This window comes from Pleurodeles waltl, chromosome 10 (genome assembly GCF_031143425.1).
Source record: "Pleurodeles waltl isolate 20211129_DDA chromosome 10, aPleWal1.hap1.20221129, whole genome shotgun sequence".
In the NCBI taxonomy this organism is placed as follows: domain Eukaryota; kingdom Metazoa; phylum Chordata; class Amphibia; order Caudata; family Salamandridae; genus Pleurodeles; species Pleurodeles waltl.
Genome location: NC_090449.1, coordinates 345,480,042 through 345,768,399, shown reverse-complemented (window position 1 = coordinate 345,768,399; position 288,358 = coordinate 345,480,042). Strand labels below are relative to the sequence as shown.

Genomic DNA, 288,358 nt, shown 5'->3' with positions numbered 1-288,358 from the left:
AACCCTGGGCCCCTACCTTCCGCTGGGGGCCCGCAGCTCCAACGGTCCGCTCCAAGGCCCCAATGTGAGGAGGCCCTGCCTATCCCCCTCAATCTGCCACACACAAGGGAGCACCTTCTCCCCCAGGCGCCCAGGTCAGCAGGCACCAGGTCCTCAGAGACCGATCCACCAAATAAGGGGCCCAGGGTAATCCCCAGGCCCTCCGCTCCGCGACGCTCGTCCCGGAGGAGCCGCCGGGCAGAGGCCCGTTCCGCGGCCCAGGCCGCCTCCTGCACTGCTCTGCAGCCCCGCCCCTACGATAGGGCCAAGACCAGCTCCCCTCGTGGGAGTAGCACACTCCGCTCACGGCTGCCGCCGAGCGAGGCAAACCCCCGGGGGCACCTCGCACTACGGGGGAGCCTCAGGCTACCCCCCCTCCTGCGGGCCGCAAAGCATTTAGCTGGATCGGAGCGGCAGAGCGCTAACAGACACGTCTTTGCGCTCCGCCATCTTGGCCACTCCCCTGTTACATGATTTAAAGTGAGGCTTTCTATAACTGCGTTAGGTAGAAGTGTCTAGTATGAGTATTAAAATGATGTATAAAAATACAATCGATGTCTTAGTGATATGTGGCCTGATGGCTTTTGGCAGTGGAGCACGTTATAGTTATTAACCGTGAGGTATGGACTGGTGTTTCCACTTTAATAATTTGCATTATTGTTATATGTTGTAGCAGGTATATTTATCCTGTTTTAGTAGAAGACAAAACAATAATATATCTTTTAGAACTCTTTGTACATGATCAATATAAATGTGGGGAAAATAAAAAGTGTGATTCTAAAATGGCCGCCACTGTTACATATTTCAAAACGAGGTTTAAAACGTCATTATTGTTATATGTTTAAAATGAGGTCATTTTGCTTGTTTATGGTGGAAGCGATCACACACGTATTAAAACGTTTATTTTTTCTTAATAGACAATGAAAATAACAACTTACATCAAATTCGCTTATGTAGATTCTGTACAAATATAAGGTAAAAGGTGACTTTCTAAAATGGCCGCCACCAGTATATGTTTTCAAATGAAATTTTACTGGCATGCCGAGTTCATTATACATAAACAGTGCCATTTCAAAATGGCCGCCACTTTCACATGGTTTAAAAAATGAGGTTTTCCAAAGCTTTTTAGTTTGCCCCAGATGTTAGTGATTGCACAAGTATAAAAACGCACACTTTGTTGTAATAAGATGATAAAATAACAACATATATTTAACCCGTTTATGTAGAGTTCATATAAATATATGGCAAAAGGTGCCTCTTCAAACTGGCTGCCATCTTCACATGCTGAAGTGTATTATATACTGCAAGTGCGAAGTATGGATCAGTGTTTCTGGTGTAATAATTGTCATTTTTGCCATAAGTTATTGTAGGCACAGTCTATTTTGTTTTAGTGGGCGACCAAATAATAATATATATATGAAATCGTTAGTGCAAAGCTTATATAAAAGTGTGGTCCAAGTGCCATTTCAAAATGGCCGCCACCGTTACATATCTCAAAAGGAAGTGTTTCAGTTTGCTTCAGGTGGAAATGGTTAGTGCAAGTATAAAAACGATGTGTGAGAACACAATCGGTTTCATTGTCAGGAGATCGGATGGCGTTCTGCCATGAAGTGCGTTACATACTGCAATTATGAGGTATGGGTTGATGTTTCTTCTGTAATAGTGTGTACCATCTTTATTTTGTCCTAGTAGATGGTCAATTGACAATAAAAAATTGATATGTAGCCTTACTTCTAATGGAAATGGAATAGTGTTGGAAAGATTGAAAGATGAGAATCAGAAGAATACAAAATAAATCTTTGAAATTTGCAGTTGTTTGTAATTAAAACTAATTGATAACCAAAATTAAGTTAAATGTGGAGGATAAAGTTTGTCACTTGGTAGGAAGTAACATATATGCAATTACTATATTAAGAAACATTTTTTTTTTACAACATTTGATATATATATTTTTTTTTAATAAAAAAAATATAGAAACAAATATAAAAATGAAGAGTTTAAAATAAAATAAAATACATAATAAGATGACATAGGTAGTTTTGGAAGAAGTGAAGGAAATGAAGAAATAAATAAAAAACTGACAATGTTGGAAATTATTGCAATTAATTAAAACATTAAAATTAAAATATATATATATATTAGCCTTTTTCTCTCTATTTTTATTTTTCTATAAGTTAAGTCATTAGTTTAATTTCTTTAATAAAATAAAAAATGACCATGATGGTGATTATTGATGATTTTAATTTTTTCATGGCATTTTATATTTAATATGGGTGGAGGATGTATATAGAATATTATATTGATTGACATTTTATGTATTTGTATATTTTTTATAGCCCTGAAGAAGTCCGTTTGGATGAAACGCGTTGGCTATGATGGATTAGATATTGTCATTGTGGATAAATAAAGAACAAAAAGTTTTCATAAGAACTCTACTGAATTATGTGATTTTTGAAGAAATGTGATAATTTTGTGAATATCGATGGACACTTCGATGTACTGGGTCTCCTTTTCAATGTCTATGAAATAGTACACAGAGTGAATGGTAGACTCACAAGGAGGACATTCGGTTATGCATCTCTTGGAGGTGGTGATGTTGTAAAGTGAAGGATCCAACGAAGATGGACAAGATAAGTAAATCTTTATTAGAAAATAATCCGATTGAAGTATAGAAGGTAAAAAGGGGGCACAGAGGAAGACAAGACGTGTGCCTTGGTCCGTTAGTGTCATGTGGAATGCCAAGACATCAGCAAGCTCCGTCAGAGGATTCCACATGACACACCGGCATTCCAAGTCACATCACAACATCTCCCCTCTTTCTTTAATTAAACATTTTTTTCTTTTCAATAAATAAATACAATAAAACAATAATATTAACCTGAATAAGAAATACACTTCTAAGATCAAAACGAATGCAACTTATATACAATGTACAATATACAATGCACATTCTAAGCACAGAATAACAACTTACTTAATAAGTGATTAACATATATATTGTTTTCACGACAAAACATAATCACAAAACTTAGCAGGTCTGCGGCATTCCCGTTTACTCCTTTCCCCAAAAGTTCTATACAGATCCTTCCTTACACATTCAGAAGAATTGCGAGCTTCAACTTAATTTCCACTGGTTTGATTGGACAACTTGTGACTACCTTTATACTCACTTCTTGGTTGAACACTGGGATCTAAAGCCAAGCGTGTGACACCCCACCAACTCCCATCAGTCAACCTAGCAGCATTTCTACGTACCTCTTGAATTTGTTGAGATTCTTTAAACTTTGACAAGCCTTTTCTGACTAATAAGGGATCGTTTACTCTCACCAAATCATCAAACGGGAGATCATTTTTTTTTCCCGGTATCACCTTCAACCTTTTCCTTCCCATAACATCAGAATTATCCTTTGCTACCTGCCAAGCCTCCTTAAGATCACACCCTTCATGAAATAATTCAATCATCCAAAAAGGACATCATTCTTTCGTCAAAATCCTCCCTCTCATTAATTCAAAAGGGGTCTTACCAGTAGGAACATGAGGTGTAGTGCGATGAGACCAAATCAGTTCTTTAATAGCTTGTCACACAGACATGTTGCTCCTAAGAGCTGCGTGGAAACACTCAACAAGCACGCGATTGAAACGTTCGACAACACCATTAGTCTGGGGATGATAAAGAGGAGTTCTTATGTGTTTAATACCACACCTGCGCAGGAAATGACACATCTCTGTGGATACAAATGGTACCCCATTATCAGTCATTATTTGTTCAGGCAACCCTTCCCGGCTAAAGACATCTTTCAAACATTTAATGACACTTTGTGTGGTGGGAAGTCTTATAGGTAGGACCTCAACCCATCTAGAGAGATGACCCACTATCACCATGAAATATCTCATGTCTGGTGGCAACACATGATAAGGACCAAGAAAATCCAGACCAATTTTCTGCCACGCTCTAGCTGGTGATGGAACAAAGGAATCACTCACTCCCTGAGTAACAAGAATTTTGTCACTTATGCAACACCTAGGACAATTCCTTACCAATTCTTCAATTTCCTTATCCATCCTAGGCTACCAGAAATCTGATTTTAGCTTCCTTTTGGTAATAGTAGAACCTAGATGTCCTATGTGTGCTTTGAGTATCAAATCCCTTCTGAGACATTCTGGAGGAATAAGTTTGTCACAACTAATGAGCTAGTCACCTTCAACAGATAATTCCTCTGATACTTTCCAAAAAGGTTGTAATTCAGGTGAAAGAGTTTTCTCTCCCGGCCATCCAGTCTTAACATAATGCATAACATCACACAACAATTTGTCGTTTTGCAATGACTTAATCCAAACATTTTCATCCAAGGTTTCAGCGATGCACGCTATAAAACACTCTACTATTTCAGTTTCCCATTCCTGTTCTTCCTCATCTAAGATAGGAAGACGGGATAAACAATCTGCCCTACTTTTTTTACCCCCTGGAATATACTCAACAGAAAAGTTGAATTCTAATAATTTGGCAGATAACCAAGCTATGCGAGCAGTAGAGCGTTTAATTTTTTTTCCTTATTAAATTTCCACCAGGGGACGGTGATCAGTTTTTAAAATAAAATGTCTACCCCAGAGATATTGTTTACATTTTTCTGCACTCCATACACAAGCCAGAAGTTCTTTTTCAATTACAAAGTACTTCCGCTCAACCACTCGCAAGGTCCTTGAAGCAAACCCAATGGTGCTTTCCTTGCCTTCATTAGAAACCTGTGTCAGTACTGCACCCAATCCATATTCGCATGCATCCACTGTTACTATGTTTTTTTTACTATCCGAAAAAGGTTGTAACACTGGAGAATTGATAATGTGTTGTTTTATCTGCTCAAAAGCCTCATTGCACTCTTTAGACCAATGAAATGTTTGTTCCTTTTTAAGAATTGCTCTAAGGCACTCAGTAGTCTTAGCAAAGTCCTTTAAGAACTCCGCATAAAATTCACATAATCCCAAGAAAGAAAGCAGCTGCTCTTTGGTTTTAGGTGCAGGAGCTTCGAGGATGCTTTTCACTAATATAGGTCTAGGTTTGACACCCTGCTCGGATAAAACATGCCCCAAGTACTCAATCTCCTGAGTCTTAAAGAGACATTTGTCTCTTCTCAGATTGACCCCTCTTTCTTCTAAAGTTTTCAAGACCTCCTCCAAAACTCTGTTGTGTGCCGTTTCAGTGTCAGCAAAAATCAGGATATCATCCTGAAATATGACTACATTGGAGTTATTGGGGAACATGTCAGTCATTAATCTTTGAAAAACAGCAGCAGCTGACGCCAAACCAAAAACTAATCTACAAAATTAGAAAGTCCCATCAGGTGTCACAAATGCTGTAAGATAACGAAAGTTAACATCTAGTTCTACTTGATGGTATGCCGATCTAAGATCTAACTTCGTAAACCAACTAGCAGAACCCACTTTTGCAATCAGATCATCTATTCTGGGCAACGGAAAACTATCGACCCAAATTGCCTCATTCAAGCTTCTTAAGTCCACACACATCCTCAGGTCTCCAGAGCTTTTCTTTGCTAAAACAATAGGAGATAACCACAGGGTTGCTTCCACCTTTTCTATTATGCCCTGTTCACACATGTCCCTCAATCAATTGGACAATTCTGCCCTCACGCTAAAGGGAACATTTCTCAGTTTATGTTTAACAGGGACTACTCCTTGTTTCAACCTGATCGTGTGTGTGAGATTTGTTATTTTTCCTAACTTGTCCTGGAACAATCCTTTAGATTTTTGTTGCCAAGGACATGCCATATCAGATAATGTTATAATACAATTGGTGTTGTTCCTGTCAATAGACACAGGTTTATCCCTTCCTGGCTTAATGATTAATTTAAAATCAGCTTGATGAATTAAGCCCAAAACATTAATACCTTTTCTTGACACATACACTTTGCCATGGAGAGTCTCACCAAAGATGGACAATGAAGTCCAAAAATATCCAACCAAATCAATTTTGCTCCCCTCAAAAGCTAATGTGGTAACATCTGGAGGGAAAATAGTTTTTTCGCTCCAAAACTCATTGAACTTTTCTAATGAGACAATTGTAATTCGTGCACCAGTATCCACTAATAATTTCACATCAACACCACCCACTAACACCTCAATGTCAGGATCTATTACCATTTTGCTAACAGAGGAAATATTGTCCTTGACAACTAACACAAACTCATTATCATCCTGTTGTACACTTTCCTTATCTCCATCAAGTACACAACGAACACTAGTCCTTTTCCACCTCTACATACATGTGAGAAATGTCGTAGTTTATTGCAGTTCCTGCACTGTTGATTAACCGCAGGACAATTGCTGAAGGATGAAACGTGGTTCGGAGAACCACATCTGTAACACATAGTTTTTTGGTTGACCTTGGAAGGCAAGGTATTCCTTGAAGGTGGAGTGTATTCTTGTTTTCTCTCAGCACAAACCTGTTTCTTGTAATCATTGTTCTGTGTATTCATCACCGCACCTAAAATAGAAACATTAGACATGGACAACTCCAACTGTTTAGCATCCTCCAATGAACATTCAATGCTCTTTGCTATGTCTATAGCTTTGTCTAAAGACGGATCCTTACACGTTAACAACTTTTCTTGGATTCTTTTAGAGTAGCATCTCGCTACAGGTTGCTCACGTATAAGGTATGAAGTAAAATTTTCAAATTCACATTTGCCAGCTAACACTTTTAATGCTGTAATGAATGAATCCACACTTTCATTAGGATTTTGCGCCCTGTGTACCTATGTACAACAACATTCTTGGTCTTAGTGAATTGCTTGTCCAGCTGCGCAACTGCCATCTCAAACTCATCTAACTCCTCTTCCTCACGTAATTCGTAAACTGGTAGATGGTCAAAAATATTCTGTCCTTCCACACCCAGATAATAGTAGATTAAACTTTTTTTTCTTTCAGGCTTAAATTTGTGACCGTCTATAGCTCCTAAATAAGCCTTGAATGAACGCAGCCATAATCTCCATTCCAAGGGAGGATCACCCGGATCTTGTAAAAAAAGTGAAGGTGGTAACACGTTCAACTTTCTCAAACAACAAAAAAAAAAAAAACTATATATATATGAAGATCCAAAGAAAGATGGCCGATTATTTTTCCTTTCTAGAAATCCGCCTTCTATGTTGATGACAAGGGATTATTTTCCCTTTCCAGAAGTCCGTTTTCTATGTTGATGACAAGGGAGAACAAACACTGTGTCCTTCTTCTGTTTTATTTCTTTTTTTTTTTTTATTAAAAAAAACACTTCCTTCAGATGCCAATGAACAGGGAGAGAAAGACTGGAGCAGCCCGGCGTTAACTTTAAAAATGACAGGCAAACAAGAAAAGAAAATGTTCTGGAAGCAGTAAATCCAGCACCAGTAACGCTGAATGTCTGATGCGTGTGCATGCGATGCAGCACACACGAGCTGGCACAATCCTGCAGAACGTCGGACGCGAGCTAACACAATGGTGCCTCGCGCCACGTAAAAAAAAAATTCACGTGCGCTCAGCTGCTCGCGCTGAACACACTGTTAGGCCTAACGGTGTGTTCCTTAGTCACTCTGTGCCCCCAAATACATACAGCGTCCATTCGAAGTCACGGCTGCCGAAGCGTCAGATGCCGGAAAATAAAGATGAAGATAAGCTGCGGAACGGCTGCCGAAGCGTCAAATACAGGAAAACAAGGCTGGAAACAGCTACCGAAGAAGCCTCACGAAGAGGAACCACTTCGCTTCACCCTCGTCGCCAAACTTGAAGTGAAGGATCCAATGAAGATGGACGAGATAAGTAAATCTTTATTAGAATATAATCCGATTGAAGTATAGAAGGTAAAAAGGGGGCACAGAGGAAGACAAGACGTGTGCCTCGGTCCGTTAGTGTCATGTGGAATGCCAAGACATCAGCAAGCTCCGTCAGAGGATTCCACATGACACACCGGCATTCCAAGCCACATCACAACATGTTGGTCTTACAATCCCTTCCTGCTGGTCCGGATGACCTTCCCCTCTGGGGCGGAAGGGGCGGCACAGGCACAGGGACTGGGTTGCTAGGAGCAAGCTCCTCATGTGCAGGGCCTCATTGTCTGTGGTGGGCAGTAGTGTATTCTGCCTAGATGTGGATGGACCACAGATAGTGGCAGATGGATTGGAAAAAGTCCTACACATATAAATGTCAAACATCACCCTAGTCGAGGAGCACAAATTGGAATTTGATATTCTGCATCTCTACATTGTGCTCCCTCTCCACCTGTTTAATGTCCTGGAGCTCTGTTAGGATCTGGCCCAGCATGTCTTGGGACTGTTGTAGTGCTCCCAAGACTTGGTCAATGTTGGTTTGGATGACAAAAATCCCAGTTTTAAGGCTTGGCTGGCCCACAGATTCCCCTCCCATGAGCCCTACCCCCACTAGTCTCTCCTCTTGAGGAAGTGTACCCCCCTCCTTCTTGGTCCTGGCATAACTGAAGGCTGTGTTGTTGGTGTCTCAATAGCAGCCAGGACTGGGGTGCACGGGATTGGTGTGCAGGTCCATGATGCAAAGGAGGTGGAAGTGTTCTCATGCCATGCAGAGATGTTGTTGCATCCGTGGTTTGAAGTGTAGATGTCAGCTGAGTTTAACCTACTGGAGCTGTCTGGCCACCCAGACCAGATGGGTCAGTTGGCTCACAGTCATCCATACTTGCAGCATTGGAGTCCTCACTGAAGGCTTGCTCCTGGGCTAGAGTGGAGGAGTCTTGTCTGGCAGTCAGTGGTGCACTCGGCCAGGTGGTTGGCCCTGTGAAGGTTACAGAGAACATGTAATTACTATATAGTTTGTGCCTTTTATGTCACTTTGTCTACAAAAGGGCCAACCTAAAAACTAGGAAGAGAGTGACAGACTGATTAGGCCTTTGTGTGATTTTCATTATTTTACAAATGCAGCTAGTTTACACAGATAATAACGCCATTGCTGACCTTGTAGAGATGTCCAGAAATGCAAGTATTATTTCAGATTTGTAGATTACATCTGACAGACATTCAGACCAACAAAGTGGTGAATAGATTTGAGTATTGGACCCTTCCAAGGCCTAGCAGGCTGCAATACAGTGAATTCAAAGTGGTTCACAATACACATAAAACTGTTACTTGTGTTCATATGGACAGTGCAAATTAACTTGTGTGTGGCTACTCTTTCTATTCAGCATGCCACAACACATTTTTGGGTATCTTGGATTCAAAAGACAATGAATAATGTAAGCATTTTTATCAATTCAACGGTGCTATGAGCAAGTGCCAACATGATTGTGATACACAAGAAGTTACATTTTAATCCCTAGCATGACATGGTGACTGACAAAATACTCTAGTTTTTTAAATGTGTGTACATATGGAAGTAAAGGACACTGTAAAAACATTAAATTTCACTATTGTTTTTTAGATTAAAAAAAAGTGCATCTTGGTAGTTGTAGTCATCTCTTGACACCATAGACAATACTTGTTTGAAAAGTAAGATACACATATCACTTTCGATTACTATATTGAAGATGAACACACATTTGCAACATGTACACACATATGCATATGATGCAAGTAGGAGAAAATACCACTTAGAAACACTATACTTTCCATCGAAAATAGATGTACTTTTGGACCTGTTTTGAGAAGAACAACAACATACACTGAGCTAATTCAAGAGATGATCCATGAGGAACTACACACAATATGACTATAGATTTTGAGTAATGTTAAAAGGTGAGCTACAACCAAACTGGTACTAATTCGTATGACACAATATATTTTTCGTAGTAAATGTTATCTATATCTGTTTTGTCCAGGTTGTTGTGGCATTCTAAACAACTAACTTAAGGAGAGGACTCCATTTGTGATGAGTGTAACTTACCAGTCTGCACTCCACCAGGGATTCCTGTCAAGCCTTCAGGGTGGTACATCTGCAAGACCTTTTCCTCCCAGGGAAAGAGCTGTAATTGGGGTAGGGAAGAACCACCACCAGTCCTCTGGGACTCCAGTTGACCCTTGAAGGCCAGTGAACGGACTTTCCCCCGAAGGTCATTCCACCTCTTCCTAATTTCCTCCTGTGTGCGCAGATTGTTAGCTACAGCATTCACTGTGTCAACCATTGTGGCCCACATTTGCCTTTGCTGGGAAACGCTACTGTTTTGGACTTGTGCTCCAAACAATTTTGGCTCTACTCCAATGATTTTATCTACCATGACAGACAATTATCCAACTGTGAAAACTGGGATGATTCCTCCCTGCTATTGTGAATTTTTGCTAAACATATCTAAAGCTCAAAAAATGAAGCTTACTAAAAAAGTAAAACTAACAAAAACCTTGAGGGAGTGGAAAACAGAAAAAAACCTGTCTCCTGTGTTGTGGGTTCTGGTGCCTGTCTGGTCTGCTGGAGTGTGATGGAAAAGGATCATGGTCTGAAATGGAGTGTATTTTATAGTGTGTTTTCCAGGTGTTCACAGTTGTCCAATATTCAACAGGTGTGGGCTGCTAGCATGCAACCAATGGCCACAGCTATAGTTCCATACTGCACAGGTTTCTGCAACGGACTCCTGCTGTCATGGCCCAGTTGCTGACACACCGCCAGCACAACTGTGTGATCTAAATAGGCTTGGAAGGATGCTGCCCTCAAAACTTAACACTTAAATCTTTTTTAGCAATGAAGCCTTTGTTTACCCTCAGGAGCTTGTGAGATGTTTACTACAGGTGAAATGAAATTTTAAATAACTACAAACCTCACACCTGTTACCATGATGATGACTAAATCCATACTGGATTTCTGAGATAAACAGCACATGATTTGTTGCAGTGGTAAACAAGTGGAGGTATAATGCTGGCTTTGTTGATAATTAGAGGCCCTTTAAACGCTCAGGTAATGCTGTGGCACTTGTGGCTACAGGCATACTGGCTCTGGATCCACTGACAAAAAACGCTGAAAGACAAACAAAAAACCTGTATTGGAGATAAAGGTCACAGTAAATCTGTGAGGCTTATGTCTGCTCTTCCAATACATGCACTGGGGATGATCAATAAAGTGACAGTACCTACTCAGATACTAAACCACCTTAATGGGCATTCGTTGCAGAAGTAATGCTTGCCCTGTAATATCACAAGTGAGGAAGTGTGAACTGACAGGAGGACAGGGTCAGAATCAATTTCTATCCACAAGAGAAGGTAAGACCCAAATAAAGGTGCCCTAACCGATACCTCTTTAACTACTAGACATTTCATGATAAAGTTTTATGACACAGTTATTTGCCTCCACTTAGCGATAATTTGTGTATGGAAATACGAGCGTTAACACTTCAGAAGCAGAGTGAACATTTTGAAACACTCCATTAGGGCTTCAGTGAGGCAGGAAGGCATGTTCCCAACACCTTAAGATGTGCTCTAAAAAAGTGTAATGGAAAACTTTATGCACATATTACTTTGAGACAAATAGCAAATTGTTCGCTGGGCAGAGGGCGTTCTAAGAGAACAGAGACAACGGCAACCCATCATGACTGTTGTTATAAGCAGCTGTTTGATTGTTAATTTGAAAGATGTTTATTTATAAAAAAAATAATAGTCTTATTAGGTTTGCATAACTGGATCTGCTCATTCAACTGCTCATTCTGAGGGATCGGCAATAACCAGTTGTGTCCTTCTGTATGTCTGAACAGCCACATTTCCAAAGTGCAAGCTATTTCCTTAACTTATTCTTGCAGCATTGCAACAGTGTTGTTCTATATGATGACACCGATTTACATATAGTTATAAACCAAATCACTGACAATGAGGCATTTCAAACCTATCAGTGAAATACAGGCTTCTTTACAGGGAATTAAGGCTGAGGTTGAAGAAAAGTAATCTTGCATCCCCCCTCTCCTGGAGTCTCATGCCTTTTTTTACCTTCTATCCTAAATTGTTGTTTTGAATTTTATTTTTATGTTGCCTGGACTTGTCAAGCATTGTGTGCTTCCTCTTTTGTATTTGTTTTCTCTGGGCCAAGCAGGGAACTTATTAATGGGAGATGTGATCAGTGAAAATGTAAAGTAGAGGGAAACATGCTTCATTTCCACCGTGAGCAAATGAGCAGCAAATATGACACAGAAAAGATTAAAGCATCAGAACAGTGATACTCAAAGCACACCCCGGTGACCGCATGCGGCCCTTCTGACCTTTGCATTCAGCCCCCAGGTTAACAGCATTACAAGACTGCTCTTTACTCTACTCGGCCTTAACATTAAAAAGATGTTAAATAAACAACCATGCCTTTATTTAAATGTTACTTAAAGTTACAAAAAGAAAGACTGTAGGTTGTCCTTCGACCTGAACTTTTGGTCCATCATCATTTTCATATACATCTTGCTGCAAAAGTGTATAAATATGATAAAGACTCTGCAAAATTCAAAAAGTGTATTTCATTAACATGCAGAACCATTTCACCTTAGTACATCAAATTATATCAGTGCATTGAGGAGTTTTTTTTAAGTGATAGTTTTCAAACATGGATTTAAAAACATTTCTTCTCTCCACTCCCTCCTCCCCCCACCCTGTCACCAATGCCAATAGTGAACTAAGAGGCAAGTCAACTGGTTTGGGCACTATGTGGGTGACTTGTGGTCCTATTACACATGAACTAAAGTATAGCTTATGAAACCAAATACAGAAGGTTTTATAGTGCACACCTTGATGTCATTTATGTCAAGGTCCGCTTATATGTGATACTGAAGAAAAAGACAAAAAAGTGAAATAAAACAATTGCCTAGGATTACACAATTTTGTAAGGTGGGGAAGCCAGGATTAATCCCAGGTTTTCTGGTTTCACATTGTGTAGTTTGTCCACTAGATGTATATACTTCATTTCCCCTATCCCCACTTTAGTGTAACCCCATCTCTCAAAACCCCAGAACTCCCCTCCTCCTGACTGCCACAATACTGGCATCAATGCAGCTCTCATTCACATCACAGACCAAACTTTTTGGTCCCTGGGAAAATGTTAGTGAGTGCCCATGCATTAGAACAACAGTGGAATAAACCAAAGGAATCTACATTGCGTTATGGAACATTAAAGAAAGGGCTAGGCACAGTTTAAAAAGCATAAGAGACCTATTCCTAATCGATGCTCGCCTTAAATGACTCCTTGGCCCCACTGAAATGTATCACTGGCATCCTATACACAGATGTTTACACTCTACAAGTTCTAAAGATAGAATCTGAATTAATTTAACAGATTTAGGGCTACACAAAACTTTTTGTGATTGCAAACAATTCTAATCAGGATTTGTGACAAGCTATCTGCAATGTATAAAACCCATGTTACCATTAGGTAAAAGGTTACAGAACTGCAAAATGGGTTTAGAAGGGCATAACTAATCCTTTTATCTGGAAGGGGTGTGTTTAGGGCATCTCTTCTAATTTCCTAAATGATCAATCAATGTTTTGTGACTAAAAATATAGTCACAAAACATTTAAATGTTATTGACTCCCATCATGGGGGGTAAGCCATTCTCAAATCTTTGTGAATGCAAAAAAGAAAAAGCAATTGTTAGAGTGTAGGTAGTAGCCCACGGGACCGCCATATACTCTTAAGCAAACCTTCAAAAAGTTTCAACCTTTTTTTTAAATGAATCCCTGTTTTTTTTTTTTTTTAAAGAAGACAGGGTGCATTTAAAAAACTGTACTTAAAAAGCTATCATAGACAGGATGGTCTGATGAGCAGGCCTCCATCCCTGTGATTGGCACCAATCATAGTGAGTCAAACTTTGCAATCTACTGCATGAAAATTGTGATCAAAGTGTTGTGCACAGGTTGTTACACAAAAGTCCTTGCTGGTTGCAATAATACATGGCATAATCTGTGACCAGTGTTTCATACATTTAGCAAATTATGTGCAATATTGGATGGCTGCTGTGAGTGTGAGCTTTACAGCTACTGTTTTACTACTGCCATATACATTTGACAGTAATAGTGTAAATACTACATTTACTATTTATAAATTGAATACATAGATTAGATTGAATGATACATATCTATTGAGATTGAAAGGTCAATAGATAATTTATCAAGGGCTCCGTTTTGATGTTGTAGGGTGTTGCATTGCCATTTCCATGGTCAATAAGCTCACTGTATGACTTAATTGGGTGTCAATGCCTTCATTGTTTATCGCACTACATGTCACTAATGCCAGATACTGCTCTGCAACATATTTATGTTGCTGAGCCACAGTTAAGAGACAATAACTAGAACTATTAGCTGGCTCTGCACTTAATAACGCTTTTAGCGCAGAGCTGTGCTGTCATTCACTTTCTCCTGTTCCTCTAACTGACTGTTGTTGGAGTTGGTAGAGATTGAGTTGAGGGCTTGTAATTATGAACTACGTTCTAAGAAACTTTGTTGTCTTTCCTTCTCTTACCTTGCAATGTGTGTGATATTAATATATAGCCTTAAAGCCTGCTGTAGCAGGCTATACAGGCCATTAAAGGCCCGCTCCAGCGTTTAACAATTAAGCAGGATTTGAATGTTTGTAAAGCCCAGCTACAGAGGGCTATAAGAACATTCTGCCCTCCAAGAACATTCTGCCACTAGAGGGCAGAATGTTCTTATAAATAAAAGAAAGGCCCCACTTAGCCCGAGAGGATTGAAATCCCCTCAGATCCATGAGGTCTTTGTTGACACCAACAGCTGTGAACAAAAACATTGGAATGTTGGAGCTCCGGGCTTCTACCGCCCAGTAGAAGCCCAGAGAGCTCCATTGTTTTCAACAGAGCTCCCAACATTCCAAAGTTCTAATATGATTCTTTGACCTTTTACAAAGGATCTTTTAACCAACTAATGAAATGTCATGAGAATGATGCAGTGTTTTAACATGTATGACTGCCCTTGCAAGAAGTGCTTCTAAATACACCAAAAATAGTAATGAAAACGATGCATCTTGGAAAATAAAAAATTATATTGGTCATAGTAGCCATGGAATGCAATCTGAAAGGTAATCAATAAGCTGATTTCTGTATTTTACTCTCTGACCTAGAATACTATTTCTGAGCCGTCCAGCAAAATCATTGTGGTGATTGGGTTGTTAACACGTCCCTTTATGATAAATTATTACACATTGGGACTCGTTTTAGGCCAATGAATCTTTTGACCCTGTTGAGAGACACCTTAGGATGAGATAGCTAATCAGCATGTCAAATAATACGTCAATAATGTCATCAATATTTATTACAATAATACATTTCACTTTCGTCAAAGACATTAATCAAACTCAAAGCACTACCATGAGCGTGCAGCCATGCATAAGCACACCAGTTTAGCATGAATTTAGTAATATTTATTCCCTAATGGTTACAATACTACTAGCAGATTTATTCATCTCAAAACCAAGAAACATAATAATATACTGTAGTCACGATATGGCAACTCTGATAAGATTTCATCAAAGCAAGAATCACAAACATCAGAACATAGCAAAGCGTGAACATAAACTATTTTTAGCAGAGTGTCGTCAACAAAGCATTGGTTCAGTCATTTATTTATTTGCGTCAGTCTAGTGAACCCCTCACCTAATCTCGAATTAGCATTGGCATGTTGGGCTTCATGCAAAACAATTTAGTAACACCAATTTGGAAAACATCTAGCTATGGTCTCTGTCAAAAGAAAAAGCAGTTGGTACCTAGAAAGGAAGAGCAAACAGACAATCACAATTTCCTTGTCATATAGTTACCCTCCAAGGTTTGGGTCAGAACTCAGGTTCGGTCTTCGTCCTCAGGACACCAGTTGATTCACCATCAGTCAGGAACTCAGCTCTCAGGTAAGTAAGGGGCACTTCCCTCATAAGGAGGTAACGTGTAAATGGGCAATCTAAGGACAAGTATGGTTCTAAATAAGTCAGCCAGTCAGTAATAAAAGTGACAAAGTTTCTGGATCATAAAATATAGCATCAGCATCTCCTCCTCTCCTAGTCTCGTATTCCCTAATTGTAATCCACTTCCTGGTGACAGGGGTTTTTATCCCCTTTTGTTGTACATTCCCCTAAAATTTGGTTGGACAAAAGGTGCACCCTACTATCTTTAACCAATTAAAAAAACACATTATGTCATTAAATCTTTCACCCCGCATTAGTTCTCAGGCAGTTTATTGATCCATATGATTGACGTCTTTAGAGGTAGAATGTCCGGAATGATTTCATCCTTTTGTAATTCTTTGCGCATCTTCAGTCAGTAGCTCCATTGTCTGTACCGGTTTGGTCGACCTTGTATTCAACATTAGTCTACACTGTTGCATTTAGCTAGTACATTTCTACAAGCAATATGAATTTTCATGAGAACAGATCTACTATAGTTACATTCAGCTTCTAGTTTGGAGGAAAACAAGTGTTCATGTCCTTTAGCGAGTCAGCAAACTGCACGTTAGGAAAAATACATTTAATATGAGAGCCAGGCAGCTAGGCTTCGGCTCATGCTAACTTAAGGCCTAATGATTTATTAGCAAAACTTCAATAACATAATCATTAATAATTAGTTTAAAATTATCCTCTAATATATAAATTCATCAACATTAGTCATTTTATTAGTCCACGTATACATTGGCGGCCACTCCCCGTGGTCACATTTCAAATGCACGTTTTGGCAAAACATGTTAATATAGTTTCTATGTGGCATTATTATACATTAGTTCCTAAACACTTTGGGGGTTATTCTAACTTTGGAGGAGGTGTTAATCCGTCCCAAAAGTGACGGAAAAGTGACGGATTTACCACCAGCTGTATTACGAGTCCATTATATCCTATGGAACTCGTAATACGGCTGGTGGTATATCCGTCACTTTACCGTCACTTTTGGGACGGATTAACACTCCTCCAAAGTTAGAATAACCCCCTTTGTGTTAGTATAGATTATATAAGCTACGCTCTCAGTCCCTCCTCTGATGACCCTAGTCATCACACAAACATTTCCCTCTGAACATTTCACTTTCAATTTTTCACTTTGCGCATAATGCGCATTTCAACATCTTGCCCCTTGTGTGAACTTTCCCAAATTTCATTAAACCTTTTCTCCCTTTCGTTTTCTTCATTTCTTTGCTTCGTTTTGTCCAATTTCTTTTGATCCTTTCATTAATTTTGCATGCTCCCCATAAACCCAATAAACAGATCAAGACAATTAACAGACCCCCTAATATTTTTGCAAGAATCCCGTTCCAAATATTGCTAAACCAGCTCCCTACTCTGGCAATTCCCTTTCCAACTTTCTCCCAAACTCCAGGTTCCTTCAGTTCCTTCAAATCTGCACTATCTCTTGTTAAGTTAGTAAGCATGCCTCTAATCTTTTTGCTATTATCAAGAACGAACGAGCAACAATGACGCTCGTTAAGCATCTTACAGACTCCGTCGCTCTTTGCTAAAAGAATGTCTAAAGCAAGCCGATTTTAAAGAGTCATAGCTCTTTCTGCAGCACGTTCAGTGTCCATCAGGAGTATAGCCCCTTTAAAATTTGTCAGCATGTTATCCACAATAGTAGACAACTTTTGAATCTTTATGGAGTTTAAAATAACCCCTACTGAAGGAATTATGGCTCCAAATATGTCACCAACGAAAGCAGCCGCTGTCTCTCGTGTTTGTCCAGCATGTTGTAATTCAGACATTTTAGGTATTTGTTTTAAGTCATCAATCTGGTAAATCTTTGGGAAAACTATCCCCAAATAACATGTCCCATACCATCCCTTAGGGAGACGGTAATAAGCATTAAGCCCACAGATGTAATAGATCTCGGGGATCGCTGGGCCCTGTCCATTTAACATAAATGTCAATTTACCCTGAAACAAAAACACATGCCTGCATTCACTCGTTCCCACAAATAAAGTGATATGATCAGATTTTAGCCTGTATATACAAAGCCTTCCTACATGTAATGCATCTATAGCTAATTTGCCCTGCGTCTTTATTGCGGTGTAAGCACAATCATTTGCATATGTGCGCTTCTCTAGCGCCTTTTCTAGCCTCTCTTTCAGTGCCTTGCGTCTATTATCAGTGTGATCTAAAAAGCTTTTCTCCACAGGCGTTAATAAGCAAGTCAGATTGTTGCGGTGCGCATAAGCTGTCCCAAATGTTAGTGTCGGCTCAAAGAAACCTCTAACTTATTTTATACTATGCTCCTTAGCTAATTTGTTCAGAAACTCAATCACAGGCACAAAGGAAAACACTACATCTAAATTAGAATAAAAATATTGCACATGTTCCTGGTCATAGATTCTTGTTAGCAGCAAACTACAACTTATCCCGTAGGTTAGTGGCAGGCTATGATAGGGGACCCCTCCTTGTACTGATGAAGGAATCTTTGTGCACATATAACAGTTTCTCGCATCCATTGTATCAACATACTCATTCAGCAAACGATAGAAGACATTAGTGGAAGGTTCCCCTTTTGAATTAGTTCCCTCATGCAAGTGTTTTGCATCCTGCTCAAGCTTTTCCCACGGTGTTAATGTAGCAGTCTCAGGTTTTGAAGCATTGTTAGTTACTTTCTTATCCAACCATGGCATTCCCACAATCACACCTACAATTATTATTGCACATACAATACCTAAGATGGCACTTAACCAACCACACACTTTACCCTTTTTGCTACTACCTCTATTGTAAGCCATGAACTGTAAAGAATCAGATAGCAGAATAATACAAAGCAAACAATTAACTTGAGGACGATATAAAAGCTCTCTTTTTTTTTTTTCTCTAAAGTGAAAGTCTCTGTTTCTCCCTGCGTGTATTTACAGCGTTTCACTCACCCCAGGACCCCTTTCGTCAAATCAGGTTTAGCAGCTTGTCATAATCGGTTTTCAAAGTCAATTCAGGTTATCAGTGTCACATCTGGTAATTTATAAGTCTCTTTTCTCAGCTTTTCAGCTTTCAATTTCAATTTCAATTTTAACACAGTCTCTTGCTCAGAGTGATTTCAAGTTCCGTAGTATTGACCTGGTACCTCTCGATCAAAACAGAATGCTAAGAATTCTTGTTGCCATTCAGATGTTGCTGCATATGCCCATTCAGGACCTGTGTACCTTTTTTTTGCACTCCCTTTCTTTTCAATCTGTGTTCATTCTGCAACTCTCCTTCACTGAGATCCTCTTTTCTAGTGGTGTAAATTTCTTCCGCTATTGTGTCACCTGGAACCACTTTCTCTATTGCAGCTGGTTTCTTTGGCCAGTTATCACCTTTGTGCATTTTCTTTCTGCCTGGTCTTTCAGGACGCTGAACAGCACCCTCATCTTGTGCTATGGTGTTTTCGCTTGACGGGCCTGGAATCGGCTCAGGAAGAGTTGATGTACTTTGTCTTCCTTCTGCTCCTTCTCTCTCGTCTTCAAAGTCTGCAATGGGTTCAAGTTCTAAACAGTATCCGTCTACTTCTGGGAGAACCTCTCCTTGTCTTGGTTCTCCTGCTGCCTCTACTGAGATAGGCTCACCGTCACCTCTCTCGAACTCGTTTACTGATTGAGGGACTAAGCCGTCCTCAGTGGGCTCTACTTCAGTCTCAGTTCCCCTTTGAATATTCTCCGGCCCTGAGACTTCCTTCTCTGGAGTTGTTGTTTCAGACACTTCAAGTTCCTCATCAGTTGGACATGTCACCTTCTTTGTGTGACTGGCGTGTATCCAGTTTGGATCGCCTGCACATTTCACAGCAGTGCTTGTTGTCAGTATTACTTGATATGGCCCCTTCCAACGCGGCTCCAAACACGACTTCCTCATGTGCTTCTTGACAACCACCCAGTCAATGTGTTAGCTTCCACCTGGTGAGAGAAAGAGCGGACCACCTAAGCCAGACCCTTGCAGTAGCCCAACACCATATCATCCGTGATATTCACAAGAGCATTTGCAGGTACTGCGGGCAACCTCATAGCTCTGCCCATCAGTATCTTATGGGGGGATAGTCCTGTCTTCTTATCAGGTGTGTTTCTCATTGACATCAACACTAAGGGCAATGCATCTGGCCACTTCAAATTGGTAGCTGCGTACATTTTTGCCATCCTCGACTTCAAGGTACCATTCATCTGTTCCACTAGTCCTGATGCTTCATGGTGGTAGCTACAGTGCAGCTTCTGTTCAATGTCTAAAGCAGCACACAAGAGCTTAATCACCTCATTGTCGAAGTGTCTGCCCCTATCTGATTCTAAAGAGACCGGAAATCCGAACCGTGGTATTAATTCTCTAAGCAACAGCTTTGCTACTGTGAGACTGTCATTCCTACGTGTAGGGTATGCTTCAATCCAATGACTGAAAACACACACAATCACCAACATGTACCTCAAGCCTCCACACACAGGCATTTCAATGAAATCCATCAGCATCTTGCTAAACGGAACTCCAGCTCTCCCTATATGGCTCAAAGTCACCACAGTCCCTTTTCCTGCATTCATCTGTTGACAGATGATGCACCTGTGACAGGTAACCCCTGCGGCTTGTCTGAATTTCGGATTAAACCAATCAATTTTGAATAATCTGATCATTGCGTCTCTCTCAAGATGTGCCTGCCCATGGTAAAGCCTTGCAAACTGAGACAAAAGACTGTTTGGCAAAACCAACTTCCCCTCCTCTGAAACCCATAAGTCGTCAGCTCTATGTACACATTGCATTCTCTGCCAGGAGCGTTTTTCCTCTGCTAGCACGGCCCAGCAGTGATTTGAGCTCATCTAAAGTATCAACCACTCTTAATCAAAGTTCAAACATGTTTCATTTTCAGTTTGCGGTAACAATTCCCAGTGATCCTTGAACGATATACAGTTCAATGCGCAAAATCTTGCGACTTGATCTGCATAGCCGTTTCCCATTGACAGAAAGTCTTGTGACTTGACATGAGCATTGCATTTCACCACAGCAATTGCAAGGGGTAAGTGAATCGCATGCAACAAATTCTTAATTTGTTCGCTATTTTATAACTGGTGAGCCAGAGGAGGTCATGAAAACCCTCTGTGACCATAATTGGCCAAAATCATGCACAATTCCAAATCCGTATCTGCTGTCAGTATAGATAGTAACCTTCAGGTTTGCAGCTGCATGGCATGCCTTAGTAAGGGCAATTAATTCAGCCACTTGTGCAGAGTACACTCTTTCGAGCCTGGAAGCTTCTAGAATACCGGTGATTGTACACACAGCATAACCAGCTCTCAGTATTCCGACTGAGTCTCTCAAACATGATCCATCAACAAACATAATGTAGTCATTTTCTTCTAACTGTGTATCTTTAATGTCAGGGCTGGGTTTGGTGCATAGTTCGGTTACCTCAAGACAGTCATGCTCCACTTCCTATGTATTGCTAATCTCAGCATTTTCAATAGGAAGTAGAGTTGCCGGGTTCAATATTGTACACCTTTTCAAAGAAACATTTGGAGACCCCAGTATAATGGTCTCATATCTCGTTAATGAAATAAAGAGAGGGACTGGGAGACTTATGGTCCAGTGTACGATCTCCCAAGGTATAAATGTATAAGAAAAGGAGTACACTGTTCCAATATATATATATATACAAAAACACTTTTTGCTATATACATACATAGATATACATGTAGGGTGGACAGAGTCAGTAATTTCAGGAGAGCCCTCAACCATCCATTAGTATGTCAAGTTTCATCACTGGGCAGTCCCCTCGTCAGACCGGTGCTGCAATGTCTGGCGGACCACGCCGAAATTGGTAGTGGTACTCAACCGAAATTTAATATTAGCAAATTAGGGTCTGCGATAGAAACTGACTAAGAAAAAACCCAAAGGAGAGGAAAGTGGATTACAATTGGCTTTGAACCTCAGGCATCACACTTTAATAAATCAGAAGAAAGGTTCAAGTCAAGATTAAAACATAAAGGGAGTGAAAATCCGGGGGATCATGTCCCACTAAACTTCGTGTAAGGAAAAGGGTAGTACACCTAGTCCTAAAGTATCATGGTCAACATGTTTCGCGTCTTACCGGTCATAAAAATGATCCAATGACGCTTCATCAGGGCCCTAAATCTACTTCTCCTATTTGATAGTGTATTTATAAGTGCTGGGAGGTCACTTACTGCATGAAGACTAGTTGTCAACGTCGAAATGGTCAATCAGTCACCCTGCATAGATGAAAACACAGTCAAAACATTGCAGTTTGAATAGTGCAACCAATAAAACATTAATTAAACTCCGGTCCAAAGGTGTAGTGAAGACGGACATAATACACAACAAGGCTTACCAGCCCACAGTGGAGGATAAACTTCATAGGAACGTGCAAACCTCTAAACCTCAGGAGACTAATTAGGTGTAGAAAAATATTTTTTGAAAAAGAAATGCATAAATTAAGTAAACACAACTGGGTAAGTATGTAGTCAAAGGAGCAAAATGTGCCCTGTTGCAGTCTAGTATGTCAGGAAGTCATAGCCTGTACATCTAAATACTTCTACAAGTGGTAGTTGACAATGACACATAATAATGCCGCTGTGAGTAGAGAGCAGAACCAAAAGAAAACATTTCAAAGCAAATTAGTCTAGCCTGGGATTAACATGGACCCCAGCTGCTGAAGCTTGAATGTGCAGTATCAAAAGGAACAGACTGGTGGTGCTTCAAAATGGATATGAAGACAAATAAATATATGCAGAAAAAATAAATAAATAGTCTCAAACGGGATAGCGAGCAGACTTACTTGGGTCTCCCGCCGGTCCTGTTGATCCACCTGCCCCGAGGTACACGCCTGAAAGACGCTGCACTGTACGCCTGAGGCTAAAAATAGTCTAAGCTCAATGCGTGAAAAAGATGCGCTTGAGCTGAATGAACTCCGTGCCGGAAGCTATCCAGGGTCATGAAATTAAAAAATGGACAAAAGTCCAAAACAGCGGGGGCCATCTTGCAAGTATTCCCGATCATTGGGAAAATTATTTCAGGGAAACACTGTAGCCATGCTTATAAAGTGTACATCCTCACTCAGTGAAATGTAAAGAAAGTCATGGTAGACATCTAAAGTGAAACAAAACCATATACAGTCCTCAGGATAATATATAAAAGTACATAAAAGTACCCAACAGAGAGACAAACTTTGTTATCATATATGAACATAGTGAGTCCCCAGAATAAAATAAGGGAACAATAATTAAGTCAACCATGCTAGTCCTTGGACTAAAAAATGATTATATAAAAAATGCACAAAAGTGACAGAGAGAATGAGGTTTGAACTAAGTGGAGGGATATCAGGTTAGTAAAAGGATTGAATATCATAACTCAGTTATGAGGACAAAGAGCACCAGGGGATATCATCATTTAGTCCTTCATTGGATGTCCTAAGTCGAAAGACCCAACGTTGTTCTGTCTTGAATAGATACTGAGGGTCATCATTATTAGATTTAGGAACCTGCAAAATGACCCACCACATATCGTTGGGACCATGATTAGCCTCCAAATAATGTGAGCTCAATTTTGTGGTGATCCGAGAGCACCTAATGTTGCTCTGATGTTCGCTGATTCTCTGCTTGACAGGTCTGGTAGTCATCCCAATATACTGTAACCCGCAAGGACAAGTGATAATGTAGATACACTGTCGGGTGTTGCAATTAGTGTGTTTATTGAGATGCCAAATCCCGACATGTTTCAAGTCCAAGTAGTCAACCCGTTTGGTCAAAGGGCAGACGTTACAAGAACCACAAGGAAAATGCCCAATAACTGGAGGCAGATGCCATAAGGTGGTCTGTTTTTGCACATCTGTTTGTTGGAGGGATTTTCCTTGTGGTTCTTGTTGACGACGACGTTGACAACTAGTCTTCATGCAGTAAGTGACCTGCCAGCACTTATAAATACACTATCAAATAGGAGAAGTAGATTTAGGGTCCTGATGAAGCGTCATTGGATCAGTTTTTATGACCGGTAAGACGCGAAACATGTTGACCATGATATGTTAGGGCTAGGTGTACTACCCTTTTCCTTACACGGAGTGTAGTGGGACATTATCCCCCGGATTTTCACTCCCTTTATGTTTTAATCTTGACTTGAACCTTTCTTCTGATTTATTAAAGTGTGATGCCTGAGGTTCAAAGCCAATTTTAATCCACTTTCCTCTCCTTTGGGTTTTTTCTTAGTCAGTTTCTATCGCAGACCCTAATTTGCTAATATTAAATTTCGGTTGAGTACCACTACCGATTTCGGCGTGGTCCGCCAGACATTGCAGCACCGAAATTACTGACTCTGTCCACCCTACATGTATATCTATGTATGTATATAGCAACAAAAAACAATTGTATATATATATATTGGAACAGTGTACTCCTTTTCTTATACTCATGTCTCGTTAACCTAGCATTTGTCATATGCTGAGTCTTAGTTCAGGTTAACAGAAACTCAACTGAGTGGGGAACCCAGTAAGGCTGCTGCAACTAGGTCTAAAGTAGCTGAAAAATATGCTACAGGGCGGTTTGCACCTCCATGGACCTCTGTTAAGACAGACAAAGAACAAGCATCACGTTCATGACAAAACAGTAGAAAAGGCTTTGTGTAATCAGGCATACCCAGAGCTGGTGCCCTGCACATGCCCTCTCTCAACTCCATGAATGCCTCAAGTTCTTCTTCGGACAGAATTATGGTATTCTGGTCATCCTTAACTTCCTTGCCTGTCAGTTTTATCAATGGCTTAGAGATGATCGAAAAGTTGGGAATCCACTGGCGACAGTAGCCCACCATTCCCAAAAACATCCTGACATCTCTCTTTGTTGTCGGGGGGTTCATCTGCAGTATGGACGTCACCCTTTCTTTTGATATTCTCCTGGACCCTTTCTCAATCAAGTGCCCTAAGTATTTTACCTCTTTCTGACAGTACTGCAGCTTCTTTGGGGACACTTTATGTCCGTTATTTCCCAAATAATTCAATAAGGCAATTGTGTCATACCTGCAGTCGTCTTTTGTTCTAGACGCAATCAGCAAATCATTAATGTACTGCACCAGAGTCAAACTGAAAGGCAGTTCTAATGACTCCAAGTCCGTCTTCAATATCTGATTGAAGATGGCTGGTGACTCAGAAAACCCTTGAGGAATTCTGCACCAACTGTACACCTTGTCCAAGAATTTGAAACTGAAGAGAAATTGGCTGTCCTCATGAAGAGGCACTGAAAAGAACGCTTGTGACAGGTCCACAACCATGAACCATTCTGTATCACACAGAACCTGAAACATGATTACTGCGGGATTTGGCACTCTGGGGCAACATTTTACCACAATATCATTTATTTTCCTCAAATCCTGCACAATTCGAACCTTCCCACAAGGCTTTTTCAAACCCATTATTGGTGAATTACATGGGCTGCTTAATACCTCCTTCAAAACTCCTTGTTTTACAAAGTCTGCAATTATCTGTGATACCTGGATGAGGACATCTTGTGCCATGTGGTACTGCAGCACCTGGGGAAACACTGCGTTCAGCTTAACCTGTACTTTAACCGGTTCTACTCCTTTTATCAATCCCACTTCCTTTCCTGTCAGGTCCCACACTTTCTCTGTCACTGTTCCCTGCAACTCAGCTGGCAAGTCAGTCACTGTAAGCATTGGGAATAAGGTTATCAAAGGGTAGTCTTTGTTTGTACTTTCCGTCTCTAGATCTGTAAATTGTCCTTCATCCCCTTCATCATCACTGTTTGTCTGCACCTCAATCCCTTCATTAGAAAAGGTAATCGAACACTTCATCTTGCACAGTAAGTCTCTTCCCAGTAGGGACACAGGACTAGAATCACAGACTACAAACTTATGCAGTCCCTGGAAGTTACCAATCTCAACTTGAACTGGATCTGTAATCGGGTTTGTCAAATACTGGTTTGCTACTCCTACCACTCTTATGGTACGCCCTGAAAGTGGCAGTTTCAGAACCCCTGCACTTCTGACTGTAGAACGTGTAGCTCCTGTGTCAACCAGGAATGAAACCTTGTGACCCATCACCTTTCCTTCCACATAGGGACCCCTCTGATCTACTTCTAGGGATGCTGCAAGCCTGCACTCCTCGCTGTCTGAACTATCATCCGACCATTCATCCTTTATTCCATCTTCACCATGCAATGGGAACTGCTGTACTGTGTTATTTTGACTCATCATTTGGCCTGTGACCTGCTGAGGAAGCATTACCTGTTGCTGTCCCATTGGAGCTAATGGTAATTGCATTTGCTGTCTAGGTACCAGGGGAACCTGCTGTTGTACCTGCTGCATTTGTGCTGGTTGAACACGCAGCATTTGCATTTGCTGCATGGACTGTAACCCCTGCATCTGAACCATGTTATTCTGGAAGTTTTGATTTTGACCTCTCGATTTTGGGCCCCTCATATTTTGAAATGTACCGCCATCAATGCTTTGTTGAACGACACCATCCTGCACCATATTTGGGCATTCCCGATTCCAATGCCCCACGCCCCCGCACGCGTGACATGGTGACATCTTTTTCATCCTCTGCGCATCATTTTGAACCACAACAGTATTTAAGTCTGGACCACGATTCACAAAGCTCGACCTCGGCCTCTCAGCTGTGCCTGAAACAAGTCATTCCCTTGCGGTTGCTGCTGTACCATCTGCTGGATTCCATTCCCTCGCATACCTGCCTGTGCTGCCTTAATCTGCATCACTATCATCTTTTCCTTCAACTTTATCTGTTTCAGTTCAATCTCGTCACTGCAGTATTTCGCATACTGTAATACCTCATCAATTGGCTTTGCTTGCCAACAGATCAAATGATTCTTAATCATCTGCCTACCCTCTGGTTTTAATCCTTCAACAAATCTGAACACAAGATGGTTCATGTCTTTCGGCTCAACAGTCTCAGTGCCACTGTAATGTTTGAACGCTTTCAACAATCTCTCATAGTAAGCATGAATAGACTCTTTAACCTCCTGTGAGGTTCGATCGATTTTCTGCCAATCAGTCACTTTCAGCGACACTTTCTACTTCAAAAACTCAATCACTTTATGATAGTACTTCATCACCTCCTCAGATGGTGCTGCAGTCACCTTATCCCTTGCCGGCTCCTGTGTCGGCCAGTCCACACCCCTCTTGCACTCAAGCCATAAGTCAGGTGGAACGGTAATCTCAAACAGGGTATTCAAGTCCTCCCAGAGACATTTCTCAAGCTTCACAAACCTATCTGTCTGCTGGTACCATTCTATCGGCTTCTCCCTCAACCTGGGATAATCATTTGTGAAGGACAGAATGTCTCCCCTAGACCACGGTACATGGACTAGAACCCCTCCAGCTGTTTCCCTCATCTGTAACATCTTTACTGTCCCAGTGTCCGGTGAAACTTTAGTCTGATTTGATTCCGGACTGTCGCTTTTCTTCTTATCTCTTTTCTTTGCCCATCTGCCTTCCCACTTCTCTAAAGCTCCCCAGATCTGTGCACTTTGAGTATTTCTTTAAGATGCGCTTTCATTCCGGCAGACCTCATGTGCTCAAAGTCCTTAGAGTCAAAGTCTAACTTGTAGCTTCTTTTCAAATGTTTAGTATTCTGAATGTCTATATTGTATTTATCTGCCAGGTTCGCTAACCTCTGATGCACCTTGCCCACTTCTTTAGTGATTTTGGGGCATAGATACCTCAACTCTGCTCTGTGTATGACTCTAATCTGTTTACCCCCATTGTCCCTTCCACTAGTTCCACAGATTCTACTCCCAGTCTCACAAAATTCAGGTAATCTTCCCTTTCTGGCTTCTCTGCAGTTACCGCAGTATTTTGTGAAGCATAGGTCTTTTCTAACCATTCATTCAATTGTTGCACCAAAAAACCTTGCAACAAAATGCTTCCCGACTGCATCAATGGTGACTGTGATGTCTCTGCACTCATTGTCTGTGGGGATAGCACACTCAACCCTGCTTGTCTCATTGCCTCTAGAGGAGCTCTAATCGTACTGAGGTCTAACAAAGATCTGAGTCCTTCTGCTGCTTGTTCTCTTGGTAAAATGGGCTGGGGTGTTCCTGTGAACCCTCCTCTTGTTATTTCTGGGGTCCTCACTCACTGATTACATGTGCCAGGCTTATCTTGCGCATACAGCGGTACTGGTGGACCAACAGTAATTGGCAATGATATGGCAGCTGGTGTCTGACCTGGTCCCAAACTCCGTGGAGCAGTAACTCCCAAAGCTTGACTCACTGTGGCTGGTGCAGGTACAAACGGAGGTCCTGCTGCTAGACTATAACCCAGAATCATCTGTTGCTGCAACTGGGGCAGCAATTGCGGAGTTGGCTCAATCTGCACTAACCTTGATTTTGTATATATCGGATCAGGTGGCACCATCAGACTCGTAGTAGTCTCTAGTTCTGGGACGTCTGTATAGTTACTCTGTATCTGTGGCGGAGGTTGCAACTGTATCTGCATGTCTGGCGCAGTGGGTACATTGACACCATTCTGTATCAAACCCGTATCACTTGTCTGCACTGTATTTGTAACTTCCTTACTCTGTGTCTGGTTCCCAGGACCCCCACTAGTGCTCAGGCATTGTCATCTATCGCATAAGGTGGCGGGCGATCATGCAATAATTGATTAAGAAACTCTTCATCATCTGAATCATCTTCATCTATCCAAGACCTCTTAGTCTCTTTAGGCTTATTAGAGCCCTTGTCTGTCTTACAGATGGCTTTCTTTCCGTGTGTTTCGTCTTCCTGTGTTGTTGCTCGAAACAATTTGAGGCCGTCAACTATTCCCCTTCTCCACATTTTGCTCTCACTGTCCCATCTAGCCTCAACTAAAGTCTTTTCTGCCCTCTTCATTCTCCTCTCAAATTTCTGCTGTCTTTGTCGTATGGCCATTAAATCCCAGACTGCTAATGCCTCATACTGGGCTGGCCTCGGAGGTGGTTTCTGCACACTTAACATTCACCTCAAATTCTCTAAAATTCTCGTATTGAACGTTCTGTGCTCCGGAAACGCTAAACATCCCTCTTTCTCAGTCAATTTTCGCCATTGCTTCATCCAAAGACAAGGCGTGACTCCCTTCTCCTCCATTACTATATAAGCTGGAGTACCCTCAGGCGGTGTAGGCTCTCCCTCACTCGCCATAATGTACGCGTCTCCTTTCAGAGCGCTCTTTAAAGCCTTGAAGAAATTCATTTTTGCGTCTTTTATTTTGTTTTGAATCTAATCAGAAAGTGACTTTAATTCCCAGGACACTCTTCACCCACCTTTCTCAGCCTATTGCATCTCACGGATGGCTGCCAATCCGTCCGCGACCCCTCTCGGCAACTGACCTATTCCAGCGCTGCACTACTGACATCACACTCACACACTGCAGCTGACAAAGTCTTGCGGCTTGTCCTCCTCGCACTGGATTCACCCCAAACTAATGCAATATATTGCGAGCACCTTTAACAATAACAACAACTCAAATTTGTCGGTTTACTACAGGAAGGGTAACCCATTCGCTTCAGAACTTTACAGAGATTTCACTTGAAGCCTCAGCCGCTACTCTCTCCTTCTCAGCTCCCACATACGCAAGCAGAATTCAACCCGCAAATCATACTCTCGAATTGTCAATGGTTTGTTCTCGTGCACTATAGAACTTGCCAAATCTCCATCGAAGGTTCACTCACACAATTGACTCAAACTCGACTTGTCAACCACGCCTGAATTGACCTATTAAACCGCACAAATTACAACATAAACCAAAGTGTCTTCTACACTTGTCAATATACTCCGGAGTCTTAGACCGCGACGGGTCCGTACATTACCAACCAACCATGTGGATAATTTTTTAGCACAAAGCACCACATTCACATGAAGTACGCCGACTTCCCTACTCTCATACTGCGGAGTACACCCACTCCTCCTAAAACAACATTACCTGGCCTAAACATACACAAACTTCACAAATCACCTGCAAATTGCATAAGCTGAGCAAGCGCAAATTCTACACCGCACATGCTAAAACGCCGAGGACATTCCCAACTCACTTAGGCAGGCTCCGAGATCCCGGGAAAGTAATGAGGAATTTAGAAACACATCATACCTTCAATTTGCATTATCTCAGAAAAACAATTTTGTGGTAGGCTACTGTCGGTACAGAGTACTCGGAGACGGAGATAAGGTAAGAGGTGTTTATTTATATGAGTTTTGATGCAGTTATATTGATGGGAAGGGAAAAGGGGACGGACTCCGGTAAACATAGATCTATTGAGTCTTCTTTGCTCTGATATTAACTGTCTCTTCTTCTCTGGTTCTTTAAGGTGTGGTGGATGTCAGCTCGTCTTGTCCCTGAGGGTACCGGAAAGGAAAAGAAATGTCAGGAACAGGTAAGTCGAATGTGGGGTTTCTTAAGGGTTCTATTGTTAGTGGCATGCAAGGAGAAAGGGTATTCTGGGTTGGAGGAGAAAGGTAAAAGGGGAGTGTCCAGTTGTGCAGAGTTTAGGTTACACGTGCTTTTTGGCAGGTATTATCACTCTCTTTTCTCTGTTGAGACTGACCGTGCTCTTGGTGTGAACCCTGTGCCCTTTTCCCTGTTCCCACCCCCAGTCCTCCCCTCGTGCCCGGTTTCCCCTCCTTGCTTCCCTTTATATAGGTATACGTTAGGGAGTCCTATAAAGGACCGTACCTTGCTGAGCCACGACCCTCCAGGGTCGTAGCTGGGCTTGCTAGCGTTAATGTCTGGGCTCTTCGGGAACTTCTCTGCGCATCCCTCGGTTCTCCAGTCCTGCGGGAAACCCGTGGTTCTGGTATTCGGCTCTCCTCTTGGACCCAGCGTCCTCGATCCCCTGCTCGGCATCTTCTCCTTCGTTTCTTCTTCCTCGGACTCCCGGCGTTCCACACCCTCTTGGGAGTCCGTCGTCTCTTTTCTCTGTCAGACCCGGAAGTCCGGGTCCGACGCTTCCGATAGCGTTCCCATGTCGTCATGGAAACGCGACCGCAGTGCTGGGAGGAGAGGCAATTGGCGCCAGCTTCGTGAACCAGTAGATGCGGTTGAAGAGACCGGTCTACACTCCCCAGCCCAAGATCGGGACTGGTAGAGGACCGAAGAGGTAGGAAAGCGGGACAGATAATCCGCGTTGCCCTGTTGGGAACCCGGGACGTGGCGGACCTGAAATGTAAAAGGTTGACGCTCAAGAAACCAGCGAAGGATTCTAGAATTAGTGTCTTTGTGAGAGGCGAGCCAAGTGAGAGGGGCATGGTCAGTGTACAGAATGAAAGGCCGGCCCAAGCGGTAATATTGTAAGCTCTCCACAGCCCACTTAATGGCGAGACACTCCTTTTCAATAGCAGGGTAATGACACTCTCTAGGGAGGAGTTTCCTGCTGATGAAAACAATGGGGTGATCCTGACCCTCCCTATCAGGTTGTGTGAGGACCGCACCTAAACCAACATTAGAGGCGTCAGTATATAGATGGAAAGGGGCGGAAAAATCCGGACACTTAAGGACTGGTTCGGTGGTAAGGGATTGTTTTAAGGCTTCAAAACTGGTCAGCTGTGAGACAGACAACGGGGCTAATGTAGAGGGGTGCTGTTTTTGTAGGAGGTCGGTGAGGGGGGCAGCAATGGTGGAGTACTGTGGGATAAACCTGCGGTAATACCCTACTAAGCCCAAAAAGGATCGTAGATCTTTCTTGGTTTTTGGTATTGGTACTCGTGAAATGGCCTCCATTTTACTTTGCTGGGGTTTTAAAGTTCCGTTACCAATCAAATAACCGAGGTAAGAGATTTGGGTGTTCCCTAGGGTGCATTTTTTTGGATTAGCCTTGAGTCCTGCTTTAGCCAAGGCTCTGAATACCTCGTCGAGGTGGTGTAAATGATCCACCCATGTATCACTATAGATCACAATGTCATCCAGGTAAACAGCCGCAAAGTCATGGAACGGTTTCAACAACCGGTCCATGAGTCGCTGGAAAGTAGCTGGGGCCCCGTGGAGACCAAAGGGGAGGATGGTAAAGTGATATAGGCCTGACTGGGTCGTAAAAGCGGTCTTCTCTTTGTCTTCAGGTGAGAGGGGAATTTGCTAGTACCCCTTCGTGAGGTCGAGGGTGGACAGATATTTAGCTTTACCTTGCTTCTCTAATACATCATCCACCCGAGGAATTGGATAGGTATCAAAAAGCGATATGTCATTTAATTTGCGAAAATCAATGCAGAATCGAACAGATCCATCAGGTTTCGGAACGAGAACCACAGGGGAGCACCATGGGCTCACCGAGGGTTCGATTACTTCCAGTGCCAGCATTTTTTTTTATTTCTTCCTCAATAAGGTGTTTCCGGGCTTCCGGAATCCGATAAGGCCGGAGACGTACAATTTTTCCCTCTGGGGTTTTGATTTGGTGGTGGATTAATGTAGTCCTACCTGGGGTCTCAGAAAAGAAAGATGAGTGATTCTGTAAGAGGGTGGATAACTGTGATTTTTCCCTGTCTGTAAGTGATTTATTTATCTCTGGGAATACTTCCTCTTCTTTACTCATAGTGGGATATAGCTCTAATCCCAGTGTTGTGGATGGTGTAATGAGGAACCCGGTAGCGGTGGAGCTACTGCTATCGTCCGGCTGCTCCCATTTCTTTAGCAGATTGACATGGTATATTTGAGTTTTCCTTGGATGTAGGTTTAATTCAATGAGATAGGTGACGGGTGAAATGGCTTTTATTACTTTATAGGGACCCTGCCACTTAGCTAACAGTTTGTTTTCAGAGGTTGGCCGCATTATAAGAACCTGGTCATTGGGGTGGAAGGATCTTAATTTGGTTCCTTGATCATAATACGTTTTTTGGTTGGTCTGTGCTTTTTCTAGATTACTTCGTACATCCTCCCATATGGTCCGCAACTGTGATTTCAATTTGTGGACATATTCCATTAGGGGTCTCCCTTCCTCCGCTTCCTCTTCCCAGGTTTCTGCAGCCATATCCAGGAGACTACATGGTTGTCTCCCAAATACCAATTCGAATGGACTGTGTCCCGTGGAGGATTGTTCATGAGTCCGGATGGCGTAAAGGACCAGAGGCAGTTTCTGGTCCCAGTCCCTCCCGGAATCATCTACTATCTTTCACAATAGGGTTTTAATGGTACGGTTATATCGTTCCACCAAACCGTCTGTTTGGGGGTGATATACAGAAGTTTTTATCTGACTGATTCCTAATAGTTCACATATTTGCTTCATAAGGCCTGACATGAAAGGAGTGCCTTGAACAGTAAGAATTTCTTGGGGAAAACCCGTTCTGGAAAAGACAGTTATCATGGCCTGAGCCACTGTTTTTGTAGTCATACTAGATAAAGGAATAGCTTCTGGATACCTTGTGGCGTAATCGACAAGTACCAGAATATAGGTGTGACCTCGGGAGGACGGTATGAGAGGACCGACCAGATCCATACCCATGCGGCTGAATGGAACATCTATAATGGGTAGGGGTTGTAACGGGGCTTTCCTAGGGACTCCTGGTTCCGTCAGTTGACATCTAGGGCACTGCAAACAATAACGTCTCAGCTGTGCATAGACCTCTGGCCAATAGAACCTTCGTAATAGGTACTCTTCCATCTTGTCCCGGCTGTAATGACCACCCCCTGGCTGGTTATGAGCTAAGAACAGGACCTGATTGCGATAGGATTCTGGAACCACCAATTGACTTTTTTCTCCCTTTGTGGATTTAGTGACTCTATATAGAAGGTTTTTTTGAATCAGGAAGTAGGGACCCACCTCGGTTGAAGGTTCTGTTTTGGCTATTTTCCAGGTGTGGCTGAGCGTAGGGCCCTGTCGTTTGCTATCCCTGAAGGAAAGAGCAGCATCCCCAATTTCTGCTACTAATTTGCTAGAGTTTGGTTCAGACTTCGATTCTTGATACTTTAGTTTTTCTTGTCTTTTCTCCTTTCGTGTTAGTTTTATGCGAGCGGGAGGGCTCTCAATAATACTATTGGCGAAAGGTGCTTCTGTCCACCAGTCCGGGTTTAGTCGGGGTACTTTGGTCGTATCTAACAACTGAGAGAATCTGATATAGTCAGTTCCGATGATGCAATCTTCTATCAGCCTCTCCATAATCCCTACTGGGAGGAAATCGTAGTATTCATCCCATTCTATCCTAACTAAGCCTAGTGGATATTGTCCCTTGTCCCCATGAATACAACAAATAGTGACTCTCTGATTCAATGCTTGGTCTATTGGCTTCACTAGATCCTTCCTTATCACAGACTGGCTACAGCCCGAGTCCACTAAGGCTTCGGTGGGCTGTCCATTTATTTTTATGACCTGTCTGAACTTATAATGTCCCCCACCTGCACATAATACCCTAGGCCGGGTAACCCCGATTTCCATGGGTTCAACCACCTCATGTTTTCTGGGACATGTTCTCGCGATATGGCCCCATTCCCCACAGCTAACGCATTGTGGTTGTTGCATGTGGCTACCTTCTCCCTGCTTATGTGACGCTGTTTCTTCCGGGGTATGCCTGGGCGTATATTTAAGTGGGGCCATAGGTGGTCTCACAGTGGGTCTAGGAGTTACCGCTTTAACATCCGCAGAGCGGTGATAGGCACAAGCCAAGTCTATGGCCATTTCTGTATCGACCTTGGGATGTTGCCTTATCCAATTCCGGGTGCTGTTTGGGAGAGAGTCTAGGTACTGTTCTAGAATAATCGTTTTGATTACGTATTATCTGTTTGTTCCCAGAGGACCCAGCCATTTTAATCCCAAATATTTTACCCTGAAGTAGAAAGTACGGGGATCTTCACTCTGTCCCTATTTCACTTTCCTGAACTTTATTCTGTAGTATTCTGCATCGAGACCGACCATTTCTAGGATGCTACGCTTGATATCCTTATAGGGTGTGGTGCCTCCTGGATTAGCGGCCTGGTAGGCGGTCTGCAGGAATCCTGTTAGCAGTGGTGCAATATACTGTCCCCACCGCTCTTCAGGCCATTGTGCTGACGAAGCTACCCGCTCGAAGTTTGTAAAGAAGGAGTCGGGATCTTCTCCTTCCTGAAATTTTTGTAAAACCGAGCTCTGGACATTGGGATGGACCTTGCTGGCTGCTATGGTGTTCGTTAGTTTTTGCAGAGCAGTCTCGTGTACCAGCTGGTTGTTCGCCATGATTGTGGCCTGGCTTTTTAAAGCCGTTTGAAGGGCCTCTCTGTCTTCTTTCGCCTCTCTTTGATGGGCCTCCCAGACTAATTGGAGGTGTCGTTGGCCCTCCGCCAGCTGTTTAATCATGTCCTCTATTGTCGGTTTTTCCTCCATTTTGCGTACCTCTCAGTAGCCTTGTAGGTCTTTGCAACCCACTTCTGACACCACTGTGGTAGGCTACTGTCGGTAAAGAGGACTCAGAGACGGAGATAAGGTAAGAGGTGTTTATTTATATGAGTTTTGGTGCAGTTATATTGATGGGAAGGGAAAAGGGAACGGACTCCGGTAAACGTAGATCTATTGAGTCTTCTTTGCTCCGATATTAACTGTCTCTTCTTCTCTGGTTCTTTAAGGTGTGGTGGATGTCAGCTCGTCTTGTCCCCGAAGGTACCAGAAAGGAAAAGAAATGGCAGGAACAGATAAGTCGAATGTGGGGTTTCTTAAGGGTTCTATTGTTAGTGGCATGCAAGGAGAAAGGGTATTCTGGGTTGGAGGAGAAAGGTAAAATGGGAGTGTCCAGTTGTGCAGGGTTTAGGTCACACGTGCTTTTTGGCAGGTATTATCACTCTCTTTTCTCTGTTGACACTGACCGTGCTCTTGGTGTGAACCCCGTGCCCTTTTCCCTGTTCCCACCCCCAGTACTCCCCTTGTGCCCGGTTTCCCCTCCTTGCTTCCCTTTATATAGGTATACGTTAGGGAGTCCTATAAAGGACTGTACCTTGCTGAGCCACGACCCTCCAGGGTCGTGGCTGGGCTTGCTAGCGTTGATGTCTGGGCTCTTCGGGAACTTCTCTGCGCATCCCTCGGTTCTCCAGTCTTGCGGGAAACCCGTGGTTCTGGTATTCGGCTCTCCTCTTGGACCCAGCGTCCTCGATACCCTGCTCGGCGTCTTCTCCTTTGCTTCATCTTCCTCGGACTCCCGCCGTTCCACACCCTCTTGGGAGTCCATCGTCTCTTTTCTCTGTCGGACCCAGAAGTCCGGGTCCGACGCTTCCGATAGCGTTCCCATGTCGTCATGGGAACGCGACCGCCGTGCTGGGAGGAGGGGCAATTGGCGCCAGCTTCGTGAACCAGTAGACGCGGTCGAAGAGATCCGTCTACAAATAAACAATAATTCTCCGTCCTAGGGCCCCAAAGGGCCTAACCGTCGCTCTGCTACCAGAACTGTTAACGCGTCCCTTTATGATAAATTATTACACATTGGGACTCGTTTTAGGCCAATGAATCTTTTGACCCTGTTGAGAGACACCTTAGGGCGAGATAGCTAATCAACATGTCAATTACTACGTCAATAACGTCATCAATATTTATTACAATAATACATTTCACTTTAGTCAAAGACATTAATCAAACTCAAAGCACTACCATGACCTTGCAGCCATGAATAACCACACTAGTTTAGTATGAATTTAGTAATATTTATTCCCTATTGGTTACAATACTACTAGCAGATTTATTAATCTCAAAACCAAGAAACATAATAATATAGTCATGATATGGCAACTTTGATAAGATTTCATCAAAGCAAGAATCACAAACATCAGAACATAGCAAAGCGTGAAAATAAACTATTTTTAGCAGAGTAACGGAGGTAAAGTGTAAATGGGCAATCTAAGGACAAGTATGGTTCTAGATAAGTCAGCCAATCACTAATAAAAGTGACAAAGTTTCTGGATCATAAAATATAGCATCAGCATCTCCCCCTCTCCTAGTCTTGTATTCCTTAATTCTAATCCACTTCCTGGTGACAGGGGTTTTTATCCCCTTTTGTTGTACATTCCCCTAAAATTTGGTTAGACAAAAGTTGCACCCTACTATCTTTAACCAATTTAAAAAACACATTATGTCATTAAATCTTTCACCCCGCATTAGTTCTCAGGCAGTTTATTGGTCCATATGATTGACGTCTTTAGAGGTAGAATGTCCGGTATGATTTTATCCTTTTGTAATTCTTTGCGCATCTTCAGTCAGTAGCTCCATTGTCTGTACCGGTTTGGTCGACCTTGTATTCAACATTAGTCTCCACTGTTGCATTTAGCTAGTACATTTCTACAAGCAATATGAATTTTCATGAGAACGGATCTACTATAGTTACACTCAGCTTCTAGTTTGGAGGAAAACAAGAGTTCATGTCCTTTAGCGAGTCAGCACACTGCACATTAGGAAAAATATATTTAATATGAGAGCCAGGCAGCTAGGCTTCGGCTCATGCTAACTTAAGGCCTAATGATTTATTAGCAATACTTCAATAACATAATCATTAATAATTAGTATAAAATTATCCTCTAATATATAAATTCATCAACATTAGTCATTTTATTAGTCCCCGTATACACTGGTGGCCACTCCCCGTGGTCACATTTCAAATGCACGTTTTGGCAAAACAAGTTAATATAGTTTCTATGCAGCATTATTATACATAAGTTCCTAAACACTTCATGTTAATATAGATTATATAAACTACGCTCTCTCAGGGTCAAGATTGACAGAATGACTCAAGAACCAAAGGAGTCGATTCATGCTTACTATGATAGATGGCTGCAGGCATTTAAGCAGTGTAATGGAATGAAGGCATTAGAGGCTAAAGATATGGGGCATTTTGTGTTGAGATTTGTGGCAGGACTGAGAACTGAGATTAGCATGATGACTTAGCAACATTTAATTGGTTGGCAGAATAAGTCAGTTGATGAAATTCAGTGGCATGCTAAGTAGTGTAATTAAAAGTTTGAGATGAAACAGAAGAAATTGAAGGAAAAGCTGATGGTGGCTCAGATGAAGGCAGCGCAGAAAACAAGTCAGATTGAACCGGTTGTGGTTAATGTTGGTACAATGCATGGTGTATATCAGCAAGCATCTGATCAACTGCAGGGTAGAGGTCAAGGAGTCCCAATTGACCCCAATAAGAAAATGGATGCCAATAGTTTGAAAAGGTCAACCTGTTGTTACATATGTAATAAGCTGGGACACTGGAAGCAGGAATGTTGTTTAATATAGCTAAACAGTCCCAAAATGAAGAATTTGTGCCTTCTCAGAATAATAATCCTGCACAGATGCAAGGTGTGCAGAGACCCAGGAGTCAAAATTTAAATGTGCCCCAAGTTCTGGTGATGTAAGTCCCAAAACCTCCAGTGCAACAGCAGAATGCTGTTGGGACTCAACACAATCTAAATCAGGATGTGAGAATAAATGCAAATGTGACTCAAGACAGTAATCCTTTCAAATAGCTTCCCTTGGGTGAAACGCACGAGAGCCATAGCTCTGTTCAGTAATCCTGACGTGCCTGAGAGGAGAGGAAGACTGCATACTTGGCGAAGTCTTGGACGTAGAAGTGGACCATTCATAGATACTGAGGTGGATAGCCATCCTGTGTCATTTTTGATTGTCACTGGTGCTACCTGTTCTACTCTGAGAACAGTAGAAGTCCCAGACCTACCCCTCTCAATAAAAACAGTCCAAGTTATAGGTACAGAAAACAAACAGATGACATCTAAGGAAACTGCCCAAGTTACAGAAAAAATAGCGGCTTTCGAGGATAAACACAAGTTTGTAATATGCGGCTCTGGGACAGTGAATCTTTTGAGAAGGGCTTCCAAACTGTATCGTATTTTGTACACTATCAGGCATTGGGATACAGACATGTGATGAGGACGCTTTCTTTAAATTAACTAGAAATGGATCACATTGTACTTTACTGACTCTGTTGACAGTTGATGATTTGCCCTCAGATTTGAAGGAGACTGTTAAACATCAAGTATGGGATTTTTCGAGAAAGGACATCAGACTGATTGAAGGTGTTGAGCTTGTCAGAATTTCTGTCAAACCAAATGCTGAGTTCCCGAGAACACCCCAATACAATCTGAATCCTGTAACTCTCCCATTATGGGCATTCAAAAACTGAATGGTAAATACAGTGTTGTGCAGGATCTCCGAAAAATAAATAACATTGTTGTTCCCTGTTGCCCCTGGTACCGATTCCAGCTGTGATATTGTTTAAGATTCCATGTGAGGCCAAGTGGTTCACTATCACTGATTTATGCCAAGCCTTCTTTTCAATGCGGTTGCATGAGGATAGCTAATTTCTCTTCGCATTTCGGATCGGAAATCATGGTTTGTCATGGTGCAGAGTCCCACAAGGGTAAACTGAGAGTCCCTCTATTTTTAACCTGATTCTAACAAAAAAATTGGAATCTCTGGTTATGCCCTGTAACTCAATTCTGATTCAGTAATTCAACAACCTAATGGTAGCATTGAATGCTTGCAGACAGGATACTACTGTATTGATCAGCTTCTTAGCTGAGAATGGTCATAAAGTATCCCCGGGGAAGTTGCAGTATTGTCAAAAAGAGGTACAATATCTTAGACACAAGAAAGAATTTCAGCCATTTTGAGAATGAGTCTGCCAACCACATAGAGAGAAGTCAGGTTGTTTCTGGGAATGGTTGGCTTCTGTAATCAGTAGATACCCAACTTTTCTCTGGTGGCCAAGCCTTTGCAGAGGCTGACACACAAGGACTGTCTGATCCGATACCATGGGATAACGACTGTCTTGTTGCCTTCCTAGAGCTGAGAGAAAGTCACTGTCATGCACTGGCACTGGGAATGCCTGATTATAACAAGTCATTTGCACTTTTCTGCAGTGAGAGTGAGAGCTGTGCTCTCTCAGTGCTTATACAAACACACAGGAATGCTAAGAGACCTGTGACTTATTTCTCAGCCACATTAGATCCTGTAGCTTCTGTGCTGCCTGGTTGCCTTAAAGTGGTGGCGGCGGTCAACACAAGTACAGAGAGATGTGTAAACATTGTCATGGGTCATCTGTTAACTGTGTACACGCCACACTCTTTGGAGCTGTCATTGACCAGAACAAGAACCTAGCACCTGAAAAACAGCCATCTTATTACATATATACAAGTAGTTTTGGCTGCAGAGAATGAGGCTGTTAAACGCTGTGGTGTTTTTAATCCTTCAACTTTATTACCTATACCTGGTCAGGAAAGTAATGATGAATATGAAGTGGACTATAATTGTCTCGATGTTACTGAACTATGCACCAAGCTGAGACCAGACTTACGAAATGAACCATTACGCTATGTTGATGGTTCATGTCTGCGAGACAGTGGAGGAAGCCTGAGAGTGCCTTATGCTGTCTGTACCCTTTCTGGAGTTGTCAAAGCCTCCTGGCGACAAGGAGTATTCTCTGCACAAGTGGCTGAGTTGATTGCTCCTACTAAAGCATGCCTTCTCTGACCAATTGAGAGTGACAATCTTTACCGATAGTCAATATTGATCTCTGATCCAGAATGTCGAACAAGTGAGAAACCTCCTTGGTGAACTACAGTTGCCTGAACAAGTTGCAGTGGTCAGGTGCCCTGCACACCGTTCTTGAATGATCATTTGACATTAGGCAATAGGTATGCAGGCAAAATCGCCAATTATTGAGTACATAATAGTTGTACCATTAATGGGGAATACACAATTGAGAGAATGGATGACATTAACAACCTTTGATTGACTACAGCTGATACTTGGGATGAGGTAAAGAGACTTCAAGAGGAAGTGTCTGAGGAGGAACAGCAGAGTTGGGTTAGAGCAGCACGTGTCAAGAGAGAGGATGATATTTGGGTTTCAATGGATGGGAGACCAGTGTTGCTAAATAGTTTGCTACCTCCTATGGCTAGACATTTCCACAGTCCAGCTCATGTTGGCAAGGACACGGTTCAATCTTAAGGTCAGATTGATGGCTGAAGCATTGTGTCATAGGTGCATTGTGAGTCAAAAGAACAATGTTGGAAAGAGAACTGCAGTCACACTGAGTCATATAGGAAGACCAGGAGGGCCTTTTAACAGTATGTAAATGGGCTTTATCGAGATAACTGTTTTCAATGGATTGAGATATATTTTGGTCATTGTGTGCCTCTTTTCTCATTGGGTTAAGGCATATCTATCTAGAAGATATGATAGTCTCACTGTAGCAAAATTGGTGTTAAGGGAGCTTATACCTCGATTTGGCTTCCCTCTTCTTCAGAATCGAGTTGCAGGACTCAATAATGAGGTCCTGAAATTGTTGTGTGCAGCATTGCAAATGGAACAGAGACTACATTGCAGCTATAGACCTGAGGCTTCGAGTCTTGTGGAGCAGGTGAATGGCACGCTATAAACCAGACTGGCAAACGCGTGTACTTTAACATCTTTGGCCTGATGCTTTGCCTCCTGTGTTAATGAACCTTCGGAGTGTACCTGATCGAAAGACTGGATTATCTCCCCAGAAGATCATTATGGGAAGAGGGATGAGATTACCGGTGATTCCTGCGAATGTACTTGTGAAGATTACAGATGATATGGTCCTTGGTTATTGCAAAGGATTAGCTGACATGGTGCTTTCTGTGTCTCATCAGGTTGAAGCAGTTACAGCCCCTCGACATCATGAACAGTGCCGTGACCTTAGTCCCAGCAACTGGGTCCTGGTGAAGAAACATATCAGGAAGACATATTTGGAACTTGTTGGCACGGACCTAACCAAATCATCTTGGTCACCACAACTGCTGTAAAGTGTGGAGGTCTCTCCCTAACTGGATTCATCGTTTCCATGCTTGCAGAGTTGAATGTGCCCTTGATACAACAGCACCTGTTCCAGAAGAACCGGTAGTGAGAGAAAGGCGACAGGAGCAGGTTAGTCAAGCTGTTGGGTACCAAACTGAGTCTGAAACACCACAATCAGCCTGAGGGGGGTCTTGAACAAGCCACAAACAAAGCTGATGCAGAACCAACTTAATATTGTCCTGTGGAGGTGAACAATTGAACTCAGAATCAGACCCTGACAAAGGACCTAGTGCTGGAAGAAAGTGAGAGGAAGCTGGAGACCAGTGGCCGAGAAGACAAGAAAGAAAGTGAGCTTGCCTAAAGAACATGCGCCACTGACAATTGCTGAGAAGACTGAGAACTCTGACTTGAGTGAAGTGAGGATGAGGGTGTGGCAGTAAGAAAACCAGAGAGAACTAATGTACCCAGTCAGAGGTATTCTTCACCTGAATGGACCTGCTATGCATAGGACACAGATAAAGAGTTCTGGGAATATTTTAGTCACCATACAAGTTTGACTGAATCTCCATGAAGTGAACATTGTAGTTAAACTGTACCTTACATTTCCATTGCCATCGATGAGTTTGACCTGTGTAATTGTTAGAGACATTTATATTGACTGGGATAGGCAATTGAGAAAAATACCTAGACCCGAGTAGATGAAAAGAAAGGGTTGTCCTTTAGAAGAACATGGAGTAGGCCTAGGGAAGTCTCACGAAGATTTGTATATATATTATTGATGAACATTTGAACTATGTGTGCTGTTTGCATGGGTGAAACTAACGAAGAAATATTTTTGCTGCTGCTGAATTATAACCAATAGTAGATCTGAATTTGGAGAAGTAATGGAGCCAGATTAGAGAAGCAGATGTGGGTACATAATAGGTGCACTAGTGTTTATTTTCCTTGTAATATTAGTGGTGTATTAGTGGTGTTGCTAATAGGAGCAATTTCCCCACACCTTCTGTAGAGAAAGAATGACTCCCTAGTATTTACATTCAAACATTAAGCCTTAAAGATAATAGCCTTTAAATGTTAGATGGGAAAGATTTACACTTAGATGAGCCAAGAGGAGATTATTCTGCAATTGTGTATTTTGGGTTATTGTATGAGTACATTAGCACTATGAATTCTAGGGACTATAACGTCTACACACAGTTAACCTGCTTCTGTATCTGAAGGCCTCACACACCATCATATTCCATTGACTTATGTCATGTCTTATGGTATTTTATTGAGCATATTTTACAAAGAGTTTCAAATATTGTTTCTTCAACTATGACCTGGTGTTGCCCTCTGTTTAGATATATGAACATGAACCATTATTTTAAAGTGCAGAAATAGCTGGGAAATATTTTGTATCTCAAAGGCCTTTAGATACTGCATATGCACACAGACACAATCTGACCTGTTCATGACAGAGATAGAAAAGATATCTTTGAATTTAGATAGACGGGAATTAGAAACCAGCTCCAAAACAGACAAATATCTCAGAGCAAAAAATAGATGGGAAAAGGAGGAAATTGAACATCAAATGCAAGGGAATTTACCGGCCTTGACTTTATATTGAACAGACAACACACAAGGAAGTTAGGCATACAGACCTATCAGTTATATAGACCCGTTGTTTATAGGGAAGAGTAACTGTGAACATGTTTTTGATGTTCAAGGCAAGAATGAGTTCTTTCTGGATGGAAAGGATCCTGTAATTCCTGGAATGTTCTTCATCTGTGGACGGTATGCCTATTTTCAGTTACCGAAAGGATGGAATAGTACTTGTTATCTAGAAATAGTGTTCCCAAAGATCTATCATGTAGAACATTTTGAGGATCCTTTGTGTAAAACAAAACCTAGAACTAGACGAGGAGCTAGTGCTGCAGAAATAGTGGGAGATATTTTTGGTGCATTGATTCCATCTGTAGTGGTGATTCTGAATGACCTAAAGATTAGAAAGTTGTCTACGATAGTGGTCAAATTAGCTACTAGCTACAAGCACACCTAATTCTTTGTTGTTTGTGAACACAGATGGTAGCAATAAGATCTATAAGATCTATGGTTTTGCAAAATAGACTTGTGTTTGATTTATTGCTCGCAAAAGAGGGCAGAGTCTGCCGGATGCTGAAGTAATGTTGTACTTACATTCCGGATAAGAGTAAGGATTTGCAGAAGCATATCCAGAATACCTCAGGGTTGACAAAGGCTTAGAAGGAGCTGGAAGCAGCAGGTGCACAGGATGCAATAGGAGATGGATTCTCTGCTATAGACAGATGTTTTGGGATCCTGGGAAGTGAAAGTGTAGGTTTTGTTCTGAAACCATTGTTGGTTATTGCAATAATTGCTATTTTTGTTGATGGGATATAAGGTTTTTCAGAAAGTGAATATTCAGAAGGGAAGAAAAAAAGAAGAGAGCAAATGTTGAAATGGAAGACAGTTAGTGTAAATGTTATGATGAGATGAAACATCTGGTAGAGTCCAGGAGAAAGCTGATGAAAACAACAAGGTTCTAGAGAGTCTAATTCGAGAAGGAAGTAGGTTTGTGATGACTTAAAAGAGAAATACATTGCACTCAACAACAAATATAATGTGTTTTTAAATGTATTCGTGTAAACCAAGAAACTGAAGTCATGAACTGAAATCCACTTATTTTTTTGGGGGGAACTTTATTTATAATTGTATCAATAGAACAAAGAAAAATAAACACAAAATACATCCAGAGTACTGGAGAGTGTTACAGGTTATTTCAAAACAAATATTACGTCATTCAGAGCGGTAACATGTATTGTATTATTACATCTGTAATGAAACAGTGTGGGCATATACGCCTTTAGTGGTACATCTGTAAGTGGAAGCACTTTGTGTTTCATTGTCAATCAGATTCCATGTCCGTCACCGGTTACTCACTCAGCAGGTATGTTAGAGCGAGGCTAGGGCAGCGGAAGTCAAATAGTCTCGGAGAGGCTCCCAAGCCTTCTTGGGGCGAAATGCTGGAGATTGAAGCTCCGCATAATTCACTAGCAGTATTACAATACAAAAGGCTACTAAGCCATGCTCATGCCATTGGCTGGATTTTACTACACCAGTGTAGTGCAATTTCGTATTTTGCCAGTAATAAGGCAATCGCTGTGTATCTTCTAACAGATCTGGGGACATCATCTATGTAACCTAGAAGTGCCAGCAGTGGGTGTTGATCTAATGTGATGTTGATCATCAAAGATTGATGTCTGGAGACCTCTCACCAGTACTTTGCTAGCTTGGGACATTTCCAAGTCATGTGTGCAAAATCAGCCTTAGGTGCTAGGCATTTAGGACAGTTCGATGTGTGTGGGATCTATTTTGGCCGTGGCTGCCGTTGTGATATATACACATCTCAAAAATTTGTAATGGATGAGCTTGTGGCGATAATTCATAGAGACCAATTGTGTCTGTGTGTAATAGCCACCGCATTTTGTCAGTGATTGAGTGTCCTGTATCTGTCTCCCAGGCAGAATGCAATTTGGCATCCTGGGTGGGTAGTAGATCTAGACATGTGTGGTAAGGGCGAGGCACCAGTCTGCCTCCCTCAGTGTCCATGATGAGTAGGCTAAGTGGCTGAAAGTCATCTGGCGCTAGAGGGTAGGTGGTGATCTCAGCTCGCAGAGCATTTTGAAGGCACAGGAGTACAAAGCGATCCATGTGGGTGGCTGAGACAAGCCAGGGGTTTTCTGTCCTGGATAAGACATGACTCTCTGGAAACAGGTCTCCAAAAGTGTGTAGGGATAGTTTGACTAATGTATGCTGGACTAGTTTTTTCCTTGTGACGGGAAGCCATAAGTTGTTAGGCAGTGCTGGAGAGTAAAGGGTGCCAACGCGTAGTAATCGGGCCAGTCTGTGTCATACTCAGTTCATGGTTGATAGTGTTTGTATGTCATTTGGTTCCATCGGGTCGGCTATACTAGATCTGTCTCGGGTATGCCTTATAACAGTTGTGCATCTTGGTGGTACCAGTGATATGCAAATTGGCTCTGTGCAACCAGGTAGTATAATTGTAAATGTGGAACACCAAGCCCACTACATTCGTAAGGAAGTGTTAATACGTCCCTGCGAATTCTGGGGCATTTATTTGCCCAAATCATTCGTGTGAGTAGGACCCTGAGCATCAGGAAGAAGGAGGTGTACAGTGACACAGGGATGTTTGTAAACAATTCGTAGAAGAATTACCATTTTTATGATAGCTATACGGCCTGCCATCAAAAGAGGGAGATGAGTCCAGCGGTCCACTTGCGCAGATAATTTGACGACAGCAGTACTGTAGTTCAGCCTAATTATCTGTTCTTTATCCCGGTGTATGTAGACTCCTAGGTATTTAACATGACCAGTGTACCAACTCAATGAGAAAAGTGATTGACCGGGAGTTGTGATGTTTGTGAGTGGAAAAATCTTGGACCAGTGAAATTGTAGCGCAGAGTAAAGACCAATACGGGCCACCTTCTGCAAAACGGGGTCTAAGTTTTCCTCAGGATGCCGCAAAAACAGAAGGATATTATCTGTGTACAGTGATATGAGGAAAAGACCGGTCTCGAACAGTAATCCCCTGTGCATATGATTTTCCTGGAAGTGACGCACCACCAAATAATGTGCAGAGCTTGATGGTTGTAGAGCGGAGACGAACAAAGCACAATTGTGCGGGGATATAATATTAGCCATTAATAAGGATAGTCACGTCACTAATAATTTGATGAGTATTTTGTTATCGAAGTTCAACAACAATAGCAGACGATAGGAGCTGCATAGTTTGTGGTCTTTATCTGGCTTGGGCAAGAGAATGATAACTGCCTCGCTCATTGTGGGTGGTAATATACCAGCCTCCAAGGCATCTGTGTACACTGCTAGTAAATGTGGTGCCAATATATGTTTGTATGTCTTATAGAGGGCTCCAGTGAAGCCGTCCAGGCCCGGGGCTCTTGAGTCATCCAGCTCCTCTATTGCACAGACGATTTCTTCATATCTGAAGGGTTTGCTCAAAAATAGCTGTTGTGCATTGGTGAACCATACAATTGCCACCTCCTCAAGGTATTGTGTCATGTCGTTTAGTGCATCTCTCTCTCAGTAGGTGTAAAGTTGTGTGTAGTAATTAAGGAACTCAGATTGAACCCCTTCAATGTCAACTATGCGTGAGCCAACAGCACATGTAGTTCTGGTATGTGTGAGGAGGTCTTACAGGGTTTCAGCAAGTTTGCCTGGGTGCGGCCCGGTCGATCACCCGCTCCATATTGTCGGTCTCACACGTATTTGCCTAAATAGTGTGTCTCGCGTTCTGCAAGGTCTTTGAATTCCTCAAGCAATGGAGCCCTCTTATTTAAATCAGGTTGAGTGTGCTGCTGCGCATCCATGCGCTCCATCTCCGACAGCGCATCTTCCACTCTTGACAAACTATTGCGTATGTCCCTCAGTACACCTGCATGTTTTGCTATGCAGATCCCCCTTGTGTCCTTGTGTAAGCCTTGAATGCCTCCCATAGGGTTGCATGTGTAGTAACCAAGCCCTTACTAAGGGTAAAGTATTCCTTAATTGCCATTTGGAGTTTGGTGTGATAAAGCATGTCCTGGAGCGCTAGTGTGGTAAACCTCAATCTGTGCTCAGGATGCATTGACTGTGGTATTATACAAGTGAGCCGTATTGGGGAGTGGTTCAAGAAAGTGCGTAGCAGATGTAAAACAGAGCCAACCCATAGGGAGGTTGCAGCGGAGACCAAACAGTAATCTATACGGGTCCACGTGTTGTGTGGGGTAGAATAACACGTATAGGCAGGGGTGTGTGGATTCCACATGCGTCATGGATGCCACAACCCATAAGTGTCACAGATATCTCTCAGAACTCGCAGTCAGAAGGGATTCATGGTAGGGCTCACAGCCATTGTGTCTTGCTGAGCATCTGTAATCATGTTAAAGTCGCCACCTAAAATAATGTGATCACTGCCATTAGATCAATACAGGCTAGTACGGCGTAGAAGAATTCAGGGTCCTCTGTATTCGAGGCATAAATGTTTACCAGTGACCCTGCCACCAGTACATATCTACCCTGTTCATCTGTTGAGGTCGAATGTAGGTGAAACAGTAGGTTTTTATGCACTAGCATGCATACCACTCAGGCGTATGAGCTGCAGTTGGAAAAATACCCTTGAGGGCCTTAACTGGCTTCAAAATTATATCTGGTTGTGGTGGGAGGTGTGTCTCCTTTAAAAAGCTATTTGAGCCCCATGTCTGTTGAGATACTGCAGTACCTGCTTGCCTTTGCAAGGGTTGTTGAGCCCACGCATATTCCTGGAGATGAAAACAGCATCTAGGGTGGTTTGACCTATGGGTATATGGTTAACCATCTGTGTAGCCTGTGTAGGCATACCTGTTTGTGTGAAGCAATACATATTGAAACATTCTGTGCAGAAAAAACAAACTATGCAATTGACAAAATATGATGATGCTTGTCAACACCCTGTCTCCCGTCCGACACCCAGCAATAAGTTGCCCAGTGATAACCCAACTGCAAAAAAACAAAACAAAAAAACTCTTGACAAATGTGTGGCATCCACCATGGGGGGTAGCAACCTCCCGGCAGGAGTCTCCTTATAGCATAAGGATGCACTTATAATAGAGTTATATTGAGCAGTTCAGTATCATCGTGTCAGCTTATGATGTTACCAAACACAGCATCCTTGCAGTTTGGCACAAGTGGGTTCCAAAGCATTTGCTACAATAACGGCAGTGGGGAACTGTTAGATCTATCACTCCACTGGGAATGGGTCCATACAGGTTGAAGCTTGAGAGTCCGGAGGGGACCACCCGGGTGTGGTCCTGGGACCGGGACCACGGTCTTTGGCAAATTTCTCACAGAACTCTAAAATGTCCAATGGTTTTTCAAAAATGTGTGGGTTACCGTTGACATCAAAATTCGGCGCCATGCAGGGTACAGCATTCCATATCGCACTCCCATTTCATGCAGTAGAGCTTTGGTGTCTGTAAACTTTTGCTGTGCTTCTAGGATGGCAACAGTGAAGTCCGGGAATATCAAAACTGAAATGCCTTGGTATTGCTGAGGGACCTTTTCTCTTGCCAAGCGCAGTGCAGTGTCGTGCTCACTGAAGATGAGCAGAGAGCTAGGATAGGCCAGGGAGGTGTGCCCGGGATTGGACGCGGGCCCAGGGTTCTGTGGGCACATTCTACCATGAATGTGTTGGTAAAGTAGTTGCGGCCCAGCATTTCCATCAGAAGGGTCTCCACATAAGTGTCCATGCGACTTGTATTTGTGGATTTCGCTATTGCCAGGCCGAGGATGCTATTCCGTCGTCAGCGGGCCTCCAAGTTCTCATTTTTTATTGAAACTGTGTGCAATGTGGATTTGAGGCATTCATGACATTTTTCAGTTTTGCTGATGCCGTCTTCAAGTTGTCAAATGCGGTCTTCTGTTCCCTGTATTCGAGTGTCCTGTCTGCCCATGCAGTCTTTCATTGTGTCTAGGCAGGGCACGATCATATCAAATCGGGCATTTATCGCTCTAAACCAGGAGCGTAATTGTGCAATAATGGCATCTAGGTTGTTGGATTCTGTCAGCGTGGGGGCCCCCATTGTGCCACCCTCAACCGCCATGCTTGAGTCTCTCTAGGGGGTTTGTTTTGGCTTCTCAAAGGGGAGTTTTCTCCGATTTGGGTTTTCCCAGACACATGACTATCAGTCAGAGGTGTAGTCTCTGCCTTTTATGGTGGTACATATGATGAGGCAAGATGGCAGCCAGTGGTCATTTCACAAGCAGTGTTGGCGGCAATCAGGAGGTCACTGGGCAATACACCATGATATGAAGTGTGCCTCCAGAGAACTACCGAACAATGGAAGGAGGTCTTTGCCCAATAGAATGGGAAGTCAGCTGTGGTTAGGTCAGTATGGATCAAGGAGTCCCCCTGTATATGGGCGGTAACATGTTGGGGACACCTGAAAGCAGAATTATGTGGGCTGGTGGGACTGATCCTCTTGGGTGTAATGGCAGGATTTCCAGTTGCGCATGGGTGGAGTGCCTGATCAACACAACATTATTGTGCCCACCATTGTGTAGTACGGCATGGCTCTGGTCCGCTCTGAAACGCAGCCTCAGCCGCTATCAGCGTCATTGTGCCCAGGCACCAACCTAATATGCGGGCCGTTCCTGTCCGCCCGCAGGTGTCATTTATCGGGGTAGGTGGTGGGGGACTTGTTTTTCAGGTTGCTGGCAAGGCACGGCACCGTCAACCAGGCCGCACTGCACAGCCTGACGGACTTGCACTCCAGGCTCACCTGCGGCCCCTGTCACTGTGGGGCCTCCGGCGCACAGGATCAGTCCAGCACGCCTTGGCTGGTGTTCCCAGCTGTGTGCCGCCAAGTGATATGGGCTGCATCACAGGTCACCTATGGCTTCCTAAGCGCCTGGCAAGTTGTCTGCTGGTGCATTATCATGCTGCATGGCTCGGAAAGCGTTTTTGGAGGAGAATATCCACTGGAGCTTCAGTACCGCCCGGCCATGTTGGTCAGCGGCGTAGCTCCACCCCCCGAAGTTCATTTATAAGTAGAAACTTTGGATGATCATATGCACATCATATGTATGTATTATTATTGCATATACGAATATTATTATTTCTAGTTTATCAACATTTTCATAGTTATTCCTCATTTATATTGTTTAACTGAAATGCGCCTATAACCATCTATTTGAAGACAGGTTGCCAAGGATGGGAAGGTTAACAAGGATCTGTGCAGGAGAACTCCTCTCTGGATTCCTGAAGATGAGAAAAGATCCACGGTCGTCCTGATGGCTGAACCAAGAGATGAAAGCCTAATTAAAAGATACCATTCAAGACTGTGCATGGACTATGGAAAGTTACTGGTGGTGACGTCAACTATCTGACATTTGAGGGGATAAAAGTGTTTTAGCTATTTAGAAATTCAAACCCTTCTTGCCTTTTGACTAGAGTGGACCTTTAGAAACTCAGAGAGGTACAGACCTCTGTTTCCCTTTGCCTGGCTGTTTTGGATTTATGCTGCACACATCTCCCTTGCAGGAAATTCTACTGAGGTTTCTCTGGTGCTGATACTTTGTTTCAACTCTTTACTTTGTCTTAGCTCATTTTAGGGTTCACTGTGGCTTATTAGAGTAGTTAGACAGGAGAAACAAAGCTTGAACTTGGAGCATCAAGTGTTATCCCTTATTTTCTGTATTATTGCTACTGAAGTCTTGTACTGTTCAATGCTGGCGCATTTCAGTTTTGTTTAATGCTTTAACTCATTCTGTACTTGTATATTATGTTTTTGAGACTCATTTATATACGTTTGGCTTTGAAATTCTAATAAATCTTTTGAACTTCCAGTTTGCCTCTGAGATTCAATGTGTGACCAAATGGGTTACACTGTAATTTTCAGTTGGATGGTTCAGTGCAGTGGTTCCCAACCTGTGGTCCCAGGACCCCTGGGGGTCCGCGAAGCCTCCTCAGGGGGCCCGCGATTGCTTACAAAAATAAATAATATTAACAGATTAGGCCCCCAGCTTTCAGTAATGTCTTAGTGGGGAGTCCCTGGATTCCAATAATGATTAAGCGATGGTCCCTGGTTCCAGTAATGATAAAGTGGGGGTCCACAGAAGTCAAAAGGTTGAGAGCCACTGGTTTAGTATGTTTCTCTACACCCCTCGGAACTTAGCAAATAATTCATCGGGCCCAAAGAATCAACAATAGTGCCAGACGCTGGATCAAGAGCAAATGTAAATTAGACTGCAGAACTTCAGAGAAAAAAAAGATTACTTTTTAAGAGTTATCTCTATTAATTAAAAATTAGACTTCACCATTGAATTGGATTTTTAATCATTAAAAGTAGTGGTTTAGTTTTTCCTAGCTGGTCTCTTTCCAGATATTCAGTATTAGTATTTTAATTTGTACTTCGTTTCCTACATAGGACAGCTGGGACTGGCAACGTGAAAATAGGAACATGATAACATTAATTTTCGACATGTCCACTTATAAATACCGCCTTGTGGGCTACAAAGCTTATATAGGATGGCTTACTAAGTTTTAAAGGGGAGGTTTTTACTTGTTAGAAATGGTTATTTTAACAGGTCATACTACATGTTTTACACTGCAGCATTAGCTACCATGGTAGTCCTGAAGCCTTGTTTTCCTTACAATACGTGCTGCAGACCACAGGTAACATTTAACTTTCCATGTCATGGATGCAGTTTCTACACCATGTACCTTGACCTTTTAGGGAAGTTAAATATGCTAATCAGGAACTAGTCTAATTCTACATTTTATGGGTCAGAACACATACACTGGGCACTGGACAACAGAGCCCCAGTGTGCAGAGTCTAAACACCAGCAAAATAATTCAGCAAAAAATGGAGGTGACCACGGAAAAAGGGCATTTTCTCACAAAATATTATCTGTGATGTCATCAATGATGTCATTTAACTTTAAAGAAAAAGCACAGATTTCAGGGACATGCCCCCATACAACAAACTGGAGCAGCTCTTCAAGCACAGAAAAAAAGAACCTTAAGGCTGTGCATCCAAAAAGAATGAAGATTTTAGGGAAGGAGAGGCTCAACAGAAAAAGGATAGAAACATAAGGCAAGGGGTTAAAAAAGAATAAGCAATGCAGATACCTCACTGCAGGACAGACACCAATGTAGAGCATGCTTTAGTGCTTTCCTTCACTACACCCATATTAGTAGTAATTTAAGCTATAGGTTAAATAACTGGTAGCAAAATAAGCTGGGGCGTGGCCAACTGTCCAAGATGGCGGATGTGTAGTTCGGAAGCTCCCAGAACCTGCATCTCCTGAAATCACTGAACTGGCTGCATCATCGGGCCTTTGTTTTAACACGGAACTGGCCCCAACGACTGGACAGCACACTAGCGGCTAAGCTTTTCAACTGAGTGGCCAGTGGCTTTCAAAGTGGCTCCCCCGGGCCGTGCATTCAAGATAGTGGCTGGAGACGAGCATTCTGTAGGCTTTGAAGGCCCGGGCCTGCTGGGACATGAGTGGGGGACGGACCGGTGCTCTTGCTGGTCCTAAGGCACCCATACAGAATAATTGAACCAGACCGGGACACTGGGCTGACTTCGATGTGCATGAACTGCTCCACTGATTCAGCGTGTCATGTGGAGACCTGGCCGGCGTGGCAGCCTGTCATGGCTGGAGACTGCAAATGCTCTGGATGCCTGCATGGTGCTATCACTGAAAACAAGCCTGAAAAACAACTGTGCATGGATGGCCGGGAGGCCTGTCGTTACCGTGTTGGGGGCACAGGAGAAGCATGGCGGTCCCGGGGAAGGAGAGTGCTAGACACCTGGTGCTACTGATATCCCAATGTAGGTCGCAGGCTGACAGAAGGAAGCATGTGGATGCCTGCCTCTTCCCCACAGTTAGCATTACTACCTGGGATAGAGCCTGTTATCACCTGGTACATCGCACTGCACCTGCTGTAAAGTGGTGCCTGTGACCCCTAATGAAACCTGACCCTGAACTACCTGGTGGGCCCTTCGGTTGAAGGAATCAATCAATAAATCAATAAAAAAAATGTATAGAGCGTGCTACTCACCCGTGAGGTTCTCAAGGCGCTTGTGGGGGGGTGAAGGGGGGTTACTGTTCGAACAGCCATGTCTTGAGGTTTTTTCTGAAGAGTAGGAGGTCTTTCATTTTTGCGGAGTTTGGTGGGAAGGGAGTTCCAGGTTGTGGGGGCTAGGTAGGAGAAGGCCCTGCCTCCTGTGGTGGTTCGTTGGATGCGGGGACTGTAGCTAGTGTGAGGTCGGCTGATCTGAGGTTGCGGGTTGGAGTAAGGAAGTTCACTCTTTCGTTGAGGTAGGTCGGGCCGGTGTTGTGGAGGGATTTGTGTGCGTGGATGAGGATCTTGAAAGTGATTCTCTTGTCTATGGGGAGCCAGTGAAGGGATTTGAGGTGTGGTGAGATTCGTTCGAGGCGGGAGAGGCCAAGGACGAGGCGTGCGGCTGTGTTCTGGATTCTCTGGAGTTTGCGTTTGAGTTTGAGTGTGGTGCCGGAGTAGAGGGCATTACCGTAGTCTAGTCTGCTGGTGAGTGCATGGGTGACTGTCTTTCTGGTCTCTGGGGGAATCCATTTGAAGGATTTTATCAGAGTGCGGAGTGTGTGGAAGCAGGAGGAGGTTAGTGCTTTGATTTGTTGTGTCATGGAGAGGGAGGGGTCCAGGATGATGCCGAGGTTGCGTGCATGGTTTGCGGGGTGGGTGCAGGGCCTAGGGCGGTGGGCCACCAGGAGTCGTCCCATATGGTTTTGTTGAGGCCGAAGATGATGATCTCGGTTTTGTTGGAGTTAAGCTTGAGGTGGTTATTTGTCATCCAGTTGGCGGTGTCGAGGAGAGCAGCGTGTAGGTTGGTTTTGGCGGTGGTGGGGTTGCGGGTGAGGGAGAGGATGAGCTGGGTGTCATCTGCGTAGGAGAGGATAGTGATTCCGTGTGGTCGGAGGATGTTGGCTAGGGGGATCATGTGAATATTGAAGAGTGTGAGGCTGAGGGAGGACTCTTGGGGGACTCCGCAGATGATCTTGGTAGTGGTGGAGTGGAAAGGTGGAAGGCGGACTCTCTGGGTCCGGTCGGTGAGGAAGGAGGTGAGCCAGTCTAAGGCTTTGTGGTGAATTCCTATGTTGTGGAGGCGTGCGCGGAGTGTGTGGTGGCAGACAGTGTCAAAGGCTGCGGAGAGGTCTAGGAGGATGAGTGCGACGGTCTCGCCTTTGTCGACTTTGGTCCTGATGTCGTCAGTGCATGCAATGAGGGCGGTTTCAGTGCTGTGGTTCTTGCGGAACCCGGATTGTGAGGGGTCAAGAGTGTTGTTTTCTTCGAGGAAGTGGGATAGGCGGGCGTTGACTAGTTTCTCGGCAACCTAGGAGGGGAAAGGGAGGAGGGCGATGGGGCGATAGTTGGAGAGAATCTCCGGGTTGACTTTGTTTTTTTTAGGAGCGCTGTGATTTCTGCGTGCTTCCAGGGGTCTGGGTAGGTGGCGGAGTCGAAAGAGGAGTTGATTATGTCGCGGAGTATGGGAGCGATGGTTGGGCTGGCTTTGTTGTAGATGCGATGTGGACATGGGTCGGAGGGGGATCCGGAGTGGATGGAGTTCACGGTTTTTTTGGTTTCTTCGTGTGTGGTGGGGGCCCAGGTGGTGAGTGTGGTGGGGGGTCATGAGTGGGGGTTGAGTTGGGAGAGTGAGGGGTGTGTGTGGTGGGTGTGTGTGGTATGAAGCTGATGTGGATGTCCAGGATTTTGTGGTGGAAGTGGTTGGAGAGGGTGTCACATGGGGCTGTGTGTGTGTGGGGTCTATGTTGCTGGCTTTGGGTTTGGCTAGCACTTTAATGATGGTAAAGAGTTCTTTGCTGTTTAGAGAGTTGTTGTCAAGGCGTGTCTTGTAGTGATTTCTTTTGGCGGTGCGTATGAGTTGGTGATGGGTGCGAATGATGGCTTTGCGGGTGGAGAGGTTGGTTGTAGATGGTTCTTGTCGCCATATTTTCTCCGCTTATCGGGATTTGCGCTTGGAGTCTTGAAGTTCGGGGTGAACCATGGGGCGTTCTTGATGTTGCGGGTGGCGATGTGTTTTCTGAGGGGGGCTAGTATGTCTGCGCAGGTAGTGATCCATTTAAAGAGGTTGTGTGCTCCTGTGTTGGGGTCGTTGGTGTGGGGGTGAGGTTGTGAGCCAGTTGGGAGTTCAGGCGTTCTGTGGGGATCTTGTCCCACATGCGGTATGGTGTGGTGTGTTGATGGTGGTGTGTGGGGGGTTTGGTGAAGGAGGAGTGGATGCAGTGGTGGTCAGTCCAGAGGAGTTCAGTGGTGTGGGTGTAGGTTGTGTGTTGGCTTGGAGTGAAAATTGTATTGAGCGTGTGTCCTGCTGAGTGGGTGGGTGCGGTGACCAGTTGTTTGAGTCCGAGATTGGTGAGGTTGTCTATGAGGGAGGTAGAGTTGTGGTCTTGAGGGTTCTCCAAGTGAAAGTTTAAATCACCGAGGAGGATGTAGTCTGTGGAGGAGAGGGCGTGCGAGCTGATGGTGTCGGCGATGGTGTCACAGAAGGCGGGGCGTGGTCCTGGTGACCTGTAGATTAGTGTACCTCTGAGGGTGGAGTTGGTATTAATGTGTATTAGGAAGTGCATGTGTTCTGTGTTGTCGATAGTGTCTTGGGAGCTGGTGGTGACTTTGATGGTATCCCTGTGTAGGATGGCGATGCCACCACCTGGCCTGTTGAGGCGGTCTTTGCTTTGGAGTTTGTGTCCCTTGCGGGTAGCGATGGCTATGTCGGGTTCCGAGGAGGGGTTGGTCCAGGTTTCCGTGAGGAAGGCAATGTCAGGTGAGTGTGATGTGATGAGGTCCCAGAATTCCATGGCATGTTTGTGAAGGGAGTGGGTGTTGAGGAGCAGGCAGTTGAGGTGGTTGTGGTGGGTGGTGTTGGTGTGGTCCATGAGGGTGTTGTTGCGGGGTGTGTTCTGGTTGTGCGGTGATGTGCTGCGGGCTGGTTCGTGGGGGCGGGGCAGAGTCGGTGTGTATTGCGTTGGGGGTGTTGTATTTGTTGTCGGGGTCGCTATGGTTGGTGTGTGGTGTGAGGGATGAGGAGCAAGAGAAATGACAGGTGTGGCAGGTGAAGGGGCCATGAGTGTGTGTGGGGCTGGAAAGGGTGCAGGTGGGGCGAGGGCCTGGGTTGAGTGAGTGGGGGGTGAAGGGGGAGTAGATTTGTCTGAGGTGGTTGTGGTGGGTGGTGTTGGTGTGGTCCATGAGGGTGTTGTTGCGGGGTGTGTTCTGGTTGTGCGGTGATGTGCTGCGGGGCTGGTTGGTGGGGGCGGGGCAGAGTTGGTGTGTATTGCGTTGGGGTGTTGTGTTTGTTGTCGGGGTCGCTATGGTTGGTGTGTGGTGTGAGGGATGAGGAGCAAGGGAAATGACAGGTGTGGCAGGTGAAGGGGCCATGAGTGTGTGTGGGGCTGGAAAGGGTGCAGGTGGGGCGAGGGCCTGGGTTGAGTGAGTGGAGGGTGAAGGGGGAGTAGATTTGTCTGAGGTGGTTGTGGTGGGTGGTGTTGGTGTGGTCCATGAGGGTGTTGTTGCGGGGTGTGTTCTGGTTGTGCGGTGATGTGCTGCGGGGCTGGTTGGTGGGGGCGGGGCAGAGTTGGTGTATATTGCGTTGGGGGTGTTGTGTTTGTTGTCGGGGTCGCTATGGTTGGTGTGTGGTGTGAGGGATGAGGAGCAAGAGAAATGACAGGTGTGGCAGGTGAAGGGGCCATGAGTGTGTGTGGGGCTGGAAAGGGTGCAGTTGGGGCGAGGGCCTGGGTTGAGTGAGTGGAGGGTGAAGGGGGAGTAGATTTGTCTGAGGGGGCCAGAGGGACTGGCACTGGGCGCGGTCTTGGCATGTACTGCAATAACTAGGTCGATAAAGCATGACAGGATTAAAATATTGACAAGGAGAGTAAAGCATAAAAATAATGCTACCATATTGTCCCTACAATCCTTAAGAATGGCCCTACCTAGGCTATGTTAAAGCACAGCATGTTAAGCTATAATTCTGCCTTTGTGGTTCCCCTTGGAAGACATCATCCCTCATACCTGAGCAAGGGGCCTGTAGACTACATAAGCAGCTGCAGCGAAGCACTCAGCAATCAGCATACAGTCGTGGTCATCTGGCTGGAATCTCCCTCTAACGTACATGGCTCAAAGTAGTATTTTTATAATAAAACAGCTGATGTTCCAAGAAAGGATACCCACTTAAGAGTGTATATGTTTCTGTGAACATTAGAGACAAAGCGTACCACTTTTGCTGGCAACCTTATCTCTACTGCACCCTTGAGAAAAGCAGAGTGAAAGAAATGTCTTGTTTAAGAACGCAGTGCTGGCCTACGCAAAGAACAGCTAGATAGAGAACATAAAACAAGATCGCAAATGTGGCTATTGTTAAAATAATAAAACAAAGCTGAATAAAATATGTCTAGGTTAAAGTGCACAGCAGCAGGCCTAGCTTGCTAAAATAACGTGTAAGAAGCTATAACTAAAATGGCTATAAATAAAATGGCTACACAACGGGTGGACCCCTACCCTAAACAGGCCTTGGAAGGGTGACAAGAAGCAATCCGTTCAGCAATGATCTTGTGAGCCACTAAGCCAATTGACGGTTCAAGCTTGTCACAGGACTTATAGGAGTAACAGCTGTGGGTAACATGTAGGGCTGCAGATCACAATGTACAGGTAACAACTCAATGATACATCTTCTTATGATGGTTTTAATGCATGAGTGTTTTCCACTCACTGACCTGTGCTCAAGACAATGATGTATCTTTGTTTGGGTTTGCGGCTGTGTTCTGATTCAATACCTTTTTCTCATCTTGATGCAGCTGGATGATTTGTAGAACGTAAGTCCTCCCCCCCTTTTTTTTAGGCACCGAGTCTGGATGGCCCATAATTGGTATTATGAACGCACTGCATAGAAACAATTCCCTTGGTAAGGCTACCCAACACTTAAATGTAAGCACATGGTTTACAATAATCAATTTGCTGTTGTTGGTTTTCAGGTTTGGTTGAACCACTGAGACTCACTGGACCGTGTTTTGGGGGGAAGTTCTTTATGGTTTACTGAGGTCACCATATCTATTGCCCAGAGCATTGGCTGGTACAAATGGGGAACGTCTAAACTCTTGACTTATTATCAGGTATGTTGCCTGTGGTAAATACGGAAAACATCATTACTTGCAATGTCTGGGGTATGGGTTTAGGGCACAAAAGTCATAGAATACTAGCACAATTGCATAGGTGTTAAGCAGAGATCACCTTTCTACAAGAAACCCACCTAGTAGCTTCTGAGGCCCAAAAATTACATCATAGGTGGCTGGGTCAGATCTTCTATACATCCTATTCAGCTTTCTCAAAGGGCTGTAGTGATTTGGCTACAGGCTAGGGTCCCATTTGTAGTACTTGGGTCAAAGTTAGATACTCAAGGCCACTATTTGATACTTAAGGGTATGCTAAATGGGCAGTTCCTTGCACTGGGTTGTACATATGCACCCAACACAGAGCAAGAGGTCTTCTTAGCACATTTGTCATCAGTACTGGTGGACTGGGCTCCCCATCCATGCTTACTGGGGTGGGGGAACTTCAAATCAGTGCTAAATATGACACTAGACTGCTCACACCCCCGTCTGCCGTACAGGATCTTAACACCAAGCTAAGAGGTCAAGACAATGGATGGATGGATGAATGGGGTCCTCTGGATGTGTGGTGTAACCGTAATGTGGTTATGAGGGAATACTCTTTTATTCGTATCCACATGCACTCCATTCCTGCTTAGACAGATTCCTGTGTCCTGTACATCGCCAACCCAATGTTACAAATGCCACATACTTAGGGAAAACAATCTGGGAGCATAATCACTTGGAAATAACACTCTCATGGGGCCGAATTTCAGTCCTAATCCCAACATGGCATTTACAGCCCAGCCTGTTGGAGAATGTGGTGTTCAGGGACACCCTAGTGACGACGATCAGTACTTACTTCTTAGAGAATGCTGATACAGCTTCCTCATCTCTGATAGAGTGTGAAGCCTTTAAGGTGGTGGTGCAGGGCACATCCATTAATACGGTGGTGGGAGCTAGGAGGGAGTTCCATCTGGAACTCATCCAAATAAAGACTAGCCTTGGCCCCCTGGAGAGGGCAGCAGCCAACAACACCGAGACCGCAACAAAGTTGCAGGAGGCCAGGGTCATGTATGCGTTACTCCTAGAAGGTCTCCCAGTAATAAACCAAAGGGCCTATTTGCAGAAAGTACACTACGGGGCAGACAAATCAGGCACACTACTGGTTCGCTTGATTCACCTCACCTGTCCCCTATGACGATCATGTCGATAAACATGCGGCACCGGGGCCGGTAACAACACAGTTGGGAATCAATGGGGTATTCCGTGATTTCTACTCGGCATTATACACAGCCCCAAACCTCTCCTGACTCAGTAGACTTGGAAGAGCGCTTACACCAAGTAGATTACAGAGGATGTCAGCTACTGAGCGAGAAACATTAGGCGCCCCCATTACAGGAGGTGATGAGGTGCCATAAAAGAGCTTGGACCCACAATAAAATGCTAGGCTTCGACAGAATTCTGGTGCAATTCTACGCCACATATGCCATATATGCCACAAAACTGGTGCCATAAGGGAGCTCGCCCCACAATAAAATGCCAGGATCCAAAGGAATTCTGATAGCATTCTTTGACACATATGCCATTAAATTGGTTCCACAACTGGAAAAACTCTACAGTACGTTCCTTACTACCGACTTATTGCCCCCTTCCACTAGGGAAATCGGGCAAATCTCCATGGAATTACCCTCATACAGACCATTATAAACACTGAACACAGAATACAAAGTTCTTAGTAGGATTTTGGCACACCAACTGCTTCCATTGCTTCCACAGTTGATACACACTGACCAATGCGGTTTTGTCCCACGATGCAATACCTCCGTGAATATACAATGACTGTTTGGGTCAATGGATGCTGCCCAAGGCCAATATCCATATGCCGTTTGCCTGTCCCTGGATGTCAGACAAGCATGCAATACTGTTGGTTGGGATTTCATGTTGGTGACACTTGCCTGCTGTGGGATACACACATCATACATTCAGCGGGTGAAATTGCTGTACACAGCACCCACAGCTAGAGCCAGCATTGGGACTCCTATCTTGGAATCTTACCAGATATCCTGCAATACGCATCAGGGGGTGAACCTCTTTCCCTGGTCCTATTTATATTGGCAATTGAGCAATTGTTGTATCAATGTGCACAGACCATATTCTATATCTGAAGGACCCCCTAGAGAGAAATGAGGGTGTGGCTCATCTGCTATCAGAGTTTGGAAAATTGTCTAGACTTCAAATTTACATAGATAAATCATGCGCGTACTCCTAGTCTGGCTCCCATACATAAAAGTCTCTCTGATTTGGGGACACTCAGATCCAAATGGCACCCCACATATTTTGATATCTGGGGATCCAGGTATATCAGGAGTCACAAGACTTACTAGATGGAAAGCTTATACGTACTATTAATGCACTTAAATCACAAGTGAGTTTTTGGAACACATTACCTCTGTCGGTAGTGGGTTGCCTGGCCCTGGCAAAGGTGGTGATGTTGTTGCGGTACCTGTAACACTTTGTGAATTTACTAATCGTAATACTGGCCTGGGTGTTCAAACACCTGAATACTATATTGATTGACCTCATCTGGGGAAGTGAGCACCACAGAGTCATCTCATTGCCAACAGCCAGGGGTGGTATGGGGGCCCTAGATTTTAAAGCATACTGCTTAGCCAGCCAGCTACAATGGTGATCCTACTGGTTGGCCAGACTTAATCTACAGGAGATAGGCGACAGATTTGGTCATCTTAGCCAGGAGATATTGCATGGATTGCTTTGTCCTGGGACCACATCAAGAAACATCGGTTCCCTTTTATTGAGTACAGCCCAAGCCTACTGGAGGATGGCAATGAAATACTCAGCCTCACAGGTGCCTAATGCACCTAATATTCTGTTATGCGGCTGCCTACACCTTTGGGCACACTGACGACACGTAGGCTGTGACCATGGGAACAAGGAGGAGTTGCAACGGTGGGTACACTATTAGGGGCTGGCACATTAATGACCCATACTGAATTCGTACATACTCATGGGTTGCCGGCAACCCTGTTTCTGCACATGCTAGTATCCTACTTTACGTCCAAACACACTGGACACCAGATGGGAAGGAGCCTAAAACACACAAATTATTTTGGCACTGCACTAATGGGACATGGAAGGCACCTTATCCAATGGCTCTATCGGGACTCCATGAACACCTTATGGCCCCACTTATTACACTTAAAAATAGAAGGGAGGCAGACCTTAGCAGGGAGTTCTCAGAGAAGGAGCCAGCACATCTTTTGGAATACCCCAAGAAAGTCTTACGTAACACAAGATTTAAATTAATTCAGTTCTCCATGTTGCACAGGGCATATTTTGCCCCACATTCCATTAACAAGATGTTCCCTACGGCGTTCTCAACGTGTCCTCAATGTCATGCACAAGATGTAGGCCTCTTGTACATGTTGTGGTCCTGCCCAACATTGTCTGCCTACCGGGGGGTTGGAGATTTCTGCAGAGCTACCAGAGCTTGAGAGCCATGTCCACTGCGTTGCAACCGAAAGGTGTTTACTGGGGATGAACCTGCGACCTAGATGCTGGGGTGTTTTATAAGCTTAGCTCTATTGTTGGCAAAAAGGCTGATTACATGATGTTGTAAATCCTTGTTGGCCCCAAACGAGGATAGATGGCATGAGGCAGTATTGCACTGGGGTCAGGCCGAAAGTGAGGCTTTAAGACATGAAGAATGTAGAGAACTCTGTAAAAAGCCCTTTCCAATGGAGTGGGATGCCTTGTTAGAAAGGGTCAAGGCACAGGGTCAAGACCCATAGTGGACTGAGTTCCATCGGAATTACAACTGTCCTTCACTCTGACATCCTGGACGTCAGGACCAGACTTCCCCTCGAGACTTCCAACGGGGGACCCATCCCGCCATGCCTGGCGGCATGTACTTGCATCCTACTCATGTCTGTCCTCTCCCCAGTACAATTTCATGGTACTAATGGTAATACAGTCACAGTCTCTTACTCGTTTTCCTGCCCTGCTATCTGACCCCTGCTTACACAGATCCCCAAATTCAGAAAGTACCATACCGGAAGACATGTTTCAGGTTCTTGGTTGGGAGGATAGGTAAGCTCTCTTGGTTTTTTATTGTGGTTCCTATTGCCTACTGTAATATTGTGTATGACTAATCTGATTCCATCAATTATATGGTACTGTATATCTTTGTTTATCACCACTTAATGTTGATTATGACACTTATTTGGCATGTACATATTGTATAATGACAAAATGCATTACAGTTTGTGTTAAAAAAAACTGGTAGCAAAATAATACTGGAATGTAGTTGTAGAAGTATAAGATATATCAGCAAATAAATAGAAAAGCATGGTCAGTTCTTCCACTCAATCAACTAGTTTCTTTTAACAAAGTACGGGTGTAAACTGTAGGCAGGAGCTGTGGCCTGGATAATTTGTGCCTGTGCAAAAACCGTGAACTACCATCCTTAAATTGTGATTAGCAGATATGTGCAAAATATTTTTTCAGCAGTTAGTTTACAGTTTGTGATGTTGTTCCTAACTAAGAATATAGTTTAAAAGAGCAATATTGAGTGAACGTGGCTTGGCCAGCGATTGCGTGAGATGCATATTCTCAGAGCTCAGAGGCTGCTACCCCATCCAATCCTTAATCCTGTATTTATCCTAGCTCCAAATTGACCCCTCAGAGTGCAGCTCATAGCCTCACACTCATACACAAATGGCTACTACTTGTGAGCAATAATTTGGAGAGGGACTGCCTCAAGGCTCGAATGATGTGGACATGCTAAAATAGGGCCATCCATGCAGAGACTGTGTTTAATCTGACTGCACAAGTTGCAACAGTACAGGAGTATCCCCAGAGTGAAGGCCCCATTGTAGGAGTGGCTCTTGAGAACATGTAAGTGGCTCTGAAGCCGAGCGGGATACCATGAGTGAATTAGGAAACGTAGACTCTCATGACCCTATATCTCGGGTGAATGGAGTGGGCTCACCACAATGAAGAGTACAAAAAGCATAAGATGTAGATCGTTACTCTGCCAATCACTCAAGGTGGTGAGTGCAACAGGGTGATTAGGAACAGAGAGGTGACAGCATATCAGAAGCAGAGCAGACTCTCCTCTTTTCCAGACCTGTTGAGATACTGGCCGTGATCAGCGTAATCAAGTACTAAAAGTTACTGGGGGGGATGTGGCTCATAGAACTTGGCCACACTAAGAGCAATTTAACTCCCTCATGGAGCAAGAGGAATTAATTTGAACTCCTGCCTCTTCCCTGTTTTGTGTTTACTCGATTACTGTCTCGCTGGCCTTCCCCCTGACCTGGTGATGGCTTGTCCTAACTCCTTTCAAAACGGGAGGGGAGGCCCAAAAAGACCAGGGCAAAAAGGAGGATTGTGAGGTCCCAGTCTGAGGTACTTTCGGAAAGACAATTAGCTAGGCTGGGCTCATAATGTAACAGTCAAAGCACCCACATTCTGGAATGTGTAAGAAGCCCACAACTATATAGCACCCTCCTGAGTGGCTGTGGGACCAGCAGATTTCAAGCCAATTCCAGGTTCAGACCTGAGTGTAACATGCTGCTTACGTTTACCTGTCAGTAGATACAAGTCATGGGATCGCAAAGATTGTGACATCTAAGCAGAATGAAAGCACTCTGTAACATCCGCAGCACAGGGGGGCCAATTTCACCCACATGAAGGCTAGTGACTCCTCTTGATTTAGCAAGCGCTGGGCATAATTGAACCAGTGACATAAATGTTCTGTGTGTGTTAGCCTCTAAGAGGTACAACATATGGAAGACTCTAGATTCCATTTTGCGAGACCCAGGGTTGACAGGAAGAGCATGAGGTGGTAAAGGACTCACCCAAGGCATATTTGTTGATTGCTCCGTACCTGAGAGCCGGTTGGGACAGACACTGGAGGAAGGAAGAGCTAGGCTCTTTGGTACAATTCAAGGGGTGTTTTTGATTCTGAGAGAGGTCACTGGAAAGGGGCCTGTGCACACTTTAGGAAGGAGCTCGGGGTGATAAGAGAATCATAAAGAGTAGGACTGGGGCAGTGGAATATTTTGTAATACACATATCAATGTGGCTGACAGCCAGGTGTGAACCTGTAGTCACTTCCATGGCCTGTGTTCAGATTTGGTGTTGCCCCTGCTGTGACAGACTGTTTTCCTGGAGGAAAGGCAGAACAGAGGCATGGAGTGGGCACTGCAAAAAGAAGCAGAGCTCCATTTTGTGTTTGAAAATGTACTGTAAGAAAGGGAGATTGAGGCTCCCAAAATGGTCAACAGTCAAGCAGACAGTTGGGATGTAAGTCGAGGATGGGAAGCTTTGCGACACTTCTATCTGTGACTAGGACTTGGGGCTAAGGTCTGTCAGTCTCCCACCTGGTGAGGGAACATCACCCTGAGAAATCTAAAACCATCTGCCCTGGAGCACCAATGCCTACCTGCTTCTCAAGACCAGTGTGCCTTGTGAGGAAGTCAATAACACTTGGAGGGAGTGAGGTTCAGTGGGATACCCTGGCGAGTGGATCTCCAAAGTGGGGCATGAGGAAGTGGCTGCTGTACCAATCAGGCCATTGCCAGTGAGCAGATTCAGCAGATTCAAGTCAGTGACCCTGCATGCCAAAGGGGCCACCATCACAGCTGCACCAATCGGGCCATTGCCTGTGTGCACGTAAAAGTGAGCTTCACCATATGCCTGAGGGGGCTGTTGTAAAGAGTGCTTTATTGCAGTGCTGATCAAGTCATAGCCCATGTGTGGAGTAAATTTGCGACCATGTGTGCCAGAGGGGGCTGCCATGAAGAGTGCATCACTGCCATGTCAATAGGGCCATAGCCTGTGTGCAGAACAAAGTCAGCAATCCTGTATGCCACATAGGTCACTGATAAGAGTAAATTACTCTTGTGCTCATTGGGTCATAGCCCGCGTGTGTGGTAAAATTGGAAACTCTGCAAGCTGGGGGTGGAGGGAAGGGAAGCCGCGCTAAAGAACAAGGACCGTGACCTGGTTTTGTTGGAGCCAAGAGGGTAGATGTGGTGATCTGCGAGTCCGTGCGTCCTGGTTGAAGCTTCAGAACCCATACGATCACCTCTTACCTGTGAGGGGGATCACAGAAACTTACCATGACACTGGAGGGAACTCCTTGGATCATCAGCTGGAGCCCTGCAAAGCATAGAGTGCTAGTCATGCCAGAAGCCATTGCAAACTTCTGCAACACCTGAATATGGAACGCTTGTGGAGACCCCTGTACATCAAACCCTACAGGAGCGGGAAAGACTGATAGCAGGGTTAAAGGGCCCTGGGGAACTTGTTGTACCTCATAGCACTATAGGCTTTGGAACACATTTGACTTTGGGAGAGTTAGAGTGGGGCACCTGACACTCAGACTACTAGTGGGAACTAACCTGAATATCACCTATTGCGAATGGGGAATAAGAACCATCAACAGAAAGGGAAGTGGGACTCAGGGATCCCCATATCTAACACTAGAATACTGACCTCATGGGTTTTGTGTGTATTATTTGTGTATGCCATACCTCACCTTCTGTTTATATATAAATATTCCTTATTTTACAAAAGAAAGTATTTGACTGTACAATCATTTATTGCTGCTGTTGAACGTATTTTGAGTTGTGAGTCTCTGTTCACCTCCTTCTTCTACTTGCCACCCAAGAAGCCTTGGACTGCTTGACCATCATTACCACTGAGAGTCAAGTGCTGAAGGGGTACTTGGCCCAGTTACTCAGGAACCATATTAGGTTGGGACCTGGAACATCTGGAGTAAAAGGCCCCAACTCCACTGTTGGTCCTAGTAGTTCCTGCTTGCCCCAAGGTCCTCTGAACGAATATTTGTGCATGGTTCCATATACCATAGGTGTCTCCAATGCCACATTTACATACCTTTGGAAACATAAGGTTGTTGAGAAGGAGGAAATCAATTTGAGACTCCAATCCATGTACTGGTAAGGTATAGGTATATCCCCTGTCTTTTGGATGTGCAATGCACCATTGGCCCACTAATCTATTATCTGACATGAGATCTTGGAGTTGTCCTCTATCACTACCTCTCTTGAAATGAGGTCAGACATCTCTAAAATGGGGTCAATTGTTGTATGCCAGTCTCATCCTACGATTAAGTTGGTGCAAACAAACTCCATGAGCAATCTAGTCAATGTTGCTAAAAAGAAAGATATTGAAGAAGTTGGAGAATATATATACCGATTCAGTCACAAAAGTGGCATTATGCAATGTGATTTTGGCAAAAGCATATTGTCCACCACAGTCTATCAAAGTTGTATGCAAGGTTACATCCAATTTTTATTTATCAGGATGGCAACATATTTTTTTCTGGAAGTTAAGAATTGTAAATGAGCTGACAAGTCATCTGAGCCAGATGCCGAAATCACCTTTACCATCCAATGTCTCTCAAGCTTTACTGATTTTTATAGGGAAACGTCTCTTAAAGAATAGAAATGATATCCCTGGTCTATTATCAGTGAGATCTGACAAAATATTCTTAAATTTAATGTAGCTGATGAGTCCATTAACTTTGAAAGACCTAATGGCCGGATCTTTGGTACCACGTATGTCAGGGGCGCTTGCTGTGGCATAGTCAAATGTGAAATAACAATACTCTCTAAATGCTGGAATACTGTTATCACTGCTGATAAATTTGTATCAGAATACTTTGCATGTCCTTTCAATATGCACCAATCTGGATTAGAGAACAAATCAGTAGTTGACCCTGGGCAGACTTAAACAATAAAGTAAAATAGCAATAATAACAACCAACAAACTAACTCTGTGTAAGGGATGATCAAATTTATGTTTGAGAGCTGCACCCTGATTAAGTGGGTCAGGTTCTGACAATATTGTGTTAATCATGCTCCGCTGTTTCAATCTGCAAAGTAAAAACTTGAAGTAAAGCAACACTGCAAGTACCATAAATGAATATATAGTTCATTACAGGAGTCATAACTTCAGTGGAGATCTTGACTTGTCTCATTTTCTCAGATTGTAATTACTCTTTCCCCTATCTCTATTAGACTTTCTCCAGTCAGTAGTAGTGTGTGCTACCTCCCATGTTCCATTGATTGATAATACTTCCATTGCAACAGAATCAGGGTCCAAAAAGTTAAGAGTCCTTTCTAATTTATCCAGACATTTTAATAATTTGTTGGGCCCTTTACTCTAATTAAATATACAAAAAAGTGATGGGTAGAATGCTTGAATTAATCTCAGCGACTGCTTATTATTCAGGGCTGCATCTCAGTTCATCATTATTTTGCGCAGTTTGGCACTTCGGTTTGGACCTTGCAATATTCAAATCAGACATGACCCTGCTTCAAAATGAACAGTCCGGCCCCTGCTTCAAAATGAACAGTCCGGCCCAAACTGCCATGGCCAGGTCCTTCTTAAACCAGAACACAAGCAACCCATGGCCGGTTTTGCCCTGGTTGTGGCTCTTCAGTCAAGTGTAGCTTGATTCGAGTGACACAGTGTGCAAGGGACACACAGCTGAGAATACCCATCGCACTTAGGGTGTTGCACTGAAGCTTACAAAACAGTGATGGAATACTATTTTGCATGGCAAGTCACCTCAGTTTGGACACACCCATTTGTGTAAATAAGCCTTGACCATCAGTCCAGCCTGAACTGGCAGGAAAGGTACTCCCTGAACCAGAACAGAAGCAACCAAAAACATCATAGAAACAAAGAAGGGTACCTGCAGAGTACATTATATCCTCAAGCTAACTAAATTACATTTTATGCACAAATCTCTCACATCTTCTCTTTCACCAAGATACTAGATGATGTACCCCAAGACAAGATAGGATCACTTCTCTGGTCATTTATTTATCATTCTCAAACACTTCGTCTAGGATCACAACAAACACAACACATGCCACATTGTGCAGTATGCCACCTCACTAAAAATGTGGTTCTGCGCCTCACAGGTATGAGGAAGATAAATAACTGTTGTAACACAATTCACCTGTGCCTATTTGAAAAAGATATTGGTTTGTTTCTGTTAGAAATGGGGTCTCTAGTTGGCAATAGTTTGCACCCTGTCCCAGTACGGAACCTCACTCTGGTCATGTTAAGGGAGTCATACAGCTAAGATAACCCCTGCTCGCCCCCTTGGTAGCTTGGCTCAAGCAGTTAGGCTTATCTCAGAGGGAATGTGTAAAGTATTTGTATAAACACACAGTAACACAGTGAAGACACCACAAAAGTACTCCAGACTAGTTTTGAAAAATAGCCAATTCTTATCTGAATAAACCAAGATGAAAATTACAAAAATCCAACATACATAAGTAATGATACACATTTTTAATGATTAAATGTAGTATAGCGCTCAGAAACATAATAGCTCCAACTGGGGCTATCAAAACGGCTTGACAGAGTTGCTTTCAACTGTCCTGCACCACCTTCAAGGGAGCATGGCCAACCACAGTCATGTAGAACCCAGTTACAGTGCCTTGGAAAACAGTGAGGAAACAAAGACGTTGCACGGAGTCGGGAGTGGAGTAAAGTGCTGCTGGGGCTGGGGCTGGGGATGCGTTGGCTCCTTACAGCCACCAGGGAGGTGAGGCGTTGGTTCCTTCCGACAAGGCGGGGTTGATGAATCCAGCAGATCAAGACGCAATCACACCACGTGGCCACAGCTGCTGTGGCGAAGTCGGGTGCAATGGACGTTGGTGGCATGGCACTTTGGACTCGACTGGATTTTGGAGGCACTGTGGCCGCAGGCTAGCATTGTAGGTTGTGGTTGTTCCATTTAGCGGGGACCAGACGACAGTTTTGGTGAAGGCAGGGTCAGCGAGTGGTGCAGCTTCTCAAGTTGTCTTGGATGCCCCAGAACTCACTCCCAAGGGCTCAGTAACTGGATTTGGCACCACTTGGCAAGTCAGGACTCTCAGCAATAGAGCCAGGGCACTGGCAGGTAAAGTATTTGATGTCCCTGAGACTTCTTAACAGGAAGCAAGCTCAATACAAGCACTTGAAGAACCTTTGGAAGCATGATGTAGAAAGCAAACTCCAGTCATTTCATTACCAGGACAGAAGCAGCAAGCAGCTCACCAGCACAACAAAGCAACAGGTAGAGTGACAGTCCCTTCTCCAGCATCCAGCTCTTCTTTCTGGCAGAATTTCCTCAGTCCACAAGGATTCTAACTACGTGGTGCCAGAGATCCAGTACTTATACCCATTTCTGTCTTTGAAGTAGGCAAACTTCAAAGAGAAGTCTTTGTATTCACAAGACCCTGTCTTAACTTGCTCTGGATCCAGACATACTCCCGGGGGTTGGGTACTGCTTTGTGTGAGGACAGGCACGGCCCTATTCAGGTGCAAGTGTCAGCTCCTTCCACCAATCTAGCTCAGAAAGACCCATCAGCCTTCTGATGGGCCATCGACATATGCAGGGCACACCTCAGCTCCCTTTGAGTGATAGCACAAACAGCCCAACTGTCATCCAGACCCAGACATGTATTCAGCAGACAGGCAGAGGCACAGAATGGTTAAGCAAGAAAATGCCCACTTCCTAAAAGTGGCATTTTCAAACTCAAAGTTCAAAAACTAACTTCACCAAAACATGTGTTTTTAAATTGTGAGTTCAGAGACCCCAAACTCCACATCTCTATCTGCTCCCAATGGGAAAGTACACTTAAAATATATTTCAAGACAATCCCCAAGCTACCCCAGGCCTTTAAACGTCTCTGGTCTCTACGAGTTCTTACATTAATCACCATGTACACAGAACTTACACATTGGTGTTTATGACTATCAAAATAAACTATTTTTAGCAAACTTACAATATCAATAGAGTGATAACAAAATCAGTTCGATTCTAATTATACCTTGCCATTTTAATGCAGTTCACACTTCCCCAAAGCTAAATGACAAGGATTGTAACTTGTGACCTGCGGGTAACACAAGGATATCTGTAACAAGAGCAGTAGCCTGCTATGGTGCCTAAATAAATTACAAATATCTGACTTGCATATTACCAGCTATGCCTTGCTGCAAGCATATAAACGCTCTATGCTAGTTTACGATGAATCAGACCTGTCCCTACATTTCACACCGTATAACCTCTTGCCTCACGGGTGAAGTCAGGCGATTAAGAGGGTGATCCCATTAAGATCAATAACGATGAACAGAAAAGTGACTAAATCCATTAAGGTCTAATAAGGCATTTTGTTGACAAAAAATATTTGGTGCACTGTTCCACGATAGAGGACACATAAAACACCTCTCACAGGCATGCAATAGTACTGAAGCAGGGGCCCTCATGTATCATCATTGGGCTATGCTCCACGTCAGACTGGCGCTGCAATGTCCGACAGGGCCCTACAGAGGGCCACCTAGCCATAGAAATCGTATGAATCTCAGCACAAAAAGTCTGAGGTTATTGAGAAACAACTGGAGAGATACAAATTAAAATTGGCTCGGGCACCTCCTCCATGTAGAAAACTTTTTAATAGATGAGCGAGGGCTCGGTCAAGGTTAAAAACACAGGAAGAGTAAAAGGGAAAACATTGGTCCCACACTTTACATCATAACAGGTAAAAAGCAATGACTTTAACCACAAAGAAGTCAACATGTTTTGCGCCTAAAATTGTCCAAAAGGATCCACTGGCGCTTCATCAGGACTCAAACATAAACTTTCTCCAGACCATCAGGTGTATAAATATACTGTTCATTTATTGATGACTATGTACAAAGAAAAGGGAGAAGGAGTAAAACTTTACTCACTACAGTTCTGTGCATACTAGCACAAAACTACTGGGACCTGTGGAGACAAGACATATGTAGCAAATAATTACTGGATACTATGCAAACGCAACATAAAATCTGTGGTGACATGCACGTGGCTGAAAGTGCAATACTATAGCAGCACTGTGCTCAGTGGTAATGGCACAACAGAAGAATGCTTACCGGCAATAATCAAAAGAGGAGCTGCCAAGGAAGACATATGTCAAGAATCATTTAAAGAATCTATAATGATGCATTAAAGGAAAAACGTGTCCAAATAAATTATTTTTGAAGAAAAACCTATTAAAGTAAGCCATAGCGTTGTACTTATGCATAGACAAATGGGCATGCTTTCAATATCATGTGGTAAGAACTACATAGATATCTATGCTAGTGTTATCGTTTATTGGTCTATAGTACTGTAAAGAGAAAACGGAGGACGCATAATGCAGTTGCACTCCATGAAACGTAATCGAACCAATAGAGCTCTGTAAAACACCCAGGCTACATAAATGGTGGAGAAGCTCGAAATTCAGGCGTCTGTGTTTCATGAAATCGAAAAAACATAACGAACTAGGTGAACGGCCTGAAACTTACAAGGATGCCTTCACCGTTGTAAGTAAACTCTTAGTTTAGTGAATCTTCCTGTAAATAAGGGAAGATATAAGCCAGGGACAAACTGTGAATAAATAACAGTGTACTTACATCAGCGCCGTAACAGTTGATAGTTTAATCCTCATCTGGGCCGCGTTCCCGAACTGTTGGCAATGCGCGCGGACCCAGAAGAAGAGGTGACGGCTCCGGGGCGGGGAACCAATCAAAAAAGGGGCTAACCAGGACTTCCCGGTCACACCCACCTGCAACCTTTCTCAAAAAGAGAAGACGGACACAGGAATGTGTGTTCGTCTTCCATCGTGAAACACGGATGTGCAGCCTCTGTGTCAACCGGAAGTCGGACAATTGCTAAAAAACAAACACAGTAATAGTACAAGGCTTCCTAGTTCAATATTCACATGTTAATAAACAAAAAGGAAGGTAACTGCAAAAGTTTGTCCACCAAAAAATGAAAATAAAAAATAAAAATAAACGAAGAAAGGTTTGTGGTAAATTCACCACGAGTATAAACAACAACAAAAAAATAATAATAAATAAATAAATAATCCCCAAAATTTGGAATTATAATGGCAATAAAGATCCAAAGTGGTGAAGAAAAACTGGAAGGAAAACCAGACCTACTAAAAATGAAAAATATTCACTCAAGTCCCCTTTATCTAGTACAGATAAAGAAATCATAAGAAACATGGATTCACAAAATAAATAGTAATACTACTGTCTGAGGATAAATACCCCACACTCCCCAGTGTGGGTGAAAATGTGATAACAACTTATCTCGTGCAGGATGCCACACTCATCCATGTTATGTCATCATTCAGTCTGTGGATGTGAGTGTCCAACTTGAACACCCAGCGATGCTTCTAGTAGAGACCTGTTCGGGGATTTCAAAATTTCTAGTACAATACACCACATATCATCAGGGGTACACAATGAATACTCAATTTAGTTGTCAATCGTCCACATCTAATGTTGTTCCGATGCTCATTAATCCTGATCTTCACCTGTCTTGATGTCATGCCTATGTACCGTAAGTCACAAGGACAACAGATCATGCAGATTCAATTACAGGAGTTGCAGTTGGTATGGCTTGATAAACACCAAAGGCCAATTGGTTCAAGAGAAATGGTGGTCATGCGTTTAGTGAGAGGACATACATTGCAATTGCCACATGGAAAATGGCCAGTCACAGGAAGAAGACCCCAAAGTGTTTTTTTGTCAGATTCAGAAATAGACTTTAATGGGCTGGTGTAAACAACTGTGGGGGTTATTACAACTTTGGAGGAGGTGTTAATCCGTCCCAAAAGTGACGGTAAAGTGACGGATATACCACCAGCCGTATTACGAGTCCATTATATCCTATGGAACTCGTAATACGGCTGGTGCTATATCCGTCGCTTTTGGGACGGATTAACACCTCCTCCAAAGTTGTAATAACCCCCTGTATCTTTGATATTGGAAGATCTTTTAAAAGCAATTAGAGGCTTAGGGATGGTCACACCTCCAATTGTGAGAATTGACCAACGTTTGTTAATAAGTTTCTTATGAGTGTTTGATACTGGGGTGAAGGTGGTAACACAAGTCAATCGAGGTGTGGCTTCCTTGGGTGCAGAAGTCAGTAAGGCATCCCTGTTATTGTTAATGCGTGGAGTTTCCTGACTAAGTCATTCGCTTGAATTTCAAAAAAGGAAACATTACTGCAAATATGACGTAATCGCAAGAATTGCCCATATGGTAAGTCGTCTCTTAGGGCTTTAGGATGATAACTGTCATATAGTAAAAGACTATTACGATCAGTCGCTTTTTGATGAGTACAGGTATAGAGTTTATCTTTATCAATAGTAATAGTAAGGTCCAGAAAGGTGACACTGGTTGTGGACACTGTCGAGGTAAACTTCAAAAAAGGGATCAAGAGTATTGATCCAACTAGTGAAAGAATCAACTTGCTGCACCTCTCCCTGCCAGATAACAAGAATGTCATCAATGTATCGTCGCCATAATTTTATGTTATCAGCAAAGGGGTTAGTGTTGTTAAGAATGAAACATTGTTCAAAATGGTACACATATAAACAAGCCAGACTCGGAGCAAAGGTGCTCCACATTGATGTTCCTCGAATCTGATAGCTGATCTTCGAATTGAAAAAGAATTTCAGTTAAAGCCAGTGAGGCACATTGCATAACAAAATGAACAGGAGTAGGTGTATTTGATGGTTTTTTCAATAGCGCAGTCTCAATTGCTCTAAGTGTCGCTTCCTGTTGTATGTTCGTATATAGTGATTCAACATCAAGGGTAAACAAAGCCTGTACTATGTCTGTATCATTGATAGACTGTACCAGGTTCAGGACATCCTTAGTTTCCTTCAGAAAGGTGGAGGATTCTCTAACGATTGGTTGTAAGAAATGATCACAAAAAGTGGACAAAGGTTCCAGCACTGATCCTATACCTAAAACTATGGGGCATCCTGGTGGGGGTGTGGTGCCCTTGTGAATTTTGGGAAGGCAGTAAAAATACGCGACACGTGGATTGATGGTATCTAAAAATTCTGCCTCCTTCTGATTTATCCAAGCATTGGATACCGCTTCATGGATCAAAGAACAAATCTGCTCTTGTAACCTATTTGTAGGGTCACGTGAAATAGGTTCGTAATATGTAGAATCACTCAGAAGACGAATACATTCGGCTCTGTACACTTGAGAATCTAAAATGACAATCACCTCTCCTTTATCAGCTGGTTTGATAACAATGCCCTGATCTTGTCGCAGTGTTTGCAGGGCTACTCTCTCTCGTGTAGTCATATTCAAAAATACATGTTTAGGACCTAGTTGTTGAACATCTGCCATGATAGCTTTCTCAAAAGCAAGTACTTCACTGGGCATGGCTATAAGAGGGGGTACAAAAGAGGATGGATTTCTCAGTCCTGTATCTACTTGTTGCAACTCGTTTGAGTTATCCTTAAAGAAAAAATACAATCAAATCATTCTCAAAAAATGGGACAGTTCACAATTGATCTGAAACAAATCGTCTTGTGGAGTAGGAACAAAGCCCATGACTGAGTTTTCATCTGTTGGTCAGACGGGTAATGGCACCCAGAAGTAAAATGTGGGTAATATGACAGGTATGCAGATCTATTCAGCAGGTGCATTAATCATCAGAGTTAACATATTATTATTAAACCCTTTAACTGGTTTCATAGATGCCAAATTTTCAGTTTGCATAAGTGTGACATTTCTGTGTTTTCAGGGTACTTATGTGTGACACTTCAATGCATTGTGTATGACGCTTTCAGTGTCAATTTGAATGACAAACATATCAGAAATTATACCTTTTGCCAATTTTTCCAAGTTACTTTCGAGATGACTATAATGTTCCTGAAGTGTTTATGCCAGGTAACTAACATCTATTTTTAACACTTTTGCGGCAGCTGTGGTACAAAAATGTTCTTCCAGCTGTGTACTCCTGGCCCTTTCCTTGAAAGATTTCAGACCAGAACTGAGAGTGGCACTCATATTCTGTAAAAAAACATAAACATGTAAACCCTCAATAAATTAATGTCCTCTATAAATGTCCCTTACATGTGGACATGTGCACCATTGTCCATATACATTTATTGGATCAGAGTATCTGAGTTGTAAGTACCTCATGCTCCACAGGCTTCCAAAGGCAAGCCAAATAAGTGACGGTGCCTTGCTTTGCTGCTAGATATAGGCAGGACCAGGGCCTGATTTAGATTTGAAAATTCTCCAACTCAACTCCTAAATGAAGTGCCAAAACCAGAGGAAAATGCAACACTGGCACCCATTCGCACCACACTATTCCTGGATGAAGGAAATTCAACAAGTATCCCTTTCATCCCCCAGACTGAGCACCTCCAGTAGGAAGTAGAAGAATCCCCATTAATGACCAGCTTCAAGTCAGGCTCCAGATTACTGGACTGGAAGAGCACTTACACTGCACTCTAAAGCGACCAAGGTAATATCTCAGGGCTAGATACAGCCCTGTAAAAATAAATTAACATAAATGTGTGTGGGACAATATACTTCATTGTTCTGTAATTACAAACCAGAAAACTCCTAACACTGTCTTGTAATTACAGACCAGAAAACTCCTAACACTAGCGTATAAATTCCTTTCCACTTTTGCTTCCCACCTTCCTCGCTTTACAATTGCTCACTCTTTTCCTTTCATACTTCCACCTCCACTCACTTAGGGGGTTATTACAACTTTGGAGGAGGTGTTAATCCGTCCCAAATATGACGGATATACCACCAGCCGTATTACGAGTTCCATAGGATATAATGGACTCGTAATACGGCTGGTGGTATATCCATCACTTTACCGTCACTTTTGGGACGGATTAACACCTCCTCCAAAGTTGTAATAACCCCCTTAATGTTTTCACTCACTGCAACATTTTCACTTGTCTTTTCCTCATTCATCCTCAGTTCTTTCCTTCCTTTCTCCATCTCTGCTTCCATCTCTGCTTCTTTAAAATCATTCTCCTCTTTGTTTTCCCCTCCTCCCTCTTTTTCTCTTATTTCATCTTTGTGACTCTCTCCTTTTATTTCTCACTTATCCAATTACACCCTTCTCTATCTTACTTTTGTATTTATTTATCTCCTCTCCTTCCATCACCCAACCCCTAACCTTTGCCTTTTTGTCTCTCCCCTCCTTTTCTCTCAATACTTCCAACTCACCCAGCTATCCTGCCCTTGTTCTCCACCTGTGTTTCGTATCCTCCCACTTCTCTTTTACATTTGTTTGTCTCTCTCTTTCTCGCTCTCTATTCCCAACTAATTTCCATCATTGTCTCTTTCTCCACTACAATTCAACCTCAGTTTTGTCTCACTTTTCTCAACACTCTCCCTCTTAACTTTGTAAGAAATTGGTGTATTAGTTGAGCAGAGGGGGTGCAACGAAGTGGCACACAATGTAAAATGGCTGGATGGAATGTCCCCTCTAACCTTTATCGGCCTGAGTGGTGTTTATACAAAAACACGTGTTGTTTTATGAGAACAGGCCTGACATGATAATATGTCTGTGGTAAGAAGAATGACTGCGTAACTCTTGGACTGGCATTACCAAGTAAATTATTGTGTGCAATGACATCCTTGAGCAGAGTGCAGAGCAAAATGTCGTGCAAAAAAACTGACAACAATGCTTTTACAGAAAGGCAGCTGATAATATATAAGCAACCCTGCTGATAAACAAGCTGTGCTAAAGTATAATATAATGAATAAACAAATAAAATGTGTATATAGGTAAAAGGGCGAAGGCCGCTGGCCTAGCGTTAAAATAAAGATGCCCAATCTAAGCACTAAAATGAACCGACAACAATAGCTTGGCACAAACACAGTCAGGCTTAATGTAAAGGGAATGCGTAAGGGATTTAAGAAGCACTCAAACAGCAATAAAATGAAAACACAACACAGGAAAAATTCTGAACCCATTCACAGAAATAGAGTACATTTTAATAAATACAATGACACTAAAACAACAAAAATCAAATAAGTGGAACTGGAGTTATGATTTTTTTCATTTAAAAGTTCAATATAGCGCTGTAAAGTGTTAAGCACCAACTGCGTTTATCTGGTCGCACCAGACCGGGTCAAAGTCAAAAGTTAAGGCCGACTACGATGAAGCCAGTGTGCGACACCGGGACTAAGTTTGTCCTGGTGAAAGTTTTTACCTTCTAACTTAGGGCCTGATCCATAAAGGTGAATGTACACTTTGTGTAAGTTTATTTATTTTTTTAAATCACAAAGGAACTTTACAAGTAGGATCTTTATGAACTCTGGAGTCTCCACACATAAAAGATAGGCAGTCGTAAAGATACTACTCCTAAAATTGCATTTGAATTGCAAAAAATTGTGACCTTACACAAAAGTGCATGTTTACCTTTGTGAATCAGGCCCTTAGTCTCTGGGATGGAAGTAAAACATCCTTAGAGGGACAAGACAGCAGATAGAGCCATGTTATTAGATAGCCCTGGACAAGGTCTCAGTGAAGCTCTTTTGATGGGAAAGCTCCAAATGGCAGAAATTTGAATTTCATGTCCAGTGGAGGTCCCTCACCGGTCGAATACTTTTCACGCCTTCACCTGGTGGAGATTTCTACCTTTGGACTTAGCCACTTTTTTGCAGCTCAGATTCTTCCAGCAGGACAAGGCTGCAGGCTTTAGCCAAAGAGGGCTTTATGAGATCGGACTTTTTCTCTGTGAAGTTCTGCTGACCGAATATGCCGCAGCTGAGAAGAATGTAGCGGAACCAACCTGAATCTTTGGTCCAACATTTTAGCATCTTTTTTGGCTTGTTCTAGCAGGCTGGTCCCAGTCCCCCATCGATTCTCTAAGCCAAAGTTGGCAAAACGTTTTTACATCCCGGGGTTCAGGAAACTTTAGGAGAAGTACACTTTGACACCAGCCAAGGGCCCAGGACCTAGGGGACAGCATTTGTGTGTTAAGGCTCACTCTAGCAGAGGCCAGCAGCAAGGTCCAAGGTAGGTCCAGTTGGAACTGGTCAGCTGGGCATTTGCAGGAAAGGCCTCTGAAAGATTGCTGTGTCTTTGTAGCTCAAACAGGTTAGCCATCTGACATTTGGAGTTACTTCTAGGGTTCTGAGGTCAAGACAAGCAGGGCTAGTCTTCCTTCAGGATCGTCAGACAGCAGATCAGTCCTTCTTTTGATTCTTCACATATCCAGGAGTGTTCTGCGAATGGTTCTTGGGATGCCACAATTATGCCCAGTGCTAGTCTGTGAATGGGGGAATCTCAGACCACTCCCTAATCAATAGGGTAATAGTTCCCAGGGGTGACTCTAACTCACTTTTCCAGCACTGCCTGTGCATTTTATTCTAAACTATTCCAAGCTACCCCTCTCTACCTAAATCCAACATGGCAGAACCCAGTTTCTCCTGTTCAGAGCTCCCTGTGCCAACACAGAGGGGTGACTATGAAAGTGGGAAAACCCTCCATTGTGGGTACTCCAAGCTGGTTCTGGGGCAGTTCCCCTTTTCCTCTGGGTTTGTAGCCAATCTGACTAGGAAGACAAAGGGAGGCAGACCTAGGTGTGATCTACATCCATCAGTGATGGGGTAGGCACCCTTTGGACACAGCACCGCAGGCTATCCTGCTCTAGGAAGAGAACACCTCTCCACACCCAAGCCTTTTGTCCACTGTCTGATCTGGAAGCAATCCACATCTCAATACAGGGGACCCGTTCAACAGTCAGGTGACCCTGGACACTAGGAAAAAAAGCACATTTGACTTAGGCAGCAAAATTAGAACTTTTTAAAAATATAATTTTCAAAATAGTAATAAAAAGCAAACTTTTTTAAATAAAATTAGTATTTGGGTCATCTTTCTAGCTGCTCCCAAACTGAAAAAAGTTATGAGTTGTTATATTATAACCCCAGTGTTTCCATGTGGGAGATCCTGCCTTGCCACAGTGAAAAATAATGTTGTGTGTTTTCACTACCAGGACATGTGAAACTTTAAATCAATATCCTACTTTTTAAATACCATGTACCCTGCCCTGGCACCAATAAGGGCCTACTTTAGGGGTGACTTATAAGTATTAGGAAGGAAGGCTTTGGCTTGGCAAAATGTTTATTTTGCAAGGTTGAAATGGCAGAATAAAACTGCACACACAGGCTGTAGTGGTAGGCCTGTGGAAGTTTAATATTGTTACTTTTGTGGGTGGCACAATAAGTGCTGCAGTCCTCTAGTTGCATTCAGTTTTTCAGGCCTTGAGTACATATAGTACCATATTCTAGGGATTTATAAATTAATGAAATGTGCCAACTAGCAATATGTCAATTATAGCATGTTTAAAGGGAAAGCACAAACACTTAGTCACAGTTAGCAAGTATCATATGCAGTCTTATGGCCAACATAAAAGAGTTCAGGAAAAGAATGCAAAGAATCTGGGGGGGCCCTGAGGGAAGGGCTGATTTCCACCAGTTCTGCTTTTTTCTCCTCTCCCTTCTACGTGGCTCACAAGATTTCATGCAAAAGTACCCTACCTTTTGGACAAAGGTTACTCATTTGAACTATTTATTTAGGCTCATTTAGTCCACAAATATAACTTGTTTGGCACAATAATAAAAATAATTGTGAAAAAAGAATGCTTGGGACATAGAAACCTTTGGTACTCACATGAATGGTTGAAGCACAAACAAATGGCACTGCACCAAGTAAGAACATTGCAATAATTTTGGCCAAACCTGTCTTTAGGTTCCGCCTGCACAGCGCTTGTGCTGTACTTGAGAAATATCTTGTATTTAAAAACAAAATAATCTGAAAAAGTGCTTAGACCCTGCCCATTACTTACATTTACTTACCACTGGTTGGCTCCCACATCGCTCTCCATTTAAGTATTCCTATTGGTCAGCTGCTCTTCCTGGACTTCTGAGTTTGGCAATGCCATGGAGCATGGACCAAGTACTGCCTCCTGTGGCCAATGTCCTTCCACTGCCCACAGGCACTCCTTTTTTACTTTTGGCACGCACACTTAAGAAAGTACATGCATGCAGTCCCTCTCCTTCACTCCTAACCCCCTCTTTGTCCTGTGGTTTCATGAGAACTCCCCTGTCAGTCTCCAATGTCTTTCCCAACTGCTCCTCCCTCATGGTGTTGACCCCCAACCCTCCTGTACTGTTTATTTGTCTGTTTGTCACCCCCCCCATTAATCACCACCTCCTTGTCCCACTCCCTGTGACTTCACCGAACACCTCCCACCCTCTGATGTCTTCTCCACCCTCTTCCCTCATGATGCTTCACCTGCTAATCACCTTATGCTGTTTTTCACATGTTGCACAGCAGCACAGGCTGCTGTGCAACATGCATTAAGTAAAATAAAAAAGAGCGCTATGACGCAGTCAATGCCTAACCCCGCCCTCTTCCCACTGCTGGTTGTGTTTTCCCCACCCACAGAGGTGTCCTTGTCTCATCTCCCATGTCGGCTGTTTCCTGGACCCCCTTTTTCTGTTGTTTAATCCTCCCAATATCCTTCTGCCCTCTGTTTTTCACCACCTCTCCTCCCAACCACCCGCCATCCGTTACATGAACTTTGCAATGGGCTATGTTTGTCTGCAGACATTTTGCTTACTCTTCCCCCTTAAACTCTATAATGCCTTTAGTTGTTTATCTTCATAATCTGCCTGTCTCAACTGCCTAACATTGTATCCATTTTAAGTGAATGTCCATAGAATGCTAAGCAAGCCGTAAGAAAGATGGCATTGCGATTCTGATGGTGAGCTAATTATCAGGGCAGCACAGTTTCACACTCTCCTTTCACACTACCTCTCCTCATGTGCATATAAAAATTCAGTTTGGGTTCAAAACACTCCCCTTTTTTGTTAAATATGATAATAGCTGCACAGTGGTTAGCCTGAACTGCACACGTTTGTAAAGTGGGGAGGCTTACAATAAAATTCATCCACACCTAACTGCACTATACCTAGACAAACCTGTTCTACTTCAGATCTTCCACTGAGGCATTATCAATTAATGCTACGATTTCTCAGCTACAATTAATTACAGAGGTGCAAATTCAAGGCAACGGCCTCAGAGCAGTTTTACTTGAATTAGCACTGGGTGAAAAATTAATGATTGAAAATACCCTTGGTATGCACTCCAGTACAAAATTTACCACTGGTAATTACTCTGGGTGCGTTCCATCAGAATATTAGTCAAGATCTTGATTAGGTTGTTTCCATACCCTACACCCATGTCCATTGTTTAAGTGCCCCCTTCTCACACTGTCCGTTTTCACCCTCTCGCCATCCGTTTTCACCACTCCACTCCCCCATGTTGCTTGATTCCTAATTCACTGTTTTTCAACATTGCACAGCAGTGTGGGTTTCTGTGCAATATGCCTCAAAGGGAAAAAAGCGCTAAGACACAGTCAACGCTGGCTGTGTCATAACGCTTTTTTTAAAACGTTAAGCCATGTTGCAGAGCAGCTTGTGCTCCTTTTTTGGGGGTGAATGTTTTGACCATTTCTGCACACCTTGGGGGGGAAAAAGGCCAGATATTATTAGGCACATCTGCCCCAGTGGAAGAGGGGGGGCAGAAGCCCACTAGATACCAGGGATTTATTTATGTAGCAATTTTGCTGTTTTGGGGAGTGGCCTCTTTGACAAGGGTTCCTCCCCTATTGGGGGTGAATGTTTTGGCTGTTTTTGCCCCAGTTGGTGGCAGATCAGCCACATATTATTAGTCCCATCCTCCATCAAGGAGGACAGAAGCATCTATGCCACCAGGGATTTATTTTTATAGCAATTTTGTTGTATTGGGGAGCGGCCCCTTGGACAAGGGTCGCTACCCTTTTGAGGGTGAATGTTTTTCCATTTCTGCCCCCCCCCGGGGGCAGACCGGCCAGATAATATTAGGTCCATCCACTCACCTGAAAAGCAGGATGTCTGCAGGGGCAATGGTATGCTCCCAACCTCCTGGAACACTTCTCTGCACTTCCTGGTAGACACAGAAACCCCGGCAGGTGTCCCAAAAGGAAACGGGGAGTGGAAGAGAAAAAGACAAAACATTGCTACGTCTTGCCGGTCCAGCCAGGCACCCTGTATCTTTGGGGGGGCAGGTCGTTGTTGACAGAGTGATAGTAGAGTTAGTGCACTCAACTTCCTTGAAACTGAACCTCTCTTTCTGATATGGGAATGGGAGTGGTAGAAGAACACCGTGATGCTCCAGCACTTTTCTTGGATAATAATAACTGTTGGCACAATTACTAACACTGCATTACCAAAAACCCAAACTGGGTACCATAACAATAAGTACTGCGACACTGGGGCTGGCTTCACAGAGATTCACTGTTGCACACTACAATTAGAACTGTGGTTGCACTTATCATGCACAAGAAGACAAAAAAGGGCATTAATGATATCACATATAACTTTCCTGCATGCATAGCGTTAAACTAAAAGGAACAAAATCAATCCAAGAAATACAAATGTCCACTCTTGGGTTTAAACGATTAGGGTGGCACAGTTTGGTTTGGTTTCACTGAGTGTGTGAAAAAAACCTTCAAAAGCAAATTCCTCAAACCTGAAACACAGGCATGAATGACACAATTTAAATCCAATCTATTAGAGAAAGAAAAGTCACGTAAATGATCTTTTAAAATTGCACTATCGCTTTTTGTAGTACTTGAGCTCAAGCAGATTTCCTGAAGCACATTTAGGCAAGTAACTACAATAATAATGTAGAATGTTCAGAAATGAATTTGTCTCTTCAAGGTAAGCACACAGTTGAGTTTCCACATGTGGATGAGTCACCACACCAAATTAGAAGCACATGTCTACACCACACCCAATTAAAAGCACGTCTACATCTGCTCACATTAGCAAATAAGAATTGGTAAAACAAGCATTGATAAAACCAATTGTGTAACACAGCACATTATGTTTACTTAGAAACATGAAGTTTTAACCAAGAACAGGGATATGATTTAAACCTAATCCCTGGGGATGCTGACAGATAACGCAGGAGGTACCTTGGGGATTCCTGACAATCTACCCCCCAAGGGGGCAGAAGCCACTAGACAGCCAGTGATGTATTTATGTAGCAATTTTGTTGTTTTGGGGAGCAGCCTCTTGGGCAAGGGTCGCTCTCTTTCTGGGGATGCATGTTTTTGCCATTGCTGCCTCCCTTGGCTGCAGATGGCCCATATGTGTAGACCCATCTGCCCCCACTGGGAATGTTTCTTTGTGTGAACTGGATTTTGGCTGATGGTCTGTGTGTACTGGCGTTTGGCTGGCTGTGTGTGTACTGGTATTTGGCTGGCGGTGTGTGTGGACTTGCACTTGGCTGGTGGTGTGTTTGGACTTGCGCTTGACTGCCGGTGTGTGTAGACTGGTGCTTGCCTGGCGGTGTGTGTAGACTGATGCTTACCTGGTGATGTGTGTAAACTGATGCTTACCTAGCAGTGAGTGTGGACTGGTGCATCAATTGCAATGTGTGATTGTAATGTTTTATTTCTCCTTTTCATTCTAGTGCAAAGCTTATCATTTCCTTTGCTGTGACTCCTGCTTGTGGTTTCAGCACTGATAGATCTACAGTTATTGTGGTTGAATGTGTTTGGTAAGAAAACATTTTTTGTACTATTTACTCTAAATGAGTATCAATGCTATGCATGAATGAGTTTTTTGTAAATGGTGTAATAATAGCAGCATATTTAGCTTCTATTTTATTGCGTGTGAAATTCTCCTTGGATTTGGTCATGATGTGTATTTTGCTGTCTTGGGTGAAATATTATTTTGCCTTCCTTTCTAGTGGGATATTGTTGGTGCTTGCTGTATCTGTGCAGAGTAGGTGCAGGTGATCCTGAGACTCGCTGGCTCTGGCAAATGAGTGGTATCGTATTCGAGTATATAGGTTTTTGTGTGTTTTGTATTAATTGCCTTTTCCTTCCAGGGCACTATATGCCAGTAGTTTTACTTTCTTTGAAAAAGCCACACTTTGTTTATTACTTCTTTTACACAGTGTTGTGAACTGTTGTTTTATTTGTCATTACTTTTATTAGTAAGGATTATGGCTAGCCACAGGATTACCGCTCAGAAGGTTGTTGGTATGCTTTTCGAATCTTCCTACAACCATGATTATGAGTCAACTCTAAATCTGGGGCAGAGGAGGAAGTGCAACATTCTGGCAATGACTTTTCTGTCTGAGAGAAATCATCTGATGATGAAGCCACTCAGAGCGGAGGAAGTACATCTTTTAGAGGGGGACACTAATGTGCCATTAGTGCAGCAACAGGCATCTGGATTGCAGCCTGGTGGTGAAAGGCTTACCAATGGAATTGCTGTACTGTGGGTTGCCCAAACATGGTGCAGCCAGCGTTGTCTGCCTTTACTGGTGTCACAGGGTGTAAAGTGAATACTGAAAACTTTTTGGCTATAAATTTCTTTCAGTTGTTTATGGACGATGTATTTTTGGATGAGGTTGTTGACCAGACTCATTTGTACGCTGAACAGTATTTGAGGGACAACAGTGCCAGACTGAAGCCCCACTCTAGAGCTACCCGGTGGACTCCTACAAATCTGGGTGAGTTGAAGAAGTTCTTGGGCTTAACTTTGTTGATAGGTTTTATAAGGAAGCCGTCACTATCTTCATATTGGTCTGCCAGTCCATTGATAACAACAGCTTTATTTCCTGGAACCATGAGTTGTGATGAGTATTTGCTTCTGCTTCAGATGCTGCAGTTTGTTGATAATGCTTCAGCTTTGCTACAAAATCACCCTGATTTTGACCGTCTTTTTAAGATTCGGCCTGTCCTTGATCACTTTGTAGATTGATTTTCAGAGATCTGTGTTCCAGGGAAAGAAATAGCTGTGGGTGAGTCTTTGGTCCTGTTCAAGGGCCGTTTGTTTTTCAGGCAGTACATTTCTAGCAGGAAGGCATGTTATGGAATTAAGATGTACATGCTGTCTGAGAGTAGTGCTGGTTATGTCTATAATTTCAGGGTGTGCACTGGTAGGGATTCCACTACTGACCCCCATGGGGGGGCACTTTTGGAGTTAGAGAGAAAATTGTGAGGACTTTTTAACAAAGGTTACCACTTATATGTAGATCACTTCTACAGTGGTGTGCAATTGTTCATCAAATTGTTTAAACCCATACAAAAAAATGTGCGTAGAATACATGCAGTCTGGTACACAACCGAGCTGCACAAAGAGAAATCCTCTTGCAAAAAATTCGAAAGACGATGGACTTGACCAACACCCTCTGTGACAAGGCAGCCTATAAGTCAGCTCTCTGGGCATATCACAGAAACATAAAACTGGCTAGCAAAGCTTATATAACCAGCCAAATTGACCAAGCTGGTAATTACCCCAAATCACTTTTCAAAGTGCTGAATGAATTCACTAACCCTCGCGCCTGTGTACCTGAAACTCAGGTGCCACAAAAACTGTGCGACTCTTTTACCTCTTTTAGCAAAAATTCCCTAAGGAGCCTGATCAAAATGACACTGAACTGAACTTCATCTCCTTCCCCCAGAAACACTTGCAGTTTAGCCAATATTTATTTGCTTACCCTGGGTGAAATCCAGAATGTTCTTAATACAGTGAAGTCAAGCTCACCCATGGATGTATGTACTACTAGAATTGTTGCTTTACTTTCTAAGCAACTGGCTCCAGCTATATGCTCCTTGTTCAACCTATCTATCAGTACAGGTAAAATTCCCTGGGCTTAGAAAGAGATATGTCATGCCTATTCAAAAAAGGACAATCTTGCTTAATCTGACCTAGCTAATTATTGGCCCATTTTTCTCCTCCCTTCTTTAGGCAAAGTACTCAAAGGACTAATTGATAATCAAATTACTATCTACAGAGCAACATGATATCAGACCCTTCCTAGTCAGGGTTCCGCTCTTCACATAGTACTGAAACAGCACTAGTGGCGTTCACTGAGAACATTAGATTAGCCTTAGATGTCGACACACCAGTTATGCTTGTGTTGTTAGGCCTATCTGCTGCATTCAATACGGTGTCCCACTTGAGGCTGCTGCAAAGTTTGTATGACAAAGGAATTTATGGGACAACCTTACAATGGTTCAGTGACTTTCTAAACAACAGAACCCAATCCATCTCCTTGTGCGCTTTTAAATCACGTACCATGCAGATAGAGAAGGGAGTGCCCCAGGCTCCTGTCTAAGCCCTACACTTTTTAACACTTTGGTGCCCCCCTTTTGCAAACATTGTTAGAACTTTTGGTTTCGAAATCCAGTCCTATTCAGATGATACGCAGTTGGTCATCAATACAATAAGATTATGAGTGGTGTGGCTAGAGTAGGTCAAAGGTTGAAACCCTATACTAATACTCTTAAGGCTTATTTTTGGCATAAGAAGTTGGCTATCCATTTGTTTAATCTAGCAACCGTTAATGCTTTTGTTGTATTAAAAAATTGTTCTCCAGAGTCAAAGATGAAATTTGTTCAGTTTCAGCATTCTGTGATAGGTGGCCTTGTTGTAATGGAACAGACAAATGCTCCTAGAGTTGGAGTGGTGAAGGGTGTGGCTAGATTGATAGATTGCAACTTTGCTGATTACATTTCTCCCATGCCCAAAAAAAAACCAATCCCTGTAGGAGATGTAGAGTCTGTATCTGAAGAGGCGTTCAGAAGGAGAGCCATATGTACTGCCCTGAGTGTCCTCCTAAACCTGGGGTATGTGCACCCACGTTTTAATTTGTACCACATGCAACAGAGTTATTGGGAGCAAGTGTGAACGTAAAAGTGAACTGACTGGTCTGTATTGTTTTATATTCTTTGTTCAGAACTCACGGTTGGCATTAGTGTGATGTATTTACTTAGATCTGTTGTGTTTGTAGTTATAGTTCTGTATTTACTTCCAACTGGTTTGTTTTTTTCTTTTTTTTTGGTTAAAAACAAATGTGATGGCAGTGTGTGTGGATTGGCGCTTGGCTGGTGGTGTGTGTGTGGACTGGCACTTGGCTGGTGGTGTGCGTGGACTGGCGCTTGGCTGGTGGTGTGTGAGCTGGCATTTGGCTGGCGGTGTGCAAGTAGTGACTTGCTGCTGGTCGATACACACACTGCTGGTCAAATGCCAGACCACACACTCTGTCAGCTGCCAGCCAGTGTGATTGCTGTGTCTGTCATGTGTGTGTATGTAAGTGATGGGCCCTTGAATACTGCTGCCTGTTGATTTGAGTGTTGTAATGTGCTGGGCCCCCGTCTGTCGGTGTGAATGGTCTTGTGTGTGTCACATATGACAGGTGTGTGAATGACGTGTAAAGTGGTTGGTGTCTTGATGCAGCTTTAAAGCTCACAAGCTGCGAGCCATTGGTTCAGTTTTTTAACCTTTCAATTATTAACAGTGTATTTCATTTTTGTGAAGTCTCTTATTACAATTTTACATTTTAAACCTTCACTCACCCTCGAGACAAATCCAACAAGTATACTTGGGGAAAAGGTAGTTGTTCAGTAATATTTGTCTTTTCTGTCTTTCTCTGCCAGAGTGTATATTGTTTCTAGGAAAAATCTACAAAGTCTAGATATTTTCCTGAACTAGACACCCAGGAGAGTACAGGGTGGTGGGCCCCTCATGGATCCTAACAAGTTTTCTTACCCACAATGCCCTCCAAACCTCAATATGTGACTAAAATCACACATTTTCCTTGCATTTCTGTGCCATATTCTTCCAGAATCAGAAGAAAACCACAAAATTCCTACTACCCAGCATTTCACCACTTGTCCTAATAAAGATGCTGCCCCGCTTGTGTGGCTGAGTCTACTGCCAACGACAGGAACTGTTCAAACTTCAATAGGAGTTCCCGCAAAGGGACCGCCTTGACCTTGGTTTGATAAGCCCAAGTGAGGTACCATTTTCATTGGGGGACTTGGAAAAATGTCAGGTGGAAGCAAGGTTGTCACTCCCTGCAGATTCTAGAGCTTTCTATCACAGAAATGTGAGGAAAAGGTTTTTTAGTTGAAGTTTCAGGTTTGCAAGTGATTCTGGGTAACAAAACGTGATGAGAACCACACAAGTCATCCCACCCTGGATACACCTAGTAGTCTAGTTTTAAAAAATGTACAGGTTTGCTGGGTTTCCCTAGGTGCCAGCTGAGCTAGGGCCCAAAATCTAGAGCTACCCACATTGGAAAAAGAGGGTCAATTTTGGGTGGAAAAATGTGCTCGTCCATGTTGCGTTTTGGGCCGTTTCCTGTCGCGGGCACTAGGTATACCCACAAAAGGGAGGTACTATTTTTATCAAGAGACGTGGGGGAATGCTAGGTGGAAGGAAGTTTGTGACTCCCCATCGATTCAAAAACTTTAAATAACAGAAATGTCAAGGCAATGTGCTTTTTTAGTCAAAGTTTGAGGTTTACAAAGGATTCTGGCCAACAAAACCTGGTGAGAGCCACGGAAATCTGCCCACCCTGGATACCCTAAGGTGTCTAGCTTTCACAAATGTACAGGTTGCCTAGGGTTCCCTAGGTACCAGTTGGGCTGGGGTCTAAAACCTAGAGCTACCCTCACTGGAAAAAGAGTGATTTGGGGCAGAAAAATAAGCTGCGTTCATGTTGCATTTTGGGCCGTTTCCTGTCACGGGCACTAGGTCTAACCACACAAGGGAGGTACCATTTTTATTGGGAGAGCTGAGGGAATGCCTGGTGGAAGTAAGTTTGTGGCTCCCCGTGAATTCTAGAACGTTCCATCACAGAAATGTGAGGAAAATGTATTTTTTAGTCAAGGTTTGTGGTTTCCAAGGGATTCTGGGTAACAAAACTTGGTGACAGCCACGCACGTCAGCCCACCCTGGATAGCCCTATGTACCTAGTTTTAAAAATAATTACAGGTTGGCTAGGTTTCCCAAGGTGAGAGCTGACCTAGGGTCCAAATTCTAGAGCTACCCACATTTGAAAGAGGATCCGTTTTGGGTGTAAAAATGTGCTGCATCAGTGTTGCATTTAGGGCTATTTCCTGTTGCGGGCACTAGGTCTAACCACACAAGAAAGGCACCATTGTTATCAAGAGACTTCTAGGAGCACAAAATAGTAGAACATTTGTTATTACCAATTGATTTCTCTGCATTTGTGCCTTTCAAGTGTAAGACAGAGTATAAAAAAGATGACATTTTGAAAAATACCCTTCAAATCACTTGCTAGTACAGGCACCCACAAATTCAGAAATATAGACCTAACCACTGCTCCTAAACTCTATATCTTGTGCCCATTTCAGAAATACATGTTTTCTTGATACCCAATTTTCACTCTGCCTATTTCACTATAAGAATTGGTCTATACTCTGTACACAAAGAAAACCCTTTGTACAGTGCAGCTCAGTTGTTTGCTCTGGGTACCTTGGAGAACCTACTAACATATCTATCCCCACAGTCAAAGGGGTCTAGCGGATGTAATGGTATATTGCTTTTGTCAATCTGCAATTGGAACCAAAAGTTACAAATGAAAATGTCACAGATGCTTATTTTTTCCAACTCATTTTCAATATTTCTTTATTTCAACAGTTATTTTTCTTGGGAAAACCTTGATGGCTCTGCACATATGACCCCTTGCTGAATTTGGAATTGTGTCTGGTTTTCAGAAATGTATAGCTTTTCAGAATTACTTATGGGTTTCACTCTGGTTTACATCACAAACTGGAAGTAGGTTGAGACCACAAAAAATAGGGAAAATGGGCTACCTCTTAGAAAAATGCTGAAACTGTGGTACAAAAATAAGGTTTTTTGATTCAGCTTTGCATTCTCCTGAAAGCTGTGAAGATGGTGACTTTAGTACAGTAAACCCTTTCTGGATGACAATGTTAAGGAAAAAAATGACACTTTTCTCTGGAGACCTTTCTAAAACGTTTTATTTAACTAGAAAATAGTTATAGAACCCTACGAGTTAACTACTCCAAACAGCCTAAAAATGGCTGGGGGTGGATTTTTGGGGCCTAGCAGCGAAGGAGTCAACGTGTCACGATGTTGTTGTCAACTTGCAGCTTGTTTCTGACCAATTAAATAAACCACAGCAGATATAACCATCAAATTTGTCCTTTCAGCCAAAAACGTTTAAGTTGTATGTCAGACGCCCGCATACTTTCGGATTCCCTCTCTTGCCGCCTAATTTAAGGGATGGCAGAGTATTTATCTGATAACTTTTCGGACTGGTCTGTCATCCCTAACAAGCAATGTTAAAAAAGAACATGTACATGCATTGAAATGAATCACGCCGTGCCGAGTATTTACTTCCGGGTACGGCACGTAGCAAACACGGGGAGCTGAAACCCACAATGTCAATTACGCGCCTCCTGTCTAAATCCGGAGGAGACAAAAAAACGAACGCCAGGAACACAAGGTGACGAGCTCTGAGTCGGTTGTGGACTTCTCTTTGAAAACATTTTCCCGGGCGGTGTGATTATGGAGCAGCAACAGCTGATTGCTTCCTTCCAGCGTCTCTTCCTAGCTGGGCGACGGCTGTTTTCCTTTCCTTGGGCGGTGAGTACAAGGAGCGCCGCTATCGCCCCGGAAGTCCAAGACGAGTAACTCTATTAACTGGTGTTCATATCCGTCGGTTGCTTGCACTGGCTTCGCACAAACCCTTAGGTGTTGTGGACACCAAATGACTAGGGTGACCAGATAGTTCCATGTGGCGGGGGCACTACTGTTACATTCATGGGCTTTACTTTTACACGAATGCATTCTGGGAGTTGTAGTCCTGGTTAATTTTAATTGCGATAATTGGACCAACACGCCTGATAATATTGATATGTAAAAGCAGAGTCCAAAAATGGAAAAGCGGTGACATGGAGCCATCTAATTACCCTATACGTGGGCAGTTGAGAGAATGGATAACAGAATCTCCAGTGACCCTTCTGGTACGATCTGTAGAGAAGGAGGTATTTTGGCTAATTTGTTGCACACTCCCTGGCCGCGAGAATAATTTGTAGTACAGAAACAGCCTCATCTGCGAGACCCCTTGCATTCTGCACTGATCCTTATTTTTAAGTGTAAAGTCGATTCATGTGGAAACTCAAAAGCTTTTGGACGTGGTACTATATATTATTAGTTTGCTTCTGTGCAGTTACCTGGTAATGCATCCCAAATTTAGGGCAAGCCAAGGAGCAAATACACGTGCCCCACCTTGTACTCTAAAGAGTTTTGAGAGGGAAATTTAGACAAATATATCGGGGGAAGAAGGGAAGGAGGACGTTAATTTCCAAAATAAGTATTAAGAGGGAAAAAGTTAAAATTAATTAATTTGCTTTAAAAAAAATGACAATCCTTGCCCAAAGCGGAAGTGGTTATCCAGCTGTTGTATGTTTTCTGTAGTACTTTGATCCGTGCAATCCTCCACCATCCTGTAACAAAGTCGGTACCTTGAATACTCCGGCAACGACATCCAACACCCCTCATGATACTCAGACTAAACTACCCTGTAAACCCTCAAATAACTATACCCCATGCACCATAAGCCCCTGTGACTCTTATATCACATTGATACCCAGCACCCTCCAAACCCTTGCTCCCTGGTAACCTGCACCTCCTAAATCCCTCCAAGGCCGTATTTGCTGTTCCCCCACTTTGGCATTTGGGAGGGACATTTGACCACAGTCCCTTGAAATAGAAAAAGCCTTCCCAATCCGACCCTGACCCCAAATTATGGACAAATGCAAACAACAAAACTCCACCTCACTAGTACAGTTCATAAACTTCACAGCACCCATCCCCAAAACTCCCCAATGTCCAAACATTCTCCCCATTGCACTATTCGTAACATCAGTCATCCTAATTTGCTCATCATGACATGCCTCCTTCCCCAAAGTCCACACAAATTTTATATAACCTTTACTCTTTGACCCCAGTGCCTTCTAAACTACCCCACTTTCCTTCACCCACCAATTGCTCACTGAATCAACTAGACCCGCACCGTGGCTACCCAGCGCATGCTCACCAGGCAAATGTGACAAAGGTGTTTTCTGGCCCCACCATGAGTTTCCAAACATCTATAGTGCCATCACAAATCCACACCTAAGATTTTCGCCTCTCGTTTTCCTCACAGCTAAGAGATGGTGCTTGTTAGCAACAAAAAAGACAAATGCACCTAATCAGGGTGAAAAAACGCAAATTTCTTGACAGTGTTTCACTGCACCAACACACCTAATGTGTGTTACTTACAAACAATCCTCCTCTCCCTATTCAACTAGCACCAGGCTATGTCATGTTTCAGTGCCTCCTCCATAGCCTTCTTGGTACAAACCTGATCCAAACAATGTATGCGCAAGACCATCACTGCTTTTAGCTTGGCAAATCCACATTCATCATTTTAAAGTGTGCTAACCCTGAGAGGTACACAAAATCTTTTTGCTCATATTATATGATCAATATATCAGCACGGTCTGTGTCTACAAACAGATATGCTGAAGAGGGCAAAAGTTGTCCCCAAGGCATGCCACTGTGTCCCTGCCAAAAGTCCATATTCTGTCTGCTGTGAAGTCAAAGGGATCTTCAAAAAAAGACAGGAATTGGGCTTTTTGACCCCCGCCCCATTTCATATACAAGCGCCCTGCAAACCAAATTAATGTATTTTCTGTCCTGGGGCCCCAAACACGTCTTACAAGAAATATACAAATGCCTAATTAACCTTTACGCTTACCTCAATTCCCTAAATTGATTAATATAACACTTACCAGAATCAGGCTTCCACATCCTTATCTGTCTCATATCTTCTTGAGGAAAAACTGATCTATCTGCCCCAATTCTGAACCAATACGTTCCATACTTCACTGCCTGTAGCCCCAATAACCTTCATACCTTAAAAAACCAACATATTAGCTGCTGCCAGCCTCTTACCATCCACCCATGTGACAAAAATGTTTTAAAGACACACTTACAGACCACACAAACCTTTTCCACATCTTCAAAGTACAAATGCTACACCCTGCCTTTCCCACTCTGATATGTTTTTGCCTACATTATCATATGGCCCAGCCATCTCGTTAGATTTCATCAGCCTGTCTAGTAACCCCCTCCATATCCCTCCCTTCTTCTATTTTAAGCCACCCAACGTTTTATTGATTTGTTCTTATATCTTCTTCTTAAAGTTTAAATTTCAGAGGCCGGAAATTAATGACTTTTGTTGAAGATTTCCAGATTTTTTTCTGGATTTTGGCATAAAAATGCTAGCAACATTAATAAAATATAGGCCTTCTGACAATCTTATGCATCACTTCTTTTATATCCACAAAGAAAGTAGTTTACAATACTCCAAGTGCAAAAGAGAAATTTGTACTTGCATGTACTTTGATCTTAGCTCCTTTTGGGAACCGACCATTTGAATGAGCCTGTAGCTGTAACTATTGGTGCATGCATTTATCTAGCAGGCCCTTTCTTAATAAAGTTAACTGTTTTCTTTTTCAGAACAGCATCTGTGCCAATCCGCAATAAACAGAACAGAAATAAATGGGTAGTCTTACATATTTAGAGGCAGTTTAATTGACAGTGTAGTTTTATACGAAAACTGGATAGCTATAAATGATTGTGTCAAGAGTCAGGCTCTTTTTTGGCATTGATAGGAAATCACGTAGCCACTACTTGACCCCTTTTTATGTTTGGTTGTAGGGGAAAAGAGAGGACAAGGTGTTGGCACAGGTTCGAAGACCAGGGTTCTTGATAAATCTGGAGTTAATTGCCTCTGGCAAACTGGGTAATAGTTGTCCTTTACAGTGATTCACAAGAAAAGCACATTCTACATGACTGGTTGTTCCACTCAGGCAGCAGTTAGCCAGAGCATCTCAATTCTGTGATTTTTACATTTGCTCTTTGTCAGAAGTTAAAGTTTGGGAGGAAGCTTGATTAATGGTGGTTTCCATTTAGATTTGAGAGAAGAAACCCATACATGATTCACTGGGTAGATGAGCTCCCTGCCCAAAATGGAGCTCTGATGCAAAGATTGTATAGATGTAAGGGCCAGTAAAAGCAAGAAGAATGTAGAAAAATATCAAGGGAATCAATTTAAATTATCCTTTAGCTAGAGACTTCTTGATTATATATCAAGGGAACTCGAAGAAGCATTTACTAATATGGCTAGGTTGTCAAGTATTATTTCTCAGAATTTCATTTTGTCATCAATTAATCACGAGGATACTGACAACATCGTCTTGGATTATTTCTTTTGATATGCTAACATCCCAAGTAGTTGCAGTTTATTCCAAAAAAGGAGTGCATTAATACATATAAAGATAAAATGGGCATTTTTCTCTCTATGATAGAAATGTAGACCCTAATGTTAATAACCTCTTGTGGTACAATTGTAAAAACAAAAAAAAATGGGCATAGTTAGTAAGCTGTCAACTGAAAGAACAACCTTTGCATTGCTTTAATCACAGTGATGGGATCCTTTTTGTTACTGACAGAGAACCTAAACCTATTGCCATTAAATCTACTTATGTTAAAGCTTAATGTTGTCGATGTTGGAAGAATTGAAACCAGGGAAGAAATCTATCTGTCTTTTAATTGGAAAAAGTTTAACCTTTTATCTGAATTAACTTTAAATGAGTCCAAAGAAGCAGAACAAATGGTGGAAAGAAATTTGAAATCTTAGCCAATTAATAATAAGCTATGTAATTGTAGGATATTCCACTCTGAAGACACCAAAATCATCAGTGGGCGTACCCCAGGGTTCGTCCCTCAGCCCGACCCTCTTCAACATCTACATGGCTCCGCTCGCTAACATCACCCGATCTCACAACCTCAACATCATCTCATACGCCGGCGACACCCAGCTGATCTCTCCCTCACCAAGGACTCCGCCAAGACCAACGTCCACAAAGGAATGAAGGCCATCGCCGACTGGAAGAAGAACAGCTGCCTCAAACTCAATTCCGACAAGACTGAGGTCCTCATCTTCGGCTCCACCTCTTCCGCATGGGGTGATTCCTGGTGGCCAGCCAGTCTCGGATCCGCTCTGACTCCCACCGACCATGCACGCGACCTAGGATTCATCCCGGACTCCTCACTATCCATGACCCAGCAAGTCAACACCATCTCCTGCTCCTGCTTCAACACCCTCCACATGCTCTGAAAGATCTACAAATGGATCCCCACGGAAACCAGAAGCACAGTCACCCAAGCCCTCGTAAGCAGCAAACTGGACTACGGCAATGCCCTCCAGGCAAGAACCATGGCCAAACTCCAGAAAAGGCTGCAACGTATCCAGAACGCCTCCGCACGCCTCATCCTGGAAATCCCCCGCCACTGCCACATCATAGGCCACATGAGAGACCTGCACTGGCTTCCCGTCAACAAGAGAATCACCTTCAAACTCCTCACCTACTCTCACAAAGCACTGCACAACACCGGACAAGAATACCTCAACCGACGGCTCTCCTTCTACACTCCGACCCGACAGCTCTGCTCCGCCGACCTCACCCTCGCAACCGTCCCACGCATCCGCAGAACTACAACTAGCAGCGGATCATTCTTGCACCTCGCCGCCAAGATGTGGAACACTCTTCCCACCCACCTGCATCAGACCAAGGACCTCCTTACATTCAGGAGACTTCTCAAGACCTGGCTGTTCGAGCATTAGCAGCACCCCCCCACCCAGCGCCTTGAGACCCTCATGGGTGAGTAGTGTGCTTTACAAATTCCTTGATTTATAGGAAACTATGTGGTAGGACACTATATTTTTGCTGGCTTTGAAACTCTGCACACTTTACCCTTGCTATCGAGTAGTAATGTGCCTGTACTCCCCCAATAAAATGGCTGAAATGGCATATTCCTAATTGGCATATTTAACTTACATGTAAGTCCCTAGTAAATAGTACATAGTGTACCCAGAGCCAGGAATTTAAATGCTGCCAGTGGACCACATCACCTATTGTGCTTTCCAATAGAGTGACAGTGCATAAATGGCTTCAGGCTTACCCTGTTTTGTAATTCACCCTGTCAAAATAAACCCTTTTGGCAGGTCAACTCCTTATTTTTTCAATATAATACGTCAACCCTGTAGCCACAAGGCAGTGTGCATGGTATTTAAAAGTAAGACATGTAGAAATTTAATGTTAACATGTCCTTACAGAGACGACTAGACCAAATACTATTTTTACTGTGGCAGACTTAGCTGTCCTTTGTAGAATATCAGGGTACAGATTAAAATCTTAAAACTGTATCCCGGGAATGGGGAATAGAAAATCAACTAAAAAACTAATTTTAATAATTGTTAAAAATCAACTTCACTGATGAAGTCAGATTTTTGGTATATATTAAAGAAAAATACATTTTAGAAAGGTACCTTTTCCAGCCTGAAGTTCCTATAGGCAAATTTGCATTTGCTCCCCATCTTCCCATAGCCAATAATTAGCATTTGAATAAATATGAGAAAGGTGTGATTCCTCTCTGGAACTACATAATAGGTCACTGTGATTGACAGGTCTATCTGAATGTCAGTCAAAGATCTTTATTCGGCACTTGCCATAAAAGTACAGTTAAAATGACATATCCAAGTGAGTAGGCAACAAAATAAAGAAAAAATTAAAACACAGCTCAAAAGATCATATCGTACATAGATTACAAAATAGTCTATTCCAAATTCCTCTTTCACAGCTATTCCAATACTTCTTATCAAAAAGTTTACTGGTATCATAAAAAATAATATACATTTTTTTTGAATACCCTAAAATATAATAGAAATCCTTACTCCATATAAAAAATGACTATCCTAAACCACATATGAAGTATAAAATCTTAAACAAAGCAGATTTAAAAAAATAGCATAAATAGATTAATAAATTACAAAATATTAATACCGGTTCCTAATAGCAATAGATGATCTAATAACGTTTAATACCTGAAAACAGATTTTGACATTTGATAATTTCTGAAAATATATCAAGGCTTCCTTATAATGGAACGGTCTTAATGTACGTAAAATAGATAAGATAAAAACTTTTCTAGGGGTAGCATAAAGGGAACAAAAAAGAAAAAACTGGGAAGTACTCTGCTTTGAACTGGCATCCCAGGGGCAAGGTGGTAAGTCTTTTTGCCAGATACACTGATTGGGAAAGGCCACCTTAAAATGAATCAAATTCAGTCTAAATAGAGTTAAAAGAGAATATATTTTTGGACATGAAAACCAAGTCAAATAGGATTCTATATGTGAGGCCGTAACAATCTGAGTATAAGAATCTAAAGATTTCAGTTTGAAACAACTATGAAGTCTTATGTCTAAAGTATGCTCAGAGTGACATGATTTCAGCAGAGACCTTACAGTTGTGGTTAGCAGTTGTGGGTCTTCAAACATGTACCTAAGCCCCAGCTTGTCAAAGGATGATCGCAAATACAAGAGCCAGGGAATCCTGTTCGAATTGGCCAACTGTATGCACTCAGTAATACATTCCTGCACAAGACTTGCCGCTGGATTTGTCGAACATCTAATCCACCACAAAAGGGGGGCAATAGAGACTTTGTCCTCTAAAAAGCATTGGCCCACCTCCTCGTGGCTAATGATGTTTGCTATACACTTGGGTACCATCAGTAATCTGCGCATACATTTATTCTCAATACGTTGGAAAGTGGGTACTTTGATGTGACCCCAGGCACACTTGGAATTATATAACATCATGATCTGAGAAGACGGTCTATGACCAAGTTTACGAGTAAAACAAAAAATCGCTTCAATGTTCCTTGCCATTTGTTGGGTCTTAAATTTAAGGTGAGTCTTCCAAAGCATGGAAGAAGTTATATGCATACCTAAGTAACAAAAATTCCTCACCTTATTAATGATATTGCCCCCCATAGTAAATTGTTTAGATTTTGTATTTCGGGGGCCACATGTCTTAACAAATGTCTTAGAATAATTAACTTTCAGATCAAGGTCCAGCATGAAGTTCAAAAAGAGGTCCAACAGGCCTTGTAAACCATTTGCAGTGCGAGCAATAAGTACAGCATTGTCTGCATTTAATAGAACTGGGAGCAATCTCTGGCCCATCTTTGGTACATCTTTCCAGTTTTTTATCAAAAAGTCATAAAGCCCATTTATGTATATCAGAAAAAGAAAAGGGGTTAGAATACATCCCTGTCTTACTCCCCTAGATGAGGAAATGGGGGCGGTTCTCTGTCCCGATGGGCCAAACTGAACTGAAACCTTTAAATCTATATGGAGACGCTTTATAAGTTCCAATAGGGTCTCATCGCACTCCAGGGTTTCCATGATTTGCCACAGCTTCTCCCTATTTACCAAGTCAAGTGCGCTGGATAAATCAATAAAGACCATATGAATTGACTCCCTTTTGGCAGTTACCTATTTACTAAGAATGAGATGCAAGTTTAATACTTGCTCAACTGTACCCAAACCGGGTCTAAAACCAAATTGAATTGGAGATAAGATCTGTGCCTTTAGCACCCAATCCTCCAGGCGAGACAAAATCACACTGCCCAGAATCTTGGCCGTAGAATCAATCAAAGATATTGGTCTGTAACAAGAAGGGTCTTGTCTATTGCCCTTTTTGAATATAGGAATAATAATTGGCAGTTTCCAAGAAGAGGGTATATTACTTTTAACAGCGCTTCTTAAGACATTTGTAACTAGGGGACCCCAAAGGTTAGGCAAAGATTTAAAGATATCAACGGGAACACCGTCAGGGCCAGGAGCCTTCCCTTGTCTTGAACGATTAATGGCTCCAAGGATCTCATGTAGATCAAATGTAATATCTAGGGCATTTGTATCAGGGTCTGAGTTGGTCCGGTTGGTAATATTATCCTCCTTAGTCAGAAAATCATTATCTAAATCAAATACTTTCCTGAAATGATTCAACCATACCTCTTCTGCAATAAGACAATCATCAACATTAATGTTACTGTCCGAGAAATATGAATGATTTACCACCTTCCAAAATGTTGAATTATCCTTCAGATCGGACGCAGCCTGTAACTCTTCCCACACCTTAGAACTTATTTCTGATTTCCTTTTTTCCAAGGTGGCCTTATACTCAGCCCTAGCTAATTTAATTAAATAACGGGAAGGACAAACTGTTTTAAGGGCATCTTTTAATTTTTTGTGAGCAGTTGAACACGCGGAATCAAACCATCTATGGGCGGGCAAACCCATAGTAGGCCTGTCCACCACAAGGGCATGCAAAATAGCATTACTTAAAAATTCAAATTCTTGCACTATATGATCATGGTCAGACTGCTGGGATAAACAAATATTAATGGAGTCAAACCTAGATCTTATAATTTTTTGATTGAAAGTCATTGGGTTTATTTTGTCCCATTTCAGACGTAGGCCAGAATTTGTATGAAAAGTGGTGTTTCTTCTCAATCCCTTAATCCTAGAGACCCGATCAATTATTAATACATAAGGGATTGTGGTCACTAGCACAGTGAGGGATTATCTTAAAATCACTGATTAAATGATAATCAGGGGAGCCAATAAGAATAAAATCAATAGTACTCCCCTTCGTATTCCCTGTGAACGTTGGAACATTTAAAGAATCTAGTGCCACTTTCTCTCTAACATGAACCAAAACAAAATTACATAAAAAGGAGTTCAGAGCTTCTCCTTCAGGTGAATGAATAAAATGGAATGACGACTCTCTGCCTTCAATGGGAATAGCACACAGTTCTAAATTTTCCTGACAACATAGGGGAGTATTAAAATCACCGACCCATAAGACTACTAAATCTTCATCTTTTAATTCGATGGAAGAACCGATAAAGTCCACTACGTCCTCTAGGTTTCCTTTAAGAAGGCCACGTGGGACATTGTTATAGAAGTTTAAAATCAAAATACCTTTACACCCCCTAATAGATAGTAAGACAATCATAAAATAAGGTGAAGACCAAATTAAAGACTCCTTCAATAATGGTAGTCGTAGGGATACAGGGACTAAAAGACATCCTCGTGCTCTTCCCATTGAAGAAGTTAATGCCGGCTGGTAAAGAGTTGTGTACCCATCCAAAAGGAATGTATCTTTTGACCAAGTTACCTGTAAACAAATGATGTCAAAAGACTATATAAAACTCATACAATCCGGGTTATTTATTTTAGATCGAAGCCCCGCAATGTTCCAACTGATCAAGGATAAGGGCTTTGGTCCTAAGTATAACACTGATTTATCAGTATTATTAAAATGGGAGGTATCAAAAATGTTCTCTCTTTCTTCCTGTATAAAATCATCATGATCATCGTCGGACGTTAATCTCAGCAAGTTTTTAGGGCCCGGGCTTACGGTAACCGTAAGTCAGTCATTCTCGTCAAGAGAATGAAAGGCCAAAGGACAATTGCTAATAGGAACATTTACCTGACCATATGGCCTAACTGGGACTGAACTATGATTGCTAGGAACAGCACTAAAACATTGTGGAAAAAGGGAATGGTCATAAAAATGGCACAGGGAGTATATTTGAATCCCATTATCTGAAATGTCAGAATAATCTAAATTTGCCAGAAGGTAATCAACTGAACACAGGTTAGCAAAATTAATTACAACACAGTCTCCGTCATCCGCTTTTCTTCGGTAGCCAACCTGCTTCACTCTACGCGCCATAAGAATCTTATTATTTGGATGATAGTTGGATTTGAATTTAGATTTCAGCCAGTGAGCAGACTTCCTAATCAAAGCTTGGGTGTCTTCTTTTTTGTTACTATCCAAAGGAGGCACGTTTGTTAACACCAAAACATAAGGAATACAATCAGGAGGTAAGTGCAATAAATCTGCTTGATTAATGGATTTATTTAATAGGGGAAAATTTGAGCCAAGGGAGATAACTTCTTTAGGGATTACTTGCGGCAACTCATTCACAGCATTACCTTGGCTAGATATGACCGGGGATTTGGCCAAGAGTGTGCCGGAACCTTGAGATGACGATATAGGTAATGAATTTTCTTTTGTTACCACATCACGGCTAGGTACCATTCCTTCACTTGATACTCCTGAATTAAATAACTGGGCAAAAGTACTAAGCGCATTGTTACAAAAATAGTGAAGTCTTTTAGTAATCATAGTAATACGTTTATCATCTAGGGTAGCACAAAAGGATTTAAGTATGGAGTCTAATGTACCAAAGGAGTCACTGAAAGCATCATTGTTTTTTGGGTGTTCGTTAGTTGAAACCAAAACGGCTGATTCATTGGCACTAATTGCCGGTGAAATGTGAATTCTCTTTTTAGGGTCCGAAGTCTTTTTTTATATTCTTGGACCTTTTACCCGCACTCCTCTTCTTCAATGGGGGGAGTGCCTGGGAGCATTCCAAGGATGAATTAACACTTTGAACAGAGTGTTTGGGTAAATCTTGTAGGGGCATGTCACAGTGAGCAGATTGTGTAATATTGATAAACGGAGCCAGTGGAGGTGACCCCTCCTTTGAATTAGTGATTATATGAACAATAGGTTCCAGAGGGGGCTGCTGGGCAGATTTTTGAACAGCCCTAATCCTTTCTTCAACCTGCTCCAGTTCAGATTCAACCTGCTTCAGTTCAGATTCAATAGCCCCAATTACGGAGGATAAATAGCTAGTAATAGAAGATTGGGCTGAAGTGCCCGGCCTGCCATCTCCCTTTTGGAGACTATTATTCAAAATGGGGGGAAAGAAAGAACAATCACACACGCCTCCTAAAAGAGAAAGGACCACAACAATACCTTCAAACCTCAACATGAGTTTTGTGCAACAAAAACAACGTAGCGCAATAGTGAAGTTCCACCCCCACGAGGGGCAAAGGATCCTAGGCCAGGGGGCCAGAAGGCCAAACCCCCCCCCTAACAAAGTACAAGTACCTTATAACGGCTTCCTGGAAAACACACATTCAATTAACTCTAGATGAAACAAAGTGAATGTTAGGGGGGGCCGAGCCTCTTCCTGTCGATGATGGGCGAAGGACGGGCCCGCCCTTGGCCCGGGCTTTGCCTGGGCCCGTCCCGCGCGCATCCCACAAGGTGGGAGCGCGATAAAATGTTTAAAGGGGCTCGGAGCCCGCACCTTCCTCCAGCACCAGCACCAAACAGCGGTCCCCGCGCTTCCCCGGTCTATCTGAATGGACATTGATGACTCCTTTTGAGCTCAGCAGAAGGATGGGGGCTGTGAGCAACCTTTTTGCCACCACTGTGTCACATCCTGCTTGACAAGTTTACTGGATTCACAGATAACACTTAGAATGCGCTTGAAAGGAAGGGAACAGGATACCAAGAGATTTCATGTATATCCACTGTCTATGTGCTTTTGTCCTACTAGACTTCCAACACTGGGTTTTTTATAGGTTACTGTGGCCGATTCAATCTGGATTTTAGTGTTAAATGTGTGAGGACACTATGATTACCAGAGCTGACCCCCCCCACACACACACACACTCACAGCCCAAGTTGAGTGTGTTGCCTAATATTTTTACCATCTTGAAAATGGCCAAAGTAGGCAGGGTTGGCCCCAAGAACTTTTTCCACGTTGGTTAGAGCATGTCAAAGAGGCATTCCTGTCCACTAACTAGTGCCAAGCATAAATGTGGCCACTCCAGGCACCCACTTCTTACCACTTCCTAGACCTGCAGGAGATCAGGAGAGGATTGGGCTTACTGACGGTGACATAAGATGAGCCCCGAAGGACAAGCTCTGCACCTTCATATACCAAGGTAAAAGAAGCCTTTCCTGCAACTGCCGAGCTGAGCTGTGGACCCTGGACCCTGCGGTTGGTTTCTGTCTGCCACTCTGTGAGTCTGTAAGAGCCTTCTACAAGGTCCTGAGCAGCTTCAGAGGTGCACTCCTGTGGTGAATTGGGCCTTATAGGACTAAGTTATAAGGTAATACGTTTGACCAGGATGAGCCTGATAAGTGTTTTTGACCTGCGCTTCATTGTAGTCTGCCTCATATGTGCACCTAGGTCGCGGTTTACAGCAGCCATTGACTGTTATTGGTGCATTGTGCTTTATGGTGTAGTTTCTACATAAAACATAAAAATTTATATATGATTTCTCTTCCCCTTATTGGATTTTGTCATTTTGGTGAAATTTTGTTTATTAAGTTATATTCTGTTTTTGTAATTCGGTTTGACATTTTTATTGTTTTCCTTTTTAATGTTATTACTTGGTGGTTCTTTATACTTTTCACATTGCCCTGAGTTAAGCCTGTCTACTCTGTGGCTGTACCTACCAGGGGATTAAGTTCAAGATAATTTAGTGACTTTGACGGTTCAGCCTGGCACGTTTTGTGATTATTTCTTGACATGGGAAATTACACACTCCGAATAACAATCCAAGTTCTTACAGTCATCTTAAATCCAGGAAAAGCTTCATGGAAAAGTATTATATATATATTTTTTTAAGCCAAATGGTTTCAGTGCAAATCACAAAATAAAAGAGCTTTTCTTAAATTAGGATTCCACGAAAAACCCTGTCCATCGAATATTTGTTACAATGGAATATAAGTACATTCATATATAGATCACTGGCAACAGAAAGATTCATATCTTGAAATATTAATTAGCATGCACGCCAGTATAGTCATTAGGTAATCAGGCATGTGAGTCAGTGCACCAGCAGAAGCTTGATGTTATCAGCTTAGTTCCTGCGTAAGTTCTCCTACCTCCAACTGGCAGAAACTAAGACTTCCTACTCTAGTTGGTTCTGCACAACCATGGAATGACCATCTTTTCAGAGGTACCAAATGTGTTTTTTTTAATTACTACAAATATCCTTATTTCACAGTTCATCTCTTCTGAATTTCTCAGAAGCCATCAATAATGCCATCAACGGTCTTTTTCCATCATCTCCATAATACTATGCAATGTTAAATATCAAGTTAACTTCTTTTCTTTATACCTCACCTGGCGAGGAGGAGGGAAAAATTGCAGACTTCTAGCACTCCGGATGGTAGTTCTGCCCGAAACCCCATTGATGCTCTGATGTAGGTGAAACCTACTTACATCTGGGAATGAATTAGATGCAATCTCGTAGTGAGAGGCTAGGTCTTTCCCAGCAGGAGGTGGATCACAGCATCAGCAGAAGAAGCAACAAGTATTCTATACCGTTAGGCTTACGCAGCACAACAGCTTCATTGCAAAGTGAGCCAGAGGATCTGGTTAAGAGGGGATGCTCGGCAGAATTAGCACTGGTGGGTGTATAGGTTTAAGCACCCAAGACATAGAGACCACAGCGTTCTCAAATGGTAGCCTGTATTTTCCCTGCATGTCTTTGAAGTCTGGGGCAACAGAAAGTTGGACTAGCATAGCAGGAGAGATACAGGCTCCCTCAGGAGCAAATTGATAAAGGAGCTGGTAAACTTGAGTCTGGCTCAGCTACACAGAGGAAAGAGTATAAAAAGGACCCGAAAAGCAACAAAAGTGCAGCCTGCACCCAAATCTGCCTGCCAGATGGTAACAAACATTCTGACCCTGGCGGTCGGTGATAATGCGGCGGCCAACCAGCAAACAGGCAGGCGGTCAAAAAATGGAATTCTAACCCTGGCGGGAACCGCCAACACAGGCCGCCACTTTAACACTCCGACCGCCACGGCGGGACCAACAAACAGTGCGGCGGTCACCGCCAACAGGCAGGCGGCAGACAATGTACCGCCCACCCTATCACAACTCACCAATCCGCCACCTTTTCCGGGGCGGGAGCCCCGCCGATAAAAACACGGCGGAAACAGACTACGAACGGGAAAACGCTCACCTATACACACTCCACGAGGAAGGAGGACAGCATGGAACCCGAATTACACACCCTACCAGCTATTGTGTACCTGCTCATCTACCAGGAGTACGAACGCCGGCGCAGATGACAACGGTGAGTACTGCACCTACGACACAGGCGAGGGGGGAGGAGGAAAGCTTACGGGCACACACATGCGCCATACACCCACCCCCCACCACAAATACCTACACCTACACCCCAATGCCGAGCAACAAGTCAGAGTGACACCACACAAACCCCCCGGAATAATGCAAAGACACAATTAAAATGATCTATAAAATATATGTATAAATAGCTCCATTGAAGGAATGGCAAATATGCCATATAAAAGATACAAAAATAAGGAATGAACATAGTCAACAATATATACATAGGCAAAAAGTCCTGCACATTCCGTCAAAGTTCCATAGTCCGTGGGCCAATGTGCACAAACACATGGGCAAAGCCCACACAGGAGACCAGATACCATTGGAGAGAACACTGCAGGGGCATCAGATGATAAAACTACAGGCACCTCAGGGGGAAGGGAAGGGGGGGCACCTCAGCCACATGAGTCCACGACGCCAGATCCACGAGGGGCCTCCATGCCCACTGTCCCATCCTGGGGAGTGCAAAGCCACAGTCTCACAAGTCCCTACAGTGGGTGGCTTGCCCACTGTACCATCCTGGGGAGTGCAAAGCCACAGTCTCTCAAGTCTCTACAGTGGGTGGCTTGCCCACTGGACCCTCCTGGGAAGTGCCAAGCCACAGTCCATCAGATGGATTACCGACTCCACTGTTATTGGAGGAGGCATGGTGCCCAGAGTGCTTCCTGAAGCCCTGCTCGACACAGATCCGGCACTGTCAATGGGCCAGCGGTGCTTGAGATGAAGGGCCCAGCGGTGCGGTGCTTGAGATGAAGGGCCCAGCGGTGCGGTGCTTGAGATGAAGGGCCCAGCGGAGCGGTGCTTGAGATGAAGGGCCCAGCGGAGCGGTGCTTGACAGGAAGGGCCCAGCGGAGCGGTGCTTGAGACGGCGGGGCCCAGCGGAGCGGTGCTTGAGACGGCGGGGCCCAGCGGAGCGGTGCTTGAGACGGCGGGGCCCAGCGGAGCGGTGCTTGAGATGATGGGCCCAGCGGAGCGGTGCTTGAGATGAAGGGCCCAGCGGAGCGGTGCTTGACAGGAAGGGCCCAGCGGAGCGGTGCTTGAGACGGCGGGGCCCAGCGGAGCGGTGCTTGAGATGGCGGGGCCCAGCGGAGCGGTGCTTGAGATGGCGGGGCCCAGCGGAGCGGTGCTTGAGATGAAGGGCCCAGCGGTACGGTGCTTGACAGGAAGGGCCCAGCGGTGCGGTGCTTGAGAGGAAGGGCCCAGCGGAGCGGTGCTTGAGACGGCGGGGCCCAGCGGAGCGGTGCTTGACAGGAAGGGCCCAGCGGAGCGGTGCTTGACAGGAAGGGCCCAGCGGAGCGGTGCTTGACAGGAAGGGCCCAGCGGTGCGGTGCTTGAGATGAAGGGCCCAGCGGAGCGGTGCTTGAGACGGCGGGGCCCAGCGGAGCGGTGCTTGAGATGAAGGGCCCAGCGGAGCGGTGCTTGAGATGAAGGGCCCAGCGGAGCGGTGCTTGACAGGAAGGGCCCAGCTGAGCGGTGCTTGACAGGAAGGGCCCAGCGGAGCGGTGCTTGACAGGAAGGGCCCAGCGGAGCGGTGCTTGAGACGGCGGGGCCCAGCGGAGCGGTGCTTGAGACGGCGGGGCCCAGCGGAGCGGTGCTTGACAGGAAGGGCCCAGCGGTGCGGTGCTTGACAGGAAGGGCCCAGCGGAGCGGTGCTTGAGATGAAGGGCCCAGCGGAGCGGTGCTTGAGATGAAGGGCCCAGCGGAGCGGTGCTTGAGATGAAGGGCCCAGCGGAGCGGTGCTTGACAGGAAGGGCCCAGCGGAGCGGTGCTTGAGATGAAGGGCCCCTGTTCAGCGGTTCTTGTCCCGGCGGGGCCCTGTTCAGCGGTGCTCCTCCCGGCGGGGCCCGTTCAGCGGTTCTTGTCCCGGCGGGGCCCTGTTCAGCGGTTCTTGTCCCGGCAGGGCCCATTCAGCGGTTCTTGTCCCGGCGGGGCCCTGTTCAGCGGTGCTCCTCCCGGCGGGGCCCTGTTCAGCGGTGCTCCTCCCGGCGGGGCCCTGTTCAGCGGTGCTCCTCCCGGCGGGGCCCTGTTCAGCGGTGCTCCTCCCGGCGGGGCCCTGTTCAGCAATGCTCCTCCCGGCGGGGCCCGTTCAGCGGTGCTCCTCCCGGCGGGGCCCGTTCAGCGGTTCTTGTCCCGGCGGGGCCCTGTTCAGCGGTGCTCCTACCGGCGGGGCCCTGTTCAGCGGTGCTTGTCCTGTGTGTCTAGGGAGCCAGACCTGGGCAAGACTTCCCGCTCATTCACCATCCGAACTTGCGGTCGCGGCGCCCTCCTGTGATGGAGTTCTGGGCCCGTGGGTGTCGTCCGTCACACCCGGAATGGGGCTGGTGGGGCCCTCCTGGGCAGCTCGCCTGCTGCCTGACTTCTCCGCACCTGCTGCCCTTGCCCTCCTTCGCTGAAGCTCTGTGGCCCTTGCCTCCCTTGGATGATGTGGCAGGTGACGGGGCAAGGCTACTGTCCTTGGTGGCAGCCGTCTCAGTCTTGTCGCGCCGGGCCTTTTTCTTTTTTGTCATCTTCCCGGGGGGGGGGGCTGGCTGTCCCCTTGCTGCTGGCCGATGTTCCTGCCCTAGGATCTGGTGGACTACAATAGCCCTGCACTATGGTCACAGTAGATGCAGGGCTGGTGGTGGCTGAGGTGCTTTTTTTACTCTTACCAGATGGAGGGGGTGGGTCAGTGATTGGAACGAGCTCAAGGTTGGAAAGGAAAAGGACTTTGGAAGGACAGGGACGGGTAGGTGTAGTGGGTTTGGGAGTGGAGGAAGAGGATGTGGTTGTAGGTGAGTCAAGTGTGCTGTCTTTGGGTGCAGGTGCTTGTGACGGAGGCTGTCGTGAGGTGAATGGCTGTTGGGTGGGTGGCTGCCTGCGTTTGTGTGCTTTGGAAGAGGGGGTGACAGACACACTGGGAGAGGACACAGGGGACGTGTAAATGGCAGTGGGGGTGGTGACTGCACTTGTGCGGACTGTAATGGAGGGTGTGCTGGTGATGGAAGTACTGGCTGATGGTGGTGTGCATGCAGGTGTGAGTGGAGACGTCACAGGGAGGGGGGAGGGAGATGAGGAGGTGGGGGACACAGAGGTGGTAGTGACTGTTGGCATGTCTGCATCTGGATGTTGCTTGGGTGAATACTTGTGGGATCTGTGGTGCTTATGTCTGGATGAGCTGCCCTTGGGTGTAGAGGTGTGTGCAGGCTGGTCTGATGGTGTGGATGGGATAGGCAGAGGAACAGGAGACTGGGACTGGGTGGAGGGAGTCAGAAGAGGGAGGCTGGAGACAGGGACAATGGCTGCCGTCAGTGCTGAGGCCAGAGCGTTGAACGATCGCTGATGGGCAGCCTGACCCGAATGAATGCCCTCCAGGTATGCATTGCTCCGATGCACCTCCCTTTCTACACCCTGGATGGCATTCAAAAGGGTAGACTGCCCAACAATGAGTGTCCTGAGGAGGTCAATGACATCCTCACTGAGGGCAACAGGGGTAACTGGGGCAACTGGGGCAGGGCCTGAGGTGCCTGGGGCGAAGGAGATGCCCGCCTTCCTGGGCGAGCGGGCACGGAGCGACGGCTGAGGGGCTGCTGGGAGGGCGGGGCTGGTGCGCTGGGTGGCGGCTGTACCTGTTGTGGCGGTGGGCACGGATGTTGCCGCCACCGCTAGGGAGCTCCCTTCCGAGGAAGTGTCGGTGTCGCTGACGTCTCCACGGGTCCCCGTTGTGGAGCTCCACTCGCCCTCCGTCTCACTGGTGTACTCGGAGTCTGTTGTATAGCCCTCTGGGGCCATGTGAGATGCAGCTCCCTCGTGCGCCAATGCCACTTCTCCTCCGCCTAATGATGCTAATGCACACATGAACAGGAAGACAAAGAAAATGGGGGGGGGGGAGAAATGAAGACAGGTTGAGTGCATGCATTGGCAACACCGTTGTCAGAGAGGACAGACACAGAAGCCCCCTGAACTAGGCCGCGCAATGGGGGTACACTACTCAGTTATTGTGACTAGGCCTACAGGTCTATGGACGACAAATGCACACATGGGTGAGGCCGGACCATGGATAGCTGTACTTGCCACCCTACAGAGGTGGGGGGCGGGGGCACAGGGCCGTGTCTAACGGAGGGGCCTAGCCTACAGAATGCGCCCTGGCCTGGAGATAGCCACAGCCCTCCTCCCCCACCCAGACACCTTCACTGCGCGCAAAGATAGCAGAATGTGCTGATACTCACCCCCTTGTGTCTGCTGTGATGTCCTCACGCGCCCATCCAAATCGGGGTAGGCCACCGCCAGAATCCGGGACATCAGGGGGGTCAATTGGCGGCTGGCACCCCTCCTACGTTGGGAGGCCATCCCCAGCAGAGACTCGGCGGTCTTTCTGGTCCCGCGGCGGATGTCCTCCCACCTCTTTCGGCAGTGGGTGCCCCGTCTGTTGTGGACCCCCAGGGCCCGGACATCCTTGGCGATGGCACGCCAAATGTCGATCTTCTGATGGGCGCTGACCTATGTGACATGTACAGGGTGGTAAAGGAAATCGCATCAGTTTTCTGCCTGGTCAATGTGAGTGGCCCCCCCTCCCCAACCTTGCCATGTGGCACATGCTCTCATCTTTCGTGCGTTGCACTCCTCATTCGCTCCCCTCCCCACCATCTTACATACACCCCACTCAACACAGGCATAGCCCATTCAACGTGCACCCTGTGTACTAACCTGTTGGTCTGGAGGACCGTAGAGTAGCGCATACTGGGGGAGGACCCCATCAACAAGTTTCTCCAATTCTTCGGCAGTGAAGGCAGGGGCCCTTTCCCCAGTCGCAGCAGCCATTGTATCTCCCAGACCGAGGTCACAGCAGCACTTGCAGTATAGGTCCTCTCCTGTGGATGATCAGGTCTCGAGTGATTAATTAGATAGAAAATGGCGGGCACGGCCGCGGCGGTGCGTACCGCGACAGCCGGCCCACATCGTCATTGGCTCCTGAGACCCATAGGGTTCAATGTTAACCAATGCTGCTTTGCGCCGCGGTCTTCGACCGCCTACCGCCACGGTGTGCCATGCCAGCGCAGTGACGTCACAGCCCACTGTCACACGTCACAGGTCAGGCAGCCGCCATTTCAAGGGCCCACATGGCATGATTTCTACTGCGTCACACAGGCCTAGGCCTTGCATTGCCACTCATACAAGCCGTTCAATGCATAGCGATTCGTGTACTGTGCAAGCTGTGTGAACGAACCTGTGGGTTGCTTGACTCTGTGCTCCATGTTGTCCTTCCTAGGCACCGTCCTCTGGGACTTGCGAGGAGAAGGATGAATCCTCCCGTGTACCGACCGAAGGTGGACCTGTCGACAATGGAAGAACGACATATCATACTTACATACCGGCTTGACAGAGCAACTATACATGAACTATGTGCCCAGCTGGAGCCAGACCTGATGTCCCCCATCCGCCAACCCACAGGAATTCCCCCTCTGGTGCAGGTTCTGTCAGTACTCAATTTTTTGGCAAGTGGGTCTTTTCAGACAACAGTGGCCATATCATCTGGGATGTCTCAGCCTATGTTTTCTAAGGTTTTGTCCAGAGTGTTGTCTGCCCTGATGAAATACATGCGGAGCTACATTATTTTCCCTGAGGTGGGCGAATTGGCTACAGTGAAGGGTGATTTCTATGCACTTGGACATATCCCCAACATCATTGGTGCCATTGATGGGACCCATGTGGCTTTGGTTCCCCCCAAAGAAAGTGAGCAGGTGTACAGAAACAGAAAAAGTTATCATTCGATGAATGTCCAGGTGGTCTGTTTGGCTGACCAGTACATGTCCCATGTAAATGCCAAGTTCCCTGGGTCAGTGCATGACGCGTATGTCATGCGAAATAGCAGCATCCCTTATGTGATGGAACAGCTACAGAGACACCGTGTGTGGCTAATTGGTGACTCTGGTTACCCCAACCTGTCGTGGCTACTGACCCCAGTGAGGAATCCCCGGACCAGGGCAGAGGAACGGTACAATGAGGCCCATGGGCGATCTAGGAGGATCATAGAAAGGACCTTCGGGGTCCTGAAGGCCAGGTTTAGGTGCCTGCATATGACAGGGGGATCCCTCATGTACTCACCAAAGAAGGTGTGCCAGATCATCGTGGCCTGCTGTATGCTTCACAATCTTGCATTGCGACGCCAGGTGCCTTTTCTGCAGGAGGTTGGTCCAGATGGTGGTGTTGTAGCAGCTGTGGAGCCTGGGGAGAGTGAAGAGGAGGAAGACGACGGGGACGACACGGACAACAGGGATACAGTCATACAACAATACTTTCAGTAGCACACAGGTAAAAATCAGCCACCCCAATTTACATTTACTTAAGGCCTCATGCGTCTCCACTGTCTTTGTTTCCCCCCAGTTCCTGTTAACTGATTTGTGACTTTCCCTTCCCTTTTCAGAGCTGTATGACCCACTGCCTGACTTCAGCTTTGTTTGCCCATGGACTAAAGCTTATTGAAATTGGTATGTTGTCATCACAAAATAACTGGACATTATTGCACCGTTATGTGTAATACATTTGTTAAGAATACAAGCAGACTCCTGTTTTTTTAAGTGGAATAAGTGATTTATTTTAAGTGCTACATATAGGTACATGATTGGGAAGCGGTGATGGGTGGGGGTGGAGTAATGTCCATGGCAGAGTCCAGTTCTCAGTCGCACAGGTGCATTGTCCATATGCCTGGGGAAGGATGGAGCAGGGGCAGTTCAAGGTTGGACAGGGTGACAATGTGGGACAGTGGGATGACATCAGGGGGTATCTTAGGCTGGCGGGGGTCTTGCAATCCTACTCTGTCTTCTTGTGAGATCTCAGGTTCCGCTTGCGGGGTGGTTCTTCTTCTGCAGGAGGTGGGGTTCTGGTGGCCTGTCGTTGTGTGGGGGCCTCCTGTCCACTAGCGCCGGCGGAGGTGGTAGGCTGTTCCTGGCCTGGGCTAGTGACAGGGGCCCTTTGGGGTGCCACATGGTCCCGCAATGTGGTGACGATCTGGGTAAGGGCCACGACGATGGTCCCCATTGCGGAACCGATGTTCCTCAGTTCCTCCCTGAACCCCATGTACCATTCCTCCTGCAGTTCCTGGATCTCCTGGAACCGGGCCAGTACCGTCGCCATCGTCTCCTGGGAGCGGTGGTATGCTCCCATGATGGAGGAGAGGGCCTCTTGGAGAGTAGGTTCCCCAGGCCTGTCCCCCCCTGTCGCACAGCAGCCCTCCCAGTTCCCCTGTGTTCCTGGGCCTCTGTCCCCTGGACCGTGTGCCCACTACCACTGCCCCCAGGTCCCTGTTGTTGTTGGGGTGGTGGGTCAACCTGGATGCCCTGTAGTGGTGGACACACCGCTGATTTACGTGTCCTGGAGACAGAGGCATAGGCCCGCTGGGTGGGAGCTGTGCTGGTGTTCCCAGAGGGGGTTGGGTCTGGTGTAGCCTGTGGCTGTCTGTGGGGAACCGACTGTCCAGAGGTCCCCGATGGGCCGGGCTGGTCGTCTGGCTCCAGGGAGACAGAGCTGCTGTCATCGCGGTGGGCCTCTTCTGGGGGTGGGATGGACATCTCTGGACCCTCCGTGGCGGTGTGGTGGCGTTCGGGTCCTGCAGGGGTATAAAGGTATGGTTATTGCTTCTGTGTGTGGCATTTCGTGTGATGGGTGGGTGTCCGTGTACCCATGTGCAGGCATTTCCTTGTGGGGGCTTTTGTGAGGGTGGCTTGTGGGGGTGATGTGTGTGTGCAGTGGGCATGCTTTGGTGATGGGTGTCCATGCTTTGTGGTCGCATGCAGGGCTTGGTGTTGGGATGGGTGGGTTGTGATGGTGAGCCTTTTGCTAGGGGTTGGTGTGATGGGGGAGGGGGTGAGGGTGGGGGTATGATTTGGCATGCAGGTGGGGTGGGGGTGGGAAGCAGTAGTGAAGATTTGCCTTACCAGAGTCCATTCCTCCGCCTACTCCTGCGAGGCCCTCAGGATGCAGGATGTGCAAGACTTCCTCCTCCCACGCGGTAAATTCTGGGGGAGTAGGTGGGGGTCCGCCGCCAGTCTTCTGCACTGCAATGTTGTGCCTTGATACCATGGAACGCACCTTCCCCCGTAGGTCGTTCCATCTCTTCCTGATGTCCTCCCGATTGCGTGGATGCTGTCCCACCGCGTTAACCCTGTCCACTATCCTTTGCCATAGCTCCATCTTCCTGGCAATTGTGGTGTGCTGCACCTGTGCCCCGAAGAGCTGGGGCTCTACACGGACTATTTCCTCCACCATGACCCTGAGTTCGGCGTCACTGAACCTGGGGTGTCTTTGGGGTGCCATGGGGTGGTGTGGTTGAGGTGTGGGGTGGCGTTTGTGGTGATGAGTGTGGTGCGTGTGGTGGTGTGTGGTGTTTGGTGCGTGGATTCTGTGTGGGTGATGGTGTTGTGTGCCTCTGTGTTGTGGGATTGTCTATTCTGTGCTCTCTCTCTAGCCTTCGTCAATGATTTCGGGTGGTAGGGGCTTGTGGGTGATGTGGGTGTGTGTTTTATATTGTGTTGGGTGTGTGGGAGTGGTGTTAGTATGTGTATCAGGTGTGTGTATTTCAAACTGACCAATGTGGCTGAGTTTTCTATGTGTGTGTGTATTTTGACCGCGGCGGTGTGTACCGCCAATGGAATACCGCGTTTGAAAGACCGCCGTGTGGGTTTGTGGGTCGGAATGGTATGGGCGTATTTCTGTTGGCGTGACGGTGGAGGTTTGGTCATCGCCATTTTTTCGCTGACCTTTGGTGTGGCGGACTTTTGTGGATGTCGGGTTTTTGGCGGTTTGCCAGTTGCGGGTCAGAATGACCGTGGCGGTTTACCGTGGCGGTGTTATGGCGGTCTTCTGACCGGCAGTAAGCGCCTTTTACCGCCGAAGTCAGAATGACCCCCTAAATATTTACTGAGACCAAATAAATACAGTGAAGGGACAGAAGGGTATATTGAAGAGCATTCACAAATAAAGGCAATTGCTCAAAGTAGACATAATATGTCTAGTTTAAGTATAACAAAAGTCACTTTTGTAACCAATACCAGATCCTGAAACCACTTACAAAACCTAGTGACTAGGACAATTATTAGTAACAATAATAGTAGAGCAAAGCTCAAGAGCCCGGTAAAGGAGAACAGAATATAGGTCCAGTAAAACGTCCATCTCTCAACTCTTTGTTTTGAGTAGTAGAAAAGGAAACAATGAGTAGCCCCACGAAAGGAGACAAAGTATGCATTAATGGGCGATAGTGCAGATCTAGATCTCATTAGTAGTAAGAGCATGAATATGCAGTCTCAGCTGCCACATAAAACAGCAGGGAGTGTTAGAAAGATTGACTCTACAGGTAGAAGGGAGCCTATTGAGAGTGAAAGAAGAACCTAAGAATAGTAGTTAGAGATATAGAGAAGACTATTAAGTGATGGGGAAAATATCCCATTAACAATATATGGGTGAGTTAATCCTATCAAGATGTCAATTCTCCAGAAAGTAACACATCTATTCAACTGTAGTTCCTTAACATTTGAGATTAAAAATATATTGAAACTGCTAAACAAGATAAGTCATTTTTATTTGGATTACCGAAGGCCCTAAACTGTCTTGGAAGAAATTAAGGGAAAACTAGTTAAATGAGGACTAGGCTACCCAGCATTCAATTGTACTGCTGGGCCTTTCAGTTAACATGTAGCAGAATATTAAATTCTTACCCAAGCATCTCTAAATTGGGACTTATGCTCAAGGAAATGTTGGAGGGCATTTATGGAACAAATGTTCTATACAGTTTGCTGCCCCAAAATACTTTACACATAGTTAGGCTAAAATAATTGAATACAGCAGCAAGACAGTGGTGAGACGATAGGAGTCATCTAAAGGTACCATACTATGACAACTTGGCACAGATTTGGGATTTGCTTGGGGGCACTGGAGTTCCTAAAAGACTTCTTGCGTGTGCTTCTCAAACAAGGAAGCATAGTAAAGTCGAGACAAAAAAAAGGGATATTGCTCCTTTGGGAGCTCTTGAAGGAGCAAACAGAAGGATTGCGGTCTAGATTGGTGTACAACTTGCAACATGAAACGCTCAACAAAAATGGAAATTGGCAACCCCATCATAAATGGTCCTGAAATTACAAAATAAAGATCTGAGAAGAAAGGAAATTTGAATTTGGTGCTCAAGCTGTGTGAAACAGTGGACGTCTTTAAATGCACTCCATAAAACCTGGGAATGAAAAATAGCTGCACCAGAGCTTGACTACTTATGGAAAGTATTGATATGCATTATGGGCCACAGTATAGTCTGCATCACTTAGAAGGAATCATTTGTCACTCTCAGCATAATATGCTGGACTCCCAAGAAGATAGCCACAAAAATGTGATCAACAGTTGGCAGTTGATATTCACTTACTTGTGAGTTGTCCGATGTGAAATAATTTTTGAAATTGTATAGGTAGGAGTATCTCTAAAAAAAATTGGCACAAGATTTAGGTAAGCCAATCCTTTACAATATTCCGAATCATTGATGGTGATTATGTAGATCAAAGTCTCGATGACAATAACATGTTTTTTGATCCTTTTTGGCCAGATATGACATAAGCAAAAAACTGACTTCTACAATGCCTTCCACATAGAAGACTGGTTAATCACATTAATCTGTACATCTGGCCTGGATAAGAAGTGTTTTACCAACCAAAATCATGAGTTTGCACATGTTTAGATTATTGGTTTGATCAAACAAACATCCAATAATTTCAACGGACTACATACTCTGGGACCACAGTGGTGGTTCAAGTGAGTTAGGTCTTTGGCAGTTTCACAAGTAAAGTAAAGACAGGACATAGTACCAATTACATCTTCTGTGAGTCATTCATGTGTGGTATACACTCATGGTGATATCAGGACTAAAGTTATAAAAAGAAATCAACAGCTCATTTGGCCTCTTTTTTGTCCTACTGTAATTTACACTCTGCCCTCTGTGTCATAAAATTACACTCTCCTCCTGCACCTATTTATCATGAAGCGATATCCTTGACTTTCAATTCTGTTGTTCTCATTTAAATTTGTAATGGCTGAAAATCAAACTTCTTCATCCAGCAGTCAACCAAAATTACATCATTCCCTTGCACCTATTGAATATTAAGTAACATAGTCGAGAAGCCCTGAAGCACATTACCTCAGATTTAGCCAGGAATCATCTGATTCTTAAAACATTAATAGTCTTCCTGCTACTGTTCTTTTCTTTTGCCTCTTTTCTCAAACCTTCTAGCAAGTGGTCCTTTCCTCTTCTCTTTTGTTTACCTTTTATAGCCATCTTCATTCTCTTACATTTTTGTCTTTTGCCTCAAACCTACGATCAGGGCCTTCTCTGCCCTCCCATTCCTTTCCCTCTTTCCTGTCTTGACTTACCTATATCACACAACGTAGTTTGCGCTTCTTAAGGTCTGTTTAGCTTTGACAAATGCACTATATATACATTACCTCACAGATTACATCTTTCATTTATTGGCAATAACTGAAACTTTATTCTGTCACCACCCGAGCTCGTCTTAAATAGTGTCCTTCCTAATCTACAAAGCATACTTAAGTGGCTATCCAAGAAAAAAGAGGAGGGAGAGTCTCCATCCTCCATTCGGATAACTTCACCTGCACCCACTAACACTTATATATTGCCTCTGCTTTGGAACCCTCAGAGTGAAATGCAAAGCTGATAGCCTTTTGCCAGTTATCATCTCTGTCACATAAAAACCGCCCCAATACAACAACAACTTACCAAGACTGTGAAGAACTCAAAAACTGCAGTAAAAGTATACTTATCCTTGGTGAATTTAACATTCATATACAGGGAGTGCAGAATTATTAGGCAAATGAGTATTTTGACCACATCATCCTCTTTATGCATGTTGTCTTACTCCAAGCTGTATAGGCTCGAAAGCCTACTACCAATTAAGCATATTAGGTGATGTGCATCTCTGTAATGAGAAGGGGTGTGGTCTAATGACATCAACACCCTATATCAGGTGTGCATAATTATTAGGCAACTTCCTTTCCTTTGGCAAAATGGGTTAAAAAGAAGGACTTGACAGGCTCAGAAAAGTCAAAAATAGTGAGATATCTTGCAGAGGGATGCAGCACTCTTAAAATTGCAAAGCTTCTGAAGCGTGATCATCGAACAATCAAGCGTTTCATTCAAAATAGTCAACAGGGTCGCAAGAAGCGTGTGGAAAAACCAAGGCGCAAAATAACTGCCCATGAACTGAGAAAAGTCAAGCGTGCAGCTGCCACGATGCCACTTGCCACCAGTTTGGCCATATTTCAGAGCTGCAACATCACTGGAGTGCCCAAAAGCACAAGGTGTGCAATACTCAGAGACATGGCCAAGGTAAGAAAGGCTGAAAGACGACCACCACTGAACAAGACACACAAGCTGAAACGTCAAGACTGGGCCAAGAAATATCTCAAGACTGATTTTTCTAAGGTTTTATGGACTGATGAAATGAGAGTGAGTCTTGATGGGCCAGATGGACGGGCCCGTGGCTGGATTGGTAAAGGGCAGAGAGCTCCAGTCCGACTCAGACGCCAGCAAGGTGGAGGTGGAGTACTGGTTTGGGCTGGTATCATCAAAGATGAGCTTGTGGGGCCTTTTCGGGTTGAGGATGGAGTCAAGCTCAACTCCCAGTCCTACTGCCAGTTCCTGGAAGACACCTTCTTCAAGCAGTGGTACAGGAAGAAGTCTGCATCCTTCAAGAAAAACATGATTTTCATGCAGGACAATGCTCCATCAAACGCGTCCAAGTACTCCACAGCGTGGCTGGCAAGAAAGGGTATAAAAGAAGGAAATCTAATGACATGGCCTCCTTGTTCACCTGATCTGAACCCCATTGAGAACCTGTGGTCCATCATCAAATGTGAGATTTACAAGGAGGGAAAACAGTACACCTCTCTGAACAGTGTCTGGGAGGCTGTGGTTGCTGCTGCACGCAATGTTGATGGTGAACAGATCAAAACACTGACAGAATCCATGGATGGCAGGCTTTTGAGTGTCCTTGCAAAGAAAGGTGGCTATATTGGTCACTGATTTGTTTTTGTTTTGTTTTTGAATGTCAGAAATGTATATTTGTGAATGTTGAGATGTTATATTGGTTTCACTGGTAATGATAAATAATTGAAATGGATATATATTTTTTTTTGTTAAGTTGCCTAATAATTATGCACAGTGATAGTCACCTGCACACACAGATATCCCCCTAACATAGCTAAAACTAAAAACAAACTAAAAACTACTTCCAAAAATATTCAGTTTTGATATTAATGAGTTTTTTGGGTTCATTGAGAACATGGTTGTTGTTCAATAATAAAATTAATCCTCAAAAATACAACTTGCCTAATAATTCTGCACTCCCTGTAGAAGTAAACCAAGCCTTAACTTTTTTTTTTTTTACCTAGTTAATACCCTGGAATTCTACCAATAACTACATACTCTTCAGGACAGACTTATTTCTACCTTTCAACTACAAGGAAACAGTCTCAATATCCCCACAATTCCCTAACCTGGCCATGCTTTGAGCACTTTTCACAGCCCTTCTCAGGGAATTCAAGCCAACCCCTTGAACTCAAACCCATTAAATACATTATTGCCATAACTTTCAAAAATTAAAACGTATTTGCCTCCTTATCACTAAACATCATACTCAATCTTATTGAAAATCCCAGTATTATACCATGTCAATATCAGTCCAAAATATCAAACACTTTAGCTATCCTTCCCTCATTAAATTAAAGTAAAATCTCATCACCGACCTCAAGTCAAAAGTCCTGGTTCACACGGATATCAAAACCAGTAAAACAAAAAGGACACATTCTAGAAAGCAGAGGGAGGAAATGTAACTTAAAAACTTACAAACATCTGTGCAAAGCCCATCATTCCATCTATAAAAAAGAAATTCGAGTTAATGACTTACAAAGCACCTCTACTGCCTTGCCACCATCTCAAGAACTTTGTATAAACTTAATACCTAGAAAATTATGAATATGAGGTTTATTGCTAACACCTCCAAAGCCTTTGCATCCATTTCACAGCAACAGGACCCCAGCGGATGTATGACATTTCCACACATGCCGTTACTACGCGTGCCTTTAAAATCCTCCCTTTAACCGCAGCTGCCTTTCCCACATATAGTAAGTATATTTGAAGTAAGTAAAATCCATATAAAAAAAAAATATATATATATATATATATATGTATATGTATATATATAGAGAGAGAGATATATATATATATATATATATATATATATATATATATATATATATATATATATATATATATATATAAATATATCCTTCACATTGATGAGATACCACTCATCATCCAGCTGCACCCACAGCTCGAATCCACAGCTCCAATTTGTTGAACAGAGGGACAGCCGCTAATAACTCTTTCTTCCAATTACTGCATTTTATTCTTAATAAATGTGTAACCCCAAACAGAAACGGAATGTCAACGCATTTCAGCTGCCGCCTTCCACTGAACACAATATATATATATATATATATATATATATATATATATATATATATATATATATTCCAAAGCAAACAGTTGCTAACAACTGCAACACTGCACTCCAGGAGAACAATTTGCTCTTTTCTTTATTTGCAGTCAACAAGGTCACCAATCACAACCATCAACGCGTTTCGACCTACTAGTCTTGTTCATAGATGGGGGTGGTTGGTGACCTTGTTGAATGCAAATAAAGAAAAGAGCAAATTTTTCTCCTGGAGTGCAGTATTGCAGTTGTTATCAACTGTTTGCTTTGGAATTTTTAAAGGAAAGGTCCATTCCTCAGAACTGCACCAGCATGAAATAGTGCGCCATAAGGAGGACTGTGTTGTTTGTTTTTTATATATATATATTTATCAAATTTATTTTTTCACTGAAAATAACAAAGGTTAAAGTAACGTTATAGTTTGGTGAAATGCTGAGTAACAGCGTAATGTTTTACATTCTAAAAACAACAGAAGTTCACCAGCTCTTGTTAGTTATCTCAAGTCACTATAACTCGTGTCCTAAGGTAACTATAACTCACGCCCCCACCAGGTACAGTTTTCTCATCAATAATTTGACGGCAAATGTTGCAGTGATAATATCAGTTATGTAATAAAAGATGTCATGAGTGATGTAATATGTGAGGTAATTAGCAGTGCAATGGCAAAGGCTCGAGCTATAGTTACCTTGGGTCCCAAGTTATAGTTACTTGAGCCCTGTGGCCAACCCCTGAGAAGGCAGCCAACCCCACATTGCGCAGGGTCTTCAGTTGTGGTTGGTGGGGGTTTGGCCACAGTTCCTGAGGCCAACCCCCGAATGAAGCAAACCACATTCTGCACACGGCCTTCAGCCGTGCATTGTGGGTGGTTGGCCTGTGGCCCTGGGGACCCCATTTCGCCGGGGCCCATTGTGATATTTAGGGGAAAGAGAACACACAATTCCACTCCACTGGTCGATTTCGGCCCCAGGACCCCACCCCCCGCCGCCCAGTGACATTTTCAGCCAAAGATAGGCACATGGTCCCCTACCCGGTCAGAGTTAGGCCCCTTGGACCCCATCCCCTGAGTGCCACTGCTGACATTAGGGAAGGGGCACTCAGCTCCCTCCCCTAGCCATTTTCTGACATGGGGACCACATCCTCTTGGGCACAGCACAGTAACATTGGAGGCCGTGAGGTGAGCCCCAAGCACCCCGTGGCCCCAGCCTGCTCCCTGTATTCAGTGGGAGCCAGCATTGCTCCTGTCTAGAGGATGCTGCTAATGCATGCAGTGGGAGCAATATTTGGATCCATTTCCCTTCCTGCTTCTCCACGTACAGGGAAACATCTCAAGTCCACCCCAGTGGCCGGGATAACTTTTTCAAGCTCCTGCCTGCTGGAAGCAGACTTGGTGTTTGTTTCCCATTGACAGGAGATTTGAAAGTATTCCCATGAAGCAAGGGCAAGCATGGGTTTCCCTCTCCATGCCAATGTGGGTAGAAATACTGCTATGTCCCAGAGGTGAGTACCCCGGGACATAGCCTTTGAGCTGGCCCTGAGGGATGGGATCCCCAGGGCCATTAATGGCTAAAGGAGGGGGGCCGCCAGCTCCCCTTCCCATTTGCACATGCAAACGGGGCAGGGGAGGGTGGGTGAACGGGGGTACCGGGACCAAAATCAGCACTGGGAGGGGACGTGTACCTCTCCCCCTTTACAAGTGCAGCTGGGCCCCAGGAGAGGGGCTCCCCAGGGCTGAAACCGGTCAGGTGTGCGTGCCCCCTCCACCTTTACAAGTCAGCTGGGCCCTGGTGATACAACCCTCAGGCCCAATACTGGCCAGGCAGGGGGGGGGATTGCCCCCTCTTCCAGGAAATAGCGCCGGGCCTTGGGGAATGGGGTCCCCGGGGGCCGAAATCAGCTGAGGGGGGGACCAAGGTGGGCCACTTCCACCAAAATATAAACATTTGTCCAGAGACCTGGCGCACCCAAGGGGGTGGGGAGTGTCTATTAAAAATAAAAGCGCTTTTGTGTGTGTTTTTTTTTATTTGTTTATTTTTTTTTATACATGTTTGGTAATGAGCTATAAGGTGACTGCCGCCACCTTCCCGGTTGAGGTGGTGGCAGCCGGGATCCACAGAGTCACTTCTCTTTAGATATGCAAAATTTTTTAGCATTGATTGCTCAAAAAATACTGAACGAGTTTACACTAAAACACAAAAAGTACTCTTTCTGGACCTAGATCTAGCTTTCTCCCAAATTTGGCCTAAATCCATTCAGCGGTTTAGGTTGTAGCTTTGCCCAAAGTTTGTATGGGAAAATGAATTAGCAAAACATGTTTTGGGAACCTCCATTTTTTTTTCTCGCCCCCCACTTGATAGATCACCCTGAAACTTTTCAGCACAAACAAGGCAAAAAAGCACTGCGGCCAACCCCCTATAATCATCTAATTCAGCTCCAGCCTTCTCCTCTGTGGAACTCCTCTTTGCCTACAGAATGGTTCGCGTGTGGATTATGGATCACAGCTTTGTGTTCTGGGCCTGCGTTTATGCTAGAAAGAGTGGGATTGACAAGGCCCTGGGTTTGTCAAATGAGGACATTACTTGGATTGGCCAGAGAGGGTTAAAGTTGAATCAATGGCTGCCTCTGTCTCTAAGCATTAGAGATTCCCTCCCCATTACTCCCTATAATCCCCCTATTTTGTGCACTGTGGTGGCAATGACATGGGAACATTTACTGGGGTAGGACTAGAAATCCTAATGACAGATACCTCTGCTCAATAGTTGGCACTTTTTCCTCATAGTGCATTGGTATTCTCCAACATATACCAAAGGCAGAAGTGGAAGTGGTCAAGCGAATTCTATCTACAAATCTAGGAAGCATGTTAATAAAACTTTTCTGCATTCCTCAGAGACCATAACATGGGTTCTATCTACAAAAACAACATGTGCTTTGACATGGATGGTATCTATAGAGGTAATGGAGATCACTTCACAGACAAAGGCAACAGAGTGTTTGTGGGCAACGTGAAACACTGCATCCTTTATTATGTGTAGTTATCATCCACTGCACAATAAACACAAATGCTCTTCTCAGAGCCCGCCTATTTCCCAAACACTAGTTCATTTTATTGTAACATATTTTTTTAACAACTTTTCAGAATTTGTGAATATGTCGCAAATAAGCAAAGCAGAAGCACACATTCAATGCACACCACCACATTTTAAATAACAAGTGCTTAAATGATTCTGTCCATCAGAATGAATGCATTAATGTGACTGGGTGTCTGAGTGGGTCTGTGAGTGGATGTGTGAGTGGGTCTATGAGTTGTTGCTCGAGCCTTTGTCTCCAAGTGCATGCATGAGTCTCTGAGTGGGTCTGTGGTGTGTGCATGAGTACCTCATTGAGTCTGTCAGTGGGTGCACAAGTCTCTGGGTGTGTGCATGAGTATTTGGGTGTGTAACTGGGTGCATGCGTTTAGGTCTGAGTGTGTGAGGGAGTCTCTGAGTGAGTGCATGAGAATGAGTGTATGAGTGGATGACTGTGAGTGGGTCTGTGAGCCTGTGCATGAGTACCTCTGTGGGTGTGTAAGTAGGTGCATGACTCTGTGAGTGGGTCTGCGAGTGTCTGTATGAGTACCTCAGTGGGTGTGTGAATGGATGGTTGTGTGAGTGAGTGGGTCTGTGACTTGGTGATTTTGGTCTTGTTTTGTTTAGATAAATATTACCTATTTTTCTAAAACTGTGTTGTGTCATTTTGTAGTATTTTCACTATATTACTGTGTGTGTTGGTACACATACTTTATACATTGCTTCTGAAGTTAAGCCTGCCTGCTCGTGCCAAGCTACCAAGGGGGATGAGCAGGGGTTAACTGAGTGTGAGTCTCCTTTACCCTGATTAGAGTGAGAGTCCTTGCTTGGACAAGGTTCTATAGGGTGCATGTCTAGCAGGAACTATAGATGGCTTATACTGCAAAGTGCCCATTGTCAGTTTCAGCTGGTAAAAATTCTAGCCATAAGTAAAATATTTCAAAAAGATATGCTTGCCATTCTGTAACAACAAAGTCGCTGGAGAGTCTTGTGACATCAGAAAATTAGTCTGTAGACCGCACATTTGCCATTATTTGAGAACGTCTCCAAGCTCAAGATAATAATGGTTGAGTCATTTTAATAGTTAAGCTTAACAAACCCTTGAACAAGATAAAGGAACCCTGGCTGATTTGATGGGAAGAATTTCGTCAATATTAACACCTGAAGTCTCCGTATTGGTACTCATTCTTCTGAGTGTCTTGGCGTATTCAGTTTATTAGGGCATCACAATGGGTGCCATGTTATATTTCAGGAGTCAGTACTGACCACATGTGGTAGATTTCCCTTAGAACTCAGACAAGCACAGGTATACCAGCTTACCAGTTTAAGCGGGGACAATGGGTAGGTGGTGTTCCATCAGTCTCTACTGATCTTATTCAGAGAGAAATCCTGTTTGGAACTAACAGAAATAGAATAGTACTTGTCAGAGGCATGGGAGTTCCCTTTTCCCTAACAAAGCATACACGATAAATATGAAATAAATTTGTATATGCCTTTATGGTAGACCATTTGCATTCGTTTGTAAAACTATTATTAGAGATAGTAAAACAATGGTTAGATCATTTGCATTCGTTTGTAAAACTATTATTAAAGATAGTAAAACAATGGTTACGCTTATGAATGAGTAGAGAGCATATACCAGTGCTTAATTTATAAATTAAGAGGTGCCGGTGCTCAAAGCCCTTCTCTTAAACACGAGGCTGCTGTAATTAAATCTGCCAGCACTGAATACTCAGGCAGCGTAAAACTGAAGCCATCTCGGGCCTCTTCAATCCATTTACAGCCACCCCTGCTCCTTCAGCTCATCCTGCAACGTTCTACTTTCTCCCTTTATAACCCTTTTTTAGTTTTTCCTTCTTCCGTCTTTCACATATGTGTCTTTTGCTCGCAGCAAATGCTTGAGGCATAAGAATAAGCCCCGGCCCTCACAAATAAGTGCCAGTGCTCAGCACCGGAAACAACAAGCACAAATTAAGCACTGGTATATACAGATAACATAGTACATTTAGCAGATTCACTTTTTCTCTGGCTAAAATGATTAGCACGCAAAGTCTTTACATTGCGGCGGATGTACAGCACTGCACCCTTGCTGAGTACAGACAACTCAGGGCTATCTGCAAGGAATGTTTCTGAGAAGCCAGGGCGTTGTAAAACTGCAGCCCTTATGGGAAGACAATAAGTTATCGTGGAGTCAAAATGTCTGCTGTCTCAGAAATGGTTAAAATCTCCCCTGTTACATAGATTCCAAAAGAACTGAGTGAAAATAGTGTTGTTGCACATGATATAAAGTGACAATCACTAGAATTATCATGACTGATTATTTCTCTACTGTACATAGAGGCTCTCTGCTTTTTACTCGTTGAACTTGGTCCTACTCTTACTCCTATCTTTACTCCTACTTATAGCTACTGTTAATCTGACATACATCTACATTTAATTCTATATAGTTCTACCCATGCCTGTTCTTACTCCTACTTACCCGTTTCTACTTTAATCTACTAACATTTATTTACACCTGTTACTTCCGCTTACATCAATTCACCTGTCTTCATATGTCCTTCATTCACCCTCATCCAAACACAAATCCTTCTACCCACACATACATTAATGTATTAATCCTCAACTAAGCATTCAGGCATTCACCCATACTTGAAACCACCGAACTATACAACCACACACTTCTGTTTATCTCCCTTTTCATCATAATATGCATCTGCAGTTAGCCAAGTGTTCGTCCTGCATACAGCCATGAGTCAACCCATGCTTCAAACCTACAGCCACTTGTGTCTACATATGCCTGTCTGAGTGTTGTCTGTTTACACATCTGCGTTTTCTCTTCATTTATATGGACGTTTATATATGTGTTGTCTAGTAGTGCATCCTAAAATAACACACATCAACATACGACTATTACAACACAGCAAATAACCCAAACACCTAAAACAAGCTAGACCTATTTGCTTTGCCATTGGCCACACAGTTTTGTTGTAGTTCCACATATACAATATCCTTTTCTCTGAGGAAAGCCTTGCTGCTTGAAACAAGCTAGGAACTCTTCATAGAATTCCTCACAGAAAACAGTTTACCCTTAAGGAGTCAGACAGTTTGGAGTTTGTGGGAGCTCAGAAAGAGCACATACCAATAGTGTGACCTCTCGACACACTAACTGGCCAATAGTGTGATCTCTTGCCACACTTTGCTAATGCCGTGGTTTGCCTCCAGTGGCAGTACTCCTCTACAGAGCCATTACTAAAAAGGAGTTAAAATAAATAAAGAACTAGCTAGTAAAACCATTCAAGACCTAAAACAGCATGCTCATCTACACCATCATCCAGTCTTCAGTATATGCCCTGTGGTGCCTAGTGGTATGATCACACTCCTCTGCACTTGGCAAGGAGAAGACCAGGTTAGCCGGTTCATCCCCCTAGGACGTTCTTGAGTAACTATTGGTAAGTGCCAGCTTGTGGGATGAAAGCTTTTAACTTTTAGGAGTGCCTTTGGTGAAGTTGCCAGAATGAGAAATTGAAGGGAGGGTGAAGCAATGCAGGAATATGCCAATGAAAGGTGGTTACGTAATGACAACACAGAAAGAAGAAATGGTCCAATCAAGTGAGGCTACAAAGAGACAGTAGGGAGATAGTCATTGTGGACACCTGGAGGAAGAAGAGTCTGTGGGAGATGGCTGTTTGTGTGGAAGACTTGACAGAATTAAGACCATAGAGTTTTCAGAGTGCAATTGGGGGGAGGAGGGAGGGAAGAAGGGTGTGCTGAGAGGCTATTTGGTGAGGGGTGGTAAAGAGTAAGGATAGGCCTTGCAGGGCTAGTTTTTGTATGAGATATTGCCTGAAGGGAAGAAAGCCATGCAGGTAGTTATAGGTAGCTCAACATGATGTGCGATACTTTCAGTAAGTCATAGCTTTTTACCAATATTACTTCAGCTTTTGATCTTGTAGTGTTGTTTCTCACACACGTTACCATGTTCCAACTTTCTGCAGTATGTAAAAGGGCTTCATAAAGCCAGGGCACTTTTAGCCATTTCCAAAAACAATTTGAACCCAAAATTACACTTACTGTCCGAGTTCTACTGTAGTTTTTCATTCTGCCGTTCACGTTTTCCTAGAGAATAGTAAGTGCAAAACAGCACATTAGTACTCTAGCATTATTCAGCCCATGTAAAACAACATTTACATACGAACTATCCTTTTCATTTTACTGATAGTGTGTAAATAAAGACATTCAAGGTTCTCTTACTCATATTCATGTAACTACCGCAAGCGGCACAAAGAGAAGGCTCACCATCAGTATTTGTTTTTTTTCATTGCTGTACAGTCTAGGTTATTGCTTCATAACATATGGCAATGCCCTTTAACTTCTCAAGACGTTCTTATACAGGGGTTGACACGTGTGGATGTGGACATCACCTTATCTCATTCTGAAGGAATACTGTACTTTAGGGTGGAATACAGACAGTGTACTAGGACACAGAACATTGCTGTGGATCTTGACCTTTCTAAACTCGTGTCCACCCAATGCACAGACTTTTCAGCCGCTTTTATAAAGGCCTAAGGTAACAGATCTTCTCCTAAACAAAAATGAGTACTTCCAATTGGTGTCTTTGAATATAGTTCCTATTTCCTTATAATGTACTTGTCCCTGGTTCCAAAGGCCAGCACTGATGAACCCATGCCCCTTTAAATATGATCCTTCCCTCTTCCCTTAAGGAAACATATAGTTTTTTTTAAAATATGGTCCCTTTAAGTGTGGTCTTTCTTCTTCCCTTAAGGAAACATGCAGGTCTTGATTACGACCTTGGCGGAGGGGATTACTCCGTCCCAAGCGTGACGGATATCGCACCCGCCGTTTTACAAGTTCCATAGAATATAATGGAACTTGTAATACGGCGGACAGAAAATCTGTCACGTTTGGGACGGAGTAATCCCCTCCGTCAAGGTCGTAATCAGGCCCACAGTCTTGAGAGAACTGGTGTATTGTCCCTATGCAGCTGTCTGCTTTGCTTAACCTGCATTGCTGTTGTTCCACATGCAAAGGTAAGGACCCTTTGTCGTCCAGCCCTGCCATTGCTGATGCTGGTAGTTCACTTGTCAATCTTGATTTTTTTTGTATATAGCACCAGTGCTTTAAATGGAAATATAGAAGTGCAGGTACTCACCACTTAGAGTACCTGCTTGCTCCTTAGAAGTGCAGGTACTTTCCCATTAAGTATATTGCTTCAATGCTGAGAAGTGTAGGTACTCTCACTTTAAAATTCAAGAAGTGCAGGTACTTAATACCGGACAGTACCTGCCCATTTAAAGCACTGTATAGCACTTCATACTGCCCTTCTGCAGTTTCTAAGTGCTGTAAATAAGAGGTGGCACTTTTACCCAATCTCTTCAATAATCTTCAGAAGGCTGAAGACCAAGTCAGCTTTGCCCGAATTGTAACTTGTGACATGCCCATCACCGCTTTGTTAGAACAATGAATGGCCAGCTCATTGATTAATTCATCCAGTATCATTTCTTTGGACCAGCAAGGGTTACCCCAATACCGGCTAGAGAGTTGAGCCTCCAGGCAAACTCTTTCATCTGTCATTGGTGTTCCGTTATTTAAGTTCTGGTACAGGAAAGGCAAGGAAGGGTGAGTGGAAACAGCAATGGTCTTATCGGTGTTTCTGCGAGTATGCTGAGCTGATGCAGGAAGATTACAGCAGGAACCAGTCTACTTTACAGTGCCAGGCAGCAGTCACTCAGTCACAAATGCACATCTCCTTATAGCATATGTAAACAGGCACAAAACTGTTTTCTCACTATTTTATACTTTAGTCTTTTACCTTGATATCCTAGTGCTGCATAATTATTATTTAGATGAGTGTGCAATACATTTCCCATAAAAATAAACAAGGCAACTGAGCAGTCATAATTTAGGAACTTTATCCCAGATTCATTTGTATATTCCATGTTTTAGACCTAGTTATACAGGTGCTTAAGACCTTGAAAATTCCCCACAAAACCATAGGGTCAAATATAAATAGAGTCACCTTTTTGGTCTGATATTAAGTTGACCAGGTTAAAGATATTCAATAAATCATTTAAGGAAACAACATGTGAAACTTAAAAATATAGATGGAGAGACATGGCAAAGAAAATGTAGACCGACCGTTTCGAGAAAAAGAAGGCATTTGGCTCACACATGTGGAAGTAGCCTCCCAGCGAGCGCACAAAAGAATACAAATAGTTCAGAAGGCACCTAAGAGTCAGCGATTTCAATAAACACTCAGATGCTAATGTCCATGATGACGTCATGCATTTTCAGAGATTCGAGATGGTAGGTAAATGCTTTGAATCGGTAGTGCATTATGAGAAGGCGAGAACTGTTTTAAGCTGGAGGAGATGTCTGAGTGGAGAGATGAGAGTATGAGCACATCTCCCATGAATTAACAGCAGAGTAGATTCCCCATTGAGGAACTGAAATCGGAAAGTGCAGCAAGGGCCACGGAAATTGAAAGGCTCACTGCTATGCGATTGATTATTGTGTAAGAGAATATTTACTGAAGAATGTTTGGTGTGGTGAAAACGGTTAGCTGTGCTCAGTTGGTAGTGGCAACACTCACACTCAAAAATAAGGGTGACGATTCTGGAAAGACAAAGATAGGAAGAAAAGCAACATAAAAACCTGCTAAATGTCTGTGAATAAGGTGGAAGATGTTAGATTGCTTTAGAAAGGACTTGTACCTTACTATAGTAATCTCAGAAGTTCCCGAAAATAGTGCCTGGATATTTGACATTAACACTTTGAATAGGAATCCTTTGAGCATGCATTGTTGATAAATCAGTAGGAGAATCAGAAAGAACTTGTTTTTTTAATCGGATTTTCGATACAATGAATTGCACCATCTTGCTTTTCTCTTTCTTCTCGTACTCCCTTAAATATTAAATTAGAGCAGAAAATGTGATTTTCTTATTCTTCAAGCTTGTATTTAAGGGAGGAAATTGATTTGATCTTGCTGAAGCTTTTTGTTGTACAGCCAGGCTGTCCTCACGATCGAAAACACTCTATCCTAACAATTCGAATTCAGCCGAGCGGAACAAGAGTTTTTTATTGATCTTTACTAGATGGTCATGGGGAGAAGAGATTGCTTGAAATCGCTGGCTTTAGGCAAAATTATCTTGAACAATTGATTAGGAGTCACAGATGCAGCTTGATCCCCTAATATTTTATAGCTATGTGATGAAGTGACCGCGTTGTCTGCAAAGATGGACTGCCTTGGGGAAAGACCATACCATTGGCTGCCAGCTATGCAGCATCTTTCTGCTGGACAATCCCACTTGAGAGCCCCTCGTGCTTTAGTACCACTTGACCACTAGACATCGCTATCTGTTTATCTATTGGTTGCTTAAAAATTGTCTCTGTATGTTGCATATTGTTTAACAAAGGGTAACTTTGTCTAGCAGCCAACTCTGTCCAGATTGAAGCACATAAGACTGTTTAAATGCCTGGATCTGGAGGATGAGAATTCATGGCCATAATTGAGTTGGAAAGTTTTCTTATAGGCTCCTGCATCTGACTTTGCCCTCTATTCCTTGTTTTTGACAAAGAAGAGGGGGACGTCTCATTTTGAACACTGTTCGTCATGGCCAAAGATAAATCTGCTGAATTATTAATCGCACCCTCAGAAATCTGCTTCACCACTTTCTAGAACACTGAGCTCAGATTGCTTGATGTAAGTTTCTTAGCTGAAGACTTTTTTGGCATTGTGGTCTGCAAACCTGTGTTTCTTTCACTGATTCTCTGAAGAACCTTTAGCCTTCCAAGGAGCCGACCCTAAAGCATAAGATTTTATGAGTGTAGAGTTGTAAGGAGCCTAGTCTGTAGAATTGAGGGAAATCAAGAAGAGCAAAGTCTCGAAACGGTTATGTTGGTTGAACTTAGTTATACTCCAGAAGCTGCATCCAAATACTGAGTGAATGAGAGACAGATAGTTGACCGCCCCCAGCCCAAACTCCTAGCGGTTAAGGAGTCCTTCACCCATGGCTCCACTTCTCCACTAACTCCCCTTGGCCTGCTTCTGCCAGATCTACCGCTAGGAGAACTGTTGTGATGCTGCTAGACACTTCGGCATCCTTTTATATTATCTGTAAGGTCCTCTTACGGTAGCTGCCACCACAAACATACCTCAGTATCCATCAATCCATTGTGTTTTTCTGGGTTGCGAATCATGAATCAGCTTTCTGCCAACAAAAAAGTTCTGTGCACCAGCACCATGTCACTGTAAACATTGTGGCAGGGATGTCCAGAATGGGCGAGACCAGCAAAACCAAAGCTGTTCAGTTGGTGGTCTACAAGGCACTACCGATTGCTGACACTGCCCGTAGTGTATAGCCACGGAGCTGCTGAGGAGAGAAACCATGTCTTCCCTTGATGACAGAGTGTAGAGGGATCCCTTCCGAAGTGAAATTCAGGGGCAATGCATGACGAAAATCGGCACCGCCCGTCATTAGGCCCACCAGAATATTTTAAGTTTCAGATATATTCTGATTTGACAGCATTGGTAACTCGTTGTAGAAAAGAGTTTGGGGGTATGCTTAACTCTTTAAGGTGGAACTCAAGCAACCTGCACGGTTTTTTTCCTACTTATGGGCTTATCGGGCAGGTACGGTGACGGTGTGCAAGGCAGCCATGTCTAGGCATACCTGTCCCACTTAGGGCGACAAAATAAGTATACAAAACAGTGATGGGTGGAATGCTTGACTTGATCTCAGCCACTGGTAATCACTCGGGCCGCATCCTAATCCATTGTTATTTTTGTAAACCATGCCACCTCCATTTGGACCCAGCTATATGCCAATCAGTCTTGACCCTGCTTCAATAGTCCTTTCCGAACCACTATGCCAGGGCCTCCCTGAACTGGAACACAACCAACCGAGGACTGGTTTCCCCCTCGTTACGGGCTCATCAGCGGGGTGCAGCTTGGTTCCAGTGACAGGTTTTTTTTTAAAAGTCCTCATACACTGTCTTCAGTAAGCTCTTATTAAGATGCCACCAGACATCTGAGCTCGTGGAAGGAATCCCATAGGCCATAGGTAATTGGGAGTGACCAGCACCCTGCCTAGCCGGGCCATGGCATGTAATCATCGGATAAGAGCAACTCACAGCTTTAAAAGGTCCCAGATCCTATTATCTGTCTTCTCTGCTTCTCTTTTATCTACTTCATTGAAAAAAAAGAGAACACCTCCATTCTTGCCAATTAGGAAGGAAGGTTTGAGTCCAATTTCTACAAATTTCCCTTCTTGCAAGTAACACCAGGTAAAACACCAAATCCTTCTGAAACCCATTAAGAGGGATAGCAACAGTATCCAGGGGAAGTATCCCAAGTACAAATAAGTAGGGACTCACCTCCACTGAGGAACCCAAAGAGTCAGAGATAGTCTTACCCACTACCGACCAGAATTTCTCAAGTTTCGGACAGGTAGCAAACATGTGAACATCATCCGCTTCTGGGCAGCTGCATCGTTTACACTCAGAAGTTGGAGTGCTTCTTATCTTTGCCAATTTCGAGGGAGTCCAATATATTCTATGAAGAGTAAAAAGATGGTTCCTTCTTAGGGTAGTTGGTTTAACCACGGAATATAAAGTAGCAAAGGATACTTGCCATAACTGCCCCAGCTCCTCCTCCGGCAAGTATCCACTCCAACTCCTGTGTAGAGGTTGCATCACTTTCTCAGCTCTTGTTAAAAGGTACTGGTACCAACGAGAAACTTCTTTCTTTGTGTCCCGGATTGAGTGTAGGTCCAGTTCCATTTGAGCTGATTCTGGGTCCAGACCCCCCTGACTCTTGAGCCACCCATTCATCTGAAAGACCTTAAATGTAGATATTGTCCCACCTGTCTTGTTATTCCAGAACTCCCACAACAGTCTTTGTCCCTCATCAACCAGCTGACCCCATCTAGTAACACCACTTTGTTTCAATGGCAAGGCTAGGCTGTCTAATAAGCACTCCGGAGTCCGAGGCGAGTCCCAAATAGGAGCTAACCTACTATAATAGCCCATACCTAGGAAAGATCTAATCTCGTACCAACTAGAAGCTACTGCTTGCATGTACTTCAACCTCACTTTTTAAAAAAACTTCGGGGCCCCAAATTTATAAGAAAATCCATCCAGAGGATAGCCTATTAGCATTGCCCTAAATATATTACCCATTAATGAATCATCTGGAGTCAATCGCAACATCCTGTTTTTTAATTGGTGTGACCAACAATAAAGCTGTAAATCAGGACGGGCCAGTCCGCCACCTCCCTACCTCCTCCTCAGTTTTTTCCATGATAAGCGAATACCTTTACTATCCCAGATAAAAGAGGTGATCTTCGCCTGCAGGTTTAAATTAGCTTTTTTATCAAAATGTAATTAAAATGATAAAATAGGAAAGTAATTTTTGGTAGAATAGACATCTTAACCAAATTAACTCACCCATATATAGTTAGCGGCAGGTTTCTCAATTTTTTCAAGGTTGTCGCAATCTCAGCGGTCAACTTTTCTAAGTTCCTACTGGCTAACTTACCCAAGTTATGCGTTATCCTTACACCCAGATATCTCAATTCTACAACCTTTCTGGGGTCTTCACAATTTTGATTCCATGCCATAATCTCAGGTTTTTTCCTCATTCACCTCGTAACCGGCTAGTTTTAAAAAAATCGTCACTTTTATAAGATTCGGAATAGCAGATGAAACATCAGAGGTATACACCATCAAGTCGTTGGCATATTAAGCTATTTTCCTATAAAAGTCCCCAACCACAAATGGTCTTATATGGTCATTAAACCTCAGACGTTCTGCGAGAGGCTCAATATATAAATCACATAGTATCGGGGAGAGTGGGCAGCCTTGTTTAGTTCCTCTTTCTGTATCAACTTTTGAAGATAATACACCATTATCAAGAATTCTTGCGGACGGTGCACTATAAATCTTTGCCAACACATCAATTAAGGTTTTACCCACTTCGAAATGAGCCAAAACCATCATAAGGTATTTCCAGTTCACATGATCAAATGCTTTAGCAGCATCTACCGTTATAACCGCCAGGGGAATATCTAATGTTGTGGCCAGGTCAATAAAACTTGCATGATTAAGACCTTTCGTATTTCTGCCCGGCAGGAATCCTTGCTGATCTTGATATATCAACTGACCGGCAACTTCATTCAATCGATCTGCTATAATACTACTAAACACTTTATAATCACAATTAAGTAATGATATTAGACAATAAGATTGACAATGTAAAGGGTTCTTACCGGACTTCAATATTAAGGAGACTACTGCTTCGTTCCAAAAATTCGGAATAGGAGAGCCCTTCAGCAATATAGCATTAAACAGATGCACCCAAACTGGAATAATAACCTCTTTCAATAATGCATACAGCTCACTCGGGATCCCATTGTGGCCGGCAGCTTTCCCTTTCTTAGCTTTCCTGATAGGGCCTAAAATCTCACTACCAGATATTTCTTGACAAAGAAACTGATCTTGCTCACTCACTAGTCTTGGCAAGTACTTCTGTCTGAGCCACACTTCAACTGCCCCCTGTTCCGGGTTTAAATCTTCTTTATACAATTCCTGATAAAAGGATTTAAGCAACGCTATCATCCTGGAGGTGTCTTCAACCACCAGATCTGTAGTATTGTTCATAATTTTCTTAATTTTATTCTGGTTCGCTTCCAGTCTGGCTTTCCAGGCCAGCAGCTTACCACAGTTTTCAACATGTATAATATCGAGCATCCTGCTGGATTTCCACTGCTGTGCTACCTTTCCCTCCATCATAACCCGATATTTTAACTGCAATTCTTGTAGGTGTTCTAACGCTGCCCCCTTTCCAACCTCACTTAATGTGTTCACTTTTAACATCTCTTCTACCCTCTCAATTTCCCTCTCCAAATCAACCTGTTGCAATTTTTCTTGCCTTACCCTGTGAACCGTTAAGCTAGTTATCTCCCTCCTTAACCAAGCCTTATATGCATCCCATTTCGCATGTATTGGCACGGATGTGTGATTCCGGGCAAAAAATTAGTTAGACAGTTGTAATGTCCTGTCAACAAACTCTAGGTGCCCCAACAATCTTCTATCCATTGTCCACCTCCTTTCTTCCCATGCCTGCTTCCGCTGAATTTTTAGAATTAAAGCTGCATGGTCCGATAAATGGATGGGAATGTATTCTAATTCGCTAACACTCTCCATCTGTTTATTCTCAACAAGGAAGTAATCCAACCTAGAATAGCGACCATTCTTCTTGCTGTAAAAGGAGTACTCCCTACTATTACCTCTCAGTTTACGCAAAACAATACACAAATCAAAATGATCCATCATATCTAGGAGTAAAGCTCTCATTTTTGGGGAGTTCATTTGTATTCTTTCAGAGGATCTATCCAAAACATTATCCAGCAATACGTTAAAATCCCCTCCTAAGATAATCAGGGCTTTAAAAGCAAGCAAATTGTCATAGAGCAGATATTGCGGGAATATCATCCATAATAGCTTACCAACTTATATGCAGCATCAAAAACCTTTATTTCTGCTATTAGCCAAAGCCCTTCCGTATCAACCTTATATCTTACTAAACTAACCCCTAAGTTTGTTTTCAGAACCAGAGCCACTCCTTTAGAACAATATTGCTGATCCGTTGCTAGTATAGTTCCCACCCACCTTTGACTAGAAAAGAGATCATCGCATTCCTGTCTCAGTAAGTGAGTCTCCTGCAGCATCAGTTCCTGAGCTTTACTATCTTTTAAATAGACCGTTTACTTTCCAGCAAAGGATCGACCAAGATTTCACTGTGTTTCCCTCACTCACACCCTCACCCAGAGCCATCTATTCCAGACTTGATTTCTACTGCGCTCTAACCCGACTGGGCTGGTTAATGTTTCCTTACATCTCCTACTTGCCTTACTGGTTAATCTAACAAACCACTTGGCTATGATTGAGGACCTTACAATGTTTTATCTTTTTCCCACTGCTCCCTACCACAAGTGCCCCTCCCCTGGGATCCCTCCCATCTATAACTAGGCATATCCTAATGCCTATTCCACCTGCTCCCGTGGGAAAGCCCACACTGCTTCATTATACTAACTACTGCCGTGGCCCCCTCCTTCGTTATCTGAGAAATAAAAATATCCAAGTCCGCTGGTCCATAAAGGTACACATCTTGTTTCGTCACATAACCTTCATAATGGCGGGAAATCTCAGTTGGGCAGTAGCACCCAACTTGCTTAACTCTTCCTGCCTCTTCCCCAGCTCCCACTGCTTGTCAGCAGTCTCCTTAGATATCAGATCTAATCCTGAATGAGGCCCCTAATGCTTGTAGGGTCCCAGATTTTAAGGCTAAGCCCAACAGCTTCTTCTTCACAGAGTATGAGAGAAAATTAACCAAAATCTTGCGTGTCTCTATGGACAGGCTGACTTGTCCATCCAGCTGTCCTGCGGAAAAGCATTTCTCAGCAGATTAACCATGAATGTTTTAATATACGACCCTTCCAGGCCCTCTTTCTCCCCTAGGATCCTAATGTTGTTCAGTCTAGCATTATTTTCAAGTCTTTCAAGTTTAAATTTAAGACGTGAAACCTCTTTGACGTTTTCCTGCACCACCATTTGAAGCACCAGAAACCCTTCCTCTAAATCCTGTGTACGTTGGGCCAAATTCTCAACTTTAGCTTTTAGGCTAGAGCAGGTGGCCTGAATCGCAGTCTGATTAGACTCAGAAATTGCAAAACGTTCTTTCATTCCTTGGGACAATTGTGCCAGGGTCGACTGCACCACCTCCCAACCCCGGAGTTCACCCTCCTGTGTACCCAATTTCTCTAATTCTCTGGCCTCTTGGGATCCTGGCTGCTCTTTACTTCCTCCTCCACACATCTCCCTCTCAATGACCTCAAGAGCAACCGTCCCCGAACCTGCAGAGTTTTTATGAGTAGTCGACTCTACTAAGGTAGAAGGGGGGTCAATAATAGATGTTTCAGTAGAAACCACCCCTTCAGTATCCATCCCTCTTACTTTGTGACTTTGTTCAGTTGGGGCTAAATGTTCCTTCTTATCCACCATAAGGCCATCGCTTGTCTCAGACCGAATTTTGAAGTAGGACTTTAAAGAGGGCGTGATTCTCTTAGGGTTCCTATCTGGCACTCTTGTGTCCTCAAATAGGATTTTTCCTACTACCGCTCTCATTTTAGAAGGATTTTTAGAGTAGGGCAACTGAATTAAACGGTTCTTGAAGCGGGATTTAGCTTTCCTTGCCGAAACACTTGTTTTCATCTGTTCAGCGTCAGTGTTAGAGTTATTACTGCCCTCTAGCACATTACAAGGTCTAATTGACCTCAAAGAATGTCTTGCCTCATTGCCATGCTTCATAACTTTAATACATTGAGTCCCACAGTCTCTCCCTGCCCATTGAGCCAACTCACCGCCTAAATTTTGTCCAGCATTCTCCATTAACCACTTACCCCATTCATCTGGCTCATCGCACTGCCCTCTGCTTTTTCCTTCGTTACAGCATTCAATTCTGCTGAAAATCGGCACTTCCTTCTTGTGCTGACTCTGCCCCTCTTGCTCCCGCTAAGGTCTCCATCTAGCAGCATGCTGCCCCCAGAGTATGCTTGCCGCTGAGCTCCAGGCCAAGATCTCCGTGGCCACCATGGACGACAGCGCAGCTCCGAGCAATTGTTAGTGAATCAGAATAATTCAAGCATCCCATCCATCACCTAATGTTTTAGCTTGGTCAACTAAAGTTAGATCTAACGGAAATAATATTACAGAGATCATTGATCCAGACACAAACATGTATACAAACAAAAGTAGTGATATTCAACAGGTTTTTCTAAACATTATACCAGACACCTGACACTATTTTTCAGGAAACTATAATTAAATGTATTGCTTCAGGTCATCTGTCGCCGTTATTGAACAAGCAGCAAAAACTTTGGTCACTATTATTACACCACAATAATTTAGGAAAACCTTAGCTTTTGTTAATTATTTCAAAGAACATGGAAATGATGCTGTCCCTATTGAGGTGTATAAAGAGATTACTTCTGTTACGCAAAGAGTGATACGTATAGGTTGAAGTGGTTTTCTACCTCAGAGATCAATAATGATTATTACTAAATATTTAGTTCTTGCCATTGATTACTTTACAATTAATAAGATCAAAGCTGCTATTATAATGATTATTGCAGAAAAAGCGTTCAATGTAGTTAATTGGACAGCTTTGTTTCAGATTGTGTCTTTTTCACTTTCCCGTGAAATTTCTCCAAATTTTTAAGTATATTTAGATACCTCAGCTACAATCATAATTACCTCCATTGAAGCTCACCAAATTACAATATTTGTGGCACTCGCCAGGGGTGCCCTATGTCCCCCTTTTTATTTACTTTTTATTGAAACCTTGGCATAGATAGTTCACAATGATGACATAATTTTACCCCCATTCCCTAGTGTTTCATATTAAAAGTATTTGCTGATTACCTCATTCTTTATTTATCAGCAAAGACAGCTAATATTCAGAAAGCATTTGACAACATTAAATATTTAGGAGAATGTAAGATTAATTATAGTAAGTCTGACCTCCTCTTATCCAGTGCCAGAGAGAGATCTTCCAGTTGAAATTAGGGGACTGTTTTCCCTGAAGCATCCCAGTTTGTTACTTGGGTATTTATGTTGTGTCTAAGTTTCCAGATTTATCTGATTTAAACTTTAAGGCTGTTATGAACAAGGCAAGAAAAGTTGTTGGAGAAATGGAAGTATCTGCCTTTGTCAATTATTGGTAGCGTTTCTGTAATCAAAATGTTATACAGCTTTTATTTCTTTGTATTTACAAATGTTCCCATTAGGGTTAGCAACATTTATTTTAAGGAGAGTGATTTAGTGAGTAGAAGGTTTCTCTGGAAACGTCAACACTGTATGTTCAAATTAGCAATATACAATTAAAAAGGGAGCAGGGTGGACTTACCTTATCTCATTTCTGACTTTATTACGTTACATTAATAGATAGCATTTCTTGGATTTATAGTGTGTTTTTTTAATATTATTTCCTTAATTTGATGCTTAAGGACAGAGATTCAACTTCAGGTCTTCCAAAGAACATCCAAGATTTCCAAAAAATTAGAAATAAGGTATTAAAGGATATGGTATTGCGGAAAAGCGAAATTAGCCTAGAATATAAGATTCTTGATTGCCACTCATTTATGACATTAGTTGGTTGAGTGAGTTGGGGTTTACATCTATCCAATAAAATAATTGAGCAATTGAATCAATTGGGGTTTAAAGCAATAGCTGATATTATTATAAAAGATTAATGGAAGACCTGGGAATAGGTCAATTTGTATGGATATGGGAGTGGGCTGGACTTTGGTTTAGACTTCGGTCTGTGATCACTAGATTTCTTGAGGATTATTCCTCTGCTCTTGGCAATGCTACTCAGTTGTTTTTAAAACTGCTTTTTAAATGCAAATCACTAGGATTTGTTGCTGGTATAAAGATTTTCATCTGAATTTACAAAAAGTAGTTATTCCTAGTTATTTGGATAAAATTCAGACGGCAACCATCTGCCATATCTCCTAAGCATTGGTCAGAGATTTCGCATTTTGGTCACAAACTTTTCAGATTCCCTGATTTTAGGAGGATGGAATTTTCTTGAGAGGAATGCATTACTACATGGCCCGGATTTTGTACAAATAATTTCCCACTGTATCAGTTGATGGCTTTTTGTCTGATAATTGTATTTTATATGAAATATCTCTTATTTTAACAATGTACGGCTCTTCTCCTTTTAATGAAAATAAATTGGGTTTTTGGATTACTATTAATGATTTCAGAGGCAATTCTGTATTCATTTTTTTTTTTTAATACAGTCTATCATATTTTGTTCTGTCTTGACTTTTTATACTACCCAATAAAAAAGGGAAAAAAAGGTGGTAGGTGAGTGCCAAGATGCTAGACAGAGCTGAAGGCGGTGGCGGGGGGATAATGGGAACAGGCTTCTAGCACAAATATGGTGGAACATGCACTGAACACAGGTTTTTAGTTACACAGTTTTGAATGGGGAGCAGGAGATCTGTTTAAGTTGTGACTAATGTACGTATTAAAGACGGGAGATGTAAGTGTGTATGGGTTGGTAAAGAGGTACATCAGGCAGTGGACTAGAATGAGTCAACATGTCATAATGGTTATGAATAAGTGAAAAACAAATACAAATTAATTGAAATCAAAAATGTTATTCCGCCTGCTTGTGTTACACACTATTTTTAAGTCTCTCATGCCTACACAAGTTTCTTTTTACAAGTGTGAATATTGTGTTGACCCTTTATGGAATGGCGGTTTTACTCATGAAGATAAAGCAACCTTATAGTCAAGGGTTATGAAATTCTGATTTCAGATTGTAAAACAAAGCATTTAACTGGTGTTGGAATACTAAAGCCCGTAGCTTCGGTCTATGGTTCAACCTTAGCAGTGTTTAGGTTTGTGCATCAGTCCTGAGGAAAAGAGCAGCATCACCTGGTAGATATGGCGCTGACTTGTTCTCTTTCTAGGTCAACGCAGTACAGGAACTTTGGTTGCTGCGCTGCACTGTTTTCTAAAAAAAAAAAAAAAAAAAAAAAATCTACACCTCTGTGTCCTGCTGCTTTTTAGCCTACAGACAAACTCATTTCGATATTTTTTTTCTTAATTAACTTATAATTATGAATGTGACACAGATACTTCTAAAATCGGAAAAGCAAATAGTTCAATGCTTTCTATGTAGTAGTGTATTGTGACGAATGTTTACAAAAATTAGTAGATTAAGTGGAATTTTCTTACCTTTTTCTTGGAATTTGCAGAACATGGGTGCAGAAATCTTCCGTCACGGGAACTGATTATCCAAGGATAGCATGGCTGATAAGTTTAAGACTGTAATCAGTTTGCTGCACATTTTAACCTTGAAAGTGAAACGCCTCGGAATGAAACTGGAGTGCTGGTACAGATGATGCAAAGACACAGACTGGAAATGACCCTACTTCAGGAAACTCACATTGTGGGATAATGACTGTGGTTTTATTGAGAGGATAGTTGGAGGCCCCTGGTACATGCACATGGCTGTGATCCTCGTGGGGAAATGTGCACCATTTCTAGTAAACAAAGTATGGGTAGCTGACCAATGCTGCAACGCAGAGGTTGCTGGTACTTTGGATGGTTAAGAGATCTAAATGATGTCTATTTATTCCCTTTCTGTGCTGCAACTGTTTTCCCAAGACAGGATAGGCTTGTTGATAGAGAGCATGCCACACTTTACTCTGATTTTGGGATATGAATTCAGTGCTTTAATGAATGAGATCCTGGGCATACTGGGTTACAGAGATTGGGTCAGTGGTGAAGACACCAACCTGAGTGGTTTTGCTTCCTCTCTGCTCTGGCAGATGTGTGTGGAAAGTTCACATGGATGGGATAGGTAATAATATTTCTGTTCTGAGATGCATTTCTCTTTCTCGTTGTCTGACTAGTTCTTGCTACCAGGTAATCCCCTCATTTAGATGGTAGCCAACTCTCATTATTGGACTAGTCGTATCTTTGCCCACCTCTTGTTAGTTTTTGAGATGGATATATGTCTGGGTTGGTCTTTTGATAGGGACAAAAGTCGGTAGAAAAGGGTCAAGCCATTTTAGTGCGGTGGTTGTATGCAGCAGCAGAACTAGTGCTTGTACTGTTAACAGCCGGAGGAATACTTGATAGACTTAGACAGCTAATTAGTTAAGAGACTTGGACGATGCTACTGAGAGACTTACTGGTGTGAAGAGGCAGGTGTGTCCTGCTTTTAAGACTGACACCAGTGCTCACATTCTAGGGACTTGGAGATAAATGTATGAGACATAACGCTGATGAGCTTACTGCACGTCTAAGCAGGTATGATGAGGAATGTAGGTGGCGAGTGGCGACTTCTGGGACCTTGGTTATAGTTCAGGTTTTCAAGGATTGCTAAAATATTTATATGGAACCACGCCAGGAAGAAAATAATGAATGTATGTTAATACTATAGGGAAAATGCTTAGCTCTATACTTGATAATGAGAGTAGAAGACCTAGAAAGCAAAGGTTACTTTAGAGCAGGTCACTGATGCCATGCCACAGTTGTAGTTCAATAAGGTTTCAGGGTCAGGTGTGTTGCCAATGGAATCTTAAAATGTTAAGCACAGTTGATACTCACATACTGGGTATGTTCCATGTGGGCAGGAGAAAGGGCATTCTACCTGTGAGTTTTAAGCAGCTACCATAACCTTAGACAGGAAAGCCATGCAAGGAATGTACCTCCTGTAGGCCATTTCTGTGCAGCAGGTGGATAGTAAGGTTCTTTCCAAGGTTCTGGCTAATAGCTTGCTTTATGTGATCAGAGTCATTGTCCCCACAAACTACAAGCTAGCAAGTCTACCATACTAAACTTTGAAAATTTTTAGTGGAGAAGACATGCTGGTGCAACGTCGTGCCATCTGAATGCTATAATAATGTTTGATACATGGCCATAAGTGGTCCTTTGACGGTATGGGTACGTTTAATTGACTCTGTTTGGCTATAAACCTTTTGGATTGCATGGCATAATGCCAAACTCACGATTAATACCGTGGAGATTGCCATGTTCTGTAGGACACCAAATTCCATGCTGTATAGTTTGTAGACCAAAAAGGCTGCCTAATGTCAAAGATGAGCCCGAAAACTAGTTTCTGTGTAAAGCTAGTGGTATGATGTAAGGGGAAGCAGACATTTATGAAAGTGTCTAAAGCAACTGTTATAATTCTCTGAGGTCATTAACCAGGTTTTTTGTAAATCTAATACAACCAAGCTAACCAAAAATTCTGAAAAAGGCCCTTCATTTAACAACAGAGGATATATTAGAATATTTGAGTGCTTTGAGTTCCATAAGACAAACTGGAACTATGCACACCACAGCAAATTCTAAATGATATTGATTCTTTAACTACTGTCTTATTTGTTAGAAAAACTGCAAGTGATGAAGTTTCTTTTTACTTTACAAATAGAGTCAGGTTGGAGTTGGCTAGCATTGTATATCAGAGAGTAGAGGTAAAATGAGAATGGAACCAGATGCAAGAAAGATTTTGTTTGTCAAGTTTGACTTTTCGGACAATTAGTTGCCGAAAGTACATTGTCGTCCCAGCATCTACCTCAAATTCTAACATGTTTTGAGGACATCCCCTGCCACTGTAATTAGGCTCCTCTTTTTTAGAGCATCAGACCAAGCTACCATGCCATTCAGGAAGTGGTGGAAGCCATGTGGCTTCCACCACCACACTGTATCTGTCTTCACAACTAAAGTTCCATACCCACCATGCTGCGTTTGTCACAGCCACCAAAGCCCTCCAGAATCCCCAATAAATTGATTTGAGGTTTCATGTGAATCAGCTGCTCCAGGAATCGGGACACCAGTATCCAGCAATTTTTGGGAATTGCCAGACCATGTGGTAAAATCAGTATTCAGTTGGTTACAGCGGAAACAGTTGGGATGTGGAATCTTACCTGAGAGCCACAGGCACGGAGGGGTAATATAGGCCATATGTAGGTAATTTAGTTAGATCAGTGTGAGACGGGAGGATATCACTAGTTCCTGGGTGGCCATTCAGGCTTCTTGCTGGTGACTCTCCTCCCTTTCTGTCTGATAGTCGCAAGGCCAATAAAGGGCTTGATCACAGTTGTGTAGTATGTTTGAAAAGTGCCACCCACCCTAACTCCCCTATCAGGAGCCAGGATCCGAGTGGGTTACCTGTGCAATGTAATGATGGAGTAAGACGCATTTCAGTTGTAAATATTCATGAAATTGACACTGGGACAACTGAAAGTGACGTTGGAGGACCTGAAAGGTACACAGGTGGCCCCTCTGCAAGATATCACCCTGGTTTGTGATGCTTATTCTGTCCTATTTGGCAAAGCCTTCTAAGCGTGCTGTATTATTTTGGAGATGCTGGCCCTCCAATGCGGGGTCTGTTGTGTAATTGTCCAGTCATCCTCATAAAGATCAGTCCCCACTGCCAATGCAAGAAAACTACTGTAAGGCCTCAGGGAGGTCTCATGCAATAGGGCCACCATAGAGCTGTCCCATGACTTTGTCAATATCCAGGAGAGATGGTTTTGCTCAGTATGCTGGATTGCTCCATCCTCCGCACAACCAGTCATTAACAACCAGGAGTTCTGTTACCTGGTAATAGAGTTGTAGATTGGCCCTACCCATCCTGCCATCATACATCAAGAGGAGACTCTTTTCTATACCAGTGTGAGGCTGTCTTCCTGCTCAGAGACAGGAGCAGATCACAGATGCAAGAATTCTAAACCATGTGTTGGGTATCATCAGTGGGAGTTTTGAAGTATGTAGAGGAATAGCTTCAGTATTAAAGAGGACTACATTGCCAAGAACATTTATTGCCAGTGATGCCCATCACTGAAGGTCCCTTTTTATTTTGGTCAGGAGAGGGTCAATGTTAGGACTCCACGCCCAGACTGGTTTTCTGGTGATATAGATGCCTAGGTACTGGAATTTGAGGCACCTAATGAGGATCCAGGATTTCCATTTTGTTATCTCACTGTCACCACTTTGTGGGACTTACAGAAATGTGATTCTGTTCACTCGCAAGCCAGAAGCCTTTTCATAGATGTCTTAGAGGCAAAGGCAGCGGGCCCTGGGAGTTGATGCTGGTTAGGAACAGAAGTATGTTTCCCTTATTCGGTGGTATTCTTTACTCCTCCACACCCTTCCATTGCCTGCCATGGATCTGAGTGTCACAGCGTATCAATGTGGCAAGAGGTTTGATGACCAGTGTACATGGGGGCAGGGACATGGTAGAACCCTGCCAGGTACCTCTGTGGATAGGGAGGAGGACCAACAAAGCACCATTTATCTGCACTTGTGACGATGGTTAAGTTAAGAGGAACTGTGTATATCTAGGAAATCATGGCCCAAGACCCATAGCTTCAAGAACCCCACCTAGAAAGGCAAATCGACTGAGTTAAATGCCTTTTCAAAATTATTTGGGAGGAGGGCTCATAGGTCTCGGAGTTCTTGAAGTCGGGCCAGGGCTACATGCACCCATCGTATACAGGGGTCTGGGTGGATGAGGTCAAGTAGGACATACTGTAGGAGGCACAGTCTGCGTGGTGAAGATGAATGCTGCAATCTAATCTAGCTCTGTGGCCGACGCCCGCATCCTGACAACAATTCTGCTTCCCTCCGCCCATCCGGACTTCATAGGTCACTCGTTAGTGACCAGCAATGCGGGTACGCCATAGGGCCACCAAAACCAGCAGAGAGAGTCACCTGGGACGCGCCTCACCTTTTTCAGGAGGCCTCTCCATGCAGACGTGAACCTGAAACGACTTGGCTGAGGACAGAGGTATAGATTCTCTGCCTGGCTGCCGCGAGGGCAGCACAGCATGCTTGAGGACTCAACCTGTGGCCTCTGGGACACCAGTTGACGTTACATGCTGGTTGAGAGGAGGACCCACCCCTCCTCAGTTACTCATAAGCTACATAAGAAGACATGTTTGCTGTGCTCTTGGCCCCCAGGCCAGGGAGCCTACAAGGTCTCGTACTACTCAGTACATAATGGAAAGGAGTGCCCGTTGATCGCTCTCCTTCTTTCTCTCCTTACTGTGAGTATGAGCTCCCTCACTGATTCTGGCGTGATCCTTGCAGTCTATGGTTGAACCTGAAACCTGTTAAATCCACCCCGGTTCCTTGCACGCGAGTGAGCTCTTCACTGATGCCAACATGGTGTGCACTGTATTCACGCCTTAACCGCCCCATCTGGGGCTATTATGGCTCAGTAAGGGTGCAACATTTGCTACTGACTCTGTGGAACTCTATGCTGAGACGCTTATGCCTGGAATTAACACTACTGCTTAGACTCTCTGCAACCACAACATTTGCCTGCTATCGCTGCTGCTCGTCCACCATGCAGTGATCCTGATGAACGCCCTGATTACTCCCTTTGCTGCTACCCACTGCTTTCGTCTTTCAGTGTCTATTCCCTGGACTCCGTACTTGGCTGTTACTTTGTTTCTCTAATGCTCGCTAGGCCACATATGTATGGACCCTATTCATCTTGCACCTCAGGCCAATGCAGATGCTCCAGTTCACATAATAGTCAAATTACTGTTTATTTGCAGCTAATACTTCTGGGCACTACACATCTGCCTCTGGCTAGAACACCTGCCTTGCTCACTTGTTTGGGGTGCTCAACTCAGACCTGGCGGGTCTGCTTGTACTGCACACCCACTGGACCTCATTGGTGCAAGCGGACCCCACTGCTGTTGACTTGTGGTTTGGTATGCTCATGCTGTGTAGTGCTGACATTCCCCTTGTGTGCTCGCAAATGGGTCCCCACTGCTGCAGACTTTTTTTGACTGGACTTCAACACCTTGACTTTTTACCATGGAGTGCCTCTGGTCTGGCACCCACAATCTGCCTGCACTATCTAAGGATTTTGCTTCTTTGTCTGCCCAGACCCTCCTCATTGAACACAGGATGCAACTACCATGTCTATTGACAGCAAACTGGATGCAGATTTGGCAGCCATTGAAAGTTCTCAGACTTCATTGGAACATTGCAGACACTATTGCTACCAACCTCACATTGCTGCGGGCAGACCATCGTAATCTGGCTGACAAGGTTTGGGCCACCAAACAAAACATCCTCACGCTAAAACCTAAGATACGAGGATGAAGGAATAGATTCGCTTACAGGAAGAGAGGGCCGAGGATGTTGAGGGATGCTCTCGCCACACCAATATTTGCTTTTTATGCCTCCTTGAGAACATAGAGGGTTCAGACCCTGTCTCCTGTGTGGAAACCTGGCTGCTTCAGTATTGCCCGAGTCTACGTGGTCTCCATTTTTTGCTTTTGAGGGAGCCAGAAGAGTGCCTACCCGCCATCCTCCCCCAAGAACATGGTGGTTTGACTACTATACTATGGCAACCGTGATGCCATATTGCACAAAACCTGCAAACAGCCAGATCTGACAATGGACAATGCACATATCCTGCTGTTTCCATATCATACCTTGTGGTGCAATGACAAAGAAACTTATTTCTTGCTGACACCTGCACGAGCTAGGACTTCAGTAGCCGCTTCTCTTCCCTGCTAGACTTCCTCTTGTGCATGGCGATCAGTCAAGGTTCTTCATGGATTCTAAGGACTTTTTAGACTGGATTGAGTCGCCGGGCCTAAGTGCTTCAGACCAAATCAATCGTGGCGATGCACCTGCTCCTGGCATGACAGGAGGAGAAGGACTGATGCAGGTGCAAATGCCGTGATCATTCTTCACACTGGCAAGGTACTCCAGACTTAGAACAATTGAAGGTTGAGCACAGAAAGGCATTACAAACTGCTGCTGCATTTTGTGACTCTTCATCCTTGTCCGACTTGGATGAAGTGCCCCCGCAGTCCACCAGCGATGCGTTCTCCATGTTCACATTGACACAGCCAAATTCCACAATGTTTCCTCCCTAGATGGCTGATGACATTAGTTAATATATCTGTAATGCATTTTGGCTTTCTTTTTCTGTTATTTCAGACATCTGATGGGGCTTTTAAGACAATGCACGAAGGTGTTATCAAAATTGTCTGTGATTCCATAGCTCCTTGGGGTGATTTTAATAGTGTGCTTGACACCCACCTGGATCTCCCACCAACCCCCCTCACTCCACACACGACTGCCACCACTAATGCACACATGGCTTGCACACTGGCACCTGGACTGATTTCTGGAGGGCCTGCAACCCAGATTGGGACACCATCCCCTCCCCCAATTCCTAAATGGTAGCTGCAACCAGCTACGCTGGAGGACACACCCTTGCCCCCCTTTTGGTCTACCATCGACTCTGCTGTAGGTGAACATTTTTTATGTAATGATGGTATGGCGTCCTCTTTCTTAATTGAATGGGATGCCTTCAAGACATTGGTCCGGGGTCACTGTTTGAGTTCCACACGGAACATGAGGAGTACCTTGGACAAATATATCTCCTGTATTGAGTGAGATCTTCTTGATCTTGAAAGCCGAGTAATAACGGACTCCGAGACTCACTCTACCATCCACAAAGCACAACGCAAACAGACCGCGCTTCTGGAGTACCTTCGCTGCATTATTTACTCTGCACGCATGGCCAGAACCCACTTGTCTGTGGACAAAGCAGACTCTTTATTAGTCTGGCTTATTAGACAGAAATACCCCAGGCATCTTATTCTGTCACTTCACTCATCTAAAGGCACCCTTCTACGCACACAATCATCCATCCACACTGTAATGACACAGCACTGTGCCACAATGCATAAACATGCCCCTGGCCTGAACCTCCAAGACATTGACTCTTTTCTTTCTCATAACATTACCTACTACTGCTCCCGACCAGAGACTGAAATTGAATGCAGCGATCTCCTTATTTGAGGTACAGGAAGCCATATGTGCTCTACCTACAAGAAGGTCCCCGGGCCTTGATCGCACTTCTAGAAGGCCTACACTACACATCTGTCTCCCCGTCTCCTCGCGCTATATGATGAGTCCCTGCAAGAGGCCTCTTTAACACAGTCCTTCCTCTAGGCCTTGCTTATTTCTTTACCCAAACCTGACAGAGACCCCACAATACTAGGATCATACTGCATGCTTGCGCTTCTTAACATAGACTATAAAACACTTTCTAGGATATTAGCTGATCTCTTGGCTCCTTTGGTTCCTGCCCTCATACACCCTGATCAAAATGGTTTTGCACCCGTTCACAGTACCTCCTTGAATATACGTAGGCTGTTCAGGGTTATCGAAAGTGTTCCAGAATACTGGCACAGGTCTGGCTGTTTGGTCCTTTATTTGGAGAAAGCGTTTGACTCCCTGTTATGGGATTTCCTCTCCGCAGTTCTGCCTCGCTATGGACTCGGCCCCAGATTTCTTAGAATGGTGAGAGTTCTATATACCCAACCTCTGGTGCGTGGAACAACAGGTCCCCTGATGTTGGACCTCATCTTGATACATAAGGGCACCCGTAAGGGCTGTCCCCTCTCGTTTTTTTTCTCCCCTCTCTGGTGATGAAACCATTAGCAGTAGGACTCGGCACACACAGCCATATGTAGGCCATCCCTCTGGGCAACGTTGTTCATTCGGTGTCTGCATAGTCCAGTGATTTACTGTTTTACTTCTGAGATGTCCAGGGCATCCCATCAGGTTTGGCAGATATATTTCAGGCATTCTCAGACCTTTCTGGCCTCAGGATCAGTTGGGAGAAATCCTATCTTTACTCCTTCTCCGCCACGGTCCCGGACCCAGCTTTCTTTCTTGGGGGTGCCCATCTCACATGGTAGCCACTACCTTTAAATACTTAGGTATTTCAATCTACTGTGACCTTGCTGACTTAATTGATGGCAATGCTATGTGCACAATATCCTCAATACGTTCCCAATCATTGTTTTGGAGAACCCTTCCCTTCTCTGTGGCAGGTAGGGTGGCGCTTGTCAAAACTGTTGTACCCCCCCCACGCCACCTGCTATATCATTTTACTAACTTTCCCCTACACCTCCCTCAATCCTTTTTCGCATGTTGAATGGATTTACATGCAACCTAATATGACACAGTACAAGTTGCAAGATGTCCCTATTTAAGCTGCAGTTGCCAACTAACAGTAGCGGACTGGCAGTCCCTAATTATGAACACTACTATCTGGCCAGCTGCAGTGGGTGGACAGATAGTTGTGTTTACAGCTATCCGACACCACCACTGACTCAACACCTTGGAGTCTCCTGCAGCTATTACACTTGTATCACCCCTGTTCTAAACGCCAAGCTCCCCAGTCATTGTTGTTGAATTAAGCCTAGTCTCTCTATTACTAGAGGTACATCGCCATACGCTCCTGCGCTCCCCTTGTTGTGCACCCCGAGAAGGGGCGGGGTTACTATGACTAAAGAGCTTTCTGCCTATGATGAGGAGGATTACACATACTAGGAGATTTGTTTATATAGCTCACTGATTGCCGCTCTTGACACTGCTTGGGACAACATGCAGCTGGAACGCCCTATACATCTTACGATCCAGTACCTGCCGTTATGGGCTCAGGCCACCACCTAACACACTGGTTCGCTGACTCACTGCGTACACTCACTGTTACTTCACTGTCCCCATTGCGTGCTTGATTGGATCTGGGCCATCCTTGAACTGACGAGGAATGTACTGCCATAGATGAGTACCCGGCCCTTATCCCACGAAATGCCCACTTTTGCCTCATCCAGTGCTACATCCTCTACAGGGCCTATCATCCACCTGCAAAAATGAATCGCTCTTATCATAGGTCAGATGTTACTTGCCCTCATTGTGATTGGCCCAATGATCTCCCACAGTACTTGCGAGGTGTGACGTCTCGCCTAGCTCATGCCACAGACCGATGGGTACCACACTCATGGGTGTCCTGCTTCTTACTTCTCACACTAAGGATTAAGAAACACAGAGTGACCACTAACTTCATTGATCCATGCCTGATCCTGCCTAAACGTCTCATCACAAGAAGCTGCAAGTCACCGCTGCTGCCAAAAGGTGTTGCATGAGAGATGTCTATGAAGGCATGGGCTATTGCTGATTGGTATCATTGCGTAGGGAGGATACAGGCAGGCTCAGCAATAATACACTATCTGCTGGTTGGGACACCATTTTCAACGCCTTCCAATCCACATCATATCAGGAAGAGCCATCTCCTGTCCAGCTATCACAGTCAACCCCACCCCCCCAGACTCAACTATATCTAACACCTTTCTCCACACTCTGTATTCTACTCCCTTCACTACCTTTCCTACTCACACCTATTGAGACGCTTATGTCTCTCACACATTCCCAATCTGCTATTGGCAGTTACTACCCCAAACCTTCTTTTCTCAAGCTGTTGTCTTGCTCATCAGTTCCCCTCCCCTCATGTTAGTTCTGGGCTTTTATGTTGTATAATCGATTTTTCCTTCCAGTTATGTTTTTATTTTGACCCGTTTTACCCTGTTGTTCATCATGTTTACTTTTGAACTCAGACCTTTAATAGTCCTGTTAACTGCTGTATTCCCACAGTGTTATGGCAGACTTTCATGCTACCACTGATTGCGGTGACTGCACTGTTTTATTTGTAAATGTAACCTATTCAGAAAATGCAATAAAGAGATTCAAACAAAAAAGGAAAATAGTAGGGTATGCTGGAGCGTGTTGATGAAGAATTGATCTTTGTGTTAATTAGGGAAATGGGGTGTAATGTTGCGCAAGGGAGTCCTGGGTTATTCCATTTAGGTATAACAACAATAGTGGCCGTATCGAGGTCCACGGGAAGTGTCTTGTCAAATATGCTTCTTGGGGAGGGCAAGTAAGGGATAGTACTAAATTTATGGTAGTACTCGGGTGGGAAGCCATCTGGGCCAGGTGTCTTCCTGAAGTTCATCCAGAGGATCACCTCCTCTTATGTCCTCAATGGTGAGGGGCGCATCCAGGTCTGTGCTGAGTGCCCTGGACAGTGTAGGAAGAGGGATCTCTGAGAGCAGGGGATGATGATGTTCACAGGGTGGCTTAGGGTGATGGACATACATTTTGCATTAGTTGCAGTCTTTGCTGACTAATATCTCAGTGGACTAGCTTGTAGTGTGGCCTGCGCAGTCTCAAACCCTCTGGACAATTCTGGAAGCCAGGTCCCTGGAGGCCATCCAGTACAGCAAATTCCTAGTCTTGTCCTCGTCTATATATACATAGTATATTGAGGCTGTCCAACACTGGTGGACCTCATCAAGTGCGAGTTTGCGCAGTGATGGTCTCACAGGTCCTAGTTGGAGGCGGAGGATTTCTGTTTGGTCCTTTCGACATTGCGCTCTAATTGTAAGATTTGAGTCTCAAGATTAGGAATGTGGTGTACTCTGTTGCACCCTTGGTGTTGGATGTACCTTTTCGCTGTACCTCTCATGGTGGCTTTACATGCCACCCATAGCATGCCAGGGGAGGTCACTGTGCCCTGATTTGTGTCGAAGGAGGAGTGTAGTTCAGCAGATATGAACTCTGAGCATTAGGCATTCAGAAGATGCTAAGTGTTAATGCACCAGATCGGTCGCATCCAGTGTCCCACAGTGGAGAAGGATGGGAGAGTGGACTGAGATGCCCGTAAGGAGGATGTCAACAGTATTGGCCCAAAGGACATTGTGTGCCAGAAGTAGGCAGAGGTCAGTGCGGGAGAGTGTTTTATGGGTTGCAAAGGTGTTAGTGTATTCCTAAGCTTGGGGGGTGCAAGGCCCTACAGACATCGCAGAGGCCCAATAATTCCATCCATCTTTGAGTTTTGGATTTTGTTAGTGTGTCGCAATGGGTTGCAAAGAGAAGGTCAATGTTGGGAAGATATTAATGTTGCCACCGACTATTGTGGTGCACTTGGTGAAGGCCAGGATGGCAAATTCAAGTGCCTTAAGGGCAGCTGAAGATGCACTGAAATATTGAGGAACTTGTATTGTGTCCACAGGAAATTGTATTGCTTCCCCTCTAGAAGACCATCCACTCTGACAAATCTATCATGGGAACCTGCTCTATTAGCAGTCGCCACCAGGAGAAAGTTATTCTCTTGGGAGCCCCTGGTCGAAGACTCTATCATACCCAAAACGGTGCAGAAAGGGACATGAGGAACCCAACATGTGGGTGTCCTGCAACATAAAGACTGGTTGGGTTCAGCTGGGGTGGCACAGGATAACTATCTGCTTAATGCAGTCAAATGGCCCATTCATGTCCGAGGACATAAGGGAAAAGGACGTCATGGGGTATATATGAAAAAGGTATGGATTGTCGGACCAACCAGACCTCGCAGGCGACTGGTTGAAAACACAAGGGGACATAGTTTAGGGCTAGAAGCTAGCAAGTGTTTGTGGGAATCTGTACAACGTATGGCATTTATGGAATAAGAGGCAACAATAACACAGTAAACACTCCATACCCCCTACAACCCTGCACCCCAGACTTCTGCCAAAAATCATCTGTCACCCCATAACTCCCAACACAACCAAGCATAACCATAACAGATAGTAGACATTAGAGGTGGACATCCTCCCAATTTAGGGTAAACTGCAGGTTCAGTTTAGGAAAACATAGTTGTAGGAAGGTAGCCTCTTTCTAGCCTTGTTACCCCCACTTTTGGCCTGTTAGTGAGTATATGTCAGAGTGTTTTTACTGTCTCACTGGGATCCTGCTAGCCAGGACCCCAGTGCTCATAGGTTTGTGGCCTATATGTGTTCCCTGTGTGGTGCCTAACTGTATCACTGAGGCTCTGCTAACCAGAACCTCAGTGTTTATGCTCTCTCTGCTTTTAAAATTGTCACTGCAGGCTAGTGACTAATCTTACTAATTCTGATTGGCGCACTGGAACACCCTTATAATTCCCTAGTATATGGTACTGAGGTACCCAGGGTATTGGGGTTCCAGGAGATCCCTATGGGCTTCAGCATTTCTTTTGCCACCCATAGGGAGCTCAGACAATTCTTACACAGGACTGCCACTGCAGCCTGAGTGAAATAACGTCCATGTTATTTCACAGCCATTTTACACTGCACTTAAGTAACTTATAAGTCACCTATATGTCAAACCCTCTCTTGCTGAAGGTTAGGTGCAAAGTTACTTAGTGTGTGGGCACTGTGGCACTAGCCAGGGTGCTCCCACATTGTTCAGGGAAAATTCCCCGGACTTTGTGAGTGCGGAGACACCATTACACGCGTGCACTACATATAGGTCAACACCTATATGTAGCGTCACAATGGTAACTCCGAACATGGCCATGTAACATGTCTAGGATCATGGAATTGTCACCCCAATACCATTCTGGTGTTGGGGAGACAATTCCATGCATCCCCGGGTCTCCAGCATAGAGCCCGGGTACTGCCAAACTAACTTTCTGAGGTCTCCTCTGCAGCTACCGCTGCTGCCAACCCCTCAGACAGGTTTCTGCCCCCCTGCGGCCTGGGCAGCCTGGTCCCAGGAAGGCAGAACAAAGGATTTCCTCTGAGAGAGATGGTGCCCTCCTTGCATAAGCCAGTCTACACCAGTTCAGGGATCCCCCCCAGCCCTGCTCTGGCGCAAAACTGGACAAAGGAAAAGGGGTGTGACCCCTCCCCTGACCTGCACCTCCCAGGGGAGGTGCCGAGAGCTCCTCCAGTGTAACCCAGACCTCTGCCATCTTGGGTGCAGAGGTGTGAGGCCACAATGGACAGCTCTGAGTGGCCAGTGTCAGCAGGTGACGTCAGAGACCCCTCCTGATAGGTGCTTACCTTTCTTTGTAGCCAATCCTGATCGACTGCTGACTGCTCCAGGACACCTGCATAACCGCAACAAAGTAGCAAGAAGACTACCAGCAACATTGTAGCGCTTCATCCTGCCGGCTTTCTCTACTGTTTCCTGGTGGTGCATGCTCTGAGGGCTGTCTGCCTTCACCCTGCACTGGAAGCCAAGAAGAAATCTCCAGTGGGTCGACGGAATCTTCCCCCCTGCCAACGCAGGCACCAAACCTCAGCATCACCGGTCCTCTGGGTCCCCTCTCATCCTGACGAGCGTGGTCCTTGGAACACACGAGCTGGGTTGAAGTGTCTTCGACAGTCTAGTGGCCCTTCTGTCCAAATTTGGTGGAGGTAAGTCCTTGCCTCCCCACGTCAGACAGTAATCCGGTGTACTGCGTGAACTGCAGCTGCTCGGGCTTCTGTGCACTTTTTCAAGACTTCCTTCGTGCACAGCCTAGCCCAGGTCCCCAGCATTCCCGCCTTCATTGCCCAACTCGCTGAGTTGGACTCTGATGTCGTGGGACCCTCCTTTGTGACTCTGAGTCGACAGCGGTCCCCAGATCTTCTAAGTGCCTGCTCAGGTACTTCTGAGGGTGCTGCCTGCTTCTGCCTGGCCTCTCTGAGTTGCTGAGCACCCCCTCTGTCTCCTCCTCCAAGGGGCGACCTCCTGGGCCCCAGCAGCACCCAAAATCCTCAACCGCGACTCTTGCAGCTAGCAAGGCTTGTTTCGGTCTTTCTGCGTGGAAACAACTCTGCATCCTTCAGCACGCCGTGGGACATCTTCTGACCAAAGGAGAAGTTCCTGGCGCCTTCTGTTGTTGCAGAATCTTCGGCTTCTTCCACCCGGAGGCAGCCCTTTTGCACCTTCATCTGGGGTTTAGTGGGCTCCTGCCCCCCCCCGGACTCTTGCGTGACTCTTGGACTTGGTCCCCTTCCTTTACAGGTCCTCAGGTCCAGGAATCCGTCTTCAGTGTTTTGCAGTCAGTTGTTGTCCTTGCAGAATACCCTATCTCGACTTTACTGTCTTTCTGGGGTAGTAGGGTAACTTTACCCCTACTTTTCAGGGTCTTGGGGTGGGGTATCTTGGACACCCTTAGTGTTTTCTTACACTCCCAGCGACCCTCTACACACTACACTAGGCCTGGGGTCTATTCGTGGTTCGAATTCCACTTTTGGAGTATATGGTTTGTGTTGCCCCTAGGCCTATTTCTCCCTATTGCATTCTATTGTGATTCTACATTGTTTGCACTACTTTTCTAACTGTTACTTACCTGATTTTGGTTTGTGTGCATATAATTTGTGTATATTACTTACCTCCTAAGGGAGTATATCCTCTGAGATACTTTTGGCATATTGTCACTAAAATAAAGTACCTTTATTTTGAGTAACTCTGAGTATTGTGTTTTCTTATGATATAGTGCTGTATGATATAAGTGGTATAGTAGGAGCTTTGTATGTCTCCTAGTTCAGCCTAAGCTGCTCTGCTATAGCTAACTCTATCAGCCTAAGCTGCTAGAACATCTCTAATCTACTAATAAGGGATAACTGGACCTGCCACAAGGTGTAAGTACCACAGGGTACCCACTATAAGCCAGGCCAGCCTCCAACAATAGTCACAAACAATAGCCAGGCTTAGCCGATAGCCATCCTGGACTAAGGCACATGCCCTGGCCAAAGGTCCAATGTCGCTCAACCCAGGCAGTGCATGGTAGTTGAATTTCCGGACCGCAAGGGCATAGGGTCAGAGAGTTGTGATACTGGAGGGGTGTTCAAGGTCATGCAGCCGTGGTGGGATCTTTTAAGTGTAGGCTTCGGGGCAAGCAGACTTGACTGGACAACATGGCCTACGCTGCGCATTGATGGACCCGGAGATAACTTAATTCAGGCACCCACTCCCATGCGGACTCTGGTGAATCCAAGAAAAAGTAACAATTGTTGAAGAACATTTTGAGCTTTGCCAGGAATATCAGCATATGGTGAAGGTTCATGAAGCAGAACTTTTATTTGACTTCATTGAACAACTTCTTCTGCCACTGAACTGCCCATGAGTAGTCTGAGGAGATCATAATCCGAGAGTATTGGTACTGTAGGTAATGAATTTATGTGCCTCCTGAAGAATTATGCCCTCGGTCAATCACAGGGTGGGGGGGGGGGGGGGTGTGCAGTCCAATGCACACGAGACCGGTAGGTGCAGGTGACTGTGTTGGGTTCTTTTGGATGGCAGAGTAGGTGATGGAGCACGCTGAGTGCGTCCACCATCCTCCTTAATGTTTAATGAGGTTTAATGTGTGTTTGTGTGTATGACGTCAAAAGGAATTTTCCATAATATGTAAGACAATGAATGCTTGTTCTTTATTTTTTACCTTCTTAGTGTTTTTCAGCATGTTGCTTCCCTCAGCAAGATTTATGCTTATTTATCAACGAGATACGAGTGCCAGGTTGTTTTTTTTGCATGCAGATCCCATACCCAAAGCTCAGCACGGCGGATCTGCTCCCTTAGTGTAGTCTGTGTAGTCTGTAGCCAGCATCTAAAATCGGTTATTTTAAAAAAATGAACCCAGCCCTGACATTTTTAGCTTGGGTGCAATTGTGCTCCTTTGGCTAAAGGGTCTAGAGCCATGATTTAAAAAAAGATGGCCATCCATTGCTACAAGCTGCCGTTAAGAATACAACTTGGCAAGGACAACAGGTGTGTTCTTGACAAACTCGTGTGATGGTTACTTTTTTATTTCTTTTGTAAGCATATGTCATAAAATGAAGAAAACAAATCGCACCACCCCATGGCTTCTGGAAGCGTGTTGTTATTGATGATAAATAAATATATTATTCACTTTTAAGTAATGTAACATGAAGACATATTGTAAATACAAAAGGATGATTATAAAATCAAAAAGGAAAAATAACTAAGAGAAAAAATTATTGGCAAAGCAAGGTATTTGAAGCACTAGCACTGCGTTTCTTTTTGGACAGATGTGCCCTTGTGATTGGGCAAAATGCTGTCACTCGCAGTCCAACAGAGCCAATGGCTTAAGAGGGCTCACCCATTACCCCATTACTTATGCTAACGTGAGTGGAAGCAAAATATGAATGACAGTTGAACAAATCGAAGAGTGAAGAGGGCTGCCCCAACACACTCTACACATGCTTGTATAGGCCAGACTTTAAACTTGTGGCAGATAAGCTGACAATACCAGGAATGGTAAGGTCAAATGTATTTGTCAAATTATATTTCTGTGACAAAGTAGCTCTACTTTTAGAAAAAGAGCTTTTTGGACAAAAAAAAACGTAAGTGCTCTGTTTTCGGTGACTTGTGTATTTTGTTTACAGTGCAATTTCAGAGTCACTTCTCCAAACTGTCATGAGCAACATTTCAACCGAAACCTTTGGGTTGGAGACGTTTTTTATGTACAGTTTGGAACGCAGCAATTAGAAGCAGTTATAACTCTCAGAAAACCAAATGCGCCAAAGATGCATATTTTCCCGTCCAATGTTGTTTGGCAAATTTTCAAACTTAAATAGCAATCCTTTTTGCTTGTCTCATTTAAGAAACTAAACTCAATTTTTTTGTGTCAGGAGCTGGAAGAGCAGTTGAAGGAGTCCAGAGATAACTTGTTGCTGCTGTACATTTTACAGAAGGTATGATCGTAGTCTTCACAATTTGAACTTCATGCTCCTACTGCTGGTTTTTCATGTATGTAATGCATAGCATGTAATGGGATTCTGAAGGTGACACGACATGATAATTACACTTCTCATGGATGCATCTGCCTGTGGGTTCCTCATCTTTAGAATATCCCCAATGCACCAGCATTCCACAGAATCTTTTCTTCATAGCTCTGCACGTCGACAAGAACCTCATAATGCCATGGCTCCGCGTGCGACTCCATATGACAACAAAAACCTGTGTTGGCGTGCTTCCCATTTTTCCCCGCACCTTCAACACAAAACGTTTTTTCTCATCTCCCTCTTAGGTTACTGTGTCAACAGTGTTTCAGGTTGAAGAAACAGTGGATACAGTTTTTCTGCAACTATGTCTCCACCAAGGAAGTCCACTTTCAAGCCCTTTGGGAGCATGAAGGTCAGATGTCGATGATTGATAATCACAACAGCGGTCTTTGGTGTCTCAGCTCAGACCACGGCATCGATGTCTGTTCTTCGTGCAAGAAGATGAACCCAAAGGCTTTGAAAGAGAGAGAGAGCTGAAGCTCTTCATGGCAGACCTCTTGCAGTCGCAGGGGCAGGTTCTACATTGCTACCTCCAGTGCCTGCACCTATATACGTGGAGATTGAACAGGGCAAACTGAGTTGTTTCCTCTTCCCCCTACCATGGTTCATGTTATTTTATCTGCCAGATAAGTCGACACTCCACCAAGTCGGTTTATGCTGGCAGATGGGCTAAGTTTGTGAATTGGTGTGAAAGAAATTTGGTTGACCCTCTAAAAGCCCATTATATTTTACGTTTTGTGTTTTCCCTAGCTCAAGAAGGTTGTGCAGTTGCAACAGTGAAGGGATATTTGTTTGCCCTTTCAACATTCCTTAGTTAACCAGACCAACCTTCACTGTTTAAGTCACCTATAGTGCTAAGGTTTATTAACCCCTACAGTGCGGGCGTCTGCCACTGGCCGATGCCAACACTACCTCCCTGGTGCGAGTCACGACCAGTGGCCGACACCAGGGAGGGGGTTAAAAAATACACAGGGAGACACGGAAGATCTTCTTTGTCTCCCCCCGCTGGACCCCACCCACCCCTTTGTGACGTCAGTGATGTCACTGAAGTGTTGAATAAAAACTCTATTTTTTCTTGCATTTCTGTCACAGAAACGACAGGAATATGCTGGGATCCACAAAATTCCTACCACCCAGTGTTTCCCCACCTGTCCTGATAAAAACACTACCCCACTTGAGTGCCTGTACCTAGTGCTTGCGTTAGTAATGGATCACCCCAGGGTAAACAGTTGCCCTCATGTAAGGACCAACATTGACCGTTGTGTGATCTATTCCTGTCGCGAGCAGTAGGCCTACCCACACAAGTGAGGTACCATTTTTATCGGGAGACTTGGGGGAACGCTGGGTGGAAGGAGATTTGTGGCTCCTCTCACATTCCAGAACTTTCTGTCACCGAAATGGGAGGAAAAAGTGTTTTTTGGCCAAAGTGTGAGGTTTGCAAAGGATTCTGGCTAACAGAACCTGGTGAGAGCCCCACAAGTCACCCCATCTTGGATTCCCCTAGGTGTCTAGTTTTAAAAAAATGCAAAGGTTTGGTAGGTTTCCCTAGGTCCCTGCTGAGCTAGAGGCCAAAATCCACAGCCAGGCACTTTGCAAGAAATAGCTCTGTTTTCTTTGGGAAAATGTGATGTGTCCATGTTGTGTTTTGGGGCATTTCCTGTCACGGGCGCTAGGCCTACCCACACGAGTGAGGTACCATTTTTATCGGGAGACTTGGGGGATCGCTGGGTGAAAGGAAATTCGTGGCTCCTCTCAGATTCCAGAACTTTCTGTCACCGAAATGTGAGGAAAAAATGTTTTTTTGTCCAAATATTGAGGTTTGCAAAGGCCCATCAGCTAATGGGTTAAGGGACTTACTAATTAGTATGCTCCCTCTCTGTTTATCATTCCTCAGTGGGATCTTAATTTGGTACTGAACCCTTACATAGTTATTCTTTGAGACTGCTTACTTTCAAAACAGTTTTTCTAGTTGCCGTAACGTCGGCTAGACATGTTAGTGAATTGCAGGCGTTAAGTGTGAAACCCCCCTTCACAACTTTCCATGCAGATAAGTCGATATTGAACACCAGGGCTGCGTTCCTACCAAAAGTGGCTACTCCTTTCCACTTGGCCAGTCTATCACCCTTCCTACTTTCTATCCTCCTCCCTGTCTATCAAAGGAGGCGGAAAGGCTTCATCTCTTGGTCCCTAAAAGGGCTGTGAGCTTTTATATAGACAAGACACGTGATCCCTGGCTGGACGATCAACGGTCTTTTGGCTACGTGGGCTAGATGAAAGGAAAAGCAGTGCTAAGAGGACATTGTTCAGATGGATCATCCTGTGCATAAATAGCTACTACACCATGGCTAACAATGGCCTCCTGAAGGTATAAGAGCTCATTCCACTAGAGCGAAGTCTTCTCCTTCCACTCTAGCTAGAGGTGTGCTAGTAGTTGACATTTGTAAAGCGGCAACTTGGGCCTCCCTAGGGACGGTCATTGTGCTCATCCTGTCTTGCAAGTTTTTTTGGTATAGACAGATGAGCACCCACCTCTGAGTGCAGGACTTCTTGTGGACTCTGATCAAAAGGTACAGAATCCACAGGCAGATGTAACCATCAGAATAACAAGTTACTTGCCTTCAGTAATGCTTTTTCTGGTGGATACAGTATCTACCTGTGGATTCCTCACTGACCCATCTGCCTCCCCATTACTTGTCTGCATATGCCAAAAAGAAATGATTGTATATTATTTATGTATTTCTTATTTCATATAAATATTTGTGTAAATGTATCTGGATTGCGACATGTTGCATTTGTGATGTTTGCTGCACCCGTTCACCTTAAAGGCATGAAAAAAGTGGGTAGAAACTGATGTCAGCACGCCATACAAGGGCTTCTTTCGCTCCAATGACTTCACACGGAGTCACATGCAGAGCCGTGGCATTATGATGTCCCTGTCGACGTGGAGAGCTATGAAGAATAGTTTGCGTGGAATGCTGGTGCATTGGGGGGGTTTTCAGAATGTGAGGAATCCACAGGTAGATCTTGTATTCACCAGGTAAGTAACTTGTTCTTCTGTGAGCTAAACTCTTATGTTTCCTTTAGTTGCTGTTAACAGGTGCCTTTGCTCAGTGTGGTACTCCTTTTATATAACTCAGACGAACGGATGGCAGACTTTTCTAACATTCAAAGTTGAGAACACTGATGTGTGTTGTGGATGCCCTGATCTTTCTCAATATATTCATTTTGGTCGCCTATGGAACTCATCTAGCCTTATTTGTAAGGTGAAGTGTAGACTTCTTAATTATTTTCTCATACACTGTGGTCAATTTAATGGTACATTTTCTTTTTGATATCTGGGGCATATGGTTGTCCATGGGATAGAGTGTTTTGGAGCCCAGTAATGTGTTTTGTTGGAATTACTGTAGTAAATTCAGTCTGACCTGAAATTAAGAGCCAGGGCAGTACTCTTGTGTCCTTGATCATTTGACGGGTATCCTTGACTGACTCCTCCATACACTCTTCCTTAGTACTTGTACCCAAAGTTACATGAGCTTAAAGGAGCTGGAGGGTGCAGGTTCACACCTTTGTAGCATAAGAGTTTTTTTTTTGGCGATGTACAAGGGTGACCTCACAAAAAGTGTTTTCTTCTTTTAAAACTACAAAGAGCTTGACCTCCTAATTGGGTTTCTGGGTCCATTGAGGGAGATAGACTTTTTTTGTTTGTTTGGGCAGACAGTGATTATGTATTTTATCAAAAAATACAACTTTGCAAGGTAGTGTTACCCAGTAGTGTTCACATTTCTCCTGTGCCCGATGGATATGACATTTATAGATTCCATTGTAAGGGTAAGAACCAAAATATGAACTTCCCTGATATGGTCTCCTCCAAATGTCTCTGGGTTGCCAGGTCAGGGTTCAGGCATGAAGACTCTCTTCCAATTGAATGGAGGTGATGTGGTTCAGTGACTAAAGTTGATAATCTGGGATCTCAACCTGGAGACCCTGATTCCGATCACAGCCTCGACAATCATGGATTTTTTAAAAAATCTTTTATTTCTCTGCTCCTTAAGATATCTGTAACATGAATATGTAAAAAGAAAAACAAACCCTACACACCGGCCTACATCGATCACATTTTACTTTGGTATCTTGGGCACTGCTACAGATAAGGCTTGAGTGTCAGAACCAGATGTTTTAGAGGATGTCTTGCTTTCTATCAAGGAAGCAAGGATCCCAGGGCCCCATGTACTAAAAATACATTTGGTAAAAGTGATTGCAATTTGCATACCAAGATTTACCGAATGCATTAGGTTTTTGCAAGCCGAACTATGTACTATTAGGTCAGTTCACAAAATTCAGTATCTTAGATTGGCTACAGCCATAGACATGGTGGGATGTTGATCATGTCTGTGATTGCTTTTCAATAGAGCAGTCTTTTTTAATTGCATCTCGTTTTCCTAAACAGAAAACTGGATGCGCTTCAAAAAGAAAATTGAAATAATGAAATGTTTTACTAACGTTTTTTTTATTTTTATTAAAAAGCTGCTGTCCCGTGGACCAAGTTTTTTTTTAAACGTCCTTGAAAGAGAAAAGAGTCAAGAACCCCTCACATTTGCAATTAGTTACCACCTCCTCTGAGGGGGTGGTAAAATATTAATATTTTGCAACCGATTTTGGTTGCAAAACGTTAATACATACCTTTGAGGAATTGGTATTTGGAAGGGACGCCCATAAACCCTTTTCAAATACCGATTCATAATGGTTTGCTACACCCATTTAACGATGCAGAAAACCTTTTCCCAATAGTTAAATGGGTTATGTACATTTTAAAAAGGATTTCAGCATTCGCAAGTACTCTTATTTACCAAATGTGAGGATTTGGGAATGCTAAAACCGTTAGTACATGAGGGCCCTAGTCACTCATTGGGTAAGTCAATTTGTGAACATGAGTAGTACTAACACTGGCAAGATCAATCACTTTCTATTGGCATTTTCTTGACTGAAGTTTTAATTACTATAGAAATTTGTGGATGTGCGTTTCAATCCTTTACACTCCATTAAATGTTATATGAAAGTCAAATAGAAATGTGGATGGCAAGAAGGGTCTGCAGATTGAGTGCACGTTGCTGACACCTGTTGTGACCTGCAGGTCATGACTTTGAATCCTGAAAGGAGAAACTCAGTCCTTCGTCTTTCCAAAAGCAATACACAATATCGTAGATGTGTGTGACAGTAATATATACAGCCCTCTGTGGTAGTGATATGTACAGCCCTCTGAAAAACAGTGCATTAATTGCTTTGTATATAAAGTTAGCATTTGGTCAAGAAGGCATAACACATACCACTCAGGGATGTGGAATTCCTATTGCCCGACGCCCGGGACATCTTGTTTGGGGTCAAGGGCAACAAGTTTTTATGTTTACTTTGTCCTTGGGACAAGTAGGCCCAACCCTGCCTGTTTACAGAGAGTGGAACTCTCTGCAGTTGAGGTAATGTGTTTCCAAAAGATAATGCTGTTCGAACTTGTATTTATGGTTCATTATTTGAAAGCCTTCATTATTAGGATGAGTGCTGTAAATAAATGTTTTAAGGTCACACTTCACTACTGACATTGGTTCCAGTACAAAAAAAAAAAACAAGTGTATACACATGTTTGAAAAGTTTAGGCTATGAGGCTAAATATAATGCTCCCAGAATGCTCTCTGATTAGATGCAAATGAAGTGTCATTTAGTAAAATGTGTTGATGCATGCTAGTATTTCCCAAAAAATATTTATAATGGAAAATCAGTGTAACCATTTTCAACACGATTATGGGAAGCATGAAAATAAACAAACACTGACAAAGCCAACTGATCTGACATATTTATATAAGTCTTTTAGTTTCATCAATGCGTGTCTTGTTTTGATATGGCTTTTGTAACACTTTATTGTTGTGGGAGCTACCAGGCCCTCAAAATTGTAACAAACACTGGCAAAACCCCCCAAAAAGTTTTTGAACTCTAAAAGCACACGTTGCCACCAGTGGCATAACAAAGGCCACGCAGCCGTCCTCCATGGGGCCCCTTCAGCACAGCACCTGCCCTGAGGGAGTCTGGAGAGGGGGCTCCTCCATGTTCTTTGCAAAGGGGCACCCTCCAGTTTCGTTATGTCACTGATTGCCACTGTAGTTCCTGACACTGAACAAAACTACTTTGTGTGCAATATGCTCCTTGTGGAAGAACAGAATGTGATCACTCACAGTAAAGCCAGCCGAAAGAGAGAGAAATAGAAGTTTAATATAAACAAAATGTCTTTGTTAACACCAGACCTAATTAGGGACCAAGACCCACATGTAGGTAGCTTTTTGCATGTCGCAAACAGAGACTTTCGCTGTTTGCGACGTGCAAAAAGCACATTGCGGTGCACAAACCCAGTTTTGCGACTCGCAATTAGGAAGGGGTGTTCCCTTGCTAATTGCAACTCGCAGTGCAATGTAGGATTGTTTTGTGATCGCGGGCGCAAACCAATAGCAGTTTGCACCCATTTCAAATGGGTGCTAACACTTTCGCAAAAGGGAAGGCGTCCCCATGGGACCCCTTCCCGATTGTGAATGTCACTGTAAACATTTTTTCAGAGCAGGCAGTGGTCCTGCGGACCACTGCCTGCTCTGAAAAAATAAAACTAAAATGTTTAATTTTTTGTTTTTGTAATGCATCTTTAAGGAAAACGGGCTGCATTACAAAAAACAAAAAACTGCTTTATTGAAAAGCAGTCACAGACATGGTGGTCTGCTGTCTCCAGCAGGCCACCATCCCTGTGAGGGCCACCATTCGCAAGGGGGTCGCAAATTGCGACCCACCTCTTGATTATTCATGAGGTGGGCATTTGCAAAGCCCTTGCGAATCACAGATGGTGTCAGGGACACCATCCTACATTCGGATTTGCGACTCTCAAATTGCGAGTCGCTCTGACTCGCAATTTGCGGGTCGCAAATCTGAACCTACCTACATGTGGCCCCAAATTCTTAAAGAAAGTCACAAAAGTGCACCCATGGTATATGTCGTACCCCTATAAAATATTTGTGAACTGTATTTTAGCATGGGTAAATACGATGTGTAGATTTGCTCATGTGAAAATCTATTGAGCATTTGTAAGTTCATTTTCCCTCCAGCCACCTTCTTCCCAACCCTGGAAGAAGTTCTAATTCAGCCATTGTCAGGAGTAAATGTCCAACCTTTCTTATTATGGGAAAATATTAGAGAGAAGCTGGTGAAAATCTTTCAAACATGCAGGTTAGTAGGTTTGCAGACTCAAAGGCATTCCAGCCCTGGAACTATTGCTTACTGCTTCCTCCAGCCCCAGTATGCAGATCTGCAGAAAGGTGGCAAAATAAGGAAATTGCTACAGTAGGGATTGAAATTGCAAGCATTCAAGCCCTACTATGGTAGTAGCCCTGGCATAATCAGAGAGGCTATTATCAGAGCTCTTACATAATGAGATTGCTGCCATAATTTGTCGCCATCTTACATGGCACCAAAGGGAGAAGTAGATCTTTTTACAGGACAAGTTGATTTGAGAAGCAACCTGTCCCCTGGACAAGTAGATATTTTAATAAATTCCACACCCCTGCCACTGATAGCTTGTAGTGTGGAAAAGGCTGCTTTAATGGAGCAGGTGTACATCACAAAGCATTACATACTGTATGCAATTTGTTTTAACAAAACTAGCAGCCTCACCATACATCACTAACACCTACTGCTTGACTTACCCCAAAGCACTGATTGCCCCCCACCAGTTTCTCAAACACGATTGCAATTCGACCTACCAGCTGTCACTGTAGCTCTGCTCTGCATTATACACTAACTACCTTTGCTTCCTAAAACTGTAAACCTTTTACTTCCTGCATCTGCGAGTCTAAACTTAGTTCCAGCTCCCCCTGCCCCTTCAAACTGCTTCACCCACCCCTACAGCAATAAAACTAATTAAAACTATGAAAACATCTCAGCAAACCACCACTCAGGAAAAACTCTAGCATTTGAGTTTTTCTGCCCCACCACAACCCAAATCCCTGCTGAAGCCACCCATTACATACTGAGGCATCGCCCCATTCACCTTAAGCTGCTGCCCACAACCTTATGCCTCTGATATTGCCCACCATTACTGTAGTAAGTATAGATCCATGCCAATGTTGGACAAATACATTCTGTCACCCCTGAAGAACTGAACAACTTTATACAACTCATCAAACATGAAGACAATACTCTCTCACCGTCATTGTAACACACCTCAGCCAAGACACCCTTTACCTTGGACAACACAAGCCAGACTAAAGGCATTTGTGTCCAAGCTCATTCCCCTTCTCACTAGCCCATCCTTCCAACAAGCACATACCTAGTTCTCCTGTAGAAGGCATATAGCCTCAGATTATCTTATTGACCAGGGCAATGCCTGACAATTTCCCCGCTGTCTTACCCTTTAGCCAACCTTTTCAGTCATATTTATGATGAAATATAGAACATCTTCGAGGCCTTCTCTTCCTAGCCTCGTCTGCTCGTGCTCATTACAAAACCTCCCTCCAAGTTTGCCCTTACTCCCTCTTCAAGACTGCACCAAGGAACCCACTACTAAAATCCTCTTTCTCCTGTCTGCCATAACTCCTCTGACATCAGCGGTTTATCCTTGTCTCCTCCCGAAGCAAGACCAATGAATCTCTTCCACTACAAACGAGACAAAGCGCATGCAGCGATCTTCCCAAGTCTGGGAACATGTTATGCTTCAAACAAGCAATCCAAAAACCTTCAACAGTTTTAGCAGGTGCTTGTCCCTTGTGGACTGCCTGAGAACAGTGTGAACCACGGCTGTGTTATCAATATTAAACAGTACCTTTGTGCTGGCAAACTCATCGCCCCTTAGAAACAAGGAACCCACTCCTTCCTCCGTACTTCCAGTTCTCTGGCCACTGTTCTGAACACCACTGTCCTTGCCAATACAAACCCAAATATCCTGATGCATCAGGAAACATCTGAATCCTCCATTCAGCCTCCTTACCCAGCCCCTCCAAGGAAATACCACTGAACTGCTCCAAGAAAAATGCCACATTATCAAGTCCACTGCACTTACCTCCATGCTGTGTACCAGCAGGTCTGCACGGCCCCTTCCTGCACCAAGCAGAAGGCTTCTACGATCCTTGTGTTCTTCATAACAGCCAATGACACCTACTCACCTCTACACAACTTCCTAATGTGACAAAAATCTGACCCTGTCCATGCTACCAACCACTGTGTCACCTACCACAAAATGGTGATTGGTAGTCCAGCTTAACCTGTTTTACCTGCAGTGCCTCGTCCATGCTACCTAAATAGCCCAGCCTCTCAACCAGCAGTACCCTTGACTGCACCTTGGCCCAAAATGGCACACCTCCCCGATCAGCTTCCCCCAGGCCTCTATTATCCTATGCATAGCACTAATACTCTAATGTAACTCCTAAACCTGTCACTACATGAAAGAATTTTTAAAACAGCAGAAAAGAAAGTGAAGTAAGAAATAAGATTTGCTTAAGAGTAATAACTGATTTTGACATTTGAGTGTATTTTTGTTGATACACTGAGTTTTAAATCTAGGGTGTACCAAGGAAAAACTGGTAAGGAGGCACGTAAAACTACAGAGGTACCAAAAAATAAGATCAGAAATGTACTATTACCTATTTATTTGTTCTGCGTCTGACGTAGAAAGTAGTTTTTGCTATTAAACACCTCTATTCCATTTACTGAGGCCTCACTCTTCTACATCACACTCTGAGGTCATAGTGTAACTCAGTTATTTAGCTCGTAGAAATGCTAAACACATTTCCTAAATATTAAAAATGAAATGTTTAGCTTGCGACTTTTGAAATTATGATATTGTTGTAATATATTTGTGTTTTGTTGTTGTAGACAGTTCTTCACCCTCTCTGTGTCAGACACCCACCCTCTGTAAACTACAGGCGACTATTCCTCTCAGAGCTTATTAAAAAGGTTGGTAAAACTATACAGAAGCAAAATGCATCCAGATTGCGAGCAAAACTATTATGTTGATAAAGTGCGCAATGTGTAAAACTATTAATGTTCTTTGTTAAAATGTGTTTATTATTCATCATGGAGTTTTAATGATGGTCTTCTGGGGTCCTTGCAGTTATTTCAGACATACCCACTGGATATTGCAGACATATTTGCCAAATGTTGCTGCCCCAAAACAAAATGCTGCATAAAGAAAGTTAAAATTGAGGTATTCTTACAACTGTCACAAAACGTGCCTGTAGCAAAACCATGCCCTATATACAGGACCAACAAAAGCAGCCCTATGACTATCAGCAATGGAGAGCTGGAAAAATGATGCCTTTGTGCCAGGGAGAGTAAAATACTTAATTTGCAATGTGCACTCCTGCTGACATCCCCTTCTCACCTCATTTCCCAGCTTCAAAGCCCCAGTGTGAAGCACATGGTGCTAGAGGGAGCTGTTACTATAGCCTCTTCCATACTAATACCAACTTAATTGAAGGTGGCAAGAGGGATAAAGGGGTCAACACTAACAGGTCCCTCCAATAAAATTGAATTCATATTGGTAATAAAATGAAGTGTGAAGAAGGTGCTGAAAGTGGGGAGGAAGGGTAATGTTCTAGGATCAAAGGAGATTTGCTGCTGTTGGGGTGGAGGCAGGTAAACAAGTGCAACAGGAGAGGGAGAATGGAAGTCACAAGGGGAGGGAGGTGCAGGAGAATGAATGCCATAATCTCCAGGCTGTGCTGGCAGTTTCAGCTTCTGGGATAAGGGCTCCACCTCCACAGAACAGTCCTAGAGCAACCTTTTGAAAAAATCTTAGGATTTTCAACCGAAGCCCCAATTTGGTGATATATATTTCTTTCTTTTCTAAATCGCAAAGACCTGCCGTAGTCTCTTCAGAGCATTAAAGTCATTTTGGGATTATAAAAAGTACATTTGGTGGAGGGAAAGGCAGAGTCCCCTCAGTTAAGGGGAGGCCTCAGTCTGATATTCTTCATTACCTCCTTGTCCCACTCGTCATGACGAATCACTACATTGAGGCTCCTGTGCCTCAAGTACAAAAGCCCACTCCTTACTTCCTGTTCCTTTTTTGTGAATGACCCATGGGAAGGCATGTAGCCCTTTTACTGGCTTGTATTGCCGTAAGAATGGAGATTGCCAAGACTTATCAAGTGGACTCATCTGCATCTGAGCAGGACAGACTGCATGGGCGTAAGTGGCAGATGTCCTAATGCACGTGAACAACAGGCAACATTTCTGGCGGCTGTATCGGTGGACTTGATCAAGACAGCTTCCATGGCGGCCTCTTCTATTTTCATGACCAGACATAACTTCCAGCTACGGGACTGGAAGGCTGATCTGGCAGAGAAGTGTTCTTTTATGAAGCTAACATTTGAGGGTGGCAGGTTGTTTGGGGAGCGGTTGTATGGACTTATCAATAAAATCTTCAAGGACAAGAAACATACCTGGTCATGAGGGACATCTGATAAATCAGCCAAGCCTTGGAATCAGATGGATTCCAGGGACACCAGGATTTTTCATGTAAAGACTCATGCTCCTATTCGTCCTGTAGGAGGAGTTTTCAGCCTAGGAGGGGCAAGCAGGAAGATGTTTCGGCTAAACCTGAGCCTTCGAGTGTGCGGTTCTGAATATGGCAGTTGCTCAGATCTGGAGCCTTTGGGAGAGAATAGCAGCCTTTCTTTCAGCTTGGGCTCTCTCCATCTTGGGCATTTGGGTACTCAATATCATTTGGAGCGGTTATCTTATTGACTTTGTCTTGCCTCCTCCCGATATGAGATGCATCCCTACTCCTGTTCCAAGGAACCCAGTGAAGAAGGAAGGTGTAGCTGCTCTGCTGGAGAAAAAACAAATCTTCTCTGTGCTGCTGTATCAGGTTAGTCAAGGGATATATTCTATACTCCTTTTGGTCCAGAAGGTGTTAGGGAAATTTCGGCCTGTGTTGAACCTGTAGCGTCTCAATCCCTGGGTGGCTACTATTCCCTTCAAGATGCTTTTGTTGCAGTAGCTCATTCCTCTGCTGTCCCCAGGCGACTTCATGGAGACCATTGACTTCAGGATACATACCTGCATGTCCCAGTCCACCTGAGTCATCAACGGTTTCTGAGGTTTGCTGTGGGTTCAATGCATTTTCAGTTCGAGGTGGGTCAAGAGCCCTGTTATTGTCAAAGTTTGCGGTTCAACCTTTTCTTTGGGCTCAGTCTAATATGAGTTCCCTTTGGGCCATTTACATTCAGGGAGGTCTGAATTCTCAGGCCAGGCGCTTGTGCAGGGAGATTCTGTCCTCTTAGGAATTTTGTCTCTCTCCCCAAGTGTTTGCCAAGGTGTGTCAGATCTGGTGATGCCCCAGGATGGATATGTTTGCTACTGTTTTTAATGCCCTTCTTCCCCAGTTTTTCTCCTGGGAGTGGGAGGAGTTGATGACGTCTGGTGTGGATGCCCTGGCATGTCTTTGCCCATTCGGCCCGATGTTTGCTTTCCTTTTGATCCTTTAATCCAGAAGTTTCTGATTCAGGTTCGGAGGGAGAGGGCTGAGGTAATTCTGATAGTTCTGGCATGGCCTCGCTCTTTCTGGTTTCCTCTTCTGATGGTGATGAGGGTGGGTCAGGAGTGGTGATTTCCTCTCGTCCCTTCCCCTCTTAGGTTTCCAGTTCTCTAGGTCAAGTCTCTGGCAGAGATCAAGTTGAGAGCTAGGAGTTTGAACGTGGTCTGTCAGAATTTGTGTCTTCCTCTTTACAGGCTTCCAGGAGGTTGTTCACCAGGTAATTGTATACCCGGCACTGGAAGGCTTTCATTTGTGGTGTGCTCGGAAGTATCTGCTACCCCTTTCTGTGTCTCTCCCCCAGGTCCTCTCATTTCATCAGGATGGGTGTCGGTTGGCCCTCAGTCCCTCCACTCTTAGGGTTCAGTGGGCAGCTTTTCAGGCTTTTCGCTCCCTCTGGGGTGGTCTGGCAGACAATCAGAGCTTTGATTCTAAAGTTTTTAGGGGATTTTCAAATCTGTGTCCTATCCCACAGGTGGTGTACCCTTCTTGGGATTTGCAGTTGGTGCTACAGCCCATCATATATCCCCCATTTGAAGTGTTGTTTTCTGTGGAGATTCGACTTCGCACTCTGAAAGTGTTCTTCTGCTTGCTCATTTGGGGAGTTGGGTTATCTGTCTTGTCCTCCGATTGAGTTCTGGGTTTGTCCCAAAGGTGAAGTACATATTTCTTCTCTAACAGGAGGTGGTACTTCATTTTCTTGATGTTCAGAGAGCAATTTTGGTCTTCCTGGAAAGAGTAAAGTAGTTTTGGTTTTCCTCTGCCTTGTTTGTTTATTTTGGCCCCGCTCGTAAGGGGGTAAGTCTTCTACTCAGACCGTGAGCAAGTAGATCAGATCTTGATGCTCTTGAAGATGATTCTTTTGGCATTTGAGCAGTTTGATTTGTCTTCTCTGGGGATCCGGGGGAGGTCTACTGAGGGTATGTCAGCTTCCATGGCAGAATGTCAGGGGGATTCTCTGATGGAAATCTGTAGGGTGGCAACTTGGGATGGTCCCTCTACTTTTGTTAACTACTTTTGGGTGGTGCAGAGCCCAGAGGTGCCAGATCTTTTGGTTTTTAAAGTCTTGGCATCTGTGCTGTGAGTTTGTCTTTTCACTATATTAAATTTGGATTCTGCATATGCTTTACAATTGCCCTGGTCCAGTTTGTGGCTTGGATGCATCTCACGTAGTGATTAATCAAGGTGAGTGGGATGTGGATACAATGCTTCAATTGCTTACCAGTAATATCATTACTCTGAGTCCTTATCTTGCCGTGATGAATGAGACCCTCTCTCCTGCCCTGTCGACCATTCCAACTCTGTGATGTCATGGGGTTGGTACAGAACAGGAATTAGGGGGTGGGGGGCAGGTCCTTGTTTACTTGAAGGGAGGCAAAGGGGCCTAACATAGTGATTCATCACAGCAAAATGAGGACTCGGAGTAATGCTATTACCAGTAAGTAACTGAACATTGCAAACCCTGCAAAGGTCAAGTTTGATTGTTCACAAGCTGGAAGCATTCTGTTTTCAAATTCGTCTTGAATTGCTTGTAGTTAAGGTATATCCTCACACTTCCTCATTTTATATAGCTATATGAAAATACTCTTTGTGTGTACAAGTGTGCAAGCTCCCTGTTTCCTAATTTCTGTAGGTATACAGGACCATTGCCCTTTTAGGCTTTTTGCACAGTATGGAACCATGAATGTCTTCCAGTCGTCCTACAGGGACCTGAGCTGCACCTTCGCGTAGGTTTTATGCAGTCTCTGCGTTGCAGGTTAAACTAAACATTCTGGGAGCCTGGTTTTGGACCCTTCGCAGCCTACCACAAAGATTCTTTGTGATCATGGAGTAGAGGATGTTACAAGAGTATAATCATGTCGCATCCAGGGCTCTTGCCAACTTAATCGAGTGGTCCTCATAGAAGAGCTGGAGAGGTTTCCAGAGAAGGTAAACTGAAAAGCAGTGCTCTTGGTCTCCTCAGTGACTTGGGGGATGTAGAAGACCTTGCTGTTGAAAAGGATTCCCATTTTGCTTACTCATTGTGGTAGGAGGAAAACTCAAGATGGATGGTATTTGATCCAGATGTAGTGCATCTTGTATTATGGCCTAATTGTTGGTTTTGTTTATGCACACAAAGCTCTCCTTCATCCAGTTAAGTGCATGGTTCATGGATGCTGCAATGTTATACTCGTTTGTGGGCAGTTTTCTCCCAGGAAGTGTATTTGTGTGTTGTTGGCAGCATCGGCATAGGAGCTATGTGAGGGGCCTTTGTAAATGTTGAAAAGTAGACTATATATAGGAGATCTCTGGAGAGCTTACTTTGTTTTATCTTTTTATTGTATTTTACAATTTTTGCAGAAGTTGTAACACAGGGCCAGAGGGGGGAAAACTGTTAGAGCATCATGTGATGCATCATACTGTCTACAGTAGCAACCAAATAGATAGAATGCATCATACATATCATTGTACATAGTGTATGTCCCCAACTCATATCAAACCTCACTTATGTCCAACGGAACCAGACTCAGAACTGTTACACATCATTTCTAGTTATGTCTGGATACAGCATCCAAGTGACTTTTCCAACAACCACATATTCTCCCATGCGTCTGGGGTCAGCCCCTAGCCTTGTATATGGGCACTTCAAGCAGTTTATGTCTGTCCATGCCATGTCTCCACTTCAGCAGGCTGAGAGAGACCTTGGTCCTCCAGTTCTGCACTGTTGTGTCCCCACTGTCAACCCTATGTGCAGCAGTATTTTTTCAGCAGTTGTGAAACCCTCATTTTCTAGTGCATTCAAAAGCACAGCTTTGGGGTAAATTCCAAAGTTCTCTGGAATATAGATGTGAATACCTGGAATATTCCCTCCCACAAAGGTCTTAATCTTAGGACACAGCAACACAGTATGTATAAAATCACCTACTTTTGCTCTGCTCCTTAAGCACTCAGGCCTAGGACCCTGTGAAAGACCCCCAGTCGTACTGGGGCTAGGTAGATTATATGCAGATATTTGAACTGTATAAAAGTAAGCCTGTGTGTGATTGCGCCCACTTTGGGGCCATAAGAGCAAACATCCAGTCTTCGTCTTCCAGCGGATCAGTGTCCTCCTCCCACCTATCCAGCAATCTAAAGATACTACAAGGGGAATTATTTATCAACGTTTTATAGAGGCAGGACACCTTCCTGGCCACATTGAGCGGGGACAATGTTAGTTTTGTCGCTATAGGGCTATATTCAGGTATCTTTTCTCTAGTAGCTCCATACCCCACCACAGTGGAGATTGTGCCATCAGTTACAAAGTCAACCAGTTCACCTGTTTGTCTCATTCCATGTTGCCAATGCGACTTGTGTGGTTGAGGCAGCACTTAATAGCAATTTGCACCATATAGGCCATGTATTGATGAGATCTCACCTAACACCCATAATTAGGAAGCATAATCCCATTCCTACCTCTCCCCAACACAATGAGTAAATCCAACCATTCACCGCAAGCAGTTATGTGGCTAAGTAATATCCTTCCAGATTTATCATTGCTAAGCCTCCATCAAACTGAGATTTGCAAGTATTTGCGTAAGAGACCCAAGGGTTGCCTTTGTTTCAAAGACAGGCTCATAATAATGATTTCAGGGTATGAGGTACGTATGAGGAGTTTGTAACAGAACATTTTGAAGAGTGAGTAATATCCTAGGTGAGGTGATCATCTTAAATAGAGCTATGGGCCAAAGGAATAAGAGCTGGAGGGCCAACCACATCTGCAGATTCTCACTTGACCTAAAGCTCATAAGCATCCAAATGGAAATCTTATCAAGCAAGACAGAAACTTCTGAAATTCATCAACATAGGTGTTTTGTCAACACACACTTCCCTCCAACACTTCTGAAATAAAGCCTGGGTTTTCATCTCCGATAACCACATTGGCCTCTCAGGTAAATCATGTTTTTCTCTCATGTTTATTCCATACAGTTACACTGTGTAGTGTTAAAAGCTCCAGTGTTCAGCCTTTATGCTTTGGAAGATTCTGCCATTCCCAGAACTAATATTGAACTTATGATCAATACAAAATAGTGCACAGCTCCTAATAGCTTTGTGTATTGTTGCAGGAGTGACCACATCAAATACAATGAACAATACTAATAACACCTTGCAGGATTATTGGCAGTGGCCACCCAGATGCATGTCATGATATTGAGTGATAAAATATGATCATGCCAGAATATCATATCCGTCTAGTTAAGTATTTTGAAAGAACATATATACTGGTAAGTAGAGATTCTTAACTCCACATTTATCTACCTTGAAAATAGATATATCTTTACTGTGAGTCAAAGAGCAGCTTTAAATTTGTTTTGGATTATTTTTAATGATTTTGTTTCCAAACTTCAGTATATCAATTTTTCAAAATACATGTTCTACTATTAAAAAACACTTTCCGTATTAGTTTTACACACGCAAAAAAAACTTGACTTTTTCTGGGGGGAAAAAACCTAAAAAAATTTGCCTTCGTGCATGGTCCCCAAATGTCAGCTTGTTCTTTCCCTAGTAAAAATGCATCACATTGACAGATTCTGCTCCACCTGCCCCGATATTACCATCACATGCCACAATTGTGCCATGACAGCCCACCAGAATGCTAAAAACCACCTCTTTATGCCAGTCACATACTGTGCTGGGCTGCACTTTATGGAACTACTTCTAGAGTACTGGTGAGCTATGAGTAGCTTCCAGTCTACCAGTTGGAAACACCTGAGCTATCCCACCCCTTGCAGTGTCAGTGCAAGTAATGCTTAACATGGTAAAACAGCAAGGACACAAACCTGACTGCCAATCCAATTCAGGATTGTTTAAAGTCCTCTGCATCATGGACTATCCTTATTGATGTAGCGGGCCAACCAAACTTCACGACTTGCTTTTCACCTTATAACCACAAGGAACTTATATTCAGCCTACACAGTCCATCTGACTGCCAAAGTTCAGGCATCAAAAGCACATCCCCGAAGCTTCAGGGCCACAAACTGTAAAACAATCTCAAACTATTTGTGTTGCCTTGGTTAGAATATTCTTGTCTACTCAACCTCATAGCATTCCTTTCTATGCTGAAAATTAGTTTTGCCGGAAAGCAATTGCCAGTTAAGCTTTTTTTGGCCCTTCTTACCTATCAGACCTATTCCAGAAACATTCCTGTACACCCTTTAAGATCATCCGATGCACATCTGCTCAAAATTCCTGGTACCATGAGAAGTACTTTAAGAGGCTGCTCCTTCGGCTACCTCACAGTACCCTCATGGAATGCCATTAGTCTTCAATAGATTATTCCCAAATTATAATTTATGAACATTTGAAAACTTAAATTTTTAACCTTTAAACTTCTCTTATAGTTCTCTTTGGTATTCCGTTATAACGCCAGGACACCAATAGGGCTAAAAAAAAAGTGCTTTAGAAAAAAATAATTCATTCAGTCTAAACTACTAGAATACATGTCCTCAATCTTACTCTGCTTGTGCCATGAAAGGACGGAACCAGTCATAGGTAAGCAAGAGCAAATCTGGTCCGAAGGGAGGAGTCTAGGCCAAACCTTCAGCCCACATCTGCCCTCATTAAATGCCCTTGATAGCAGCCATGACAATGGAATATTCTTGTTACATCAGTGAAGAAATCATAGAGGAAAGTATTTAATTTCATTATTTACAGGATTTCAGAAAATCTTTCACTGGTATAAGGTCTTTCTCTGTACAGAAACGGAAGCTCCTGGACACCATCCCTGTACGAAACAAATAATCAGCAAACATTGTGAATCCCAGAAAGCAGTACAAACCTGACTGTTCCCTAACAATTGCTCCTACAGGTGACTATAGTAATGGGACATATAGGTTATCTGAGATCCTATGCCTCACCCACATTCATTTTTTTGTGAAAGGGATACAAGTTAACTGATAAAATTGGAGCCCACCTCCAAACCAGGCAGATCACACCAAACATACTGCACTACGAATAACAATAGTAGTTATGCATTATAAGATAGAAAGAACTATGGGCCTTCTCAAGCGTATTAAGAGATACAAATGCTATAGTACTAATGGCATACTACAAAAGTCAGGCCACTTGCTATACTGAAGGCCTTGCTGTAGCCCTTCACTTTGCCTTATTTGGTCACATTAATTAAAAATTCCTATAGAAGATATTGATGGAGGGAATTCTGTGTCTCTGAGTGCCTCACATAAAGAGATTGGGTGTCAGTCTGTAATAAAGGGTGTTTCCTTTAACAGGGAGAGGGTTTGTGGCTCAATGGGTTACAAAGATATGGTGCAGTTTACTCAAACCCATAGCCAATCTGCCTTCTGGGTTTTTTCCAAACAGAATTCTTGTGTGTAGAAATTACTTCACCATACCCATCGAAATGCACTTGTACCCAACTATTTACAATAGAATATATTTTTAGGGGGGTGTAACACCCCCAACCCTTGAACCTTTGTTTCTCCATGTAGACCCGCCCCCAGGATAATTGTCAAGAAGGCAGGAGTAGTAAGAGGCACCTCCTCCCACTACAGACCTCCTAATGCCCCTAATTACTGGGCTCCCCACCTCTCTGTCCTGCAGCAAGAGAAAGGCTTGCATCACTGGTCTTTTTAAAGGACAAGTGGTCAGTGAAGTATCTCTCCTGTAGTGTGGAGCATGCATGTTCTTAGAAACAGTTTGGGCGCTGTGTAGGAGCAGTGACCACACACTATAGGAACATGTGCTAATACACATTGTAAAGTCTGCACTTCTTCCCTTCTAACTAAATCCTCCCACTCCAAGCCCAACACCTAAATCCAGATTTCAAAAGCAGATAATCAAGCAGCTCCTTCATCCACTTCTCACTGCACTAACATGTTACCACTACTAAATATAATGTGAATCCTAACCAGATAAACACATAAAAAAGAAACCAATGCAACCTGTTTTCAAAACAGGAAACCTATTTTGTTTTTTTCTTATTTTGAAGTTTGACTTTTAGTCCTTGTAGAATATGATTTCATTGTCATGCGATTGTTCCTCAGATATATGTACCATCAAGAAGGCAGTTCAGCTATGAGTGTGAGTAGGGCAACTACCATTTGTTACTTTGAAAAACTGCCTCTGTTTCAGGTATTATGTTTTTTATGCTTCTTAGACTCCAGCTGTTGTGTGAGGCCTGCAGTCTAGATCTCAGCCACCACTGTTCTTTTACAATGCTGTACTTTTCCCTTTCATTGAGGTCTAGCGGGCAGTGTTGCTGGGTTTATTTTGTTTCATATCACCAGGCTTAGTCTATGAGTTGTAAAATGTAATAATTGGTCTAATTAACTGACCTGGTTCTCTGCCACCCCTGACCAGTTACATAAGTGAAGTGTAAGTTGTGTGGGTAGGTGTGGAATAATACGGTTTTCCCTTCTACGCCAAAAATTATCTCTTGTAATTTGTGTAGGTCAGACAGTGACCTGGCAGGCTAGTTTGGAAGTCCCATCTCTAAATTAATCATTTGTCTTTCTGAAGGATACTCCTAATTGCAAATTCTCACCCTGAGATACACCTGATTGTCCAGAGTGGGTCCAAAAATGTTTCTACAGCAGTGGTCTCGCATGTTGCTGGGTGGTGTAGTGCAGCTCTGCAATGGTTGCTTACCCCCTCAGAAGTGACACAACAGAGCTACTTATAAGCCATTGTACCAACCCCACACACACACACACTTTACCCCCGGCATTATTGTTAATTCCTTCCGGCTGCACCTTCCAAAGTTGATCTCAATTTCGTTGGCCTTCCAACAACTTCAGGTTTCCTCTGGTCCCACCAGTTGGGTTACCACATGTAGATCTGTCCTGTGCACCATCTGACCCTTTAAGCCCCACTTCAGTCCCCTGAATCTGTACAGAAAACCACTCCAGCTTCCAAAACTTAATTCGGGTCCTCCATTGTTGACGCCAGTGCCAACACAACCGGAAGAGGATAAGGTGCCAATTCTGATGTCTTGTGCTACAAGATTACAAACGTACAACCTGTTGTCATACCAAGTGCTTTAACTGGGCGTCGTGCCAGCAGTGGCTCTACTATCTATTTGGCTCAGATTCTGAACAAGGTACACCTCACCAGATGTCCCAGTTCAAAGAGGGCTCTAATACTGCAAATGAAAACTCACAGACCCTATTTAAAATCAGTTTTTGACCTTGTGCATTGTAATTATTGTAATATGAAAACCTTTTATTGGCTACCCCAGTCTTAAATTCCAATGCAGTTTGAATTAGTTATTTAAACAACAATGAATTGTTTAAATCTATCATAAGTGACTCATTCACAAATTTGAATGTCACCAGTGAGTCCCCTTAACTCGCAACACAATTTGGAACAAAGCAATTGTATGGATCTCTCTTCAGTTTAAATAAATTACATTGCGCAATATCCGCAAAGGTATTTATTTGGAACTCCATTAATTCCTGGGAACAGAGATACTACTGTCACACCCGCACACTCATTTTTTATTACAATAACATGTCCATGATGTTATATAAAAAAAAGTAAATTATAAGACCATGCTGCTCTTTTTTTAGGCAGCACATTAATATATTCCAAGTGTGTCCAACTTGTTGGTAGTATCCTTCTAATTCAGGTACCCCAATGTTAGATGTCAAGTCTTTGTCCCTAAATGACTAGATGTACATAAATGAGCATGTACCAGCTCTAGATGGTTGCTTTGCTAATAAGAAATTGTGTTGTGATTTAAGATGACTACTTAGTGATTAATGCAATTTGGTGAATCATTCACCTGTAATTATTTAAATAGTTTAATGTTCTTTAAGTAACTCCTCTGGCGTGCAAATTGTGCTGTGCGTTAATACCCAGACTGTTGTAGTAACATAGTAAAATGGTTGTCCTTTCATGGTTTAAAACAGTCTTAATTTCATTTCAGCATCCATTTTCTTTGCTGATGATGAGTATCTTTAAAATATGGCTGATGGCAGTAATACATGGTACCTGAGACAATAGAATCATGGATGGCTGATCTTTTAGACTGTTCTGTATTAACACTAAAGCTTTTCCACCTTGTAACTGACACTCTGAACCTGTTGCATTAATCCCCAATGCAGTGTGAGGAAATTATGCCAATGGGTCTTCATTAGATAACTTCAAAGAAAAAGCTACTGACGTTACATCCAATAACCATGCACTTGGGAGTTCATTTCCCAATTTCTTTCTTAAGAAAATATTGAGCATTGACCTTGTGCATTGCTTAAGGTTTATGCCAATAGGATACAACTCTAGCTTGTGCACTTTCTGGATATTATTCAGTCCTAGTTCCAAGCCAAGAGCAAACCCAGGTGAGTCCTAATTCAGATTTAACTGTTACTTCCATTTACACATTTTATTTGATTATAATTTTACTATTGACGTTAGCAGTAATAATTCACAGGCTTAAAGTAGAAACATTGCTAAGGCCCATTTTGCCTTTAGCCTTTTATAGTGTCCCCCATTTTGGATTGAGCTCTGGCCGATTTTAAGTGGATAGTAGGTGACAAGCTATCGGTGAAGTAGTCTTAAGGCTGTTTAAACTTTTCCATAGCTCTTCTTTTCTTACACTCAAAAAATTTATTTGGGAATATTGTTTAGGTTTATAATTTGTAAGTGATTGTGCTTATGGCAAAATAAGATAAAACTTTGTAAAGACCTTTTAAGGCCTCTTTGTTTCTTGTCCACCTAGAAATATCTGTGGTAATCTGTTAATACATTACACATCAGATAGGCGAAGGTGTAAAATGAGAAGTTTATTGATTTGTTCTGACACCACTAACAGCATCCTCGCACTTCCTTGCCAGCTTCCAACTCTTAAATTCAGAACTCTGGTACTCCTGAAGTTACGTTCTATGTTCCATACCCCCAACCATACACATTCTGCATGATACGTGTCACCCAACTAAAGAAATACTAAGTGAACAATTCAAGCCCACAACACATTATCCCCTAGTAAAAGAAGACAGACAGGGAGACAGAAAAATAACCAGAAACAAGATATCACACACATATAGACAATGCAACATAAGAGAAGTACAAATAATTCCCTTCTCAGAGCCATGCAAAATGTTTCAATTTCATGACTGAAAGTTCTTGAACATAGAAGGAAGCTTCCTTGATCAGGTGAGTTCCCTTTCCTCTTCTATACTTCCATGTTCCTTTCCATCAAACCCACTACACAGTGTTTCCATTGGCTTCAAATGAGGCTTGATATCTTTGTTTGTGCACTTGGCCAATCCAGACATGTACCACGTATCTCCCCTATGTACAGTAAGTATATTTTTCTTATTCAATATAATATTGAAAGGAGCCATAAATTGAGTAATACCCTTCCTCTCCCAGCGAGGTTTATTAATACACACCAAGTCCAAGATCATTCCACTTTTTGAATTTAACTGAGTGCTTCTTATCATAACTCCTTTTGTATTCCTTCTGGTACTCATACCTAATCCTCTCATCAACAGTGTCACCAGGCATACTCTTCTTGGAAGGTAACTAACCAGAATTTAATTTGTAATGTGGTACTCTTCCTTTCAGTAACTTAAAAGGTGACTTCGATGCCACCTAATTATGTGCAGTATGATGCACCCACCATGTGTCTCTCAAAACATCTTTAGGTGGAACCCTAAATTCCACTGCTTTATGCACACATGATTTTACCACTCTGTTCATGCGTTCTGCAAGACCATTGGCTTGCGACTCATATAAGGCTGTCTTCTGATTAATAATTCCTAGGTCTCCCAGGAAACACTGCATCTCCTTCTACGTGAACTGCGCCCCATTATCAGTCACCAAAATATTTGGTACACCTTCAATTGCAAATTCATCCTTTAGAAAATCTAACACTGTCCTAGTCGATGCTACATTTGTGCACCTTGTAGATACCCACTTAGAGGCATAGTCCACCAATAACATCACATAGCTCTCAGAGGAAGGCAACAGTTCAAATGGAACCATAATATCTAAACCAAGCTTCGTCCAAGGCATTTCTGGAACTTTTGTGAACCATTTTAGTTATAGCTTCATACACGTTACTTTAGCGAACTAGGCCTGCCGCTGTGCACTTTAACCTAGATATATTTTATTCAGCTTTGTTTATTATTTTAACAATAGCTTCATTTGCGGTCTTGTTTTATTTCTCTCTGTCTAGCAGTTCTTTGCCGAGGCCAGCACTGCGTTCTTAAACACGACATTTCTTTCACTCTGTGCTTTCTCAAGGCTGCAGTAAGATAGATTGCCGGTAAACGTGGTAACTCTTTGTCTCTAGTGTTCATAGAAACATACAAACTCTTATGTGGAGATCCTTTCTTGGAACATCAGCTGTTTTATTATAAAAAATACTACTTTGACCCATGTACGTTTGTAGGGAGATTTCAACCAGATGACCACGACTGTATGATGATTGTTGAGTGCTTCGCTACAGCTGCTTATGTAGACTACAGGCCTCTTGCTCAGGTATGAGGGATGATGTCTTCCCAGGGGAAACTGAAGGGCAGAACTAGAGCTTAACATGCTGTGCTCTAACACAGCCTAGGTAGGAATTATTTTAATTATTTTAGTGACAATATGATAGCAATATTTTTATGCTTTACTCTCCTCGTCACTATTTTAATCTTGTCATGCTTCATCATCCTAGTTATTGCACTACATGCTTTATTATCTAAGATGCAGTTGCTTCAATAAAACCTTATTGAAATATATACTGCCTCTGATTGTCCTTGTATATGTGAGACTAATGTAACTGAGAGAAACAGATGCGATCTGAGTGACCACGATTTCCCTGAGGAGTCAATTGTGTTATGCGCTTGGCTGCCCAATCATCCCTGCTCTTGGGTGGAGATGAGGCACTGCTAGTTAACCAGAGCAAAACCCGGATTAGGCCGACAGGTGTCACCTGTAGTGGGTTCAGACTCAGTGCCCCACAGTGCAAGTGATTCTGCCGCCCAAATCCAGTTGTCTCCTTAGAATAATGAGAGCCTACGCAACAGAACTATCACTGGCAACATGGGTGCCTGACATAAGCTGCATGACTTATTGTTTCCACACATAAAGCAATCTCTGACTATACTTTCCACTTGACGATCCATGGCCAACCACCATTATCTCTCTACTGTCATTGATTTGGCGAGATTTCTTCCCAGATGCCTCACATGTGCTAAATTGATGATCCTGGATCTGACACCACTGGGTGGAACCACCCTCTCTTCTTTCATAAGTCTTGCTTCACCAATGGATAACTCATCACTAATACTCCAAAAAGGCCTCATCTCCGGCAGCCTAACTTTGTACTCTGGCCAACCTTGTACTACATACACTCTAATAAGGGGAAACAATGTATCTGCACATCTGTTGTCTTCCCACTCCTTCTTAGTGATAGTTGAGTCACTTACCCAACTCACAGCATAATCCTCACTCATCACTACATCATCATCACCTCTGGCAGGCAATCGCGAAAGGGAGTCCGCAGTCTTATTCATAAGTCCAGGCAGATATTGCACCTGAAAATTAAATTCTCCTAATTCCTTGCTCCACCTCTTCAGCCTCCGAGTCAGTCTCTCACTATTTATAGAGGAGAAAATCTGTACCGGGAGACGATGATCCATGCGGGCAAGAAACAAAATGCCTCAGAGAAAAAACTCATAATGGAGCACAACCCAGCATATTGGCAAAGCCTCCCTTTAAGTACATGAATAATGGCCCTCCAGCTGCTTCATTTCCCTGTTCCTGTCCATCCACATGTGACAATACTGCACCAAGGCCTTTTAAACTAGTATCTGTTATCAAAATGGTTTTCTTCATTGCAGTGAAGTACCCCAAGGTTGGCATTTTGATATTCTCTGTCTTGATCGCTCAAAAAGCAACTTCACATTAATCTGATCAAACAAACTTAGAGCCCTTCTTCAAAAGCATCCTTATTGGCGGCTCTACCACACTAGCAAATCCCCTGATGAATTTTGAATATTACTCTGTCAACCCCAGAAAAGATCTTACTTGCTCTTTGTCTACAAGTGGGAATCTTCCATAATGATGTGTGCCAACTTCACTTTAGGTTGAATTCCCTCTCTAGAAATCATGTGACCCAAATACATCACTGATGACACTCCAAACCTACACTTCTCCTTCTTCATGGCTAGACTACTCTCTGACAACCTTCTCGACTATTCTTAATATGCCATCATGCTCTGAAGTATTTTTCCCATAGATGAGGATATCATCCTGGACAAAAAAAAAACATTGATGACACCCTTCAGAACTATCTTCATCACTTTCTGGAGGCAAGCAGCTGCAGAAGCCACACCAAATGGCATTGTGACAAACCTGTAAGGTCCCAGAGGTGTCACAAAGGATGTAAAGAGTTAAGAATCTTTGTATAGCATTACCTGGTGATACACCGATGAAAGCTTGAATACACTGAACACATTAGCGCCATTAAGCATGGTAAGATATGTTCCTTAATGGTTGGCGATCCACCCAAAGCCATTTTTTAAGATCACAAAGATCTACAACATCCTGAGAGTTTTGCCACCATCAATGGGTGCTAATACAGCAGGTGCCGACCACTCCAAAGCCTCTGTCACAATGCGATGTTCAAAGTTCTTGAGCACTCTGAATTAATTCTTAAACACCTCAGGAAATTCTTCATAAAAGATTTATCTTCCCCAAATTTGTCCATAAGTATCATGAGCATTGGGATTTAAGATTATTCCCAGATTCCTTTGAAATCTCCAACCTAATTGGTTATCCCCTCTGCTAGCAACATACATTTTCCCAATGGTTTCTCTAACTCAGAAAAAAAAATTCATGACACTTTATCCCAAAACATCAATCTTACTAACTCCGTAACTGAAGAGGTTTATATCTGGGAGTAGCAACTCTACTTACTTGTTGGGAAAACTCAAATCATGGTGTAAGGGGATCCTGAATCAAGTAAAACAAGAAATGTTGTACCTCCAATATCCACATTGCATTGTGGATTGATCCATAACCCAGCATCAGTTTCTTCTGTGTTGTCTCTTACATTCAGCTTTCACCCCCCTCTGTCACACTATCAACTGCATGTACTTTCTCAACAGACTTGCATACATGGCCATAATGTTCTTTAAGCCCACATTTCCTACAAGTCAAATTCCTATCATAGCATGTAGAACTATTGGAAAGATGGCCAAAGTTTCCACATCTATAACAATTATTTTTCAGGTAACGGGGACCTGAAACAAGTTTGTTTATGGTGGTCTCTCTCTGCACCTTCATTTCTGAGTCAATCTGCACATTTTCCTCAGTTACCATGTGGACACCACTTGCACGATTGCATTGTCTGCCAAAGTGTGGTGGTGATTTCTCATCTCCTTCACCCATCCAGTGGTATTCTCCGTTACCTCAACAACAACAATCGCTTCTTTAAGCGAGGGGTTATGTGACAGTAAATTTTCTTGAACACAGTAACTGTTGGTGCATCCCGCCAATTGGTGTCTTATCAGAGAATCAATCAGCTCTCCACATTCACATGTACGAGCAAGTGTTTTAAAAGAAGCTATATAGTTGACAACCCTCTATGTGGGTTTTGGAGTATGAGTGAAGAATTTATGACGTTCTAAAACAACATTTATACGTGGTCCAGTTTATTATTCCCACATCTTCACAGACATATATGTCGACCGGTTCTCCTTCATTACTATTAGGTATTTCATCTATGGTTGCGTAAATGTTTTGTCACTAAGTACCCAGGTTTTGCAATAATATAGTCTGTTTCCTCACAGCAGAGAACTTTTCTCCACCAATGGCAACAAAATATGAACCTAATAACTTCATCCATCGTTACCATGGAAGTAAAAGTTCACCTTTTTCCGAAAGTAAAGCTGGAGGCTATGACATGTTGCTTACTGACATCATGGTAAATTTCCAGTTCAATAGTAATCAAATGTAAAAAATCCCTGTGCGTACAAATTGCCTAAAAATCCATGTAATCCACTTGAGAAAGTGGGAAATCAAAAGCTACCTTGAAATTTATCCATATTTCATAGTACGCACTGGGGTGCTTCAATAGCTGCAATGCTGATAACTAAAATGCCCCCGATGAAGAGTTCTTTGTAAAATGGCCTGATCAAAAATGGCCGTTAATGAGGTCATGCAGTGGCATCAGCATGGCAAACAAAGGAGTCATTGTGTGTGCGGCACACTTTAGAGCTTCGAGAGTTCAACGTCTCCTGATTAAAGATGGCCACCAACGTGATTACACAATGACGTCAGCATTGCAAGTAAATACGTTGCTCTATGTGTGGCGCTTCAGAGCTTGAGACAATGCGAGGATGCATGTGAAAGAGTGTGTGCAGTCGTGAGTGTCAGTGTTGCGCTTGAGGATACGCGCATGGCATATCGTCTGATTAAAATCCAAAGAGAGGTGAAACTTTTCTTCACTGTATTGGTTCACTGACTTGCTCCTTTTCCGTTAATTTAAATCAGTTTTTTAGGCTTGTAGGTTGTTCCGCAGGGGTTTGTTTGTCAGCTTTCCTTTCCTTGGTTGACTTCAGGTTCACAGCGATATATATGTGGGTTCCTAACAAACTTTAGGGGAATTGGTGGTATTGCTGGTATTGCTGCTTGTCCCCCATCAAGCACAGCACCTCGTTGCCAAATATTAAGTCATTACACATCAGATAGGTGAAGATGAATAACAAGAAGTTTATTGATCCGTTCTGACACTACCAACAGCATCCTAGCACATCCTCATCAGCTTCCAAGTCTTAACTTCAGAACTCAGGCACTCCTGAAGTTACTAGAGTTTACAAAGATGCCCAAGCACTCCAATAGTATTCCAAAATTAAAAAGTAATTGTAAGTCCATAGAGTAAGGATTTATAGATAAGAAGTCCAATCAGTGGGTTTTATTGAAACGTGGAAGATTTTGTGCTCCAAATTGCATTAAAAAATCAAACGTCTTCACAGCATGGTAATGCTAGAAAAAGCACTCTGTTTTTGCAGTTATTTTGCATCAATGGCTTGTGACAATCTGAGGTCAATGGATTAGTGCTGACTCCAGTTGTTAAAATAAGAATATGATATTTTGTGCAGTTTAGTATATGATGATTACGTGTAGGATTTTGTCAAATAAAAATACGTTTATGATTGTGAGCAAGAAAATAAAGTTTGTTTGAGGATCACCCTTTAGCAGAAAGCTCACTTAACCTATTTTTCAGTGAGGGCTTCCAAGCCTTGTTCCTGAATATTATCACTTAAGACTTAGCACAACCAATCTGCCCCTTTTCAAATATGTTTCCCCTTTTTTTCCTGTCACATTGGAAAAGTTCAATCTTTATTTAGTGGACAATACATATGTTAATTCAGTATTCCATTTTTGTTTTCTGGCCATTGTAGGTTCCACTGAATTTCATTAGTTTTCAGGTCAATGACTGCCCTGAGCTGTATAACAGTTATTTCCTATCGAAAGAGAAGGTAATATACTAAACGCACGCTATGTGAGTAGCGGCACTTACTTGAACAAAAACAAACTTAGCTTATGCAAAGATTCATGGACCTTTTGTCCTTTGAGCTTTTGGAGAGGGCTGCATAAATAAAGGGCCAATTCCTGTTGCTCTCCACAAATGTTAACTCTCCAGTGCACTGCTGCATGTAATCAAGGAGGGAGACACAGTAACATTATATATTGAGAGCAGTTTGAAAGGTTTTCAAAACAGATGCCTAAATGTATCGTCCTTTCGATCAACTGCAAGCTATAAGACTAATATTAAAGTGCCTTGAAGTAATTGTTTGTGGCACGCAGTTCATAAATATTCATTGGCATTGACATAACGAGGTATGTAAACTTCAATATTTCAAGTGTCTTTCAAAGTTCATGTGTCACCTTTTTCAGAGCCGCTGTGTGCCACGAGTAGCTGGCATCTAGTGATTGAAGTATAAGAATGGCCTTTCACTTCCTGTGGCTAGGCCTAAATAAAAGCCTGCAGAATGATGTAGGAATCAAGAATTTAAAAATACAAAATATCTTGATTGATTTAGAATGATGTTGAACCGAACCATAACAGCCACAAAAGGGGGGCGGAGCTTGCCCGGCTACAAGATGGCCGCGCTGTAGTGAGGCTCCGCCAGCCACCGTAAAATCCGTTCACAATCCTACATGTCACATTCGAATTATGCTACCAAGTGCAATGCCAAAGACAGCTACGAGGTGGAGGCACATGCGGATGCCCTTTTTCCCGAGAAAAAAAGGAAGTACGGGAGCCCTGTAGAGCGAATCGCGTCGGCGGCTAGCCGAGAGAGGGACGCGTGGTGTACCGCGGGTGCGGACAAGTGCGGCCCCGGAGGAAAGACGATCGAGGACAAAAGCCCGGAGAGACAGAGAGAGGTGGAGCGTCTCTCGGGCCCCGCGGAGGAGGGCGACCCCAGGGATGAACCTTGGACACCGTGCAACGAGGAGAGGTGAGGTGGGCCGGAGTACGATGCGAGAGAGCACTGAGGGCACGAGTGCGCTCGAGAAACACGGCACCCCTCCCATCGAAAGTTGGGATCGGTCTTTTGGAGAAAATTAGAAACGGCGCATTAGGGGCAACGGAGTACGCTGGATTAGACATCGCGTGGCAGGGCCCGGGGGGCCCGGGAGGCCGCTGGTTCCGCAGGGGGGCCCCGCTGTTGGCACACTTGACTAGGCGAGACTGGAACATTATAGAGTATGATTAACAAGCGTAGCACTTTCAACGTACAACCGAGCAAAACGGGACGATTACACCCAGCGTCGATAACCATTAGCGCACAGCGCCGTTCATAGAGGCCAGCGGGGTACGCTGGCAGCGGGTGCTTCTTGGGGCCGCAAGTAAAAAAACTCTACAACACCTAAAACATGGGCAAGACAGACAAAACGCAAGCCCGGCTGCAATTTGAGCGACGAAGAGCGCAGGGCCCAGCAGGAGATGGAACAGTGACGGACTCAGAGAAAGGCCCGGAGGGCACTCCCGGGGAAGAACAGGACTTAAGGCAGCTCCTAGTTTCAATGCAACACAGTCTTAACCAGATAGATGGGAAAATAGACGCCCTCGCTTACCGCATGGACAGAATGTCTGAACGCATAGATAAGCACACGGAGAGATTAGACCATGTGGAGAATAGGGTGTCTGCGACTGAAGATGGGCAAACGGAACTAGTAAGCGGCCAATCGAAACTCAGCAAAGAACTAGGGGCGCTCAAGCTAAAAGTGGAGGATATGGAAGCCCGGACCAGAAGGAATAATATACGCATAGTGGGCCTTGCAGAATCCACCGCGATCACCAACATGGAAAGCCACATTGAACAATTACTGGTGCAACTACTGGGTCGAACTACCTTTTCGGACCTATTTGTAGTAGAGAGAGTGCACGGATCCTTGGCGGCTCGCCCACCTCCGGGGGCCCCTCCGCGCCCAATCATCTCCAGGCTATTAAACTTTAGGGATCGTGACGCCGCCTTGAGTCGCGCAAGAGAACTTAAACAATTGCAATATGAGGGGACGACATTGTTGATATACCCAGACTTCACAGCACAGGTACAAGAGGCGAGGAGAAAATTCATTGAGGGGAAAAAACAATTACGGTCCATGCACCTGGAGTACAGAATGCTTTACCCAGCAAAATTGAGAGTTGACGTAGGAGGGAATCCGATCTTTTTCACAGACACCAAAAAACTGGAACAATTTATGAAGCGCAGGAAGGCGAACAATGGTGCTGAAGCAGCCGCAGACGAGGACATGTATGTAGCGTTAAGGAATCGGCACTTCCAACGCCACTATCATCCTCGACACACTACCAACCTGCAGAAGATGGAACGCTTGAGACACAACGGAACAAAGAGAACACATGCACCGCACGTAATTGAACAAACTGAGCGCAATATGAGAGCAAAAATGACATGATTACTCACCAAATAGGTGGCTGGCACGCTGACACACAGAGACAAAGCAGGGTAACATCCGCCCTGATGTGTGCTCCACTTATACCTCAGGAAAGGAGAGGTGTTGTTTTGGGAGGGGGGTGGGGGAAGACGAAGTTGGGTAAGGGATGGGTGAGATGGGCAAGTTGGGATATAGCCTATCGTGGGAGGGGGGCGGGACGGCAGAGGGAGGTTCGGGGACAGTTATTTGAGTACATACTCTTACACAAGATAAGGAACTGCAAATTTACAACACAAATAGGATTAATACAACACTGCACAATAATAGAGAAGACAAACCTCCGCACACACACACCCTAACATAGATAAAGATCGCAAGCAGCTTCGATTGATAACTTGGAACGTTCGGGGCCTCAATGGCGCGCGAAAGACTCGCAAGGTAATTGCTTACCTACGTAATCACAGGGTAGATATAGCTATCCTGCAGGAGACACACTTGGCCCCCAACAACCCCATGCTCACATCTTGGAGATTGCAGGGACAATTTGTTGCGGCTGGTTACACATCACATTCCAGGGGTGTGCTGATTTGGGCTTCAAAAGAAACTGATATTGGTCTCTCCTTGGTGGCAGCGGACCCGGGAGGGCGATATGTGGTGGCACATTGCACGGTGCGAGCATTCACATTCTTACTGATAGGTATATATGGCCCCAATTATGATGACCCACTATTTTATCGAGAACTGGCACTTAAGGCGGGCTCCTGGGAGGGCAGCCACAGCTCTGGTGCGGTGACTTCAACTGTACATTGGACCCGGCACTAGACAGATCGGGTGGGGTAGCTAGAAGTCCGGCGGCACGCGAGATATCGCGTTTAGCCGCTGAACTGGATATGGTTGACGTGTGGCGTGATAGACACCCTGAGAGAGGGGGCTATACACACTCTTCGGCTGCGCACAATCTACACACGCGTATAGATTTTTGGCTAGTGGCTCGCCGGTTGCTGTGCGGCCTAACCCCGGAAGCTCCTTGGCCTCGAACATATTCAGACCACTCCCCAGTACCAATACTGTTGACAACTGGTACGATAAAGGCTCCTCCATTTTCATGGAGGTTTCCTCCCTTTTCGCTTCTAGATACTGTCTTTAAGGCCGAATTGGCCTCAGAGATCACAGAGTTCTTTCGGATTAATGAGGGTTCCGTTCCCGAGGCAGGCACGGTATGGGAAACCTTTAAGGTGTGCATCAGAGGGATCACCATAACCAAACACGCTGGGGTGCTCCGATCGATAAGGCGGCGGCTCCAAATACTTGAAAGCGACTTATCAAAACTGGAGCGAGACCACAGTGACACCGCAGAAGCTAACGTGTTGAGCCAAATTCCCGCTAAGATATAAGAATACCAAATGACAGCTCACGCAGAAATACAACACCTGGGTAAATACGCCACAGCCCGAATATACGGGGAGGGAGAAAGACTGGAGGCAGTACTGGCAGGATTGATACGTCCCCAGCGAGGCAAAAACACAATTGAAACCATACGATCCGAGGGGGGAGAGGAAATAAGAGACCCTGAACGTATAGCTGATAGATTCCGAGAATACTATCAATCATTATACTCCTCCAGGGTAGACCCAAGCTCGGATGCAATAGCAGACTACCTCACACATATCGCTATGCCCAGACTGACACAGGAGGATAGAGAGGCTCTTGGTGCACCCTTGACCCTAAGCGAAATTACGAAAGCACTGGGGGGTATGGCTGAGGGGAAAGCTCCTGGTCCAGATGGGCTGACAGTATACTTCTACAAAGCATACCAACACCTATTACTCCCAAAGTTAAAAGACGTATATGATGAAATGGTAGAGAAGGGCAGCATGCCCCCATCAATGAAAGAAGCAATGATAATTGCCTTGCTCAAACCGGGTAAACCCCGAGAAAACTGCTCCTCTTATAGGCCATTGTCGCTATTAAATGTAGATGTAAAAAATTTCGGCCGGATTTTGGCTGATCGCTTGGCTGGAGTGCAGCCGTGTCTGATTCGACCTGAGCAAGCTGGTTTTGTCCCCGGTGTCACGACTCACGTGCTGCTTGCGCCTGGAATCTGCAGATCTGGTGGCGTGGATCTTGAGTGTTCGGCTTTGGCCCAAAAAGGGGCGACTCTTTCTGGTAGCCACGGTGCTGTAGGCAATGGAAATGCCAAGAACAGACTGTGACCTTCAGAAAATAGCGCCAGAGGGAAAAAAAACCTTACAAAAAGGGGAAAAAACCTCCAAACAGAATGATTCCTGAAAACAAGAACAAAAATACAGGAATCAAAAGAACTAAATTCAAATAACACAGAATTGGCGAAATCCAGAACCAAAAAGGCAAGGAAATCAGGAGCGAGGACACCATCCGAACAGGAAGTGTTGCAGCGCAAAGAAAAGAAGAAAACACATCCTTTATATACCAAAAAACAGGAAGTGACCCACAGGAAGAAAAAGGACACCATCTTAGATAAGGAAAAGTACATAGAACAGAATAGAGTAGGAACCATAGAGAATAGGGAATAAGGAATGCTGGGAAGAAAAAGGTAACCTGGGAAGGGGGAAAAGACATAAAGGAAAGTGCAACAAAAAGACCCAGGAAAGAAGAAAAGAAAAAGAAGGAGCAAGAACAGGTAAGAGGGATCAGGAGACCCCAAAAATGCGGAGGGAGAAATCAGAGCGAGGCCCCATGCCAATTCTGGGGCCTCGTAAAGTGCAGGAAAGGCTAGGGGCGCGCCGCATTTTGAAAACGCGATGCGCGGCCCGAGCCGAACGCCCGGCTTGCGCCGAACACTCGGCTCGCGCCGCACCACGCGGCGCGACAGTAGGTCCCCCTCCCGAAGGCCCAGGTTTGAGAGGAAATAAACGGTGAAAGCGCTGAATCAGAAGAGGTGCGTGAACAGAAGATGCATCTTCCCAAGAGCATTCACTGAGAGGATAACCCTTCCAATGAATCAGATACTGAAGACGTTTGTGAAAAAGACGAGAGTCACAAATTTCCTGTACCTCATATTCAGGACCATCATCCACTAATACAGGAGGAGGACAAGGAAACTGACGAGAGTAAGGGTCAGGTACATAAGGTTTGAGCTGGGAAACATGAAAGACTGGATGAATCTTCCATGTACGAGGCAAGTGAAGACGGACAGTGACAGGATTAATCAACTGAAGAATACGGAAAGGCCCGTAGTAGCGAGGTATAAACTTGTTCTGAGAAAGGCGTGAGGGTAAGAATTTGGAGGAAAGCCAGACTTTATCGTGCAGATGGTAGTCTGGAGTGGACCTATGTTTCTTGTCTGCTACTTTCTTCATATATCTCTTGGTGTGTAATAAATTGGATCGAATTAGTCTATGGATTTGTAGAAGTCGTTTGGAGAGATAAGTAATAGCGGGCAGAGGAGAGGTAGACCGAGGAGAAGTAGGGAAAGAGGTAGGATGAAAGCTGTAAGAACAGAAAAAAGGAGTGACCTTGGAGGCACTATGGACAGTATTATTGTAGGAAAATTCAGCAATAGGGAGATAAGTGTTCCAGTTGCTTTGGGTAGAATTGCAAAAACAGCGAAGGTATTGCTCTAATCCTTGGTTCAGACGCTCGGTCTGTCCATTGGTCTGAGGATGGAACCCCGATGACAGGGCTCTATTGATATTAAGTGTTTTACAAAAATATCTCCAAAACCGGGAAATGTACTGAGGTCCTCTATCAGATACAATGGTATGTGGAAGTCCATGGAGACGGAAGATATGATCGATAAATATCTGGCTTAGTTCTTGGGATGTAGGTAGCTTTTTCAGGGCAGTGAAGTGAGCCATTTTAGTAAATGAATCCACAGTGACCATGATAACCCGGTTTCCTGCTGATGGTGGAAGCGAACACATGAAATCAGTAGAGATGGTGTGCCATGGAGCTGGCGGAACAGGCAAAGGCTGGAGCAATCCTGCAGGTCTGGTACAGGGAATCTTGACTTGAGCACATATGGGACAAGCCTGAACGTATCTTTCAACATCCAGCTTCCAGGTAGGCCACCAGAAAAATTGTGAAAGAAGTTCTTGTGTGGCCTTGATGCCTCTATGACCAGCAACCGGTGAATCATGGCACCTTTGTAATGCCTTTTCTCTAACTCTGTTAGTAGGGAGGAATAACAGGTTCTGATAATAATAATATCCTTGTCTCTTACGTAATAAAGGTCTTAGTTTCTCTACTTCGTGATCAGATAGTCTGGAGTATTCCAGTTGTACCTCCTCCAGAAAAGACTGAGCTACTCCAATGATCTTACTGGGTTCCAGTAGATACTGAGATGGGGAAGGAGTACAATCTGGATAACGGCGAGACAGAGCATCAGCCAGAATGTTTTGGGAGCCAGGAATATAAGTAATGTAAAAATCATACTGACTGAAGAAAAAGGCCCAACGAGCCTGGCGACTATTCTGGCATACAAAATTTCGTAAACATTGTAAATTACGGTGGTCTGTTCTCACCTCAAAAGGCTCCTTGGAATCCATCAGAAACTGTCTCCATTCTAGGCAGGCTGTTTTCAGAGCCAATAATTCCCTTTCAAGTACTGAGTAATGTTGTTCTGCTGTAGAGAGTATATGAGACAAATAGAAAACAGGGTGTTCAAGACCATCATCCTCTTGTTGTTGGAGTAAGACAGCTCCAATGGCTCTTTTGGAAGCATCGGTAACTACAATAAATTGTTTGTTGGTATCTGGATGTCTTAAGATGGGAGCTTGAGTGAAAGCCCTCTTTAAATCTTGAAAGGCTGTTTCAGCCGCATTAGTCCAGACAAACCCTTTCATAAAATTTTCCTTCTTTAAAGTGTGAGTTGTGTGGCTGGTCTGTTTTGCAAAGTCTAAGATGAATTGCCGATAAAAGTTTGCTAATCCTAGAAAACATTGTGTTTCTTTAATAGAAGATGGAGAAGGCCAATCTAGAATAGCTTGTACTTTCTCTTGATCCATGGCTATGCCGGTGGGACTTAAATGATAACCCAGATATTTGACTTCCGTTTTGTCGAACTCACACTTTTCTGGTTTGCAAAATAGTTGATGTGCCCTGAGTCTTTGAAGGACTTGTTTCACATGGGAAGAATGGAGTTCGGGCTTTCTAGAATAAATAAGAATATCATCTAAGTAGATTACAACTGTCTGGTTCAGAAGGTCAGAAAACACGGAGTCCATAAATCTCTGGAAGATTGCGGGGGCATTAGTGAGACCAAAAGGCATAACTTTGTATTCAAAGTGACCAAATGGGGTCCTGAAGGCTGTTTTCCACTCGTCTCCTTCTTTAATGCGTAAAAGGTGATAGGCTCCCCGTAGATCTAGTTTGGTAAAACGTTGAGCCCCTCTGACTGCTTCTAGAATATCCCTGATGAGAGGCAAAGGATAACGATCTTTAATAGTTATCTTATTCAGGCCTCGAAAATCCAGGCAAGGACGAAGATCCTTTGTCTTCTTGGGTACAAAAAAGAGAGGAGCCCCGGCCGGAGAAGACGATGGAACAATAAGACCACTCTGTACATTTTCTTCCAGAAACTCTTTTAGAACTTCCTTTTCGCGTTTCGTGAGAGAATACATCCTCCCAAAAGGAACGATAGTGCCAGGTTCCAAGGGAATAGCACAATCGTAGTCTCGATGTGGAGGTAACACAGGTCTGAATGGTTTTTGAACACATCTTGAAACTCCAAATAGTGTTCAGGGACTCCTTGGACTGTATTAATGGAATAACCGGTAGTACCTTCAGTAATTATTGATCTTTTCGGTGACCAATACTTGTCGGAAGCAAACAGTGCTCATGACAAAACTGTGAAGACAAGGAAACAGTCCGGGTTACCCAATTCACATACGGATTATGTCTGATGAACCACGGAATTCCAAGAATGATGGTATGGTTGGGGGATGTTATGAGATCAAAGGAGATGTGTTCTTGATGGTTACTGATCTGTAAACTCAACATCAGGGTAGTTGTATCAACTGGACCAGAGGATATCAAGGATCCGTCCACTGTGTGCACTTGTTCGGGAATTTCTTTGGGTTGTGTAGGAACTTGTTTAGTAGTGGCCCACGTCTTATCCATGTAAATACCACTAGCACCACAATCTAGTAATGCCATAGTCTCTTCTTGACGGCCGTCAGGAAATTGTAACATGACTGGTAATATGAACAAGGATGTCGTATGGTCATTAAAGGAACTGATGGAAGGTATAGCCGACGATCCCGTCCCCTCCCTTCTTACAGAGGACGGGAAGTGGCGTTTCCCGATGGTCTTGGCGGACGTACAGGACAGGTACGAAGCATGTGACCAGCAGAACCACAGTACAGGCACAACCCTTTCTTTCGTCTGTCTTCCCGCTCGCTAGCGGAGAGCGGGCCTCGAGTAGTATCCACCTGCATGGGTTCTCCTTCGATGTCTCTAGCAGGAGGGCAAGGTTCCTCAGAACGATGCGGATAAGCTTGTGAAGTGCTTGGCTGGGAAGACCCTCTACTCCTTCTCTTCTCCCATCTCCGTTCCTGAAGACGGTACTCGATGGAAAGTGCTTGATCCATCAGGCCACGAAGATCTTCCACTCTGGTGGAATGTACTAATTCATCTTTTAATTCTTCTTTGAGTCCTCTACGAAACAAAGTCACCAGAGTACGTTCCACCCAGGTGGTCTCTGCTGCTAGCTGACGAAAACGTGTTATATATTGAAGGACATCTTGTGAGCCTTGTTGGATGTCGCATAAGGCTTCTTCCGCAGAGGCCTCCAATCCTGGACCACTAAACATTTGTTTGAAGTGATTCACGAAGGCGGAATAGTCCGACAATACCAGATCGTTGGATGATACCATCGGAGTTGCCCAGGCCAAGGCAGGACCGGATAAGGCACTGATAAGATAACCCACCTTTGTCCTGTCATGGGAGAATTGGGTAGGTCGGAAGGCGAAGTACACCGTCAATGCATCAAGGAACTCACGCAGTTTGGTTGGTTCACCGGAGAAACGAGGGGTAGAGGCGGAAATAGTCGGAACATCACTACTGCGGAAAGCCAAAGCCTGTCGTAACGCAGCATTCTCATTGCGTAGTTGTTGCAATTCTTGAGCTTGTTGCTGAATCGTTGTCAGAAGAGATTGATCCGGATCTGCAGCAGCCACCACTGTGTCATCCATGGTGTTTGAAGACGTCGGGATGGTTAGGCGCTGCAATCTGTCACGACTCACGTGCTGCTTGCGCCTGGAATCTGCAGATCTGGTGCCGTGGATCTTGAGTGTTCGGCTTTGGCCCAAAAAGGGGCGACTCTTTCTGGTAGCCACAGTGCTGTAGGCAATGGAAACGCCAAGAACAGACCGTGACCTTCAGAAAATAGCACCAGAGGGAAAAAAAAACTTACAAAAAGGGGAAAAAACCTCCAAACAGAATGATTCCTGAAAACAAGAACAAAAATACAGGAATCAAAAGAACTAAATTCAAATAACACAGAATTGGCGAAATCCAGAACCAAAAAGGCAAGGAAATCAGGAGCGAGGACACCATCCGAACAGGAAGTGTTGCAGCGCAAAGAAAAGAAGAAAACACATCCTTTATATACCAAAAAACAGGAAGTGACCCACAGGAAGAAAAAGGACACCATCTTAGATAGGGAAAAGTACATAGAACAGAATAGAGTAGGAACCATAGAGAATAGGGAATAAGGAATGCTGGGAAGAAAAAGGTAACCTGGGAAGGGGGAAAAGACTTAAAGGAAAGTGCAACAAAAAGACCCAGGAAAGAAGAAAAGAAAAAGAAGGAGCAAGAACAGGTAAGAGGGATCAGGAGACCCCAAAAATGCAGAGGGAGAAAGCAGAGCGAGGCCCCATGCCAATTCTGGGGCCTCTTAAAGTGCAGGAAAGGCTATGGGCGCGCCGCGGTTTGAAAACGCGATGCGCGGCCCGAGCCGAACGCCCCGGCTTGCCCCGAACACGCAGCGCGACACCCGGTCGCAGTCTGTCCATGAGTCTTCGCACATTATTTGGCACAATACAAAACATTAACCCGGAGTTGAAGGCGGTGGCAGTCTTCCTGGATGCTGAAAAGGCGTTCGACTCGGTAGAATGGGAGTTCCTAAGGGCGACTTTGCGCAGATTTGGGGTGGGCGACACCTTCCTCCAAATGATCTCCACATTGTATAGCGACTCCCGAGCCAGAGTTTGCGCTAACGGTACGGTGACTGAATCGTTTGGGATTACGAGTGGCACTAGACAGGGATGCCCGTTATCTCCCCTGTTATATGCGTTGGTAGCGGAGCCCCTGGCGTGTGCAATAAGAGAATACCATGGACACCGGGGCCTCAGATTTCAAAATTACACCCTTGTTTTGTCTACGTATGTAGATGATACCCTATTATATATCAAAACTCTTGAGCGTAACGTCGCTCCAATACTCAGAGAAATCATAAAATTTGGATCTCTGTCAGGGCTAGTAATAAATTGGAATAAGTCCATCGTATTTCTCTTAACTCCAGTAACAACGCAGGTAGATGTAGACTTCCCGCTCGCGTGGGAGACTAACACTGTCAGATATCTGGGGATACAAGTGCATACTGACCCTAGGAGAGTGATAGAGGATCATTTTGAAACTGCACTGAAAAAATTGTCGATGGATGTGGAGAGGTGGATCAAACTGCTGCTGTCATTACTTGGGCGCATAGCACTGATGAAAATGGTGGTTTTGCCGCGCTTTTTATTCCTGTTTCAAAATATACCTATAGGCCTGCCGAAGACATATTTTGCCGCTTTGAAAACGTTATTAATAAAATTGGCATGGGTGAACAAGGTACCTCGCGTGAATTGGCGAACTCTGACACTCCCATATGAGATGGGGGGATTGGGCGCCCCAGACCTTGAGATATATTACATAGTAGCGCATGCAGCAGTGGCACAGGAGTGGCTTCATGGGATGGGTGAGGCCCCGTGGCTAAGGATTGAGAGGGAACTGGCTGCCCCAGAGCAGCTGAGTAGCAGGTTGTTCCACACACCCCATAGACGAAATAGGGAATTTGCGTCCATAAATTCGGTCACACGAGCATGGCATGAACTCATTAAAAAGCAGGGGCTGGTATTATTATATTCTCCGCATGCCCCGATAGAATGCTGTGCCTGGTTTTCTCCTGGGAGAGACCGTAGTTTGGTGCAATCCATGCGCGAAATAGGCATTGACAAAATGGGAGATATCTTCGAAGAGGGCATAGTGAAGACCTGGGATGCAATAGCAAGGGACACGGAGACACCCACTTCCCTAAACCGATATCAGTACCACAGGGTGAGGCACGCTTTGACAAAATTATTGGGAGAGGATATGCAGGAACCCCCCGAGGTACAGGCCCTCTCGGTGGTACTGTTGGGAAAACAACCTCGCTGACTGATTTCTTGTCTCTATGCACATGTTCAGGGGGCTAGGGAACATGAGTTATCGAGAGCTCGCCTGGAGTGGCAGAGAGAGCTGGAGGTGCAGATCACAGACGCACAATGGCGATACTGCTGCTCTAAAACGAAATCCATATCCTTAAACGGCCGACACCGGCTAATACATTTTAAATATCTAAATAGAGTCTATTATACCCCCCTACGACTCTATCAGTATGGACTGGGAGAGACAGCTAATTGTCCCAGATGTGGAGAGGTACGTGCTGGATTCTTGTCCTGGGGTGCGGAATGGTACAGCAGTTTTGGAAGGCAGTGACACAGGAACTAAATAGTATCACTGGAGAGCAGATGACCTGCGAACCGATGACAGCACTTCTGGGCTGGGATAAACAATTAGCGGCCCAAAATCGCAGGCTACTGGCGATGGGGTTCCTATAAGCCAAACGACGGATAGCAATGAGATGGGATTGCGCCCAGTCCCCACAATACAAGAGTGGCATAGAGATATGGCATACTGTAACACACAGTCAGACAATTATAGTGAGATGCTCCCCCCCACCACTAGGCTGAAGAAATACTGGGAGGCCTATAGCCGTTAGCTTGCTGGAATGGAAACAAGCGAACCTGAAACAGGAGAGACGCTCTGATGGGACATAATAAACTGAATCACATGAACATAGGCAGTGACTGGGACTAGATTGATGACCCGATGTTTTAGGGTGGAGGGGAAATGTGCAGAACTGTTTACCGTATACGACCGCCTAAATACGTCAAGTGATTGATAAGTTTGCAGCAAGATGAATACTTTGTTATGTTGTAAATGACTATACTAAAATATAAATAAAGATTTAAAAAAAAAAACTGCCATAAAGTTTAAGATGAGACGTACCTAAAAAGTATTACTTATTTGCCCTGTCAAAGCGGAGCAACTCAGTGTTTATTGTGTTACAAAATGGTGATTTGCCACCTGACTACACTAGAAACCCTGTCCTTAGACTTTGCAATATTACCATAAGTGATATTTCTCCACAAGGAATTGTCCACAATAGCAATAGCAGGAGTGGGGACAACTGGGCTTCAGATTGCAAATTTCTGTGCAAGCTTCAGCTCCACTTGGTCCTTCTGTGGTATGTCAGTGAATCTCCTCAAGAGGAGAGGAGCGCTCTCAGCAGATCCTGAGGAAGACACAATGAAGAGAAATTTGGTGAGGCAGATATCCCTGATTGCCGCCTCTGTGTTGCCTGCCTATCGTTGTTGTGCAGAAGCACAAACATCTTTGCTTCACTGGTGGCTACCTGAGGAGGCTGAAAAGGAGCCTTGTTGCATTGGATTCCATATGAGACATCGAATGGTGCTGGGTGGAGTAATGACTGCGAGCCACAATGAAACCTGGCTATTATGGAGAGCTGGTGGTGCACAGGCAAAGACACTGAGCGTAGGGGGTTCCTCATCTGAGGCTCTTAAAGGGCCTCTCCTTTACACCTCTGTGTTTAGCACTAGCGGAGTGGACAGTAAGGCTCCAAGAGGTACCTCCCACCGTAACTGACGGTTGATCAGAAGACTTTTTTGCCTCACGGTCAACAACTCCTAAGGGTAACCAAAAGACGTCAGTAGAGAATCTAAAAGAGGACTTGAAGTGCTGGTTGAGGAGAGGTCCCTGAAAATCCATCTGTAAATTCAGGACAGATCTGCATGAGAAGTCAGGCCCAATAAAAGAGAATATTGCAGGTGTGGAGCAGATGTTGAAAGGAGTAACCAACAGAGTGCAGCAAGTGGAAACCGCTGAGGAGGAAGTAGTTTCCTCAGTGTGCAGATTTGCGGGCTGATTGACTGAAACAGTGGCTAGTGTGCTGCAACCTGGAGACGTTTAGGAAAAGTACAGTCTATCAGGGAAGTGACATCTAGGCTACTGGGCAGACAGCATAACAGTGAGCTGAGGGTGTTCAGTGAGTCTAAAGGCTTGCCATGTGGTCAACGACATCTGGAAAATCAGGTGGCACAGTGGTGGTAGTGGTAAACTGTACCGATTAGAAGGGCAGAATTATGTTGGTAGGGGTGCAAAAACAATGGCTTGGTGAGACTCCTCTTCTACTCTTAACAGACTTGAATCCCTCCACTCTGGCGGGGAAAAAAATACTAATCTGTCAACTGGCAATTGTTGACAAAAGATTGTCACGCTTCATCAGTTTACCTGGTACTACTGAAAGTTGTTACCTGGATTGAAGAGGTATACATTTTCACAGATTATGTAAGATACGTTTTATTTTTTATTTAAGAGAACCTTCCAGGAGATCCCCGTTTAAAGAACTTGATGTTTTAGCAGGTCCTGGGAGTGGGGCAGTTATTCATACTACAGCTGATGTAGGCCTGGGTAATGACTTCTCTGATACGTGGACTGAGGGCATTAACTTTCTCTTTGTCAGTGTTGTTCACTTTCTGATTTCACTACTCTTCTACATTCTTTCTTGGCTCCCTTGAGCCACTATGCTATTAATTCCTTAAGTGGTGGGACTCTAGAAACTATGCGGATCAACAACATTCCTACCTCCCAGTGTTTCCAAGCTGCTCTTGATAAAAACAGCACCTCCATGTGTGGCTAGGCATATCACCCAACACAAGATCCACTCTCAGCTTGGATTGTGTGAAGTTAGTGTGCTGTGTATAAAGTCAGTGGTTCCCAGCTTGTGGTCTGGGGACCCCTGGTGGTCCGTGAAGCCTCCTTAAGTGGTCCGTGACTGCTTAGAAAATTAATAATATTAACAGATTAGGTCCCCAGTTCTCAGTAATGACTCATTGGGGGGGTCCCAAGATTCCAATAATGATTCAGTAGGGGTCCTCTGGTTCCAGTACTGATAAAGTGGCGGTCCACAGAAATCAAAAGGTTGGGAACCTCTGAATTAAGTCTTCACATGGTTACAGCTTTGCTATGTTCCCCTGAAGTCTAAAAATGTAGTGCGGTAAGACTGTCCGTCTAGAAATGCCTATGTTTTCTGTTACATCAACATGGGGGAAATATATATTTTTAATCCATATTCTGATTTTCGCAGGGCATTCCTGTTAAGAAAACGCTTTCGAATATTCACAAGGAATACAACCCTAGATTCTCTCTAGTTCATAGTTTTCATAAATGTCCAAGTTGGTAGGTTTTCTTCATTTACTACTGACCCATACCCAGAGCCAGATTAGTGCACCATGGCAAGTGAGAGCATATTGGGATTCCTTTGGTGTAGTTTTGACATATGGGCTGACAGGGAGGCAAGTAAACCCTATATTCTACTTCTCCTCAGAGGCATAAATACAGTCTGGTGCCAGGGCTGGGGCCGATTACATGATGGCCCAGCACTCCATACCATCCCTTTTCTTATTTCTTTCCCTGATAGTCTGGTGGGCTTACCCTCAAGGGTGGGAGATTAGGGTTTGTCAAATCTGTGTCCTTCTAAGGGGACAGAAAGACCACCAGAACATGAGTTAAAACTAGAAAACAGAGTGGGATGTGTGGCTTTCCCTTCTTGGACTGCATTGCAGCCCGCAGCCCAAGCACCAGACAGTTTTTCTGCCACCCAAGGGCAATAGAATGGAGAAGTTAGCAACCTCTCTGCCTATCAATACATCAGATATGCCCAAAAGAATCTAAATTTCCCCCTGTTTACCATGGGCATGGCTGCAGAGTTTGCGCTTCAAGCTGTAGGGAGGAAAGACTTATGGGGCATTATGGGTGAGCAGTGTGGCCCAATACCAGTAATGTCTGCCCTCTTTATTTTTTTTAATGTTATCCAGTAGATTTTCTGCCCCCGCTCCCCCCCACCACGTATTTTTTTTTATCTTTTTTTTTTAAATTTAAAAATAAAAACAACTTGTGTCTAGTGGGCTTTCAGATTGGGATAAACCCAAAGTCATCATCTGGCAGGGGAGTTGGGTTTGGGGGAATCAGAAAAGACTCTGAATGGCCATTTATTGTGGGTGCACTCGGCCATGCCTTGGTGTGTTGCTTAAGAGCTATCCCTGGTGGCGAGGTATAGAAGAGGACCGTCTCCCCTTTCCAACAGTATCTCTCCCATGGTGATTTGTGCTCAGGAGGACTTAGTTATCCTCTGAGCACCAGTCACAGTGAAATCAGTCAGAGCTTAATGGCTCCAGTACTTAGGCGCCTGCTGCTTTTAGTTTCACTCGCTTAGGTGTGACAGAACATGCTGCTCTGCATATGAGAGTAAAAAAAAAAAAACATCTCCGGTTCAAGGGTAGCTCTTCCCTCACTACTTAGGATTTAACTGAAAACAAAAATCCCTTTTCAAGCGTTATCTGGATTTTTTTGCCTCCAGTGCAGAGAAAAGACATTTGCGTGCAGGGGATATGAATTTCTTATCCTTCACACCGATCTTGTCGTGTTTTGGGAAAATACATATTCAAGGTCTATGACTGTGGTTTTAATGAGCTGTTTAAATTTGTTCACTTGGGACTCTTGAGACTAACACACCCACTGTGAAATGAGCTTTTATTGGACTGCAGGCTTAAGGGCTTGTTGCTGTGTTGAATTGTTTACCACAATTTTTCTTCCAAATAAACAAATATGAAATACAAAAAATGAAATGTTTGATCGGTTGTATATTTTATAATGATTGATTTTTCTTTTTCATCATAGCATGAATCGACAGTGGTGGAGCCTCTGGATGAACTGTATGAAGCACTTGGCGATGTCTTAAACATGGATGAGTCTACCCAGTGCTACAAAAGCTACTTCCTGGTATTTTTTTTTAAATCACTTTGTTTTGTTTTTGAACACTGGCGGTTACCTTGTAAGAGTTCGTTGGGTTTTCTCTTATGATGTGACAACCACTCCACTTAATTCTAGAGAGTTTGAAAACAAACTCCTAGGACACCTAGGAAAAACAATTAGGAACAGGGAAATACCCTTTCTTATACACTGCACCTGCTGTGTTTTGATGAATCTCTAGGTTGCCTGACCAACTCGCCTGCCAGGGTTTTACAATGAACAAACATACACTTACCATCTGCAGTTTCCAAACTGTTTTGACGCAAGCTTGAATCCGGTCTCCATCTCCTATAAATAATTTATCTGGAGTGCCATATAGATCTTGTATCAGTTTGCAGTGTGCATTTTAATATTGTCCGTGTTAACTAGCCTGTTACCCACTGATTTTTGTAACCTCCTAAACACCTACTGTTTCATCCAGTATTTCAGACCAATTCTCCACTTTGTTTATCTGCCTTAACCCAATTTCCCGAGGAACATTGTATAACGAGATCTTACTCCCATGCCATTTTCTTCATAGGTCACCTTGTCCACTAGGGGTAGCCTAACTAATTCTGTTTCACCCTTTTTTAAATGGACAAAACGCATTTAGACATGCCCAACCCTCAGAATGTTGAGCTCTTCCTATGTTTCACTAAATGAACATAAAACTGTTTTATAAGCATAATAGCAGCTTTGTCAACTGGCTTAGATTGTTCACTTAGTGCATAATGTTGAGAATTCGTGAGGTTGCTGGAATCACACAAGGACATGTGGTTGGCAATTGGATTAGGCATGTGAAGTGATCTTTATAACAAAAATCTCCTTCTGCATGTTACTTTAAAAACCTAATTGTTATAAATGTGACGCACAAAACGTTTAGAAATGTTTAGAAGTATATCACCCTTGTCCATGGCAGATAATGTAACAATGGTATAATAAAACATAAATAGCTAAGTTATGCAAGGGGGAATGACTCCTCACTTTAATCAAATGCGCCACTCTGTACCCCAGAGCCCATGCTTACCCAATATCGCGCTTCATACCGAGTACAGCTCAGTTTTCTCAATGTATAGGGAACATTTAGTGCCATAGTACCCTTTTCGAATCCATTCAGTGCTTCTTGTTGCCAAATCAATGCATTTGAATAATTGTGTCAGGATTGCAAGCAATTCCCCTAAAATATTTGTGTATAATGATATATTTTTTATAATATTGCACTGAGTCATTAAAGCAGTCGTAAGCCAAACTAATTGTTTTCATGTAGCCCTAGTTTTTATTTTAGCAATCCCTTGTAATTCCATGCAGTCATCCTGTCAGAATCTTTTAGTAACTGCTATTGTGAGGTACTATGCTTCGTTAACTATTATAGGGCTGTTTGGCAGTTGGTAAGAATTGAGCAGTTGGTAGCATTCTGTAGATATCCAACTTCTGAACCAATCTCCCTAGCCACAATAGCAGCTCTGATACCAATGACATAATACGCGTAGACTAATAGCTGCCTTTCTCTCCCATAAAGAAAAAACAACCCTGGAGATGTCCATTGACTGCATAATGCAGTTCAGAAATGGTTAAAAAAACAACTCACAAATATTACAGCTTATGGGGCACTGCTATCTGGGGCCCCTCATGATTCTAAGCTCAAATTGTATCCCCACAATGTCTCTTCACTCCGTGGGTTCTTTATACAGCACCCTTGGCCAGTCCGTACACTTGAAGGCCAAAACCTAAACTCTCTGCAGTATACCACATAAACGGCCAGGAAAACCCAATTGAATCCTTTTGCTGCTTCTAGCAGGATCATCCTGGACCTTGATGCTCACACAAAACATCAAAATAGAAACCATAGTGAGACACTATAAATATAATTGTTTTATTAGAGCTGGAAGCCATTACCATTTGGCACTTGTTTCTGCTACAAACCAGATGCTCAGCTATTAAATATGCAATATGAGTTTCATGCAGAAGATGTGAACCAAAATGTAGGAAAACTCATTTTAGGCATTTGCAGTGGGGGTTGACTGCCCAAAGACGGTTGGTTGGCCATCAGGCAGTGGGGAGGGGCTATTGGGCCTCTGGAATTGGCATGTCAGACATAAACAACGTTTAGAAGTTTTATCAAGAAGGACGTTTCAGCTTAGCAAGTGTTTTTACGGACAAACGGTGAAATAAACAATGTCAGATTCATAGTATGTTATCCTTTTTCAGCTGTACTAATATCTGCCACCTGTCCCTTATAATGTTATGTTATTTTTTCATTCCATGCAACTGTAGTACGAAGCCAGTGAACAGTAAATTTTACCACACTCCAACATTCCCTCTAATCTCCTTTGACTGCGCAATGATAACTATATTTTTATTTCAATTTTTAATGACATCAAAAATATCTTCCAGACTTTTCAAAAGTACAATAGCTAAAAACACATAGCAGAAACTAGTTACAATAAATTATCATTTTACAGCCTACTACCAGAGCTAATACTGGGGCATTAAGGAGAATGCAAGATATAATTTGTCCTTTGCAAAGGATTTTAGATATTTTTTTTAAATGTATACAAATATCTCATTTGCAACTCTTTTGGAATTTTGTCCCACTGTTTGGGTGAAGCATATCATCAAGACCTAACAGTAATCAAAATGACAGTACAAGCAAATGTTACAAATTCTTTAAATGAGTCTGGAGCTATATTGTGTATGATTTTCCATATTGGACATAAGTCTCATATGTACTTTTTTGTTTCTAGATAGGCAATTGAAAGGACTCATATTAATCAGGCGATATAACTAGTATGTATACATGATTTACCATCATTGATTAAATGGTTTCCCTATAGCTGGCATTTGGGCGTACTACATAGAACCTGGGTTGAAAAACTATTAGCACTCTTTTGGGTTTATATTGAATACCCAGATTAGATGGAGTAATGGTGATGAGAGCTATGATGAAGTTCTGTGGATTAACGCTGTAGGAGCGAAACACGTGTTGGTAAGAAGGTTTTACTATTGTATGTGTGGAAGCACAGTACAATAAAGATGGAGATTAATTTGTTTTGTTTGAAATTATATCCTGTGAGGTGTGCATCATTTGACTTGTGGTTGGCAAATTATTTATTTAGTGAAAGACTCCTATTTGCATAATTGCTCCACCTCAGCAAGTGACTTATTTTCGCCCTTCTGTATATAAGAATGACATTGCAAGTGAAGTGATTGTATTGTTCATAAAATAGCAGGGACTGGGAGCTGCCATAATTTCCAGATTTTCCAGATTTGCTCTCTCCAGCTCTAATCTCTTTATGGGTGGTGTGAGGAGGAGCAAGTCTGGAATAAATGTGTAGATATGTACAATGAACACATACTATATTGACTAGGTACATTGATAACATGCTGTGGACAGGTAATATACAGACCTTACAAGACTACTATACCTCCCTCAATAGCAATCCATATAACGTGACTTTAACTATGGAAGTAGATGACAAGAATAATTGAATGTTAAATTTTACATCACTGGTGAACATATAGCTAGCAAACTTGATCAAAAACTAACACCGAAGGCATGCCAAGGGCAAGCCCTTCTGAACCCGGCCGCACATAGACTGTGCACTGCACGCGCAATGTGGCCAGTTTTGACATCAACATAGTGGGGCCAAAGAGCAAGATCCCACTCCCCAACATAAGGTACGCCAGTGGCACTTTGTTTAAAACAAGGGAGGATTATTACAGTCGTGTTTGATTAAGCAGCTTCCCTTTATCTATCCTTCGGGAATGTCCATTGGACTCCAGTACTATTCAAGAATCCTTTAATCCCTGATCTTGTGGGGTCCCGTTTTTCAGATAACAGACGAACCAGCTATTCAGAATAGGTGCGGTCGGAATTCAGCATAGATAGAGCCTGTTAAGAATGGTACAAAGCAGTGCATCTTTCCCGCCTTACACATAGGGGAGGCAACCTAGCAATATTTTTCAAAAATCATCTTAATTTTAAAAAGTTCCCATTACAGGCATTTTCAGTGGCAGAAGTTCTTGGCTTTTCTATACAAATAACCAGGTCTCATACGTTAACAGGCATTATTAGCTACTGACCTGCAGATACATCAGCGGCTTTTCACAAGCCTTTGGTCGTTTTTATTACACCTCTGCTTTTATCTTATTCTAAGTTTTAATATTAGGTGATTTTATTGTTTGAAATGCTGTTCAATAATTATACATCAGATTTGACGAATTCTTTGGCAGCTCTAGGACTAGTTTAGTTTGTGGTTCAGCACATAAAGGTGTTCATATGTTAGATCTAAAACTTGGACCACCCAATTTAGTGACATTGGTGGCGCTCTCCCCTCAAGTCTGGATGAATCCTTCATTAATTTGATTCATTATAACCTTTCCAGAATCTTATTCACAATCTGGCTCCGTTAAAAATAATCTGCTATCTGTGCGTCCATGGGCCAAGCTAAATACTGAAGCATTAGCCAAACAGTTTTCAAATACAGCCGCTGCTCCGGTTGTCAGGCATTTTGATGAGCAGTGGGCAATTTAAGATCATTGGCTCAAATCAGCCGTTGACACTACCCTTCCCATAAATCAAACTCAACCACAGAAACAACAGCTAGCCTCCTGGTGTAATTAGAAGCTGCTAAGAGAGGCTGCAAAATCTTTGAGAGTAAACTTCGCTCCTGAGATTGTTATAAATATATAAAAATCTCATGAACACAACAAAGGGTCGTTTGGATGCCACCAAAATCTTGAGAGACAAATTCCATTAAAAAGGTGTTCCCTATCAGGCATTCGTTGGCTAATCCTAGATGCATGTTCCAGTCATTCTTACAGAAACAATTATTTTGAGATAATTTGGGTTCATTGTTTGAGGAGCAAATTCTCAGTATTGTTAGAAGTTTAGAAAAACCAAGCACCATATCTGAGCTATGAACTCTCCCAGTGATCCATCAAATTAAAAGACTGTTCATGTCAAATTTGGGGAACCTATTCCGGCACCTTTTAATTTGGGTCAGATTGACAGTTTAACAAAATAACTTTGGCCACTTCTTTGGGCTCACCTCTCAAATTGGCCTCAATTAATGGAGTTGGTAGCAAACCCATTATGCTCAATCTGGAATCTTCCTCTGTGTACTGAAATTGTGCGACATGAATGGGGGGAAAAAAGCAATGGTCATCTCTTTATTAAACAAAAATCTACAGCAGACCTGTCGGTCCTCAGTAATATAAGACCAATGTCTCTTTTACCTTTTAAAGTGAAAATCCTGGAAAAACGTGTTAACAGGACTGTTTAAGACCTTCTGGAAACATATTTGGTGCTTGACCCAGCTCAATCAGAATTTTGACCTTTACACAGTACTGAATCTCCTCTTTTGTTGGTTTTGGACATTCTTCACTATGGCTGCTAACTAGGGTCATTTTGTTACCCTTGTCCTATTAGACCTGTCAGCCGCTTTCAATACTGCCAACCGTGAGGTTCTCATTTCAAGACTGTCAGAGATTGGCACTACAGGATCTGCTTGAAGATGGTGCAGTTCGTATTTGGAAGATCGCTTGGAAACAGGCCGTTAAAACCCCCTTCCGTTCAGAGCCATTAGACAGGGGTTACCTCAGGGCTCACCCCGGAGCCACATGCTGTTTAACATTTCTCTTGGACCACTTGCTCAGATGGTTCTGAGTTGAGAATCCTATTTATGAGCTAATCAGATGATGCACAACTTTTCATCTTATTGGATCATGCCTGTCCCTGAATTTTTGATTCATTTCATACCTGCATGCACAGCATTAGTAACTGGCTCACCAGAACTCGTTAAAATTGAATGGTGATAAAACTGAAGTAATATGTTGTCCCTCCTGGCACCACAATTGTTTCCAGTAGAATTTTAGCCTTGACCTGGGGAAGCCCACCCTGCAACACTTGTTGCAGGGGTGTGGAATTTAATACAATATCTTCTCATCCATGGGACAGGTTCCACAGAACCACTGCCTGCTCTGAAAAAATGTTTACAGTGACATTCACAATGGGGAAGGGGTCCCATAGGGATCCCTTCCCTTTTGCGAAAGTGTTAGCACCCATTTGAAATGGGTGCAAACTGTGATTGGTTTGCGTTCGCGGTCACAAAACAATCCTACATTGCACTGCGAGTCGCAATTAGGAAGGGAACACCCCTTACTACTTGCGAGTCGCAAACCCGTTTTGCGATTCGGTAACCAGGTTACCTAATCGCAAAACTGGGTTTGTGCATCGCAATGTGCTTTTTGCTTGTCGCAAACAGCGAAAGTCGCTGTTTGCGACATGCAAAAAGCTACCTACATGAGGGTCTGGGTCCCTAATTAGGTCTGGTGTTAACAAAGACATTTTGTTTTTATTAAACTTCTATTTCTCTCTCTTTCGGCTGGCTTTACTGTGAGTGATCGCATTCTGCTCTTCCACAAGGAGCATATTGGCACACAAAGTAGTTTTGTTCAGTGTCAGGAACTACAGTGGCAATCAGTGACGTAACGAAACTGGAGGGTGCCCCTTTGCAAAGAACATGGAGGAGCCCCCTCTCCAGACTCACTCAGTGAAGGTGCTGTGCTGAAGGGGCCCCCTGAAGGGCGGCTGCGGGGCCTTTGTTATGCCGCTGGTGGCAACGTGTGCTTTTAGAGTTCAAAAACTTTGGGGGTTTTTTTTTGCCAGTGTTTGTTACAATGTTGAGGGCCTGGTAGCTCCCACAACAATAAAGTGTTACAAAAGCCATGTCAAAACAAGACACGCATTGATGAAACTAAAAGACTTATAAAAATATGTCAGATCAGTTGGCTTTGTCAGTGTTTGTTTATTTTCATGCTTCCCATAATCGTGTTGAAAATGGTTACACTGATTTTCCATTATAAATATTTTTGGGAAATACTAGCGTGCATCAACACATTTTACTAAATGACACTTCATTTGCATCTAATCAGAGAACATTCTGGGGGCATTATACTTAGCCTCATAGCCTAAACTTTTCAAACATGTGTATACACGTTTTTTTTTTGTACTGGAACCAACGTCAGTAGTGAAGTGTGACCTTAAAACATTTATTTACAGCACTCACCCTAATAATGAAGGCTTTCAAATAATGAACCATAAATACAAGTTCGAACAGCATTATCTTTTGGAAACACATTACCTCAACTGCAGAGAGTTCCAATCTCTGTAAACAGGCAGCCAAAGGGTTTGTGCTGCATAGGGTTGGGCCTACTTGTCCCAAGGACAAAGTAAACATAAAAACCTGTTGCCCTTGACCCCAAACAAGATGTCCCGGGCGTCGGGCAATAGGAATTCCACATCCCTGTCTTGAAGAGCAATACATGTGTTGGATGTCCATATGTACACCAAAAAAACCTGTGCTGATGGATGATGCTTTAATAAAGTGTCCTTGTTGTACCTAATAAAACTTCTTGCGACTTTGAGAAATATAGAATATTGCAACTTGTTGGTGTGCAGCAACAATTGATCCACTACTACCACTATAATAGTTTGCAAATACCAAATTGTGTAATCGCTTCAAAGTTAACGACTATGCATATTAACGCACCACTAATGTATTTAAAAAAACTTCCTGCTTTAGCTCCTGACAATATGATTCACGCTGTACTATTACTGGTATTCAGTAATACTATTTCTCAATGTTTCAAACACTTTTAGTAGGTACAGCAAGAATATTTTCTCCTGCGCGACCTCGCTGTCAGTAGTGTTAATTAAAATGGCTGCAGATCTTTGTCAAAATTGGCAGTACATAAAGAAAGCACAGCAAAAAGGTTTGTTTATACATAGAAGGTAGGAGTAATTTTTTATATAGCTATTCAGTATCATCACGTCATAAAAAGTAAAATATTTGTTCATAAGCCAGTCGTCAGAAAAGTCCTTTGTGCATTTTTAGACAACCAACAAGTGTCTTGTCCCTCAAGAGGACTTTTTCAAGACTATAAAAGGTGACAATTCACTTTAAATTTTACAACTTTTTTATTTTTTTTTGGTTTAAATCTGTTTTATTGTTTTGAAAAGAGAAAAACATTACAGAATAACCCACCTACATCTGTAGGCCAGTGAGGTACAGTCAGGATGGTAAATAGACAATAGGGAGAAATGGATGGGTAGGACATAGAAAAGCATAAGAGACAGGGAAAAACAGTGAAAGGGAGGAACATGTGGAATGCTCAAAAAGTCACTATATTATACGAGACCAAAGATGCAAGGTATAAGAAAGTGATATCAGTTAGTTCATGACCGCTTCTCTGAGGTGTTATCTAAATGCGCCTGTGTCAGGCGAAGTACTCGCAGGTACGTTGGACTTGAAAGTTCCTTGAATTCTTGGGAAAAGGATCTAAATACATCGTCCTCACATTTTGTCAAATTGCGGCAGTCTGCATTCCACCACTGCAGTCAACTTCTCCATGCCCTGCAGCCCCCAAAGACTATGTAGCCATTCCAAACGTGATGGGATGCTATCAGAGCCCCACTTAGATGATCTAGCCTGCTTCACTGCACAAAGGGCAAGGGTACTAACGCAGCACCTTGTAGACCACAGGGGGGGTAAGTCAGTGCATTGGATAGTCCTAACAGACTATAACTAGGGAATCTGGGGATGTCTGTGTCACACATTTCGTTTATATCAGCCAAAACGTCGGACTAGTAGTGTTGAAGTTTGGGGCAGTGCCAAAGAATGTGTCAGTGTGCCAGTCTGACTGAATTGCTGCCAGCGATTCATCCCTCCCTCTGGCTTTCATTTAATTGTTCTGGCCGGAGTGTAATACCAGTAGTGTACAATTTTGAGTAAAGTTTATTTGCCTGAGACACTGCTAGCAGATGTGCGTGCGTGATGCAGAATATCTTTCCACTCCCTAAGGGTGGAAATGCGTTCACACTCTAGTTCCCATCCTCGCTGTTCCGGGGATTTGGTGGGGGCCATTGGGGCGCTAAGGAAAGTGTATATATTAGGCAAGAGTCTGCGATCAGTGTCATAGGTAAGGAGCCCCTGTTTAAAAGACGTGAGTGTGCGGCTAGCACAGGGTTTTATAAGAGGCTACGTAACCCAGTGTTTGATTCCAAGATATTGCCACTATGCGTTTTGGAGGATGCCATAAGTGGCCTGAACTTGGGCAAACCCATTATACCATCATGGCCAAATAAGTCGCCTATTTGTTTGCAGTTGGTTTCTTGCAAGATCGAGGATGCAGTCCCGTCCAGAGCAGGGGAGAAGTCAGGGTTTCCCAAGAATTGGTGTTTGCGGTGAGATGCAAGTATAGAGTTTCTGGGTCGTTTGTACCTTATCCCACACTCCCATCATCACCCTAACTGTAGGTGAGATATATACCCCAGATGGCTGTGCAGTTTGGGCAGCCAAGGTATCTTTCATATGTTGATCCTGGCAATTGCCTCATTAATGAAATACCAATGCTTATCAGACCGAGGCTGAGCCTACTGTACTAAGTATTGGAGTCGGGCTACTTGATAATAGAGTACCAGGTGTGGAATACCCAAACCTCCCTCCGCCATTGGTAGATATGCCTGCTTCTTTGCCATGCTGGCTTTCTTCCCTGTTCAGATATAGCTTTCGATCAGACGTTGGATTTTAGCAAGCAATTGAGGTGGGAGCTGTAGTGGTATCGGCTGCATTATGTATAATATCCTAGGTAACAAGGTAATTTGTCTGCGGCCAGTCTCCCCGGCCATGAAAGAACATACCCCTGCCGAGTATGTAGATCTGATCTGGCCACTGCAAATAGCCCAGCATAGTTGCGTTCGGCCATACGTTCCAAAGTGTGGTGTATTTGTAAGCCCAAGTAAGTGATCCCCTGGGAGGCCCAAGCTAAAGGAAATAGTTGTCCTAGCCGGGATTGGTCAGCAGGGGGGAGCGTGAGATTAAGACCTTGTGATTTTTGCAGGTTAACTTTAAAGGCTAAGACTTCTCCAAATACCTTTAGTTCTTTCATCGTGGGGGTGGGATGGGAGGCGGGGCAGAGATGTGAACGGTTTCAACAACACTATCATCACATCATCGGCATAAAGAGCCAACTTATGGGCCCAACCTCCCATATGAAGTCCTGTCACCTGAGGATGTCTGTGCACTCTCTCTGCAGAGGATTCCATGTAAGGCGCAAAGAGGAGTGACGGCGGGGGTAACCCTGCCAGGTACTGCAACCGATAGGGAAAGACTGCAAGAACTGCCCGTCAACCCTGACTCTTGCTGTAGGGTTCATATGACTGACCATATCTAGCTTCGAAATTGGGTACCAAGCCCGACCTTGTCCAACACTAGTTGAACATAAGGCCAGTGTACGCAGTCTAAGGCCTTTTTAGCATTGGCCCAAGAGGAAAAGAGCACATGTGCGGGATCAATGGATTTTATTGATCAAATGGCAGACACATTTGGTGTTAATCGCTACAGTTCCTTTTGGAGACAAACCAGCCTGATCTGGGTCTATCTATCTCTGCACATAGGGAGCAAGACGTGCTGCCTGTATACTAGTGAAGATTTTAGCATCCACATTTAACTATGAAATAGGACGATAGCAGGCACAGGACACCGGGTCTTTCCCGGGTTTGGGAAGTACCGTAATGATGGCCTTTTGCATGATGTCTGTCAGAGATCCGGTCTTGCAAAAAGAATTAGAAAGACAAGGTAGTATAGGAGCAAAGTGGCTGCAAATAAATTGTAAAAGTCTTAAATGTAGACATCCTTGCTGGGTGCCTTGCCTGATTGCAGGCAGGCGATGGCACTTATCACCTGATTGGGATGGTTAGCCCTATCCAAATGTGCCGCATCAGCAACTGGAATGTGCTCCATGGGAGCCTGAGCCAAATATGTGACTGCGACTTCTGGTAGTAGTACATCAGCTGGGTAGAGTGCTGTATAGAACCACCCGAACTCTTGCATTATGTATGTGTCCTGGTACAGCCAACCCCCTGTGCACCCTCTAGCTCTACTATTCTATGCTGATGCACTTGTGGGCAAAGGTGGTGTGCTAGTAGTCATCCCACTTTATTATCCCCTACATTGAATTTTTGTTTAGTGCGCAGTAGGGCGTATTCTGACTTGTCAATGTCTAGGGCTTGAGCTCCTTGCGGGCGTGTGTCAGTTGGTGTCGCACTTTATGAGAGCCATACTGCTTTGCGCCTTCTCTAATTGCTTTACCCACCTTTGCAATTGGAGTCGCTTATCATTTCTATTTTATTCAATTTGGCTGCAAGGGAAATTAAATGTCCCCTTACTACAGCTTTAAGCTTGTCCCACAGCAATTCGATTGGGGTGTCCGGTGTACTGTTGGTGTCAAGTAAGAATCGGATGGTGTCAGCAATATCTGTCATAGTGGAGTCATAGGTGAGCAGTTTATGATTAAGACGCCAATTGCAGGCCTGGGGCGCACTATTGGGTATGCACAATTTAATGGAAATGGATGCGTGGTCAGAGAGTGCGACTACCCCTATGTCTACAGCTGTGGCAGTCGCCATAAAGTGGGGTGAGGTGGAAAAATTGTCTATTCTGGCATACATTTGGTGGGTTGCAGGAAAGAATGTCTAATCATTCACTGTTGGGTGACGCAGATGACATACATCCACCAAACCCATATCCTGTAGCCACTGAGGGCTAACTGCTTAGAAGGTTCCTGCCTGCTGAGCCCTCTGTGATGACCTATCCAGTATGGCATCTGGGACTAGATTAACGTCCCGACCGAGTAATGTGTCTGCATCAGGGATTGGCATCACCCAGTCCATAGCGTCTAGTAGGAAGGCTTTCTGATGATAATTTGGGGCATTGATATTGTCTATCGTAAATATGTATGTGTTGAGTGCAATGCAAAGTGCTTACAGCGTCCCTGGTATCTCTGCCACCGTCTGAATGACCCGACCCGGAAACTGCGTGGCCAGTAGTACATGCCTGCTTGCCCACACCAGAGGTGAAGTATTGATGGTCAAACCAGCGGGACCTTAAGCGTTTCCAATCAGCTTTAAGGAGATGAGTTTCCTGAAAAATGCAGACATTGCATTTCATGACCTTAAATAGGGAGGGTATAGGCAGGCGCTTGACTGGAGAGTCATAAGCAGAGGGGAATATTAAGCCAGCATGGCGGGGACATATAGCCCTAGTGTACCCTCTGCAAGGCACGGTGGTGTGATCTATAATGCCCTTTATGCTTGCAGCTAGTTGTGAAGTGTCAAGCATGAAAGAACAGAATAGGATATACAAGGAAGTACAACTGAGATGCTCCCTCCCTTGGAAGCAGAACAAACAACATAAACAGGGTTCATGTTGGTGGCGGTGGTGTGCCTCTGCGACAGGAGCGTACGTTTCCACCTCCGTAGCTGGTGATGCTAGTTTGGATGGTACCATGCAGTTGGTGCAGCAAGACTGCATTGGGGGGTGGCTTAAGGTAGTCCAAAAGCTCAGGGAGTGTAATGGTTTTTGCTTTTGTCACTGTTCATTGCCTGAATCCAAAGTGCTACTTTAGTGCTGGATTTGACAAAGTAAGGTCGTTCTCTCTGCACGGCTTTCCGAGCTAGTCGGCTTGGGGCGACGTCTTTTCCCTGATCGTGGAGCTCTCTGCGGTTTAATAGAGGAGCTCGGCGGACTGCGCGAGGGATGTTTCCAGTTCCCGTCATCATTAGAATCTTCAAAGTGCAAAACAGATTGGGCCTTTTGCACTGTGCGGACAGGTTGCGTTTCTTTGTTCCAGACGAAGATGAGGCAGAACTGGTGTCCCCACTTATACTGGACCCCTTTCTCCCGTAGGAATGTTGTAGCAGGATGGAGTGCCCTGCAGCGCTGCAACTTAATAGGTGACAAGTCATGGAACAGCCACACTTTTAAGCTTTCTAAGGTGATGGCATTTTGGTCATGCACACCTGCCAGGATGGGTCTTTATGTCTATACGAGTGCAGACAAGTCAAGATGTCCTGCGGCATGCCTGGTGTGTTAGTTAGGCAACCTGCCCTGTGGATACGATCCAGCACAATCTCTTTGTCTGCTAGTTCAGGGGACACTTGTCTAAACAGGCGAAGGGCATACTCCTCTAGTTTCTCAGAATCCCATCCTAGTGGAACTCCCATGATGCACATATTGGATCATCGCAATTGATTTTTAAGGTTTTCCAGCTGGTACTGCTGCTCCTTGTTGTGGTCTCGCAATTCCAGGAGTTCCTGTTGATCTCCTCTTTCTTTGAGTCGCTGGTTTGTTCCGGAGTGTCCACTCTTTGGCCCAGATCTTCCAGTTCTCTTTTGATGTCTTTAATATCTGTCACCATTGCCTGTTTAAGGGCTGCGATGTCCTCCCTCAAAGTGCCAAATATTTACCTCTTCAGTGGAGGAGACAAAATCCAAATGCGAAGTCCCACTTCTGGGAGATGGTCTTGACTTTGGTGAGATGGAACTAATCTCGAGGAAATGGAGCATAAACACATTGGTGTTGATTTTAGAAGGACGTCATGAACGTTTCATTTTCCTTCTTCTGGAAAAGTATTATTAGTCTCTCTGTTTACATACCTCCACCTGTGCTGATCAGTAGGAGAACGGAAGGAAAGATTCAATGGAAATGTCAGAAAAGACAGTAATTCTGCATGGTGTATGTGCCTTTGCATTAAAACATGAGAGGCGCTCATTTAATAAAAGGCAGTATTCTTTTGCAACAGGGTCCTTGATGGAAAAATATCTCAAACCTGTTTTATGGGGAGAAAAGCTGTTACGAGATTCGGGATGGTTGGCACTTTCCTCCAATTATATCTTGCTTGGGTAGGTTTAGAAGATTATGCATACTTTTTCAGAATGCTCACAAATTCAGACCATCATTACAAAATGGCCGATATCTGTAGGGAGAGATAACTGAGTTGGGGATACGAATCCTGGACAGTATCTCCACCTCTGCTACCGGTGGTTATGAGGTACCAGGTCCCAAACTTACCAAAATGACAGCCCTGGACCATTCCTGCTCAGATACCACTCCACACAATGCATAATGTGGCCCTTATAAATGTATAAGTTCAGGTAGACGTTCTTGCTAAGTTGTTGGAGCTCATTAAGCCAAGGGGGAAAGTATTTGTAGATATATAAGAATACCCTGAAGCAATAAACCATTGTCAAAATGTAATTTTACATTTCTTCTGACATTCATTTAAGTGTGGTCAAGGGATTGTCCAAAGAAGGGCAATGAGACAATCCTTGTCCTTTTTAGGGAAGAGCTTTTGAGAATATGGAATATACCTTTGTTTCGGTCAACTTCAAATACAGCTAGCTAATGCATCCATCCATGAGTAATATTCAGGCCAATATTGGAGAGTTTGAAGGTTCAGTTGAACCAGAATCACACAAGTGTTGATTGCTCTTTTCTTTATAAAACGCATCAATATTTTAAATATAAACATGTCCTTAAATGTTACACATGTTTCAGTTTTGTCAAGAATTCTTTGAGGTCTCAAGAGTTGTTTGATGGTTGAGCTAATAATAAAAAAAACTGTGATGTGCAGATGAAGATACATTTCAGTGACTTATATTAGTGTAATTTGAGTCAGATTTTTCTCTGACTTCTGAATTTTATTTTTTGATAATCTTTAGTCTGTGGTCATCCAACATAGATTGCCTCTGTCTTGACAATGTATTGTTTTCCTGTTTTTCTGGCTTCAGCCCACTGGTGAAACCATTACTCTTTCTGAAAACGTGGCTATCATCTCGGAGGGAACCACTGGTCTGGTCACATGGGAGGCTGCTCTGTATCTTGGACAGTGGGCAATGCAAGAGCCTGACCTTTTCAACAATAGGTAATTTAAGTAAAAGTGGCTTATGTAATTTCAGGAAAGATCCTAAATGTATCAGTGTGTGCAGTTATTTGGATTCAAGCCACAATTACCATTGGGTGTAATATGAAAGTGAATTTATACCTTTCGCCATAGCTCAGTGAGTTAATTAATGTACACTTGGCAAAAAATTGCATGTTACCGGATTCACTGGTTTTAATCTCATCTTGTAGAGCAAGTTGTTTATACTTACAGCCCTACCCAAAGCAATACAACTCCATTGCTTAATATTTACAAAGTCGATGCCTTAAATGAGTAATGTTTTTTTTTTCTATTTCCTTTGGGTTCTGATTTTTTGTAGTTGCATGCTTGTGTGAATATTTCCTGCAGATTTGGGGTGTGTCTATTTCGTACAATTTGTATGCCTGTTTGGGCTCATTGGAAAAACAACGTTTGTAAATAAGATATTAAGCAGGTCCGTTGCGTAGTTCTGACATAATCTCTGCTGAATATAGACTAATTTCATCAGTGTCCATTTATATCCACGGTAGCCAGTTGTTGTAATATTCTGATGAAGTTCATAATTGTTGCCTTCCATCTACTTCATACACTCTAAAGTCTACACCAGTGTTGGTCTGTAGATTAAATCGAAGGGTTTTTTAAAGTAGATAGGTTGAGAAGTTATGTTCAGTACCGAAATAACTAGCGTATTAACTCCTGCTTGCTTTGATTTCACTTTAGGACAGTTTTGGAACTGGGAAGTGGGACTGGCCTGGCTGGGCTTACAGTTTGCAAGACCTCTCATCCCAAGAGGTTTATATTCAGTGATTACCACCAACATGTACTGAAGCAGCTTTCCAACAACATCCAGCTGAACGGATTTCATGTGGGCTCCGAAAACGATCCATGCACTAAAGAGAACTTTTTTGCCGTTGGCGGAGACTTACATCATAAACTGAGGTCAGAAATAAAAGTCTTGGAGCTTGATTGGGAAACTGTTACAGAGGCACAACTCTCGCAACTCCAGGTTGAAGTTGTCATTGCAGCAGGTATGTAAGCAATTACATTTGACAACACTTATGCAGGGACACTGGCATTTTATCTGGTAATGGATGGACAAAATATGTGGCTTGGTTGGCTAAAGTATGTGGAAACACAGTATATTTTTATTATAATGCACAACCTTCAGTGATAATATTAAGATATTATTTTGTCTTTTTAGCACACATTATTGTTATCTGATCAACGGTTCATTCTGTACAGTTTATCACCGGATAGATAGCAATTAGAGGCATAAAGATGGTTTGTTAAACTTTACAAAGGGTATGCCACTCTGTGGATCCACGTGCTGATTTGTTTGGTAACTTTTGACTGTTGCAGATAGAAACAGGTTTTTTTCACATTTGCAAATGTATGCTACATTGTGGACTATATAAAAAGTACAGTCAATCCTTACTTGAGCGGAAAATGGCACAGCTGCTGTATTGCACAGTTCGAGTAGCCCTGGACTATATAACAATACTCCACATAGGGAATTCTTAATTCTTATCAGTATAATAATGTCCAGGAAAGATAGCAAAGGACATCACTAACTGTAAACTTAAGCACTTCTGATAAATACATCTTCCCAGTTTCTTCATATTATGAATTATCGTTCCATACTTTATACTGGTCCAGAAAAGCTTTTTCCAGCAATACCTCTCCTCATGTGGCTTTAGCTACGATTTTGCAGTTGGACAGTATAACACCAGACTATATTAGGTGGAAACAGATAGACAGATGTGAGTTGCTGTATTTTCCACACCTCATCGATGTGGGTCTTAAGCTCACTCTTGGTGTCTCACCAAAGATATTCCTCAGCATTGCAAGGACTACTAAGGCAGATGTCTCTTACAAATGATTCAGGGTTTATGACTTGTTGCAGGTGCTCCAAGAAGATGTCCCCATCTGACAAAAAAAATGTGGTATGTGGGAGCAGAACACAAAATGGTGGCCTGCGATTCTTGTGCCTCCATGCATCCACAGCCCATCAAGGAGCGTGAAGCCGTGCTGTTTTCGGATACGACTTACACAGAGACCAAAGTGACCTCTAACAAAGTCACCTATTATTCGAAAGGTTCCCCAAGAGATCTTCCAATTAAAAAAAGCTATAGGAAGGTGAACTTGTCGTCTTCACTGAGGAACCACTGCTGCTCCCAGGGCCATTAAGACTCTTGGTGCCATTAGCTGATTTCAGACTGTTCCTCGTTGGATCAGATCCCAACAGTGAAAAAGATGAGAATGTAGTTTCCAGGTGCATTGTCTCACTGAAATTCGAGGTTTTCTGACTAACAATGCTGGATGTGCTCATGATGCCTCTTTTACCTTCTTGGCCACCTCCCAGGGGAGCATATTTGTGCGGATTTGGTGACTCTGGAACCTCTAGGGGCTGACCCCTAATTGGTTGAAGCCTGCTTTGGTGAGGATGTGGCTGTCACCCACAGATTCTACCACTGCTGCGTCTTCCACATCATCAACAGCAGATGAAATAATTTCTGCGGGGAAACAGGTTCTCGAGGCAAACTTCATCATTGCTCTCTGGGCAGAATATCTTCCTGGGGCTCATATTTGCCCAAATGCCCTCGTAGTGTCTCATAGTGACTATGCTGCTTAGAAGATGACAATTGATAAGTTAATAACATACTTCTCCTCTATAATACAGATTCTGTCTTATACCTGGCCTCACAAAATATGAGTGGACTTAATATTTCACCAGACTAGGGAATCCATTGCTCCAATGCCTGTGCTTCAGAAAAAGTTTCTCCATGTACAAAACTGGTACGGAATGCCGCTGAAGCCTTGGGACTGAGTGATCAGCTTGCCAGGCCACGTTACAAAAACTTTAATGGATCGTTTCCGTGACTGGCTGTGTGCATCCAAACAGATGCTGAAGTGCAGAATGGATTCTTCGGATGCTATTGCATGGTCCATGGGTACAGCTGTCACATTGTGTCTGCACAAGTGGATGCTTTCCACTGGCTTCTCTAGAGGTTCCAGGTCTCACTTGTGGACATACCCTTCGATGGTGAGCAGCTTTTTGGACTAAAGGCCGACTGCTCTGTGGAACACTGAAAAACAAAACTGAACAAGCTCAAGTCTGGATTCTAGTCTCCCTAGCAAGACAATTTCCCATACAAAATGTATGTAATAGCGCTAAACTTTATTGGAACATCCAAGTATGAGCCTACATTGATTAGTTAAATAAATGAGAGAACGAGTTTCAACCAATTTGTTTTTGACAAAACATGAATTAGAAATTAAACCTTCCAGGATTTGCGATATCATGATTTGCAAAACAGTTGGGAAATTGGGACTTTTGTAAAAATCCTGCAAAAATCTTTTTAAAAAGCCTGTGGTAAAGCCTCCTTTTATTGACCGTGCGCCACCCTGCTGGGTCAGTGAAAGGCGGGTGGGCGGGAGAGTAGGAGAGAGGTGTTTTCATTCTCTCTCCTTCTGTGCATGGTGACGGCACTCTAAGCTTCCTGGAGGCTGAGCCGACCTCCAAGAAGCAGAAAAGAAAACCAAATTGCACTCACTCTTCCCCGTCACCTTTTCCAGGTGCCCACCCCAGACACCCCCCTCCAGTTTTCTCTTTCCTTATGTCCCTTGTCACCTTTTTCTAGTCCCCATACCTGTCCTCCCCTGCACCAACCTCATGCACAGACTAGCGTTAAATTAATTCCTCTCACCTTACATTAAAATGTGAGGAGAGTGAAGGAGCCACATTAATAGCTCCCTCCAGCAAACTGCATTTCACTCTGAGAAGAGATGTCAAGATGGTGCCAGTAACTAAGCACATTTTATGTTGGTATCTGCTGTCTCTCTTGCATCACCCTGCCACCCCTCTTTTGCAGTTCGGGCTTACTGCGTGGTGCTGGGTTGCTCACAGTACTTTTGTGACATGCACATTGTGTGCCTCTCGTAAAAATACAGCAAATTTTGAGACTTTTTGGCCACCATTTTATAGTTTTTTGCCCGCAAAAATTGGGAAACGAGTCCCTGATATCGTGGGGTCTGAGAACTGGACAGATGGAAAAAAACAAAAACTACCCAAAAAACGGAGCTTTGGTTATATATTAGATTGTTTGTTTGGATGACAATGTGTAATTGATTTTGATAAACTAGTGTACTTGATTGATGCAGACACTCTTCTGAAGAGCTCATTTGTAGGATGAAGAAAGATTGAAGACTGTTTGATAACTGACAATTTCATTAGCCCGTCTTCATTGAAAGCTTATATTCAGAGGCCCAATGTTTGATTCTTCTTGGTGCAATGTCAACGTTCATTTAGCTAATCAATGCATTTTGGTGTAGAAGTCTCAATTTTCTTTTTAGAAGTATGCTGTGGGCAGCCCAACTGCTTTGCATTGCCACCCACATTGGAGAGGTGTGTCTAATTGCATTGTGTCGAGAAGGGAAAGATCTCGTCAGCAGTATGAGAGTTCTACTGTCCTAACAGCGGATGCAAAAATTATAAGGAAAATCATAGGATGATGGTGGCGCTTGTGGTGCAAGCAGTGGTTTGAACACAGTTCAGTCCCCGGGACTTAATTTGATGACCAAGCTATATTTGTCATGAATTGCAAACCTCCCTAAATGTGCGCAGACTTACTTTTGTATTCGACACAGTTAAGAGGATTCCAAGTAACTTTGCAATCTTGATCCCTGATTGAAAGAATCCCCTTAAATAGACAATGTGTGATGCTGGTGTTGCCTACTAATGAATGTAGTCCATATGTCATCCAATGGAAAGAGGCCTCATGTGAATTTGTAAGGGAATTAAAACATATACAGTAATCTGGGAAAGTTGGCCTATTCAGACAGAAAGAGGGCACAGCTATCACAACTGGTCTGCATTCTGGTAATGGAGCCAATAGCCCTTTAGGAACAGAAAAGATATATAATTGATTAATAGTAGCAACTGATATTTCTCATTATCTTGGTCTACGCAGAAGACATCGTATGACATGTCAAAAAACTTCTGATCTCATTTTCAGCAATAGTGGAGGTATTTATGGAATATGGAATTCCGTTGAGATTGAGGTGTATTCTGCTTACACACATGCCATTCCTCTAATTGAGCATCTAATAAAAGGTTTTTCAGTGTGAGATTTCTGGGTGCCAAGCGGATCATTTCAATACCTAGAGGCAAATGAGAAAGACATACTCAATGAATAAGAAGAGCCTGTTAGTAGAGCTTTGGTCATCCATTGTTTTTGGTGTTCTGTTTCCACTTCTATTGATGTGGAGAGTAGTTGTGTCACAGAGGTGTATGTCTTGCCCACAGTGCATTAGCAGTTTCGGGTAATGCTGAAACTGGTTACTGAAAGTTGGCTCAGAAGTTTGAACGAGCTTTCAGCCTATGCTTTACTGAGTTGATAGTCTCTTACAGTAGTTCCTATATTGTTTCTGCTGCCATGCGAAGGACTGCACAGCAGTTGGGGATGTATATCATAGGGGAAATGTGTTTTTAACTTTTTGTGATACTTTGGGGTTAGCCACTTGCGTATCTCGACAGGCTCAAATTGCTGGACTGAGTTACAGAATCAATAACAATATCACAAATTAAGGCTCCTATGGGAAGGTTATACATGCAAATCATGATGGCCCTCTTTTAGGCTAAGAGATGTGAATATGTAGGGAAAATGGGGTGAAAACCGAGGTAAAGTAACAGAACAAGAAGCCAAAAATAGCATGTCAGTATAATTGGAGGTCTCTCAAACTGCACTTTTGAGTCTGATCCATTTTAAATACCTAAAAGAGAGCATGCGTCAGGTACGCTTAGCATAGTAAGCAAAATGAATTCACATGTAGTGGCAAATTGTCCAAGCTGTTTCTGGCTATTTTCTACTTTTGTTTATATGGACACATTGACCTAATATATGAACATACCTATTCACCCTACTGATAGAAACTTTAGAACCGTTTGGACCAAGCTTACGAAAAGTCGGCAATTTCAATCCAAAACCGATTGTACACTACACACATATCAGTAATATATTACCTCGACCTCACTAGTACTGGTATCTTCTAGCGAAGTTGCTAAATATATGGGAAAGTGCCCTAAAATAGAAAAAGAGAAAGGAATAACCAAACTTAAACTGTCAGTTTTATAATTCATTAAGAGATTAACGATAAAGTATATGAAATCTCCTTGGCTTTCTGACTTTGTGTTGTAGCAGAGGGACTTTATAAGATGGGTGGTGGCTCAACAGCACTCCACTTGAGGAAGGTGTCACTGAATATGGTGGTGAGGACTGGTTTGATGGCCAATTTGAGATTAAGTTATACGGCCACTTGAATATGAACGGTAGTATGTGTCCTAACTTCTATATCAACACAAAAGGATGATGGACGGAGTGCTGAACAATGCAAACACTCACCCCCAGTCACAGATCTGGGTTTAATCCATTGTTCTTTTGCTCACCATGCCAGCCCGAACTGCCAAACCTGGTCCTCCCTGGACCGGAAACAAGCATCCTGGGACCGGTTTCAGGTTTTCAACCTTCATCAGCCAAGGTTAGCTTGAATCCAGTGGCACAGTGAGCAAGGGACCCACGTCTGGGCATACCCTTTAGCAACACAAAAGGATGATGGACGAAGTGCTGAACAATGCAAACACTCACCCCAGTCACAGATCTGGGTTTAATCCATCGTTCTTTTGCTCACCATGCCACCCCAGGTTGGACCCAGCCATATGCAAATCAGTCTTTACCCTGTTCCTCATGGGAACTGTCCAGCCCAAACTGCCAAGCCAGGTCCTCCCTGGACTGGAAACAAGCATCCTGGGACCAGTTTCAGGGTTTCACCCTTCATCAGCCAGGCTAGCTTGAATCCAGTGGCACAGTGAGCAAGGGACCCACGTCTCGGCATACCCTTCCCACTTAGGGCAACTTTAGCAACACAAAAGGATGATGGACGGAGTGCTGAACAATGCAAACACTCACCCCTAGTCACAGATCTGGGTTTAATCCATCGTTCTTTTGCTCACCATGCCACCCCAGGTTGGACCCAGCCATATGCAAATCAGTCTTGACCCTGTTCCTCATGGGAACAGTCCAGCCCGAACTGCCAAGCCAGGACATATTGTTGGGGGTCAAGGAAAACAAGTTTTCAAGTTTTTTTTTTTTTTTACCTTGGGACAAGTAGGCCTAACCCCTTGCAGCACAACCCCTTTGGCTGCCAATATACAATACCACATTAAAGCACAGGGAAAGGAAGTGTCTGCAGTTGAGATAATATGTACATATGTCAATCCAGTCCTGTTTGAAATTGTATTTAAGGTTCATTATTGCACAGTCTCATTGTTAGGGTCAGCATTCTAAATAAATGTTGTAAGCTCGGGCTGCACTACTGACAGTGGTTGCTGTAAAAAAACATGTACACATGTTTGCAAAGTTTAAGATATGAGGCTGTGCATAATGCTCCCAGAATGCTGTCTGATCAGAGGCAAGTTTTTGTAGAAGCTTGAATGGAAAATTGCTTATTTTTTGCATTCAAAATAAAATGTTCACAAAGAACACAACTCGGAAAAAACGTTTTGCTAAACTACTGTGAAACGTGGGTACAATTTATTTGAAGCATCATTTAGTAAAATGTGTTTATGCATGCAAAAAATATTCATAATGGAACGTCAGTGTAACCAGTTTCAACAAGATCATGGGAAACATGAATGTAAACAAGCTCTGGTAAAGTCAACAGGTCCAACATTGGTGGTCAGTCTTTTGGTTTTGTCATTGTGTGTCTGTTTTGACATGGATTTGTAGAACTTTATTGTTGTGGGACCTGCTGGGCCGTCACCATTGTAACAAATATTAGCAAAAATATTTTTTGGTTAGAGTAAGCACACATTGTCACACTAGTTCTTGGCACTGAACAAAATTACATTGTGTGCCGGTATGTTCCTTGTGAAAGAGCAGATTGCGATAATTGTAATGTAACATGAATTTGTAGAGTATAGAACTTGTCAAGTGTGAGTGTTTCCAGGCGCTGAGAAGGAGCATGTTCTGCAAGTAGGATCAGTCATAGTGACGCCACTCACTAGATTGATAGAAATATAATTTTACTAAAACGAAAGGTCTTGGTTAACACCAGACCTAATTAGGGGGGCAATTCTTAGAGTGTCACAAAAGTGCACCCATCGTGTATGTCTTTGCATCAGTGCAGATTTGCGTATTTTATGAATTCACAAGAACTTATAGAACCAGACCAGGAAATTGTAGTCCTAGAAAATATTTGTGAACTGTATTTTAGCAAATATTCAGGTGTAGATTTGCTCGTGCGAAAATCTGTTGAGCTTTTATAAGTTCACTTTCCCTTTAACCACTTTTTCCCAACCCTGGAAGAAGTTTTACTCCTGACCATTGTCAGGAGTAAATTTCCAACCTTTCTCAGTATGGTAAATGATTAGAGAAGAGCTAGTGAAAACCCTTAAAACATGCAAGTTGATAGGTTTGCACAGACTAAAAAAGGCATTCCAACCTTGGAACTATTACTTACCACTACCTCCTGCCCTAGCAGGTAGATCTGCGGAAAGGTGGAAAATTAAGAAATTGCTAGTATTCAAGCCCTACTATACTATGATCCCTGGCATAATCTGAGATGCTATTATCAGTGCTATATTATGAGATTCCTGCCATAATTTGTCACCACATTACATGTTACCAAAGGGACAAGTAGATATTTTTACAGGACAAGTAGATTTATGAGGCAATTGTCCAATGGACAAGTAGATATTTTATTAAATTCCACCCCCCTGCTCCCAATAGATCTTGAGTATGTGTGTAAATCGAGGGAAAAAAGGTTCTGAATATAAATAAGAATTTCATCTGCATATGGGGATATTTAGTCTTGTCCCTCTGTCACCCCTCTAAATCTGCTCATTAAGGCATTGCTCCAGATCCACTCTGCAGGTGCCTCTATAGTCAGAGCAAAAAGCATATATTGAAGGGGGAAGACACAGGACCCATTTACCATAATCTTTGCCCATAGTTTAGCATACAAGATTTGCAGATATCACCTAAAGAATGGACTATAGTTCATTTGTTCCAGCAATTGAAACATAATGAGCCAGTGTAGAGAATTGATGTCTTTTCTAAACCTACAGTCGCCATAGGACTTTGAATGTGCAAGCGCAGTGGTGTGCACTGCAACCTCGCATTAATCCATGTTGGTCATAGGTGATCAAATTTTGTATGATCCCAACCATATGTTTGCTTCTAGGTTTATTAGAGATGTAGATAGGAAGGAGACACAGTCAGATGGGACCCCTCAGGATCACAATTATCACAGCTGTTTGTAGTTCATAGGGTAAGGTGCCTGCAAAAAGATCTATCAAAGCTCTGGAGAGAATATGGACTTCTGACAGACAGACAGTGTTTGTAGGGGGGAGGAGCAAATAGTCAATTTTAAATGAGGATTTGTGTGGCAATGGGTTATGTGTGAATTCACAACCAGGGCGTTTAATCCTCCATGCGTCAATGAGAACCAATTATCGGGACCATTTGTATGGGTGTTAAATCTGCATGCATTATCCATAACTGAGTTGAAATCTTCCACCAACACAGTTATACTGGTATAGCACAGTTATAGCCATTGACGGCTCTCAAAATAAAACCGTGAGGGCCTTCAGGGTAAAATGCACTGGGGAGGGTGAGGCAGATACAGCTATAAACATCCAGGTCGTTACTCCCAAAGAGCCTTCAGTTGCAGTGAATCTGCCCCCACCGCCACTGTGAACTTTCTTAATGTGAATTGGGAAGTGTTTATGAACAAGGATCACCGTACCACAAAAACTGCTACTATAGCCCAAGTGGAAGGCCCTAGTGTAGCCATTGCAAGGTAAAAAGGTGCAGCTGTTGCCCAGTAAGTGAATTTCTAGTAAGAGGACTGTTTGTGGAATATATCTTTTAAGGTGTCAGTTCAATAATCTTAATACATTTAGACAGCAACTGATTAAATGGAATGTGCCCAGAGTGATTGCTTCAGATTAACTCAAGGTTTTCCTAATTGGTTATCCGTAAGTGGAAGGAATATGACCACAATTGGGTTCCAAGCGCACTCTGCTATGGGTATTCAGTCTGCACCTTACTGTGCCAAACACGTTTGGGTTTATTGTGTTCCTGTTGAGAATGGGCATGCCCTGCCTAAGCATAGGACGCTGAGTTGGCAGCTAGCACGGTAAACGTTTTTACTGCAGGAAAGGTTTCTGAAGCTAATGTGGATTTGGTGTACAACAAAACCTTATATTCTGAATTTGACTGATTGCCGGAGGACACATATGTAGCAGAATGGGATCACAGGAGCATGCAGTTTGTTTACAGGTTCTATCCAAATACATCAAATCACGATTGTATATATTTAAAAAGTAAACTCATGAGGAAAAAGGTTATGCATTCAAATGTTGCACCCACCATAACAGATTCATCTTCTGCACTCATCTAGCAATCCTAAAAATAAACGCTTTTATCTCCCTGGCAAGAGCTTAGCTCCCACAGATACGGTGTTTCTCAAGCTTGACTATAGATTTTTAACTAAATGTGCACATTTTATGGCGTTGTGCTTTCTGCCAAAATATGACACTAAGAATCACTAGACCTTATTTTACATTGTTCTTATTTTTTGTGTTAGCCAAGGCTGGTGTGATGTGAGTTTTAAAATATTACATTTAAATACGTTTTCTTCTGATTATTAATTCAAAACTGAATGAAACATTCTATAGTGAATGAATTCTGTTTGAGTACATACAAATTTCAATTTTTTGTTGCAGACGTAGTGTATGATCCTGAGATAATTGTATCACTTATCCGTGTACTGAAAACACTTTTAAACTGCAGAACAAGGGAGAAAGCCCCGGATGTGTATGTGGCTTCAACAATCCGAAATCCTGAAACCTACATTTTATTTCAGACTAACTTTAGTAAGTGGCTGGATTTTTTATTTAATTGTATTGGAGTGTACACACACGATTGCTAATACACATATAAAACATTACATAATTTACACTATTATTAGTTAATGTGATACTGATAAAGACAGAAGATAATTTTTTTCTAACAGAAAGCAATGGCATGGAGCAACAGATTCTGCCGTCCAACAACAATCAATATGATTTCGTCTTTCGAAGCAAACAAAGGAGGATATAAAGTTAATATTTCGCTCAATTTTATAATCATATTCCGAACTGTCTATTGGTACTAGTATGTACTGCCCCTCATCAGCACGTACAAACTGGTCTTACGTGCAGCCACAGAAAAAAGGATGTTTTGGATTGCTTATAATTTTTGCTTTGAAAACACATCATGAAATCCTTCCTAAAGAAAAATGCCTCTCAAGTTTAATCTTGCAGAGTTGAGTGCAGATTGCTCAAGGATGGGAAGCGCGCTATGTGGCTATAAAAAGTTAACAGTTTCATTGAAATACCTACACGGAATAATTGCGGAGTCAGGACGGAAGATGCAGGCCTTGGACTCAGCACAGATGGCAGCACCCGAGAAGATTCTGTGAGATCCTGCTATACCTGTGGATGCAGGTGCCACTATATTAATTAAAATCTGTTCTTCAAGTGCTCTACAGTAGTATCCACTGTTTGGTCATAGTATAGCACACTCAAGTCACGGCTGCAACCTACAACCCATGTGTTTGACAGACAGTGCCCTCCCTGCCCTGCTGCAAACTGCGACACAGAGAGAGACATGTATAAGTGGCAGAAACACTGGACTCTTCATACAGGACTGATTTAATGCTTGGATTCTGGTGTTGACATAAGGTGGTATTTATCAGTATGGTACTGAAACAACAACAAGGTGATGGATGTATTGTTTGAATTAATCTCAGCCTCTTGCAATCACTCTGGCACATTCAACTCCATCCTTTTTTGTCCACCATGCCACTTTAACCGTGCTGATACCCTAAGTGCTGCAGAAGTGCACAAACATGGATCCTGTGCTCACTGTGCCATAGGACTCAGACTACACCCCTACTGAGGAGCCTCTGTGAGGGAGAAACCAGTCTGGAGTTCCTTGAGGTCCGTTCTGATGGGGTGCTCGAATGGAAGTTCCGGAAAGGCTGTTCCAATCAGGAGCAGGACTGGTTCTGTTTTGCATAAAGCCGGCTTTTGTCTATAGTGACATGGTAGGTGTAAAATGATGGACTAGAATGGGGCCCGAGCGATTGCCAGTGGCTAAGACTTATTCAAGCATTTCATCATCTACTGTTTGTTGTTGTAGTTCATGTCCTAAGTCGAGTGCATGCACAGATGTGTGGTATGTGCTCACCATAGGACTCAAATTACACCTCACTGACGAGACCTAAGTAGGGCGAAAGCGGTCTGGGGTTGCTTGTGGTACCTTCTGGAGGGGGCCCAACTGAAAAAAAGCAGTGGGCTGCATGGTGGAGGGATGTGATGACCAAGATTCGGGATACACTGTTTCCATGAGAACAGGGTCTGTACCGATTTGCATAAGGTTTGACTTAGTCTAGAGTGGCAAAACAGGTGAAAAACAATAACCTGAGAGAGTCTTCTAGCTGAAGATTCCTTACCTTTGGAGGTAAGGAATCTGAAGCCACTGTCAAGGGTTGCAACATCATATCTGGTGTGGACGATGTCGACGACAGACCCAGAGCCGATCAAAGTCACCTAACAGCATATAGGTGTACTGCCCACGAAAGTCTTCTGCATCCAGTCTGACACCTGGGGAAAATTCAAAGGTAAAGAATCTGCGGCTACATATAGGGTCTCATTACGAGGCTGGAAGTCTTGAGACCGCCAGCCTTGTGGTGACAGTCAGGACCGCCGCTGCTTTGGCGGTCCGATTGCCACATTAAGACCCCGGCGATCACTACAGTTGCACCCTGCAGACGACAGCATTGCCGTTGGCCTAATTAAGAGCCAGAGACAATGCTGCTGCCACTTTCCCGCTATGCTGACTAGTGGAAACCCCGGTTTTCGCCACTCAGTCGAACAGGAAAGTCTTATTGGGTCCTGCGGGATGGTAGCCAGTGTGGCGGCAACTTCCCTGTCGGAAGTTCAGCAGATGGGTCTTCCCGTCTGCCAAACTCCTAATTAGGCCCATACTCTTTACCAGTTAAAGCATTGCTGAAGGTAAGTAACTTTTCCAACTGGAAAGCGGCCTGCTGGATTGCCAGTGGCTGTTATTAATTCAAGTATTCCATCCATCGGCTTGTTTTTGTTCCAGTTGATGCCCAACATGGGACTAAAGCAGGGGCAGTGTCTCACCTGACGTGGGACAAGGGAAGCTCTCTCACTGCCTAGTCAGCAACAAAACAGCAGAAGAGTAGTCTAGAGACTTACTCGGCATGCTAGATGTGCAATTTAAATGTTGGGCAAGCATACAGTGCCAAAAGTAGAAATGGTGTTATAGCTTAGTTTAAGTGATCAGCTTGCTCTAAGCCATTGTGCTGAAGCCTCCCATCCAGTCAGCCAATGGGAGGAGGATGCAGGACCTGGGAGATACAGAGTCCAATTCAGCTGTTGCTTCCTGTGTGCAACTTTACCCGCACGTCTGCTATCCTTCTCTGACCTTACCTCTCCATTATTTTCTCCATGCCTTTACTGTGAGCCCCAAGCCTGATCTCTGCCTTTGTCTGAGTGTCTGTGCATGGATATGTGCACTTTCTTGTTTGTGGGTGCGCATTAGTGAATGAGTGTGTCAATGTGTGTTTTTCTGTCTGCTTGTGTATGTGACGGTGAATGGTGGTGCATGACTAGCAATGGATCTGACATCACACCACTTTCAATGATCACCATCTACCACTGGGCTGAGGGCTACTGGACTGGTACAAGTCACATACTGCAAACATACCCCGCATACTGCAGCCTGTCCTATAGTGAGTGGAATCACCACGATTGCACTACACTACTTTGCTCTGATTCAGGTCTGGAATAATGGTTACCCAATTACCCCCTTAAAATGTTAACTTTAATGGCAGTTGTTCACTAAATTCCATTGTCCTTTATGCATCGCTACACTTGGAGTAGTAGCTCACTGCATGAGACCTCTGATTAGTTTTCCTACATTGCTGGATGTGTGTTAGGAGCTGGCCATCTGTATCTTTCAAGACTGTGGCTCTGATGCCCTATTGTGTATATTGTTTTGCCCTTTGGGTTGGCTTCCTGTCATGGACACTATTGATTATCGTCTCTTCTCACAATGCTATATATTTTGACCCACGATCTGAGAACTGCACCTTCATGTTATTGCTCCTTTTTTGCAGATCCTTAAAGATACTGTGAGGTTTTGCACCCTGCTATCTTCATAATTGTATAACTGGAATGAAAATGTTTGCCGCTTCCCACATAGTAACTAATTTGTGTGTGACGCTGTCAAACACTGATATATCCCATGGCTAAATAAAAGTCATTCAAATTTGAATATTTAAACATATACAAATGTGAAAAAAATGCACAAATAATCGAAATATGTGTCCAACCAACTGACCAATCATAGACATTACCAACAGCTCAGGACAAGACTGACAATTATCACAGACAGTATAAGAATCCTACTACACATTCCCCATGTATACGTATCATACAAAATTATTGAGGCAAAGAAAAATATATGAAAACGGAGAGAAAAGCAAAATGAGTATCCAACATTCAATCTATGATTTACAATTTTATAGTACAATCATTATGTAACCACATTATGACATAAAATTACTGTTTATAGTTGCTAGTCTGATGTAATATTGTCGATTATTTAGTAAATCAGAAAGTCAGTATTGATTGGCAGGAGTTTTTAATTAAAATTAGTGTTTAATGACATTGTTTTGCAAAAAGCAGATTCTATTCATTAAGGTCCCAAAAGTATTTTACAGGTGATATACAAATAATTATTAAAAAACTAGATTCTGATTACCACTCGGGTTCTCAATAAATTCATAGATGAACTAAGACTGGATTCACAAAATGTGGTTGCAGATTGCTCACCGACATTTGCAAGTCCATTCTAATTTAGCGAGTTGACCTATGTACTAAAAGGTGGTTCTCAAAATACCAAATTGTACTTAGTGGCAGACCACATCTCTGTGATTGCTTTTCAAAAATTAAAACAAGCTGGCATCCTTAAAGGAAAAGGAACTGCTTAAATTTTTTTATTTTTTTTAACAAGTTTCATTAAGGATCGGCAGTGATTCCCCTGAAGCAGTAACCCCAATTCGCGAAGAGGACATGACCAAAGGAGACACCTTCCCTTTTGCAGATGTTACCACCCTAGCTCAGGTGTAGGTAACTTAACTTTCGATGGTTAGCAAATGGTACTCTGGTTACGTACCATCATACATATCGCCCTAAATCGCTTTTCGGAAGGGACACAGACAACTCCCCCTTTCCAAGTTGTGAAAAGTGTCTATTCAGAAACTCATTTTATGAATCTTTATAACTTTATTGACTCCTAATATGGGTTTGGTACATTGAATATAACTTTTTAGCATTTACAAATACTCCAAATTGCAAACTCAAAGTGTTTATGACCTCTAATAGGTTTTGGACATCTGGCCCATATTAAAAGTAATGGAAAAATACAAGAGCTAACAATGAAGCCTATATCCTAATAGTAAATATAATTTTCACCAAAATAAATATATTGATTTGCTGTATAGAGTTAATATTGGAGTACCAGTTCTTATCTAGTATTATTTCGTAATGAGAGCAACGTCTGTATAGCTTACTGCAAGTACTGTTTACAAAATGGCCAACTTATATAAAGGTGCCAGTCTTGTGGGCAAGGTTGAGACCACTTTTTTAGTCACTGGTTCGGAAAAGGTAGTTTCTGCCCCCCCCCCCTCCAATAACGCCAACATTCAAGGTGTTATTTAGGTTTTGTGATGTTTTCAGATGGGATTATAGAACATTCCTGGTGAGGAGAAAAAACTTCAATATAATTTTTGGTTATTTGTAGTGGCAACAAAATTATTATAAATACATAGATGAAAGTTAATTTCAGCACACTACTTGTTCTAAGAATTCTGTTAAGTTTGAATCAAACTGCCGGAGGCTTATATGCCGCTTTTTCCTATACTATTTAGTCCAGGGTTTACCAATTATAGACATTATTTGAAATAAGTGACAGTGGACACACCTCATAAAGAAATATCAAATTTTATTCTCATTAAAAATAAATAGTTGTCAGGATTAGAACCTGGTAAGAGCTTCATCCGAGACTTCAGTAGAGCGGAGTCAAGAAATTCTCCACAAATTTTTGAAGATCTATCCTCCTGTATAAGGCACCAAGGCAAGATTAAGGATTAATGGAGTGTCAGACATCTTTTGCATTAGGCAAGTGTAGGACATTTGGTTACTGTTGAGGGGAGTAAAACCCTACTCAAACAGCAACCATAATTTCTGTCAGGGTGAAACACAAGTAAACCTCCAAATAACCTGTGCTTAACCCTCCGGTAGCGTGGCACAAAAGCAGTCGGAGTTTACTTAGAGGCAATGTCTAAAGTATTTATGCGGCACCTCAAACAGTAATAAAGTGAAACCACAAAACAAAAGTTAGTAAAATAGAATAATTTTGAATAAATTATTTGAGATCAAACTACAAAAATCCAATCAATAGAATCGGAGATATGCAACTTTAAGGATTTAAAGTAAAATAGTGCCTGGAAGCACAAAGCGCCAACTATGATTATCTGGTCATGCTGGACCAGGAGAAAGTCACAAGTTCAGGTTGACCACAACAGAGCGCGATTCGGAGATTGAGACCAAGCTAGGCCCACTGAACAAAGAATCTTAAATCATGGTTGGCGGAGCGGTGCGAGGTCCTGCATGGAAAATGCATCCCACAGCAGCAGTTCTGAGGAAGCTGCAGAGCGAAGTTCTGCATCATAGTCGAGGGTGCTGTTGATGAGGGGCTTGTGATGCGAAGGCCTGTATCGAGTACACACAGTGCAGCAGTAGTTCTGATGCAGCTGCAAGGAGATGCGTTGCACTGCATCAGTTCTGCTCACAGGACCACAGCTTTGCTGGCACAGCATCTTCAAGCCTTTTTCCAAGGGTTCAGTGTAGGAAAGTACCTTCTTTTTGGCATGGTTACCCCCACTTTTTGCCTGCTTTCAGTGTGTTTTGACTGTTCACTGGGACCCTGCTAACCAGGACCTCCAATGATTGTGCTCTCGACCCTCTAAATTTGGTTGCTTAGGACTTAGCACACCCCACAATTGGCATAATGGAGCTCCCCTATAAGTCCCTAGTATTTGGTACTTAGGTACCCAGGGCATTGGGTCACCAGGGGTTCCCCATGGGCTGCAGCATGTATTGTGCCACCTATGGGAGACCTTGCAAAATGTGTCTGCAGGCTGCCATTGCAGCCTGCGTGAAAAGGTGCATCGAGCCTTTCACTTCAGGTCATTGCACCAGGTCACTGTAAGGCACTCCTATGGCAGGCCTTCCTAACCCAGAGGGCAGGGTGAAGGTACCTGTGTTTGAGGGCACCCCTGCATGAGCAGAGGTGCCCCTACGGACTCCAGTTCCATTTCCCTGGGCTTTGTAAGTGCGGGGAAGCAATTTTATCTGTGTACTGGACACAGGTTTTAGCAGCTGGGACCTGTGTCCAGCTACATAATAGTAACTCCAATCCTGGGCATGTTTGGTATCAAACATGTCGGAATCATACCCCAACACTGTTGCCAGTATTGGTTGTATGATTCCATGCACTCTGGTGGCTCCTTAGAGGACCCCCCACATTGCTTCTATCAGTTTTCTGGGGTCTTCGGGGCAGCCCACACTGATTCCAACACTCAGACAGGATTCTGCCCTCCTGCTACTTGACCAGCTCAAGCAGAGGAAGGCAGAACAAAGGATTTCCTTTGGGAGCAGAAGGCAACACCTTCTCCCTTTGGAAATAGGTGTTACATGGCTTGGGGGGTGGTAGCCACTGGTATGCTTTGAAGTTATGTGCCCTTCTTGCATAAACCAGTTTGCACCAGTCCAGGGACCCCTGCTCCCTGCCTGGCGCGAAACTGGACAATAGAAAGGGGAGTGACCACTCCCCTGTCCATCACTACCCCAGAGGTGGTGCCCAGAGCTCCTCCAGGTGGCCACTTGATTCTACCATCTTGAATCCAAGGTGGGCAGAGGCCCCTGGTAGCATCCGAGTGGCCACGTCAGACAGGTGACATCACAGCACCTTCCTCATAGGTGGTCACCCTGCTAGGTGACCAATCCCCCCTTCCTGGGCTATTTAGGGTCTCCCTCCCGGGTGGGTCTTCAGATTCGACCTGCAAGATTCCAGTAGGACTCCTCTGCATTGTTTGCTTCATCTTCTGGCCACCTGGACTGCAACTGGAACCTCCAGGAACCGACACTCTGCAACTCCAGTGACGACTCCGCTTTGCAACATTGTTTCTCCTGCTCCTTCCAGCAACTGCAACATTTCCCTGGCTGTGCATCCTCCAAGGGTGACGAGTCTTCAGCCTGCACAAGAAGCAAGAAGGAATCTCCCTTAGAGTGAAGAAGTCACTCCCCTGCATCAACAGGCACCAACTGCAATGACGGCTGCGTGGATCCTCTCTGCTCCGGAACTACGCAGATCCTGTATCACAGGTGGTGGTCTGGAGTGGTCCCCTTGGTCTACCAGCTATCCAACTTGGGGAGACATTAAACCCTTGCCTGTCCTTGCAGGACAGTGCCCCTGTGCACCGCAACTCATGCAACTACCCAGGCTTGTTTGTTCCTCCTCTAAGGGATCTTCAGGCTCCGTGTAGCCCCGGTCTCCAGCACTCTTCCCTGCAAAGCACAGCCTCCAGCCTGCTGCTCCAACTACGTGGTATTCCTCTTCAGGTGTGCTGAGTGGGCCTCACTGCGACTCCTGTTCCTGCTGACTGTGGGTCGTCTTGGGGGGCTGCCTCCTCTTCTTGTGACTCTCCCAGCTGCTGAGGGTCACTTCGGACTCCCTTCCTTGGGTCGAGTCCTTTGGGTCTTGCTGGTCCTCTTCAGCCTTGCAAACCCTTCTTCTCCGACTCTTGCATTCGCCAAGTCTTGTTGGTGGTTTTCCAGCACCACTTACTGACTGCATCACGACTGCCGATATGGGACATCACTTGCAACACTTCTGGAACTCCTCTTCTGCTCCTGTGCTGGACTGCTGACTTTCTTCATCTACGTCGACCTGGTCCTGCATCTACAGAAGGGTGGGTAATGGCTTCTGCCAAAGCCGGACACTCCAACTCAAACTAAATTTGGTCCACTTCTTTTGCAGGTTCTCTTCTGTCAGAATCCACCTTTAGTTTCTTCCAGTCTTGTCTGGGTCTTGCACTTTAGTTTCCAAAGCTCTCCTCTTCTGTGGGTTTAGGGAAAAAACAGGTACTTACCGCTTCTCTCCTGGTCCCGGGGGGGGGGCACCCTGGTGCTTACTTATTGGGGTTCCTAGTTCCCCCAGCTCCACTCTACAGATTCCACTTACTTGGGTGGGGGACTGCCTTTCGCATTCCACTTACTGAGTATGTAGTTTGGTCTCCCCCCACGGCATTCACTATTTGACATTGTTTTACTATTTGCTATTGCTTTCTATGCTAATCACTGAATTCTAATGTGTATATAATAGTGTGTTTATTCACCTCCTAGTGGAGTTTTGCCTTTACAGTATTTTAGTATTTGTGTTACTAAAATAAAGTACCTTTATTTTTGGAACACAGTGTGGTTCTTTCATGTGTGTAAGTGCTGTGTGACTCTAGTGGTATTGCATAAGCTTTGCATGTCTCCTGGATAAGTCTTGGCTGATCATCCACAACTACCTCTAGAGAGCCCTGGCTTCCTACACATTGTCTACACCTCACTAATAGGGGATACCTGGACCTGGTATAAGGTGATAACACAGTAGGTGCTCACCACACACCAGGCCAGCTTCCTACATCCAGGACTGAGGTGGTAACCTTTGGGGAGTAGGAGTCACAGCAAACAGAGTCAAGGTCTGGGTTTAAGGTGATTGGAGGCTTTTCTGTCTCTGAGGACTTGATCCTGGGGCCAGACAACTAGACCTTGGAGTCACTCTGATGGTCCTAGGTTCAATATGCAGATCAGGTCCTTTTCACGCAGGTAGCAGGGCAACAGAGTAGTAGTCCTCCTTGTAGAGCAGCACAGCAGTCCTTCAGAGTCTTCCACAGGTCCAGAGATGTACTGAAGAGTTAGGTCTGAGGGTCCAATATTTATACCTGGTGCCAGCTTTGAAGTAGAATGTTCTGGAGGTTTACACCCCCAAAGGTTCTTGGAATTTCCTTCCCCCCTGCTGTGGTCCCGGCATGTCTGTGGTCACAAAAGATTAGTGTCAAACACTTTGTGAGTGTGCTCAGGCAGAGGCTTTATGATGTGTAAGTGTAGTAGGTGACAGCTTGTCCCCTTATAAAGGGGAGGGATGGCTCATCGTGCCAACACCTATTCGCCCCTTTGTCTCACTATTTGGGAGCAATACGCAAAGGCCAACCCCCGGCTGTCCTTACTCATGTGACCCAGGATACAGGCACCTAATGATTAGGACAAGAAAATGCCAACTTTCTAATGGTCTTATAAAGCTTGAGGTTAGGTCCTTATATTTCAGCAACGTTAAAACACATGAAAGTAACCACATAAAGAGAACTTCGTCTGAAACAGTTTTCAACAAATTATTTACCACATGATCATAAAACTAATAAACATGATCAAACTGGTTTCTCATCATTTACTTAGCATCATATTGACTAGTTTTATGCGGAAAACTTTGCAAACATTATATACTCATAAGGCATAATTGAAATATTCACAATTTACTTGTTTATCCCACAATATTATTATTTTCGGTAAATATCTTATCTACTAAATCCGTGCAAATAGAAATCGGTGCAAGATCCACCAAGTATGCAGCTGTGAGATTGTGAACCAGTTCAATACATTGCAAAACACCTAAGTAAAGAGTACTTCAATTAATGCTACTATCCATAATCCATTATTCAAAACAAGGGGTTGAATCTAGGCCTTATTGGAAGGGAGAGACTCATGTTCTTCAAGTATTGCCTCCTCAACCAGACGATTTCAGTCAATCCCAAGTTTACAATACTGACACGTTTTGACCGGTTTCAATTTAGGGTTTCCTCAGGGCAATGAACTGGGAAGGGCTGTTAGAAATTAAAATGAGGGAATATTAACATGTGTAATAAATGTTATATTGGAAAAAACAATCAGAAAATTCTCCGGCAAATAATCCAGCAAAAGTCAAGACTTTGCTGAAATGTGTTGTCAGCCACATTGGCCAATCATCTCCAGAAACAAAATCATACAGAGAATGATTTTCAATAGACCATGCTAGCATTCATTCAGCCGGACCCCAGTGGGGGGATTTTGAATGCTCTTATTCAAGAAGGAGGCAGATTTAATCTTTAGATTCAATACGGTAATCAGTGGTGTGAATACAATGTGTGATCTTCTTCAAAATTCATGAACAACCGTGGCAAATACACAAGAACAGTGGTGCCCCAGAGAAAATAGAGGAGATATATAGCCAAGTTGTTTATATTTTTCACAGTTTTTGAACACGATCTTAGTAAACTACGAATCCCATCACACCACTGTGACCAGAACTACCTGTGAAGGAGATGCTTCCAGGTTATGTAAACATAAGGAAAAAACAAAGAAAGTGAAATACATGCCGGTCACACCGCAAGCCACAAGCCATTAAAAAGGAGATATAGCAAGACAAGAGCATTTAGACTTGGTGACTTGTAGAAGTGCTTCTCCCAAAAAAACAAACGCAGAGTGGAATTCACTCTGTGAAGCCTGAAGACGGAGCCACTGCCTCAAGCAGCTGCACAACTTCACAAGTAACACATAGGCCAAAATCATGACGTAAGTGACTAACTGAACTCCTACAGTGAAGTCAAGCTAGGATTCTTTTAATGGTCCAGAAATTAGGTACCAATTCCCTCATTTAATCTTTGCACACTTTTCTTAACGTAGGTTAACGGTGGTGATTATAACACTCCAAAACATCGGAAAAGGACGCCTTTCTCTGGGCGGTGGCCCTTTGTTTCCAACAAACGCACTTTCCGAAGCCCCAGTAAGTTTTTTTTAACTTGAAGCCAAACTGTGATTATCAAAAATAATGCTCCAAAGGCTAGTTTTTAATTCGTACCCCCTTTTCTCCTAGTTTTGGTTCAACTCTGGTTAATTGTATAAATCAATACATCCCAATTTGAATGTGGCTAAGAAAAACAAAGGTACAAGCTAGTGAAAGGGTGACAGTCACATATTGTCCACAGACAATACATTTTGTTAAAATTTCCTAATTTTTAATTTCTTACAGCCCTTCTCAGTTCATTGCCCTTAGGAGGCCCTAAATTGAAACAGGTCGAAAGGTGTCAATATATTAAACTTGGGAGTTGATAAAAACAGTCTGGGTAAGGAGCCAATTCTTGAAGAACATGAGTCTCTCCCTTGTAATAAGGCCTATATTCAACTCCTTATTTTGTTTTGAATAATGGAGTATGGACACTAACATCAACACTTACTGTTAAATAGTTATTTTGCAGTGTATTGAACTGGTTCACAGTTACACAGTGGTATATTTGGTGTATCTTGTACTAATTTTCATTCACACATATTTAGTAGATAAGATGTGTCCCAAAAATTTTAATATTGTGGGATAAAGATGTAAATTGTCAAAGATTCGATTCAATAGAGGTGCCTTGTATGTATTCAAAATGAAGGTGTAGGCCTGGCAAAAGGTTTATTTTACCAGGTTGAAATTTCAGTTTAAACTACATGCAGAGGTTGTGATGATAGGCCTAAGTCAATTTGAAAGGGCTATTTAAGTGGGTGGAACAATTAGTGCTGCTGCCCCCTAGTAGCATTTCATTTACAGGCCGGGTACATGTAGTATCACTCTACTAGGGACTTACAAATAAATTAAATGTGCCAGTTGGATGTAAGCCAATTTTACCATGTTTAAAGAAGCAAACACAGTTTTATCATGTTTAAAGAAGCAAGCACTTTAACACTGGTTAATAATGATAGTGTGCAGAGTCCTAAAGCCACCAAAACAAAGGCCCTCATTATGATCATGGCTGAAGCTGCCAGCCGGCATGGCGGGCCAAACCGCCATCTATGCACATGGTGCCGTCACCCACCGCCAGGCTCCCGCCGTCAGGCAGCCTGGCGGCGGGATGAAACACCATCCGCTAGGGTAGCTGCACTACCCTATGGATAATGTTTCATTTCCCTCCTGCCTTTTCCTGGCGGAGGGGGTGCCCCTGCACTGCCCATGCACTAGCACAGCCCAGTGCTAACCGCCTTCTTTGGACAGGCTGCATGTCCTCTGGAGTGACCTGTCTGCTGACAGACAAAGCAAGCCTTACTGTCCAAGAGTTTTTTTTAACCCTGGGTCTCCCTGTCTCTGCATGTCAGTGTGGGAGTGGTATTTACTTGCTTCCTTCTTAGGGTTCTGGGGTACAGAGGGAACCTCCCTCCTTAGGTTTTTGGGGACCTGACCCCCCTCTTATTGGAGTCTCCCCCCCCCCAGGACTTGACAACCACCCTGGTTTTCAACCACTCATCAGCTGCCTCCCCTAGCTCTCTAGGGTTGGTCAGCTTAGAGTCCACTAGATGCTGGCATAACCTTTCTTGGATACAATTGGTCAAGATGTGCTCTCTCATGATCAGATTGTATAACCCCTCATAAGTATTTACTTTGTTACCATCAATCCAGCCCTCTAGTGCCTTAAGTGAGGTGTCTACAAAGTCAACCCAAGACTGGGTACTGACCTTCTGGGTGTCCCTGAACGTCATCCTATACTGCTCTCGGGTTAGACCAAACTTCTTGGTTAAGCACCTCTTCATACTAGGGTATGAATCTGCCTCCTCCCCAGTTAAGGTCAGAAGCCTATCCCTCCCTGAGTTGGGGACCAACTCCCATAAAAGTGAACCCCAGTATTGAGGCCTAACCCTTCTCATTTGGAGTGCCCTCTCAAAGGCCTCCAACCACTTGTCTATGTCATCCCCCTCTACATAAGCAGGAACCACCCCCTTGGGTAATCTGGGGCAAACCCCCCCCCCCCACCCATGGACACCTCAGCTTCTTTGTCGCTGCCACCATCTCTTTTCTCTTTCTTTGCCCACTTTTTCTTTTCTAGGGCCAGCTTCTCTGCCTCCAAAGCTATAAATGCTAGCTGGTCCTCCAGCTCTCTTTGTCTGAGGGGCAGGTTCTCTCCTCCTGAAGGGACCTCCTTCCCCCAACTAGCTTTGGGTATGACCCTAGAGACTGTGTGTAGTGAGGACTGGCCTTCCTCCTCCTAACGTAGGCTCAGATGCCTTCCCTCCCCTGAATGGTTGGAGCTAGCATCCCCCCCTGCTTCTTCCTCCTCTAAAGCTTCCTCTGAGCCTACTTCTTGGGCCTCAGCCCATGCTGTCAGGGATTTAATCAGGACATGCTTCCTGAGGTAGGTGGTTGCAGGCAACCCCCTTGCAGTACACAACCCCCTAAGCTGGACTACTGTCAGTGTGGGTAGGCTAGCCAGATCAAGCTCCATGGTTCCCTAGTTTTGTGTCAACAAAAACTTTTTGCAAAAATTGGAAACAAGAATTTAGAAAAATCACAAAAATTCAATAATTGAAATTAATCCAAATTAAAAATTAAAAAAATTTTTTGCACTAGGACAATTTAAAGGATTTTTAATTTGTTTTACTTAAAAATGTAACGTGATACTGAACACAGGTACAGGATCCCACCACTGCGCACCAAAAATGTTGGAAAATGGGTTATTGGTAAGGGCAGGTAAGTACCTACACTTAGCAATAGGCCACTAACCTCCACTTAGGTCCATTTAGGTCTCAGTAAATCAAACCCAGCTCAACCCTTGGTAGCTTGGCAACGAGCGACAAGGCTTAATTTAGGAGACAGAGTGTAAAGCATTCAAATATCACAAAACAGTAATCAAATAAAACACAGGAAACAGTTTAAAAATCCAAAACCAATTTATAAAAATAGATTATATTTTTATCTTTAAAATTACTCAAAAACGAATTAAATTGGATAAGGGGAACCGGAGATATGAATTTTTAAAGAATTATTGTTTTCTAGCGCCTAGAAACAAAAAGCGCCAATCTGGTCGAACCTCGACCGGGGCAAAGTCAAAGTTTAAGGCCTACCGCGATGGAGCCCGGCTCATCTACAGCACGCGGGAGGCCTCGGTCAAAAGTTTACCTTAGGACTTAGTCGTTTTTCTGAAGATTTTTTTCAGCGGAACGTACCTGCGAGTCCAATCCGACCTCCTGGAACTCTTCCTTGGATACGCGTCGCGGGAGCCCTCAGTGGAGATTTTTACCTTCGGACGTAGTCGTTTTTTCGAGGTGAAAATCCTTCAACCGGGGCAAACCTGGAATTTGATCCGACGTCCTTGGAGCCCTCCTCGGATACGCTGGCTGGGAGGTCCCGGTCAACTTCCTAAGTTCGGACTTGCAAGTCAGGCTGGGTCACGGTTGAGGCAAGCCGGCTAGAGTTGCGCGGCAGGTCAGTCCCTCTATGGAGCTTTTTTCCAAAAGTTCTCCAAACTTCTGGATCTTCTTCCAGATGTTGCTTTAAGGTTCTTTTGGGGTCCACAACTCACCCCAAGGTTTCAGAAGCTCTGAGATGCTCCTTGGGGGTGTGGACTACAACTCCCAGAATGCACCTGGTGCAAACTCCTTTTTGCCCACTGGACAGTGGTCAGCTGGTTGGTTTCTTCAGGAGTTGCTGCAGGGGACTCTGGTTAGCAAATGTTCACCTGTAGCAAGCAGGGAGTCCCTCCTTGAACCAGTTGAAGCCAGGCAAAGTCCTTTTTGTGGTGAAGCCCCAGTGTGCAGCTGGTGCAGTCCTTCAGAGTGCAGGGTCCGGGTGCAGGCCAGGGGTCCAGCAGGGCAGTCCTTCTTCTGTAGTTCTTCCTGGTAGGGATCTGGTAGGGAACTGAGGTGTGGGTGCAGGTCGGCCAGTTTTATCCCTGCTCCTGGGTGAAATACAGGAGGGGTCCTGGTTCTCCAATCAGGTGCAGGGTCCTTCCCCCTGTGATGACCACTTCCTGGGAAGTGTGGCAAAAATCAATCCCAGGGAGCAACATTCTTCAAAAATCCATCATGGCTGAAAGTGATTTTTGGAGGTTACATCTGGCTGAGCCCACCCACTGGTGTGGCTAAAAATCCTAAACACACCCCTCTCCAGCCCTCTCCTAATCTAATCAAGGGGACACCTAATTGTCTGGGTTTGCAGGATGTGGGGGTGTTGCTGGGTTGCTCCAAATGTCCTTCTCTGCCTTTGTAGACCAGTTTGGCAGCCCTCCCCCTTCCTGCCTCACCATCTGCTGAGGGGAGATCTCCTCCCACAGGCACATCCCTTTGTGTGAAGCCAGGCCACTTCAAACCTCATCAAGGCAGCCTGGCCAGGCTGCCAGAGCCTGGCCAATCAGAGCACAGCTGCAAAAACACTGCTGGGCTGAAGTTGGCAACTTTTCAGCTAAAGTTTAAAACTCTTTACGTGAACAAGTTATATTAAATTCAACAGCTGGAAGTTGTGGGAGTTATTATAATAATTAATTTGATACCAAACTCTTCGTATCTGTTACTTAAGGGGACTTTTAAAATTAAAATAAAGTCTCCCCATTGTAGCCTATGGAGGGAGGCCATTCACTACAATGGGGGAAAAACGAATTTGGCTGTTTTACTTCACCAGGGCTTATAAAACTATTTTTATAAGGTCCCTGCTTCTAGTTACATGGCACCGAGCCCTAGGGGCACATAGGGCACACCTTAGGGGTGACTTATATGTAAAAATAAGGTCATTTAAGACTTTGGAACTACTTTTAATTCCAAAGTCGAATTTGCATATAACTTTAATTTAAAAGCAGCCAGCAAGGCAGGCCTGCCTTTAAAATGACACTGGACACCTCAGCAGTGCACCTATGGGTGCGCTAACTGTTCTGGGGTCCCTAAACCTACATGCCCTACCATATACTAGGGATTTATAGGTAGATTGACTTAGCCAATTGCCAATTATAATTAGCTTAATTTGCATACTGATTTTACACAGAGCACAGTCCCTGGGAATGGTTAGCAGTACCCAGTGCACCATCAGAGTCAGGAAAACACCAGCAAAAAGTGGAAAATGGGGGCAAAAAGTTAGGGGGCCCCTGCAATCAGCCCTGTTCTCTCACACCTCTTTATTGAGAAACTAATAGTTCCAGACCAATAAAGGTTAATCTTTAGGAAGGCTACCTCTAATAATCTGTGAATGCTGTTTTCCCTAATCCACAGGATATGTGCAGAGATTCAAGCAGTCTTGGTGTTTTTAGACATTGAGAAGGCATTCATTTCACTGCAATGGCCCTTCTTATTGACAGTGATGTGCAGAATCGGCCAAGCAGTTATGCTTTTTGACCTGATCAAACTACTGTACTCGGGTACCAGAGCCAGAGAGAAAATAAATGGCTACACCTCTAGTCCATTTGAATGGAACGATGGCTTCTTTGCTCAGAGAAATGCATATACATTACATTCCATACAAAACTATTCTTGCTGTTCTGTATGCAGACTCCTGTGGTAGACACCTCTTTGCTAGGCTATACACACTATTAAATAGGTTAGTTTAGGGAGGTAAAAACTCTAGGCTTAGATAGAAGGTACTAACTCTGCCATTTGAGAAGGGTGGCGTCACTGTCCCAGATACTGAGAGATTTCTCCTTACTGCTCATTCATACTTGCAGTGACCAGTTTGATCCCAAGAGTTTAGCCCCACGTTTATCAATGGAAAAAAACTAAATTGAGAGTTGAGCCTTGAAACAGTTCTCGCCTATGAACTACAGAGACCTGGGAAGCTCATAGAAACCTTTCAGTGTACAAACTGGATGAAATGGTGCACAACCAAGGCAGCGGGGAACCATATGTATACTCCCCTGAAGTACACATATCAGATTACCCTTCTCTACCCCGCACAATGGAGTAAGCCATAAAAATCAGGAAGGCCATCTATTGGATTCGGCTTTTTCTAGTGTGGCGGATCTGGTTACTGATCCCTCTCTTCCTTTACTGTGGTCCGATCATTTGGCGTTTAGTGCTAGTATCCCCCATGACCACCTTACTACATGTCCCAAGTCTTCCTTCAATTTTAGAAATTGGTTGAAACTGAATATATCAGCTCTCAATATTTAGGTGCACCCAGCCTTTCCTAAATTCGACAATTGAGTAAGATCAGGGTTTGGTTCATAATTGGCTCATGAAGGCTGTAGAAGTTCTACCGGCCACAGAAAAACTCTATGGCCGATACCATTTTACCAGCTCCTTGGTTTAGTGATACGCTGAGACTGGAAAAAAAGTGTAAACTCTTGGAATGCCATTGGAGAAAGTTTTATGCAGAGGAGGACAAAGCTATTTATAAAGCAGGGCTTACAAAGTATTATGGTCTGTGTAAATCTGCTTGTGCATCGTTTTACTCTAATAAATTTTAAGTTCCCAGAATTGTCCTAACACAATCTTTAAGGTAGTGCAGGAACTGTCCGACCACAAAAATCAGTCCCCCACTCCCTTTTTGTCCCAGACTCAATGTGAGGAACTGGCTTGTTTCTTCACTCGCAAAGTTGACAATGTAAATGCTGACAACTACAATCCAGCCCCAGCAGGCAATAATGACACTCTGTCTAATTCTGCCTTGCTCCCCTCAATGGGGTCGTGGTCCCCATTAGATATGGTGACCTTAATGTCAATTTTGCAATTCATTAATCCAGGATCCCTGTTGGACCCTTGTTACCTAGTTAACTTGGGTCATTGGACTCTAGCATACTACTAACAATCTTGGACCTCTTGTGGGAGGTCTGCGTGCTGGGTCTATTCCCTAGGAATACGCGCCACAAGGCTACCACAAGATTTTTAGACTTGGGCTTAGTGACCGCTAGAAGGCTGATAACCCGCAGATGGAAGTCTGCAGAGGTACCTACTGATCTGGCTTGGAAGCAATCATTTGTGATTTGGGCAGGTGCGGAGGGGTGGCATTGAGGCGGGATGATGCACTTGGGCTGTGCAAATATCCATTATCAGACAGCTGGGAGGTGATGTTAGCGCACTTACAGAACACAGGCGCAGGCTCAGGTTTGGAGGAGTCAGACTAGTAATCGGGATGGACTTGCGCCCAATCCAAAAATAGGAACGCGTGATGGTGTTCGCCGGATCGCTTTTCGCTTGTTATGCTTTCATCTCCATGGTGTAGGCATGGTCAACATAAGCATCAGGCATCTAGTGCTTAAACATGGTCCCAATACATGTTAGCGCACACATGAGACATTGAGGGGCCTTCACACACATGAAGGTACAATAATACAATTATCAACCACTTGAAGATATAGCACTCCATTGTTTAAGAATGTTACTATTATTATTTGTTGTTAGCTCCAGGACCAGCACTTATATGTGTATCTCTGCAAAAGTGCATAGTCCTTTGCGTAAGGGCTAGGGGTGTGCCGTGGCATCTTTTGCTCTGTATTTCGCTCCAGAGACCCAATCCTTCCTTGCATGGATCATCCGTACTAGATGTAGGCGTACCCCAATGAAAGTAAGATCTAGCAAAGCATGTTTAAGAACTCCATCCAGAGCTCTGATTATCATCATTAAGTATGTCTTGATATCTGCTGTTCATTCTTATAACTACGCAGTATGCCTAACAATTATGAATGTCTGCTGTATTAATGTTGCTGTAAAGTCAAAACGTTATGATATAGCTGAAATAACAATAAAAAGATTTCAGGAAAAAAAAAAATCTTGGACCTCTTGAACTCATCTTTGTGTGGCCAGTATATTCCTCATAAGTGGGAGCAAAAAAGCTCATCTGTATTTGACTAAGTTGTCGAATTGTCACCCCATTTCCCTTTTAACCATCTTCTCCAAAGTTCTGGACAAGCATTTTGATGCTCCGCACACTGCGTTCACAGAGGCTCAAAATGTTATGCATTCTTCTCAGTCAGGCTTCAGGGCTGAACACAGCACGGAGGCCACCCTGTTGGGCGTACCTGAACTCTTGAGGTTGGCCCTGGATGAAAGCAGAACATCTGTACTTATTTTACTAGATGTGAGCTTGGCATTGGACACACTGTCTCAGACTATCTTGTTGGACAAAATTACGAAAATCTATCTTGTTGGACAGACTGCTGTCATTAGGGCTCAAAGGTTCAGCCTCAGCATGGATTGGCTCTTACAAGATTTAACTCCCGGTGTCCCCCAAGGTTCATGTCTTAAGTGCCCTACTGTTCAATTTGTACGTCCACCCTTTGGTGGACTTAGTGGAGGTCTGTGGTTTGACCTTGTTTAACCGCGCAGATGACACGCAGATCATTTTTTTGCTATCAGCAGAGTCATATACCTTCTGACCTTAATCTGGGCTTGAGTCGGACTTCCTCGTACATGAATAAAAACTTGCTCAAGCTCAGTGGGGATATGATGGAGGTCATGATTCTGGGCAATCACCCCTCGCTTTGGGGCCCTTAACACTGGTCGGTTTCTCGTAAGGCTCTATTGACTCCTTCTGTGAAAGTAAAAAATCTAGGATTTTTGCTGGATGATACATTATCTATGAAACCTCATGTGTCTAAAGCGACTGTCATGTGCTTTGCTGTGCTTAAATGGCTCAGGAAGATCTGCTTAGAGACTGTGATCGTGGTCTTAATGCTGTCTAGACTGGATTATGGAAATGTGCTTTTCTTGAGCATAGTCAGGGCATCCATGTGTCGTCTGCAGTTGGTACAGAAAGTGGTTGCTGGACTCCTCTACCGTTTGCTGAAATCTGCCTCAGTTTCCCATCTTTTTCATGAGCTGCACTCACTTACACATTCCCAAATGCATTACGTTTAAAGCCTTGTGCTACATTTTTAAGGCTAAAGCTGGTTCAGGAACCCACTGCATTCAAAATCTGGTGGTGCCCTACCAACCCTCTTGTACTTTGAGATCTATGAATCGCACTCTGTTTACTGTGCCTGGATTCTGTTTACTGTGCCTAGATTCCGCTTGTCCCGCATGAAAGGACACTCCTTCTCCTACCTTGGTCTGAAATTATGGAACTCCCTTCCAGAGCATCTTACAGCTTTTACGTCACTACCTGCTTCCATAAGGGCTTGAAGTCCTGGCTTTCCTAGGCTGATGTACCCATAACTTCTCTGTCTCTGACACCTTGTGCCGGGAAACCTCTAGGGGTAGCTGTGCACACTGCAAATCTGTTAAATAAATAAAAGGTGCAGATGTTGGGCTAACTCTCCCCAATGGTACCTTCTTATCGGTACAGCAATTCCAGGAGGGTCGCACAGAACGCGCTAGACAAATTTGTGTATTATCAGCTGTGGCAGCAAACTGGAAGATGTTTCCACAAGAACCAGAGCAGCTTATTCGTCAGATGCATTCAAATGCACCAACCCACAAGCAACATAAGATGAGTTTCTTGGCTACACAGGCTATACATGGAGCATGCAGCCACACCAAATGTGCGGTAAAAACAATATAGAACAAAATAGCTCCCAAAATCTGGCAATTTTGCTGTAAACAGAGTAAAACTGTCTCTGTAATCTTTATACATAACCTGATACATTTTTACTTCCTAAATTAATTATACTGTACACCCAATTTCTCCACATAAAAGACCCAACACACTGCACCAGATGCTCCACAGACTCAACAGGTTCAAAACACTTAACCTAGGAATAAACTCCAACAGATATTGGTTGAGGTAGAACATGCAATTATGGATATAATATTCACACAATTAAAATGTACACCACTAATCATGCTATTGGCATATGTTGCAGATGTGCCATGATCAGTTAGGAGATTGATGGATTTTCTGCTATTGATAGTGAATAGCAAAAGCATAGATGAAAGGCCCCAACCCAAAAATAAAGATTGGCTGGGGGATACTGCATTATGCACTGAAATTACGGAACTATATCACACATTGCAACTGATCATGGCTAGACATGAAGTGCAGGGGTGGTTGTGAAAAGGAGCACATTGTTGTCATCTCTGCAAAACTTCAGTAATAATTTCCGTAAGTCAGAAGTAAGCAAGTGTTTACCATTAGCTGGTACAGCCAGGGCAGGTTTTCTCTGCATTGTTAAAGCTGATCAGGATGACGAGCCTTGGGATGCATCTGCACGCTTTAGAGTGGTACTGACTTGATTAAATACAGCGGCATTCCAAGAATCCCTAAAGAGACCTGCTACTTTCTGCTGAAAAAGGGTAGTCAGCAAGAAACGTGACCAGGAATGCATAGAAATTCCAGCACTGTCTGCATCAGCAAGTGGCGTATACCAATGGTGAACCCTTTCTCAGTTGTGAGTTACTGAACGTCTAAACAACTGCATTTACCAGATGGCAATGAGGATGACCTTTTGCGGAGATGCCAGCCGTGTGCTCAGTAGCCATAGGAAAATAATTAATATCTTATTTTAAGGAGCTCAAAAGTGACCTAACTTCATCTGGAACTAGAGTATACATCTTGAAAAAAGTGGACTGGAGGTCAGAACAGCAACAAGTCTGGGGAATTATCCAAACACTAAGACAGACTAAAGGAGGAGTTACAGCTAAAGTAAGAAGGCCTACAAGAGAGGTCTAGCTGCACCAAAGTTAAAATAAGGGGCCTGCTGAGCGGAGAAGAGGGGTGAGACAATCAAAGCTATGTACAGGATTTATAACACCAACCTGAAGACCCTCACTAGGATTAGATCACACTCGTAGAGTGGGACTTAATGAACTAGGAAATAGTGCCCCTACAGACATCGTAAGAAGATTCCCTTTCATTGACGAGAAGGAGGAAATAATGACTATGGTTCAAACAAAAGGACGGATACTACTCCAGGGCCGCAAGACTCAACTGTATGGAGACTTGGCAAGTTCAACATTGAGAATGAGGAGAGAATTAATTCAGGTCATAGGTCAATTCAGATCATACAAACTACTTTACCAATGGAGGCACACCTTTTTGCAACATCTTTCAATAGAACAGGAGAAGAATCATTGGAAGATTCATGAGAGAATCTAGGAAAACCTTAGGACTGAAGGACATTGCACCCATGGGTCCTAATACGAATCCTCTGAAACAGGCCACACCAGGGAGGACAAGTCTGTGGAAATGATTTAAACCAAGGAGAAGTAGTTGACTGTTGCCAGAGGTAATGGCTACTACTAATGGGGATGTGTTGTGCCTCAGAAGTTAGAAACAACACTCAGAACCAGAATGAGATGGCTCAGTATGAGACTTGCAAGAGGAGAAGAAACAAATCTAAGTACACCTATCAGAACTAGGGGCATGGTATTTTTAGGGGCCAGGCTTTTATTTGTGGGGTGAGAGGAGATGAACTTCTGACAGACCCATCCGGTAGAGATTGTTTGGGAGTATTCCTGAAGGGCTTGGAAGTGGAATGTTTTCTCAAACAAGTTAGTTGATTTTAAAGTTACATTTGTTGTTTGTTGTCTATTGGGGTTAAAGATGTGGGTACACATGTAGCTGAAGTTTTCAGCAGAACATTGATTCCTTGGTCAAGCACATGGCTAATAAAAAAAATAAAGGACAGGCAACCAGGGATGTTCTTCCTCTGGACAAGAAGGACAGAAAGATGCAGCAGGCAGGTGGGTAGTGGTGGGAGCTGCTACCCAGTGGAGAATTGTAGAGGGAGTAGGACTGTACTCTCATTATGACGATTACCACTGAGAAGAAATAGAACAGTGGATAAAACATCTGCCAGGCAAATGGTAGAATGGGTCAGGAACTGGAAAATAATCACCATTGCAATTATAAGATGTGTCCTGGATGTCACCAACACTGCCTCCAGACAGGTGAACACAAGCATCATACACTGCCACTGTGCATGACTTTGTGTGTCCGGGCTCAAGACTCATGCTCTAGAACACCCATTTAATGTTCCATTTGACGGGAAGCATCTCTTTGGCCCACGCGTGGATGAGATGCTTTAAAAAAATCAAGGCACAGACTTTGCTAAAGCCATGATTTCCCTATAGACTGAAAACTCCAGGTCTGATTTTACGTAGCAGCAGCAACCTAGTGGGGGTGGCAAAGCTGCTACCTCACACCAAAGATAGACATACCAAAAAAAGCAGTCATTTCACAAAGGCACATTTCCAAAGCCTACGTAAGTGGTGACCAGCAGGCAATTCAGAGGTGTAAACTTAGTTATGGCTCTGTTAGTGGCACCTCTACCATCAAGTCATGACTCTCCCCACATTACTCTGGGCCATCACAATACACTGGTCGTGGACATTAGGGTTATTCCTTCCAAAGTGGGAGAAAATAATCTCAAACAGGGGTGTCCTCTTTGTAGTGTTGCAGGGATGCTGCATTGACTACCACACCAGCAAATATACTGCTTCGTGGACACGCAGAGAACCAAGAACATCTACTGCTATTGCAAGAGGAAGTACAGGCACTACTCAGTAAAGGTGCCGTTCAATCAGTGCCCCCTCACCAATGGGGACAAGGGGTGTACTCCCTGTACTTCCTCATACCAGAGGAGAATGGTACCCTATGACTTATCAAGACCTCAGCCCATGAACTTGTATATCCTGTTGGAGCTCTTCAAAATGACTAGCGTACTATGGGCCATTCGACTTTTCTGTGCAGGAACTCATACAGTGAGTCTCAAACGCAAGGACTCCTACTTTTACATCCCCATACATATTAGGCATTGCTTTTACCTCTGCTTTGTACTGGACAACTCTACCAATACAAATTTCTGCCCTTCAGAGTCACAACAGCACAAGGAATATACGTCAAAAGCTTAGCAATGGTTTCAGCTCATCTGAGCTGCAGTGCCATTCATGTTTTCCCATACTTGAGGATTTGCTGATAAACCGGAGCAGCCAATGGCCATGCCAAGCATGTCCTCAGACAGCAGCGTCTCGGTTACACAGGAAAGGTTTACAGTTGGTGCACAAAAGTTGCATCTTCAACCTCTACAAACTCAATACGACTTGTATTAAAAACTGTGTCTGAGAAACCTACCCCAATCTGGTGATAGTGATGCCATTTCAGAATCTTTTGTCTTTTTTTCAGACCTCACGTCACCTTATCATAAGAAGGCAGTGAAACCCAAGTGAAAGATGGTTTCATTTTAATCATTTACACTACCACAAAATATTTGGCACTGACCACATTGTAGAGGAGCGTTTGAAGGGGGTGGACAATGAGTTTGCGAGCCTTATAATCAGGACACATCGACGACTCCATGGATAGGCAACATTATGCCCAAGTACTTTCAAAGAAGGTGCAAACTCACAGTTGATCTGTTTGACACTGTTGAAAATGCAAAATACCAAATCTTCATCTCTAGACTTCCACAAACCATGGTCGACGCACTATGAATTGGTCAGGGATCTTTGCTTATACTTTTCCTCCACTACACCTTTCCCTCATTTTCCTTACCACTTATGGGACTAGAGATCCATGAAACTTTCTAGCAGCACAAACATGGGCGAATCAGCTATGGTATTTTTTATTTTACTGGATATGTCTAGTCATCCACTCAAAAAATTACCGATCAGACCTTCGGTCTCTGCATTAGTGTTCGCTTAGACATCTGACTCTGAAACATAAATCTAGAAATTCAGCACCTTAGATCTTAGAGTATAGTTACCTTAATATCCCAGAGGACATTTGCTACTTACTTCATCTTCAGAAAATGGGATTGGCACACACTTCATATGGCTACACTTTTCAAGAGGGCCATAATGTATTATTACATTGACAGAACAATATCTGTCCATAAATAAAAAGCTCACCTTCACCACCTCATTTCCAAGATTGGTTGTGCAAGATGGATTGTCAAGTGTATACAGATATGCCATTCTAAACGAACGTGTACAATGCATGCAGTAGACGGGAGCTACTGTAGCTTTCTTGGTAAACGTTCTTATAGCAGACATCTGTGATGCTGCTAGGTGGACAACACTGCACACGTTCACCAGAAACTGGAACAACTGGCGTTTGTTAGCCAAACCGTATTCAGAACCTTGTTCCACACATATCCTTTGTCTCCTCACTAGCAAATGCTGATGGGAAACGCCTCTTTACAGTCTATATGTTTCTATATAGCAACACATGCTACAAATAAAAAAATGCTACTTCTTCTGTAACCGTATGTTTGTAGCTTATAGTGCGTCCCCCGATGCAAGATGGGTTTAGGTATAATGGAGGAGCCAAGAGAAATCGCAAGACAGAAGTCTCCTTTGAAGAAAAACAAACTGCAAATGTCTGTGAAATGCACCACGTGGCGGAAGTATGCACAGCATGTTAACCACAAGTAATTACAAACATATGATTATAGGTAGGTAACATTTTCCTTTCTGACCTAACGATGGCAAAATCTTTAAATGTTTTCTACTCTAAACTCTGCCAGGCTGAGGAGTGTAATCTGACTGGCATTGAGCAATCCCAACCACAAAACGTTCGTCAGAACGGATCAAAAAACAAGACCAACATATTCAAACAGTATTATCAGGAATAGCAAAATTGTAAAATCCCCAGACCTTGCTGGATTTAGCCTTAAAATCATTGTGCGATTCTATTGCCCCAGTGCTGACTAATCTCTTCATTTTCTCTGTAGACAGAGGCTTTATGCCATACACGACAGAGGCCATGATAACTGTTATCCTAAAATTAGTGAACGATCACTTATTCTTTAGTTGTTATAGACTGGTCCCGATCATTGTGCCTGTCCTTCTGGGCTTGATTGATCCAACTGATCAGGTTTTATAACTGAGAATCTGCAATGACGAGTAAAAGACATCTTGCACATAATAAAAGACCTTGATAAAACTTGATAGAAAGAGTGATGTGAAAAAAGCATTCAACAAAGTCAGCTGGCAGTTTATGGGTGAAACTTTGAATACATTTGGTTTCAGCCTCATATTTCACGAATGTTTTTTTTTTTTTAATACAAGAAACCCACAATATTCCCCTGAATAGATGACAGCACCTTGCAGCATTTTAGGAAAGGTTGGACCTGGCAGTGCCACCATCTCTATTCGTTGTTGTTTGCTGTCTCAATGGAACTGCTGGTGCAGCGAAGACGTAAAACGAAAATGTCGAAAGGGAGGTTTGGATCTACCCAACATAACCAAATATTATCAAGCAGCGCAGCTGCAATACTCAGTGAAGTGGAAAGGGGCCTGACAAAGAGAAATAGTGGCGTGTTCTGGGCAAAATATTTGTAGGTACTAATAAATAAAAACTCCCCTGGTTGGGAAAAAATACAAAGCCTGTGAGTTCCATTCTTTCCCTGCCACCCGTTCCACATTATGGGCCTCATTACGAGTTTGGCGGGCGGCAGAGGCCACCCGACAAACTCGTTCCTCCATCAGGCCGCAGGCGGCCCGACACTGCCGGCCCGATTAAGAGTTCACCACAGGGCCTTAGCAATGTGGCAGTGCAGTGGGTTCAGCAGCACCCGTCGTGCATTCCACTGCCTTTAATTCGGGCAGTGGAATGCTTGACAGAACTGGGCATGGGGGTCCCCTATTCCACCAGCCTTTCCATGGCGGTGTAACCACCATGGAAAGGCTGGCAGTATGGGGACTCATAGTCCCCAGGGCAGCGCTGCCCTGGCAGTTTCCAACTGCCGGGACTGCCAGGCTGCAGGCTGGCAGTCTCAGTGGTTGGATCGTGGCAGCTCCGCCACGGTCATAATGTGGCCGTCGGACTGCCACGACTGCAACGCTCTGACTGCAAACGTGGGTCTGGCGTTCTGAAGACCGCCGGACTCATAATGAAGCCCCATGTGTAAGTGATAGCATAGCTATCAGACAAGGTTATTAGATGCTGCCAGATGCTTCGTAGGTATTAATCACCTGATGAGACCACGCGATATCCGTTGTTTTGCAAAGTATGAAAAATTGGGTCCTCCTAAGAAAAGAAGCCAAAAAACGACTTCAGAAATCTCTGGTGATTTGGTGGACTTGCCAAAAACAGAAACATCACATGGACAGGACTGGTGGAAAACAATTAGAACGTGAACTGTCAAGTAAGGAATCGGAGGTGAACGTTTAACAAAATACATTCCCCCGCTAAAAGCTTGACATGTAGAGAAGCCATAATTGAAATGACACTATATTTGTGTCCCACGCCATTTGGTCTTCATGCCACGGACAAACGGGAAAAAAGACAAGTGCTGCCGTGGGTGTTGGAATCTTAGATCATTAAAACCCCTGCTTTTGCAGTTTTCTAAGCTACAAGCATACTAGGCATATATGTTAGACACAATAGACTCCGTGTTTAGCAGACACATCACCAGATTGCCAGGATATTCCTTACTAGGCTTACCAAATAAGTAAACCTACCCACTATATTCAATGCTTTCCTTTTAATAAAAACAGAACTCTAGATACTGGAGACTGGTTGCATATGAAATGAGCTTTCTTGGGGATGGAGAAGTTCATCGCTTCGACTGAACATAATAAAACAGTTATTTACAAAACAGTGGGCTCCGTTCGTGGGCAACCGGACTACAGAATTTTTTTTTTAAGTGAGAATGGAAAACTGTTGTGCAAGGTCCATGTCTGGATAGTATTGGGTGTGGGAATACCCAGGAGCAGCACTTTCTGGCCGAAACCCAATGTGTCCAAACACCTTAGCTTGCAGGCTGTGGAGGGCCTGCAACCCGGGCGCACGGGTGAAGGCTGCTCGCTTTTAGAAGTAAAGGTACACTTGTCTGTTAAATGTATTATGTTAAGTGTGTTATTGTTTCTAGCCCAGTATAATGATGATATATAACATCTTAAATAATACCCTATTGCCTGCTCAGTTTGATCGTTCTTTGTGCAAAAATAATCCATCAGTTTGATAACTAAGCATTTATTTCACATCTATTAGCCTACACCGTTATTTATCTAGGCCATGCCTTTCCTCAGGTTTCTTAAGTATGTATCTTAGTCCACACCTCTGTAAACACCTACACTATTTTCATTCCACTTATAGTACTGGTTTGGACAGTGGAGCTTACTATACTTGTATACTTGATAGTAGAAGAAACGTGCACATCTCCATAAGGAAAATATGGCTTAAGATACACATGGTGGCAAACTGATGCACTGTCCTCCCTTCGGTTTTCTGGAATCGAGGACTTGGATGCCCTCTCTGGCTGTGCTCCACACATCAGACTAAAATATGGTGTCTGTGTACTATTAGGCAGGTAGCATTTTATTGTGAAACCAAGTTGTTGATGGAATAAAAGCTTGCCATAGGACTGTCACACTGGGTAGCAGTTGCCCAGGCCCACCTCTTATAAGGGACCAGCCCTGCCACTGCGAAATGTATTGATATATCACAGAAGCGAGTTTTGCCTTCTACTTGTGACATATTCGTCAGCTGCCACTAGGTGGCGCTGTGTGCTAGAGCTGCCACGAAAACATTGTTTTTATTTTGAACTAGATGTTTATTTTGAACTAGATGCTCTTGTTACCAGAAAACTAAAGAAGTAGCCTACATGGCTTTTGTGACCTACCCCCTTAAACAGGGCGTAGCTTCAGGGGGAGTGCTTGGGTGGGACACAATTCAAATAAATGGATTCTTGGTATGGTAGCTGGGTTAGGGACACCAAGCCAGGTCTGCTATATCTATATCATCTTTTCACCATAGGTCTAACATAAAAACAGTGACCTATGTTCTAGAACAGGAAAGGGGGGGTGAGATAGAGATATACACAAGGGGGCTAAATTTCAAAATGTGAAATCATAAAATACAAGCTTCCCTGCATGTCCAAATTATGTGATCCGAAGCAAACATTTTAGTTCAGAGACTCCTTTTACTTTATTATCGCATGACAGCACTTTTAAGTTCAGAACGTGTGCTGTGCAAGCATCGCTTATGATCGATGTAATAGACTATAATATTGGCTTATCTATAAAAAGAATATTGGCCACATTTAGGGTTTACAGGCTGCGTTAGGGTTTACAGGAAGGGCCTGGGGGCTATTCACAAATTGCAATTTTGTGGTATTGCAATAAGAGTACAAAACTTGCTACAAAAATGCTTTTCACAAATTGCATTTCTAAAGTTCTACTGTTTTTTGTGGTAGTAGTTTAGAAGTGGAGTTTGTGAATAGCATTTTGTTGTATGTTTGTAGTACTACAAAATATACTACAAAATGTGGTGTTAGGAATCCCCCAGATCCTACAAATGGGTGGAGACATGTAAGTTACACTTTTGGAGTAAATGTACACTTGGATTTTGTAAATAGCTAGAAAGTAATAAACTTACTCAAAAGTGTAAGTTACCATTGTGAATCAGGCCCATCTAGTCACTTGTTCACCAGAACATACTAAATCTGCAACCACAGACGTAATCATTGAATGGGTACAAATGTACTGCTTTTTGGAACTCAAAAACATTGACGGTAGTAGACTTGGAAAGCTGCACCAGTCTCCGGTTTCTAGGCATACTGCTTGAAATCAAACACCCAAAAGGTGATGAGATGAATACATGCAAATAGTAACAAGCATTTACAATGCAACAGGTCTCGCGTTTGCTCATGTTAGAGCTGATCGCGTTGTAAACTCTTAACCCGACTTTTCACCTATCGGGCAAAAGTGCATTTATGTACATAACCCGAAAAAGTTAAATCAAGTATGTAAAGCTTCTGCCAAGCGAGATCGCGCTCATAAATTAGAGGAAAAAAAAGTCCACAAGCCCGATGGAAAACAGCGAGCCTCGCATGTTTTTTCTGTACTTGGTCGCTGCGCTCAAGGAGGGCTTGCCACCGGAAAAGGCATGACATATGGGTGCCTTCGACTAATGAAAGCAAGCAGATTTTACTAGGGAAGCCCACAAACCAATAAAAAACACTGATGTGAGGTTGACAGGGCTCCGAGCCCTTTTCTAAATACAAAAGAGTCTTGCTGCGATACGCATGCGGGAGCGTATGCAACGCAGGCTCGACCCTAAAAACCAGTGGCATCTGCTGAGGAAGCTTTCCGACCCATTATGTTTTGCCCCTCTGTGCCTCTCCAGAGGCCTATGTAATGCAGAGCAGCACTTATGCTGTTCCTAAGAGGAACAGTTCATCCCCAATCTTGGTCATTTCACCCCTTCACTCTGCAGCCCACTGATTTTCTTTTGTTGGTAAATTTAAGATTCACACCCCTGAATATACTGACTAACCTATGCCCCTGCCCTCAAAGTTTTCTGGCAGGCTTGGCTCGCTAACAGCACACTCCAAACAAACCTTTGTCTCAGCCACTCTCCTGTAGGGCAATATCCATTTACTGTGCACAGGCTGGGCTCCTCTACCTGCCCATTTCAGTAAGTTGCACCCCAGCTCTCAAACTCCCATGTCTGTATGCCTCAGCAGGTGAGAAGTGCCACTAGGAAATATGTAGTCAGTATGCACAGATTAGCACACAACTCTAAAACTCTGTCTATCAAAGGATATCAAAAGGCTAGTTTAATTGGGGTTATAAAAGTTGTTGTGATTGCTGTAATATCTGGAGTAATTAGCAATGTATGACGAGGACGCGAGTTATACGCGTGGCCCCCATTAATTTACATTTACATTAACAGCCCCTTGAAGGTGGTGGTCCCCGGGGCGGGGGGCTGCAACAGAACCCCTTTTTATTTCGTTTTAGCTCGAGGAGGTGAAAGTCCACAGGGGGCCACACAGCCAAGCCGCATGAAATTAAATGTTTGACCCAGGGATGTGGCGGTCCCCGAGGCTGCCGGGGTTGGCTGCTCTGCCCTTGCATGTAATTCCCCATAGCAGTCACCATGGCAAAGGAGCTCTGCAGGACCGCCCATATTTTAACTAAAACATTTGGCCCTGGAAAGGTGGTGGTCCCTAGGGCGAAGGGGGCCCATTGTGCCTCTACATTCAATGTAAATAAAGCACCAGGGAGGTGGTGGTCCCAGCGGCTTCAGTAAGCCCTAGGAGGGGGGCCCTTGCGTCCCCTTCCTTTATTTTGAATATGCCCCTCGGACCTGGGCCGCCAGGGGGACGTATAAAAACAAGCACGGGAGACCGCACTAGATTTATTTATTTATTTATTTTTTGCTGCAGATTTGTGACCCCTTTGTAAAATTGTGGGAAAAATGTAAAAACACAAAATATTTTTTTGCCACTGGGAGGGGGGGTCCCTCTGGTTCCCCAACACCAGAGCTAAGAGGTCAGAGTGTCCCTACCCTGGCCCCTTTTCTTATTTTTTTATCTTATTTTTTTTCTGTGACTGTGACTGAAGCCGAGTCCCTAATATTGCCATCCAATCAGATCTCAGTACGAGATCGGGAGCGTTCACGGAGACTTCATGTCCCTATATATACAAATTTGTTTTTTCTGTAATATTTCGAAAACTACTGAACAGATTTACCCCAAATCACAAAAGGGCCGCGTTCTGGACCAAGAGCTAGCTTTCTACCAATTTTGGTGTAGATCCGTCCAGTGGTTCAGCCGGTATTCCTGTTCAAATTCTCTATGGAAATTAACATGTAGAAAACACATTTTGGGACACACACCCCTCCTTTTTCTCGGCCCCTGCTTCACCCCAAAACTTTGCAGACAGCAGTTAACATGAGCGTCATATTTTGGGAAATTTTCATGAAGATTCGTCAACCGGCGTTAAAGATATGGGCAAGTAAAAAAAAAAAACTTTTTCTACACAACTAGTTCCTACGTGTACTCAGACATGTCGAACAAACATGCGTGAAAAAAGGCCGTCATGTCCAACACTAAAAGGATTTTACCCAGTGGCGGTGCCAATAGGTAGTTATAGGGACCTAAGTTCATTTTTCCATAAGAAATAGAGTTTTTATTTTTCTAGTAACGTTTGCCACATCTTCAGGAATTTTTCCAAAACAAGTCTCACCCACCCCAGCTTCTTCCTGTAAAGTTTAAAGTAGGGGCGGAGTAAAATGGTATGGGGGGGTAGGAACCCCAAAATGCCTTTTCCCCATTGAGTTTTCCATAGGAAGTTTAGACTCTGCCACTGCCAAAACAACTGAATGGAATTACGCCAAATTTTGCAGAAAGATATATCATGAAGGCATTTTTTTGTGATTTGGTGTACATCAGTTAAGTAGTTTTTGAGGAATTAAGGCTCAAAATGTATGTTTATACACCCACCACATTAGATCCAGTGATCTGCGAGCTCAGGCACGCGTTGTGCTGTGGCTGCTCATTTATTATTCACTTGTTTCCGTTTTTCCATTGTCCTGGTCCCACCAGGGAAACGCACTGATATTTGTTTTTTTATACCGGGGTTGTGGAGGGGGTAGCCGGACCTCTGCAGTCTCCCAGCTCCCTGCAGGCAGCCCCAGGAGCCTCAGGGCCTCTGCGGTGCCACCAGCATTTTCTTTCTTTTTTAATAATGAAGTGGTGTGTCCGGTGCCCACCTGGGGCAAGTCACAACTATTCCTGTGGAGTTTTTTTTTCCTAAGTGGAGTGCCTTTGTGCCAACCTGGGAAACCCTACAGTCTATCCCTCAATGTGCGCTGCGTGGGAATGCTTAGGGTCCCTGCAGCCCTGCTAACACCCGAGCTTTCACCCATCGCTAGTGTAGCGGGAGCCAGCATTTCTCCAGCGGGAGCATTTTTCTTTTGCCCCAGTGGGGTGAGAGCAATCAAAGTATTTCCCTGCCCAAGAGTGCAGGTGGGGGAAAATGCTTTGTTCTCATACTGGGTGGGAGCAGCTTTGTACTGTCGCCGGTGGGAGAACTTTACAATTTACCTACCTGCACTTGCAGGCAGGGTACCAACAGTGTCCTAGGGGTTAGAGACCCTGGGACATCATCAAGAGCCAGACCTGGGGGATGGGGTCCCCGTCAGCCCTAGGAAATAGGGTCCCCTGGGCCACTGTATGGCTTGGGGAGGTGCAGCCCCCACCTACACTTTATTGAAATTACTGGCCAGGGGGGTGAGTTCCCTGGCCCATTCAATGGCTTGGGGAGGTGGGCCTCTTTAATTAACTTATTGGCCCTGGGATGGGGTCTCCGGGGCCTTTCTGTAGCTCGGGGAGAGAGGGGGCATGGCCTCCTCCTCTTTAACTTAGCGGGCCTGGGAGATGGGATCCCCGGGGCCTCGAGCCCCTCTCCTAAAACATATGCCACACCTTCCCCGGGCCACCCGGTGGGAGAGGGAGCTTTTAATAGAAATGGGGGGGAGCTAGCATTTTTCTTTTATTTGTTTTTTTAATTTTACTGTGGATTCACAGACCCCCTGCGAAATCATGGCCCTATTTAAAAAAAAAAAAAAAAAATGGCCTTGTGGGGACTGGGGGAGGGGGGGGGGGGGGGAGGGCTCAGGGTATCACTATCCTGTCATGTATGTCTTCTTTTTACATTTATTTTTAGGTCACGGGACAGAGTTCCGAGTCCTAAGATGGTTACCACCACTTCCTGGTTGAGATGGTAGCAGCCAATCAGGGGTTAGGATGAGATCTGTAGGCTCTGCGGATCCTCCATGGCATGATTTTTAGAAAGTTTTTTTTTAACTTCATTTTTTCAAAACTACTGATCAGATTTACACCAAAAAATTAAAAGCTCTCTTTCTGGACCAAGATCTAGTTTTGCCAAAATTGGTGTAAATCAGTTTAGCGGATTGAACTGTAGCTATCTAAAGCTACTATTGAAAAATTAATTGGGAAAACACGCTTTGGGGACCCACCCCCTTTTTTTTTTTGCTCGGCTTTTGCTTGATGGATCACCCCAATACTTTCCAACTACGAACTAGTAAAAAATTTGCTTTTTGTGGAAAGTTTTGTCAGGGTTTGTCAAATGGCATCAACGTTATTAGCACACAAAAGCCAGTTCGATGGAAACACTATCCTAACTAAAACTACCCGGTGGCGACCGCACTTGTGCAACAGCACTTGTTTTGTTAAGCCCTCTGGGGTGTGCCAGGTCCTTGGGAAGAAAGATATTTATAGTTTGCGGAAGTAGGGCATGCATTGTCCACGTCCCCAGACCGTTTTTTGCCCCACGGACCCCATACCTTGGGGCTCAGACATGCAGTGAAGGTGGAGTGGGCACGCACCCCTCCCTCTCCCTAGGCCATTTATGTCTCTGGGGACCCCGGGGTCTGGCCATGCAGTGAAGGGGGAGAGGCATACAACCCCAGATTCTCGTTCTGCCGCGGGAACCCCATCCCCCCGGGCCTAGCCGTTTTTGTATGGGGGGGTGCACGGAACACCCGCTCCCTGAGACACTAATGGCCCTTGGGAACCCATCCCCCAGACTGGCTCATATGCTATGTCCCAAAGTGCTTACCCCTGGAACATAGCAGTTTCCCTGCCTGCACTGGCACGAGCAGAGAAACCTGTGTCTGCTGTCACTTGGTGGGAGCAATTTCTAATCTCTCACCAAGTGGGAGCAAACACCAAGTCCGCTCCTAATGGGGAGGAGCTTGAAAAATGCTTCCACCCGCTGGGAGTGGACTTTAGATCTTTTTCCCTGCCCGCAGTGAGGCAGGCAGGGGAAGCAAATCTAAATATTGCTCCCACCTGCAGGAAGATGCATTTTTAGCTGTTCCCTGCGTGGGAGCAATACTGGCTCCTGCTGTATGCGTGGAGCCGGCTGGGCCCGCAGGGACCTTAGGGCTCCAGTCACAGCCCCTTACGACACTATAGTGTATGTGGGCACCAGGGCACCCACCCTTCACATTGTGGGATCCAGAGATGAGGACCCTGGGTCCGAAAACAGCCCAGGTGGGTGACTGTATGCCTCCTTCCCCCTTTAAAATGGGCCAGGCCATTGGGGGGGGAGGAGAGGGAGGCAGGATCCCTGGGATCGAAATCAGCCCAGGAGAATGGCTGCATGCCCTCTTACCCCTGCAGTATGCACAGGGTGATTGGGTCCCTGGGACTTAAATTTTCCCGGGGGAGGGCCCTGGGACTTAACTTTTCCCGGGGAGGGGGTCGCGTGCTCCCAACCCCCTGAAAAGTGAGCTGGGCCCTGGGGGATGGGGTCCCCAGGGCTAAGATTGGCTTGGGGAAGGGGTGCCGTAGTGTTCCCCTTCAAGATAACACGGAGTTTCAGGAGATGGCGACGTTAGGCCCGGGGAGGGGGCCATGTGTTCCTCTTCCCTGAACAATCACACCAGGCCCTGGGGAATAGGATTCATGGGGCAGAAATCGTGCTGGGGTATGCCATGTCCCCCCCCCTTTATTTAAAAGAGTGTCCCTGGGGATATAACAAAGCTGGGGAGGGAGGCCACTCAGCCCCCTTCTCCTTTAAAAAAATAAATAAATACACAGCCCTTGGAGATGGAGGCCCCAGAGCATAAAGATTCGTGGGGAAGGGAGGCCATGCACAGTGTGGGATTGGCATATGGGGGGGTGTCGCAGGCTAGGCCCTATAGCCAACATCCCACCACGCACAGTCCAGCGCTGGTTAGCGGTTGCATTTATGTTCTGTTATTAAGTATTAACTTGCGTTTAAAAAAAATAAAACTGGAAGTTCACAGAAGAAAACAAAGACGAAAGTATTGTTATAATTAGGTGTGATAAAAAAAAAAACTTAGAAATTTGCTGAAAAGGCCAAAGGTGAAAGTAATTTTATAGTTAGGTGAATATGTCAGTGACAACATTCATGTTTTGAACGAAAAAAAATAAAACAAAGACATTCAGCGGTTATAGTTAGCAGCGCTAGCTAGAACATGTGCCCCGACATGCACTGCTTATGACCTCACATATTAAATCACTCATTACATGTTCTCTGACATCATTTATGACATTACTGATGACATAGCAAATGACATTGTTGATGACATCATCCAATAAGTTTGATTTATAATTTACATAGTAACGCGTGACTACCATAGTACTTCTTAATCTAATTTTGTTGAGCCGGTGCCTAGCTAATGGGTGTTAACAAAACAAATGTGGACTAATACATCATAGCTATGTACAGTTATTGAATGTGTCATAAATGCTTGCAGATGACAGTTGACACCTTGTGTTTGCATGTTCCACACATTTGTAGGCTCTGTAATACAAAAAGTTTGCAACAGGGCAAAGATTCTACATGCAACATATAAGAGTTGTAAGCAGCCTTGAGTTATTAGACAGAATCGGCACAGCATGCCAATTTTTACATAACATAAAATTGTGTGCACCAGGCAATAGGCTGTGTCATTATGCTTGTTTTGCATTCTGAAGATGGTTTATCTGTAAAGTTTTCACCACATTATGAAGGCTGCAGGTAGTAAAATCTTTAGCAGATTCAGACGTTGCTCATTTTACGCAAATATTGTTTTCTTGTCTAGTGGTGTGTAGAGTGTACACTGTTCTGAGTAGATACTTTTCAATACTCTGTCTGGCCACAACCTGACCGAAATGTTGTGTCTGCCATTTTGTTTGTCACATTGGCTGGGTGGGTGGGAAAAGATGCGAGCAAAAACACATAAGGGGTCAGGATACAGGTATCCTGACCCCACAGGACACATAGAAGGCTCGGGACCCCTCGTGGGTAAAAAATAATTTTCATTGGATACGCGGCGGAACCACAGTTCCAGAGAAAAATTAGGGAAAAAAAACCACCCATTGCATCCAACCTCCTGCTGCGTATGGCCAAAGGCTGTGCACAGCTTGGGTTTGGGTGCTTGCAGGAGGGTTGACTGCTGGGTCTGGCCTTGCAGCCAACCTCTGCTGCGCACACAGCCAAAGGTGGGGGCACGAGTTATAGTTTCCCTAGGCTGTGAGTTATAGTTACTTGAAATAACTGTAACTATAAATGCTGAATTTCTCTGGTTTTGTGCGAGTAAATTCAGAACCTAACTATAACATCCCTGTAACCATTGTGTTTTTTAAAGTGTATACATGGCCAGTTGAAGGATACAGCCTTGTTCACCATGTTCTTTTGTATGGCACCACTCATGTTTTGATTGAAAAGAAATATAATGTTAAGCTGCACCTGAATGGTACCGCCTTTTGTCTGAAAGTCGTTCTGGGCCTCTGAAGTTGAAGCGGTTCTGGGTGAGAGCGACCCATTGTATCTGTGGCTGTATTCTCATCTAAAACGATCTCCTGCCATGCACAGCTGTGAGACTTATTCAAGTCAGGCTAAAGCTCCCGATTCTACAAATAAAATTTTGTTTGATTTGAGCTATTTTAAACAGTATAACATGACTGTTTTTTTTCCTCTTAGGAAGTGTTGGAGTTCAGTGGGAAGTGATTCCTGGTCACATGCAAAAGTTCTTGCCATCTGACGAGCAATCCACTGTAGAGATACTTAGATTACATACTTAAACTGGCATTCATCGTGAAATAAAGAAGAGAAGACAACTTAATCTAAAAAAAAAAAAAAATGTAATGTTCCCAAACATAACAGATGGAAGGCGGTGTTTAGAAGTCTGTTATGCGGATGAAAATCGGGTGCGAGTCTACAAATGAATGGCTGTAGCTGAAAACATATACATTTTTGTAAATTGAAGACCACGGACAATACAAATACAATATCTTCCTATTGTGCAACAAATATTTACTTGATGGGAGCTTTAGGATTTTCACCTTGCTGAAGCTGTATTTGTTTCTAAAGCAGTACCCTTTACTCTGCCACCAGAATCATAACTGTAAAGGTAAACTAACTTAAAATGTTTATATATTTGTGAAGGATACCGAGAATGTGGATTGAACAAGGCATTGGGGTAATAAAATACCACTGAACTGAATTAGTTGAACAGAACAATACATAGCAGAAATAACAATTCCCTAAGAAAGCGCAAGCCTGCAAGAACGTTATACAGATCTGCAAGTTAAACCAGCAGGGCATGTGTCTCCATGTACTGTCCTGTAAATCTCGAGGAGCAATAGAACAGCTTCCCGCATGCGTACAGATTTCATAATCCCAGAAAAATCAAAAACTATCAGCAGGAGAAAGTTTCCTCCGTCGGTGAAGTAACTAGAAAAAATTATATTAGACTTAGAGGAAACTGCATAGTAAATCGTTAGAAATTATTGGTCTTAAAATTCAAACCAATGAAGGTTTATTGAACCTTTATGAAAGATGTATTGAGACAGACGCAAACAAGCATTGTGGAGGAAATAGCTTCGGTTTTGAGGAGTGAACTGATTTTTCAGACTTAACTAACGCAAAGGAACATGGGCACCGGCAATTCAAACCTCTCTCTTATGTGGAACGAGTACAAATGCGTCTTCACACCCACACAACCAAATACACTACAAGCAGCAGTAGTACAAAATGACTTTAACAAACAAGAAACTTACACAAGCCTAAGTGCACGTTTCCAGTTGCATAAATAAACAAGTGAAAAACAAGTTTCTTCATATACACAGAGCGGGCACAGCTCAGGCAGCAACTATGCACGCTTCTTCCACACAGGTCAGGTGCAGCACAGCGGCAACAGTTGTCCTTACATGCAGAACACGTTTACCTGTGACTGCAGTGGTTCAACGGTTGCACCACACAAAAAACATATTGCACGTCGGTAGTGCATGTTTTGCATGGCAGCATTAGTGCAAGCTCCCTTCACTCACAAAATAGGTATAACATATGACGCAGGAGTGCTTCATGTTTCTAAGTTTCCCACATTACATTTATAGGCAACATTCAAACAGGGGCATTGCCTCGGGGGTGAGGGGGGGGGATGATTGGGGTGTTACACCCCCTCATAAATGTATTATTTAATCAGCACAGAAGTTTTATTCGGGCATTGTAAGATGTCCGATTTCACTTAGGATTTCTCAGTACTCAGAGACAAAAACACACACACACACTTCTCTGTTTTGAAGGTCTTAAACATGTCAATTTTTTTAAACAAAATACTGTTTTTCAAATACCCATCACAAAACACACTCCTGTCCCTTTCCACTGGCCCTTAAGCCCCGCCCTCATTCGCTGCTTCAAATAAAATTATTTTGCTATTATGATTGTCGGAAAATCTGAAGCTCACACCCCTCCAGTCTTACTGACCAAGCTACGCTCCTGCATTCAAACATAAAAAGGCATTCTCTGAAAATAGCACCCACAATATGGAGAACAGTGTTTACTGCTGCATGCTGCTTAAGGATGCATGCATGGTTGTTTGCCTCTGTTAGATGCTCTGGGAGTCTTGCTCTCTAGGCAGCACAAGCTGTCTGTTTATCAAAAGACCTATTTTCAGATTGTGGTAGACTTCAAGCCAGCCCATTGCTTACCATTGGTTGGCTTTATCACACTCATTTGCTTCTTATTTGTTAGCTCATGTGGGCTTTACTTCCCCTTCTTGCATTTGTCCCTTCACTGAAGCGTGGTCGATTGGCCCACGTCTTTCATCTGCTCACCTTTTCAGGCTCTACTATCTTCTTTTAGGTTAAACACTCCAAGAGAGTGCACATGTTCACCAGCTTTCTCCCTTGCATACTTTTCTTACACCCTCTACTACTCAGTGTATTTCTCTTGCTTATGTCCTCTCCCCACACACTAGGTAAGTTTCTCACCCTAGTGTGTTGCTCTGATTCTGGCATTACTGTCTCACCTATGTGCTTCTCCACTCAACTCCACGTTGATCTTTCCCCTTTTTGACTTTCTCCCCCTTGCACTGCTCTCTTTGTGCCATTTGCTTCCCGACTTGCGCCCTCAGTTTTGCTTTCCTGCACTCTGTGTTGCTTTCACCCCCTCACCCACCAAGTTGCCTCTGCCTCCCTCTTTCAACAACGAAAAACCTCTTTCTTCAGATTGTATTCATAGATGCACCACGGCTTGATAAATAAAAAGAAAAAAAGAGCCTATGTCATTTTATAGGCCCACGCATGTGTGGTGCACTCATCAACAAAATGGCATGGCCAGCCATTACATAAGCTTTTTTTTCCCCTTTAACTGTGCTGTACAGCATTGCTAGCAATCACTGGCAAAGTCAATAGGTCCTAAGGGCCAGACCTGTTGGCTTTACCAGTGCCGGTTTTAAAGGACCCGAGTGCCAGAATGATTGCTTATTCTGGCAGCTGTATCTAGCCAGTATTTAATGATAGTCGTGGATTCAAAATGGCATGTTGACACAAGTCCATACAGTTGAGAAGCATAGTGGTTCACAGGCGGCCACATTGACTCACTGGCAAGTTTTCATATAATGAATTAAACCATTTATGTTTTGCAACCAGTATGAGAGTCAGATCTGCTTTGGTGGATTTTTGCTTCCTGCACTTCATAATACATATCTACATATAAATAGGTATCCCTTTCATGCCAATGTTGGTTTAACTTTTTTTGGAATTTCCCTCCACTCGCCATATCTCTGAACAATACTGAAGATAATTCAAGACACAAAAATACAAATATTTGCCTACAGATGACTACTAGTTGTCATCCAACCCTAATTACCAGTGAAAATGATATTAAAGACTTGAAAATAAAAATCAGCTCTTCACTGGAAGAACCTATTTGGAAAGGAACTGACTATCGAGTGCTCACTACAAGCAGTATTAAATAAACTGGTAAAACTGTTACTCAACATAATGAATCCCTACTTGGCTTCGTTGAGAGTTACGAGGTGCATAGATCTCTATTGCTGCTAAGTCCCCTGAACCATCTGATTTTTCTTTTGTAAATAGTATAGGCTGTAGACCAACTACCACCTCTTTCTCCTATTTTTATGTGCTTAATGCTATATTAACATAATTCTTTAGTATTGCCATAATGTTTCTCCGGGAAGTGGTTAGCTATTGCATAGGTAACATTTTTATTCGTTATATATTGTAAATGTTGCAAGATTCTCAGTTTCTCTTTATTTGCTGTACTTCTCACTTAGGGTTTCGAGCAAGTACATTGTAGTACATTAATTACGTTACTTGTTTCACAAGTGTTATGTTCTTTCATTTTTTGTTCTTTTCCATTGTATAATTTATAAGTTTGTGTATTGATCCTGTATTAGCATGCCTTGCACTTTGCATACTTCCAGGATCTGGGTTGGCTTAACCAGTTTTCATCAGATGTTTTAATAGAAGGCATTCACTTGTTATTCTGATTAAGTTTTTTGAGATTTGTAAATGTGCGTAGGGAATCGGACAAATGCAAAAAAGGCACTTGATTTTATCCATATGCAGTGCTGACCTTTGGCTGCTGAAGAAGACAGACCCTTGTTATGTAAAATATAGATACTGAACACTTGCAAAATGGATAATGTGTACTAAGGGAAAACACTTAGTCAAAAGAGCAATGCCAGGGGATCTAGTGAGAACATGCGTATGGGGGACAAGTTTGCATAGATGCAGCACTGCTTATACAGATTTATTATTTGTATTTAATTCTTACAACCAGGATGTTGCTATTAAGCTCTGTAGTAAAGGGAGAGGGAGGCCTAGCTTGCACTCACAGTGTAAGCCACCTCTTAGAAATGATCCCGCTTAGACTGAGGACTAACAGCAGTGGTAGAGGGGGAATGTACCTAATGTTCATGTGCCCCTTGTTTAGAAGAGAATAGCAGACGAGCATTGATGAATGTAAGGGCTAATGGAGGCAAGCTAGTGGCTTGCAGAACACTTGTACAGTTTTGCTTCTTGTAGAGGTAGGCAAGGCAGAAAATGTATTGTGATATTTGCACAATAGGTCTGACTTGGATTTAAAAGCAAAACCTCGAGACAAGCTTTGAAAAGATTTTCTTTTTGTATAAAATATTCTGTAAATCATTTTATAAATACCTTTAGCTTCGTCACACCCTCAACACACATCTGTCTCATATTGACACTCTTACAGAATATAGTCCGCTTAAGGCTAAACTGCTTATGGGGGCTTTTGGGGGGTGGGGGTGGTTGAATGTCTAAAATGTTATTCAGTCAAGCGCAAAGTGATCTAAATTACCTCAGAGCTCCTCGGTGGGAACAATGCCTGGGTCCCCTTTAAGAGGCAGACAGGCGGGATGGCTTCATGGGGCCAAGAGTAATAACTATGTCATCCAGGCTACGGATGATACAAATATATTTTTTATATGGGTCTTACCTCTTGGCTACCAGACTACACCAGGCAGGACTTCTTCCCAACTCTCAATGCCCTAGGTGCTTTGAAGAATCTGCAGACTTCTTTCATATGACCTGGTGGTGTCTCCACATTGTACAATATTGGACTGGCCTACAACATGAGCTTGCTGAGGTGGGTGCTCCTAATGTCTCCATTGATGGTTCTGTTGGGGGTGATGGAGGGAATGGGGGGTTCACAGACAGAACGTACCTTTGTGGGAACCGCCTTGATGGTGGCGAAAGGAGACATTGCAACTAACTGGAACTCTTTGAACACACCATCCCTCTCAAAATGGAGGCGAGGAGTGGACTGGTGTGCAAGACAGGCAAGGCCAGTTTACGAAGGAAGGGACTGTCCCCGCAAACACACAAGGGTGTGGGGGAAATGGTTTGGACAACTACCATGAACTTCCAGGGGAGCACGGTGTTTGAAGATTCTGCGCCTTTGTGCCTTGATTGTATCTGGCTGTTGAACATTGTACTGAGCAGATGTCTGTACATTAATGACAATCCTGGACGACTTGTGTGCTTTTCCTTGCGTTTTCATTCTTGAAAACTCAATAAAATTGTTTATAAAAAATATTTTGTAAATCACAAAACTGTATCTAGACTGTAAAATGAAAACAAATATTTTTGAAGAACTATGCATTTTAATTGGAATCTAATAAAAGACCAACGCATTTCCTATAGCCAACAGTACTCTGCATGTTTGGATATTCAGCGCAATACTTCTAATACTGAATGCAAAACTGCAAGTCCTAGAATGCTAAGTGCGGTTTATTAAAAGCCATGACTGGCAGAAGGTGTCATATAACATGCATATACTTGGCAATTTTTAAAAATATTTGAATAAAGATGATAACATGAAGAAGCACAAATCAGATACTGATTTTAACAGTATTATCCATTATTAGCAGGCATTTGGTATCTTTATTAAGCACTGACTTTTACAAACCTCAATAACAGTCACTGAAAGTGCATGTGTAACAAATGGAAATATCATTTTATATTTATTTCAAACAATCCTTATGAATAGCACAATGTCTACTTGTCGTAATAATTATTTTAGTAGTTGTGGGGCATGCATTCTTTGGCTTTTGAGGATTTTTTGGTGCCATGGAGCAGGTCCCTAGGCCCCACTTCCACTTACCTTGAACAGGGCCTCTGATCAATCTAAGGCCCTTCAGATCCGGCTGTCTGCCTTAAGATCCGCCTCGTTGCGCTCCTTTTCTCTCCATCTGGGGCTTCTATCCCTCTCTGTGTGCTGTCCTCTTGCTCACACTCACTTTCTTTGCACTCTCGCATCTTTGGCTCGTGCTCCTTCTCCCCATTATGGTGGCCATTCTGTGCTTTGACCTGTTCTTTTTCTTTTGTGCCTGTTTTGTTGTCTGTCCCATCTTTTGTGCCCATTTTATGCTCATTCCTGTCTTTTGTGCTCATCTTGTCTTTGTGCTTGTTGTTGTACCCTTGACTCGATTCTGTGACTGCTTTTCTCCTCCTTTCTCCCACGTTTCTCCCCTCGCTCCAGGGAATCTCTCTGCCCCCTCCCCACACGTTCTCATCTCCCTCCTCCCCTCCTTAACTGTTTCTCGTCCTACATGTTTCTCGTCCCTTCCCCACCTTTCGAACCCCCAACCCACCCTTGCCACCCACACTCCTCTCCCTCCAAGGACTTACCTAATTGCGGGTGCTGCCAGACCCCATTGAAACAATTGCCTGGGCCCCAGCTCCCACTTACCTTGGACTGGTCCTTTGACCAATCTAAGGCTCTTTGGAACCCAGCTGTCTCCCTCAAGGCACCGCCTCATTGTGCTCCTTCAGTCTTTCTCTCTCCATCTGCTGCCTCTGTCTGCTGTCCACTTGTTCTCAGTCTTTTCACACTCTTGCTTTGTCTGCTCTCGCTAGTGCTCCCTGTTAGTGTGCCTGTTCTGTGATTTGTCCTGTACTTTGTGTATTTTGTGCCTCTTTTGTTGCCCTGTCCTGACTTTTGTGCCCATCTCATCTCTTTCTGCCTCATTTTTGTGCCCGTTTTGATGCCTAGATTCGTTCATGTGACTACTTTTCTCCTTTCTCCCCTGCATCTCTCCTCACTCCAGGAACTCTCCACACCTCCCCCACTTTCCCGAATCCCTTTTCCCTTCTCTCATAGTGCGTCTTCCTTGGGCATTCTCTCACCTTCAGATTCCTGTCTGCCCCTAGCTCTGCCCCCTGTGCTCCTCCCCCTCCTAGCACTGACTTAATGGCAGCTGCTGCGCAATGGTAAGCACATCTATGCCCAGCGCCACCCTGCCAGTGCTACACTTCCTCCAACTTGCAGGCATACATCACCGGACGCTGACACTATTGCTGCCCCCACTTCCCACCTCATTGTCCAGCAGACCGTTCTCAGGCGCTTACTGCCACTTCTCTTAGAGTATCACTCCTACATCACCCACCATACTCGCCTCACTCTGCATCGCATGCATGCTCCTCAACACCAGATCTCTCTGCAAACACACCACTGAGGTCTGGGAGCTCATCTTCACGCACTCCAGGCATTCTGTTTCAAAATTCATGAAGCCACTCAGGGCCATGCAAGGTGGCCTTGAGTGGCTCCGTAAACCTCATTAAAGGTTTGTCTCGCCCATGTACCACGTTGCATGGTGCAAATGCGACACAAACTGGGTCATAAATATGGTCCTAACTTTGCACCCTAACCCACCATCTAACAAACTGGACACCCTCACCACATAGAACACCGCTGGAAAACCATGCACTCTGGGTCCCCCACAACTCCTGCCCTCACCAAATGTACAACTTGGGAAAAATGCTGATCAGCACCAACCTCGCAACCATCATCAACTCGTCCATCCTTAGCAGAACCTTGCCGGACAGCGGGATACATGCAGAAGTTATGGCTCTCCTGAGAAACCCTTGGCAGCACCAAAAGAATTCAGCAACCACAGACCGATCTTACTCCTGCTGGTCCTGTCCAGGGACTTGGAGAAAGATCAGCAGATGACTGTCCCTCATTTAGAACAGTACCACCTCCAGAACTTGAGCCAGTTAGGGTTCCGCAGCAACCACAGCATAGAAATCTCCCTCCTGGCAGCAACCAAAGCCTTCCAGTCCATCATGGACAGAGTTGAAACTGGCACTCTCATCCTCCTCTGCAGCCTTCAACACCATATTGTATTAACCTTCATCACTAGACTCCATGACGCAGGAGTTCAAGGGCCTGGTCTTAGATGGATCGCCTCCTTCCTTGCCAACAGAACTCAATGAGTCAGACTTCTCCCATTCACCTCCTATCCCAAGAAGCTAATGTACGGAGTCCCCTAAGGATCCTCCCTCAGCCCAATCCTTTTCAAAGTGTACATGGCACCCCCTCACCTGTTCCTTGTTCTAACACCATTTCACAGTCCTTCCTTCATCCCCTAGTAGCGAATAATTCTTCCCACTACAGATTCTCGGTTACCTTCACCCCATGAACTGTTCCTCCTTTCCACCCCTTCCTTGCTCCATTCCTCACCCAGAATCAGGTTGCTTCTACCTGCTATTGCTTCTCTACTCTTGTACCATGTATCCTTCTCCTTTGCTTCAACCCCTAGCCCCTTGTTTTTTTTAATGTTGCCTTACATAGGTTCTCCAGTTCTTATTTTCACAGTTTCTTCTGATTCACCCCCTTTTCTCCATGCTCTTGCTTTGAAACCATCACTACTAGGTCGATGTTCTCTCCTATTGCCATTGTCAAACATGTGCCTTTCACAAGATGTAGACTTCTCTGCTTGATTGTGGTCTTACTTTAGAGACTTGCTTTCACATGGTCATTATAAATCAGGTTATTTTTGTTAAGTGTCATTCCAACACATGCTGGTGAATTGATTTTATGCTGTTCTTTGTATATCTGTTCTCCCAGGTTTCACTGATATGAGGTTACTTTCACTCCTCATTGTTTCATTATTTGTTTTTATTCCTTCCCTAAGTACTGCTCTATGATTTTTGGTCGATTTTCTATCCCACACGGTTCCATTGCATTTGAATTTATTTTCTTAACAACCTGCTGCTCTATTCTTCTGTTCATTAGCCATCGCTTTTCTACCCTACCCCTTTCTGCTCCTGTTGCATTTCAAACTCGCCAACCTATTAACTGTTCCTTCATCTGTTGATACCCCTCCCCTGTGTTACTTTATAAACACTGATGGCCATACTTATGACCCAGTTTTATTGTGTTTGCACCATACAACATGGTACATGAACAAAGCAAACCTTAAGTGAGATTTATTAAGCCACGCAAAGCCAACTTTGCATGGCCCTGAGTTGCTCTATAAATCTGGGGTAAAGCAGCACAATTCGCTGCATTGCTTTACTGTGCGCTAGGGAGGAGTTGCATGTGTGTTTGCACGCAACTCCCATGGTTTTGACGCACTCCCAGATTTACAAGACCTGGTAAACCTGGGAATTTTCCAAAAAGATACGCCTCTCCAGGAGAGGTGTAAAGAAAAGAAATATTTGTATTTCTCCTTGTTCTTTACTCTTTCTATATGTGCTGCTTTCTACAGCACACACAGCACAAGCACAAAGCCCCAGGGTGTTGTTTTGTGCAATAAGGGGCCCCTTCCTGCACAAAAATGATCCTGCATGCAACAGAGGCACCCTTGCAACAGGTTCACGGGTACCTACGTTGGTAGCCAAACCGGCATCACCGCAGGGGAAAAATGCAGAAATACGCCATATTCTTTTAAATACACCACATTACTGCCCTTTCCCTGTCACACAGTGCAGCACAGCAAGGTGACTTGCTGCGCTGCACAACAAATTTATAAATATGCCCCTCAATCTTCTGTGTCTATTTTTCTAATCTTTAACTCCCAGCTCTCCCAGTGCTTTTCAACAAGTTACACTTACATTACTTTTTGTTTCTTGCCTCTCTCCTCCACATTTCTCACTTCCTTTTTAGCCCCTCACCTTTCTCTTTTTTTCGGTCTTCTACCCCTGCCATACACATCTGTTATTTGAGCACACCTCAGTTACATGACCTTTTCAGTCTGTCTGACCTCGATTTTTTTTTTAAATGCTTTTGTAACTTCAACTATGCCAATAATATTTTTGTTTTGTGACACCCTTCACTCTGTCCACCGTTACATTTCCAGGCCTCACCAGGTTATGAAAGGTATTTTTTCATTTGTTCCGTCCTTCATAGTCTTCCATTGTTTCCTTCACCTGTCTTTTTTCTTATTTCCACAGCGTCAGCTGCTTCGTCAATTCTTTCCCCAATGTCTCTCAATTTCGCTGTCTCATGCTGCCTATGTATATTTCCAGATCTGTCTGGTATTTCAAGAGGTAACTGTATCACCCAAATAGCACAACTGCAATTTTATATTACAATGTCCAGCTACATTATCCTAATAGTGTACTGTATCTGCATACATGTTATTTACCGATTTTTATACTATATAATAAAGTAACATAGTCATTAACACTAGGAATACCTTGTTATAATCTTAAATCATCCTAAACTTAGTTAAATCGTTGAACCCAGACATTAAAACTACCTTGAACACAACAGTAAATCCTAATATATATATATATGTTCGATGTCATGTGTAGCTGCAGATACACATGCTGTGCACATCCCGCCATCTAGTGTTGGGCTCTGAGTGTTACAAGTTGTTTTTCTTCGAAGAAGCCTTTTTTCGAGTCACGAGACCGAGGGACTCCTCCCATTTCGACTCCATTGCGCATGGGCGTCGACTCCATCTTAGATTGTTTTTTTTCCGCCATCGGGTTCGGACGTGTTCCTTTTCGCTCCGTGTTTCGGGTCGGAAAGTTAGTTAGAATCTCGGAAAAATCGTCGGTATTGTTTGCGTTCGGTATCGGGTTAGTTACAACAGATCGACACCGAATTAGGAAGAGCTCCGGTGGCCCTTCGTTTTTTTTTTCCATCCCCGTCGGGGCCTGGTCGACCCGGCCACGTGTCTCTTCAAGGCTGATGGAACAGACCCCATTCCGCTTCTGTCCAAAATGCCATAACAAGTATCCATATACAGATCAACATCTGGTCTGTAACTTGTGTTTGTCACCAGAACACAAGGAGGATACTTGTGAGGCCTGTCGAGCGTTTCGGTCCAGGAAGACACTCAGGGACCGAAGAGCAAGAAGACTGCAAATGGCGTCGGCGCCGACAGGACAAGAGCGTTTCGAGGAGGAGGAAGAAACATTCTCCACCCAGGATTCGGACTCTGAGGAGATCAATCCAGAGGAAACGCCGAAAACCGTGAGTAAGACGTCGAAACCAAGAACTCACGAGAAAAGCGCTAAAGCCCAGGGGACGCCACAGCCAACAGGCCATGGCTTAACCCGAAAAATAGGTGACCGTTCATCGGCACCGAAAAAGGGCGAGCTGGTGTCGAAGTCATCCGACTCCGGTCGAGATACCGGCACACAGCAATCTCGGGCCCGAGATAGTGGCTCAGAGAAGATTCGGCACCGAGACAGCGGCACCAAAACGGGTCGGCACCAAGAGAGCACGACGCCGAAAGTAAAGAAGGTTTCGTCGGAGCCGAAAAAAGCAGCCGAAAAGGTTTCGGTACCGAAATATCCGGCCTCGGAACCGAAAACAAGTTCCTACACTGAGGAACAAGGACTGTCCACACAAATGAAGACACATAGATTTGGACAGGAATTAGAGACAATAGAGCCAGATCACACACAAAGACTGCTCTTTATTCAAAAAGATACAGGGAAGATCAGCACTCTTCCTCCAGTCAAAATGAAACGCAAGCTTGCCTTCCAAGACAAGGACAAACAGCCACACGCAAAGGTGGCTAAACAAGTAACACCGCCACCATCCCCACATCACTCTCCGCAACCATCACCGGTAGCCACTCCACCAATGATGCAATCCCCAACTCATACAGGAATGAGTCAAGATGACCCTGATGCATGGGACCTTTATGACGCACCAGTGTCAGATAATAGTCCAGAATGCTATCCAGCTAAACCATTGCCACCAGAGGATAGTACAGGCTACGCACAGGTGGTGTCAAGAGCAGCGGCATTTCATAATATCAGCCTTCATTCAGAGCCCATTGAAGACGACTTTCTTTTTAATACACTGTCGTCCACACACAGCCAATATCAGAGTCTTCCTATGCTACCCGGTATGCTAAAACACTCCAAACAAGTGTTTGAGGAGCCTGTTAAAGGGAGAGCCATTACTCCAAGAGTAGATGAAAAATATAAACCGCCACCAACAGACCCAGTGTACATTACACAACAGCTAACACCAGACTCTGTTGTAGTGGGAGCAGCGCGCAAAAGAGCCAACTCTCATACTTCAGGAGATGCACCACCTCCAGATAAAGAAAGTCGAAAATTCAATGCTGCAGGCAAAAGGGTGGCGGCACAGGCAGCAAACCAGTGGCGTATTGCAAATTCGCAAGCTTTGCTAGCCAAATATGATAGGGCCCATTGGGATGAGATGCAACACTTTATTGAACATTTACCCAAGGAGTTCCAAAAAAGAGCGCAGCAAGTAGTAGAAGAAGGACAGAGTATCTCCAATAATCAGATACGGTCAGCAATGGATGCTGCAGACACAGCTGCTAGAACTGTCAACACAGCAGTAACAATAAGGAGACATGCATGGCTGCGTACATCAGGATATAAACCAGCGATACAGCCAGCTGTGCTGAATATGCCATTCAACGGACAGCAGGTGTTTGGGCCGGAGGTGGACACTGCGATCGAAAAACTTAAGAAAGACACTGACACGGCCAAAGCCATGGGCGCACTCTACTCCCCACAGAGCAGAGGCACATTTCGAAAGACACAATTTCGAGGGGGCTTTCGAGGGCAAACCACAGAAGCCACAACCTCACAAACAAAGCCCACTTACCAGAGCCAGTATCAGCGGGGAGGTTTTCGGGGACAATATAGAGGGGGACAATTTCAAAGGAATAGAGGAAAGTTCCAAAGTCCCAAAACTCCTCCAAACAAGCAGTGACTTCAAGGTCACAAATCCCCAACACATAACACCTGTGGGGGGGAGACTAACCAAGTTTTACAAACATTGGGAGGAAATAACAACAGACACTTGGGTCTTAGCAATTATCCAGCATGGTTATTGCATAGAATTTCTCAAATTCCCTCCAAACATCCCACCGAAAACACACAATATGTCAAAACAACATATAGATCTTCTGGGACTAGAAGTTCAGGCATTGCTACAGAAAGAAGCAATAGAGTTAGTACCAAAACAACAAATAAACACAGGAGTTTACTCCCTGTACTTTCTGATACCCAAAAAAGACAAGAGTCTGAGACCTATACTAGATCTCAGAACATTAAATACCTACATCAAATCAGATCACTTTCACATGGTTACTTTACAAGACGTAATCCCACTGCTCAAACAACAAGACTACATGACAACACTAGACCTAAAGGATGCATATTTCCATATACCAATACATCCTTCACACAGAAAGTACCTAAGGTTTGTATTCCAAGGGATACATTACCAATTCAAAGTGTTGCCATTCGGAATAACAACTGCACCAAGAGTTTTTACAAAATGCCTAGCAGTAGTAGCTGCACATATCAGAAGGCAGCAAATACATGTGTTCCCGTACCTAGACGATTGGTTAATCAAAACCAACACGCTAAGACGGTGTTCACAACACACAAAATATGTCATAGAAATCCTCCACAAACTAAGTTTCTCAATCAACTACACAAAGTCACACCTTCTGCCGTGTCAAACACAGCAATACTTAGGAGCAACAATCAACACAGCAAAAGGGATTGCCACTCCAAGTCCACAAAGAGTTCACACATTTCACAATGTAATACAGACCATGTATCCAAAACAAAAGATACAAGTCAAACTGGTGATGAAACTACTAGGCATGATGTCTTCATGCATAGCCATTGTCCCAAACGCAAGGTTGCACATGCGGCCCTTACAACAGTGCCTAGCATCACAATGGTCACAAGCACAGGGTCAGCTTCTAGATCTGGTGTTGATAGACCGCCAAACATACATCTCGCTTCAATGGTGGAACAGTATAAATTTAAACCAAGGGCGGCCTTTCCCAGACCCAGTGCCACAATACGTAATAACAACAGATGCTTCCATGATAGGGTGGGGAGCACACCTCAATCAACACAGCATCCAAGGACAATGGGACATACAGCAAAAACAGTTTCACATAAATCACTTAGAACTGTTAGCGGTATTTCTAGCGCTCAAAGCATTTCAACCCATAATAAGCCACAAACACATTCTTGTCAAAACAGACAACATGACAACAATGTATTACCTAAACAAACAGGGAGGCACACACTCGACACAGTTGTGTCTCCTAACACAGAAAATATGGCATTGGGCGATTCACAACCACATTTGCCTAATAGCACAATTTATTCCAGGAATTCAGAACCAGTTAGCAGACAATCTCTCTCGGGATCACCAACAGATCCACGAATGGGAGATTCACCCCCAAATACTAAACACTTACTTCCAAATGTGGGGAACACCACAAATAGATCTATTTGCAACAAAGGAAAACTCAAAATGCCCAAACTTCACATCCAGGTACCCACAAGATCAGTCTCAGGGCAATGCGTTATGGATGAGCTGGTCAGGGATATTTGCTTACGCTTTTCCCCCTCTCCCACTCCTTCCATATCTAGTAAACAAATTGAGTCAAAACAAACTCAAACTCATACTAATAGCACCGATATGGGCAAGACAACCTTGGTACACAACACTACTAGACCTCTCAGTAGTACCTCATGTCAAACTACCAAACAGACCAGATCTGTTAACACAACACAAACAACAGATCAGACATCCAAATCCAGCATCGCTGAATCTAGCAATTTGGCTCCTGAAATCCTAAAATTCGGACACTTAGACCTCACACAAGAATGTATGAAGGTCATAAGACAAGCTAGGAAACCTACCACTAGACACTGCTATGCAAATAAGTGGAAAAGATTTGTTTATTACTGCCATAATAATCAAATTCAACCCTTACACGCATCTGCCAAAGATATAGTAGGATACTTACTACAATTGCAAAAGTCAAAGCTAGCTTTTTCTTCAATAAAGATACATCTTACCGCAATTTCAGCCTACCTGCAAATTACGCACTCAACTTTATTATTTAGGATACCAGTCATAAAAGCATTTATGGAAGGCCTAAAGAGAATTATACCACCACGAACACCACCAGTTCCTTCATGGAACCTCAACATTGTCTTAACACGACTCATGGGTCCACCTTTTGAGCCCATGCACTCTTGTGAAATGCAATACTTAACATGGAAAGTTGCATTTTTGATTGCCATCACATCTCTAAGAAGAGTGAGTGAAATTCAAGCATTTACCATACAAGAACCATTTATTCAAATACACAAGCATAAAGTAGTTCTACGGACAAATCCAAATTTTTTACCAAAAGTGATCCCACCGTTCCACTTGAATCAAACGGTAGAATTACCAGTGTTCTTCCCACAGCCAGATTCTGTAGCTGAAAGAGCACTGCATACATTAGACATCAAAAGAGCGCTAATGTACTACATTGACAGAACAAAACTAATTCGAAAAACAAAACAACTATTTATTGCTTTCCAAAAACCTCATACAGGGAATCCAATTTCTAAACAAGGCATTGCTAGATGGATAGTTAAGTGTATTCAAACCTGCTATCTTAAAGCAAAGAGAGAGCTGCCTATTACACTAAAGGCACACTCAACCAGAAAAAAAGGTGCTACCATGGCCTTTCTAGGAAATATTCCAATGAACGAAATATGTAAGGCAGCAACATGGTCTACGCCTCATACATTTACCAAACACTACTGTGTAGATGTGTTAACTGCACAACAGGCCACAGTAGGTCAAGCTGTACTACGAACATTATTTCAAACAACTTCAACTCCTACAGGCTGAACCACCGCTTTTGGGGAGATAACTGCTTACTAGTCTACGCACAGCATGTGTATCTGCAGCTACACATGCCATCGAACGGAAAATGTCACTTACCCAGTGTACATCTGTTCGTGGCATTAGTCGCTGCAGATTCACATGCGCCCACCCGCCTCCCCAGGAGCCTGTAGCCGTTTAGAAGTTGATCTTGAACATTTGTAAATATATTACTTTAAACTTCATTATGTACATACGTATTCACTCCATTGCATGGGCACTATTACTAGCATACACAACTCCTACCTCACCTTCTGCGGGGAAAACAATCTAAGATGGAGTCGACGCCCATGCGCAATGGAGTCGAAATGGGAGGAGTCCCTCGGTCTCGTGACTCGAAAAAAGACTTCTTCGAAGAAAAACAACTTGTAACACTCCGAGCCCAACACCAGATGGCGGGGTGTGCACAGCATGTGAATCTGCAGCGACTAATGCCACGAACAGATGTACACTGGGTAAGTGACATTTTCCATATATATATATATATGTATGACTCTTAAGTCAAGATCAATAAGGAATGCACAATTCAAATGGAACCTCAGTTATTTCTGTAATCTCTCTATCTGATAGAGACTTCTAGCTGCAGATTCCTTACCTTTGAATTCCCTGGCGTCACCTTCGAAATCGGAATCTTGCTGAGCAATACCCTGCCCACGCCGTCAGGTGGTGTAGTTCGGATCCACGTGTGTTGTTCGAATCCACGTGATGTTGTCTGTGGCGTCGTGGTTGCCTATAAAGGCACCACCCTAGCGCGCGTACGTCAGTTCTTTTCCTTTTGCACCTGTTAAGCGCAGGTCTAGGATCGAGCTACCCTCTGCCATTTTTGGCAGGCTTTTTTCGACCCCTTTGTTGAAGAATGTTTTCATCTGTGCGAGATTTCCTCGAGGAAATCTGGGTTCAGCCGTATGGCGCCTGCCATCGCACCATGTTGATGACGGACCTCCACCAGGTATGTCTCTGGTGCCTCGACAGAGACCAAAACTCTTGGCCCCGAAAGCTTTGAGAGAGCGGTCTCTGAAGCTCATGGCAGCCTGGCAGTTGACGTTGATAGGTGTGACTCATAGAAGGTCAGTGTCCCACTCGAGGAGGAGGTCACGGGACCCCTCCAGGAGCCCTAAGGATCCACTTATCCACTCCACTCCAGGCACTCGGGGAAGATGCACAAAAAGAAAAAGTCCAAGCGGACTTCGACATCACCACACCCGTTGGCCAACTAAGCTTCACAGGAATGTTGATGCTCCGAGCACGGTTCTGCAGAGCCGATGCCAGGATCCACTTCGTGTCTTCCTCCCCCCTCCCCATCCAGGAGCCGGAGCGACCCCCCCCCCCCTCAATTTATAGAATTTTGCAAAGCCATGTGCCTCGTATTTGAGTGGGCTGCCCCCGTTGGTGGGTCTTTGGGCCCCAGGGGGTCAGCAGGGGCCCCATCGGGTTCGATGTCGGCGGCTTGGGGACCCTGTGATTCGATATCTGATCCAGAGTGCCGCCAGTTCCATACTGTTGGCCTCCTCTGGCATCGGTCCCAACATTGACGCTACCCCAACTGACGGCACCAACTGGTGGTGCACGCCCCATCCTTATTCTGGATGTTCCAGAGCCGGAACAGCGCTGTACGGTGCTGATTTCGACTTCGACGGCGCCGACATGGCCCAGATAAGTACCTTAGGCTTATTTCGAGCAGCAAGGCACAGGTTTGGAATAGGAGGGGTCTGAGGACCTTTAGAGTATGGTTTGGAGCAGGACTGGTATGATGATCTAGGGCAAGCCAGTGGACTGGATACTTCTCCAAATACCGGCATGCTCTCACCTCCTTCTGTGGCTACGGAGCAGGGAGCTTCATGTGCCATGGTGGTGCGTAGAGCAGCCGAGGTATTGGACCTAGAGTTGCCTACAGTGCCGGTCAGGACTAACATCCTGACAGAGGTGCTTCAGCCGGGGGTTGCTACATCGGAGCCGATGTTACCCTTCAACGAAGACCTTACTGATGTCCTGCTGGGGACAAACCCATCACAGGGGCACCTGTAAATAGGACAATCGGCCACCGCCATCGACCATCTCCTACTGACCCTAGTTTCCTCACCCAACACCCCAACCCGGAGAGCTTGGTGGTCCAAGCCTCCACTTCCCAGGGTGCCTTCCCTTCCACTCCTCTGGATAGGGAATCCAAGAGGCTGGACCAACTTGGGAAGAAGATGTTTTCTTCCTCCAGCCTGGCATTGAGGTCTGTAAACACCTCATGCCTATTGGGCTGTTTTTCCCATACTTTATGGGATACCGGGCACAGATGCTGCCCCAGGTCCTGGAGGGCATATGGGTCACTCTCACTCAAGCTGTCAAAGATGGGAGAGACGCAGCCAAGTTTACGATTCAGTGTGGTTTGGTCACGACCGACTCACTGGGCAGGGCGATTTCATCAGCAGTGGCCCTTCGTCGCCACGTCTGGCTTCGTATTACTGGCTTTTCGGTGGATGCCCAGGCAAACCAGATGGACATGCCCTTCAATGGCTCACACCTTTTGGGAGAAAAGGCAGACTCAGCGCTTGAGCGGTTCAAGGACTTTTGAGCTACGGCCAGATTCTTGGGCCTCAGAAGGGTTGTGGTACCACACAACCCACAGGTCAGCCACCGTCCTCCATCATTTCTGCATCCAGTGCGAGGACAAGGTTGTGGTACCTTCAGACCCAGAGAGTCTAGCCAGAGGTCAGCCGCCATCCAGCTCACTCTTGCTCAGGGTTTGTCTGCTTTATACCAAGGAGTCTGGATGGTAGCATTGGACTTGCAGAATGAGTATTTTCACATACCCCATCCTGCCTGCCCACTGACGCTACTTGCTGTTAAAGGTGGGTCACAAGCACGTTCCGTTTACAGTGCTACCTTTCGGTCTTCCTAGTGCCCCTCGGGTTTTCACCAAGGTGATGGCAGTGGTAGCAGCTCATCTGTGCAGGTGATGGATTTCAGTCTTCCGCTACCTCGACGACTAGCTGTTGAAGGCTCCGACACCCCAGGCTCTCGTCAGCCACCTTCAGATGACGGGAAGCTCTTGTGTTTGCTGGGGTTCACTATAAACGTGCAGAAGTCACACCTGACTCCCTCTCAGAAGCTCCCTTTCATCAGAGCCATTCTGGACACAGTGTAGTTTCGGGCTTATCCTCTTGAGCAGCAAGTCCAGGATATTCAGGTAATGATACCGATGTTTTGGCCTCTATCCTGGATTTCGGTGAGACAGACTCTGAGACTGTTTGGACTCATGCCTCCTACATCCTGTTAGTCAAGCATGCTAGATGGCATATGAGGGCTCTGCAGTGGGACCTGAAGTTCCATTGGGCGCAGCATCAGGGGAATCTTACCGACACGGTTCAGATCTTGGAGGGAACTGCAATAGACCTGCAGTGGTAGTTAGTGAACTGCGATTGGGTCAGAGGCAGACACCTCTCCCTTCCCCAGCCAGATCTCAAAATAGTGACAGATGCGTCACTTCTGGGATGGGGCGGCCATCTGGGAGATGTGAAAATCAGAGGGCTCTGGTGAAATCCGGACTCTATACCAACTTATTGGCGCTCCGGGCGATCCGACTGGCATTGAAAGCATTTCTTCCTGTTGTGAAAGGGAAGTCAGTGCAGTTGTTAATGGACAACACCACTGCAATGTGGTACTCTAACAAGCAGGGCGTGGTGGGGTCGTGGACCCTTTGTCAAGAGGCTCTTCGTCTCTGGACATGGCTGGAACAGCAGGGCATAACCCTGGTGGTTCAACACCTGGTAGGTTCTCTGAACACTAGAGCAGACAAACTCAGCCATCGGTGCCTAGCAGATCACAAATGGTATATCCACCCTGAGATGGCGCAAGGACACTTTCAGCAGTGGGGAGAGCCTTGGTTAGATCTGTTCGTCTCCCCAAAGAAAGCGCAATGTCAGCAGTATTGCAGTTTCCAAGGTGGCAATTGCTCAGCGATGCTTTTCGTTGCAAGTGGAGTTTAGGCCTCCTGTGTGCCTTTCTGCCCATACCTCTTCTGCCCAGAGTTCTCAAGAAGATCAAGAACGATCAGGCTCAAGTAATCTTAGTGGCTCCAGATTGGGCACAGAGTGTGGTATCCCGAGCTTCTCAAAATGAGCATCGATCCTCCAATCAGGTTGTCCCTTCGGGAGGATCTTCTGTTGCAGCAGCAGGGGAAGGTTCTCCACCCAAACCTGTCAACTCTGCGTCTACATGCGTGGAGATTGAGTGTCAACAGATGATGCTTTTGACCTTCCTCTCAAAGTCTATAGAGTTGTTTTGGCAGCCAGGCGTCCCTCCACTAAAACGGTATACGCCTGCCGTTGGAAACACTTTGTATATTATTGTACAGAAAGGTCTATTGATCCTCTTTCTGCTTCTCTCTGATATCCTACTATTTATCCTATATCTTGCCCAGCAGGGTTCTGGCTTGGGTACTCTCAAGGGCTATCTTTCTGCCTTATAGGCATTCCTTCGGCTGCCTGGTCAGCCTTCGCTTTTGAAATCTCCCATTGTACATAGATTCCTCAAAGGGCTTGTACATATGTTTCCCCCTACGCCATTTGTTATGCCCCAGTGGGACTTAAATCTGGTCCTCAGATTTCTTGTGTGCTCCCTTCGAGCCCTTGCACAACTGTCCCCTCCAGCTGTTCACCATCAAGACAGCCTTCTTAGAGGCAATAACATCTGCCAGGAGGGTGAGTGAGATGCAAGTTCTGTCATCAAAGCCACCGTATCTCACTACCTATCCAGACAAGATGGTACTCAGAACTCATGCCTCTTTCCTCCCCAAGGTGGTGACCCCATTTCATCTGGGTCAGAACATCACCCTGCCCACCTTCTTTGCTTCATCGCATCCCTCTAAAGAAGAGTGACTCCACCGGCTGAACCCAAAAAGAGCATTGTCATTCTACTTTGACCACACAAAAGAGTTCCGGGTGGATGACCAACTCTTTGTGGGGTACGTAGGAGCAAAGAAGGGTCTGGCAGTGGAGAAGTGAACCATTTCGCGCTGGGTCATTCTCTGCATCGAGATCTGCTACGCATTGGCCAGGAAGCAGCCTCCTGAAGGCTTGAGGGCTCCTTCTACCAGGGGCAAAGCTGCTATCACTGCATTAGATTGAATCGTTCCAGTCCTGGATAATTGTCAGGCAGCAACGAGGGCATCCATGCACACGTTTGCAAAACATTACTGTCTGGAATTTCAGGTACGGCGAGACGGACACTTTGTCCGTTCATTCCTACAGGACTTTTTAGTGTATTAGTGGTATCTGCAGCCCTCCGCCAGGAAGTTATGGCTTGGGTATCTATTCAGAGGTAAGGAATCTGCAGCTAGAAGTCTCTATCAGAGCAACCAGTTACTTACCTTTGGTAACGCATTATCTGGTAGAGACTCTATATAGCTGCAGATTCCTTACACCCACCCATGCCTCCCAGCTCTGCAGATATGTCTAGTAGGGTTAGGGAATATCCCTTTCAGGGCCTTCGTTTTGCACAGACAAACTGTTGGTTCTACCCATGACTCTGCGCTTCTGGCGTGGAAGTTTGTGGGTAAAAGAACTGACATATGCATGCCAGGGTGGTGCCTTTAAAGGTGATCGTTATGTCACAGGCGGCTCCAATGATGCTGATGACTCCACGCGGAGCCGAACGATGCATGTGGATTCAAATGATGCCACCTGATGGCCCACGCAGGGTGTTGCTCAGCAAAAGATTCTGGATTCGAAGCTGACACCAGGAAATTCAAAGGTAAGGAATCTGCAGCTAGATAGTCTACCAGATAATTTGTTACAGAAGGTAAGTAACTTGTTCTTTTTTACATCAAATATATATAAGTGACTTTTACTACAACGGTTCCTAATGGACAGTGTGTGGGTTATGAATGACCTCCAATTAAAATATATTACAGGCTGCCATTGTAAAATAAAAACGAAATCCATAAAATAAAATACACTATTTCCGTATGAAACACCTTATCAAATTAGTCAAACACCAATCCACAGTTTTTTCACAATTGTAAATTCAAATACAATATATCCAAGAAAAAAAAGGGCCATACAAAATATTTTACCTTAAACAAAGCAGAGTACCTTTAGCATAATTAGTATTGAACACAAAACGATAAATGCACATTACCAACTACCTCACAATCACAACTTCAATACAACAGAAAAGAAAAGTACTCATGGAAAACAACATTACAAGGTAATACGCTAAAAAGAAAACAATACTACCTTAACAGAAGTTAATCAACAGTATTTACCCTATAGGTGCTTGCTCTTGCCAATGGCTCTCACACACTCACACACCCTCCCTGGTGCGTCTGACTGCCTTTGGCATTCACTGGGGAGGGCTTTGAAGATCCAGAAGTGCTTCTGCACCTTTCCCCCGCCCCTCTGTGATGGCACCCTGACATCATAAACCCCCCACCAGACCAGCTACAGGGAAACGGGCAAGAACTGCTGGCTCCTCCTGTGGGTT

At 43.8% G+C, this 288,358-nt stretch overlaps 1 protein-coding gene across 2 annotated transcripts; it reads left to right on the top strand.

Annotated features, from left to right (window-relative positions):
* Positions 1 to 90,451: 90,451 nt before the first annotated feature.
* EEF2KMT (eukaryotic elongation factor 2 lysine methyltransferase) lies at positions 90,452 to 271,808 on the top strand. Of its 2 annotated transcripts, XM_069210580.1 has the most exons (8): positions 90,452 to 90,683; positions 157,470 to 157,532; positions 167,517 to 167,597; positions 203,101 to 203,202; positions 217,844 to 217,977; positions 218,695 to 219,002; positions 228,761 to 228,910; positions 266,111 to 271,807. In XM_069210580.1, the coding sequence occupies exons 1-8, from the start codon at positions 90,606 to 90,608 to the stop codon at positions 266,209 to 266,211; spliced, it is 1,017 nt and encodes a 338-aa protein (XP_069066681.1). In that variant the 5' UTR covers positions 90,452 to 90,605; the 3' UTR covers positions 266,212 to 271,807. The 2 variants fall into 2 exon arrangements, with proteins under 2 accessions (XP_069066681.1, XP_069066682.1); XM_069210581.1 differs by lacking the exon at positions 157,470 to 157,532 and having other exon boundaries at positions 266,111 to 271,808.
* Positions 271,809 to 288,358: the final 16,550 nt, after the last annotated feature.

Bases quoted from the DNA above. Each gene is read 5' to 3' on its own strand.
- EEF2KMT (XM_069210580.1), top strand. From the start codon at position 90,606: ATGGAGCAGCAACAGCTGATTGCTTCCTTCCAGCGTCTCTTCCTAGCT. The intron at 90,684-157,469 runs GTGAGTACAAGG...TTTTTGTGTCAG, and splicing joins TGTTTTCCTTTCCTTGGGCG to GAGCTGGAAGAGCAGTTGAA. The intron at 203,203-217,843 runs GTATTTTTTTTT...TTCTGGCTTCAG, and splicing joins GCTACAAAAGCTACTTCCTG to CCCACTGGTGAAACCATTAC.